The 232,284-nt window shown below is 40.8% G+C and overlaps 8 protein-coding genes and 1 pseudogene across 16 annotated transcripts in view; 5 read left to right on the forward strand and 4 right to left on the reverse strand.

The window, feature by feature from the left end:
• The window catches only part of LOC102789955 (zinc finger protein PLAGL2-like), an 11,064-nt gene extending 9,159 nt beyond the window's left edge, over positions 1–1,905 (reverse strand). The window contains exon 1 of the mRNA XM_006807159.3: positions 1,774–1,905. The gene's annotated coding sequence lies outside the window, so the exon portion shown is untranslated. The remainder of the gene's footprint in view (positions 1–1,773) is intronic.
• A 17,188-nt stretch (positions 1,906–19,093) lies between these two features.
• On the forward strand, positions 19,094–41,945 carry asxl1 (ASXL transcriptional regulator 1). 2 transcript variants are annotated; one of them, XM_006807161.3, is made up of 12 exons: positions 19,094–19,432; positions 25,731–25,813; positions 26,271–26,273; positions 26,797–26,914; positions 27,201–27,402; positions 28,815–28,975; positions 32,032–32,116; positions 32,564–32,730; positions 33,106–33,202; positions 35,520–35,625; positions 35,832–36,801; positions 36,955–41,945. In XM_006807161.3, the coding sequence occupies exons 1-12, from the start codon at positions 19,376–19,378 to the stop codon at positions 39,583–39,585; spliced, it is 4,680 nt and encodes a 1,559-aa protein (XP_006807224.2). In that variant the 5' UTR covers positions 19,094–19,375; the 3' UTR covers positions 39,586–41,945. The 2 variants fall into 2 exon arrangements, with proteins under 2 accessions (XP_006807224.2, XP_087689543.1); XM_087833417.1 differs by lacking the exons at positions 19,094–19,432; positions 25,731–25,813; positions 26,271–26,273 and having other exon boundaries at positions 26,333–26,914.
• An 825-nt stretch (positions 41,946–42,770) lies between these two features.
• Positions 42,771–96,943, reverse strand: myt1a (myelin transcription factor 1a). Of its 4 annotated transcripts, none has more exons than XM_087833597.1 (22): positions 96,701–96,943; positions 95,256–95,310; positions 94,121–94,154; positions 93,904–93,972; positions 90,064–90,296; positions 86,652–87,713; positions 86,458–86,577; positions 85,707–85,797; positions 85,251–85,364; positions 84,950–85,167; positions 81,685–81,887; positions 81,336–81,551; positions 77,773–77,921; positions 66,636–66,698; positions 58,298–58,366; positions 57,979–58,041; positions 57,479–57,562; positions 56,503–56,724; positions 50,351–50,442; positions 49,948–50,051; positions 44,280–44,423; positions 42,771–43,861 (listed from the first exon to the last, which is right to left on the reverse strand). In XM_087833597.1, exons 2-22 carry the CDS (start codon positions 95,308–95,310, stop codon positions 43,721–43,723), a joined length of 3,546 nt encoding a protein of 1,181 aa, XP_087689723.1. In that variant the 5' UTR covers positions 96,701–96,943; the 3' UTR covers positions 42,771–43,720. The 4 variants fall into 4 exon arrangements, with proteins under 4 accessions (XP_087689723.1, XP_087689721.1, XP_087689722.1 ...); XM_087833595.1 differs by having other exon boundaries at positions 86,652–87,716; positions 96,701–96,942; XM_087833596.1 differs by having other exon boundaries at positions 86,652–87,716; positions 93,904–93,969; positions 96,701–96,941.
• Positions 79,619–80,268, reverse strand: LOC148096954 (uncharacterized; annotated as a pseudogene).
• A 2,299-nt stretch (positions 96,944–99,242) lies between the features above and the next one.
• Positions 99,243–125,497, forward strand: LOC102790723 (protein-serine O-palmitoleoyltransferase porcupine-like). 2 transcript variants are annotated; one of them, XM_006807163.3, is made up of 13 exons: positions 99,243–99,321; positions 101,022–101,158; positions 102,743–102,935; positions 110,149–110,192; positions 111,587–111,768; positions 111,854–111,984; positions 113,292–113,417; positions 113,723–113,823; positions 120,695–120,771; positions 121,209–121,272; positions 122,419–122,504; positions 124,054–124,164; positions 125,038–125,497. In XM_006807163.3, exons 2-13 carry the CDS (start codon positions 101,023–101,025, stop codon positions 125,137–125,139), a joined length of 1,353 nt encoding a protein of 450 aa, XP_006807226.2. In that variant the 5' UTR covers positions 99,243–99,321; position 101,022; the 3' UTR covers positions 125,140–125,497. The 2 variants fall into 2 exon arrangements, with proteins under 2 accessions (XP_006807226.2, XP_006807225.2); XM_006807162.3 differs by having other exon boundaries at positions 99,256–99,447.
• Positions 125,498–131,361: 5,864 nt separating this feature from the next.
• si:dkey-16n15.6 (organic solute transporter subunit alpha) lies at positions 131,362–137,821 on the forward strand. Of its 2 annotated transcripts, XM_087834193.1 has the most exons (8): positions 131,362–132,879; positions 132,974–133,068; positions 133,745–133,896; positions 134,031–134,104; positions 134,192–134,347; positions 134,669–134,780; positions 135,395–135,647; positions 136,188–137,821. In XM_087834193.1, exons 2-8 carry the CDS (start codon positions 133,002–133,004, stop codon positions 136,625–136,627), a joined length of 1,254 nt encoding a protein of 417 aa, XP_087690319.1. In that variant the 5' UTR covers positions 131,362–132,879; positions 132,974–133,001; the 3' UTR covers positions 136,628–137,821. The 2 variants fall into 2 exon arrangements, with proteins under 2 accessions (XP_087690319.1, XP_087690318.1); XM_087834192.1 differs by having other exon boundaries at positions 131,362–133,068.
• A 406-nt stretch (positions 137,822–138,227) lies between these two features.
• Positions 138,228–157,064, forward strand: LOC102791492 (histone-lysine N-methyltransferase SUV39H1-like). 2 transcript variants are annotated; one of them, XM_006807165.3, is made up of 6 exons: positions 138,228–138,315; positions 139,010–139,155; positions 141,223–141,882; positions 147,262–147,408; positions 147,632–147,761; positions 155,134–157,064. In XM_006807165.3, exons 1-6 carry the CDS (start codon positions 138,297–138,299, stop codon positions 155,265–155,267), a joined length of 1,236 nt encoding a protein of 411 aa, XP_006807228.1. In that variant the 5' UTR covers positions 138,228–138,296; the 3' UTR covers positions 155,268–157,064. The 2 variants fall into 2 exon arrangements, with proteins under 2 accessions (XP_006807228.1, XP_087689710.1); XM_087833584.1 differs by lacking the exon at positions 138,228–138,315 and adding an exon at positions 138,376–138,913.
• A 3,680-nt stretch (positions 157,065–160,744) lies between these two features.
• On the reverse strand, positions 160,745–174,786 carry gpr173 (G protein-coupled receptor 173). 2 transcript variants are annotated; one of them, XM_087833807.1, is made up of 3 exons: positions 174,126–174,786; positions 173,902–173,971; positions 160,745–169,129 (listed from the first exon to the last, which is right to left on the reverse strand). In XM_087833807.1, exon 3 carries the CDS (start codon positions 168,929–168,931, stop codon positions 167,747–167,749), a length of 1,185 nt encoding a protein of 394 aa, XP_087689933.1. In that variant the 5' UTR covers positions 168,932–169,129; positions 173,902–173,971; positions 174,126–174,786; the 3' UTR covers positions 160,745–167,746. The 2 variants fall into 2 exon arrangements, with proteins under 2 accessions (XP_087689933.1, XP_006807229.1); XM_006807166.3 differs by lacking the exon at positions 174,126–174,786 and having other exon boundaries at positions 173,902–174,019.
• Positions 174,787–192,035: 17,249 nt separating this feature from the next.
• Positions 192,036–219,537, forward strand: foxp3b (forkhead box P3b). The gene is made up of 13 exons (XM_087833689.1): positions 192,036–192,080; positions 200,098–200,210; positions 200,775–200,813; positions 201,837–201,927; positions 202,400–202,568; positions 208,203–208,295; positions 208,952–209,039; positions 209,454–209,522; positions 209,643–209,796; positions 213,087–213,163; positions 214,025–214,126; positions 214,340–214,461; positions 219,281–219,537. Exons 2-13 carry the CDS (start codon positions 200,100–200,102, stop codon positions 219,336–219,338), a joined length of 1,173 nt encoding a protein of 390 aa, XP_087689815.1. The 5' UTR covers positions 192,036–192,080; positions 200,098–200,099; the 3' UTR covers positions 219,339–219,537.
• The last annotated feature ends 12,747 nt before the right edge of the window (positions 219,538–232,284 follow it).

Consider the following 232,284-nt stretch of genomic DNA (forward strand, 5'->3'; position numbering starts at 1 on the left):
AATCAAGATTGAAAGCATATCTATTTGACTTGGCTTTCCTGACCAGTTAATACCCTTATAAATCTTTTACATTTTAAACTTTTAAATCTTTTATTAAATTGTATTAAATTTATTATTTTATTATTCATTTTACTGCTGTTTTTGTCTTCTTAGCGGATTTTGTACTTATCTAACTCTTCTGGTCTGTTAGTGCCTCTATCCTGTCTGTGCTAGTGCCCGATTTGTACCCTGTTATTGACTTATGCTGACTCTCCATATTACTGTGAAGTACTTTGGTGTGCCTTCGGGTTTTTAAATGTGCTATATAAATAAAACTGTATTGTATTGTATTGTACTGTAAAATCTTTTCATGTATACTTTTTTTCTTCTATGAGATGCACTCAATTTGTTTAAACGAACAGGAATTGCTTTATTTTGATGCAAAGATTTCTGCAAAAATGAAAAATGTGAATGCAGTGTTTATGACATGAAAATAAAAACATTTTTGTCACCAAATTCAATGAGTAATTGTCAAAAATAACTGCAATCGAAGAACTGATAAAAATAATTGTGATAATCGTTTTGGCCATAATCATGGAGCCCTACTTCTCGCAATGTGTTGCTGTAAAAGTGATTATGGCTGCTACTTATGACTTATTAGGAAGCTCACAGATTATTCTCTTTATGTTATTCTCACATTCACATTTGTGAGCATGTTTGGAAATGTGGCTATGGGGTCAAAGCCTGTGATCAGTCATCTCCGTCAGCCTAAACCAGTGGCCACTGCGTGTGCGTTTACATGTTTGGGCCCGTTAGCGCAGTAATAACCAAACGTTGGCTATATAACTTCTCTAGTTAGTACATGCAGTTTTACTGTCACGTGCATCATTAAGTTCACTTGACACATATTCACAGCAGGCTTTGGTGCTGGGCTAACTGCTTTTACTCTGCAGAGAATAAGTCACGGTTTTTTGTTTCCGTTTAAAGCATTTAAACCGTGATGTTAGACTAAATATTTTATTCCCATGTATAAAAATGTCTGTTCACTTTCAATAATGTTGTTGGTAAATATATTTTTAAAGCGTTAGAATTCACCAATGTTTATTTTCATAGCTCTCGCTCAGTTTCACTTGTTTAGCTGACACTGTGACTGGGAGAAAGTTGGTGCTTTTACACGATGCTCGCTGAACACGAGGTCCCTGTTCTTCAAACTTGGACAGAGGCACTGAATGAAGCTGACACGAAAAGTAGCGCCGGGATATCGCAGTGCCATCTTGTGGGTCCTAAGTATTGAACTGCAATCAAATTAATTTCTGCCTAATAACTTTCAGTTCCTGAACTCAACTATTAAGTACCTTCCTGGTGAAGGAGCCAAACTGATGAGTTGACGAGCGCCGGGAAACTGAGCCCACGCAGCTTTGTGGACTGACAAGAGTCGGGGGAGTGGGCGGGTGGACAGGGTCATTACCACATCGGGCTAAATATGACCGCTAGCCTGCCTGCGTTTACAACATTCGGCAGTGGATGTGAAATCAGGTTTAGTACTTGTGTATTACCATGTTTATTGGGTCTATAATACACGTGCTTTATATCAGGGACATCCACAGACTGGTGTCAGTGCAGCCAAGGATGAAGTCCCGATATTAACCGAGCCAACAAGCTGATTAAACAACAAAAGATGAACGCTTCACTAACTTGCGTCGGAGTTTGTCTCGCAGGAGCTAACTCACATACTTTGCCCAGCAGCGTTAAACTCCAGCTCGGCCGATCAGACGAGGGATCGGTGGTACTTACCGACTGAGCCTAGGTCCACCTCTCCGTCCAGCCTCCGCTCCGACTCCATGTCGACATTTTGCAACAAGTTTAAAGGTGTTTGTTGGACTTCGGGCCTTGACTGCTGGGCGCCGCGCTGGAAGCCAGGCATTCTGGGAGAGTGACGTCACACGGATTTAGAACTGTAGAAAACGGGCTGTGAACACACACACACGGAGATTCAGAATCGCGCTGCTTTTGATGTGACCACTGTTGACAATTTAAACGTAGAACTCACTGAGCAGTGTTCCTGAGTTTGTCACTTTTAAGCTAGGCATCATTGTTAGAGCATAGTTGGCACAATCTTCAGTCCTAAAAATAGGAATCATTTAAATATTGCCCCAGCAAAATGCCCTGTTGGTGCCCATGTGGGGCTACTGTGAGCAGTTGCCCACAGTGGACAGTTTTGTTCTACTACTGTGTTCTACTGTGTGTTTTTCGTTTTGTTTTGTTTTGTTTTTTATCTAGGTATGGTTTTACTGTATTGCCACTGGTTTTGGTATCATAGTCATGTTGAAAAATTAGCTGTTGCCACTCAGATGCTTTCCATGTAGTATTGCATGGTGCATGAAACTTTGACAATACTTATATCCAGTGTTGGTCAAGTTACTTGAAAAAAGTAATCAGTAACTAATTACTGATTACTTCCCCCAAAAAGTTATCCCGTTACTTTACTAATTACTTATTTTCAAAAGTAATTAATTACTTAGTTAGTTATTTTTTAAAAACACAATTTACAACCTGAATAGGTGATAAAGCGATAGATCTTTCAGCCCAATTCTACTTTTTCTGCATAATCATCATACAAAATGTAATCAGATGGAAAAGTCTCTTTTTAAAACTTGTTTTATTAGTTTTAATCTTTTAACTTTATGCATCAAGCAAAATTTTAATTAAATGCAACATTCTCTGACTGGAAGAAATTTGTTTAATATTTAAACCTATTTTCTGCACATTCCAGCACATAAAATCATTTTTTTTGTGTGTTTACACTCACTCTTTCAAATAGATGCAAGTAAAACACAGCAGAAAATAAATAAAGTCAAAGACTAGCGGTCCTGTTGCTCTATTTTCACCTGTAAAGCAGGAGTAGGGTAGGCGTTAGTTTATCCTGGTGCAGGTGTGCCGCAGCGGTCAGTTGAAGAATCCGCGAGTTTCTCTGTGAATTTCCCATTACGTGGTAGCGCACTCGGTGCTTGCTTGGAAGTTTAGGGGGTTTTTTTTGCTGTAAAAATACGTTTTCTTCCCATGCACAATGCTAATGGACGCTAATGTTTTTGTCATTTTTTTTTTTAGCAAGCACCGAGAATCAAACTTAAAGTAAGGTCAGTACTTCCACGCTTTAAACGCTGCACACTCATACTCTCTCCCGCACTCGATATATTATCCATTGTTGCTCTGCACACAGCTGTTGTCACGAACATCACACTTGCTTACGTCACTGTCCTGAGACATTCTCGCAAAAAAATCACGGTTTTAGTAACGTAGTAACGCAGTGTTCCTACGGGAAAGTAACGGTAATCTAATTACTGTTTTTGCAATAGTAATCCCTCACTTTACTCGTTACTTGAAAAAAGTAATCGGATTACAAGTTACAAGTAACGCGTTACTGCCCATCTCTGCTTATATCTATTTATAATTCCATCAATTTTGACAAGATCTCCAACAACTTTTTAAATGGACTGACAATGAGGTGGAGTTGTTGCTGCCAGTAACATAAAAGTACAAAGTTGCAAAAGTGAGTGAGAATTAAAGAATTTGAAGAAAAGCTATGTGGAGCATGTACAAACTGATATTAATCTTTAATAGGGTTGTCAAAGTTGAGATCAAACAAAACAACTGCCTCCGCCATCTTAGTTTAATTTGTCACATGACTGCATCGTATGACTAAAATGCGTCATCGTTTTCGAAAGCCTCCGCGTTTTCGCAGTCCACACTGCGACGTGAAAACGCTGTTTTCAAATGTATGCACTTTGGAGAGCATTTTCAAAAAACCCTGTTTGCCTTGACCAAAAACGCAGTCTCAGTGTGGAGGGAAGGCCAAAACGGAGAAAAAAAAATGCGTTTTCAAACAAAAATGTATTAATGTGGACATTACTAGAAACCAAATGTGCTAGCTACTTCAGTCACTTTAATGTACAATTTAGGTTCTTGTTCTCACTATAGCAAAATAGTGCTGACAGATCTAAACTTGAAGTAGCTCTTATACTTGTATGGAGGAGCAAATACTACTGTATGGAGAAGAGCCCTAACTATCACTTCATCACAGTTTAATATTGAACTGATCAATTGGGCTAAAAGAGGTATGTCAGCAAAGGTTTTGGTTGAAATTTAACATACAATGAAAATAGATTTATCATGAACCTTGTGGCAGGGTGTGGTTGGTGGCTCAGCTGCAGGGGAGGAGTGGAGCAGTGGGCTCAGGGTGTGGTGTCAGGGGAGGCTATCAAGGCAAGCTGAGGCCAGTATGTAAATGTGAACCCAAATGCAGACTCAGACAGGACAGAAGGGATTAGGTTAATGAGACTTTATTTATAAACACAAATGAAAACTGTACACAAGGGAATTATGCGTGGTGCATGAAACTTAAAAAGGGGTCTCTGAAACAGAGGGAAAGAAAGCTTAGAAGTGATACTGTGGTAAGGAGACAGGAGGAGATGTAACCGGAATGCCTAAGGGGGAGGCATTGTTGGCCGGGTGAGTGTCCAAAGGGATGAGAGTGAGCTGAGAGTACATCCTGATGATTCAGTGATCCGGGGACTGCAGTGGCAGGAGGGCAGGGAGGTGAGGAGTGGTGAGTCAATGAGCAGCAGTTAGAGTTTCTAAGGTTGACCAGCATCCAGGTGGACACAGAGGACTAGAGAACACTGGTTTTAACTGGTCCAGAAACTCGAAAGGTGGGATAAAACCGAGGCGATGAAGGAAGCTTCAGCTTGACCGCTGAAGTGCTGATGGCTTTGTCCACTTCAAAAGGTCAGATGTAGCATGGCAATAGCTTGCAAGAAGTTGGATGTCCTTAGCTGCAAGCCATACCTTTTGTCCAGGAGTGTATGTGGGAGTCAGAGCACTTCGCTGATTTGCATAGTGATGTTGTGGGACGATGGACTGAAGCAGCGTCTCCCCTGTCCGTGTCCAGACTCAGCGACAACAGTGCAGGTGGTGCTGGTCAGATGGTACCGCAAGCTCGACCTTATGTTCCTGAAACAGTGGGGGTTGATACTCTAAGGAGGCTTCAAAGGGAGACAGAGCTGTAGCAGAGAAGGTAATGAGTTATGTGCATATTCCACCCAAGGAAGATAAGGTGACCAAGCGGCAGAGGGTGGTTTTCAGTTCTTTATTAAGGCATTCTGATTGACTGTTAGTTTGTGGGTGATAACCTGAGCTGAGGTAGGGTTTATCTCCAAGAGTGGAGCAGAAAGTTTTCCACACCTGTGATGTGAATTGAGGGCCTGAACACCTGTTCCATTATGATTCAGGCAGTCTCTGTGGTTGTGGCAAGCTTGTCTAATGCTATGAAGTGTGCAGCCTTGAAAAATCTGTAAATGACGGTGAGGATGATAGTCTTTCCTCATGAGACAAGTAGCCCTGTGACAAAGTCTAATGCTATTTGTGACCAAGGCCAGTGAGGTGTAACCAAGGGCTGCAACAGACCCGTGCGGTGCTGAGTGGAGTTTTTATAGTATGCGCAGGTAGTGCAGACTGCCACATAATCCCTGGCATCCTCATCAACAGTGTCCCACCAGAAGTATCTCCTAATTAAGGAAGGGGTCCTACCTCTTCCTGGATGACATGAGAACATGGCTGTGTGGACCCAGTTCATTGCCACGGGGTGGGCAGCTGCTGCAACATTGTGTCAATTTGCTGGGGACCAGAACGTTGGCAAAGGACTGCCCCTAACCCAGTGTCTAAAGCAGGGGTAGGCAGCCTTTCTAATGGCGAGTGCCATTTAAAATTTCCTCAGAGGTCAGTGTGCCATATGATTGCATTAGCAATAAATTTAATAACGCTCTATATTAACAGTTACACACTATATAGGACCACTTTCTAGAATTATATTTGTTTGCAGATGTTGGCAGCTATCAGCGAATAGTTATCAGCTATTTTGAAACAAAAAAAGACACTTTTTATCCATAACAAGAACTCCATAACAGCAAATGGACTGTACAACAGAAAATACAAATGCCATTTATGGTCTCCTCACAAGAATGATAAGAAAAAATAAACTAAGCCAATATGGCATGTTTGTTAATACAGAGACACACATGTTAATATGATCTCTGGTCTCCCACTCAGAGACACAGGTCTCCGAGTGTCCACCATTCAGACAGCTACCTGAGGACACTCATGTAAGAAAAAATCTGCTCACACAGATATGTAGAGCCAAATACTGTCAATAAGGCCTCTACAATGTTCTGAAGACAGTTAAACTTGTCAGGTAGTGATGTCCAGCAGGTGAAAATGCAAGCTCCATGAACACGCACAGCTATGGATTCCAGCTGCTTCAATGTTGCTGCTTCGATGCATTAAATTCTAACAACAGCTGATCAAGCTTAAACGTGCTGCTGTTGTTTAGAGCGACATCCGGCGGTTTCCTCTTTCTGGCGCAAAGTGGGCGATAAACAAAGAAGAGAGAAAAGCTGTTCATTGATCAGTTTCATGATTAAAGTAGCAACAGGAGAGAGAGGGGTGAGCATGAGAGAAGAAGAGGAAGCTGTGCAGCAAAGACAAAGAATAACTCCACCTTTGTGTCTTTTTCATTCTATTTTTTTTTTTTTTTTTTTTTGCCTGTCCCATTTGGTTCTTTAGCCGTCAGAATTGTTGTCTGAAGACCAACAAGGATACCCAATGGATTTATTTTGCCAAATGGATCATCATGGCATTGCCGTATTGGTCCATTTGATCGACCTTTGTTTTTATTATTTATTTTATTTTATTTTCAGTTACAGACGGGACAGACATGAGTGAGGGATAGGAAAGGGAGAAAGAAAGAGGAAGGAAAAGAAAAACAGAAGGGGAGAGGGACAGTGAGAAAGGGGGGAAAAAAAAAAAAATATCTCCGGGATCACCTGTTGAGAGAAAAAGAATAGAAAACAAGCAAAAAAACCAAAACAAAACAAAGCAACATACTATACACAACACCATCGCATTAATCTACCTAAGTGTAAACAGCAGTGAATACTAAATATTGAATGTTGTTGTGCAGCACGCAGGACAGACAGCGCACAATGTGCTTTGAAGTAGCAGCCAAGAAAGGTGTGATTTAAGTCTACAAACAGTGAACACCTGTGTGCACACCTGTGTGGATCGGCGCGCTTGTATTCAAATGGTTTCCCCATGTAATGGTCTGCAAGAGGATGTAGAGAGCCATAGCCCTGTCCCTCAGGGCATGAAGCAGGCATGGAGGAGATCCAGGCCCCAGACATCCAGAGGTCCCAGAGTGCAAGAGCCCAAGGAGGACCACCGGAGGGGCATCCGTGCCACCTTCATGGGAAGGGCTGAGGATACCCAGGCGAGGGGTCACCCAGTAGCCACCGGGCAGAAACCAGAAGGGGCTGCACCGGCGTGCTCGTCGGCTCCGCCGGCAGCCAGCTGTGCCAGAGTGAACCGAGCCGCAGGCACAGAGGCCGGAGGCCCGAGGGCCCTCCGCGCCCCGGAAGAGGCCTGACTGAGCAGCAGGCGCCAGGCCCCGCCAAGTAGCCACCAGGAGTGAGCTGGCACATGACCTGAGCGCCCAGCCCCGGACACCGAGAACCAACAATGCACCGACCCCTGAGGGCATCAGTCACCGGCAGGGAGTGTGGTGAGGGGAGATAGGCCTCCACACTTGGAGGGCCTGGGAGTTCCCAGAGAGGTGGAGTCTAAGACCCGACCTGACATATAGACACAGACAAAAAGGCACACACAGACACAGACATGCATTCCCACCCTCATGCACACATATACAAACACTCAGCACTCACCCAACGTAGGAATAAACGTAAATGGACATGTACACACAATCACACTCCCCAAACATACTCTATACCCCGGGTCCAGGTATCCTCGCCCCCAGAGGGGGAAACGGCACCCAGACCCAAGAGATGTTACCCTTCCCTCCGGGGTGGAGGCCAGCAGACCGCCCCAGGCTCCGCAGCAGCAGGGAGGCCAATCGGACAGCCAGCATCTCTTCCCAGCCCCCCCGCCCCGATGGCTAGCAGAGAACGGGGGTGTGTTAAGACCCCATACCCTCCTCCTCCCGCTCAAGTGTAGTGTTGCTGCGTGTTGCTCTAAAGTGTGTTTAAAACAAGGGAGAGCATGGTGCTGCTGCCAGAGAGCAGCAGGTGTTAGCACGGCCCCTCCCGAGAACCCTCAATGTCTACATGGATTTAAAATTGAGAGGTGGGCACCGGCGCCAGAGGTAGGTTTGAATACACAGACCGTCTACTGGACGCCGTTAACGTGCCCACCCTCAAGGCCCTATATATATATATATGTGTGTGTGTGTGTGTGTTATGAGAGTGTAAGTAATGTGGATGTCTAAGTTGTGAGATAAAATTGAGGCACAGGTGGCCAGAAGAGGACAGAGGGGGGGGGGAATGTCTCCCCTGCACCCTGGTGACACACCCGCACCCCAAAGCCCTACCTGTGTGGGTGGGTGTGGTGGAGCGGGAAGAGGGAGGCAGCCGGGGATGGGGAGGAAAAGAAGGGAGGGGAGGGTGTCCCTCCCTAGGGCCAGCTCCCCCGCTGACCCCAATAGGCACCCCCGTCCTCTGGTATCCACCAAGGCAAGGGAGCCCAGGCCCATCCAGACCGGGGCCTACGGCAGCAGCACCGCCAAGCCCCACAGGACCCGGGGCAGCCCACCCTACCCCACCGCAGAGGAAACTGTACCCACCCCAACATTCAATCATCTCCCAGACTACACAAGACACAGACACCCAGGTTAAGTTTATTCTCCACCTCTCCTATGTCTCTCCCCCACCTGCAGAGTGGACTCCTGCAAAGATGGAACAACCTCCCTGCCAGTTGAAGAGCCCCCCGGTTAGGCCGATGCACAAGAGGCCCCCTGCGCCAGGGCTGAGCCCCCGTGCACCCACCCGCCCACAACCTCGGCGACACACCGACGAGGACCGAAGCCCCCAAGGCCCAGCCAGAGCCCCAGCACGGAGGCGAAGCACCCCCGAACCCCAAACCCCCACGCCCGCCCCGGATCCACTCAGGGGCAGCCAGGCCACCAGGCCAGTAACCTCCGTCCGCCAGCACAGACCATCCTCTAGCCCCGCTGCACGCGGCCACGAGGAGAACAACCTCTGAGAGCGACCAGAGCCACTAACCAGGTTATGAACACAACCCCCGGGTTAAGCCCTCCAGGGATAACGTCTCTAGGGGTCCTCCAGGTGCCCTAAGCCCATCCCAACCTCCACATCAACCACAATAGCCAAGGCGGGACCAAACCACGACCCCCCAACCCCGCTAGGTGATGGAGCCGATCAAAGGAGCCCAGAGGGATTGATCTAATGTGGTGGCAGAGGCTATATCGAGACTAATGTGATCTATTAGATAGTTTCTATATTGGCTAGAATTAAGATTATTTTTATTTTTCCAGTTCATGAGGACCGTTTTCTTGGCGATGCATAGAGCAGTAAAAACCATGTGGACTGTATTAGTTTCTGTAGTGACATCATCCAAATTTCCCAACAAGCATACTAAAGGGGAGGTTGGAATTTTACATTTCAGACACTTTGATAAGTCTTCACATATCTCGTGCCAAAACTTCTGCACTGGTGGACAGAACCAAAGAGCGTGGATGTAATTGTCTGGTGTATTGCCTTGACAGTGTGAGCAGTTGTTGGCGGATGTAAAGCCCATCTTGAACATTCGATGACCTGTATAGTGCACTCTATGCAGTATTTTGTATTGTATTAATTGCAGATTGGGATTTTTAATCAATTTAAAGGTTTTTAAGCACATCTGAGACCAGACGTTTTGGTCTAAGCTGACTGATAAATCTGCTTCCCACTTTGCAATAGGAAGGGATATTGATTCATCTATTTTAGAAAGTGTTCTGTATATTTTAGATAATAGTTTGGGGGATTTAAGAGTAAGAAATTGAACCACACTTGGTGGTGTTTGTAATTCAATTTGACTGAGGTTAAATTTCTTTTTTACTATGGATTTAATTTGTTGATATTCTAAAAATCTTTTCTTGTTGATCCCATATTGTGTAACTAGTCTGTCAAATGGAATAAATTCTGTTCCCTCTAATATATGTTCTAAGTATTTAATTCCTTTACAACTCCATTCTGGGAAATTAATCTTATTATTGTTTTGTAATATGTCAGGGTTATTCCAGATAGGTGTACGTTTGCATGGGATTAATGAAGACTCCGTTATTTTTAGAAACTCCCACCATGCTGTCAGAGAAAAGCTGATGTTGATGCTTTTAAAGCATTCATGTCTTTTGATGTTTGAGCTAATAAATGGTAGGTCTGAAATCTCTAGATCATTGCATAGTGCCTGTTCAACATCTAGCCAGGGCTCATCTAAGAGGGTACATTTTAACCATTCTGAGATGAACTGAAGCCTGTTGGCTAAGAAGTATTGGTGAAAATTAGGCAGATCTAATCCTCCTCTATCCTTGGTTCTTTGTAGTGTTTTTAAGCTGATACGCGGGGGTTTATCTTTCCAAAGGAATTTAGAAATATGTGAATCCAGAGATCTGAACCAATCTTGTGATGGTTTGTTGGGGATCATTAAAAATAAGTAATTTATTTTTGGCAAGATCATCATTTTTATAGTGGCGACCCTTCCCATGAGTGATATGGGTAGAGATTTCCATCTAGTCAGATCGCCTTCTACTTTCTTTAGAAGTGGGATGTGGTTTAATTTAATTAAGTCTGAAAGCTTAGGAGAAACATTAATACCTAAATATTTAATATTTCCAGATTGTAGTGGGGCAGAAGATGAATTATGGAAGGAGCAGTTAATGGGAAGAACTGTAGATTTTGGCCAATTAATTGAATAATCTGAAACTCTTGAAAACCAGTTTATTAGAGTAATTACCTCAGAGAGGTTGATTTGTGAGTTTTGCAGAAAAAGCAACACATCATCCGCATAGAGACTGATTTTATGTTCTACGTTCTTACATTTTATGCCCTTAATTGTTGTAGCCTGTCTAAATGCTGCTGCTAGAGGTTCGATAAAAATTGCAAAAAGTGAAGGGGAGAGTGGGCATCCCTGTCTGGTGCCCCTCATGAGACAAAAGCTGGAGGATGTCTGGTCATTTGTTCTGATACGAGCTGTTGGGGAATTGTATAATATTCTTATCCAATTTATGAAAGAGTTTCCAAAACCAAATTTGTGTAAAGTTGCAAATAAAAATTTCCAGTTAACTCTGTCAAATGCTTTTTCTGCATCTAGAGATAATATTATGGTTTCAATGTTTTTATTGTATGAGTAGTCTATTAAATTAAGTAATCTACGAGTGTTTGTTGAGGAGTGCCGACCTTTTATGAAACCAGTTTGGTCAGGATGAATTAAGAGGGGGGTTATTTTCTCTAATCTCTTTGAGAGAGCTTTGCAGATTATTTTAAGGTCTACATTTATAAGGGATATTGGACGATAACTTGAGGGAAATAAAGGGTCTTTTCCTGGTTTTAGCAGGAGATTAATGTTGGCAGAATTCATATTTGGTGGTAGTCTGCCATTTTTCTTGATTTCCTGCAACAATCTATGGAATACTGGTGCCAAAATTGTCCAGAATTCTTTGTAGAATTCTGCAGGAAAGCCGTCTGGACCTGGAGCCTTGTTATTGGGCATACTTATCAGGGCTTCCTGGAGTTCACCTGGCGTCAGTGGCGAATCCAGTGCCATTGCTTGACTGTCTAGTAATTTTGGAAGAGTTACGTTGTCAAGAAACAAATCAATTTCATTTTTAGACGGGTTTATTTGTGGTGAATATAAAGTTTCATAGAAATCTTTTTCATTCTAGCTGAAGTACGGGACAAACTGCGTCCCCTCTCAGCTCAACACAAAACGCGTAATAATTTCTCTGAATGCGGGAGGATTCCGTCTTTTTACGGGACGGTTGGCAACTCTACTGACTAACCTTATGAATTAAATAAAGTTCAACATCAGTAACATCAAAGCACCCGCCCAGCTGTATAGAAACTCCGTCATGCTAGCTAGTATGCAGTACGAGTTATTGTAACTGACTGTAAAAAGTCAGCACAACGAATATAAACTACACCTAAACTTGGTTTATATCTGACCCAGATAGACTGCAGGTCATAACTTCTTACCTGAAGTTCAGTTCACCTGACGCTCGGACCTGCGGCCGCCTTGGGTCTCTCCTCGTCCTGCCTCCGATCTCCCTCATCCACGTGCTGGCCTCCACCACTTGTTAATTTTACTGAATCTGTGGAAGCTCCGCGATGCCACCACCAAACAACGGAGTTATTTTTACACACCGGCCAGCATCTGGCCAATCCAACACCTTTCATTGTTTATACCGTTACAAAAAAAATTAAATAAATCATCGGGCCACCGAGCAAAGGCCCGGTATGCCCGATGGCCAGTCGAGCTATGGCCGTGCCATCAGTTAACCCTTCGCATGCCAACTGTGGCACGCGTGCCTAGGGTTGCCGACCCCTGGTCTAAAGCGTCTAACTCCACAGCAAATGGTTTGTCAGTATCAGGATGAATCAGAACTGGTGCCGTAGTGAACAGATTTTTTTAACTTGGTGAAAGCAGTGTCTGCTTCTGGTGTCCAGGTAAATGGAACCTTGATGGAAGTGAGGCGCGTTAAGGGTAAGGTACCTGACTGTAGTTACCTATGAACCATCTGTAGAAGTTGGTAAAACCCAGGAACTGTTGAAGATGCTTCTGTGAGGCAGGTGTTGGCTACTCCTTAACCGTTTGGACCTTGGCTGGATATTCCTTTACCTGCCCTCCTGCCAGGATGTAGCCAAGGAAAGAAAGAGAGGGGGAGTGAAATTCAAATTTTTTGGCCTTGCCATACAATTTATTCTCCAGAAGGCGCTGAAGGATGCTGGTGTTCTTCAAGTGACTTGGAAAAGATCACTATATCATCCAAATATACAAGGACAAACCTGTTCAAAAAGTACCTAAGGACATCATTCACTAGTGCATGGAAAACGGTCAGGACATTAGTTAGGCCAAACAGCATTACTAGGTACAGAAAATGTCCAAGTAGTGTGTTGAATGTGGTCTTCTATTTGTCTCCTTTTCTAATGCAAACCAGGTGGTATGTGTTGCAGAGGTCTAGTTTTGTAAACACTGTGGCACCTTGAAGAGGTTCAAAAGCAGAATTTATTAGAGTAAAAGGATACTTGTTTTTGATCGTAATGTCATTCAACTTGCGATAATCTATGCATGGCCAAAGAGTTCCATCTTTTTTTCCCACAAAAAAGAAACTGGCCCCTACCGGAAAAGAGGACAGGGAGATGATTCCAGCTGCGAAGATTCCCGGATATACTTCTCCATGGCCACTCATTCAGGCGCAGACAGGTTATACAGGCGGCTGGTAGGTAGCAGATCCCTGGAGAAAATATATCACGCTGTCATATGGTCTGTTGGGTGGTAGTGAGAGAGCCTTTTGTTTGCTGAATACCTCCTGTAAGTCATGGTATTCTGATGGGACGGGGGTAAGATCCGGTGCGGTGACAAGGGAAAACTGTGGAGTTATTGATGGTGAGTGAGAAATGGTTTGCCTTCAAAAGGTTGGATTTGGTGCCAATGAGGAGGATCTCAGTTTTATCCTCATTGAGCTTTAGAAAATTAGAGGTAAACCAGGATTTTAACTCGGATAGACATTCTGTAAGGGAAGAAGGTGGGAGGGAGGAATCAGGTTTGCAAGAGAGATATAACTGGGTGTCATCAGCAAAACAGTGAAACTGAAGATCAAATTTGCGGAAGATGGTACCTAGAGGGAGGATGTATATTATGAAGAGAAGAGGGCCTAAAACTGAGCCTTGGGGTACACCAGAGGTGACGGAGAATAGACGAGAGCGGAATGATCTTAGTTGAATAAACTGGGAACGGTCGAGGAGATATGATTGAAACCAGGCGAGGGGTGTGTCAGAGATGCCGAGAGAGGAAAGTCTGCTTAGAAGTACAGAGTGAGAAATGGTGTCGAAGGCTGAGCTCAGATATAAAAGGATGAGAATGGTGAGAAGACCAGAGTCAGCTCCAATTAGAAGATCGTTAGTGACTTTAAGTAGAGCAGTTTCGGTACTGTGACATGAGCGAAAACCAGATTGAAATCTCTCGTAGATGTTATTATTAACCAGGTGTAAATGAAGTTGAGCTGCAACCACTTTTTCGAGTATCTTAGAAATGAAGGGTAGATTGGAAATCGGACGGAGGTTGTTAAAGTTGTTAGGATCTAAAGAAGGTTTTTTCAGTATAGGAGTGACTAGAGCAGTCTTCAATAAGGAGGGAACGATACCGGTGGTGAGAGAAGAGTGAATGATAGCAGAGATGAGTGGGAGTAAAGAAGAGAAGCAGGATTTCACAAGCCCCGTGGGCATGGGGTCAAGATGACATGTGGCACGCTTTGATTTACATATGAACTCGGAAATATCAAATAAATCAGGAAGATAAAAAGTGGAAAACGGCTCAAAAAGGAGAAAAGGTTCTGGAGAGGGCGTAGACACAACATTTGATCTGAGTTGCTGGTGGATGTTATTGATTTTCATAGTCCAGAACAGCATCAAGGAGTTGCAGGTTTCAGAGGAATAGAAGTGCGGTGGTAAAGCGTTGGGGGGTTGAATTAGTTTGTTGAGAACTGAAAACAGAGTCCTTGCATTACCCTCATAAGAACTGATATTACCAGAGTAGAAGCTTTGTTTGGCCTTGTTGATGGAGTCTTTATACTGAAGTACGTGGTATTTATAGATTTCTGAATCAACAGTTAAACCAGATTTCTTATATTTACGCTCTAGCTGCCGAGCTTTGGCCTTCAGAGCTCGGAGGTCAGAGGTAAACCAGGGAGCAGAGCGAGCAAAGGAAACACAGTGGGTTTTTACAGGAACCAGAGAATCAAGGACAGTGCGTAGATAATTATTATAATATAACAACAAATCATCAGGAGTAGAATAGAAGTCCGGAATCTGAACATTGTCCAAACTGGTAGTGAGAATGTCCATATCAATGTTCTTGATGTTGTGGAACGAGATGAGACGGGTTGGCTTGGTAGAAGAGCAGCAGAGAGTGAGATTAAATGAAAGGAGGAAGTGGTCAGTTATGGGGATTTCAGTAGCAGAAAGATTCGAGGGAGTAAGACCAGAACAGCAGACCAAGTCCAGGGTGTGTCCTTTAGAGTGAGTGGGAAAGTCGATAAATTGTTTAAATTCAGAGCCTTCGAGACAGGATGAAAAGTCTCTGGTGAGCAGAAGGTCATTATTGTCCATGTGAATGTTAAAATCTCCCACCAAGATCACATTTGGGGAGAGAGATGAAAGATGGGTTAGTAGATTAGCAAAGTCACTGAGGAAGACAGGGTTAAGTTTGGGGGGGCGGTATACCGTAGCTATGATGGTGGGAATGGTTCCAGTCAGCTCACATGCAAGGACCTCTAGAGAACTAAAGGTATCAACGTTAACTGGCAGGACTTTCAAGTGCTGGCGAAAAAGGATCGCAAGACCACCCCCATGACCTGAGCAGCGGGGTTTAGAAAAGTAAACAAGCCCGAGAGGAGCAGATTCGTTTAGCTGAGAAAAGTCATCAGGTTGTTGCCAGGTTTCAGTTAAGCAGAAAAAGTCAAACTTATGGTCAGATAGGAGGTCTTGGATGAGAGGTCCCTTATTTGTCAATGAACGAATGTTTAGAAGACCGAAGTTGAGTGGAGTATCTTCTTTTTTGCTAATCGCGGTGGGCGCCCTGGGCAGGTGGGCTACAGATCGATGGTTGACAGCCCGATCAGGGTTCCTGCGAGGGTGGCGAGTAGCAGACCAGAACGATTTAGTTCCATTGGAGTTATGGAAAATCCTGCGGGACCCGCGATGGATGTATCTCTGGCGAGGCTGGAAAGTGATGCCCGGGTGGTAGTGGAGCTCCGCCGGCGACGGGAGCGATAGCTGCCCGCGAAGGCGCAGGAGCTCAGCGGCTGTATAGCTGAGCAGTCCAGCCGTAGGATGGTAGACGAGCGTCTGGAGAATCCAAAATAGTGCCGACCAGCTCAGGAGCATCTTGGTCCACATCTTCGATTATGTGGAGGAAAAGGAGCCGAGCCGGCCGGAGCAGCGAACAGGTAGGCTAAAATAGCTCAAACAGTTAAGCTAGTGCAGCTCACTGAGAAGAAGACGTGAGAACACATTCAGCTGAAATAACAGAAGTTGAGGACAAGCGTTGCAAATCAATCTCTGGCAGAGATCAATCTGGTCCTGAGTGTGAATGTCCCTGTTCATTCAAATCTGAATCCAAATAATCCAATTAATCCAAATAAATCCAAATAATCAAAAAATGTACCGGTGAGTAGCGGCAGCCAGATGCACCAGCGTTCACTCAAGCCAGAAGTCTAAAGCACTTTTAGCCACCTTTTGACCCTCTGTTTGGATCATGCCCCTCCAGTGGTGGGTGTAGTGGGAGGAGCAGTGGTGTCAGGGAGGCTGATCCACTCACCTGACCTCATCGTGTCTAACCCATTTGAGGTGGATGCAAGGACCTGAGGGAACAGGTGTGTGTGATGTGCAGCAGAGGAGGAAGCAGCTGAAAAACTTCTGGAAAGAGAAATTTAGCAAATACAGTAAAGTCATTCACCATACAACGCTATATGCGTGGGTCATTGTTTTATCACAGTGTATTTAAACCCTTTGTTTGTCTGTATTCTTTGTTGTGTCATTCCTCATGATTCCCAATGTGTGCCCTTCTGTTCTGTGATTTGGAGGTTCTGTGCTGGCCTCCAAAGTCCACCAGGTTCAAATCAAACTTCTAGAGGTGTCACGCCTCTGCCCCCACCAGGCTGGCTGTGGCAGCCTGCATGCCAAATGAAGAAATATGGTAGTGATCAGCATGAGTTTTTTAAAAAAAATTTATTATATGCAATTTTTTTTTCCAGCTTAACCAGTCATGTTTTCCTGCACTTTCAATAAATGTATCATCTATATAAGGAAGTTGTCACAGGGTACATATGCATTAAACAATAATGTTTTCATGTGGTACTTGTGAAGTTTTTTATTGTCAATACAATTATCAAAGTATCAGTGGTCATTTTTATTATTTGATAGATCAACTTTTTTTTGTCTAAAAGCACGTTTAAAAAAATATTCCCTACAATGTCACATCCTCAAATAACAAATTCTTCCCTAATCGATCATTGGTTATTTAATCACAGATCCAATGAATTTAAGTGTTCACTTGTTTGTGCTGGCATTTGCCCATTTTTTTTGATTGATATGATTGAATTAGCATTCAAAAACAACAACAAAAAACCCCTAAGTCTCTTTACTTGGAAACATTCCTCAGATATTCTCGTCCATGCTGACATGAGGCTGCATCCATGATGTAGATCTCCGATTCAACCACATCTCAAAGGTGCTCTAATGGGATCTAGATCTACAGACTGTGGAGACCAATGGAGTACAGTGAACTAATTTTCATGTTCAACCCAGAGGAGAGTGAATGTACGGAGGGCAGCACCCCCTCTTCACTAACCCCACAGTCGTGTGCAAATGCTGTTTGTTGACTTCAGCTCAGCATTCAATATGATTATGCTGCATAAGCTATTGAGCATCACCACCCCCATATGTAACTAGCTGATGGACTCCCTCATTAACAGACCTATGTTTGTGACAGTGGGAAACAGAAGCTTTAGCAGCACCATCTCTCTCTCCATCAGCTCCCCTCAGGCTGTGTCCTGAGTCCACAGTTGTATGTGTTGCGTTGCATATGCTTCTAATCTTATCATCAAGTGTGTAGATGTCACAGTGGTGACAACAGTGGTGGGTCTCATTAAGGACAAGACATCACCACGAACTGTTCTCCTTGCTACCCTCTGGAAGGAGGTTTTGCAGCATCAGGATGAGGACAGACAAATTCAGCAAGTTTAATTCCCCAAGACATTAGACTCTTAATGACACACAAATAGCCCCCAAACTGCACCCCTCTCCCCTCTCTCCAAATATGCACAAGGCACATTCCTTGAATTACTCCATGACTGTATATTTAAGGCAGTTGTTCTCTGCTGCTATTATTGCTGTGAAATATATTTATTTCATAATATTGTGTACGGTTTTACATAGTAATAACAATGTATAATAATAATGTACATTATACCTTGAAAATTACATGTATTTACATTATTTGTTTTGTGCAGTCCAATGACAAGTAAACGCCATGAACTTCTGTATTGTGTGTATGTTCTAAATAACAATAAGGTGGCTATTCTATTCTATCTACTTCAAGGTTTGACATGTTGTGCATTCGGAGGTACTCATCTGCAGACTTTGGTTGTAAGAATTGGTTCTTTGAGTTAATGCTATCTTCCCATCAGCTTCAAGCAGTCTGGCTGTCTCTATTGACCTCTGGCATCAACAAGGCATTTTCATCCAGAGAGCTGCTGGTCTGGGTAAAACCCTTGGCCGCGCAAGAAAATTACAACGGATCAGCAGTTTCTGAAAGAATCAGACCAGCCTGTCTAGTACCAAGAAGCATGCCACGTTCAAAGTCACTTAAATCATATTTCTTACTCATTCTGATGCTCATTTTGAGCTTCGGTAGGTCCTCTTGACCCTGTCGACATGCCTAAATGCATTGAGTTACTGATTAGCAATGCGTGTATATGAGTCTTTGGTAAGCCTAATGAACTGGCTACTGAGTGTATATGCACAGTGCAGCAGTGAAGAGGCCAGTTAGGAGCATCTTTCACAAAAAGCTGTGTACATATATTTCTGAGGTATATGTACAGTATTCTGAAGTACTCTAATACAGCACCCTTGTACCAACTGAGTATCTGTTACATCTTTAATGACTTACCATGGTCCAAAATTAAATCTTAGTGTCCTAATTGTCTTGATTCCGATGTGTATTCATTTGGCCGGAGTTATCTGTTATTTGCAGACACATTTTAACTGAAATAAATAACTGAAACCATATTGAATTAATGATGAAAGGTTATCAATTCACCCTGAATTAAAGATTATTCTGTTCATATGAGCTCCCTTACTACGTGCGAGCTTAACTCTGAAAATATCAGATCGTTTGCATGCAAAATGTGGTTAATTGCAGGATATGAAAGCGGAGGGCAGGGCTTGTTTTGTTGCATTCCTGCGGACGGTTTGACCTTTGACCTGGTTGTTGCATTCCAGAGAGGCTTGTCCTGCAGCAGCACAGTCATCCGTTTGGTCCACACGGCTTCTACGCTAGAAAGGCGATGTATGTTGAGCTAATTAAGACCGAGTAGCGATTCTGAGAGACTCGCAGACACCGCAGCGTTGAGCCGAGCTAAAAGGAAGCTCTTGACTGGCATCTGCACAGTTATCCCATAGCGTAGTTAGCATTTTTGCTAAACAACTAAACCGCCATCGTATTTTGAGGTTGCTTTGTAGACACACAGCGACTAGCCGCAAACACCAGCGCAGAGGAAATGAAGGACAAACAAAAGAGAAAGAAGGAGCGGACCTGGGCTGAGGCTGCTCGCATGGTAATCTCATTTTTTAATGTATTCGGCTACATGCAAAATATGTGTGGTTTAATGTGAATTGATGGGTCTAGATGTGTGGGTTTCGTTATTCTGCTCACGACTACAGCCTGGTTTCTGCTGTAGTATCAGCTAGCTATTGGCACTGTGGCGTTACCCTAACAACCTAAATACAGCCAGAAGGGTTGTGTTTAATATATATGGAAGAACGTAGCTACATTTTCCATCTTTTCCCGTTTCTTTCTGCTATTGACACAAAAGCTACGTGACGCAGTATGCTAACGCTGGCTAGCATGCTATCGTGCACGTCTCCTGTTTTGAGCTCTTTGTTTGCTAGGGAGCTAGCTTGCTAGCTTTACGCTTAGTACCATTCCAGCAACTTGAGTAAAAAACTAAAATAAAATGAAATAAAGAAGAAGAAGAAAAGCTATGTAAACTCTAATGCAGGTTTACTACCCGATGTACCTCCATATCACTGAATCTGTTAAACCCAAATGTGCACGTTAATGTAGTGCACATTTGGTTCAATGCCGTGAATGTTGTTGACGATAATGCACGCTAACGTTAGCAAAGCTAACAGCTAAGGTTAACCACTAACTCAGCTTTAATGGGAATCCGCGTTAGTGCTGAATGGTGTCTTGTGTAAAGACAAGCCGTCCGGTACAGCAGGCTAAACGCTACAACGAGCAGCAACAACGTCGGACAGAAACCAAATATTAGTCCCATTATATAGCTACAAATTACACGTTAGGCACCATCAGGGGTTGGGTTGGGTTGGTTATGGTACATGTAATAAGTGCACATGAAACAATGGAAATACACAGCTGTGAAACTGGTCGCATGGCAGATAAGGCAGATTCATGATCGTAGATTTGGGGTGAAGCTCAGATCGGCTAAGGTAAATGGCTTCGCTAGCTGTGTTTTGGCAAACTAGGCCCTCTTCTTTACTCCTCAAAGCCGGAACATAACATGTGGTGGGCAAAACATTAGAAACAGCGCCCTCAATACTCATGTCCATTTCACCAGTACTGGAAACTGAAATGTCAGGAACAGATCAGTGTTAACGGTGTGTTGATAGTGCCTGTCTAAAGGAGTTTTTTTCAGAAGTTTAGATTGTGGGACTCGGTGGACAGGTTTGATTTACTAGCTGGATTAAAGTAGTCAGAAGTGTATGCAAAAACGTCACACTGTTGACTACATATTTAAACATATTTTGTCAGGTAAAAATATGAGAAATGTTCACACTCTTCATCAGGAAATAATCCTTTTAAGATATGAAAACTGTGAAAATGGGCAATTTGGTCTTCCTCTAGGATATTTGCCTCTGTGCAGCAGCAAGCAAGTTGTTTAGCCCAGTATGCTAATCCTGAAGCCTTTGTTACTTAGTGTTTATAGCGTTTGGCATTTTAGTGCATCTTTGTAGATATGCTGTCATACTGTACACTTTTACAGACATTTGAGTTGATGTTGGATCATTCAAAACCATTGCAGTGTTTTCTTGGCCATCATGCATTAGTTATACTGCAGTTTGTGGAGAAACAATGCTGCAGTACTCTGATTTGTTCTTGGTTCACATAACTGCTGCTGAGGTGTTTCTAAACAACAAATCACAAGGCGCTCAGCAATGTGCTTTTTGTTTTGATGGTCTCTTATCTTTTTCATCTGTCCTTCTGGGTTTCTTGTCCAGACTAGTTGAGGAAACTTGAAGCTGTGCGGCATGGCAGTGATTGATATGTGCAGGCACATTTTATGGATAGCTGGATTTCATTGGCTTCAGGGTTGTTGTTTTTTTTGGGGGGGGTGCACATGTTTTCATTGCTTGTCTCGCTTGTGTCTGATGAAGATTTTCACATCACAACCTGTGTTGTGCCACACAATGTTTGTGGCATGTCGGTTGGTTGTGCACCTCTTGATTTTTGTAACATGGTGTGTTGTGCATGGCCGCCACTGCTGGGTTGAAGACACAAGTGTACGATTGTGCCGCCATTTTAATGATAAACCTTCATAGAAGCTCAGCGACATGCTGACACACAGAGGGAATGTTGCAGTTGTATGAAAACTTGAGTTTGTGCAAAGAACTTTGCAAAAAAAAAACCACTTGGCAAAGTCTTGGCTTCTGGTTTTGACCACTTCTCCTCCTTATCAGCACATATCATGCGATATTGTCATTTAGGAGACTATTGCAGCAGCTTCTTGCGCCTTAACAGCAAGTATAAATGACTGCACCTGTGTTTAGACGGCATGGTGTGGAGTGAAGCGACCACTGCAGAGGGCATATTGGCAGCTCTAGAAGGCATTCACAGCTGATGCTTCACATTACTTTTTAAGCTTTTGCCCATTTTTTTTATTTCGGTTCCCCGATCTGAAACAAAGATTGAAGTTTTTTCTATAAAACAGTATAAAGTATTTCTAACTAGGGCTGGGCCATATCATACCGTTCACAGTAATACCGGTATAATGTTGGGCAAAGATAAGAAAATGAAATATCGCAATAGAATATGGGTAAAACACACATGTGTGTATTTGTTTTCATACGCACATGGCGGAAAAAGCATGGCGGCGACGGAGAATGAGGAGGGGGAAAGCAGATCTTTGAATGAAACGGATTAACCAGAATTGGTTTGTAAAAATGCTGCAACTTCAGTGGTGTGGAACTGGTTTAGCTTTTGTCCATCAGATACACAACAAAGCACTATTTTTGGTAGAGCATGCTAGCTGGCCATCGTTATTACCATGTTTTTTGGAAAATACGGCACACTTAAAATCAATCCTTTCATTTTTCTGAAAATCAACAGGGCCCTTATAATCCCGTGCGCCTTATTTATGAATTCTGGTTGTTTTTACTGACCTTGAAACGATTTTATGCGGTACATGGTGCGCGAAAAGCTCGAGAATCTGTCAAATGTTTTAGTACGACTTTGCTAAGCTACGAACCCGCACCGCTTGATGGATTGTCGGAGCATTACGGCTATTGTAGGCAGGAGCCTGGCGGAGTGATACGTACCTAATATTACCGTATTGTGTGTATAACTTCTTTTTAAGTTTTGTGGATATTATGCATGGTTATGCTGAGGATATGTCGGCCAGTTTCCACTGGAAATGCCTTTTGGTTAAACTATCAGCAAGGATTTTGCATTTGTACTGTTAAATTTTTATATAACTTTAATGCACTTAAAAAAAAGCTGCTTGTTCAAGTGAAAATACATTGATGGGGTTTTTTTGCACTAATAAAGTTGTGGAGTTGCAAAGTAATTTGTCTAGTGTCAATTATATCATCAGTTATATCGCTATCGCAAGTTTTCAAATGTATATCGTGATAAATATTTTTGGTTATAGCGCCCTGCTCTATTTCTAACTGGATTTCCAGTAGAGCTGGGAGATATAAGATTTTTTCATATCACGATATGTTTTTTTTCATTTCAGGGGATAACAATATATATCACGATATAAGCCAAATAACTATATTTGTAAGATTTAAATGTGTCGTTGCTCACAAGTAAAATGTGAAATAATCAGCAGCTTGTTTTGATTTAAATATTTATTTCCCATAATAAGTTCAACAGGGTAGATGTACTTAAGAAACACGAGACTTTTTCAGATAAATAAAGGCAAATATTGCAAACTACACAAAAGGCAGCCGCTAAAGCGTTTACGTTTCAAAATAGAACAAACAAAACAGACTACTAAATTGTCAATTCCACTTAGAAACAAAATATTAATTCTAAAAATAAATCTTAGTTTGTTTTACAGAAGAACAGACAAAATTGACTAACTTTTGTCAATATCAAATAAACTGAGAACTAAAAGGAAATTCTCAATCTCTCCTTGTTGTATAGCTTAGCTTTTCAAGCAGTTTTAACAGTTACTTTAGTCTGACAAAAGCCGAATAACGAATTAGCACTTCCAGTCAGAGATTGAGCATGCACCGCTTTATTGTATTTCCAGACTTGCTTTCGGCACAATTTACAGTGCGTGCTACTCTGTTTTTTGTCAGACTTGAAATAGCCGAAATATCTTCACACTACGGAACTTCTATGGCTCTTCCGTTCGACAATCTCTCCGGCATTGGAACCATCATCTGTTTTCTCTTCGGTAACCTTCGGTCACGCTCTCGGTTGATTTTACTCTAGTCGGCACACTCATTTCCTCCATTACCCGGGAGGCATGGCAGCTGGCTGCTTCCCAAACAAATGCACATGTGCGGCTTGGCACTTGTGCTGTACGTAACAAGTCACGTGACGCTGCGGCTGTGATTGGTTCGGTTCTGCACTACTTAATTTGGATTGGCTGTTCTTTCTTTCTTTTTTTTTTTTCTTTTTTTTTTTTTTTAAGAGGACAAGAGCGGTGAGACCTATCGCAATAGTTTAATTTTTCTATCGAGAAAAAGTTATTTCGCAATACCTATCGTTATCGTTCTATCGCCCAGCTCTAATTTCCAGTATCTGATATTTAGGACTTGCAAATTTGTGGCGAGTTTATAAGCCACGTCAAGTTCTGGACGGTAAGAAGACTGAGTTTAGAGACCAGTCGTGGTAGTGCCCCACACCCAGCGTATTCACCTCCCCAAAGCAGTCAGCAGGAGAGGCAGTGTAGAATCATCGCAACAATTCTCTCTATCACTGTTAGCTTTGTAGCTTTGAAAAATAAAGATAAAGATTAAATACTTAAAGAACACTGAAGCCTGGCCTGAACATTGGTGAGGATCTGCCAGACAATCACAGATATTCTGCGCACTCAGAATATTAGAATGGGATTTACAGAAAATCTGCAATTTAAGATGAGAAATACTCTAAACAGATACTAATTGTTTCATTTCAATTCATCAGATTTACAAAGGGGAAAAATAAAGCTCTGAACTGACCATTGTGTTATTCTCTAAGAGTTTGATGGGCAACATCTTTTTGTTAATCGAAATTATACAACTTTTCAGGAAACTTTAGTTTTCCAAACAATATTTTTTTTTTTCCGTTTCATTTCTACTTACTGGAAGCTGGAAACATGTTTTTGGTGCATGTAATAGACAGAAGCAAAAAGTTATGGGTGTATATAAAGCAAACTAAAACAAAGATCAATTGTCAGTATTTTGATTAATTACTCAACACATTAGTCTTGTGATTTCATTTTTGTTTTTTTCCTTTCTAAAAACCCGAAGACAGCCCAGCTGTCTAGTTGTGTCAGTGCATTTAAATTTAAAACCTTTATAAGAATTATATGTTACTGTTCTCTGTGATAAGTCTCTGATGCATGTTTTTCATATAGAAAATGTTCACTACGTGCGTCATCTTGGTCAAATTTCTGAATTGATCACATTTTCAGAGTCAAATGAGGATTCGTCTAAGTTTCTGGAGGGCACAGGTGCTGTGTGTGGAGGAAGTCTAGACTCTTAGGTGATCGTTTGGAGCTCATCATCTATTCCCTTTTTCAAGAATTTGTTTTCTCATAAGCCTCACGGTCAGCTGTGATTTAACTGGTCTACTTAAATCTTTAGTTTTGAATAATTCTGAAAGAGTAACTACAAATTGACCAACATCCTAGCAAAATAAAGGCTACATGACAGAATTGTACGCTCAATACAGGAAATCTTTCATTCTCTAGTACAACATAACCACTTTCGTGTGCTATCCTCCTTTAACGCTAAAACATCTAGGCGTGGCCATTTTGTCAGTGTCCACGCTGCTCCGCCTCAGTCTGCAGCTTCATCTCCACAGCTTTGCTGCTCAGACCTAAAACTATTTGACTCTGGGTTTCCTTCTTTATTTGCTTGGATTAGTTCTCCACACCCTGGACTCTTTCTCCTCAGGTCAGCTACGTTTAACCCATTATGTCAAAGCTAATTACCTTACTTCTTAGGCAGTTGCTCTTGACTTTACACAAGTTTAATTTGAGTGAACAGCTTTTGATTCCTCGGTAGTCTTTGTACATTTGCACCCTGATCATTGAAAAGCTCAGAAATGAGCGTACCTGCTATAAAACTTTAGGATGCTGTTCTTATCATTACATACGTGTGTGTCTGTGTGATAAAGATATTTATATCTAATGTAAATTGCACCCAAAATGTATTTTTGTGTTACTTTACCTGTTTTGTTTTGCAGCATGACAGACTAAATCTGAATTTAATTTTGTGCTGTTATACAACATAAAATGAATCTATAATTTTATTTATATAATGCCAAATCACAGCAACAGTCACCTCAAGACCTTTTATATTGTAAGGCGAAGACCATATAATAATGCTAACCTTGTATTTAGGTATTTTCTTAGTGGAGTGTTTGACAGTTTGTTGTCTTAAAATCTTTTACAGGTTTTAGAAAACTTTTCAGATGCACCCATGACTCCTAAACAAATTCTGCATGTCATCCAGACCAAGGGGCTGAAGGAGATGAGGTCAGAAACACGCACACTCATGCACACACACAAAAATTTGCAAGCTGATAATAATAATAGCAGGCTGCAAATGTATGCACACACTCACCTGAGAATAACAGATGAGGATCTAAGATAAAGTACAGTGACAACTATTTGTCCATTATTTATCCTGATTGAACAAGCCATATTTATAAGTAGTAGTGTAATCTTAGATGAAGTACTGATTGATAGATGACAAACTATATGTGGTGCTGAAGTTGTAGTAGTAGTTTTTTCTAAAACATTGTGGTTTACAAATTCACAGAATTTTAACCTTTTAGTTGAATGATTCATTTATATATTTTTAATGCTCTTATTCTGTTTTTAGCAGGAAATGAACTGATCACGTATTAGCTGAAATGTCACTGTGTTCATAAATTAAGTTTTTTTTCCCCCTCTTTACATGGACGGTTTGGCCTGCTGCTGATCTAAACAGAAGGTATGTTGGTCAATACATATTATTGTATATGTTACAGCAAATGGTCACAAATATTTGAGAATTCTAAAACCCTTTTTATGTTTGGTACCAACGTGTTTTAATATGCATGAACATCTTTTACACTTTGGGCTACAGTTTCCAGACGGGTTTATGTCAGGAACCTCCATATTGTCCAGGAAAGCTTTAAGGACAACTCCTTAACGCTTAACTGGTCACATTGAATACTGAGTTTTTGTCAGAGCAAGTGACCCTGGGAGTATTTCAATGTTTCGCCATGGAACACAAAATTGCTGAAACTCAAGAAAATCTAGTACAGTTTCAAGTACTTCAGAGGCATTGATGAAAGTCATGCTCTGAACATATTGATATGCACATTTTTACAATTGGGTGTTTGTGAAACGGCATGGTCATGGTGGCACACCAAGTTTTCGAGTGTTTGCCATGAAGTACGAAGCTGCTGTAACTGGAAGTGTGTGGGTGTGTTCGTGTGTGTGTGTGTGTGTGTGTGTGTACATGTGTACAGTGGTACAGCTCCTTTGGCCTGCCTGGTCACCATGCTGCATTCCCAAGTGAGAGGGGATCGAGTCAAGAACAGTATCTTCTTCAAGCTACCTGGACGAATGAGTCTTTTTACTCTCAAGGTACTGAATCAACAATTCCCAAAATAATATTCTCCCAAATTCTGATGCAACTCTCAGCTTGTGTTCGTTATATTCACAGTGGTGAGTCTTTGATACAAAAGTACTTGCTCACTAAATATTTGTACCAGTAGCTCCTGAAGTGCTCCACTTTTTTCCTAAACACCTGATGTTTTGATTGTTTAAAATTCTTCTTTGCACTGTTGGATTTGACAGTGTGCATTATGTGATGCGGAGAATACTGTTATTAAAAAGGGCATCGCCTACTCTGCACTCTTTTGCTCTGTAGAAAAACGCTCCCCAGTGGACAAAGGCAACCTCGGAGTCAGAGACACCATCAGAGCCGGCTGGGGGTACGACACCCCCAGCTTCCAGCAGCAGCACCCCGGCAGCAGGCTCAGCCGTGGCCCCAGTTGGTCCCACTGAGGCCACTGAACAGGAGAGCTGTGACTCCACTGAGACTACTGCTGCTGCCAGTGTGGACAATGATGGTAACATCATTAAGTCGTGTGCTGGTCACCTCTTAGTGTGCATACCACATCTCTTTGTCTTTTCCTTAATGATGCTATGCAGTCTAGTTGTTTGCAGCTCCACCTCAGCAGTGGTGCTTTGCTAGTCAGAGAGCTAAAACAAAAGGTAAACAGTAAATGATGGCAGGATAGTGTCCTGTATACTGAACTGCATATCAGTAAGACGTACCAATTTAGCACATTTATATTCTCGGATGTGTTCATTACATTGAATTAATTAGGATGTCCGAGTCTGATGTGGCCTTACAGATAAAAAGTGTCTGTCACTCCAGACCATGTAAATCATGAAGATGACTTGATTCCTTGGCCCCGTTATGCAGCAGCCAGCAGTAAACACAAGCCCCCCCCCAATATACCGATGGCCTTAGAGCAGCAGTTTCAAACATGAGGCCCCGGGGGCCAGAATGGGCCCGGCAAAGACTAATCTGGCCCACTGGATGGCTTTGGAAAATATGAAGGAGGGCAGTTTTAATTGTATTTTCATAGGTTTTACAGCCTTTCCTCTTGATGGAGACCTTCCCCAAAGCCATACATCATACTACATACATACTATACTAAAATAGTTAAGTAATAGATAGACAATAAAAGTTCCTGTTTTTCACTGTTTACTGTAGAAAATTCCTTTATTTGGAAGAAAAAATTTTGTTTCCCATCAATCAGTAAAAACTTTGTTTTATAAATATGGGGGAGTGTGGGCAGTGGGCTACCAGAACTTAAATAATTTTACACATTTATCATATAAAAACACTGACATGCACTGTTATATATTAAGATCTGTCAGGGATTAAATGTGTAGTTACAGTCCTTTTTTTTTTTTTTTTTTTTCTGTCTTATCTCCTGGTCAGTATTACTCTGTGATGCAGTGCCTGTCCTCTGTTTTTTTTCCTGGGGCATTTAAACTATTTGAAACAGACATTTCTGTTACTCGATCTCATTGTTTCTGATATTTTGTAATCAAAGCTGAGAAATGTAAATGAAATGAGAATCCCCTTTGAGGCTCAGTGCAGTAACACTTCCCAGAGAACCGCATGTGGGACAACTTGATTCATTTATAAATGTGCATAAGAGTAAAAACCACAAGATCTATTGACAGAACTGTACAAAGAGGCTTTTATGTACTTTATTTATTTTAAAGTAACCATTTTACTAGACTGAAAACAATAATGGTGTTATTAATAGAGATTAAGGTCAAATGGCTTCTACCCAAACTCAAATAAGCTTGAGTTTGGGTAGAAGCCATTTCATCGTCTTAGTTAAGACGTAAAAAATGTAAGTTCTTTGCTACTTGCGGCTGCACGCCCACCTTGTAAATGTTAAGTGTATCTGCTGTTTGCAAACATGTGGAATAGTGATTATTTTTCTTTGGCTTGAAGCTTCGGTTGATGAGAGTTCATCCAGCGCCTCCTGCTCCGTGGAGCTACAGGCTCCCAGCAGCCAGCCTCAGACTCGCCTCAGCAGGTCAGCAGGACAGCAGGGTCGCACTGACACACAGCAGACCCAGCACGCGCAGACCAGACTGAGCCGCTCAAGACAGGTAGGGCCCTGCATGACACTATTTGTGGCTCCATGTCTAAAAAGAAATGTGATGTGTTTAGTAGTCACACATTTTAAGCAGTCTGCAATGTCATGCTGTACGGTACTTATACTGTGCTGCTGCCTAATTGTGTGTAACATAGATATGCAACACTTCATTCAGTCATTTCAGAATAATTTTTGATATAGCAGAATTAAAAGTAGTGTATATCATTTAGCTAAGAAGGTAGACCAGTTGATCTACTAAACAAAAGCCTGGTGGTGTGATTCCAGTCTGCATACCAAATCCAAAGCCTTGAGCAAGGTACTAACCCCAAGGTACTATCACGAGAGTTGAATCAAGAGTTGAAGAATGTTGGCTAGAAAAAGTTGGTGTGAAGCATGTTGTGTGAAGAGTGCTCAGCTAGAATAGAAAAGCACTATATAGGAAATGCTCCTTTTACCGTTTGGCTTATTTTGTAAAAAATTTAAAACATTTAAAACTGTTGAGTAGGGCTGCCACAAACGATTATTTTGATAGTTGACTAGTCACTGATTATTTTTGTGATTAGTCAACTAATCAGATCATGCATCCATTGGACGTTAAACACACAGCTTATTGCACCAGCATGCGTCTGTTCTTATATGACTATCATTAGCTTACAGCTTGAAGTGTTTAAGGTATGTGCTAACTAAAAATAAAGACAAGATGATAGTTTATTAAAGTGTTAATGAAATTTGCAGATTGTCTTGGTGGAGTTTAATAAACTCGGCCATCTGTTCTTTCTATGTAAAATATAACAGGACACTGGAGTAAACTCTCGACCATCTCACACTTCTGTTTAATCAGTTCTTATATATCATGTTTAACCTGAGTAGCGAAAGACTGCGGGGGGTTTGAAAATGATGTGCCAGGAGTTCGCTGTTCTCGCCAGCTCTAGTGAGCCTTGAACCCTCTAGCTATCGAGCTGGTGGGTAATAGACGTCTCTGAAAACATCGGAGCACTCTTACAAATATGTGATGTCTTGATAAACCGAGCAGATATTTCTGTCTTCGAATTTTGACATGCTTCGCCGCATCTCTGTAACGTAATTGGCCTACAAATGCGGCCTCTGAAGGATGCTGCCGCTGAATTTGGACACAGCTATGAAACCAGACACTGCTTCTTCTTCTTATTCGGGGTTTAACGGCAGCTGGTATCCCTGGACATGCAGTGCTGCCATCTTCTGTTTCAGTCCGTTATTACACTCTTAAATCCTACTACTGATTCCTGCTTCTTTCGGGATCTTGCAAAGCTTCAAACGACGCGTCAATTATGAAATTAGTCGTTGACGATTTTAATACTCGACGTAATCGTGACTAGTCGACTAATTGTGGCAGCCCTGCTGTTGAGCATAGTTCTTACTGTGTTAATTGAGGTTAGTTTTATTTTAATTTTAGTTTTATTTCTATAGTTCACAACACCAGTTTTCTCAGCAGTCTGAGAACGAAATGCTCTTTCGGGGTGATGCGGTACTATGAGGGATATGATCAAACTTGACCATTTCGTTTTTTGAGATGACAGATTATATTTATATCATCAGAGTTTGTATTTAATTCTGCAGGGAGCCGATAGAACTGATGTAATGTGCCAGAGCTATAGTCTGCCTCACTGCTGCGACTGAATCTCTTGAAGGCTTTTCACTCAGCTTTTAGAACAGTCCTACATCAACGATTAACTATAAAATGAAACATTTCAAGAATTCTCCATTTAGACAAGGAAACACACCAGTCAAGTCATGACACACGTTCTCATTTAATGGTTTTTCTTTATTTTTACTTTACTTCTCCTTGCTACATTGAAAACACATACTGGAGACATCAAATACATGAAGCAAGATATATGGAGTTATGTAGCAAAGGTTCCTCAAAGTAGCCGCCCTTTGCTTTGTTGACAGCGCTGCAAACCCTCTGCCTTCTCTCAGTGAGCTTCATGATGTCGTCACCTGAAATGGTTTCACTTCACAGGTGTGCCTGTCAGGGTTCATTGTTTGTTGAATTTCTAAGACCTTGAATCTGCAGTCGAAAAAACCATCAAGTGTTATGATGAAACTGGCTCACATGAGGACTGTCCCATGAAAGGAAGATCCAGAGTCACCTCTGCTGCTGAGGATTAAAATTCATCCGAGTCACCAGCCTGAGAAATCACCTGTTTCACACCTTAAGGTTCACTCTCCCTTGCTACTTCCCAGAGTCCTCGAAGAGACAAAAGACTGGTCCTCTGGAGTTCCTGTTTCCCCCAACATCCTTACTACACCCCCTACCATTTGTCTTAAGTATGAGTGTCAGACATGTTAAAATCCAGTGGCACCGAGGCATTACAATAACGTGATTAATACCTAAGTGAAAGAAATTCCTATACAGTGTTCATTCATAATCTTGATGCCTTCAGTGAGAATATGCAGTGCGATATGTGAAATTTTTCCAACCGACAATCGTCAGTCCATTAACCGAGGATAGGTGACATATTCACGCAGGTGACTTTTTGATGGACAGAGCAATTAATTTTTTATCTGTTGTTTGGTTGAGTGTTTAAGACAGATAAATACTGGAACGGCATGTAAACATGGTTTCCCTCCCCATCATTGTGTGGGGTGTTTTTGTTTGTTTTTTTTTATTGTTTTTTTTATTTAAATAAAATGGGTTTTTTTTCTTACCATAGGCTACTGCCTTTCTTTCTTTCTGTTATGAGTTTGAGAATTATTATTTATTTTTTCCGTTAACTGCTTCTCTTGGCTTCCACCAACATTATTAGCAAACTTACTCATGGGCAAATAAATAAACCGCTCTTGTAAAAACGATCGGTGAAAGGCTCAGCCTATTGTCAATGGTCGATATATTAGTCTAATTGCCCAACCTTAGTAAATAGTCATGAACATAAAGAAAAAACATTAGATGAGAAGGTGTGCTCACAAAGTGGGCTTTAATAAGCCAAACGAAATAAATGTGACTTACTAAGTAGTCAGGTACAAGCGAACAGTTACATTATTCCCCTAGTAACAGCACTTCTGCATATGTCTGCCGTTTGTTTTCTACAGTCAGGAAGGCAGAGGAAGAAAGCTGTTATGATGCCTCGCGTCGTCCTCACCCCTCTTAAGGTGAATGGAGAGCATGTCCCCTCAGGTAAGAGCCTCTCTTGAATTCTCTCACACAGAATCAAGAAAAACACCTATTGCAAAAGTTGGAATACAGACTGGTGGCCATCCTGATCCAAGAGATATCAGTGTTATTGAAATTCATACTCATTGCCAACAGAATCATGGAAAACATACTGAAAAAAATTCAAGGTTTGATTCACCAGCCATCATATGCTGGATTGTACCAGTGGTACAAATTGTTCCTGCTTCACCTAAACTTCTAGATTTTAAAGATACTAATTATGTTTATGCATGAAGAGTCATATTTTTAAACTTGTTGATTTGTTGTTACGCACCAGGGCTGGTACCTGGAAGCTTGTGCTCTGAACAGTGTTTATGAGCAGTGCATGACTTTGTTGCTTTGCAGCTGAACTACAGCATCTGTCTACATCATCTTGAGTTAAAAGTTTTCTGGGGGGTTTGTTATGAATAGGTCCCATGAAGCGGAGTCGGGGAGGGGTGGATGTAGACTTTGAAACGCCAGGCTCCATCCTGGTCAACACCAACATCAGAGCTCTCATCAATACGCGGACATTCTTAGCTTTCCCGGTACACTCACAACAGCAGCTGCTGCAGCTGCTGCCTGAGGTGGACCGACAAGTAAGCGGTCTTTCTATTCTTTATTCCAGTTTATGTTTACTGTAATTTTATATGTGCCAATATCTAGCACCGGGCAAATGAGAAATGAATCAAACTGATATATTTAACACTTTCTGCAGGGAGGAAGAAGAAAAGAGAATTTTGAGCTTGTAAATTTTTGATGTACAGCAGTAATTTCAGTAGTGCGCAGCAGTGTGCCTGCTCTGCTACAGACTTTTTGTATTCTTGGAATAATGAAATTTTAAATTCCTTATACAGTTATTTTATATGTGTACTTAAAAAAACGTTTTTAGTGTTGTACTTAGGGCACCAAACACTCAACTGTGTACTCATCACTTGACTTGTTGTCTCACGTCATTTTGTCTCTGGTTGTAGATTGGACCTGATGGCATGGCCAGACTGAGCAGTTCAGCTCTTAACAATGAATTTTTTACCCACGCCTCCCAGAGCTGGAAAGAGAGGCTGGGTGATGGTAAGTTTCTGGTCATTCATAGACAGATTGCCATGCTTTACTGACTTCATCACTGTTCAATAGGGTTTGACATAACCAATGGCCCAATGCTTCAGAGCCAGTAAAACAAGATTGTTAGGCAAGTTGTTTGGCCATCTGCTGTTTGCTCCAGTGGCCGTGTTTCCACCTATTGCAATTCCACAACTTCCTGTCTAAAAGGAATCCTCACTCACACGTAGTTTCTTCTTCAATTTAGTATGAAAGAAATAGAGACTTCTTAGTGACTGTGAAAACAGGATAAAAGATCTTCAATGAATTTATTTCAATATAGTTTTCAGACTGTAAAAATGTATTTAGGAAATCATGCAAAACGTTTTTAACCCAAGCAGCATCTATTTATCTGAATGAAAAAGGTTGATAGCACTGAAGATGATTTTATCATAGTTGCAATTTATGGTGCAGCATCTCTTCTGACACAGCAAGCACAAAAACGACAGCACCAAGATCATGAACCTAGGTGGAATGAAAGAAGCATTTTTCTTTTTCAATGGTGTTTAGTAGAGCAGGGCGATATGACCAAAAATATTTATCACGATATACATTTGAAAATTTGCGATAACGATATAACTGACTAGACAAAATACTTTACAACTCCACAACTTTATTAGTGCAAAAAACAAAACAAACAAACATCAATGTATTTTCACTTAAATAAGCAGGTGTTTTATGTGAATTAAAGTTATATAAAAATTTAACAGTACAAATGCAAAATCCTTGCTGACAGTTTAACCAAAAGGCATTTCCAGTGGAAACTGGCTGACATATCCTCAGCATAACCATGCATAATATCCACAAAACTTAAAAAGAGGTTATATACACACACAATATGGTAATATTATGTTGAAGCACAGTACGTATCACTCCGCCAGGCTCCTGACTACGATAGCCGTAATGCTCCGACAATCCATCAAGTAGTGCGGGTTCGTAGCTTAGCAAAGTCATACTAAAACATTTGACAGATTTTCGAGCGCCGTGTACCACATAAAATCGTTTCGAGGTCAGTAAACACAACCAGAGTTCATACATAAGGCACACGGGATTATAAGGGGCACTGTCAATTTTCAGAAAAATCAATGGATTGATTTTAAGTGTGCCGTATTTTCCAAAAAACATGGTAATAACGACGGCCCGCTAGCATGCTCTACCAAAAATAGTGCTTTGTTGTGTGTCTGAAGGACGAAAGCTAAACCAGTTCCACACCACTGAAGTTGCAGCATTTTTACAAACCAGTTCAGGTTCATTCGTTTCATTCAAAGATCTGCTTTCATCGCCATGCTTTTTCCGACGTGTGCATATGAAAACAAAGGCACTGCGCACGTGCGTTTTACCCATATTCTATCGCGATATTTCATTTTTCTATCATTGCCCAAAATTATACCGGTATTACTGTGAACAGTATGATATGGCCCAGCCCTAGTGTTTAGTACTGTAATTACAGTCATACTCGTACTCGTCAAAGCCAGCACAAGTCTATTATCAAACCGCCTGTGCACATGTTCACCCTTACAAATTCAGTCAATAAAGCTTTCAAATAAATTTAGAAGTTTGCTCTCCTACAAAGAAATGAAAAGTTATTGATTTATATGGTAGCTGTAATCGAGAGAGACACAATATGAATCAAAAATCCAGAAAGAGAACATTATATATAAGTTAGAAACTGATTTGCATGTCACTGATTGAAAGAAGTATTTGACTACAATTTTACCTACAACCCCAGCCAGAATTCTGGTTCACACAGATTGGGGGTATGCTCAATTATAGATACTCCCGATCACAACTCGTGATGTATATAAATTTCCTCCATTCCAAACTTCTCCACCACCATGGCCAAGACCAAAAAGCTGTCAAAGGATGTCAGGGACAAGACTGTAAACCTGCACATGGCTGGAATGGACTATAAGATCATCAGAAGGCTTGGTGAGAAGGTGGCAACTGTTGATGAGATTATTTGGAAATGGAAAAAGTATAAAATGGCCATCAGTTGCCCTGGGATGAGAACTGTACATGGATTGACTCTTCATATAATGCTTTTTTTTTTTCTCCTTACTGTACCTGAGCACTGAAATTGCTTTATACAACATACCTCATTCACCCGTTCATAAAATACTTTTTCTGTGCCTGAGCATTTTGGATCTAACATTCACACACTTTCTTATTTCACTGGTCTATTGAGGTCCATGGTTAAAAGAAAGTTGAGATTTTCTGAAGCATTCCTATGACTACTAACACCTTTTTGACTAAAAATGCTAAATCCTTGACATGTGTTTGATCTGTTTAGGTGAGTTCACTCATGAGATGCAAGTGCGTTTCCGACAGGAAATGGAGAAAGAGAAGAAGGTAGAGGTGTGGAAGGAGAAGTTTTTTGAAGAGTATCATGGGCAAAAGTAAGAGCCAAATCATTTCATCTAAATTTAATGTATTGTTCACGTTTCACTATTATTGCTAGACATGTAGTATCCTTTTAACTGAAAATGTTTATATTTCTGCCCATACTGTTACATGTAATTGAGACATCAGCCTACAATAGCTTACATGTCATGTTCAGTCTGGTATTCACTGTGTGCTAAATTGTGTTGCTGTGTACTTGTAGGTCTGGCCTAACACAAGAAGAGTCACTAAAGCTTACCATGAGTGAAGCCAGCGAAGTTGCAGCTAGTGTGCTAGACAGTGATGTGACTGTGGTGGCAACCGGTGCCCCCAAAAGACGCAGCGTAGGTCGGCGGAGGCGAGATGGTAGGATGAGGAGACGTACGCGAGCTGACCTGCGCCGGAGGGCTCGCAGAACCATCTGCAAGACCACTCCATCCCTGCAGTCTGCAGAAGCAGCTGAGGCCAATGCAGCTGTGGATATTTCAGCAGTTTCTGTTGGCTCACCCATGTCTGAAAACACAGTGGTTCAGGGAGAGGTAGTGCTGCAGACCGACTGTGGGGGGGAGCTCCCAGATGAGAGTGGTTTTACAGAGCCAAAGCCTTCTCCCATTCCAGAGCCAGTCACATTGCCACCCCCCACACCTGTTCCAACTCCCAGCCCCAGCCCCAGCCCAGCTTCAACCAGCGCTAATGAAGAGCATGAAGTCGCTGCTCGCTTGCTCCCCGAAGAGAGTGCACCTGTGTTGGCTTCCACCACTTCTCCATCCTCGTCCTCCTCCTCCTCCTCTTCATCTGCCTCTTCACCTGTTTCTTCACCATCTTCACCTTCTGATAGACAGGGGACATTTGTTGGAGTCCTGGACTCTTCTTCATCCTCCTCAGCCTCCTCAAGTGCTGCAGTTGCTGCAGATCCCCTGGACGATACCGCTTCTGTGATCACCTCCATCACAGGAGGAACTGCCACCAGCAGCCGTGAGAGCAGCCCATCTGTTAGTCCAGCTGCCACCCCTCTGCCCAGCACCCAGCTGAAAGAACAGAAGAGAAGGCCAGATGAGACTGAAGCCTTTTCTAGCTTCCCCGAAAAGAGGCCACGGCTTGACGACCGTCAGTCCTTTCGTACCACAATTGACAGTGTGTGTTCAGAAAAGCCGCAGCCGACAACAGAAGAACCCAAGGTGCCACCTATCCGGGTAAGTGTTAGTGAAATAATCCAGAAAGGTCCAGGATTACTTTCTGTCACACACAGTTCTTGGTGCACAAAGACAAGTAGTCTATATAGATGAATGGATAGCTGCTTGTTATCAGATAAATTTTGACTTGCTGTCCCTGTGTTTGTTTCTCAGATTCAACTGTCCAGAATCAAACCTCCCTGGGTCAAAGGGCACCCCACCTACCAGATCTGTCCCCGGATCGTGCCGCCCGGCGAAGGCTCGCGCCGGTCGGGGACAGGGGGTGCGCGCACCTTGGCGGACATCAAAGCCCGTGCACAACAAGCCCGTGCCCAGCGCGAGGCCGCTGCTGCTGTTGCAGCCTCTGCCGACGGGACAAGCCCGGCCAGGGTCAGGCTGCGGCCTGGTGCTGGGCTACCGGATAGCAGCAATGGAAGACGATCGCGAGAGCATCCAGGACCTATCGAGCCCGGAGGAGGAGGAGGAGGTGGAGAAGAAGAAAGTGAAAATGGAAATGAAACAAGGGGAAGTAGTGGGATGGAAGAGCAGGGATCGTCTTCAGGCACTAATTCGTCTGGAACACAACTACAGCTTCTTAATGTAGAGCCTACATCTGAGCCTTCCCCTTCATTGTCCACTACCTCAACCTCCATGTCCTTGGAGCCCCCACAGACGCCAAGTCCTCAGCAAGCGGAACCAGTTGGGGGGGCAGATGGAGAGTTAATTGAAGCAACCACAGCTAGTGTCCAGAGCTCCTCCAACGGACTCACAGATGGGGCTGCCTCACTTTCTTCAGAGCCTGATGTGTCTGAGTCACCAGCCATGCAGTCTGCCAGAGAAAGCCAGGTAGTTGAAACTGGTGGCAGTGCCCCTACTGAGAGCGCAACTGTTGGTTGTGAAAAACCTTCATTAGCACAAACCTCTATCCCAGATTCCCTTCCGAGGTTTGGGGCTCAGGGTGTGGATGTTATTCAGACGCTGGCCAGTTCTTGTCATGCCAAGGACCAGGAGCAAGGGAAGGAGGCTGGATTGGGTAGTGTTATCCAGCATGGTTCTCACCATGTTGACCCCCAGGAGGCATTCTCCCATACAGCCACTGAGAGACAGCGATCAGATGGCTCTTCACCCCAACATGTGGATTCCTCTAGTGCTGAGAAAGATGAGGCTGGCACATATAGCGACTCAACAGAAACCGCTTCAGACTGTGAGAATGAAAGCCAGGAGGAAGAGCAGCAGCAGCCTGGCCACGAATGGTGTCCTCAATTGAATACTCAGAGAAATGGCCAGCTGGTGATTTGTAGCCCTCCTCAGAACCAACAACCGGTCATCCAGACCCACATGACTAGCCGCCACGGCCAGACCGTCATTCAGCCTTGCTTCCCCAGCAGCATGACTCAGCCACAACACAGCCGTATCCATTCACAAGACTCTAATGCTCTGTCTGCACCCCTGCCACAAGGGCTAAGGGACACAACTGTTGTTAAAACTGAGTCTGGAGATGACTGTAGAGACTCCAGACTGAGCTCTGAAGAGGAGTGTCATGGAGCTTTAAAGTCTCCTGCCACTCACTCAAATGCTGCATCTGCCTCCAAAAGACTGGCCAGTTCAGTCAGACTTGTGTCCAGTGTGGAGGCCAACAACCCTTTGGTCACTCAGTTACTTCAGGGCAGCCTGCCTCTGGAAAAAGTTCTACCCTTACACTCTGCCAACAGACTGGAGATTAGCAGATTACCAGGAACCCTGCCCAGGCCACCAGCAGCAAGAACCCCAGGGACTCGTAACAGGCCTGAGGTTTCAGCCAAATCTTCAAGCCCAGAGCTGACTACTCCAGTCCAGATCCATAAGTCCCCAACATCCCGCCCAGTTTCCTGTCTGATGGAAGCCCCAGCTGTACCGCAGTATCATTCATTCCAGGCCCCTGGAGCTGTTCCAGTCATCACCCCTCTGCCACCCTCCTCCAGCGGTTTATTGTCCTCCAGAAGTAAGCAAGACCTCATGTCTGGGTCTGCTGTGGAGTCTGCAGTTATCAAAGAGTCTCATGGTCAGCAGCCTTCCCAGGGAGCCACTCCAGACAGGCCTCAGTCAGCCCATCGGACCATGTGCAATGGACCCTCTCCTCCTCACGCAGACCCCTGCCCAACAGAGGTGATACCTTGTATTAAGATTAACTGGCGTCCCCCTCAATCTCAGCTTCCCCACTCTCTGCAACAACCCCCGTCTCCTGCACCCACTGTAAAGAACGAAGTTGGTGCACGGCCCTCTTGTCAAGCTATTGCCAAATCCTCACTCAGTGTACCCTTAAGTGTTACCAAAAAGGAACCTGGGAACTCTGTCGATGGCTATCTAAGCGGCGGGGCAATAGAAGGACTCATCAACATGGAGTTTACTTTGGCCAGGATGGCAAAGAAAGATCACAGCAAAGCTCCCTACTCCTCTGGCTCTCCCTCTTCCTCCTGTTCTCCCTCACCCTCCGCTCCCTCCCTTCCCTTCCATCTTTATGGGAAGCTCCCCAAGCAGGGTGGAGGAGTTGGAGGGGTAAGCTACACGGCCAATGTTTCAGTGATGGACAACAGCAGTTTCTCCCGGAGCATGGCAGACAGTGTGCTGCAGCTGCACCCCCGCTTGGGTCCCAGCCAGACTACCCTCAGCATTCAGGCCTTTACTGACAGTACGGCAGAGGAAGTGGCACTCAAGTGCTCGTGCCGCCTCAAAGCCATGATCATGTGCCAAGGCTGTGGTGCCTTCTGCCATGATGATTGCATCGGGCCCTCCAAACTCTGTGTGTCATGTCTGGTGGTCAGATAGTATGCTGAAGTTTCAGTGCACTGTAGAACTGCTGTTTGTATAGTGTGAGCAGCAGGGCCGCAGCTTTCAGAGTGTTGCCAGAAACCTAAGTATGGTAGAGAACACAGGAGAAGCCAGATGGTCAACATTTGCCTTGTAAAATATGACTGGTCTGTATTGTTGCAGATTTCCTGTTTTTGTTTAAGCTGTACTGATTATTATTGTTGTTATTGTTGTTGTTATTATTATTATTAATTATTATTATTATTATCATTATTATTATTATTATTGTGCATTGGGGCATGATTGATTGTAAATTGTGCCTTTTTTTTTCTCCTCAAAAACATTTACCTCATCTTATCTTGCTCCACCTGTTATCATTTGGTGGCCATCATTTTTTTGGTCCCGTTTGTCAGTCAACGGGGAATTACTGTTGTCTCTGCGCAAAGAAGTATTTTTTTAACCATTAAAATGAGTAAATGACATTGTATCACCAGTTTGTTTTTTTTGACTCATTTTATGATTCCGTTGAGTTCTAGTTTGTAGTTACAGTTAATTACCAAGAACAAATAAAGTGAACGTTATGTACTGTTAAAATTTGAATCCTTGATAACTTTCAGAGTTTTTACCAGCAATGGGGATTGTGTTAAAATACTGCACCTGCCACGTGGCAGGAGCAGCACAGGACTGGCTGGAAGAACACAATGATTTCAGGGTATCCACGGGATGTGCCGGAACAAGCCAGAGACCGGATGCAACCAACTGCACCCTAAGGATCTGCTGCCAGCATGAAATGGGACCCTGTGCCCTGAAGTGTCAGAGCTGATTGGTGATATGAGACAGAATTTGTATTCATTTTTGTATTTTTTTTTCGCGTTAAAATAAATTGTAGGCACAGAAACGGATAAATCAGTCAGACTGTACCAGTATAAACAGCTATACACACATTTCAGTAGCTAAAGGATAACCAAGGAGTCTGCTTCATACTCCAGAGTTGGTGATGGGTTTCTACACCGTTCTGTGCTGGGATCTGTATAATGTACTTTCTGCACTGTACATGGCCCCTAAGGTAGTGTTATTAGAAATGTTATGAGAGAACAGTGCATATGTTTTCTTTGCTATGCACATTATCCACACAATCCTGGACACTTGTTCAAGGCATCTTTCAAAGTCAGAGACCTGGAAGCATTATATCTAATGAAACAGACTATAGCATGTAGTTAAGGCTGCAGTAGGTGACCCTGAATCCTCCCGTAATTGTGCTGTGGCTGCTGGGGTTTCCCATCATGTACTGAGTGTTTCTTCTTCACTCACCATGTCTTTGTACATCACTCTGCATTGAATTATTAGTTATTATTAATCTCTGGCACTCTTTCACTGTGTGTCTTTGTCCTGTCTCCCGTCCTGCACTCCCTACCAGTCACAGCAAATGGTTGCCCCTCCCTGAGCCTGGTTCTCTAAAATATTTTTTTCCTGTTTAAAGGGGAGTTTTTTCATCGCACTGTTGACAAGTGCTTTCTTACAGGGGGCCGTTTGATTGTTTTCTCTAGTATTGTTATTGTAAGGTCTCTATCTTACAATATAAAGCACCGCAAGGCAACTGTTGTTGTGATTTGGTGCTATATAAATAAAATTTATATCAGATGGATCTGTATGTTTGATTTGGATTTTATTCCAGATAGTGTTCCTGATGCAATTTATCTGAGGATTGGGACCAATAGGAGGACACTAGCTTGTGATCGCATGGGGTCAGGTTTTTGTATCTCGAATAAAATTTAAAATCCTTCTTCTTTCATAGGATATGATGAAACCTGATATCTTAAAGACCTTTTAGTACTGTATTACCCCGACAGAGCACTTGCTCCCTCAAATTTCTAGAAGTAGAATGTGAGGCAGAACCTTCAGCTACCAGGCTCCCAGTTTGGTTTTGGCTGAAACCCTTGCTACTTTGAAAGTCACTTGGTTATGCTATATGCACAGGCACTGTGGTGGACTTTCCTTGTTGCGCTGAACATTTCTTCTCCTTTCACCTCTATTTAATCCTGATAGTTATATATGTCATTACCACACGTCATTAATGTTTGTCTCCTCTCTCCCCTTGTGTTTTGGTCTTGCATCTCTTTCCTTTTGTTTTTCTCTTAACCCACCAAAGTAGGGACAGGCTGCCCCTCTTTGAGTCTGGTTCCGCAGAAAGTCTGTTCATGTTCAAATAAAACAACAAGAGAAAACACAGTTATTCCTTCCCATTGTTACAAAGTGCTGCTCATGGAAGTTTTTCCGATTGTTGGGGTATCTCTCTTATATTGTATATAGTATAAAGCACCTTGAGGTGACGGTTGTTGTGAAGTGATAATGTATGAATAAAAATAAACTGAACTGAATACAAGAGAATATTGGAAGTATACTAGAAATAGTCAAGGAGCTTGGAAAGAAAAGCATCTGGACTTTTAAGTTGCTTGAAGACGTTTCACCTCTCGTCCAAGAAGCTTCTTCAGTTCTAGGGTCAAATGGTGGAGAGTCCCAGATTTAAGCCCTATGGGAGTGTCCCCAAGAGGCTCATGGACCCCCCTATTGATCTTCTACCTAATCAGACGAGAGACAGATGGCAAACTGTGTTGTAAGCTGCCCCCTCTTCAAAGGTGGTTGTTCACAGTGGACATAGATGGCTTCTTTCACACCACCTGTTTTCTCTGTCCAAAATATGAACATTGGCATTCTTGAAAGAGTGGCCTTTGTCCTTTAGATGCAGATGGACTGCCAAGTCTTGTCCCATTAAGGTGGCTCTTCTATGTTGTGTCATGCATTTATGAAATGGATGTTTGGCCTCTCCAATGTAGAGGTCTGAGCGTTCTTCGCTATAGAGGATCAATAGGGGATCCATGTCTTTCTTGGGGTACACTTCCATGGAGCTTAAATCTGAGACTCTCCACCATTTGACCTTAGAACTGAAGAAGCTTCTTGGATGAGAGCTGAAACATCTTCAAGCAAGTAAAAAGTCCAGACGCTTTTCTTTCAAAGTTCCTTAGACTACAATGACCAGGATGACTGAGAACCTTCACAGACATATACTAGAATTACACAAAACCTTGACCACAGAGTCAGTTCTAACACTGATTGTGGTTTTCCAGAACCTTTAAGAGGTTTTAGCAGTAAAAGACTGTTTTACTGCTAAAAGACCTGGAAGCATACACTCAGTCCAGTCCATATTCATTTTGGGTTGACCTTTATTTCAAGAGCAAACATAAAGACTAATCCATACACAGCCATCATTAACACATAGACAGTACAAAATAAATATTCACCATCACTTTGTTCATCATTACCAGATAAATACTGAAATATGTGCAGCTCAATTTTCCCAGTGTATTGCAATGTACTCAAAATAGCTTGTGGAAAAAAGAAAACTCATATAAACAGAAGCACAAAAGATTTTTTAGAAAATTATTAAAAAACTTTCTGTTACAAAATATTTGCACTTAAAAAGATCCCAGTGTTTTAAATAAATAATAAGATATATAAAACAATTCATAGTTGATATCTTAAAATATTTCCTCTTTGTTAAGCGGTGCAGAGGAAATGACTCCCTTCTCTTAGTTTCCGGTTAAAATCTTCTCAGGTAGCACTTTGAAATAAAATAAAATCAATAATGAATAATAGTCAACATAAAAATATTACCGCAGACATGAATAAATAAGTTATTAAACCAACATTTGCAGTCGACTTAAATAGATACACAGCAATAGTAACAATGAATCTACAAACTAGTCCTGGAAGTGCAACATCACTATGCTCATATAGAATACTATCAACATTACTGAGTGGAGATGGGAAATGTTCACTAACTAAGAATCTGCTCAGCTCAGGCGGGATACTGCACTCCTTTGTTCTGTACTCTCTGTGCCTGTCTGTGTATACCTTGAAGTGCCGTTGCTTATGGCAACAGTTTGCTTTCAGTGTGCCTTGACACACTTTATATCCACACATCTGTTCACGCTCACACCTTTATAAAGCAACATGCAAACAGGAAACAAATGCAAAGAACAGAGGACAAAACTCCAATGAGAAAAACTCATGACACAGAGTATCTAAAGGGTTTGGAAAAAAAGATTGGTGGCGTCACCGTGATGCCCTGCCACCTGTTGTCCTCCAGTTTCTCTTACACCTCGATGCCCTTTACTGCCTGATTGATGGACTCTAGCAGAGCCCGGTTCTCGGGGTTCTGGTAGCAGTCTTTGTTGGTAAACATGTGGGTCAGGGTGTCCACATAGCTGTCAAAGTTCTGCTCTGATAGTGGCTCCTGCCAAAGACACGCACGTCAAGAGAATAAAAAGGTGTAACACCCAAAACAGTGCTAGTACACAATACTACTCACATGTTTTATCTCTTAAATGTATGCTATCATTAGTTTTCTTTGAGAGAGACACTTGCATGGGGTTTAAGTTATCAGCTGCTTTAGGCTGACTGTTCTATTGTACTGAAGCTATGCTGTAAAAAACATTCATCGCACAGGGTTGCTTACTGACAAACATTTGATTTGGGTAAAAATGCTAATTTGGAAAAAATGAAAGAAAGGCTATTTGATCTTACTCTATAAATCTTTTTAGACTAAAGTCTTCAAGGGGTTGAACCCAAGTTGAATTTCAAGTGAAATGTTTAAAGCTGCTGAAATGAGGAAGATGCTCAGGTCTTTTTTCTTAAAAAGCAGCAATGCTTACCATGGTAGGCAGGCTGATGTTGGCTAGGCTCCGGATCAAAGCCTGACTAAGGCCAGATAGCTCCAGGAACAAGGCCTCATTCCTTTCTTCTATCTGTTTATTCTCCTCCTCCATGCTCTTCAGGTTCTTCTCCATAGAAGAAATCTAAAGCAGAGAAGGACGCAACACATTTCTGAAGTAGCACCACCAACAGCTCGACAACTACAAACCCAATTCCAAAACTACTGGGATGCTTGTAAAATAGAAATGAAAACAGAATGTAATGACTGGCAGATCTCATAAACCCATATGTTATTCACAGCATATTCATAGCTTCTTTGTTGGTTGAACGGATGGAAATGTGTTTACAGACAGTGAAACTGGGTCCGCTGCCATAGACCGGCAAGCCTGGAAGTCATTCTTGCGAATGCCTGTTTTGTGGGTGCCAGGAAAAGTGGTGTTCAAAGACATTTTTCTGGTGCTCAGTGTGAGCTGTGACGGCGTTTAAAGCGCAGTTTTCTTGAAATTATGCAAGGACATCCCCATGGTTCTCTCATCCAATTATTTTCAGCTCCTGTCACCCAATCAAAGAAGAAGTAGTGCAAACAACACAAATTCATCACCTGCTAAGTGACTGCTTATGTTTATCTGTTCTGTACCAGTCCTTGTCACAGTTTTTACTTGTATACTAATCCCACTATGCATTTTGATGTCTTTAAAGCATAATCAAGCAAACAAATGACAGAATGCTTTGGTGACCTTAACTTTTATCAAAGTACAGTTTTGCTCCATTTAAAGTAATGCCACTGTATAATAACCCCCAATTTTAATATTATTAACAGCGCCTCAAGAATATTTTTGCCCTTTCAACATGCATGTGTAAAAACCTGATATGCAGTTTGGAATTAGACCTTTATGTATATATATGTACTCACATGTTAACTAAACAAAAGAGATGGAATTTAGAGAGGCCATGTGTTTGTTTGGACGTTTTCTGAACTATGATGTCAATAAGTAATTTAAAGAACAGAAAATGGGGTGGCTGTAGCTCAGGAGGGAGAGCAGGCCATCTGCTGATCGGAAGTTTGGTGTTTTGATCCCTGGCTGCCCTTACTCTGCACGCCAAATATCCTTGGGCAAGATATCAACCCCAAGTTGCTCTAATTAAAATTGCATTCATCAGAGCGAGAATGTGTGTGAATGGTAGTTAGTAAGCATGCTTGTGTAAATAGGTGTGAATGGGTGAATGTGTCATGTTGTATAAAGCGCTTTGAGTACTCTGGGAGAGTAGAAAAGGCCAGATAGCTTCTCTTCTCTTTGGCTCTCAGCGAAGGCGGTCACACTTTTCTCCTCTCCTCCTTACCCTTATCTTCCCTGCTTAGCCTCTGTGTCCTTGTCTTGTCTCATGTGCATTACTTTCCCTGGAACAGTCTCTCACTGTCGATCTCTAAAACCTAAAAGAGAATTATGGATTTGATCAACTGGTCTCTGAATGCTATTGACACCCTTTTCTCAACGAGAAGTCTGGGCTTGGGAGAGCCCGAGTGCCCTGGAGGGACTTTCCCTGCCGGATACACGATGGACGGGTGGCAGAACTGGAGAGTCATGTGCCTGGCGGGACTGTCGATCGAGGACGCTGAAGATATCTACCTATTCGGAACCATGATAACAGGGTTCTTGCTGATCGGAGCTGGCTTGGCCCTGACTTATCGGAGAATTGAGAGAGCGGAACCGGCTGTTCAAACCCCCCCAAGGCTGCCCGCTGGAATCGAAGCGACGGGACGAGGCGCGACCTCTCACAACGAACGCAGCATGGTTAACACCTTGTAGACGCTTACAACTGCTTTGAAGGCTCAAAACAACACCATTGAGCGTATGGTGGGATACATCAGAGAGGGCCCTGCTCAAGATGAGAACCTTGAGCGAAAGTTGGATCACATCACAGAACGGATCACTGCAGTTGTGAGGTCTCAGAATCAAAAGAATGACAACACCACGGAACAGACGTTTGATACCATCATGGGGAGGCTCGCGGCTCTCCAATGGGAGATCGAGAGACCAGCATCAGAGTGTTAAAGATCAGCTTTGAAAATTCTCCTGAGCTGCTCGCATGAAAGAAAATCAACAAATTCGAGATCATAATGCAGACACCACCACGGCGCCAGCTGCAGGCCCAAGGCTGAAGCCGGACAAACACTCCCTGATAACGACTGTGTGATGACTATTCTTCCCATCCCATGCAAGGCCACCTGGACTGGCTGGAGGACTGTTTACTTAGCCTGATAGGGCGAAGGACACTGTCTCAGCTGAACTATGGACACGCACACACATACACTTACACTGATAAGCACTTTATGTTCAATATATGTATTTTTGTTGTGCCTGAAATGAACAAATAAATGAAAAAAAAAATGAAAAAAAAATAAGCACTCACTCATCCCCCCTCCCTTTCCAAACGCCTTCGATGCTTGTTTCCTGCGAGGGAACACGGCGGGTCTGTGTGCCGCGCTGGAATGGTAGCGCTGTGCAGGGTGGCTGCTGTGTTCGCTTCGTATTACTCCTCACCCCCCACCCAATCCTGTGGCTTGTCATGTCTTTCACAAAGTTGTGCTGTGGACATTTGTGTGTTTTTTTGTTTCCTGTTCTCGTGCTGTCCTACCATGGAAGCACAGCATGAGTAGAGGTCTCTTTTTTTCCTCTTGTACTTTCCCGATGTTGTGTACATTCAGTGTTTTTTTTCTGTAACGCTGGGTCTCCGACTTGTATCCCCATGTAATGTCTGCGTTATGTGTGTAAGGTCGGGGGGGGGGGGGGGGGGGGGGGGATTTGATTGATACAAATCGGCTACAGTGTGTATTATCGTGACAAAAGTATAACACACTCTATGCTCCAATGTGATGTGGTGGAGGAGTACAAATACCTGGACACCCATATACACAACAGAGTGAACTAGTGTAGTATTCAGCTCATTCACCAACATTACTCATAAACCAAAACAGGACAGAAGTAACAACGCAGGCTTTGGTAAATGTACCTCTCGGAAAAAAGAAGTCTTGATAAGGCAAGACATTCCATTGTTTTCCCAATGGTCATATAAGTGAATTCTGCATGGATTCATTAAAAAAAAAAACAAAGCCTTGTCAAGATTTCAAGGTTGGCAGTGTAGTGGACATTAGCAAAACTGTATTTTGATAAAAGTTAAGGTCTCCAAAGCATTCTCTCGCTTGTTTGCTTGATTATGCTTTAAAGACATCAAAATGCATAGTGGGATTAGTATACAAGTAAAAACTGTGACAAGGATTGGCACAGAACAGATAAACATAAGAAATCACTTGGCAGCAAGGTGATGAATTAGGGTGGTCTGCACTTCTTCTTTGACTTTGTGACAGGAGTTGAAAATAATTGGATGAGAGAGCCATGGGAGGGCCCTGCAACCTTCTGCATTTTAAATGGCATCATAGCTGGCACTGAGTACTGGGGAAAAAACATTTTTTCTGTCCCCGAGGGCCCTGAAGTGACTGGCACTGTTTCTGAGCCATGGCACGGGCGCCAGGGCAGGAGTGCTGGGAGTGAGTGCAGCCAGGACACCTGAAGTGGGAGTGTCTGCTGATTGAGGTGGGACAGGTGTTCCGCATCGCTGGGGCTCCGGCACCCTCCCCGGTCCCTGAGGGACATACAGCATCCTCGTAAGGAGTCAAGTCTTTATTGAGTGAGTTGTGACACTTGCACAGAGAAGTGTCTTTGCGTCCACTGCCATAAATGGAGGTCCCGTTTGAGGCTGTTGGCATGGATCACTGGATGCAGTTATCACTTTGTCTTAGTTCTAGTGGTTTATGCAACGTGATACCCAGAAGTAGTGCCACTGCGCACTGCAAAGAGAGTGGTGCAGGTGCTGCTGTTTCAGGTCATTTCAGTCTGTAAAATCCATGATTTGTAAGTTCATTCATGAGATGTGAACATAGTTGGGATCGCTGGTTAGACCCTCTGTTGATTGTAGGCCTCCATGGAATTTTCTCCCTTTGAGTTACTGTTCTGCAGGAAGCTACAGGGCTGCTCAACCTAATCAAATAAAACTGGAAGGAAGGTCTGAGTCCCGCTAAAAATGAGATTCAGTATGTCCTGGACTTGTGAGCAAAGCTGCATACTTTGGGGTGATCATTTTGAGAGAATTTGCACCAGGCCCAGGAGCGGCAGCAGTGCCAGTACAACAGACAGGCTAGACTTTGGCAAATTTTCACCTGGAGATAAAGTGCTTTTTTTGCTACCTTCTTCTCGCTTGAAATTACTCGCCAAGTGGCAAGGACCCTTCATGGTCACACGGCGAGTGGGGGACGTTGACTATAAAGTGATATGGTCGAACAGGGGAGGTGCCACTCAAACTTGTCACCTCAACCTCCTTAAAGCGTGAAGAGAGGCTGAAACTGATTCTCTGGTGAGCCTGGTAAAAGAGAGAGATGAGTTGGAGCCGGAGGTACCAAATTCCACCATTCCCGCCTCCCTCCATTGTGATAACCATCTCACATAGTCCCAGAAAATGGATGTTGCAGCATTGCAACAGTGTTTTGCAGATTGTTCTCCCTGCTGCCTAGCTGTATGACTCTCATAGAGCACCATTTTGAAACGCAGCCTGGCGTGATGGTGCATTTACAGCCCTACAGGTTGCCTGAACATAAGCGACAAATTGTTCAGAAAGAATTGGCTGAAATGCTGAAAATGGGAGTGACAGAACAGTTGCACAGTGCTTGTTGTAGGCCCATAGTTCTGGTTGTGAAGAAAGATGGGTCTATACGGTTCTGTGTCTATTACTGCAAGGGGAACAAAGTGTCATGGCTTGATGCCTACCCCATGTCCTGGGTCGACGAGCTCCTGGACTGCTTAGGCAGGCCAGTGTTATTTTTCATGACACTGGATTTAACCAAGAGGTACTGGCAGATTCCCTTGTCTGCAGAATCCAAGGAAAAGACAGTATTCTCCACTCCATACAGTTTGTACCAATTCATCACACTGCTGTTCGGCTTGTTCAGAGCTCCGGACACAGTACTGTGGTAACACCTGGGCGAACGGAAAGCATTGTGTGTGCCAGAAACATTAAATAAAAACTAACCAAACAGTTACAGAATGCTGTGTGGGTCAGAGTCTTTCACATATAGATGATGACATATTGAAAGATTTGCAATTTTACACAGAGGAACATTATTCTGGAATTGTTTCATAATTGAAAACAGATTTTTGCACAAGGTGACACTCTGTCTCTAAAATGCTCTGATTACACACAGTCATGTTACCAACCTGTGGCCAACTATTCAAATTAAGTGCAAAATGTTCCTCCAGCTGTTTCTTTTCTTTTTTTCCCTTTTTTTTTTTTTTTTTTTAGTAATAATTGCTTTTCCAGCCTTTACATAGTAAAATGTCTCAGCTTAAACATCTGATATGTTTTCTGTGTTTGGGTCTGTAAAATTTGCAGATATTCACATTTTTTTAAATGTTTTACCAGCTCAACTTTTTTAAGAACTTGGACTGTATAAATTATGTTTCCTTGGTTGTTATGGAGTTGAATGTTTTACCAGTGTTGGTAGCTGCATAGGAAGACTGACCAATACACCATATCTGGGTGTAATGTCACATGGCAATATCTGGAATAGAACATGGGGTCCTGCTGGCTGTGCAGTGACTGAAAAGCTGCACTCACCTGAGTATGCAGGTTTATCATGTCGGCCTCCATCTCTGAGTTGGACTCATTCAGCTCGTTGATTTCCTTATTGAGCTGCTTGATATCTTCATCATTGTCCAGCACTGAGCAAGATCAGAAATTCACTATTAGCAAAATGAATATGAAGACAACTAATAGTCCTGCTTTGGTAGCCTGTTATTTGGATTACACTCAGCATTTAAACTATCTGATTGTAATCTGATTGTTGGGGTTTTCTCTCTGTTATAGTAGTGGTTTTACAATATAAAGTACCTTGGGGCAACTGTTGTTTTGCTTTAGTGCTATATAAATAAAATGTAACTCTCATTGTGAAGTATAGGAGCAAAAACAAATGTAACACAGGCATAATTTTGAGCAGAGAGGAAACATCACGGTTTCTTACCATCACTGGCTCTGAACTTTGCAGTGATATACTCATCTCCAGGGAACTTGGCTCTTTTCTTGTTGGCTGATGCTCTGGGACAACCTGACAGACTGAGAGAAGCAGCTGATGAGGATCAAGAGCTCTTACATTCTCACACAAGGCTGAAATAGTGGACACATGGATGAGAAGGGACACACACACACACACACACACACACACACACACACACAGACACACACACACGCACGTCTTGAGCAACCCCTCATTTTTTCAGATTTTGCCAGGAAAATGGAAAATAGGTTTTTATTTAAGTGTACAAACATACATGAAAATACAGCAAAAATAGAATTTGTACATTTCAAATTAGCTTTATTGTAAATATTTTGCATGGCCACCTTTATTATTTGTCAAAGAGCAATTCAAAAAACCCTCATGGAACTGAGTTCTTGGGGCTGGTTAACCTTAAATTGTGGCCCACCATTGGATCCAGCCCTGGGTCCATGGGGCCTGTTCGGGCATAGCACACAAAAATAACATAGTTTTGCCGCCCTGTGGATCCACCACCCATGGGTGCAAGCACTGTGATTGGGTGCAATGTTTCTCTATAGAGACTTCAGTGCCCACGATGAAGTCTCGTTGGAGTTACCTGGTGAGGGATGATTGAGAGGGACTCTCAATCATCCCTCTCAAGATTGAGAGAAACAGCTTGCTTGATCTAATCCAGTGGTGTTTTGTTATTGGAAATCTGTGCTAGGCATGGGTTGGTGAAAACAAAAGCCATGTTCAAGCATAATATTGAACTCGTTACCAGAGCACCTTAGGTTAATGATGGACATTGTTATTAGATTATCTGATATGAAGCCATATATCAAATCAAAAAATTGTATGTATACATACACACACACACACACACACACACACACACACACATATATATATATATATATATATATATATACATTGTTCACTCAGCTGAAAAGGTGAACTGAGTTTTGTAATATGTTCACCACATCAAAGTAAACTGAGTCAGATGGTGGCCAAGACCGCTGGACAGACCTGGAAAACCCAAACAAGTAGTGATGATAAACTGAGTGGCTGATAGAGGCCCATGTCTGTCGAATCTTTAACTCCCACATCTGAAAGGATTTCTTTTGCATCCCAGGGGAGGGTGAGGTAAATAAAGTCATAATGGGCCATGTTCAGGACCAATTCGGAGGCATCCAGCTCATCTGTACCTGTCACGGCAGTGGGACCAGGGGTGTTCTGAAGCAGTAGAGCAGTATCAGAGCACCAAAAGGGCTGTGGCTTTGGCAATTGTAGAATCATGGGTGTGAGCACTATGTTTGGATGAGATTCACCCTCGCATCTCAACATTGACACTGACATTGTGGGGCTGTCAAATTTAACAAACAAATGTAACAAATCTAAGCATGTTTTCAGCAGGTGTTGGATTCAACCCCTTGTCCCTAACGTTCTTGATTTATATCGACAGGATTGCAAGGCATTTCCAGGTTGAGAAGGGTGTGGAAGAGAAGAGTGCAATCTTCAGCATGCACTGGCGCAGTTTACAACAGAGTAGGAAATGTCTGGGATGAGAGTCAGCACACCCAAGAGTCTGAGGCCATGGTTCTTTGCCAGAAAAAGAGTGGAATGGTCTCTCTGGGTCGGAGGCGAGAGGCTTCCTTAATCAAGGGAGTTCAAGTGTCTTTTTATTCATGAGTAATGAGTAACGGAGTACAGGTTGGACTGACAGATTGGTGTGGCATCAGCTGTAATGTGAGCATTGTATTGGATTGCCATAGTGAAGAGGGAGCTGAGCTGAAAGGCAAAGCATTCAATTTACCAGTCCCTCTACATCACAACCCTTACCGTTGGTTATGAAATCTGGGTAATGGCTGTTTGCAAGAGTTTCCTCTGTAGGATGGCTGGGTTCGGCTTTAGACAAAGGTTAGGGAGCTCAGACATCCAGAAAGATTTCAGAAGAAAGCTGTTTCTGTGTGTGAAAAAGAGCCTGGGCACCTCCTTTTGGAAATGTTCCAGGCACACCTAACTTGGAAGAGACCAGATCTCCAACCCTACTGGCTGAAATGTACCACCAAACCATGACAGAGCTCCAGTTTTGTTTTTTGTTTTTTTAAATACAACTCCCTGTAAACAACTACTATTATATATTTCACCTGACCTTTTCTGAACATTTTTTTTATAATTCCAAATTTGAACTCATTACTTCATAAGACCTACTGCCTCTGATTGCCTCACCTTGAAGCAACAACTGTTGCCTCAAGGTGCTTTATATTGTAAGGTAGCCCCTACAATAATACAACAGAGAAAACCCCAACAATCATCTATGAGCAAGAGCTTTGGCCTAATCTTCAAAGTAGAGATAGTGTCTCTCCTGAATTGAAATTGAAAGCTGGTTCCACAGAAGAGAGGCCTGAAAACTGACAGGAGGTTCTGCCTCTGATTTTACTTTTAAATACTCTAGGAACAACAAGTAAGCCTGCAGTGCAACAGCAAAGTGCTCTAAATGGGGTGATATGGTACTACAAGGTCATTAAGATAAGATGGGGCCTGATTATTTAAGACCTTGTATGTGAGGAGCCAATGAAGAGGAGCCAATATAGGATAAATCTGCTCTCTCTTTCTAGTCACTGTCAGTACTCTTGCTGCAGCATTTTGGATTAGCTGAAGGCTTTTCAGGGAGTTTTTAGGACATCTTGATAATAATGAATTACAGTAGTCCAGCCTGGAAGTAAAACATGCATGAATTAGTTTTTCAGCATCACTCTGAGACAGGATATTTCCAATTTTAGAGATATAGTACAAATAAAGCAGTCCTACATATTTGTTTAATATGGGTATGGAAGGACATATCCTGGTCAAAAATGACTCCAAGGTTGCTCACAGTGTTACTGGAGGCCAAGGTAATGCCATCCACAGCAAGAATCTGGTTAGATACAGTATTTCTAAGATTTTAGGGCTGAATAAAATAACCTCAGTTTCATCTGAATTTAGAAGCAGAAAATTAGAGGCCATCCAGGTCTTTATGTCTTTAAGACATTCCTGCAGTTTAAATAATTGGTGTGTGTTATGGATCGATAGATAAAGTTGGGTGTTATCTGCATAGCGTATGTATGTATTAATAGCTCTAACCTTAATCCTACTATTGATCTTGTTTTTAATGTGTCTCTCTTACTTTTTGGATCTTACTGTGACTCTATCCTGGGCATAGATATATTTGGCTGTGACTGACCTTGCTTCTTCATGATGGTCCCCATTGGCCTGTTGGGTACCTATGTACTTGGAGCTGTGCTACACGTATGCTATCGCACCTTCTGTGAACTTCATCCCTTTGGTTTGGATCACCTACAGTTAACTGATGTCTTGCTCACTCCTGGTGTATAGTTTCATGACATCCATGTACAGGAGTGGCTGAGGGTTATTCCACTCATTTCACTCCTGAAACGATATCTGTATCCGCTCTTAATGAACTGGCTTAGAAGGTTGAGGTCTATCCAGGCTACGTCCACACATAGATGGTTCTTCTTTTTTGTTTAAACGCAGCTTTTTCTATGTGTTTGGACCTTTTGTCCACACGTAAACAGCATTTTGGATCACTGAAAACTGAGATTTTTAAAAACTCCTGTCAGGGTGGAGATTTTTTGCATTTACATGTGGACGAGGAAAACTGAGATTTAGTCACGCAATGTCAAAGGTATGCGCCACGTTATTGTTTACATGAGATGAATTTCAACAATGGTGGATATAGACAAAATACTGTTGCTGTTAATCTTACAATCTACAGTTTTTACACGCTTACATATCAAAACACAGTTACTGTTCCTCCATTTACAAAGACAGAGGCGTCAGAGTGAACTTTGGACGTGGCTTCTACATTCAGCACAGACACTCTCACAACCCAAATCCTGATGCCAACGCTGTCATTGGGTTTGAATACATAATTAAATTATGTATTCGGCATGGATTTTGTCCATTTCTAAGTTTTGAGTCTACACCAGCCATATTTCACAGCACTGTGACTTATGATTATGAATCACTCAGACTAATGTAAAATTTTCAGTTTCTTTCTTAATTGAATAAACTCTGGCCAAGAGAGCCAGTGAGACAAAATTCAAAATACTGTCTTTACTTATTAACATTTGAAATGATACAGAAGCTTGAAAAGTAACACAAAATTAGCTGTGTTTCCAGAAAAAACACAAAAATCTTTCAGAAGTACTTAAGGTTTTGTGAGGGCAAAAAACCCTGTTTACCGTGTTTAAGCTTCTAGACTTCTGATTGGCCAACATTTCTATACGGTTAGGATTTGCCATGTTCTTGACAGCGTTTGACTTTGTTTTTTGCATTTACATGTAGATGGAGATTTTTCAAAACTGCATGTGTGGATGGGATTTAAAGTAAAAAAAAGAAAACGGAAAATCTCTGTTTCAAAAATACGCGCGTAGGTGTGGACGTAGCCCCAGAAGAGCAATGGACATCTTGGTATTTTCAATTGAATTAAATTTTAATCATACAGTGCTAAATCATAACAACCGTTACCTCAAGATTCTTTGTATTAATGTAGTCTTTACCTTACAATGTAGAGTAAAGCAGAGAAAACCCAAACAATCAGAAGCCCACGATGAGCAAGCACTTGAAAACAGTGGAAAGGAAAAACTCCTCTCTACAGGAAGAAACCTATAGATCAGTTGTGGGTGGTGGGAGGGAGTCGTAGGCTTTCTTGTAGTCAATGCAGGTGGTGCTCAGGTTAGTCTGCCTGGTCTTAGGGTCCTGGTGTACTGCTCTGTTTAACAGAAGCTGGTCATTTGATCCTCTGGTGTTGTTTTCAATGCCCAGTGCTCATGTAATGATTCATGTGCTTATTCAGCTTGGTTGCTATGATACTTGAGAGGAGCTACCATGTTGTGAAAAAGCAGGCAGTTGGCCAGTAGTTCAACAGTGTTATACCCTTGTGGAGCTCCTTCATGATCGCTATTGCTCTGCCCTGTGTTAGTCAGTCCAGATGAGTACCTGCTTTTAGTTGTGCTGTTTAGTTTAGTTGTGCCACCAGGCAATCATTGAATGAATGTCTTTAGCCTTTCTTCAGCTAGTAGGCATTGTTAGGACCTGGTGCTCTCCAGCTCTTCTTTCTGGAGTTTTTGGATGCTGGCCTTTGTCAAGGTGACTGATTCTTGTTCTGGGAGGTTGCTTTGGTCTGCTCTTAGTCCATGATATTGATATTGTGTGACACCTTTCTTATACATATTCCTCCAGTACTGCTCAGTCACAGCTCTTTGTGGGTCTGATCTTGTACTACTGTTTCTTTGCAGTGGGAGTACACCTTTTCTGTGATGCATCTCCTCAGCCTAGTGGCCAAAGCTGTGAGCCTTTTTTTGATGGTTTCAAGAACTTTATTTATAGATATATTGTTGTATTGCTTATTTGTCCAGGACCTGTCTCTTACGATGCCCTTTGCACCTCTGTTAGCCGACTAACATCCTTCTAGTCTTCCCTGAGTTTGCTTTCTGGCCTTCTTCTTAATGGGGGGCTTTTTCTACATGCATTTTTAATCTTATATCCAAGTGTGGCAGTGGCATATATGAGCTTACTGGTGTCTGTGATGCCGGTATTAGAGATGGTGAGCAGAGTTCTGTTCTCTGTGAGGATCTCCTCGGATGAGACTCAGGGAGCCGGGAGAGTTGTGTCTTGGTTGTGTGGCTACATTAAGTCTGCCCACAGTCTTCATCCCCAGCTCAGTAGATGCATCATCTACAGTTACACTGCTCTCTGCCTGAGTTAGCTCATCATATTTATATGGTCAACTGTTGTTCCCATTGTGCTGTAGCCTCGGGATCTCGCAGCTTTGATGGTTGCCTCCGCTTATTGATGTTCTTGCACTGAGCTACCGTCTGACTATCTTCTGACTTTCATTCCTCTTCTCTCCAGAGCATACCTCCACCTTCTTCCTACGGTCACTACAGATCACATCAAATGTTACTCTGCTAACAACATGTTCCACAGAGACTCCTGCTTCAGCTCATCTGTCAGCCTGTCCAAGTACAGAAATCTGCTGTGTATATATATATATATATATATATATATATATAAACCAAAATAAATCAGAAGTTTGGTTAAAACCACTATCAATGATGCACTGATATTCAGGGTACCTGCGATGTGTCAAGAAGCTGCCGTTAGCATGACCAGAACCGTCACAGCCTGGTGTTGGGCAAGATGGGCCCTCGGTCTTGAAGGCCTTCCAAGAGAAGGGTGTGCCATTTAGAAGACCTTCCTTCTGCCGGCGTGCTGCTAGTGGACATCCATAAGCACTGCGATGAGTGGCGTACTTCCCACTGATGTGGCCCAGGCTATCACAGCCAGGAACAGGACATCTGTAGCCGGGCAGAAAACACTGTCAGGCTAGTTTGGCTTAGGTTAACACAAGACATTTTAAATTTGGTACATGAATTTAGACAATGGCCTCTGAATGGGTTAAAGTAGACAAATGTGTCATTTATCCCATTTGTCCCATCATTGAAATCCTTTCCATTTTTCTACAGGAAAGAATAGAGGCATAGTTTTAAAATAAGTAAGATATTATCCTCTTCACAGGGTCAGTGTGCTGTCCTGTGACAGCCCTGAAGGTGGTGTAAGAACTAAAACTCCATCATTCATCTGAATCTGGAGGAGCTTCTTCCCCCAGGCTATTCGGGCCCTGAACCAGGTGTAGGACTGGACTCTCCCACACATCACATCACATCACCACACGCACCACCACACATTTCCTATAATCCTATAATTCCTATAATTTATAATCTTTATAATCTCTTTCTGCTATTTGCACATTTTTTACTGTAAATTTCTAAGTTAATTTGTAAATTTTGTAGTAACCTGTAAATTGTAAATACTGTAAAACTTTTTTTCTGTCATTTAATGGTCGGGCATTGTACAGCTACAAGCATTTCACCCCATGTCATACTGTGTATGGTTGTGTGTGTGTGACAAATAAAATTTGAATTTGAATTTGAATCATCATAATTCATCTTCTGATACTTAATATCTATAATACATTTCTTTTGAGCCAAAGTAAACCAAATTATAATCTAACAAACACACACACGGTGCTAATGAGCTATTGTTGCAAACCTGAGCAGCTCAGAATCTTCTTTGTCATCCTTGGTAGGGGTTGATTTGACTCCACTTTTCTTGGCTCGGGGGCATCCAGACAAACTGGCACAGAGGAAGAAAGTGGACCACACAGAAAAGACAAAGCTTTGCTTAAACATAGGCTAAATAAAATTCTTTAAAAGAATGATCTCAAAAAGTAAAAATGTCATTTGTATATTTTGAAACATGTAAGCTAATATAGGTGAAACTGATTCTGTTTAATGCGCATTTTAACAGTTTACAAGGACTCAGTACATTTACAGTGAGTTTATGTGAACATTATATTCTGTTAGCTTAATGTTTGTCATTCAATGTCAGCTTCTGTCTTAGTGAGACTGGTGGACTGTGTAAGCAGTAGGGACCAAGAAAATAAGTCTACACACAGAGTTTTTTTTTATTATTGCCAAAGTGTGACATAAATACACTGAGTAACTGATGTAGTCTGTAACGAATATGTGATTAGGGAGGCAAACTCTCACCTGCGATGTGAAGCATAGTTTCCAGTGATGTGGCCTGATCCATCACAACCTGGAGTTGGACACCTGAGACAAACACACACACACACGCACGCACACGCACACACGTGCACTTATTCAATTTGCAAATTTAAATTATTAGCACATTGCTGGCAAAAATGATTTTTTTCCACCAGATTACTTAGAATCAATGTTTTTTTTGTTTCCAATTTTTGATATATTGTATTATATCAAAAATATTAGTATTTTATATTAGTTTAAAAAGGAGAGCAAGGACAGAGCTGTAGCTGTGGAGGTGAGAGACGGGAGAAAGCACACATACTTTAGTTCTGCTGTGTGGGCAGCCATGAGGGTCCGAAGTGATTTATCAGCAAGAGGACAGCCTGACAGACTGAAAGATAGGTTAGAGAGAGAATGTCAGAACACCAGACAGATCAGAATGTCTGAGTATGAGTGAAGGAAAGAGCCAGAACCTGAACTAGACTGCAGAGCCAGGACAGAATTGAGCAGGATACACAGCAAGGACAGAAATGGTATTATTTTAAATTCAAGTAGTGTCATTGTTAGCTTCCCCTAAATATGTTCTTTGGCATAACCAGAGTCATCTACTCTGAATGGTGTGAGTTGTAAATGTAACAGTCTACTGTTTGCTGAAACATCTGAAAGGTCTCGTTTGTTCAAATGAAGAGAGAATGAAGGTAAATCCTCAAAAGTTTCACTGCGTATCCTCTACATATAGTAACCATGTATTAGTTTTCAAAGGAGCTTGCAAAGAAAAGCGTCTGGACTTCTTTAAGTTGCTTGAAGACATTTCACCTCTCATCCGAGAAGCTTCTTCAGTTCTAAGGTCAAATGGTGGGGAGTCCCAGATTTAAACCTAGTGGGAGTATCCCCCCGCAGAGGGACAAAAGGACCCCCTGATGATCTTCTAATCGCCTGAGCCAAGGTGTGAAAATGGGTGTGGGTCCCAATCAGCCAGGGTTTTGGGTGAGCTCATTGTGAAACCTGGCCCCACCTTATCATGCGAATTGCTGAGGTCAGATGGCCCGGGATGTGAGTGGGCATTAAGGCGTCTGGGGAGGGAACTCAAAACTGGATTATAGATGGCAGACAGTTGGTGTCGTAAACCACTGCCTCTGTTCAAAGATGGTCGCTCACAGTGGAACTTAGAACTGAAGAAGCTTCTCGGATGAGAGGTGAAACGTCTTCAAGCAACTTAAAGAAGCCCAGACGCTTTTCTTTGCAAGCTCCTTTGACTACGATGACCTGGATGACTGAGAACCTACACAGACATGTATTAGTTTGTTTCATTACATGAGGTCAGGTGTGAGAGGTCCCAGTTGTCTGTGCTAATGTCCTGAACAAACACTGAAGCAATGAAGATACAAATTTTACATGAGCCATTTCATTACAGCTGAAGAAACTTTTTCAATGCGTGTACCATGCTACCCCTGCCCCCTCGAGACCCCACCCACAAAATGGGAATCTATGTAAAACCTAAATAAATAAAAATAAAATTCCAAAGCTATAAACAATTTGAAAAAATGTCTTTAGCTGAGAGCTGTTAGAAAAACTAGTTTTAGTTATTTGCAAAATAAGGAGATAAGAAATAGAAATCTCTTAAAAGTTACACTTAGTGACACTTTTCATTTCACAATTCAAACACTTTCAGTGTGGTGCTAGATTGCAGCCAAGTATGTGGTTTAGTATTGTCTTGCTGACATAAACAAGGCTTTCCCTGAAGCTAGCAAACATACCTGTGTGGGGTCACAGTGGGTAGATGTGGGTAAACTGTGAGACTGTGTTGGCTGGGCAAATCCACACTTGCCCTGCCCACACAATTTTGACCTTTGGGTTCCCTTTATGGGTTTTAAAAAACTATGAAGGTTGGGTAGGCTAGCCCAAGTGTGCCCCATAGTGAAATTTTGCCCATTTGTGTCCCCCAGAAGGAATTCTGTGGGCACTTAACTGTGTGTCGACCATGTGTGGGCACACCCGTTTAGTGAGTGATAAGCATTGGTTTTGTCCTGCTCACACAGCCCCTCAGTTCATGGGCACATTTGCTGGTATTATATATATTATATTTATTATTATTATTATTATTTATAATACAAAAGTAAATGTGTTTCATATCTTCTCTAAAATAGATGAAAACATGAAACGATAGAACATGTTTTATTACAATGTCAGAAATATAAGACTGAGAGAAGATGACTGATTTAAAACCTCAGTAAAATTAAAGTTATACTTGCTCTAATTGATATACTGCAAAAGAGCTCAACAAGTAAAATATATTAGGCCAGTATCTGAGCATACTGTAGATCTGTTGCAGGTCTACAGTGGGACACACTGTGGGCCATTCTCTTGTTAGTGTGGGCAGCTCACAGTCAGCCCACATTATGGGCTGTCCCACTGAGGCCCCGCACTGTTGGACCAAGATATGGTTTGCATTTCATGCTTGAACTGGACCCCTGATCAGCCTACTATGGGCCTTAGTAGGGTAGTGAAATGTAAGCCCCGTGGGTCTATTCCTAGTGGCTTTACACAGCCTCAAGGGGGCATGCTGTCATCATCTGGATTGCAGCATATGATCCTAAAAACTTGTATATATCATCTGGCATATTGCTCTCTTTCTCGCACTTTCTCTCATAAAATTATATAAAAGCAGATCAGAGTCTGGTCAGAGGTTGAATAGACAGGTCATTATTTAGCACTTTTCTTCTTTATCTGAGCACTCAAAGTGCTTTACACAACCTGCCTCAGTCACCCATGCACACAAGCACTTTTTTCTATGCAAGTGCTTTCTATCTACCACCTACAGGGTGCAACGGCATTACTTCAGGACTGTTTTGGATGAAGTGATTAGAGCATGTTGTATAATATGTAATACATGTGCCCTACACACTATCTTATGGCACTTGGAGAAAAAGATGAGTTAAGCCAGGATTCTGCTTATCATTTTCTCTTTAGTTTTTAGTGCAATCATCCCACAGCTCTCTCTCTGACTGGACTGAACACCTTACTCTCAAATTAGATTTTGGACTTATTGTCATGATCCTGGGTTTTTTGGCCCAGCATTTTGAGTTTTCTTGTGTTTTGATATTATTTTGTATTCTAATTTATATCTAAGTCCACTTTGTTATTCTAAGGATTTATTCTACAGTACCTAGGTTATTCTGTTTAGCCTTTTGATTATTAGATTCCCCCTTGTGTCTTTGCCCTCTGTGTGGCTGTGTTTATCTATGTTGTGAGTTTTTGTGTCTTGCTTCACTCATGTTTCATTCTGCTCCCCCCTGCCTGTCATGTTATCCATGTTTCCCCAGTCATGTCTCTGTTTGTCTGCACCTCTCTGAGTGTGTTCCCATTATTTCCTGTTTTACTTTGGTAGTCTCCTACGCCATGTTTTGCTTGCCTCTCTTACTACCTTGTCTACCTTGTCTCATGTATAATGTTTAACTGTACATGCTCAGTCTCATTGTGTGTAATTTGCCCCAGCTGTGTTCCCCACAAGTTTCCTGTTCCCTCGTAATTCCCTGTATATTTAAGCCTTTTGTTTTCTTCCGTCCAGCGTGGCAATCTCTCTCATTCCTGGCTGTGTGAGTCTCTATGTGTTAGTTTATAGATGTACCAGTATAGTTTTGTGTTATTTCCCCTTTCAGCAAATAAATCTGTCCTATCTTGTTCAAGCTGCACCACTGTGGTGCAGCTTGTCGCTCGTTGGTATGTTGACTGGTTAACTGACAGCAAGGCTCTGCGACTTTTGAACTGAGGATGGATGGTAAGGATGGATGTTAATGCCTTTCTGGAGACCATTTTCAAGGACACAGTAAGACGTATGCCCTCTGCACTGGGAGACACGCCTCATATCCCCATCATTAAAAAATCAGCACCACCCAGAATTTACAATAGCTTATTTCCACAGACAATAAGACTGCTAAACTCACTGTGATATGCAGAACAAAGCCACTTTTGGAAATAGGTATAGTGAAAATGCCAACATTTTATCACTATTTAATCAAAACACCCACAATGAATAGCAAAATAATTGTTTTTCCAAATTTTTAAATACCTCATAAACAATGCTATTTCTGTTTTGTTTGAAGTAATTATTTTATCAGCAGTTTCTCAGTTCTTTTTTTTTCTTGTTCAGTGAGAGAAATCTCACTCATTATGTTTTAGGTTTGAATAAGTGCATTAAAGTCAGGTTCAGTGTTTGAGGTGGAAATAAGAAGGACACTCACATCAACAGCAAGGTCCGCCTTCCCTTCTGCACCTGAGAGCTCAAGGATGTCCTTGCCTTCCTTTTCACAAAACTAGCACTGACTTACAATAACACCTCCTGTCACGAACCTGGGTCTCTGACCCAGCGTTTTCAGTTTACGTTTTGAGTTCTTAAGTTATTCCTTTATTATGTTGAGTAATTGGATTATCTTTTGGTTGCCTTTAGTTTATTTATGTTTCACTTAGGTCTTCGGTGTTAGTCTGTCATGTTTCTTGTCTTCTTGTACATGTTGTGAAGTTGTATTGTCATGTCTGCTTTCCACTTTGTTTCCTGTTTTATTTTGATAGTCTCTGTTCTATGTCAGTGTAGTCCACTTTGCTTCCTTTGTCTCGTGTCAGATTAGTGTCAGCTGTTTCCCCATGTGTTTCCACTTCCACTAATCACCCTCGTGTGTATTTAGTCTGTGTATTTCTGTCAGGTTGTCTGTTGTTCACGTCATGTTCTCCACACCATGTTTCTAAATTTCATGTCCAGGTTTTTAATGTTGTTTGTTTTGTTCACCCAGTTTAGGTTAATGTTAGTTTTGCTTCAGTTTGCCTTGCCCTTTGTTTGTACCTTTTAACAGCCTCATTAAACGTCTCGCTTTTTGTTAATATTCAAGTTTTCTTCCACATTCTTTGTGTCTGCATTTTGGGTCCTCTTTGCAAATTCATACAGTGTGCTGCCGCATACTGCGACACCTCCTGGTATATAGCACAATGCAAAAACACCAATTTCAGTTCTGGTTTGGACAGCCAATCATAAAACCTGCTGGTTTGTTCCATTTCAGGCCAGGCCTATCTAAGCAGGCAGTCACTTCTATAAAAAAAAAATCACTATATTTGTGGTCACTTTCACTCTTTAATTGTGTCAGTGTACAAAGATGGAATATCGGGCCTATGTCATAGACATTGCAGCTTTAGTCCAGAGACAAGGAGAAAAGGTCTAGCAAAGATTGAAATGTCTGTTCCCACTCTGCATCAGACCAATTGTTGTACTTTTTTTGTGTGTTTAGCTTCATAATGTTCATTCAAACTGGAATCCTTAAACACAGCTATCTGCTCTCCATAAACTAAGCAGATGGCTTTACCTGACGTCAGTAAATAAGTACTAAGAAGCTCATGTTTACATTCTTCATAAATGTTTTATTTAATGTGAGCTGATAACTTTGAAGGCCAGCTTCTTTCATAAAACTCTGTTCCAACACATTTAAAGTGAAGCTGCATTCGCTTGCACAGGAAAAACAAACAAACAAACAGTCGCCTTCAAAATAACAATAAAGTTGTATTGTGTGGTGGCTGGAATATGACAAACTATTTGATCTCATGTGGACTGGCCACATGTTGGATGTGCCACAGATGCTGTACAATGTCCAGGTATGTTTCAAATCATTTCATTCTTACACCTTCACTGCTTACTCAAAAAGTAGGTCCATATTATCCAAACATCAGTGACACAGGGTTCAAAACTGGTCTAACGCATTCTAGGACAAGTGGCAGAAACATTATCTGTTCCCACTACAACCTCACAGAAGTGGACATCGGAGCAGCCAACCTTAAACAAAGAAATGTGATGCTTGTCAAGTATTGATGAAAAAGAACCAGCTGGCCTGTTGTCGTTATCACTTACTGTATCCTCCAATAAAGACAGATTGGTGTGGAATGTGCGAGTCACCAGGAAAGAGGGACCAAAGCTATATGTCAGCTGTGGGAATGAGATGGCCTTGCACACTATTCTCCCAATGACTGAAATGTATTTTGACTTAAAACTTGTTATATAACTATGGGAAACCTTTTCTGTTTGTTTATTTTTGTTTATTTATAAGGAACCCCATTAGCTTCCACAACAGTGGTTGCTAATCTTCCTGGGGCAAAAACCATCAATTACAATCAAATATAATATTACACAATAAATTGGATACCAAATATCTGCATAATTTGGCTCTTATATCCACAGTAAGGGTTTACGATTAAGAAAACATAAGCATATAAATATTAATAACACTGAAACAAAATACACACATTTCCATTACAAATGACATTGCCCTCTTACAGTATTTACAATGAATTAAAAGCTGCCTAAATAGGCTTATAAGTGATTTTTAAAATTATGAATAGAAGCCAATTCTCTAAGTGCGTAAGGCAACTTATTCCACTGAAAAGGTGCGCTAAATATAACAGAGTTTTTCAAAAAGTTGTGTTTAACTCGAGGAGTTACTAAATTGCGGTTTGTTGAAAATTGTGTACTATGATTATGTATTTCATCTGGATATTGCAACTGAGCAGAAAAAAAATATGGTGTGTTTAACAGTATTGCTTTCTTTAAAAATACAAGTAAGCCATAGTATAATTCAGCTTGTACAGAAAGCCAAGAAAGTTTATCATGCATTTTATCGATATTTGTATAGTATGAACACTTTAACACTAATCTGGCCGCCTTGTTCTGGACTAACTGAAGTCTGTTCAGAGCTGACTCACTGTTACCACTTCATTGTATCCTAGATGAACATGTTCATTTGTTACTTAGACAAAGTTTACTTCTTTGATTCCACCTTCTTGCATGATTTGGGATATGCATGTTTGCAAATTTGTTGCTGTTCAATAATGTCATCAGTAAGTCCACAGTAAGAGTGTTGCTGTTGAGGGAAAGCAAACAATGTTCTTCATGACTGATGCACCTTCTTCAGCTTGAAATTGTCTTTTAAAGCACTGTTGGTATGTAATCTGAAATATGAATTTTGCTTCTGTCAATGAAGAGTAAAAAAAATTGGCACAGAGTTTAGTAAAGAAAAAAACGAGCAAGTATTTTCTGTGTCTTGTGATTATTTAATTTAAAGACATGAGAATGGAGGCTAGAGTCTTTTCCAGCTGTCATAGGATGAGAAGGCAGGGTACACCCTTGTTATGACTTTATTCCAAGGCTCTCGTGGCAATATAGACAACAATTCATGCTGATATTTATAGATCTGGCCAATAGGAAGAACATGCCCACACAAGAAACCAGCAGGTGGATATTTCCTCAGTTTTGCCCAAGTTCACGTGGTGTAAGTATAGAGAGGGAACCTGAACCCTCCTGTCATTGTGCTCATTCTGAGGAGAGGAAGAATTTGGTCTGACTGCTGACTTCAGCCAGGTATTGGAAGTAGAGGGCAGTATAAGTAAATACAGTATTTTGGTAATAATGTGTGAGAAGCTTGAATGCTTTGCTTTTCCTGCAGTGAACACAGCTATATACACACACTAGGAAAGTCACAGGATTGGATGCCATAAAAGTAATGTGTCAGCAGAGATGGGCAGTAACGTGTAATCCGATTACTTTTTTCAAGTAACGCGTAAAGTAAGGGATTACTATTGCAAATTAGATTACTGTTACTTTCCCGTAAGCACGCTGTGTTACTGCATTAATAAACCGTGATTTTGTTTGTCTCATGACAATGAAGTACGAGCGTGTGACGTCTGTGGCAGCAACAGACGTGTGTAGATCAACAATGGATAATATGGAGGACGGGAGAGAGTACGACCATGCAGCTTTTAAAGCTTGGAAGTACTCACATTACTTTGAGTTTGATTCCGTAAAAAGGGTAAAATTAAACTTCAAATCTGAGCAAGCACCGAGCACGCTGCCGCGGGAATGTGAAATTCACAGAGAAACCCCCGGATCCCCCCACTGACATGACCACTGCGGTGGCAAACCTCCACCAGTCCCACTCCTGCTAAACAGGTGAAAGTAGATTTAAGAGTGGCATGACTTAGTGCTGCTGAATCTTAGATTTGAGGGGTTTTTTTGCTGTGCATTACTTGCATCTATTTGAAAGAGTGAGTGTAAACGCAACACATTATTTTATATGCTGAATATGCAGAAAACAGGTTTAACTGTTAAACAATTTTCTTCAAGTGAAAGACAGTTACATATAATAAAATGTTTGCTCGATGCAATGTGCATAAAGTTAAAAGATTAAAACTAATAAAACAATTTTTAAAAAGAGGCTTTTCCATTTGATTCAATTTTATATGATGGATTATGCAGAAAAATGGGCTGAAAGGTCTATTGCCTTATTACCTATTCAGATTGTGTATCATGTTTTTAAACTAAGTAATAAAATAATAAAGTATATAATTACTGTTGAAAATAAGTAATCAGTAAAGTAATGGGATTACTTTCTTGGAGAAGTAATTAGTAACTAATTACTATTTTCAAGTAACTTGACCAAACTGTGTGTCAGTAATGGTGAACAGTGTTCTGCCTGCTGTCTGACAGACTTAGTAAAGACAGGCTAATAAGATTTTTCTTTCTTTTTTTTACAGGCCAAAATGAATGATTTTGTTTTGCTATAATCACACTTTGAAAACAGCAGAAGCAAACACTGGACATTACTTCTAAGCTAGATTTGAGGTCTTACCTCCGATGTGATGCGTAATTGCCAGTAATGTGTCCACTGCCATCACAGCCTGGAGTAGGACACCTAGGGTCAAGAACACATTCACAGATCAGTGTAGTGCTTCTACAGACTTTTCAGAAAACAAAAGCTTTCTTGTGTACATATCCTGTGTCTTGCATTGTCTTTTGCTCCCATGTTTTCATTTCATTTCATTTAAATACTCTCCCTTTCTAAAAGAGAAACTCATAATTACATATGCAATAAAGCAAGCAACAAAAACACCTGTATAAATTGACTGGTACTTAACTATAACACTTTTCTTTATATATATATATATATATATATATATATATATATATGTATATTTTTTTTATTCGTTTTTTTTTTCATTTTCACAAATAGTACATAATTACATAATATAATAACGTGTACAGTTCAGAGCCACAAAAAAACCAAAAAAACCAACCCAAACAACCCCCCCCCCCCACAAAGCAATAAACAACCCCAAAACAAAGCAAAAACAAAAACAAACAAACAGCCTGAGAACTAAACACAAAACAAAACACCAGCTCAGATACATCTAAAAAATAAATAAAGAATACAATACAGTACAATACCTGTGGTCCCAGTAGTACGTTGCAGTTGCAGTTTGAACACTCATGAGAATCCTTGTAACATAATACTAGAGACATCAGGTTCCACATAATTGGTTCCTACACCTCAAAGAATTGGTCTGTTTTTGAGTGCAGTACACATGTAAGATATTCCAATGGCAATAGATCCAACACTACTCTTTTCCAACCTTTAATAGTTGGTGCTTTTTCATTAATCCATTGGAGTAGTATATTCTTCCTCGCCGCATAGGTGAGAATACAATACAACCTCCTATTATTCTTGGATATTAACCACCGGCTGGGGAGACTCAGTATGAGAGACAAAGGGTCCATCTCCAATTTACAACCCAAAATCTTCTCCATTTCAGATAACACATTAGACCAATATTCTTGCAATTTCAAACATGAACAGAGGCTGTGAGTTAGGGTACCAATTTCTGTCTTGCATTTGATGCACATGGGTAAAAGGGTAGGATTATATTGATGTCTGCGAAATATGGATATATGCATTCTGTGTATGATTTTTAACTGTATTGCTTTCGTACGATTACAAACTGAGATTGATTTGGCATAACTCCAGACATGTTTCCACTATTCATCATCAATTATTATACGTAACTCCTTTTCCCATGTGCCTTTAAGCCTCTGTGACATCACTGAAGGTACAGAATATAAAGCCGTAGAAAATATCTTCACAGGTACCTCTTTATCTGTTAAAAATAATAATTTCTTAACATGAGAGACTTCATGACTCTCACTGAAGTTAGTACTGTGCAAGATATAATGCCTTATCTGTAAATAACGGAAAAAGTCATGTTTGGGGAGAGAATATTTCTCAACCATTTGGTCAAATGGCATAACCACATTGTCGGAGAATAAGTCCCTCAGTCTGTGAACTCCTTTGTTCTTCCATTCCTTAAAACCTATATCAAACATCCCCGGTTGAAAGTGAAGATTATTCACAATAGGGGTGAACATAGATGTTAACTTCAACCTTCCCTCAATTCGACATACTGACCGTCAGGCCTTAAGTGTATTAAGTGTGACTAGATTATCACAGCCCGATCTAATATCTTTAAAGTTCTTAAAGAACAGTTAGTCCCTTAATGGATACTTTGAAAGAGAGGTTTCAATCCCCAACCAGATAGAGTGTGAATTATTTGTGACCCAGTCATGAATATAGCACATGTGAGTATTCAATTGATATGTTCTAATACAGGTGTGGGCAACTCCAGGCCTCGAGGGCCGGTGTCCCTGCAGGTTTTAGATGTGTCCTTGAACCAACACAGCTGATTTCAATGGCTAAATTAGGTCCTCAACATGTCCTGAAGTTCTCCAGAGGCCTGGTAACGAACTAATCACGTGATTCAGGTGTGTTGACCCAAGGTGAGATCTAAAACCTGCAGGACACCGGCCCTCGGGGCCTGGAATTGCCCATGCCTGTTCTAATATTTGGTAAATCTAAACCCCCTACTGAACCTGGGAGCTGTAGTGTAGCCATCTTAAGTTTTGGTCTGCGTTTGCTCCATATAAAAGAGCTTAGCCAGCCATTCAGATCCTTCATCACCCTATTTGAAATTATAACTGGAATAATTTGAACAGGATATAACAGTCGAGGCAAAATATTCATCTTAACCATTGGTATACGTCCTAGCCAGGAAACGGGTAGGGAATTCCATCTCTCCAAATCCTGCTTTACCTTCTCGAACAGAGGGGCAAAATTTGCTTTATACATTTGTTTAAATTTTGGAGTTATAAATATCCCTAAGTATACAAAACCTGTGGGGGACCTCTTGAAAGGGGAAAGAAAACAGTCCAGTTGGCACTAAATTAGGGCTCCCAGTTGGCACAGCCTCCGACTTAGTCAAATTTACTTTATAACCAGAAAATTGACTAAATGTATCAATAATGTTAAGTAAAGCCGGTACTGATGTCTTGCATCCAGAGAAAGCACCAAACCGCCCATGTTCCTTTGCTGAGCAGCCTGAATTAGACTGAGAAGGCGCCTGACATTGTTACGGGAATTACGGCCTTTTATAAAGCCTGTTTGATCTTCTTTAATAATTAGAGGCAGGAGAGTTTCGAGTCGAGTAGCTAATATTTTAGAAAGTATCTTCTGGTCCACATTTAGAAGAGCTATCGGTCTAAAAGAGGAACAAGACTCTGCACACTTCCCCTTCTTCAAAATAAGAGAGATATTAGGTTCCCTTACAGTCTGAGGTAGTCTGTAAATACTGTGGTCATAAAATCAGACGAATGAGCAGGAGGGTAGTAAACATTCAATATAGAAACAACCATACCCAATAATATTTCCTTGACTATAACATACCTTCCATGCCTGTCCTTGACACACTCTGTATTTGAAAAAGGGAGGCTTTTCCTCACAAGGATTGCACCCCTCTACTTCTTGAGGTAAATGAGGAGAAAAATACCTGTCCAATTCCACCTTGCTGTAATTTAAGGTGTTCTACATCATATAAATGTGTTTCTTGCAAAAGTGCAATATCAATGTGTTCTTTTTTCAGAAAGGTGAGTATTTTTCTCCTTTTAATAGGATTATGGACCACTCTTACATTCCATGTACACAAATGCAACTGATTACTTGCCATATTATTTAAGTCACCTACTGATAGACAAGTTACTGAGGAGTAGTGTCTTCCTGCCTCTGTTCCAGTGAATGAAGCAGCGAAACGGCCTCCTTCGGGGTGTTAAATCTCCTATGAGTCCCGTTCACCATTACTCTCAAGGTAACTGGGTATAGTAATGCATAGTCCACATTCATCTTCCTCAGCCGCACCTTTACATCATCGAAAGCTTTCCATCTTCGAACGACCTCAGCCGAATAATCATTAAAGAAGGAAATCTTAGATTCCTTACATGCGGGGCTGTCCTTGTTAGATTGGTGGGATCTGAGCCGCCGAGCCGCCTCCATCACGTGTTGTTTATCTGCATAGTTGTGAAACTTCATTATAAGTGGCCTGGGACGTTGATCAACGCCGGGCTTCGGTGCTGAGGATCGGTGTGCTCGGTCAAGTTTCAGCATCCCTGCCTTCGTGTCCATCTGGAGGTACTCCGGGATCCACTTTTCAAGGAACTTAACTGGATCTGGGCCCTCCGTGCCTTCAGGTAAGCTGACTATACGTACGTTGCACCTGCGACCTCGGTTGTCAAGTTCATCTTTATGTTCTAGCATCTCATGTATTTGTTTCTCGAGTTGTGCCAGCTTAGCCTCTGATAATGTCGCCGTGTCCTCCACATCAGCAATCCATTTCTCCGCCTCATTCATTCTGGTGGCGATCGCCTGCAGCTGTGAGGTCTGTTCTTTAATAGCTTCGAGAACAGTAGAAATCTTGGAGTCAATTACTTTAGTAAGATTATCAGTTATTCTATCCAAAGCGTGAACAATACTTGGCTCCATAGAGCCGGGACTAGCAGACATGCTCAGTATCTCCGGTATGGTGCCTAGCTCCTCTTCATTTTCAGCATAACTGGGAGTTTTCCTCAATGATTTTTTTGTACTTCTGTCTGAGATTTTTAGGAAGTAACTGTCCAGGTTCATGTCAAAACACTCCCCTTTAGAAATTCTGTACTTGACGCCGTTCAAATATAAAGATATGAGATAAATATTAACAAATACCATTGGAGCTCACTCAGCCACAATGTCTACTCTACGGCGCCATCTTGAATTCCCCCATAACACTTGTCTACTCTGAGTACTCTTTTGTTCTTTTTACTACAAGCTTCATTCACCCAACCACACACATGTTCAAACCTTGGTGCCCGCTCTAACATTCACACACACACTCCAGTTGTGAGTCATGAGCATTGGGAGGAACTTGAGTTCAGTACTTGAGGATACTGACCCACCCACATTCTGCTTGGTAGATGACCTGCTCTATGTCCTCAGCCACAACCGTTCATGTGTCACCTTCTGTCACCTTGCTCATTTTTCAGAAAGAAAAATGAGTAAGGTGACAGAAAGTGACAAACAAGAGACAGAAACCTTCTGTCTCTTGTTTCTTGCTCACCCTGGCTAAATAATAGAACTTGTGCTCTTCAACATGCCTGTTGAAAAGCAGAGCAGCTATGAAAGACCACGGGTTTGTTTGTTTATCAAACAATGAGACAGTGAAAGAGGCTATTTTAACAGAGCGTTATCTATTTATCAGTGACTTTGTAGATAAGATGAAATTATCTTTATGTTCCTCCCATTATGAAGATGATCACCAGTGTCCTGAGTCATGTATCTCCTTCTCTCCAATAAAAGTGAATGACTTAGTTACAGTAATGGGAAAGATGAAACCCTCATCATCCTCGTTAGAGATCTTGCCTCCTTCTGTCCTGTTTGGAACTTTCACAATCACTCCATTGCTGTCTATTATTAGCAACTCACTGAGAAAAGTTTGTGGGTTCTCTCAACACATCGCATTCGATCGGGGACCCCAGTTTACATCCTGCATTTGGAGAGAGTTCCATGCCATTGTCGGTGCCAAGGTTAGTCTTTCCTCTGGAGTCTATCTGCACATTAACAGGAAAACCAAACGAGCTGTTCGTAGACTTGAATCACACCTTTCTTGGCTGCTACTTCAAAGCACATTGTGCGCTGTCTGTCCTGCGTGCTGCACAACAACGTTCAATATTTGGTATTTGCTGCTGTTTACACTTAACTAGATTAATGCGATGGTGTTGTCTATAGTATGTTGCTTTGTTTTGTTTTGTTTTTTTGCTTGTTTTCTACTCTTTTTCTCTCAACAGGTGATCCCGGAGATATTTTTTTCCCCCCCTTTCTCACTGTCCCTCTCCCCTTCTGTTTTTCTTTTCCTTCCTCTTTCTTTCTCCCTTTCCTATCCTTCACTCATGTCTGTCGCGTCTGTAACAACTGAAAATAAAATAAAATAAATAATAAAAACAAAGGTTGATCAAATGGACCAATACGGCAATGCCATGATGATCCATTTGGCAAAATAAATCCATTGGGTATCCTTGTTGGTCTTCAGACAACAATTCTGACGGCTAAAGAACCAAATGGGACAGGCAAAAAAAAAAAAAAAAAAAAAAAAAAAAAAAAAAAAAAAAAAAAGAAAACCAAACGAGCCAACCAGGAGTTAGAAGCACTGTCCACCTGGAGCAAGCAGCTATCCTGGATCAACAACACAGTACCATGACGTCTTTGGCTATGGTGTCTCTACATTTAACATCAACCTCCTCTGTTTCCACCAACTGAAGCTGAGAGTTCTGTCTCTTCTGTGCAGCAGCATCTGCTTAGCTGTTGGCACCTGGAAGGCCACTTAGGCTGCTCTCCACAGGACAATGAACCAAAATACGTACATTGCTGACTTGCTGATGCCAGGTTTCTGACCAGGCTACTGACCTGGTCAGAAAGTTTGTTTTTCCACAAAAGATGTTCCACCCAGAACAGAACCCAAAAAAATATTCCATCCATCCATCCATCTTCATCCGCTTTATCCGGGGCCGGGTCGCGGGGGCAGCAGCCTAAGCAAGGAGGCCCAGACCTCCCTCTCCCCAGCCACCTCCTCCAGCTCATCCGGAGGAACACCAAGGCGTTCCCAGGCCAGCCGAGAGATGTAATCTCTCCAGCGTGTCCTGGGTCTGCCCCGGGGCCTCCTCCCGGTGGGACATGCCTGGAACACCTCACCCAGGAGGCGCCCAGGGGGCATCCTTACCAGATGCCCAAACCACCTCAGCTGGCTCCTTTCGATGTGGAGCAGCAGCGGCTCTACTCTGAGCCCCTCCCGGATGGCCGAACTTCTCACCCTATCTCTAAGGGAGATGCCAGCCACCCTTCGGAGGAAGCTCATTTCCGCCGCTTGTATCCGCGATCTCGTCCTTTCGGTCACTACCCACAGCTCGTGGCCATAGGTGAGGGTAGGGACGTAGATCGACCGGTAAATTGAGAGCTTCGCTATAACATTCAGCTCCCTCTTCACCACGACGGACCGGTGCAGCGTCTGCATTACTGCAGCTGCAGCCCCAATCCGTCTGTCGATCTCCGGCTCCCTTCTCCCATCACTCGCGAACAAGACCCCGAGATACTTGAACTCCTCCACTTGGGGCAGGACCTCATCCCCGACCCGGAGTGGGCACTCCACCCTTTTCCGGCTGAGAACCATGGCCTCAGATTTGGAGGTGCTGATCCTCATTCCCGCTGCTTCACACTCGGCTGCGAACCGCTCCAGTGTGAGCTGGAGGCCCTCACCCGATGAAGCCAACAGAACCACATCATCCGTAAAGATCAGAGATGAGATCCTGAGGCCACCAAAGCGAAAGCCCTCCGCCACTTGGCTGCGCCTAGAAATCCTGTCCATAAAAATTATGAACAGAACCGGTGACAAAGGGCAGCCCTGGCGGAGTCCATCACCCACCGGGAACGAGTCCGACTTATTGCCGACAATGCGAACCAAGCTCTTGCAGCGGTTGTATAGGGATCGAATGGCCCGTAGCAATGGGCCAGACACCCCATACTCCCGCAACACCTCCCACAGGACACCCCGAGGGACACGGTCGAATGCCTTCTCCAAGTCCACAAAACACATGTAGACTGGTTGGGCAAACTCCCATGCACCCTCAAGTATCCTCGAGAGGATGAAGAGCTGGTCCAGTGTTCCGCGACCAGGACGAAAACCGCATTGTTCCTCCTGCATCAGAGGTTCGACTAGCGGACGAACTCTCCTTTCCAGCACCCTGGCATAGACTTTCCCGGGGAGGCTGAGGAGTGTGATCCCCCTGTAGTTGGAACACACCCTCCGGTCCCCCTTCTTAAAGATGGGGACCACCACCCCGGTCTGCCAATCCACGGGTACTGCCCCTGATCTCCACGCAACATTGCAGAGGCGTGTCAGCCAGGACAGCCCTACAACGTCCAGAGCCTTCAGGAACTCGGGGCGGACCTCATCAACACCAGGGGCTCTGCCACCAAGGAGTTGTTTAACTGCCTCAGTGACCTCGCCCCCAGAAATTGGCGGGTCATTCCCCTCATCCCCAGACTCTGCTTCCTCCTTGGAAGACGCGTCAGTGGGATTGAGGAGGTCCTCGAAGTATTCCTTCCACCGCCTGACAATTTTCTCAGTCGACGTCAGCAGCGCTCCGCCAGCACTATACACAGTGCAGGTAGAGCACCGCTTTCCCCTCCTGAGACGCCTGACGGTTTGCCAGAACCTCTTCGAGGCAGTCCGAAAGTCTTTTTCCATGGCCTCTCCGAACTCCTCCCACACCCGAGTTTTTGCTTCAGCCACTGCCCGAGCCGCATTCCGCTTGGCCTGTCGATACCTGTCGGCTGCCTCCGGAGTCCCACAGGCTAACCAAGCCCGATAGGACTCCTTCTTCAGCCTGGTGGCTCCCTTCACCTCTGGTGTCCACCATTTGGTTCGGGGATTACCACCACGGCAGGCACCAACCACCTTGCGGCCGCAGCTCAATGCAGCAGCTTCGGCAATGGAGGCGCTGAACATGGTCCAAAAAAATATTACAGTTGCTTATTAACCCTTTGAAACTGAGGCCTTGATTAATCCTTTGTCAGTAGTTTAACACTTCTTATTTAATATGAGGATACACAAAGTTTTCCATCTGTCCCAAATGAACCCCCACAACCCAAATTTCATTGCGAGCACTGATTTGCATGACATATTTCATTGATATAATTTCTCACATGCACATGTCTTCCTGCCCTACTGACATAATCCCTCTTTTTTTTTTTTTTTTTTTTTTTTGCCTGTCCCATTTGGTTCTTTAGCCGTCAGAATTGTTGTCTGAAGACCAACAAGGATACCCAATGGATTTATTTTGCCAAATGGATCATCATAGCATTGCCGTATTGGTCCATTTGATCAACCTTTGTTTTTATTATTTATTTTATTTTATTTTCAGTTGTTACAGACGGGACAGACATGAGTGAAGGATAGGAAAGGGAGAAAGAAAGAGGAAGGAAAAGAAAAACAGAAGGGGAGAGGGACAGTGAGAAAGGGGGGGAAAAAAAATATCTCCGGGATCACCTGTTGAGAGAAAAAGAGTAGAAAACAAGCAAAAAAACAAAACAAAACAAAGCAACATACTATAGACAACACCATCGCATTAATCTAGCTAAGTGTAAACAGCAGCAAATACCAAATATTGAACGTTGTTGTGCAGCACGCAGGACAGACAGCGCACAATGTGCTTTGAAGTAGCAGCCAAGAAAGGTGTGATTCAAGTCTACGAACAGCGAACACCTGTGTGCACACCTGTGTGGATCGGCGCGCTTGTATTCAAATGGTTTCCCCATGTAATGGTCTGCAAGAGGATGTAGAGAGCCATAGCCCTGTCCCCCAGGGCATGAAGCAGGCATGGGGGAGATCCAGGCCCCAGACATCCAGAGGCCCCAGAGTGCAAGAGCCCAAGGAGGACCACCGGAGGGGCATCCGTGCCACCTTCATGGGAAGGGCTGAGGATCCCCAGACGAGGGGTCACCCAGTAGCCACCAGGCAGAAACTAGAGGGGGCTGCACCGGCGTGCCCGCCGGCTCCGCCGGCAGCCAGCTGTGCCAGAGTGAACCGAGCCGCAGGCACAGAGGCCGGAGGCCCGAGGGCCCTCCGCGCCCCGGAAGAGGCCTGACCGAGCAGCAGGCGCCAGGCCCCGCCAAGTAGCCACCGGGAGTGAGCTGGCACATGACCTGAGCGCCCAGCCCCAGACACCAAGAACCAACAATGCACCGACCCCTGAGGGCATCAGTCACCGGCAGGGAGTGTGGTGAGGGGAGATAGGCCTCCACACTTGGAGGGCCTGGGAGTTCCCAGAGAGGTGGAGTCTAAGACCCGACCTGACATATAGACACAGACAAACAGGCACACACAGACACAAACATGCATTCCCACCCTCATGCACACATATACAAACACTCAGCACTCACCCAACGTAGGAATAAACGTAAATGGACATGTACACACAATCACACTCCCCAAACATACTCTATACCCCGGGTCCAGGTATCCTCGCCCCCAGAGGGGGAAACGGCACCCAGACCCAAGAGATGTTACCCTTCCCTCCGGGGTGGAGGCAAGCAGACCGCCCCAGGCTCCGCAGCAGCAGGGAGGCCAATCGGACAGCCAGCATCTCTTCCCAGCCCCCCCGCCCCGATGGCCAGCAGAGAACGGGGGTGTGTTAAGACCCCATACCCTCCTCCTCCCGCTCAAGTGTAGTGTTGCTGCGTGTTGCTCTAAAGTGTATTTAAAACAAGGGAGAGCATGGTGCTGCTGCCAGAGAGCAGCAGGTGTTAGCACAGCCCCTCCCGAGAACCCTCAATGTCTACATGGATTTAAAATTGAGAGGTGGGCACCGGCGCCAGAGGTAGGTTTGAATACACAGACCGTCTACTGGATGCCATTAGCGTGCCCACCCTCAAGGCCCTATATATACATATATATATATATACATACATACACACACATATATATATATACATACATATATGTGTGTGTGTGTTATGAGAGTGTAAGTAATGTGGATGTCTAAGTTGTGAGATAAAATTGAGGCACAGGTGGCCAGAAGAGGACAGAGGGGGGGGGAATGTCTCCCCTGCACCCTGGTGACACACCCGCACCCCAAAGCCCTACCTGTGTGGGTGGGTGTGGTGGAGCGGGAAGAGGGAGGCAGCCGGGGATGGGGAGGAAAAGAAGGGAGGGGAGGGTGTCCCTCCCTAGGGCCAGCTCCCCCGCTGACCCCAATAGGCACCCCCGTCCTCTGGTATCCACTAAGGCAAGGGAGCCCAGGCCCATCCAGACCAGGGCCTACGGCAGCAGCACCGCCAAGCCCCACAGGACCCGGGGCAGCCCACCCTACCCCACCACAGAGGAAACTGTACTCACCCCAACATTCAATCATCTCCCAGACTACACAAGACACAGACACCCAGGTTAAGTTTATTCTCCACCTCTCCTATGTCTCTCCCCCACCTGCAGAGTGGACTCCTGCAAAGATGGAACAACCTCCCTGCCAGTTGAAGAGCCCCCCGGTTAGGCCGATGCACAAGAGGCCCCCTGCGCCAGGGCTGAGCCCCCGTGCACCCACCCGCCCACAACCTCGGCGACACACCGACGAGGACCGAAGCCCCCAAGGCCCAGCCAGAGCCCCAGCACGGAGGCGAAGCACCCCCGAACCCCAAACCCCCACGCCCGCCCCGAATCCACTCAGGGGCAGCCAGGCCACCAGGCCAGTAGCCCACGTCCGCCAGCACAGACCATCCTCCAGCCCCGCTGCACGCGGCCACGAGGGGAACAACCTCTGAGAGCGACCAGAGCCACTAACCAGGTTATGAACACAACCCCCGGGTTAAGCCCTCCAGGGATAACATAATCCCTCTTAAATGTATTAAACATTTAGCTATAATTTCCTATAAAACCCTCTTGAGATTCCACTGATCATTACAGATCAATTTACAAACTGCCATTCATTTAAAAAAATTCTTTGCAACTGGGTTTGTTTCTCTGCCACAGCTCTTAATTGTACAGCTGGTTTTCATCACACAAGGTTTGTAAAAAATATTAAAGACTTACACAAGAAGCTCTTTTTTGCTGTCTTTGGGCTGAAACTTGACCTTGAAGCTGGTGGTGGTGACCTCACCGGGGTATTTCCTGTCCTCCAAGTTCTCTTGGTCCTCTTCCTCACCTTCAGATGAGGTATATGAGGGAGCTGTGTACTCCACCTAAAGCAAGGTAAGACATAAGGTGCTTGTAGCAAGGACCCAGGCTGCCAGACAGTTTTTCCCAAATGTGAATGTTTTTTTATTTGTGCAAACAATTTAGGAGACAGTCTGCTCCATGCTTTCGCGGCTTCCTGCCAAACAACAACCGAAAGGGAGGAATCCCGTTGAGGCCTGGGGTACCTCCTGCACTGTAAACAACAGAGGGGTTGGTGGGGTGGCTGAAGAAGAATTTAAAATTCATGTTTCGTGCAGTTCTTTTAGTGTACAAGACATGAACAGAGGCCCCTGGCCAGTCAGTATCTCTTTTGGGATGCTGACTGGGGAGATGACCTGAAACAGTGCCCGCCCCACACTCTCTGCAGAAATAGTGGGTGGTGACACTGCTTTGGGATATGGCAGTGCATAATCCAACAGAACTAATACAAATCTGTGTGTACTTCGGTGAAATGGGCTAATGAGGTCCATACCAATACGCTCAACCGGGACCTCCATTAACAGTAACGGATACAAAGGAGCTTTTGGGAGGCCCGGCTGGTTAACCAACTCCAGACACTCCGGGCAGGACATGCGCCGTCGATGCACATAATCCGCCTGGAAAATCATTTTCCACGGCTTCTTCTTTCGTGCGAGTGTTATGAATCACTTAATAAATCCATCAATCACTTGGTCAAAGGCTGAGCATAGGATGTCATCGCAAGACTGTTTTAATAGGAAATCGTGTGTGGAGTGAATTACTAGAGGCAGCGGGGCCTCAAGTGAAGTACCTGCCATCTCCTCCTCCCCAGAGTCAGCATCAGATGATCCGCATCACCAGTGAGTGCAGCACAGACACTACACACCGCTAAAGGTCGTAAATGCATCCCCTCATACTGCCCCAAAAGGTTAATAAACCCTGGCCAATCTGTCCCCAGAATTAAGGAATGTGTCTGGTGCGAGCTAACTGCAGCCTTTACACCATGCATTTTTTCACCTGTATTTAATTTGATTGATTGATTGATTGATTGATTGATCATACTTTATTCATCCCGAGGGAAATTGGGTTAAGGCTGCCAGCCATGCCAGCGCCATCTTACCCTTCCGACCATTACACAAACATCACATGGGAAAGACAGGTCAGATAGGTATAACAATGGTAAATACACAACATGTGGAAATACGAGGAGAAAAAAGAACTCCCCCCAGACCGGGCTCCAACAGGGAGATCTGTTTGAGAACAGAAAAAAAAACCACCTCAGTGCATACAAAAAGCACATGACTATAGAAACCATACCATAGAAACACGAGACAAGCAACAGGGGTGGGTAAAGGGTAATAGAGAGCCGGTGTAGACAGCGCATCCGGTCCTGCAGCATGTCTGTGCTGGTCCAGTCGACCGCCATCTTCCCCGAGAGGGGACAAGCATCGAAGGCGTTTGGAAAGGGAAGGAGGATGAGTGTGTATCAGTGTATGTGTATGTGTGTGTGTGTCCAGAGTTCAGCTGAGACAGTGTCCTTCGCCCTGCCAGGCTAAGTAAACAGTCTTCCAGCCAACCCAGGTGGCCTTGCATAGGGGAGGAACAGTCTAAGCATCGACTGTTATCAGGGTGTTTTTGTTCAGCTCCAGCCTTGAGATCACAGCTGGCGCCGAAGTGGTAGCCGCATGAAGTGATGGTGGCTTTTACTTTAGTGCGAACAACTTATATGAATTTCAAAGCTGTTCTAACAATCCGACACTGGTCTCTCAATCTCCCGTTGGAGAGCCGTGAGCTTCTCCATGATGTTATCAAACTTACGCTCCGTGATGTTGTCATTCTTGTGCTCAAAGAGCCGATTCTGAGAACTCACGACCGCAGTGAGCTTCTCCAAGATGTGATCCAATTTGCGCTCACAGGTCTTATTCTGAGTGCTTCTCCAAGGTGTAATCCAATTTGCGCTCAGAGGTCTTATTCTGAGTGTTCACGGCAGCTGCAAGCTTCTCCAAGATCTTATCCGTGCTGCGCTCAATGAGCCCATTTTGAGAACTCACGCCACGTCCCATCGTTTCAATCCCAGTGGGCAGCCTTGTGGGGGTTTGAACAGCCGGTTCCGCTTTCTTAATTCTTCGATAAGCCAGGGCCAAGCCAGGGCCAAGCCAGGGCCAAGCCAGCTCCGATCAGCAAGAACCCTGTTATCATGGTTCCAAATAGATAGATATCTTCAGCGTCTTCGATCGACAGTCCCGCCAGGCACACAACCCTCGTGTTATGCCACCTGTCCATCGTGTATCCAGCAGGAAAAGTACCTCCAGGACACTCAGGCTCACCCGGGCCCAGACTTCTCGTTGAGAAAAGGGTGTCAATTGCATTCAGGGACCAGTTGATCAAATCCATAATTCCTCTCTGTGAGAGAGTGTTCCAGGGAAAAGTAATACAAAAAAACACGAGACTAGACAAGGACACAAGGGGCCAAGCAGGGAAGCTAAGGGAGAGGAGGAGGAGGAGGAGAGGAGAACAGTGCGACTGCCTTCGTCAAGAGCAAGAGAGCAGCGGCACTATGGCCTATTCGTGATGTTCAGGTGAAAGTCAGCCCAAGCAACTAGACATTCGACTACACTTGTCCCATGCTTGGAATGATCCCGCAGCTTATCTAGGAGATGGCGATGCACCACTGCCTGCTCCTGGTGCACAGCTACCAGGTAAGCCAGCATCTGGGTTAGCACCTGCACTGGCTGAAAAGAAGTGACTGTAGCAAGGACCCAGCCCGGCAGGAAGTTCTTCCTGCGTGTGAAGGTTTTTTTTAATTTGTGCAAACAGCTTATAAGACAGTCCGCTGCATAATTTCTACAGCCCACTCTCTCTGCAGCTCAGTGATTCTCTCCCCTTAGGTCCTGGGATCCTACTGAAGTAGGGAGCCATGACCAGGTGATGGAGAACAGATATGTGGGGCAGCTTCACCGCTCCCCTGCAGCTGAGCCACAAACCATGCCACAGTGCTTAACCTTATTAGACCACCACCCAATGTAAGGGTAATTGAACAGTACTACTTATTCCCTAAATCATTTTTTATGGTTCTATAATGGTTAATCCACCATGTGCATCACTTTAATCAAACCAACAATTTAAAGCTAAAATTTAATTATTTCTGTTATCAATTAACTTTCTAATGTATTATTTTTCAAGAAGGAGAAAAAGCAGTAAAGCACATTATTGTTTTTTGATTAAGATGTCAAATTGAAAATATTTACTGGCGTTCCAAATTAAATTTTTAATGGTTTAATATGACACTAATAATAATTTACGACTTCAATCTTGACAGATTTCTAAAGTATTTGTGTTTTTCTTGTTTTTATTGCAGGTGCTCTAATACATTTATTAAGCACTGTAGGTTCCCAACAAATCAGCTCTGATTCGCTTTCATTTTCTCTAGCTGTCCTCATTTACAGTAGATCTGTACTTACCTCTTCGTGGTCTTCTTCTTTGACACCACCCATTTTGGTGAAGTCGAGTGGGCCATCCCACTCTTGCTGATTTGGGCCCTGAGATGCAGTGGCTCCCACATGTTGAGAGGAAGAAGACAAAGAAGATGAAGGCTCTGGAGACTGTACTCCCTCCCGCTTGGTCTTCTTCATGCTAAGGTCCAAGGTGCCATTCTCATCCACCTCAATATCCGCCTCCTAAGTGAGGACACAGTGTGCAAATGAAGTGACTGCAAACTCAAAGAACACGAGTTTCATACACTGTTAGGCTATTTTAAACCGTAGTTTTAAAAAAGAAGCATGCGTCTAAATGAAATTCACTGTGCATCACCTTGGTGCAGGGCTCCCTGGTCTTGGTGCTGAGTGTCTCTGGTCTCTCCCAGCAGCGGGTGGACAGGTTGAGGATAGCTGTTGCTGCCATGTGGGCTGCCTCTGCATCTTGGCTATAGTCATAACCGCTGGAGGACAAGGTGCTCATAGAAAAGCTTCCTGACATGCTGTGACTGGGGGAGGATGCCTTGGGGAATAATTTAGCTGCGTACAAGTGGAACAAAATGATTTCCTTGAGACATGAAATTGGGAGGAGATTACTGCATATTCTACGACTATATGAGTGCAACATAAGTACTAGTTCAGGTTTCCTTTTAGTTATAGCAGAACCTCATACAATTTTATACAGAGTTGGCAAGTGAAAAAACAAACAAACTTTTATGTATAAATTATTTAAAAAAGTAAAACATTTTGTACAAAAACATACAGTTATTAATACAAATTTATAGACGTTACTGACAAAAATTGTTTTTTGGTATAATGTCATTTATTGATCAGAATAATTGTAGAATGACATATTCCATTTGGATATAACTCAGGTGGTTCTCTGCCCCTATAATCTCAGGACTGCGCCTTAAGTTGTTTCTGATACAGGTGTCACGCATGGCAGCTCTGCCTCTTTAGCATGTAAGTGTGAATGGGAAACATTATAAAAGCCCTTTGCAGAACCTAGCTATGTTTGAAAGGTGGTATAAAAAATGTGAATAAGACCATTTCACATAGAATGGTTAGTACTGTCACCTCGCAGCAAAAAGACTCCTGGTCTAAACCAGGAACCAAATGAGGCCTTCTTATGTGGAGTTTGCACGTTTTCCCTGTGCCTGGCATCTTCCAGGTAGTTTGGCTTCCTCCCACAGTTCAACTGATAGGTTACCTTGTGCTTGATGGATGTGAGGAGGGTAAATGTATAACAGAATTAGAATTTTTCCCCATCTGTCTCTCTTCTCATGTTTGGTGTGTGTCTTCTTGTTTCTGTGTTTGGTTTCTTTTAATTGTTTTAATGTTTTACTTTGTAGCTTCGTTTTCTTTTGTATCCTGTGTTACTTTTACTTATTCACTGTAACCTGTATCTCATTTCCCCTGCTGTTTGTCATTTCTCAGGCTCAGTGTATAACTAGTCCTGTGTTCCTCTTTGTCAGAATATCGCTGATCCTTGTGTGTTACACTGCTTTTTGTTTTCCTGCTTTGGATTTAGTCTCTGTGCTTTCTTGGCTTTCAACTGTTTTTGTTCCTTCTGTATCTTTTGAATTTCTTGCATTATAATGGCTGCAGTTACAGCCACACAGTGGTAATGTCCACCAAACATCAGTGTTACAACAGAGGCTTACACATAACACTACATTTACATTTTTCTTCCTTTAGATATAGGATTTCATTTACAGGGTAATAAAGAATTGGTTTTGGTTTAGAATTAATTCATTTATATACTCACATAATACTGTATTTTAAAATAAGTGAGGATATTTTAGTTTACACTATTATGTATGTATGATTTAATCTTCCTTCTGTTTTCTTTACCTCAGTGACAGCTGCTCAGGTCCCTTGGTTGATGAGCTAAGAGGTGGAAAAGGGGCGGAGAAAGCTTATATGGAGAACTGCAAATTGGGTCATACCACAATTCTGGATCATGGGGGGGAAATGGAATTTGTTATGTTAGTTTCAGTTGGGTTTTTGTGTGTTTTGTCCCTTTTTTTGTTTTTGTGGGCTGATCAGCCACTATTTAAGGTTCCACTGTTTAGGTAGGTCAGTTTGTTTCAGTTGTTGTTAGTGTTTGTGTAGTTTTGTTACTTTGACCTCTTTTATGGGCCCAACATTTAGATTTTTCTGTATAGTTTAACCGAGTTTGTTTTGGCGTTGAATAAAAAAACTTTTTTGGACTTTAACCTGTACCTGACTTTCCTTCACTGCTCGGTCCATCACATGCATCCTTAGTTTGGGTCATCATTTCCAGCCTTAACTACATAATCTTTTTCTTTTTGTATTATTCTGTGTTTAAATTGTTTGGAGATTGCAGGAGTGCTTGGTTCTAAAATATATTCAAGAGTAAGACAGTGAAAGAAAGTGCTTAATGCTTATCAGATTCACCAAGTTTTTTTCTTTGGTATCTCTAAAGGAGATAAATATTGCCTTTGTCATTTGAAATATCTCATTTAAGCGTTCATCTACTTGTAATATGGATGTATTAGAACACTGCAATTGATCAGAAGATACCGAACAAATAACAATTTGCAAGCACAGAGGGAATGCGGTTCACAAACAGTGCCATAGAGAGTTTATGTTAAAACCATAACGATACCTTGGAGTAAAAATTGACACAGTTCTTAAAATGGACAAACAGGTAAATACAGTGGTGAGAAAAAGCTTTTTTCAGCTGAGGCAGCTCTCTAAAGTAAAACCTTTTGTTTCTTTTTGTGACTTGGAGAGAGTTTTACATGCATTTGTGACCACTCGGCTTGATTATTGTAATGGACTTTATATTGGTATTGATCAGGCTTCATGATCACGCTTGCAAATGGTCCAGAATGCTGCAGCTCGCCTGTTGACAGGGACATGCAAACGTGAGCACATTACCCCTGTTCTTGTCTCTTTACACTTGGTTGCCTGTCCATTTTAGAATTCATTTAAAAATTTTATTGTTTGCTTTTAAAGTTTTAAATGGCCTGGCTCCTTCTTACCTGTCAGACCTTCTACACCAATACAGTCCACAAAAGTCTCCCAGATCAACTGACCAGTCACTCCTTGCTGTCCCCATGTCGAGACTGAAACACTGGGGGGACCGAGCTTTCGCTGTTGTGGCCCCCAAATTATGGAATAAACTGCCCCTCCATATTAGGCTGGCCCCAACACTTGAAATGTTTAAATCACTTTTAAAAATACACTTTTTTTCAAAGGATTTTTAGGAGTCGTACCAGAGTCAGCTTGTAGTCAGTTTTAGTCAGCTGTTGGTCACTCTTAATCTTTTTATTTTGTTAATCTTATTCATTGTATATCTTATTGTCTATTTTACTCATGTTTTAATATTTAATATATATACTGCTTTATTTTTATCTTCTTTTTCATTTATGTATTTATTTTATTGTTATTTATATTTATTACTTTGTCTGCTTAATGTATGTTTTTTAACTGCTGTCTCTGTTTTATTATTGGAAAGCACTTTGGTCAACTTTGTTGTTTTTAAAGTGCTATATAAATAAAGTTGGATTGGATTGGTTATAAAAAGCCTGTAAGTTGTTAAAAAATAAAAGCAAAGTGAAATTGTGTCTTACTTTTGAAAGCTTTGGGTGATGTTTCAGCAGTGCTAGGTGTCTTTGGAATGAGCGTACGTTTTCCAAAAACCTGACCATCAAAGCTTGCATAGTCAAAAGACACCTTGGAGTATTTCTCCAGCTCCTTGGCCAGGTTTGCTCGAGGTGTAGTGGTCACCGTGTTGGGCCGGTAGCTGCCATACTGAGGGATCTCCAGCTGTTTGACAAAACACATGGGCCTAAAAAAAGAGCCCTGATTTAGGTACTGATACTTTAACATTGTATGAATCAATTAGTTGAAAATTTTGCTTGCATGTCTCACCTGAGCACTCTGTCAGAATTGGAAGAGGGTTCACTGGCTGAAGCCTGTAAATGAACCTGTTTGTCCTGGTTCTTGTTCAGCTTAGCAGCAGCGGCAATGGGGCAGCCGGACAGACTGATGGGGAGGCATGCCAATGATATTGCATTTAAAGAAATAAAATGCTCATCAATAGAAACTCACTGAATTGCTGGGAAAGCAGTGTAAGCAGGTGTGAGCACAATGAAATGTTATGCAGTATTATTTTGCAAATGTGTGTGTGTGTGTGTGTGTGTGTGTGTGTGTGTGTGTGTGTGTGTGTGTGCACTCAGATCTAGGATCTTTAAACTAAACTATTAAAAAAACCATCAGAATACAAGCCTCTTTTTACAAGTTGTTTTCTATAAAGTAGTGACAGTCAATTTCTGTTTCATATACTGTTGTAAAAAGTGTTCAGAGTGTATCGAGTGCTTTATTAACCTGCGATGTGTGTTGCGGTTGCTGTTAACATGGCCTTGGCCTGTGCAGCCAGGAGTAGGACACTTCAAGACGTTCTCATGCATGGCCAGGACTACAGACACACAGCAAGTGCAAACTCAGGTCAGTGCATTTATCTTTCATTAGGTGGTTTCACAGCAGTAACAGTAGTAATGTACGTATACACCTGTATGAGCTAGAAAAAGACAAGTGGCAAAGAGGCAAAGATACAGAATTTACAGCAGTAGTGGAAGTAAGAGTAATGGTAAAGCTGGTAGAGTTAATAATAATAATTACAACCTGATTTCCAAAAAAGTTAAAAGCCTATGTAAAATAGTTGACTTAATATGCTGAGGATGTGACGTCTAATGCTGTGGAACACCTCACAACTAATAAACCAACATACAGGTCAGGAAAAAAAAGCACCCCAAAAGTAAAGATAGGGATTCACCCATCTGTGAAAACCTATGATGATATTGTATTCTGAAATAACATTACTAAATATAAATTTGCGGGATGCTACCTAGAATTTGGTGATTTTATTATCTAGTCAATTCAGTGTTGGCCAGTCATATAGCACCAATCACCTTAAAGCACTTTAAATTGCAAGGTAAACACCCTACAATATTAGGAACACTTTTTTAGAAACAGGTTTGTGTGTTAGCATTATTGGTCAGTATTTATTAATCATGGTGATAATTCAGTGCACACATTTGAATGTTGGTCGATGAAGTTAATGGTAAGCTATACTTACTCTCTGGAGGGATTCTGTCTTTGTGAGGACATCCAGACAGACTGCGATGATGGGGATACAGCCCAGTCACATGACCCGTCCCATCACACCCTGGCGTTGGACACTTGACTTCCTTTTTTTCTGGAATTTTATTTAGATAGTGAACACCTACTTTCTATGCAAACACGTTCACGTTTGACTTTGCTGTTTCTTACCTTTGCTGTAGTGAGTGGTGCGGCGGGCTACAGCAGCAGCCTCTGAGCTCTTGCTGGATGATGTGTATGGTTGGTAGTCCAGGGAGCTCCGGCTCTCCTGGCCTTCCTTCACTTCCTCCGCCTTCAGAGCAATAGCCTGCTCCAGCAGCCCCAGGTTCCCCCGAGTCATATCCCAGTTCTCTGAGTCGTCTGTTATTCCCGAGCCCTCTGAGACACGATCCTGCTCCTCTCCTTCCTCTTCTTCCTCCTCCTCTTCCTCTTCCTCCTCTTCATCATCATCATCATCATCATCATCATCATCCTCCTCAGAGCGGACCTCTATAACCACTGTTGTTGGAGAGGCTTTACTGGAGTCTTGGTCCTCCTCTTCCTCCCCCAGGATCTCACTGTCTTCCTTCTCTTGTCTGTGATCCTCCCCCCCTCTCTCCCCTTCCTGTTCTTCATCCTCTTCTTCCTCAGTCATGGGAGTACAGATCTTTTCTTCCCTGAGCGACACCTCAGTTTCAGATCCCTGAGTGCGTGGACTCAAAGTGTAAGGAGTGTCAACCTCTTGGAGGACCTCCCTGCCTGTTCCATCCTCCTCTTCTTCTTCCTCTTCTTCCTCTTCTTCGACCTCTTCTTCATCAGCTTCCCTCTTATGCTGTTTTGACTCTTTGGCCAGATGGCCGTAATCACCACTTGAATACTGATGATCTGAGTTTTTCTGGCTTATCACTTGTCTTTCTATTACCCTCTCTTCTACAATATTCTCAGGACTTTTTTGCTGTCTATTTTCTTCCTCTTCTTCTGCTTCTTCCACCTCCTTTGTTTCTTTTAGATCAGGAATACCTGTTAGCTCTGTGGGTTCCGCAGATGGCTGATTCTTTGTCATCAGACAAGCATCCTTCACATCCTTTGTCTCTGTTTCCTCCTGCTGAAGGTCATCAGTGAGTGCCACAGGTTTTACTTCCTCACCAGCTTTCTCACTCACAGTTTTGTTGTCAGCCTTTGCACTGATGTGTTTGTTCATGTCAAGGTCAGCTGAAGGACACACTGCTGTTACTTTTGTCACCTGTGAGGCATCTGCTGTAGAGTTCAAAGTACAGATAAATGTCATTGCCACAGATGGTTTTGTCTGTGTCATCTCACAAAAACAAGCATTGTGACTGATCTTGCAGTTGACTTGATGTGATTTGTTTAGCAAGAGTGAAGTGAAGCATGCAAACCAAACTGTAGACCAAAGTCAACTGTTCAGGAAGTTGGCTTTGGTCTACACTCATGCCAAACTCTCCGCTATCTTGAAACTGTTCTGTTCGTCACAGTCACTGAAATACTGATTATGTTTTTTAATGTCCTTGTTTTTATACAAAGCTCATTTCTGTGACACTGGATTACATATGCTTTAATGTGTCTATATTTCAACTACAAAATGGAAACTCGGATCAGTTTCAGGTTGAAGTAAGGAATTACAACTACATGTACCTTTATCAATATTTTTCAAAGTCTACAATGTTACTTTTATGTAAGTAGGCATTACATTTTAAGATCTACTTCACCCACATCAGAGTAACATCAGAGTTGACAATGACAGAAATTGTAATTTTGTCTCTGTACACCACAAATGAGATTGATGTTAACAAAGGTCTTGCGCTATGTGTTTAGGAACTTTTATGCACAGCCCCTCCATTTTCAGAGGCTTTACAGTTTATTATTCCATAACAAATTACAACAATAAAAGATCTGAAAAAACATTCAATGAGAAGGTGTGTCCAAACTTTTGACTAGGAAATAAGTATTTGATCCCCCATCAATCTGCAATATTTCTGGGTCCCATTTATATTTTATACAGGTAACAAGCTGACATTTGGAGCCTTTTCAACTCATTACCTGTATAAAAGACAGCTGTCCATAGAAGCAATCAATTGATCCAGATTCCAAACTCTGCACCATGGCCAAGACCAAAGAGTTTTCCATGGATATCAGGGACAAGATTGTGGACCTACACAAGGCTGGAATGGGCTACAAGACCATTGCCAAGCAGCTGGGTGTGAATGTGACAACAGTTGGTGCGATTATTCGCATATGGAAGAATCATAAAATAACTGCCAGTCTCCCTTGGTCTGGAGCTCCACACAAGATCTCACCTCGTGGAGTTTATGAGAATAAGAACGGTGAGGAATCAGGCCAGAACTACTCAAACTTTGAAGTTTGTCACCAAAAATCTCAATGTTTCAAAAGAAGACTTGGTGAAGGTGTTGTGGTCAAATGAGACCAAAACCGAGCTATTTGGCATCAACTCAACTTGCCATGTTTGGAGGAGGAAGAATGCTGTCAATGACTCCAAGAACATCATCCCCACCGTCAAAGATGGAGGTTGAAACATGCTTTGAGGGTGTTTTTCTGCCAAGGGGACAGAACAACTGCATCACATCAAAGGGAGGATGGATGGGGCCATGTACCATCAAATATTGGGTGAGAACCACCTTCCTTTAGCCAGGGTATTGAAAATGGGTCGTGGGTGGGTATTCCAGCATGACAATGATCCAAAACACATGACCAAGGCAACAAAGGATGGGCTCAAGAAGAAGCATATTAAGGTCTTGTGTGGCCTAGTCAGTCTCCAATCCACAGAAAATCTGTGGAGGGAGCTGAAGGTTAGAGTTGCCAAACATCAGCCATGAAACATTAATAACTTGGAGAGGATCTGCAAAGAGGAGTGGGACAAAATCCCCCCTGAGATGTGTGCAAAACTTGTGGCCAGCTACAAGACACGTCTGACTTCTCCAGTTACCAAAAAAGGTTTTGCTATGAAGTACTAAACCACGTTTTGCAAAGGGATCAAATATTTATTTCCTTCATGAAGATGCAAATTAACTTGTAACTTTTTTCAAATCCATTTTTCTGGATTTTTTGGTTATTGTTCTGTCTCTTACTTTACTTTACTTTACTTTACTTTACTTTATTGATTTCAAAAGCTGTTGGTAGTCCCCCGAACACGTTTTAAAACCAGAGCGGTGGCCCCAAGGTTGTGGAATTCTCTCCCTCCATCTTTACGTTGCCTGGATTGTATTTATTCTTTTAAACATCATCTTAAGACTTATTTATTTAGACTAGTTTTTATTTAGATTTGTGCTGTATATTTGATTGTACTGTTTTATGTTTATCTGTTTTATATTATTGTGAAGCACTTTGTGGTTTTTATCCTGTGAAGAGTACTATATAAATCAATAAAGTAAAGTCTCTCATTGTTCAAATAAACCTGCCATTGAAATTATAGACTGACCATTTCTTTGGTAGTGGGAAAACTTACAAAATCAGCAGGGGTTCAAATAATTGTTTTCCCTGACTGTACATACTTAAAATAAGTATGTATACAGGAGCCAGTTTAGCTTGGCGGGTAAGGAGGCAACTGCTCTAGTTTGAATTTACTCACTTTTTATTGACTCTGGCCTGCTTGTTGTTTTGGCCTTCTTGTCCTTGTTTTCTTCATCCCCTTCATTCTCTTTCTGCTCCTCCTCTTCCTCTTCTGCTGTGTCACTGTCTGCAGTCAACCCTCCATCTGCTGCCTGTTTAGCAGACTGATTCTTTCTCTTGGGAGCGGACTGGTTCTCCCCGGCCTCAGCCTCCTCCAGCTTCCTTTTCTTCACAATTGGGCAACCAAGTATGCTGAAAAGAGAAACATGGTTACTGATGTGTATAATGTCTAACAGGTTAACAGAAGAAAAAGAAACCTAACAAGTAGTTAGTGTTCTGTCACATACTATATTGAGGTGTGTGAGCAACACTGGAGAGTCTAGATACTACTAGCAACAAAGTTTTTAGTGGCTTTCCTTCAGGTACTCTGGCTTTCTCTCGCAGTCCAAAGTCATGCTTGCTAGATTAATTCATAATTCTAACTCGGTTTTAATTCTGAATACAAGTTAGAGAAGGTGCTTAATCCCTAGCGCTTTATGTTTGATGGTGTGATAGTTTTGAGCTAATGTTTGTTTATGCCATAGTTCCCAGGTCATTGACCCAGCGTTTTGTGTTTAGTGAACTTATTTGGGGATTTGTTCTGTGAAGACTTTCTAATTTTGTTTATCATAATATTTCTAGTAATTCTGTCATAGTCCTGTTTTGTTTTTTTTTTGTCTAAACTCTTAATTAAAAATGTTAGTTTTAGTTTTAGGTCAAGTATATTCAGTTTATGTTTTGAGTCCCTTGTATTTTTGCCTCCCTTTTCTCCTGTGCCCTTGTCTTGTCTGTGTTTAGTCCTCAGTCAGTCAGTCTTGTTTCAGTGTTTACCTTTCTGTTTCTATGTCAAATCTGTGTTTCTGTTGCCATGTCTAGTTTATATATGAATCTGTTGCCTGCTCAGTTATTTCCTGTTTTATTTTGATAGTTCCTTGTCTCTTGTTGTGTTGGTATAGTGGTAAGGCTACACACACCTTTGGAGCGATGTCTGCAGCCTGTCCGCAGCTCAGACACAAGCATTTCGCTGCATGTTATACTGTGTATGTGACAAAAAAAAATGAATTGAAAGTACACTATGTTCAGTTTTGCTTCTCCTGTCTATTTAGTCAGATTCAGTTCAGCTGTGCTCTTCAGGTGTCTCCACTTTGCCCATTTGCTTTTGTGTATTTAAACCCTCTGTATTGCTTGTTGCATCATCCCTCATGCTTCTCCTGTGTAGTCCTCTGCTTTACGTGTCCTGGTTCAGTTCTGACCTGGCTCTCTGTTTATCTCTCTTCCTTGTAGGTTACAAATAATAAAAGTTAAAGGCTTTCACGTCCTGTCTCCTGTATCTTGCACGTTGATGCCAAAACCTGGCTTCAGCACAGCAACACATGACAGAATATTTGGCTAGACAGAGCTCTGGCTTTTTGTCACCCTGGCTACATTGCAAAAAATACAAATAATGGTCACAGGTAGGGATGGGTATTGATAAGAGTTTCACGATTCGGATTCCATTTTCGACTCTGTTTAACGATTCGATTCTTTATCGATTCTCTTATCGATTCTTTTTAAAAAAGGAGAACACTAAGGTCGATTAGCTTAGAACTTTGTTTTATATCTTCGCTTCTTTGTTTTATATCTTCTCTATATCTTCAGGAGTAACATGGCCTTACAAACCCAACAGTGAGATCTTAAGAGATCCACAGCCTACGGCTCTTCAATGGGGTGTCACAGGGTCCCCAGGAAAAAAAAACTGTAAATGTAAAATAATAAAATAAATATTCTTCTGTAGCAATAACAAAGTATAACATAAATTATTCAGTAGCAATTACACAAGAATATCCAGTAATGTCCCTGCCTACAATTAAACACATTCACTTACTAAAAAATCAGGGGCATCTGCTATGGCAAATGGGTGCAAGCCTTTGACCACAAACTTAGTCACTGCTCGGTGACATTCGTCTATCCTGGCCTGAAAGGAGACGCTACCGGTAGACTGCAGTGAGAACTGCCAGCATCTGAGCCAGACTCGGTCTGTCTCTCTCATCATGGTCACCTAAATGCAGCGTACAGTAATGGCAGGTTTTGTAATAAGGCAGATCGCGTATTCGTAGTGTTTCCTCCCTTAAATTAAATATCTACTTTTCAAGTATTGCAAGTTGCCCTGTTATCATCTGTTCTCATAAAGTATAATCAAACTTTTGAGCGTTAGGCGCCGTGTTTCCTGCCAGGTAAATGACGCTCTGCAACGTGGTGACGTCATTCGGGGAGACTGAAATCAATAAGGGAATCATTTGCAAAACTGGCAAACAGTTCCAAGGAATTAAAACAGTGGGAACCGGTTCTCAACAAGAACTGGTTTTCGATACCCATCCCTAGTCACGGGGCCTCAGACCCAGGGTTTGAGTTTCTCTGTGGGTGTGTGATTCTCTGTCTAAGTAAAACAAGTAAAACATGGGGCTTTTTAAAATCGTTCCTCATCTTGTGAAGGCTAGTCTTCACAGATCTGATGAGCCTCCACTTTGCCCACTTTGGCGTTATTCTAAGATTTTTCCACAATTTGCATTTTTTTTCCTGAATGATGAACTTTGCTTATTTTTACTTCTGAGAAACACTGCCTCGCTAAGATGCTGTTTTCACAGTAAGTAATGTTACTGACCTGTTGCCAAGTAACCTAATTGGTTGCAAAATGTTCCTCTAGATGTTTCTTTTTTAGTACCACTTACTTTTCCAGCCTTTTGTTGTCCTCTTCCAATGTTTTTAAGATGCGTTGCTGACATCGAAATTCAAAATGAGGTTATATTTTTCATGAAATAGTAACGTTTAAACATTTGTTTTCTGTATTGTATTATGAATAAAATATGAATATATGAGCTCTACAAATCATTGCCTTCTTTTATTTTCCTCTTACACAGTGTGCCAATTTTTTTTTAAAATTGGGATTTTACTTGCACTTTTTCACCTTGCTCTCTGTCATTTTGTGGAAAATGCACATGAACCTGCTGATATCAGCTCTGCAACAGTTTGTAATACAGTTAGTGAAAAACAATAGTTTGTCAGGGCAGCAATATCATCAAATATGCTTGGCAAGTTGAATCAAAACAGTGGAGCTCAAAATGAGAAGGACAGAATACTACAGCACGAGTTCCAAGACTTGGTGACATGTAGTTTGTGTTTTTGTAAAGAACTGAATCATTGTTACCATTTATGTATTGAATGTATGCATTCATACTGTAATATGTGTGTGTAACATACCTAGAAGGGCTTTCTAAAATGCATGTGCTTGTTTGGTATGATAACCTTGTCTAGCCAGTCTATGAGGACCTGTGGTCAGTGTGTTTTCCTCATTTCTTCCATTGTTATACATATTAGGGTACAGTTACGTCAGCATGGCTAAACCTGGTTTAGGTTTATGGTTGTCTAGTTGAAGAAGATGGCATGAGTTTATAGCATAAGCTTAAATAAATATGCCTGTTCCCCCCAACCTCTGACTAGGGTTGCTGTCCATGGTGCTGATGAGAAGCCGGAATGACGCTACTGATGCTTTGTATTATAACTATATGATTCTATTTAATCACTGTATTCATTGTGTGTGTGCGTGTGTGTGTGTGTGTGTGTGTGTGAGAGAGAGAGAGAGAGAGAGAGAGGGAGAGCGTGCAAGACTGAGAGAGAGGGGTTTTTTTGCTCGGTATGTCCTAGGGGTAAGGACCCAAAAAATGGCACCAGAGCCTGTCACTGATTTGTTACACCTAAGCTTTCATATACACACTATGTACTAGGCAGCATGCAGTCTTTCATGATGACTGACTGATTTCTTATATATATTTAACAATCTTACCTCCTGTGTCGTGAGTACCTTCCACTGACATGGCCTTTACCATCACATCCAGGAGTGGGACAACTGCTACTGACACACATCAAGTCAAAAGAAATACAATTTTTTTACACACTATATATATATATATATATATATATATATATATATATATATATGTATATATGTATATATATATATATAAGTATAACTTTTTATGCTGAGTTATAAACTCATTTACCTTAAGTCTTGCTTCATTTCTTGTGCCACCAGTTCTGATGAAACAGGACGACATGTTAGATACGGATATAACAATAATTTGGCTTTAACTGAAGTGAAAACTCTGGGCCTATTATCTTGTGAGCTCTGCTTATAGTCGACATGGTTTGCTTACTGTAAGAGATAGATGACATCTTCTCCATTACAATGTAAGTTGGAGAATTAGAGGACATCTTGTCCCACAGAGTGACAAGATGTACTATTATTTTTTTACACATAGCATGCCATTTTTTTGTTTCGGTGTCAATATTTAAGATTATATGCAGGTTAATGACACATGATAATTTAAAATACTAATGCATAACAAGCATTTGTCACAAATGATAATGGTTTGGAGAGAGTTCTATCCTTCAGCATGCATGGCACAGGAAAAATTGTTAAAATGTGTGTTTGGTAAGTTCTGAGAACTGCTCTGAGGAGTGTGCCAAGGCAAATGAGAAAAACAAGATAATGATAAAAGAAGAAGAGATAAAAGTGACCATCTGCTTATTATCAGCACACAGTTCAATGCCAGCATCCATAGGAAGCCTGCACCCTGTGAGTAGACCACAGTCTATGCGGTGGCTGTAGCTCGGGTGGTAGAGCAGGTCACCGCTGATTGGAAGGTTTTTGGTTTGATCCCTGGCTCCCCCAGTCTGCATGCACGATACTAACCCCAAGTTGCTCTCTGATGCATTCACTTGAGAATGTATGTGCTAGTTAGCTTCTTCTTTTTTTCTAAAAAGCATAGAAGAAGGTGCTTCTGTGAATGGGCATGAATGGGTGAATGTGACATGTTGTATAAAGCGCTTTGAGTGCTCCGGGAGAGTAGAAAAGTGTAAGAATAATAATAAGTAAGAATCAGTCCATTTACAACAGTAAAGATACATCCAAGCAACACTCCAAAAACGAATTTCATCTACAACAGCTACAACTGTCTTGACTACTGCTGTAAGTAGCAAGGTCTGGTAAGCAAGTGTGTTAGTGTTTTCTCAGTACTCCACCCTCTTTGTCATGGTGAAAATGATAAGAGCTTTATGCAAACTATAGCTTTCATTTCAACATTTTTTTAATGTATTAGAAATTTTATTTGTGTGTGTGGGTGTGTATATACTGACCCCGGATGCCTTTGGAGCGGGTTCGTGTTCGTGTCTCTGTAGTGTCTTGACTCATCTAAGTAACAGAGGGACATGAGTAACATTCACAAGTAAGGAAGTCTAGCACATACAGTCAGACAGACAGACAGGCAGGCAGACAGATAGGTACATTGTCACTGAGGCTTGTCCTCTCTGGCTGACTGGTTCTGTACTAGTCCACCGTGGGCTCAGAGTCTGAACTTTGAACTCATTTTTGCTGGATAAAACACACAAAACACACAACACCACCTTGCAGTCAGCTAGTGTTGTAGGACAATTATGTTATACACTATATTAAGCTGCTGCTTATATTCTAACTAAAGATCTTTAATCTTTCTCTTGTGAATCCCACAATTTTATGGAGGTAGAAATGTGAAAACTCTACTTTTCTAAAAGAAAATCTTTCCAAAGGTACCAGAAAATGTGTATTTCGGAGAAATATGTGGTTGCACATGGGTCTAGTATACTGTACATGCTCAGACAGCAATGTAGCATGTCACTGGGAACACCAAACATTAGCTGTTGCTGTTGTGTGTTGTATGTTTATATAGTGAGCGAATTCCACATCCAAACAGATTTGACCAAAATCTGTAATTTGATTCTCATATCAAAAAACATCAAAATCAAATGTAGACAAATATATTTCTGACGTAATGATTTACTGCTATCTATTTAGCTTTGGAAAGATGAGCTTGAATTATTTCAACGGTCTTGTTGCAGATTGAGCCACTTTTCTTGGCTAAAGTTAAAAATCATTGGACGGCAAGAACAATACAAATATCCATTAGTTCAAAAGTATGACTAAATTATTTCGTGAGGGGGAGCCCCGTTTTGACACTGACAGTATCCAACGCAGACATGCTGTGTGAGCGTACAGTCTAACTATTCAAATATTCCATTAGTAAACAGATGGACTTTCTGATCAATGCCCGTGATTTTGGAGCTCAAAGTAAAGCAGGCTACGTCCTAGAAGGCAGTCGACAGCAGTCAGCTGTAGACGTGACAGATCGGGATTTCAGGATGACTAAAGTTTCAGGTGACCTCATCCTGCTGAAAGCTTTGTTTCACGTTGACAGCATTTGACAAAAAGAGAAATGAGAACACAAAGTGAGCTACAGGCCGATCGGCTGAGCACCACCAGGCCTGCGGCCGGCGGAGGACGAGCTGTTCCCGTTTCGGGCTCTCACTTCTGGGCCCGCCAAAGAACCGCCGGAAACGCCGAGCGGCCCATAATAATAATCGGATGAAAAGGCAGATCTCCAATGATTCTCCGTGGAAGGAAACGAGTTAAAAACATGGAAACCTAAATACGGCCTCGCTTCATCCGCACCCTTCGGCACCAAATCCAGCGTCACAGTCTGCAGCCGAGGCCTCACAACATCCACGCATACGCTGCTCTTTGTCACGCAGACACAGCTCGGCCTTACCTTACGCTCAGACTACTGCCCTCCCCTCCCCCCTCGCAGACACATATCCGGGCAGACGGACGTTCCGGTAACGCTCCAACGACTACGAGCCCGAAATAGGTGCGGAGCCAAGCCGTACACAGGGGGCCGAGTCTGCGAGGCGGCAGCAGCAAACCGAGCCGTTCAGCACCCCGGACAGAGACGGCCGACTCTCCAGCACCACGGACAGAAACCCCGCTGCACTGCCTCCTGCAGGAGCCCAGGAGAGCTGCAACCGGCCCACCGGGGCTGGGCTCCCCCCTCGGCCGGCCGCGAAGTGCCGGAGGCAGCCAGTATTTAAAGAGCCAGAGCCAGCAGAGAGGCCGGGGGGGAGACGACACGCTCCTCTCAGTCCCCGCGCAGCTGAGGCTGCAGCACTCCTCTGACAGAACTGCATTCTGCTGGACATTGTCAGCTGCAGAGCTCAGCTCACAGACATCAGAGACAAAGATTTTGTTCTCCCTTAGTCTTGAAACAGACCTCATTGCTTCATTCATTGCTGATGGTGCAAAGATCTATCAAGACCTGGGAAAATAAAATAAGACAAACAAGCAAAACCCAGTTTCCTCAGTCCCAACGAGCTTGAAATTCAGTGTTTGACCACCTTTAATCTTTACACAGGCTGAACTCTCTTTTAGGAACACTTTCCTGTAACTTCTGTAAGTGTCTTCACAAATAGTTCTCAAGGGTTCTTGAACAACATTCAAAGCTCATCTCTGGGCCATATCTTTACATAATGGCAACATGTTAAATAAAAATATCAAACTTTGATTCATCTCTACATAAGTCCTGTTGCCTCTGGTTTTTAGTTCATCTGCCATTTCTCTCAGTTTCCTTCTTATTAATGGCTTCTTGATACGGTACACTATACTTTATTGTCCTCTAAGGCAAATTTTACAGAAATGTGTAAAGTGCTGTCACAGAAACTGCTTTTTAAAAGAGCCAATAAACATTAAAAGAAAGACTAAAGAAATACCAAACAGAAGTGGATCTATAATGACAAACCAACCAGCTTAAAAGCAACCAATACTCCACAGAAAACCCCTGTATTACACAAAGCTCTGATGTAAAAGCTTGATTGGTGTAGGGACAAATGAAACGTTAATGCTATTCAGCCACATTTTAGGACTCTACTTTCTGCCAGAAGCCAAGAGCTCATACTTAGGATGTGGAATAGAGCCCTGTGTGCCTGAATGAGTACAGACTGCTCATAAATGACTGAAGGGAGAGGTCTTCGGCCCTCGGCACTCTGAAATTCAATTTTGCCTGCACAGAGAAACTTCCATGATACTCGATGGTATCCCATGCCTTGAAAGCCACTTTTCCTCTGAGACAACTTCTAATGAGTCTTCAGTGAACAGCAGATTGGATGCATCTCTCAGGTCCTGTGTCAGGTCTTTGCTGGATCTTTTCCAGTTTTTGACTTTCAGATACTGTTTATCTGCTGTAGAGTTTTTAAAAACTCTAGCTTTCTCAGATGTTTTAGAGACTCCCTGCACACCGTTCTGAGATATGCCAAGTGTTCAACAAAAAGAAAATGGTCAAGCTAAGCCTGTTGATACAATTATTAATTAGTGCCTGTCAAATTGTGTTATCTTTGGCATTTTTCATAGATTTAACTCAAGAAATGGCGACAAATTCCTTGTTTTCATTACAGGCTGCCCAAAACAAAGTGTCTAAAGATATCACTGAAGATTGGTTCTTTGCTATGTTTTCTGTTATGTGTAGACAACACTTATTTATTCCTTTCCTGAATTTCCCATAATTTTCTGCCATAGTTTACGTCAATGTGTGTATACGAGTGTGTATGTTGGGTAGGAGTGGGTGTAAGTGTGTCTTTTGATGCTGGAATGATTGATAGGTCAGAAATAATGATTGAACAAACAAATAAAAAAAGCATATGTGAAAATGTTGATTTTTTGATTTTTGAATATCTGGCTCCTGGAAAGCAAAATGGAAAGAAATGAGAGGTGACTCAAAACCTTTGCACAGTATTGTAATTGTGCATATTACAGACAGATGAGCTAGTAACAGCTGCTGTTCACAGTGAAGCAGACTGAAAGTACGGCGGTTTTATACTTGAATGTGGAATGGCAGGGTTACTTTATAGTATGATCTCATACATCATATGAGATTAAAAACCCAAAAAGAAATATTTGGAACTATTTCAGCTGAAATGAAATAGGTTTAAATAATGTTGCAAACAGGGCAGCAGTTCAAAAAAAATGAAGAAAGAACAAATGTGTTGGCTTTGTGCTCCATTTTCACACATTTGTATTTCACTTGAACATTTACACAGACGTATGACTGTAGCTCTTATTTCTCTAGTTGTTTGCGTGGTCTGGAGAGACTGCTTCCTAGCTTGGTTAAATGCCTGCTGCCTCCTCTGGTCACGTGTCTTCGACTGGAAGAGCCGCTGAGAGAAACGGAGGATACGCATTGAAGAAGCTGCCGTAAAACCAGCAGGGGGCAGTGAAGGAACGGTTTGGAAGACGGGAATGAGTAGAAAAGTGTGGAAGACGAAGAAGAGTAGCGGAGCTGTTTCCGTGCACCAGCTGGTTGGACCTGGATCTGTGGTCTTTGGCTGTGCTTCAACAGTTCAGGTGAGCCCGCTCTCTGACCTTCCGAACCGGATTGCTGGAATTGATTTAGCAGAGCTAGCGCCACCTGCAGGCCACCTCAAATTGTTATTACGTGTGGGAAAGGTTGGTGCAGCAGAGCTAACGGAGGTAAGTGAACATGAAAGCTAGTTGTTGCTGGATGACGTGTGCGGCTAGCTCCTGTAGGCCAGTTTCTTAGTGCAGTCTCCGTGGACCTTCGGATGATCCAGTAATGAAACGGTCGCTTTGGAGTAACTTTCGGCGAGGGTGCAGTGCGTGCGGCCGATTGTCATCACTGTCACATAAAGCACAGTAGTCAGTAACCTTCGTGGATGATAAAGTCAGAACCATCGTGTCATTCTTAACCATCAAGCTCACTCACTTCTTTTTTCTCACTCCAAGATGGTCTTAAATACTTTTCCATGTGCAGATGGGCTCACGGCTCATTTTGATCGATTTCTTTGGAAAGATCTAAGAAGCTTAATGTGTGGAGACATTTCTTTTTGCAGAGAGAAAGAAGCTCCCAACGAAACCAGGACTGATTACTTTAATTCATAAACCTGGAGAAGTTCCTAAACCTGGCCTTTTAAATAATTAAAGGCCAATTACACTGTTAAACGCAGATTATCAAATTCTTGCCGTATCGATTGCTGCCAGAATAAAAAGAGCTTAAAAAGAGACATACACAATACATAATAGCATACGACTCGTTTAGGATCTGATTGTCTGGAGTGATTTATTAAATGAAAGAAGAGTTATTTTATTTTTTAGATGTTATGTTTTTTCATTGCAAACAGCGAAGTAGACGGGATTAATGTAACGGGAAGTCAGTTGGCTGATGATACTATTTAAAAAAAGAAAACAAATCAAATTTCAGCATCATTAAGAACTATAAACACTGTTTTAAAGCTTTAGGGTTACAGTTAAATATAGATAAATGCAGGAGTGAATGTGAGTGCGAATGGTTGTCTGTCTCTGTGTTTTAGCCCTGCGACAGACTGGCGACCTGTCCAGGGTGTACCCCGCCTATCGCTCTATGACAGCTGGGATAGGTTCCAGCGCCCCCCGCGACCCTGAAAAGGATAAGCGGAAGCGAATGGATGGATGGATGAAATCTTAACTCTGCAGCCATTGTATAACGTAAAGGTTAAAAATGTAAGTGAAATATTTGGGGATATTTCTAAAGATAAAGCAGTGTCCAAGGAGAAGAATATTATGAATAATATAGAAAAATGCCAACAGTTGCAAAGAGATATCACTGTTTTTGGTCGAATCCTACAAACTAAAATAGAAAGTCTGTCTAGGCTTATCAAGCCAATATTTTCTTTGCCCATGTCACCTGATGTTGTTAAAGCTTGGTTAGGGAAGATTTGCTGCAGTCAAACATTCTCCTGGTCTGAGGTGGCTCCACATTAAAAATATCGAATTTAGTGACAGAAAAATCTCCAACAAATTTATTAGACTAATCTTACAGAAAGAATGTTTTCCTAATCAGATTAAAAGTCATCATGTTAAAAAAAAAAAAACAACCAAACAAAAAACCTACTTTTTCCTCCATCCATCCATTTTGTTAATGCGCATGTGCAGTTTTTGTGTAAAGCCTATAGAAACATTACAGCCAAGCACTGAAAACAGCACTCGGACTCTTTGACCTTTGTGAACATATTGTGATATTGCAGTGTTGTGTCTGTCTGTGTGTGCAGGATGGACATTCCCAGCAGGTTGGAGGTGTGGCAGGAGCTGGTTGAGAGTTGCGGTCTCATTACAGTCCAGCAAGGCCTCCAGCAGGTGTGGAGGCTGTTGCTACTCTGCCTGCTCTGCAGACTCTGTTTCACACTGGGTGAGCTTCACTCGCTGCACAGGAGCACACGTTCCAGCTGCTGATTACAGTTATCGCTGGACGCAAATGGGTAGTCAGAGCTGCAGAACATCTTCTGCTCAGCCACCTGTGATTTGGCTGAAAATGTTATGGTTTAAAGTTTGGACATGTATGTTTCACATGTTCTCTGTAAAATGTCATCATCATATGACAAGTAGTTTTCTAAATATTCCAGACTTTTTGACACACTGAGAGGAACAAAAACACAAGTGCCAATGTAAACATCTTCATCCATACAAGTAAATACAGTAAACCAGTTAAGGGTAATGACAGGGGAATAGTCACTTATTTCACACGAGTGTGTGTCTGTGTGTCTGTGTGTGTGCATATAAAAGTTTGACACACCTTCCTTTTTAATGGTTTTTTCTTTATTTTCATGACTATTTACATTTTAGATTCTCACTGATGGAATCAAAACTATGAATGAACACATGTGTAAATAACTTAAAACATGTTTTATATTTTAGATTCCTCAATATTTTCCACCCTTTGCTTTGATTACTGCTTTAAACACTCTTGGCGTTCTCTCCATGAGCTTCATGAGGTCACCTCCTGAAATGGTTTAACAACAGTCTTAAAGGATTTCCCAGAGATGCTGAGCACTTGTTGGTCCTTTTGCCTTCACTCTGCGGCCCATCTTATCCCAAATCATCTCCACTGGGTTTAGGTCGGGCCATCTGGTGCACTCCATCACTCTCCTTATTTTATCTGGGCTCTAATCTGAGCTGCTGTTAACTTGTGGTTTCTGAGACTGGTGACTCAGATGAATTTATCCTCAGCAGCAAAGGGGACTCTGGGTCTTCCTTTCATGGGACAGTCCTCATTTAAGCCAGTTTTGGTGGTTTTTGCAACTGCACTTGGGGACACAATCAACACTTTTGCAATTTTCCAGACTGACTGACCTTCAGTTCTTAAAGTAATGATGGACTGTTGTTTCTCTTTACTTAGCTGATTGGTTCTTGCCATAATATGAATTCTAACAGTTGTCAACCTGACTGCTGCACAACACAACTGATGGTCCCAACCCCATTAAGAAGGCAACAAATGAACCCTGACAGGCACACCTGTGAAGTGAAACCATGTCAGGTGACGACATCATGAAGCTCACTGAGAGAAGGCTGAGGGTTTGCAGCACTGTCAACACAGCAAAGGGCGGCTACTTTAAGGAATCTGTGATATAAAAAATATCTAGAATTATTTATCAGGGTTTTTTTTTGCTACATAATTCCATATATCTTGCTTCATATATATGATGTCTTCAGTTTGTATCTACAATGTCAAAAGTAATAAAAATAAAGAAAAAACATTGAGTGAGATGATACATATATATATATATTCAGCATTAGTCAGAAATAAGCTTATTGCTGTTTTGATTTGTTTAGAGCCTCAGACTAGCTATTAAAAATTATTTTAAAATATTAAAAATTAAAACCTTGTGGATGAGGACCATGTTTAACTTTATTATGCTCTGCAGTCTAAGTGTCTGCAACAACAACAGGCTACTTGTGATTACGTTTCTAAGTGTGTCCTGCTTTGCTTCCTCAGGTGTGGTGTCTACTGTGAAACATGTAGTGTCAGCGCTGGCTGGGATGTTTGGCCTCTTCCTGTTCTTTGAGCAGCACATGCAGTGGATTCTGCTGCTCACTGCGCTCTGTTACTTCATTCTGCTGCTCTGCCGACACTCGAGTAGCCACGGCCTCTTCGTCTCAGGTGTCGTCCTTATCTATATCCTAACAGGGTGAGAAATGCAGACAAAAACACTTTTGTACCAGGAAAATTGCTCCTCAGTGTTTTCTAAACATTTGCACAGAGAAAAGGCTGGCAGTAGACAGTAGGGCACTCCTCTGGAGGCTAACGCTCGGTAACCTGTTGGCTGCTCCTTATTTTGAAAGCTTTTTTATAACAAAGAGTTTTGCTTACCTTCCAAACCAGTGTCAGATACAATACCAGTCAAGTTTTAGAACACACTAATTTTTTCCAGTTTTTTTAAATTAAATATTACGCTGTTTAATGTCTCATTGCACTCTGTAATGAAAGCAAAGTACAAAAAAGCAATTACAGCTGGAAACTCTTCTGTCCAGTTCATCCCAAACCAGCTCGGTAGGGTTTAATTCTGGAGACTGTGCTGGACACTCCATGTTTTCAAGCTCACCATCTTGTTCTTTGTTCCTGAGGTAGTTCTGGCACAGCTTGGACTTGTGTTTTGGGTCACTATCTTGCTGTAGGATGAACCCCTGACCAACTAGGTGCATACAAGAGGGTCATGAATGGTGCTGCACAGTGCTGTGGTTTTGGTTCAGGGAGCCTCTCACTCTTTACAAGTCACTGGCCCTGGATCCAGTAAAACAGCCCCAGACCATCACACTTCCTCCTCCATGTTTGACCGTTGATGCCACACACAAAGATCCTGTGTGATGAACCGAAGATTTCAAATGTTGTTCCATCAGTCCATAATACCTTCTTCCAGTCTTCAGTAGTCCAATGGTGGTGTTTCATGTCCCAGCCAAGCCTCTTTGTCTTATTCTGACGTCTGGCTTTCTTGCTGCAACTCGTCCTGTCAAACCTGCAGCTCAAAGTCTTTTCTTCACAGTTGAAACTGAGACTTGCTTACTATGATTACAATTAGCTGTGCTTGAAGCTGTTGTCCTGTCAGCCGCCTATCACACAGCTGGTAACTTGGCCTCTGATTCAGTCGTGTCTTTGGGTCTGCAGACCTCTTCCTGTCACAGTTTCTGAGCCTTTCGATGCTGAAGGAAACTGTACTCACTGACACCTTGACTTTCTTTGCAGTTTCTCTGTAGGACAGACCGACATTTATAAGTGTTATGATGGTCTGTCTCTCTTCCATTGTTAATCACCTTTTTCCTCTCCATTCTTGCACCATCACACTACCTTCTGCAGTACAACACTGTTCAACTGAGGCTCATGAGGGTATGGTACCACAGTGTGTTCCAGCACTGCTTTTATGCAGACAGAAGGGGTTGGAAGTAATCAACAGAGTTCTCATAATTAGTATGAAAGCAGTAAGGGTTAGAACTTCCATACAAATTGATAAATAAGATAGTAATTAAATTAAGTTGTCGTCAGTTGATGCCAATCAAGTGCTCTTAACAAGTGTCACAGTCTTTCCAGGAGTGGACGGTCCTAGCAAAATTCAGTTAGGCTCAGGCCTGAAGTGCTCAGGAAGTGCAGACGACTCTGCTGCTCTACAGGCTGCATGTTCAGGACTGCAGGATTTCACAGGGTTTTTTTTTCATCACACTTGGTGTGCAAACACCTTAACTGTTAAAGTTCTCGACAGTACAATTAGAGAAATACTGAACAAGTGTGGCTTGTTGGGAAGGTTTGCCAGGAAAAAATCCTCTTCTCTCTAAAAAGAACATTGCAGCATGGATTAGGATTGTACAATTGCATCTGAACAAATCACAAGACTTCGACGACATCTTTTGGGCCGATGAGACCAAAGTGCAGACGTCTGGCCACAACGCACAGTGTCACATTTGGAGAAAACCAAACATAATACATGAGCACACAATACTCAAGTATTCTAGAGTCATATGTTAGGCTGTCTGTCTGACAGCTCAAGTTGGACAATGATCTCAAAGTGATGCAGACCTTTCCCTGACTGAACCTTCAACTTTGTAATGGGGCCCAAAGTTCTGTAACAAAATAAATAGCATCAGTAAGATGTCACTAATGAAGAAGATTATGTAATAATAGAAGAAATATGTGGTACATCATGAAATTAAACATTTTTTAGAAGGCAAGAAGATTGTAGCTGTTATCTCACAGTGCTGGCTGAGCCTGCAATTACATTTACATGGAGCCTAATACAGCCATTTCAATCCAAATAAACAGGCCCAAGCTGTACAGAATTTCAGTCAGTTGAAGATGTTTTTTTTTTCTCAACTTTTCCATGTAATAGTCTGAAAATAATCCAGGTGATTGTTTTCTTGCTGTGTTCTTCTTGCGTGTCCTCTGACTTCACATACCAATAAGGGGACATATGTTATCAAGATGAACTGCTTTTAATCCATACTCTTAAACACTGATAGAATATGTACAAAATAATGGCTACCCCCTGTTATAAGATGGCTTTATCAGAGACCCAGACAGAGTTAGATTTAGTTAGATTTTTTTTTTAAAAGCCTGACTCTAATGCAAAAAGTCAAAAAACAATTTTGCTGTCATCTATGGTCCTCCTGGCCTGTACTCAGATTTCTTATAATTATTGTGGGCAATTTTTAGCATCCATGTAGATGCTGAAAATGAAAGTCAATGCAACATGTTACTTTTTTCATTAGAGTTGATTGGCCTCTCTCAAAGTGTACATGATCCCACTGATTGTTTTAATCACACTCTGAATCTCATCCTGACCAGGGATGTACAGTATCCCAATACTGATACTAGGTTGTGTTATCATGCTAACACAACCTAGCCAAGAAGCCCAATACTGAGCCTGTCCTGGGCTAAGAAATAAAAATGTCTGATGCATTAAAAATTGCAAAAATGCTTCACAAAACTTAACGGAGCTGCGCTATGTGCTGCCAAAGCAGCATTTCATCAGCAAAATGCCTGTCCCAGATACGTACAAGCAAGTACAGTGGCTTGCAAAAGTATTCGGCCCCCTTGAACTTTTCCACATTTTGTCACATTACAGCCACAAACATGAATCAATTTGATTGGAATTCTACGTGAAAGGCCAATACAAAGTGGTGTACACGTGAGAAGTGGAACGAAAATCATACATGATTCCAAACATTTTTTACAAATAAATAACTGCAAAGTGGGGTGTGCGTAATTATTCAGCCCCCTGAGTCAATACTTTGTAGAACCACCTTTTGCTGCAATTACAGCTGTCAGTCTTTTAGGGTATGTCTCTACCAGCTTTGCACATCTACAGACTGAAATCCTTGCCCATTCTTCTTTGCAAAACAGCTCCAGCTCAGTCAGATTAGATGGACAGCGTTTGTGAACAGCAGTTTTCAGATCTTGCCACAGATTCTCGATTGGATTTAGATCTGGACTTTGACTGGGCCATTCTAACACATGGATATGTTTTGTTTTAAACCATTCCATTGTTGCCCTGGCTTTATGTTTAGGGTCGTTGTCCTGCTGGAAGGTGAACCTCCGCCCCAGTCTCAAGTCTTTTGCAGATTCCAAGAGGTTTTCTTCCAAGATTGCCCTGTATTTGGCTCCATCCATCTTCCCATCAACTCTGACCAGCTTCCCTGTCCCTGCTGAAGAGAAGCACCCCCATAGCATGATGCTGCCACCACCATATTTGACAGTGGGGATGGTGTGTTCAGAGTGATGTGCAGTGTTAGTTTTCCGCCACACATAGTGTTTTGCATTTTGGCCAAAAAGTTCCATTTTGGTCTTATCTGACCAGAGCACCTTCTTCACATGTTTGGAAAAGTTCAAGGGGGCCGAATACTTTTGCAAGCCACTGTATGCAAGTTCAGGTCCTTGAGGCAACTGTTGTTGTGATTTGACGCTGTATGAATAGAATAGCCCTTTATTGACATTTTAAATAGAATTGAATTACATTGAATTGAACTGAATTACTCTGAATGGTTGGAGAGCGTTCCCACTTTAAATGTAAGAACTGATATGTGTAGCTCAGTGTGTTCTTAAAAGTAATACAGTATGTTACTTAATTACTTGTCGGAGAAAGTAATTTGCTACACTACTTGTTACATTGATTTCTCAATTCTCTTTAGAATGACCTGAAACGCATGTCACACCCATATGGAAAAGAAATAGAAAAAACTTATAAAAGACTTGCATAAGATGTGGCTTACTTCATATAGTGAATCATATGAGGCTTATATGATTTACTCATGAAAGTGGCCGCTTTCTCATTACTTTCATATATTGTTTTAGTAAGTATCCAAAACATACAAGTTTCATTTATATAATTTTTCAAGGGATCTTATATCTGTTTTCACTCTTTTATGCTTTTCATACAAATTTCACACAAGACAGATACAAACTTTATAAGATTTATATATATCCTTTCCATATGGGCATAATTACCATGTAACTGTATACACCTTGGGCTACAGACCCACACAAACACAAATCCCTATCCTAATGAGGATACAGTATTTGGGTATGAACAGGAAGCCAACAGCACCGAAAGATTTTAAAGTGATCAGCACGGTGATGCTACTTTAGAAAAATGAGCCAGTAGAAACAGAGATTGCAACCTGACTGATCATCAGTTTGTTACCTGGTGAAGTTCATGGCTGGCTGGGCTGGGGTTGGCATTCACTCAGCTTGATAAATGGACTGCTTTTCTACTCTACCTCTACACTTTATACAAGATTTTTCTACGCGTAAGTGCATTGGAGAGGGTTAGTGTCTTTTCTTTTGGCATGCAGACTGGAGCAGGGATGGAACCACCAACCTTCCAATTAGTAGATCACCTGCTCTATTCCTCAGCTACCCATGCTGTTTGTGCAGATGCTTGCAAAGAGCTGAAGGTGTTTTAGCAGCATAATGTGTTGCTTCTGTCCTGGGTGCACTTTGATTACAAAAAATTGTAAACAAACAAATTCTTTCCTTTGTGTAATGCACGGCTCTGTAGCGCCGATGTCTTTAACAATGTAAACACGAGTGTTTCACCCACATTAGCAACTAAAAATAGACCTGCAATGGAAATGTATTTAGGAGCAGCGTGTGAACAAAAAGTCTGACAACATTGAGCCCACGCAGCCCGCAGTTTTCGGCAAACAGACTGATAACACAACAGTAGCAGTGATGACGTTCCTGGCACAGTTAAACATGGAGCCGGAGTCTGTTTACACACCACAAAGAGCAAAGAGACGGAGCCGTTACTGAGCTCAGGTTGAGTGAAACAAAACGTGATCTAATCCAAAACAGCAGTGCTGTTCCTGTGATCACCATTAAAACCTTTACTGGGAAACACTATCGGGAGTCCTTCATCCAAGCACCTGATTAACAAACTCTGACGTGAAGAAAAACAAACTTTGTAGCTGCTCCATCCACCGCCGATTGTTCTGCAGTAAAGCTTTTAATAAAAGTGTTCTATTTAATATGTAAAATAATTACTTTTTTGAATAACTTTTTTTTTTTTGACCTACAGCTGTGCAATTAGTTTGCACAAATGTCTTTTTTATTGATGCTTCGTAATGGTAGTTACTCTCAAAACAGAGTCAGTGAGAATCGATAAGTGATTATGGAACTGGAATTGCTAATTTTTTTAAAATCTATTTCCATCCCTATGCATTACTGATTGGCATTACGTCCAACACTATTTACAAGACACCGCCAGCAATTATAACAAGTCAGTAGGAAACGCTGTGAGACTTGTGAAAATACAGTTAACAGTCAAAAATATCTGCTTGTTTGTGGTGAGCAGCAGATCAACCAAGTTAAGAATTTTAATGGCATCATGCACACATTTATTTAGACACTTAGACACTGAGCCATGGCTCTGTGCTACATATTTCTGCAGACACTTTTATATAGTTTATTTTATGTAATATTCAATACTGAACTGTGAATTTAGTCTTTTTCAAGGTAGCAAGTTTTTTATTCTGTTTTCATAAAACCTTACTTTTATACACTATATTTACGCATTTTATACATTTACTACTGCTACTGGGTTTACACGAGGTTTAAGTCCTTTACAAGTTTGAAACTTTTTGTCCTTCATAATGGAAAATTGCTGAAAATAAAAGTGGGTATCACTTCAGCTAGGACCTAATTTTATAAATTCTACACTCAGGTTTGAGGTTATCACTGAAATGCATCCAGATGCTACAGATTTCACGTTTTCACTTGTTTCTTCATTTTTTCTCAACATGCTTGCATTTAAATCTCTCTGTGTACCTGGCCTGTACCAACACACTTATTGTCTTTTGAACATCTGCCCCCTTCCTTCTTTCACATAATGTCTTTGAATGTGATTGGCTGCATGGTCTGTCCATCAAAGTAAAGTCCCACCCCTGCCTGTATATAATAAGTGTGCACTCAGACAGTGCACTCCTGTACAGGCAAGTCAACCAACCTAGATCTGGTTTCTGCAGCAGCCATATTTCTGTGTGCACCTACAACAAGTGTACAAACCGGGAGACTCGCTATCGATAAAAGGAGAACCAAGCAGACAGCTCAGAAGGCTCAAGTGCTGCTTTTTGTTAAGAAGAACCTGCAGCTAATGTTAACGTGAACGTCACTCTTACAGTAGAGTTGTGAAAAGAAAGAGTCTTGCAGTCTTAGGCCGTGTCTTATCTTAGGGTCCAGCTAAATCCAAACATTTGAGGTCAGTGTGTTTGGAAATGTTTTCATGTTAACCTTCCCTTTAGCTAAAAACATTGTTGAAAGGTTAGTTGTCAAACAGCTAAGAGAGCATCTGCAGAGGAATGATTTATATGAAGACTTTAATTCAGCATTTTGATGCACCACAGCACAGAAACAGCTTTAGTGAAGGTTGCAAATGATCTTCTCATGGCCCGTGACAGTGGACTCCTCTCTGTGCTTGTCCTTTTAGACCTCAGTGCAGTGTTCAGTACTGTTCACCATAATATTCGATTACAGAGATCACAACACTACACAGGTAATAATTGATCTATCTGTTGAAACATTGTAGAGCAGATAAAGTTTGCCTTGTGGTGAGATTTTATTTCATTTTAATAAGTATATCCTTGTAAACTGGATGTGTTCCAGCTAAATCTAGTCTTAATATAGTCTTGGTTTTTAATACACCATCATTATTTAAAGCAGTTGTCAATGATGAAAAAGTACAGTTGCAGTCTGAGTTCTCATGCCTAAACTTAGAGACAAATAGAGCAGTTGTACATGTCTATCTAGGAGCTGCAATTCCTATAATAATTTAGTAATTCATTTCCTTTAGTGCTGCACTGTCCAGCTTCTAGAGCAGCATTGATGGCTTATCATGTTACCTTTCTGCCCCTTCTTTTTAGAGAGTTGCATTTAATTGACACGGTGACCTGGCACAAAATAAGAGGTAAATATTACATCAAATTTTTTTTTGTTCCTAGTTAATCTTCTGTAATTTTTTTTTGCAATTTTCATTTTGTGTCTTGGAGAAACATTTAAAGGTTTATTTTAGCCTTTGTACTGTTTATCTTTTGTTCCCTGTACGGCAACCTTGTATGGCAACAAATTAAATATATTCTTCTTCTTATTATTATTATTATATTTACACCCAGTCATCATGGGCATGAGTATCATTGTAATTTATGTCTTTAAATTATTTCTTTAAACTCCCTTTTCCAGGTTGGAAGCTGTATAGCATAGATCTTTAATAACATAAAAAAACAAGAATTTGGGGAATAAGTATGACTTCCTCTAGTCCACACAGGGTTTAAAATGGATATAGGCTAAATGCTGTGAAAACATTTTTCCCTAGGTTTCATATCATCAAACACATTTTTAATATTAGACAAAGCCTGAGTAAATGCAGAATGTCTGATTACAGCCACATCTGCTAAGTCAAGACGTCACTTAATAAATAGGACTTGTCTGAAAATGTGAAGGAGGATAAAAGATCTCAAAAAGCAATATTTCCTGCTACGATGTAATGAAACAGCTGAGAAACAAAGTCAGTATGGAAAGGGTTACATGTCTAAAGCTTTAGGACTCCAGTGAGCCACAGAGAAATTGGTGCGGTGCCTACCAAAATTACTCCAAGACTGTATCGATGACTCTTCCAGGAGGCTTTTGCAGGACCTCACTTAAGGTTGGTGTTTCTGATTTAGCAATATGAACAAAAATGGGAAAAAAACATAGCATCCATGGTAAAAACCACTGCTGACCAAATTGGGTGCTTAAAATCAGGGTCCATTCCAGGAAATCAACCAGTTAACCAGAAGCTTATTAATGAGAAAAAGCATCTGGTTGAGGTCCAAGTATTAGTGCAGATGTATGTATACTTTCAACCTGGTGTAGATTAGAGAAAATCCTGATTAATTTATAATAAAACTTGTGCACCCAGTTGTTGTTTTTAAAGTAATTAAAGTTGTATGCTTTAGACTCTACCTTGGAAAAAGAACAGTTTGATAAATTACCATGGCATTCATGCCCCTAATACCTATACAGCAAATGAAAGCTCAGATCCAACATGTTAGAAAGACTTGACAGCACATATATGATGCAGCTCATAGACTGAAAAAACGACCATTGTGAACTATAGTATATTGGTCATATATATACATATATAATGTATAAAAGTTGGGTCAAGCCTCACAGCAGAAACCTTTGAGATTTACTCTTAATAAGATTATATTCAGACTATGTTAGCTTATAATAGTGACTTCTATGAGGAAGTGATTCCTCATAAAATGTGAATGTAGTATCCTGTAATGGTAACAAATTACTTTGTTTTTGTGTCTCTTTGAGGCTCTCAGATGGTGGTGGCCATGAAGGCCATTTCTGTGGCCTTTGACTTGGACAGAGGTGCTCTGAGCAGCCTGCCCTCGCCAACTGAGTTCCTGGGCTATATTTTCTTTGTGGGTACTGCCGTCTTTGGCCCTTGGATCAGCTTCTCCAGTTATAAGAATGCTATTGAAGGCACAAAACTTGTGAGTAACTGCCAGTTCTACCTTAATCTGCATGCTTTCTAGTCTTGTATGGCACTGTGATGGTAATGATGGATTTGGGTTTCAGAGCTGGTTGTGGCTGCGTACCTCCAGCGGCAGTCTAGTGAAGAGTCAGATCTGTTTGCTAATCTCCACCTGTATTGCCCCATACCTTTTCCCGTGGTTCATCCCGATCCATGGAAACTCTGTCACAAAGAAGTAAGAGATTTTAATTCAATCGTTGCTCTTTTTACACCCAGAGCACTGTTCCTGCTACTACACTGCTTTGACACTATACTGTCTGTCTTTCTTTCTCTGCTTCCAAGATACATTTGAGAAAGGTAAGAATTTGCCCCAAGTATTAACATTTGTTCAAATTCCCAAGTATAGAAACTATTTAGTCATGTTCTGATGATGGTATCATAGTGTAGTGTCATACTTTTCTCACTTCTTGTAATTGGCACTGTAGTCTTTGTCTTCTCACACACATAACAGTATATCTTCAGTTTGTTATACAGAAGATTAGAAGCTAATATGCATCTGCACTGGTTTTAATTAGTATGACTTGAGAGTCTTCCTTCTGGTGATTTTAGACACTGAAATGAAGGCATGACACACAAGTGTTTAACAGAGACAGATGAAATTTGGCAGCTGTGAAAATAAAAAGTGAAAAAATGACGCACTGTTTCTTATATTAAACTCAATAGGGCCGATTTAATCAACAGAATGGTGCAAAGTAGGGATACTTTCCCAGGAAAATATCGGACAGAATGTGATGAGGAGCTCTGATGAGAAGACAGCCAGTTTAGTGTTTACTGAGGAGTCTAATCTTAGAAGGTTTAGATTATAAACGGGAACAAATGTCACACAGTAAGTCAAAAATATCATAACATCTTGGTCATGAGAACAATCTCGACAGACACTCGATAGATATGTGTGTCTGTATTTGTAATTGTTATTTGATCTGTGATGTATGACTTTTAACCCCATTTATGATCAAAACCTTAAATGATTAGACTATGGATTAAGTAATTATGTTTTATTCTATTTTAATACTGTTTTTATTGTATTTGTGCTCCATTGCTAGTCTTTCTTTTTTACAGTTATGAACTGAATACACTGTTATCCAAAACATTTTTGCATATCTGTTTGTGCAGCTGGCTAATTCCGGTTTGTCTTATTCCCATTGCTTTGATAAAGAGCTCTCACATACAGTGACTCAGGTGTACGAGTTGTTTAGATTATCTGCATGCTTGAAGAAAAAAAATGACGCCGGTGTATCAATCATAGTGTCGTAAGAGGAAGCAATATGAGATCAGCAGATAAGTAGTCCAGTCAGAAATCAGTCCACCTCTGACGTTTTATGGAAATGAATAACTTGCTGGGTGAGAACTAGCACTTAAAGAAGTCTGATTGCTCGAGTTATTTGGCTTTAACGTGATCTGCTGTAATTATTTGTCATGTGCGAGCCAGAGATTATTTAATGATGATGTGTGTATGTGACTTGATTGTGGTGTGTTGCATAGGTGGCTGCATGCTTACGAGAATGCAGTGTCCTTCCACTTCAGTAACTACTTTGTGGGTCACTTGAGCGAAGGTACCAGCATGCTGGCCGGAGGAGGATTCACTGAAGATAAAGACAACACAAGATGGTAAGATTAGCTGATCTGCGATTAGCTGATCTGCTATCAGCTGCTCTGCTCTCTTCATCCTGGAAATTGTTTAATTGTTTAATCAACAGTCAAGATTCCTGAAGAAGGGAAGAAAAGTCTTGCACAAAGCAACTGGGAATAACAAGGCAGGCTAGTAGCAACACAAAGAATGACATGCTGCCGGAGACTGACTTGGTGCCAGTCCAAGAAGATTCACATTAGAAATCTGACTGTGATTCAAAATTTTTTTAAAAAGTGGAAAAAAACAAAAACAAGCTCTGTTTGTGTGCGTGCGTGCTGTGCAGGGATATGAAAGTGGTGAAGCCTCTCGGTGTGGAAATCCCTCGCTCCATGGTGATGGTGGTTACGTGCTGGAACATCCCCATGTCTCGCTGGCTTAAAACCTGTAAGTCTCAATCTTCTCTGTCTGTTAAACTTTCCAGAGTGTTGAATTTAAGGATGCCAAAATTTGTTGAACCGACAGAAGCAGAAGCAGACGGCTCTTCTAGTGTGTACACAATGAAAGGGAATTGCAGCAATGAAAAAACTGTAGAATGTGAACCATCTTTGGTGACTAGAGGCACCATAAACAAGTACAGAGAGTATTGTCAATTGTTACATTTGTTTCTATATATATAAAATCAATGTTTGTCTTTTAATTTCTTTGAAAAATACCATATCTAATTAACAGAAATAACAGCAAACAAGATCTTAGTTAGCTTAACTCTGGCTTTTATTAAAAGGTGTAACTTGAACCTCCTTGTTGCTTACTGGAGTTGTTCACAGGCTCAGTGAACACAGACCTGCCTCTTACTGCAGGGACAACAACTAACACTGAGTTGCTAACTAACACTGTTACTGAGTGATGAGCGTTTAGAGGTTTTAGTAACAACATATTATTCTTAATATATCTCTCTGGGTTTCTGTTAACTCCTTGGCTAGGTTTAAGAGGATTAAGACAGGCTCTGAGTGTTAGTGAAGAGTTACAGATGACTAAGAAAGTACAGCTGGAGTCCTGAGGGAAACTGCAGAGGAGGTATTTGATGGAATCTCTGGGAAGTAGACAAGGAGACTTTGTGCTGGAATGAGAAAGAAGAGTATTTCAAGGTTCAAGGTTCTTTATTTGTCACATGCATAGTTATACTAGTTATACAAGTATAACACACAGTGAAATGTAGCCTGACACGCTCCTCAACATGTGCTAAAATGGGGGGGGGGGGGGGGGGGGGGGGGTAGAGGAAGAACATTATATATATAGAGTATATATATATATAATATATATACTCTATATATACTCTCTCTCTCTCTCTCTCTCTCTCTTACTATATATATATATATAATATATATATATATATATATATATAAATAAATATATATATAAATAAATATATATATATATATAAATATATATAATATATATATATATATATATGAGTATATACATTGGGTGAATGTGCAGTAGTAGCAGCAAGCAGGTGAATTCTGTACATTAATATGAATAGACATCTGACTATTTTACAGAATAGACAATATAAACATATTTAAAATTAAAGGAATTTGGAATGTACATTGTGCTGATGGGTTTAGAGTGTCTGGAACAGAGTCCTGTCTCAGTCAATTATAGATGATGTGAGAGGGCGGGTGTGTGTGTTTAGGGCCCGGATGGCTTGGGGATAGAAGCTCCTCTTGAGTCTCTCTGTCCTAGCCCGGATGATGCGGAACCTTCTACCAGATTGCAGAAGTTGGAACAGTTTGTTGCCAGGATGGGACGGGTCCTTCAGTATCTGCGCTGCTCTAGTCCGGCATCTCCTGGTGTAGGTGTCCTGAAGCGGGGGGAGATCAATCCTGCAGCAGCGTTCTGCTGTACAGATCACTCTCTGGAGAGCTTTTTGGTCCTTCACACAGCTGTTCCCAAACCACGATATTATGTTCTGTGTGAGGATGTTCTCCACAGCGCCTGTATAGAAAATCCTGAGGATCTTTGGAGAGACCCTGAACTTCCTCAGTTGTCGTAGGTGATACAGGCGCTGCCTAGCCTTTTTGGTCTGGACCTGAATGTGGGCAGACCATGTCAGGTCTGAGGAGATGTGGACACCAAGATACTTGAAGGACTGCACCCTCTCCACTGGAGCGCCATTGATGATAATGGGCTTGTAGTCTCTGTGCTGACTCCTTCTGAAGTCCACCACCAGCTCCTTGGTCTTGCCGACGTTCAGCTGGAGGAGGTTGTCCTGGCACCATGATGCCAGATTCTTCACTTCGTCCATGTAGGCCGCCTCATCGTTGTTGGAGATGGCACCCAACACCACTGTGTCGTCAGCAAACTTCACAATGGTGTTGGAGCCGTGGGTGGCCACACAGTCTGAAGTGTAGAGGGAGTAGAGCAGTGGCGAGAGGACACATCCCTGAGGTGCTCCTGTGTTGATGGTGATGCTGTTAGAGACGCATCTACCCACCCTCACCACCTGAGTTCTGCCAGTGAGGAAGTCCAACACCCATGCACACAGACGGCTGTTAAGTCCCAGATCCCTCAGCTTTGTGAACAGTCTGCAGGGCACTATTGTGTTAAACGCTGAACTGTAAAGAAGCTGGCAAAGAAAAAATGACATGAATACAATAGACAGGAGTAGCGTACAGTAAAAAGAGGTGCAGGACTCTAGACTAACTTTTTGCCACGGTTGCACTGGTGCACCTTGATGCCCACCAGCACAAAAGTTAGGCGCACCCACATTTTTCAACCGCATCGCTTAACACAGCAGTTTTACATGTGCACTTTTGGGGGGAAATTGCTGTCCATACAGACAATATTGATTTGTAAATGATTAATTAACAATCTTGTCAACACAAAGTTCTTTATTTGGAGCACATTTGTACAAGAAAGATAAGTTACTGAAAAAGTGCTTGTGCTTAAAATGCGTTGGCACTCTTTGGTGATATTGTAGGCAGTGTTAAATTTAATTATCACATTGGCCTCCTCTGACGACCTGTTTTGCTGCTGCCTGCAGCAGTGGGTAGAGGCAGTGGGTAGAGGGGACACTTGGGCCGTGCATTTATCGCAGTATATAATGTGTTTTTGGATACACTGTGCTTGTTCAGCGTTCATGGCTCCGTGTCAGAGCACTGGCTATGAATTTCAAACAGATCAGGCCTTAACAAAAAAGTTATCAATAGTTCTTATCATCTTTTCTCATTACCCACAGCTACATCCACTTCTGTCAGGCCTAGGCTGCTCACTAGGGCTGGGTATCGTCACTGATTTCTATAATCCATTCGATTACGATTCACGAGGTCCCGATTTGATACAATTCAGTTTTGCCTCAGACACTCAGGAATATTATAATTCTCATCATCTATCAATACTGATACATGTGAGACTTTATCAGAGGTGTGAGCATCACAGCTCATCAGCTGTGATGCTCACAGCTGATGCTTTTTGTCAAAGTAACTGAGGATAAAACACAGAAAAACATGAAGGAGATTTTCCTGGCCTAACTTTTTATAGCAGATAAACTTAAAAATATTCTGCAATTTTGCATAATTTTAAAAAGTATAAATTTCTTCAGTATTGAACAGCAGAAATTAGGCTTTCTTGTCTGAGGTCATTTAAGTTAAAAAAAAAAAAAGGAAGAAGACAGCGGCTGACGGCGCTGTAAACAACAGTGGACTGATGGGTAATAAGCGAATGAATAATGCAGAAAACAGAGATTTGAGATGGGGAAACTGTTCTTGAAGTACACTGAGAGAGAGAGCTGTGAATGAAGTTTGATTTTTATCGTGGTGGAAGCAAAACAGCAAAAGTAAGAGAAGATTAATGACGACATTTATGAAATGTGAAGCGTAGTTTGGATCTTCTTTTGCTGCTGGTTCAGTGAATTTTGGTTGGAGAGAGATAAAACCTGCAGCTCAGAATCTAGCACAAAAAAGACGTAAACACAAAGCAGGACATATCAGAATCTGTGAGCTGTCGGCTTTCAGCCCCGAGGGCGTGTCCGTGTACAGGCTGTCGGGTGAGAAAGCCCAGAAAGAGAAAGCTGATTCTGATGCGTCGGGTCCGCTCTGTGTTTATGTCATTGTGTGGAATCCGTTTGTCTGCTCTCATTTGCTGTTTGGCGGTTGTTGAAATAGTTTTGAGAGCTTTAACCTGAGATTCTGGCGTTTCTGGCAAAATACATTTATATTTAAAAGTCGATTCAGATTTAATGAATTGTTATCGCTTTATTCAAGCTACTCACCTCTCTCTATCCACCTGGCACCTGCACTTTCGAACTTACACACAAAGTACTACAGGAACATCTGGACCAAGGCCAATCAGAGAGGTCCCGCCCCTGACTATCTCTGATTGGTTTATACCACAATAGGGGCATAATGTGTGTCTGTTCTTGACCACAGGGAGACTTTCAGGGTTGTGGAGACTTTTTCCCCCACTCGAACAGCTAGACCAGTGTAACCTAAGATTTTTTTAGTGGCACCATCAAAAAATTTGGTCCGACTCTAGAGCCCTGAGGTGGAAAAGGTTTCTAGAGGGTTGAATATGAGGCTCAACACTAAGGAAAGAGAAAAGAACCTGTGGATTGGCAGAGAGATTGAGCTCGTGAGCATGAAAACTGCAAAGGTGGTTGGTCCAGATTCAGTTCAGTTCAATTCAGTTTACATAGCACCAGCTCACAACAACAGTCACCTCAGCGCACTGTATACTGTAAGGTAAAGACCCTACAGTAATACAGACAACATACCTGTGGAGGTATGGCGATGTCTAAGAGATAGTGGAGTAGGGCTGCCACGATTAGTCGACTAGTCACGATTACATTGACTATCAAAATCGTCTACGACTAATTTAATAGTCGACGCCTCGTTTGAAGCTTTGTAAGATCCCAAAAGACGCAGGAATACGTAGTAGGATTTAAGAGTGTAATAACGGACTGAAACAGAAGATGGCAGCACTGCATGTACAAGGATGCCAGCTGCTGTTAAACCCCGAAGAAAAAGAAACTGTGTCCTAGAATTCGTAGCGCGGCCCAGCTCAGTTTCCAACAATGGCAGCAGCTAGTTAGTTTTAATATTACTCTTATTACTCTTTCTGGGTCACAAAATAAACGTTTTACATATTTTCAGGCGAGAATTTATCTGTGTAAACTTCAAATATCTGCTCAGTTTATCAAGACACCACATATTTTCAAAAGCGCTCCGACGTTTTCGGAGACGTCTGTTACCTACCAGCTCAATAGCTAGCCGGGGGCTAGGCTAACTAGAGCCGGTGAAAACACCGGACTCCCGGCAAATCGTTTTCAAACCCACCGCCGTTTTTCGCTACTCAGGTTAAACATGATATATAAGTCACTTAGATAACTTCAAAATGTTATTGTTTGGCTTTTTTCAGTATTTTATTTGTTCCTGAGTAAATCGGTTTGGCTGAGATTAAAGTTATAGTTTTTACACAGCTGAATAAACGTCAAGCAGACAGCTGATTATCAGAAGTGTGAGATGCTCGAGAATTTACTCCGGTGTCCTGTTATATTTTAGATAGCAAGGAGCAGACCGCTGAGTTAATTAAACTCTACCGAAACAATCTGCAAATTTCATTAAAATTTAATAAACTATCATCTTGTCTTTATTTTTAGTTAGCACACACCTTAAACACTTAAAGCTGTAAGCTAATGATAGTTATATAAGAGCCGATGCATGCTGGTACAATAAGCGGATACATGATATGATTAGTTGACTAATCGCAAAAATAATCGGTGACTAGTCGACTATCAAAATAATCGTTTGTGGCAGCCCTATAGTGGAGACTGTTAAACACAATCTTAGAGAGTGAGAGGATACCTGAGAAATTATGTTCAAGAACATGAGTGATGTGCAGAGTATCTACAGAGGCATAAAGCATTAGAGTGTCACTGGAGAAGTACAGAGAACACAGGTCATGTTGTACCAAAGGAGGCACTGTGGTATTGTATGAGGAAGTCAGGAGTGATAGAAAAGTATGTGAGGGTGGTGCTGGACATGTGTGGGTGTGCAGTAGTGACAGATGGAGTCAAGGTGGTGCTGCAATTATGTCAGGGATCTGCTCTGAGCCCTTTCTTATTTGCAGTTGTTGGGTCTAAAGTCAGACCCCGCTGATCCCAGAACTTATTCCTGTGAAAGAAAAACAAGGCAACAGCGATCGATCTTTTCACTTGCAAGGGAGGCCTTGTCGGTATCTCAGCTCATCACAAAATGACCTCTCCGACGGCCCCCTCTCGCTCTCTTTTATTGGCAACGTTCACACAATAAACAATAGTTTACAACACGTACCTTCCCCACGTAAAGCCCCCTTGGTTACAAAAGACAAGGCACTGTGTGTGTGTTATGTGAGAGTGTGTGTGTGTGTGTGTGTGTGTGTGTGTGGCATGCTGCTGATCAAAGGGTTATATAACATAAAAGCAAGAGGAACATCCTTAGTCATAAAGAGGGTAGTCTCCCCCACACCCTAGATAACACAGTGAGGCCATACAAAGGGGAGGAAGTTTACCAACATCAAACAGACCTTCACAAGGATGTTCGTGTGATTAAAACACTACTGCCCCCCATCCAGATTCTTGAGAATCTGGGGAGGGGAGGACCGAAAGAATTCCTTAAAACAATGTACAAATGGTAAACATAAAAATGACAAATATTTAACAATTCACCTTAACAGCAGTGGTGATGGACAGGCTGACAGATGAGCCCAGGCAGGAGTCTGTGTGGATATGACGTTTGCAGATAACACTGATCTGTAGTCAGAGTAGCGTGCAAGGGGAGGTATGTGCTGGAGAGAAGAGGGGAGTCAACAGAAGCAAGAAAACACATGTGTGAATTAGAGGGAGAGAAATGGAAATTGGAACGTGCAAGGAGCAAAGGTAGTGAAGGTAGAGGAGTTTAATATTCTGGGATCAACCGTTCAAAGCGGAGGAGGAGTGGATGAAGATGAGTGTCAGGCGTGTTTTGTGAATTGAAGATGGAAGTGCCTGTTCAGAGGGCGAGTGGCTACGTTAAAGAAATGATGATGATGATGATGATGATGGTGGTGGAGCTGCCGGGCAGAAGGAAAAGAGGAAGACCTTAGAGAAGATTCATGGATCGTGTAGGAGGACATGCAGAGGGCTGGTATGACAGAGGAGGATGATGATAGAGATTGTTTGAAGCAGACGATCCGTTCTGATGAGCCGTAAAGGGAGCAGCAGGTGATCTTGTATGAGCACCATGTTGTCATAATGTTGTTTTCAGTGAGTTCATTGTGGTTTGTTCTCCATCTTTTTCAGATGTCTTTAAAAACGCCATGAAATTGGGAACTTTTCCAGCTATCCTGGTGACATACACAGCCAGCGCCTTACTGCATGTTAGTAAGATGATGCACATTTCAACACCTGTATCCAGAGTCTATACAGTATACTAAATCCATGCTTAAACTTCACTGTTAATTCAATTCAGTCTTATTTATATAGCACCAAATCACAACAACAGTTGCCTCAAGGTGCTTTATATTGTAAGGCAGATCCTACAATAATACATACACTATTACCCACTGTGTGTGACATTTCACTGAACAACCAGGTCACTAGGCTTGGGCAGTGTCCACCTTATGACATTTCACTGAGGTGTTTGGTATATGATATGGTATTTGTTTAAAATGATATTCTGAAAGTTTAATTACTGGTGATAGAAGTCTTTGTAGCTATTTTGGATCAAAAATGACCACAGGTACCCCAAGTGGACCCCAAACATCACTAGTTGTACTTAGTTTACTGCTTGACCTAATTGTATTGTCTTCTCCAGGGTCTCAGTTTCCACCTGGGAGCTGTTCTGCTTTCACTTGGATTCATCACATATGTTGAACACGGTATGGATAACTCTGTGCTCACATAGAAGAGTGATTCGCTGCTGAAAGTGGAACAAGTGACACATGATGTGATCTGTTGTGACCCAGGTCACACAGAAACACTGAAGAACTGCTTAATAGATTTCTATTAAGGATCGTCAACAGGGCTGAAAAGTTCTGCCTCAATTATCTGTCACAGTCATTCTTAGATTTTAGTGACAAAAATGTTTTTATTGCACTGTCGTGCAAACTGGACACTGACTTTGATCTCTGTAAATTCAGTTGATCTCTTCAAAGAAAGATGAAAAAAACAAACAAATATTATTGATTTCATATTGAAACGTAACACAGAATTAAATAAACAGGGCACAGACTGTGCTATGTTCTGTTAATTACAGAAAAGTTCTTGGCATCAGTGCATTTCTTACACGTAATCTAAAGTCTTGTGTTTCATATGCATAATGACCATGACTAAAACTTGTGGCAAAGTCGTCGACAGCTGTGAGTTCCCCCTCTATCTGTACCGCACAGGTGTTTCCACTTCGGAAAACTAACCACATGAGGGGATAACATGTCTTTTATCCTGTATGTGAACTATTATCCTGCACCTTCCGTACTCATTGTCATTAGTCTTTGGCCAAACAGAATGCATTTGTGTTTTTAGTGTACCTTTGTTTGGATGGATACACTGACATGCTGTATGGACTTCTGAGTGAAGTGGAACCTTCTACTTGGCCTTCATGCATTAGTTATACTGCAGTTTATGCTGTGTTTTTAGGAGGTTGAATAAATTACAGAATGCTTTGCATATGATTTGGTCTTGATTAACATTGCTTTCTCAGTATATCCAAACGACAGATAATGATCCACATTGAGGAACAAGCTTGTGTAAATTTAGTTGTTTATCTGTCTTTACTCATCCAGAGTAGTCCGGGAATCTTCATGCTGCATGTTGCAGGGGACAGCTGTGATCCAAAGTCTGTTTGAGGGAATGTTTGATTTTTCTTTTGCTTTTTTTTCTGTAATTGGAGCACTCGTCGTGTCGCTCTATTGTGTTCATTTAATGGTAGAAAGTCAGATTTGTGGACCCCTCCTATTTTCCTTTTTTACATTTTCATGTTTAAAGTTTTTTAATTTAATGTAACTGATTATTTTTGTCATCCTCAGTTCTGAGAAAGAGGCTTGCTTCTATCTTCAGTGCCTGTATCCTGTCTAGGCCTTGTGCCTCTGACTGCACCCATCAGCACAAAAAGGTACAGCTTCATCCCTACTCAGCTAACAGATGGAGACAGTGAAAAACAAAACACACACACAGACACACACAGAGACACGAACAGACAGACATAGATGCAGAGACAAAGTTTGGTTAACCTGTGTTGTGTTTAAATGTGCAGTGTAAAAAGGTGACTTCAAAGTGCTGCACAGCTAAACAACACAGAACAACAAAGATAAACAGGGCAATAAAGTAACCGAATAACTCCAAATAATCCTTTTTCTTTTTTTTGGTCATTAGGCCATTTGAAACTGACTAATGAATCACTCAAGCACAAACAGACAACAAAATCAAAAGATGAACCACATAACAGAAGACTCATTTTAAGTTGTGTCTTGTATGTAAATTCTATGTCACTAGCAGCCTGTGTTGCACGTTCTTTTTCTCGAGGATAAAGAGAGATAACGATAAAGAGAGCACCAGTCCAATTCAAATTCAATAGATTTATTGCCTCAAGCAGTTCAAAACCATACATGTACATGGATCTCTTCAGTTCACAGTCTGCAAGCAGTTAGCTGTAGCCGACTTCTGGAAGAGTGCCCTAACTTAGCCGTACACAAACTTAAATATTAAAAAATCAGCTATCTGAGTGGTCAGAAAACCATTGGGGAGGGCCCTGGTCTAGACTTAGCTCTCCCTGGTTGGCACACAAGTTGGTCCCAACCTCTTGTCGCTTTCCTCCTCCTGCATTTTGGGTGCTTCACCTGCCTGTCTCAATATTTTCTTCTCACACACTAGCTGTTTCATTTTCCCGTCATCTAGTTTCATATCCAGGCAGCAACTGTCTGTGAGAACTTACTGTTATTTGACCTTGCCCTGGTTCACGCCCACATTCTTGCACACAGCCCTCCACTAAGTCTGCACAAGCTACTCTCAATCATGTGACTCTAGAACTTTTGTACTTATATTATTTTGAGTCTTCAACCTTTCTAGTCCAAACGCCTGTTTCAAAAAACTGTTAGCTGTTGTTAGCTGAAACTTTGGGAAGTCTTTTTTGCACCAGCATGGCGATTCCCAAAAACTTGCCACGTCTCAGCATTATGTGCAGTGTGTCCATTCAGGACATGGTCCCAGTGAAACTGAGGCAGCCAGGAAAATGGGATGAAAAGCCCATGGATTACAGTTACATAAGAACTAAACTGAAAATTAGTGGTAACAGGACTGATGAATGGATGAATCCAAATGTGACATTTTTGGTTCAAATAGTGATCATAATGTAGGAAGGAGGTCAGCTGTGAAACACGGTGGAGGCTCCGCCCCAAACCATGAAAACAGAAAGGCACCATCACATTTTGATCCATTAAAAAACACCTGAAAAACATCTGATTGGCACCAGCTTTTTATCATGAGAACGATTCTATCCTGTCAATGTAGTCAAAGCAAAGATGCATAGAAAACCATAGAATAGAACACTAACAGTCATTGTTAGCAAGTTGTTATTTCTTAATATTGAGTAGATTGAGGGAGAAAATGCAACTTTTGTCTCTATTTTTTCTTTTGTCTATTATTCTCTCCTCTGGGGTCTATAGGATTATTGGGTGATATTGCTGAACCTGGTTTTCAGCTTGCTGGCCATCTTCCATCTCACTTACCTAGGCTCCATGTTTGACCCAGGAGTTGATGAACAGGAGGTAGAAGAGGTAAGAGCACCATGAGGGCCGACCCCACCTGTATATGTTGAAGATATTATGACAGAGTGCAAATTTATACCCAGTCTCGGTTTGGAAATAAAGCAAGTGACAGCTTTCATACAATAATAACACTGAATATTCTCACTGAATATTTCTCATAATTGTAATTGTTTGCAGAACGTTCATTATTTTTAATGGTCTGATTGCTTTAAACTGAATTCTGTGGTGAAAATTGTGTCTCAAATCACCACATTTTTTTAGAATATTTTTCATTCAACCAACTCTGATTTTCCTAAAAACCTGGTGAATGGTTGAACATGATTGCAGTCAAGTTTTCATACATTATATAACCATGGTCAATCAAACAATTTTCAGGCTATTTTTTCACAGGGACAATTTTTGAACATTAAAATCTGAAAAACGTAAAGATAAAAGCATGAAATTCTTACTAGTCTCAGAATCTGCAATTTAGGACACACCCATTAAAAATGTCTGCGTATTGGCTAGTTAAAATATGGGAAAAAATTAAAGCCAACTAATGCTCATAATAAACTTCACATTGCAAAAGACAACTATAGTGACAATTTCTGAATGGGTGAATGTAAAGTGCTATGATTGCTCAGAATAGAAAAGCGCTATATAAGAGCCATAAGTCCATTTACCATTTATTTGTTCAAACCAAGGATATTTTTTTATGCACATTGGAGAAAGTTGAGCAGCAGGGCCATTTTAATTTGAGAAGGAATGACCCTTTGACCTTTTCTGGTTGCATGTGGACATTTAGCTGACAGCATGCAAATTCCTAATGCACATGTGTACCTTGTGTATGATTTCCTGGGCTGTGCAGGGACTAACAGCGTCCATGTTTGTTATTGTTTTCAGGATTTCACAGCCATCCACACCATCCAGAGGTGGTCTGAACTGAACTGGGCCAGCCACTGGGTTGTGTTTGCTTCCTGGGTATTCTACTGTTTAATTAAATAATGTTGTCTGGGCCGATGAAAAGGCTGACAGACACCTTTGTTTCAGTGTATACCAGACTGTTTTCTGATTATGAAAGACAGAGATATGCTTAAGTGAGAAGGACGTTGGCACAGGGGGATGATGGTGTGTGCGCTGTGGTGATTCTCAAAGATGTGAATGAGTTTCCAAACAAGTTTTCCGGCCTGTTTGAAAGAATGACTGGTCTCTAAAGGATTAGTAAAATGTAAAGTAGAAACTCGCCCATTCATATGAATGACCTTTGACATGTGCAGGTCCAAATAAATTTCAGCTTCTAATCATGTGAAGAAAATGAAATGTAGCTTTGTTAAAATCTTTTGTCATGTTTTCCTTTTTTTTTTTTTTTTTTTTTTTTTTACTGCTGTTGTCTTTGTGTTTGTGTTTTTTTTTATACATTTTTAAATAAATGCTAAATACAATAATTTTCAAAAAGTGTATATTTATTCAACATATTTATAATTTGAATCTTGTCTCACTCATTTAACTGAAAACAAGGTTCTCTGCTACTAGAAATTCAGATAATTAACTGAAAATGAGCTGCTGTACGTGCACCTTTACCTGACATTTTACCCTACCAATCAAAAGCAGGTCACCTGATGGACATAACAAACAATTCAGGATCATTTCCAGTATCTTTAAGAGATAACAGGACATTGAGTCCATTATCTTTTCACCATCTCCATAATTTACCAGTAGGACAAATTGTAAAATTTGTGAAAGTCCAAAATTTGTAAATCCTGAAGGTTACCTCCAGTTACTTCAGCTTTCTCCCACATCCAGTAATTCTTGTTAGACTAGTTGGTTATTCTCAATTGGTTGTTGGTGTGGGGTGGATATAAAAAGCTTAAAATGGTGTAGAATAAAGTGCTTCATGAATCGTTTGTGCTTTTTGTGGTCAGTACGACCAAAGGTGTTACTATGAATCAACAGTAAGGCAGCAGGCAGCTGCTCCAAGGGTGTGGAAAGTCCTATGCATCCTGTTGGACTCTGCTGACCACTCCTCGCATCTGCAGAAACTTACATTTTCTCTTTCATTTGACACCTGCAAAAGCTGATGGCAATAATTTTCAAAGTTTGTGGTCTCTTTTCAGGTGTAAAAAAAAACTGGTTGATTTATTTTTTTGCATTATTATTCTAAAATGAGGAGTATAAATACTCTATATAACCTGTAATTATAGCTTTCATTTATTTCCTAGAGATTGATTGTGTCCATGACAGATTGTAAGCAAATGGGTGAAAATAACATCCCCTTAGCATAAAAAGTATATTTCACCCTTTAAAACTATCTAATGGTTAAGAATTGTTTCATTTAGTAGAGGGCTTTTATTGTGAAAGAAAGTGTTTTGATTGATGTTCCTGAGGTTGACCAGCCTGGATACTTATGAAAAGTGAGCTGGGAAGGCTTTGGGGTGAACAAAGGTAGCTGTTGCATGTATCTCCTTTGCCTTGGTGAACTGATTATTATTAATTATGCTCTGTTCAGTTGGTCTATCAGCTAATGACATTACTGTAATGTGAAGGCTGAACTAAAACCCCGTCCTGTTGTCGCAAAGTAACATTAAACTAAAACTTTCACTTTTTGCGTGTTTTTTGCTGGTAGCTTTGCCGCTATTTTTTCAAGATGCTTTTTTAGAAACAAAATGTTGTTTTTAACAACTTGCCTACACTGTAAAAAAAAATCCGTAAAAATACAGTACAATCTACTGTATAAACGTGAAGGAATTTTCCGTATTAGTCATTTACAGGTATTTTTCTGTATTTCTCAACTACTGCAACGCATTGTGGTAAAAAGAACCCGAAAAGGAGGGGAAAGTAAGCGCAAGAGCAGCCATTAGGCTTATTTCAGGCTTCATCTGGATTTTGGACTCTGAAGTTGGAGAAACTGCCTTCAAATTTCTGTGGTAAGTATTAAAACTCATGTTTCCTTTTATTAAAATAATGTTTTTCAAAAGACTCCGCGTTTTTATTTAGAAAGAATTGTTAATTTAATTGTTAACTGGTTTTGGCTGTCTCCAGACAAGTCAGGAATATTTTGCTGACTCATTTTTTAAAATAATTGTTATTTAGGTTTAACATGACTTACGCTTTCCATTTTAGTTAATGTTAAAATAATTTTACTGTGATACCACCAGTTTTGCCCTTCAGTGGCCGAACCAGTTTTCATAAATATTATAGTTAGCTGTCTGTGTCTCTCTGGGTATTACACAGCTGTGACTGCTAACTAGCTAATTAGCAAAAGTCAGCGATGTGGATAACTGGGAAAAGAGAGAACTTCATGGTTCTAGAAATTATTCTAGGACTCTAATAAGTACTGTATCAATACCTGTGTTTTACAGTTGGCTCTACTGTACACTTTAAAGGGTTTCAGGCAAAGTTACACTAACCCTAGTTTAAGCCTCAGACCTTTCTGGCTGACGCTAGCAAATGCTAATGTTAGCCTTTGATTTGGGCTGCTAAAGTAAAGACTTTTAGCTAGCTGACCAGCATAGATTATTTCGGTGGTTAAATGACTGTAGTGGTAATATTATTGAAAGTATAGTTTCACCTCAGGACATTTACAATTATGTCTTGAGGCGAAATTTGTTGTGATTTGGCGCTATATAAATAAAATTGAATTGAATTGAATTGTCTATTTTGTAGCACATAGAAATGTTTAGTTAATATTAATATTTACAGACAGACACATTTTCCCTGTAACTGTGTTTTTACTCCAACATTTGTTGAAAATGTAATTTATGAAATACTGAGCAGCATTTCTAGTATGTGGAATATTTTTGTCACCCCACTGTGCTAATGTGATTAAATACTAATAATTATTACTAAAGAAATTCAATAATAAATCAATAATAACTATTTCTTGATTGAACTATAATGTAAGCGCAGTGCTGATGTGCAGGGGCTTTATATGCCTTGTGGGGGATGCTGACATATTATAAACTGTTGTGTCTATATCAAGCTTTTAGCCAAATATAAGCAGAGATATTTGTATCTTTCTTAAAAATCCAGATCCTTACAGATTATTTGAGAAATGGATCAACAGCTATCACTACTTGAAGCACTCTAAGTCCTGCAGTGGGAAAATATCCCTTATTTCACCTTTGATCACACACTTTGGTTTGCCAGTGCAGAGCAATGGCCAAGAAAAGGAAAGACTTCCCTGAGTGGAAAAAAAAGATGAAGATACAAGCTGGTGATGATCCAGAGCAGCTGAAATGAAGAAAAACCCTGATCACCATCTCTACAGAAACAAGGTGAGTTTAATGTTGTGGTTGATTTAGTTTTTCAAGGTATGTATGTCACTTTGATTATAAACTGCTTTTGTTGCAATAGAATGGTGTTATGTGTATGCAACTCTACGTGAATTATAATCCTTTGTAGGGCTGTGTGATATGACCAAAATCTCACATCCCATTGTAAGACATCTCTCCTGATAATGATATATATCACAAAATAGTGCATTTTCTGTAAATTATGTGATTCTCGGGCAACTCAACTTATGTGAAGTGTTTTCAGTTGGGCGTCGTGTACCTGGAGTCGAGTGTTTTGACCGATGCGTGAAACTATACATTTTTAGACATGAGTTTAAACGGCCACCATTTTCTTTCTGAGTATTTATTACACGGCGTGCTGCAAGGAAAGCCTGTTCTAACGTTTGAGTCTAACGATTACTTTGAGCACCTGACAGCTCTTTTTTGCTTTTCATTCGTAAACTCTCTCGAAACTCTTTCATGTGATTCTTGTGTAGGTGGTTAAACAGGTTTGTCGTGTTTGAGTGGTGGTGGGGACCAGTTTGTGGCATAATTTGCATAGTACAGTTTTCTGGGGCGTGTCAGACTTTTCATAACCAAACCATGTCCATGCTACAGAGGTAGCTCCTCGTTTAACAATAAGGTCCTTGATTTCTTTTGACTGGTCCTTCTGTTTGGAGCTAGTTGGTTCTGCCTCATTCTTGCTGGCCATGCTGGTATTCTCTGTGCCTTCATCTTTGTGATGACTGTAAGCGCCATTTATAGTCACTTCATGTTTTTATTTGAGGTCATTTGTTTGATGCATATTCTGAAATTTTATGTTTGAGAATAATGTATATCATTTCAGTTTATTTTGAAAAGTCTCAACAGAAACTTGAGCTTTATTGTGAAAGGTTTATGTGGAAAATAAACAAGCGGAGGGCGGAGCCACATAATGGTTTTACCGTTGGTAACGAAAGTACGCGTAAAAACAGTCAATTGTCCGTCCATAGTGTGGTTATTGTAAGTATAAGAGAAAGAGAGAACTTTAAGAAATAATATAGCAACTACAGTGACCATCAAAATCATGAAAAAAATATTGCCGTAAACAGTTTATTTTGCAACACCACAAAACAAACAATAGTGTATAATATGAAACGATAGACATTTTTATATCGTCATCTGATATATATCATTATATGGCACAGCCCTAATAATTTTTTTGTTTGTTGTTTATGTTCTAGGTAAAAAAAATTATAAAAATACAAACTTTTTAAAAATGTCTTGTTGTTTCTCTTTTTTTCCTCAGAATAAATTGCGACTAGTCTCAATGGCTGACATGGAGGAGCAACACAGCGACACGTTAACCCCGACTGAGCAACTCTGAAAATCCAAGGAAAAGTTGAGTGTATTTTATTTAAAGCTCAGTTGGACCTTGATGTACTAACATGCAGGCTGCATTCAGGACTTTGTCACACTGGTATATGAAGAGTGGTAACAAGACTTTGTAGTAATTTGTCTTACTATTGTCTTATTTGTTGTGATTTAGGGTCTGTGCGCACAAGCAGAGGTTTTTGTTTGTAACCGTAACCTTGTTTTCAGAGCCTGGTCTAACATTTAATGGTCATGAAATATGTCAGACTTTTCCTCTACTTAAACAGCTAGAAGAATTTGAACACCGTGGAGAAAAAGGTGTGCATTAAGGATTTTGAACTATGATGTTTAAGTGTTGTCACTGCTGAGGATTCGTGGACACAGATCCTTATTCTCTACGTTGCTGTTTACAGTTTAACTTTTCATCAGAACAAGCACTTCTAATTGTACTTTGCTCCTCACTGACAAAACAAGTCCAGTAACTTGTAACAAGTACACTTTTATCTTTACGTTTGGGACAGTAATCTGTCCTAATTTATTTTGTGTTTCAGTTATCATATGGGGAAAAGTCCTGTGGTTATCCATCCGTCCTGTTCGAATAAACCCAAAGTTCAGGAACATCTTCTTTAGATCTGTTCAGTTTTATTCATGTGGCACCACTTAAACAGTCAACAAATTTTGACTCAAGTATGTTATATTGTAAGGTAAAGACCCCAAAGAGTTAATCTCAGACAAATGTTCACACAAATGTGAATTGCATTCACTTCATTAATGAAGTGAATGCAATTCAGTAATCAAATGTGTTTGGCTATAACTGACTACATGTATATACTGTATCATAAGTGGACAGACTTGGATGTAAACCACACCTTAACCATTTGGCTGAGGCAAAACTACCACAAGGCAGTGATTCTAACTAAAAGGTACTCTGGATATTATTAAATGTGAACATATCGTTAAATATGACATTTTTTGTTTGTCAGGTGTCCTGTTTGAAGAAAACACTTGGTAGCCACTTGAATGAATGTAAATAAACACATTTACACGAGGGCAACCTGATTTCAAGTAAATAAAAATGCTCAAATTTGAAAGCTTGTGAAAGCTTATTTTGTTCATGTATCAGCTGTTTAGTCATTTTATGACAAGATGGATGCTGTCGTTATATTTTAGTATAGTGTTTGAGATAAAGAGAATAAAAGAATATTTAACATTAATTGTACCAATGTTGTTGTGTACGAAGCACAAATTAATTTAAGTTTTAATTTATGAATTTTCGAGCACACTCGGTTGTAATTGCATAGAAATGTACGTTTAAGGATATAAAGAACTATATTTAATGAGCTACAGTGAAAAGAAGTGCTTGGAAATAGTAATATAAACAGAAATTTCAATTTTTCTATTAACGGAAAATATCAGTTAATGATACAGAAAATATACTGTGAATAAACGAAATTTTCCGTTTTATAGCTGAAGGAAATGTCCATAAATAGTACAGAGAGTATACTGTAAATCTACAGAATTTTCCGTTTTATTATTTACAGAAATGTCCGTCAAACTTCCGTAAAAAAAACAGAAAATGTACTGGCAGAAAATTACCGGGACATTTTCCGTTTTTCTACGGAATATTTTAGTGTACAGTGTAGGGTTAGTGAAGTTGATATTAGATGAAAAACAGCCCCAGTGGAGCTTCAGTTAAAATCTTTTCTATACCATATACACTCCCGATCAAAAGTTTAAGACCACTTGAAAAATGGCAAAAAATCATATTTTGGATTGGATCTTAACTAGGTTCTAAGTAGAAATTCAGCATGCACCATGAAGAAATGGGAGTGACACAAAACATTTTTTTATCATGCAATTTATTGAAAACAACGCTTAAGCTGAAAGAGGCTGTTTTACAGCTGGTCAAAAGTTTAGGACTACACCTCCAAAAAACCCTTAAACCACCCAAAACAGAAATCAAAGGTCCAAACATGAACTTGGTTATGAGCAGCTCCACCGTTATTGTCGATCACTTCAAAAATTCATTGCGGCATGCTTGATGCAAGTGTTTCCATGTGGTGAGTGGGAGCATTTCTCCAAGTGGTGACAGGCTTGACTGTGAAGAGCAGTCATGGCAGGCCTCCTGGCAGCCCAGTGAGACCGGAGATTGTCTGTGAGGAGAGCCGTCGGCCATATCGTCTTGCAAATCAGTAGGAAACTGCTTATGGTTTTTGATGCTGACAGGGTGAGGAAACTGTTTTCTTGGCATGTCTTCCTCACTTTGGAGCCCATCCCTAACATCCCCCACTATATGACACATTGCTTTTAATTTGGTGATGGTACTAGGGCTCACTACGCAACTTGGGTTTTGCGGAACACAAGAGTTCTGACAAGAGTCAATCGCAGGATTAAGCTGTTTGGCATTGGCACAGAAGATATAGCAAGTTTTTAATGGGCACATCCCACATACTCAACTCTGCTTCTCAACCCACAAATGCATTTTCTTAAAAATGTGGTACCAAAAAGCATTGTTACAACGGTGACATAATTGACCAAATACAAATTTCCTTACTTTTTAAACACACTTTATATATAACTACTAGGTAAAACACTTTTCACTGTGAATTATTTACAGTAAGTCCATATTCTGGGACGTCATTTAAACAAGTTTTGATAAGAGTCTGCCAGATATACTCGGGCCAGTTATTTCTCCTGGTCTGACAGATTTGGGACACTGTGGGCCCAAGCTGTTTTGACTGTGTGATTATTGTATGCTGTTTCTGTTAAAGGGGTCGAGGTACTAGCTTTATCGCTGCATGAGAGATCGTTCAAATTGGGCCAGAATATTTAGCCTAAAGTGACAAAAGTAGTCATATTTCACATTTAGCCACATGATCCTCAGTTTATGAAAAATGTTGATTAGTGGCACCTGCACTAAATATTGTGGGTGTATTTTTAAATATTTGTTCTTCTCACATAAACTGTTGGCTGTTCAAGATGAACTTGGATCCCATACCTGTCCCCTACCTGTATCTATCAATGATTAACATCTTTAGTCAGACAGGAAGTGTTTGGGTCAACACGGAAAGGACAGGAGAGGCCTGGAAGTCGTTTTACATAAAACTACAGCCTCTGCAAGGTAAAAGTTTGGTGCTGGGATATTTGGTTGGCTACGAATTAAAAGAGTTAGCTGACTGGTGTAAATTATGCTATTTCCTATGTATTTGCTCCAGATGCGTGGTGAATAGGATTATATAGAGGATGAGAAGTAGGGCCAACTGCAGCTGGATTGGGCCTGAGATCCCTCTGTCATCACAAATTTTTACTGGTAAGTACAATTTTCTACTTCCACTGTAGCAGAATATTAAGGATTGCATTTATTATCTCCCCTTGTTAATGCCCATTAAGTGAGATGGAGTGATAAACTATCTCAGATTCAACTCTTTTTGGCATGAGCTGTAGCATTTTAGTTTAATATTTTAGTTATAATGCTCAAAAAAAGTTTGATGTGTATTCTTTTCTGATGTGTATACAGAGAAAAAATAGACTTTAATAAATATTATAAGAACTTTGTTGTTGCTTGTTAGATTCAGCATTCAGCATTTTTAGCCATTGATAGATAGTTATAGAAATCTGTTAAAGAAATCTGCACCTGAGACGATGTACATTTTCATATTTTATGCACGTCTTACTCAATAGACAAAATGTTACATTACAAACAGTCATTTTCTAAAAATGCTGAAAATTCTGAAAGACTGACGGAATGCATCCTGAATAATTTGCACAGTTGCAAGAGGAAAAAATATCATTAATTAATTAATTATCATAAACTACGTATGATTGACTGGAGAGAATCCAAAGAACTTGATGTATAAGAAACTGGAATCAAAATTGAAGCTTGTGTGTATGTGTGTTGATTTCTCACCAGTTTCTGGCAGTATTGTGTACTTTTTTGTAAAAATTCTCTTGTGCTTTTGTGTGGTACTGTTTTTTTTTTTTCTCAGCCATTAAAAATGAGCTGTGGCTCTTCCTCATCCCAGCCGGCCTGGCTGTCATTTTACTTGGGGTGTTTCTGGAAGAGGTGTGCTTCTTCTTGCGCAATATTTCCTCATTCAGACGTCAATTTCTCTACCTTTGGATATTAGGAATGTATCCGGTAACTGCAGTCTCATCTCACACACACACAAACACAGAGCTCCTTTTATGAACTGAGCTGAAATTGCATGCTGATGTGCTCCAGTCCAGCGTGCACTACAGCTGAGTCTTACTGCTGTTTTCTGTTTCCTTTAGGTGTTTGCCTTCACATCTCTGATAGCACTGTATGTGCCCCGTTCCTCTTCTCTGTGTAGTTTCATTGCTTCTCTGTAAGTTACCAAGAATGGACTATAAAAATTTGCTGTAATCACAGGTTGGTTGTATATATCCTGTCCGAATGTGTGTATTTGGCACAGGTATCACTCTATCACCTTGTTGAAATTCATGGGACTGATCACAGACTTTTTTGGAGGGAAAGTGCGTATGCTGGCTATGTTGTCTGGACAGCAGGTAACTCCAGATCCTTTTCCCTGCTGCTGCTGCTGCTGCCTCCCAATGGTGACCATCAACAGGTACACAGCGGCAGCCACAAATCTGAGTAAAACACTGCCACCGCACGTAGAGTGAAATGATTAAGGTCTTATTAGGCACCAGGTATCATCTCATGGACATTGTAGAGGTGGCATCTCAACAGATCATGTGCCACTAATGTCTATAATGGCTTTTAGTACTTGTGTATGTTACCTGGATGGGAATTTGCACATATATTGTAAAGAACTGCACACACTTCCTGCATGTATATCCTTTGTGTTGGTCTAGCTGTGTTGTGTAAAATGTGGTCGATACAGTAGCAGACTGTCATGTGAAAGTCTTGTCCCTTCTCATGTGTGCAGCAGCAGCCGGGCCTGGATGATGGCTGCTGTCCTGCAGCTCTCTGTGGTCCGCAGCATCTTGTTCTTCGTGACTTTGGTGCTGTGGACAGATGAACAGTATGACTATGGTGATGTGAGTTGTTTATAAAAATTTTGATCTATGCTTATTTTGCCAGTGAGGATAATTTCATGAAGCTCAAGCCAGTGCTGGTGTTCATTTAATAGAAGATATACATTATTTGTTCCAAAGCTGGGAAATTTGTTACAGCAACTGGGTTTAACACAACAAAGACAAAACACTGTCAGAGTAGTGTTAGTTCCCAATCTTGTGCAAATATTTTCTTTCTGAAAGTAACTTGTTTCAAGCTAGGTTCATATATAATAGTCATAATGGTTGTAGATGGTTACTGACAAAGGCTCCAAAACGGCTTCTAAAATGTACAGGGGGATGGTCGTGGAGAACCTCATATGATCCACATTTCTGCAGAACCACTGCACATTGTATGCACTGATTGTTCATTTTTATAAAGGTGGTTTGAACACTATGAAGTTCTCTCACACTCCAAATAGCTTTAAGTAGAGACTGCCTCTGTAGTTATACTATGTTTAACATTTGAAGTACAATGAGGCTTTGAGCCCAGTCTTACATGTTCAGTCTATTTCAGATAACAAATCATCTCATCTGAACTCAAAAGCACTGGATAGACTGAAGAATAAAAAGTGTAACTATCGTCTTATTTTTTCTAGGTGGGTTCAGTTGACCCCAACCTGTATGTGAACAGCATCATAGGTGTGTCAACTTTCGTGTCCTTTTATGGCCACCTATTGTTTTACAAAGCAACAAAGAGTGCGTTGCATGGCTATGGACTGAGAGCCAAGTTCATCTGCATCATCCTGGTGCTGGTCCTGTGTGGCCTGCAGAGTGGCATCTTAGAGACTATGGGGGCTCTGGAGGTTATCCCCTGCACACCACCTTTCTCTGTCTTGGCCCGGTCTCAGTGTAAGTGACAGCACATCTGGACTCCTCCAGTCTTTTGCCTCCCAATCTGGTTTTACTCAAATAATTCTGCGGTTATTCTTGACATTATCAGTCACAACACTCAGACAACATTTTTCAAACAAATCTATCTTGAAAAGTATTAGATTTTATTTTCGCAGGGTACACCCTGGACAGGTCACGAGCATGCAGAACAGGTCTTACACTAACATGATGTGTCCTTGAATGAGACAGAATTCTAGTGCAACTGAGATTTGAGTTCTCATTAATACTAGATAAGTGCTCAACAATCTAATGTGAGCAAATAATAAGATTTAAGACTATAAACCGGAAATATAAAAAAATTCTTTCATCACTATGCTAAAACTAAAGTTTGATTTCTTTGAGTATGGTTATTGTATGGTTATATTGTTACATTGGCTATAGTTTTGAATGAAAACTCACACTATCTCGCAAAGATGGAAGCACTGTTGTTTCACCCAAAGCACTCTACACTGCCTGTTAAAATCAGTCCTGTATTGTGTGTTTCTTGTCCAATCTTAGTGATCTACCACTACAGCGTGATTGTGGAGATGTTTTGCATTGGCCTGTATGCCCGCCACACATTCCGTAAGGTGGAGCCGAGTGAAATGGAGATGGAGGAGCCGCTTGATGTATGGAGAATGGAAAAGGCCATCCAAACGGAAGAAATTCAGGCGATGCATCAGAAGGCCAGCGTGCTATCAGAGGAGGTTCGGCCTGGTGGATGTCTCATCAACGCCTCATATAGTCCCAGTTATAACAGTGACAGCGAAGACAGCCTGTGCAGGATAGAGCATGCACCTCTGGATGGTTTCCACTTTCCTAAGGCCAAAGGTCAGCACTCAAGGAGTTCAGAGACAGTGGAGCCCAGGTGTGCTGATGAGCCCGGCGTAGCTCTGACACACATTACTGTAAGGGCTAATGTAAATGACCTGGAGTCAAAAGATGTCACTGTGGTTTGACCAGTGGGATAGAAAAGCCCATAAGATTAAGCTTGACTGTTGAAGATGCTAAAACTAGCCAGGAAAGGGCACTTTGAGCAAAATATACTGCTAAACACTTCAATTATACATCAGATCCTGATGATCCTGAAAATATTCAACTTAAAATTTGCTGAAGAATGTAACAACTGACATAACATCAGTCAGTGCAAACTGAAATCATCGAGCCTTTGAGGGCTGGATTCAAGATCAGGTGAAAAATAAAAAAAATATTCCCTTAATTTGATGATATTTTGCAACATATTATTGGATATTCTTTAAACATTGCACCTCACCCTAAACTGCTCTCAAATGGTTGTGAAGTGCTAGTTTTACCTTATGCACACTTTGCACTGCCCTTCCTTTTGTTCTACACATAACATTTTGATCATTTTAGTCATTTTTGGCGTTGCATGCTTGTTCTGTTTCTGCAGTACTGTCTAAGCATGATACCAAGTAGTTGGCAGCTTTTTCCACTGTTTGCCAGTAACCATTATTGGTTACTGGCAAACAGTTCGTAGGTACATTACCACCACACTGCATTACTGATGCATAACATCATACCAGGCCTATGTTTAAGACAAAAATAAAGGCACATCAACTATTCACTTGAATTTCAAGACTACTGAAAAGTGATGACCATCCCTTGTACTGGCTTTGGTGTTTGTGGGGTGGACCAATAAGACAAAAACTTACACACATAATTATCTCATTTAGGATAATTAGGAGACTGTACAGAGATATTCATCTCATTTTAAATGTGGTCCAGAAATGTCTTATTCATGTGTTTTAGGGTTTGGACTAACCAGGCTGGCTTATAAAGGTCGCCAAAGATTATGTGCTTCTAAAATCTTTAATATATATTTTGTTCTCTCTATTGTTCTTATTGTTATTACATATTATTACATTGTTGTACTTATTAATCCCACACGTACTAATTGTTGTGACCTGAGGAAAATGAATGAAATAAATATAATGTTACAACATAATTGAAGCATTTTAAAGCACTTCAAACCTGTGCTCTTTAGAACTGTGTATATATGTAGAGATTTGTTGCTTCTGTTTTTTATCTTTAATTAACAGAGTCTCTGAGTCTACAATTAAACGTGACATGTAGGATGATATATGTATATATGTGTGATATACAACCACAATAAAGCCCTGCCCAAATTCAATTCAAACTATCAACAAATTTAATATTTTTCTGTGGAAATAACTACTAATATGATTATTACATTAATATAGCACAGGGTTCAGCTTTGCATAAACATTGTTGGTAGAAACGTTTTCCAAGGACCTACTTTTACTTTCTTACCCTAAGTACATTTCAGAGCATGTACTTTTTCGCTTTTACTTAAGTAAATAAGTTGAATCGGTACTTTTACTGGAGTATTTTTCAACACTTAAGTACAGAATGTCTGGACCGGAGAAAAGAAAAAGGAAATCAGCTGGCAGACTCACTCAAATGTGAATCCATTGTACTGGCCGTACTGTATCTGTTGTCTTCCGGCGTGCCCGCCGGACTACTTCTCTAAGCCAATCAGAACGTTCACAGAGGGCGCTCATCCAATTAGCTGCCGCTACGATCTCTGTGACGTAAGGCCTTTCTGACCAATGTAGCTTATCCTATTTTGGCGGCTGTGCGGAAAACATGGCGGAAAATTTGAAAGGTAATACATAAGGACTGTTATTTCATTTAATTTTACACTATCTAGTTAATATTTGCGGTTACCTGGTTGTGTCTATGTCCTTTAAATAGCTCGAATATGCACATTTTTCTACCTTCGGATTCACGCAGTTTTAACTTAAGCGCTGGGCTTTTACATCGCGGTTATTCTATGAAAGCCAATAGTTCGAAGTACGGGTGCAGTTTAATAAAAGCGGTCTTTTGTCCAAATAGTCGACTCATGAACTCAGTAACTTGGATTAAGCTCTTGGTGGAGCTTTCTGTGTATTCCAGGTAGCAGACCGTAGCCGCTGTGTTGAAGTGAGCGGAGGAGTTAGCGGGGCTATTGCACGGTGCTCGGTAGCGCTGAGCTTGAGGCGCCATGTAACGCTTCGGGAATGTTTAAATGGCACATTGTAGGTCTTTGGACGAACGTGGATGCAACTCTTTAAAAGGATTCTAGTTTCGGGCCCCCTGTACCGGCATGGCGTTTGATTTAAAACATACGCTGTTTCACACAGCTATACTTTGGCTGTCCATTTGCACAAATGCACAAAGCCCAGCAGTAAACCGTGTGTGCTGTCACCGTGCGCTGTTTGGCGGTAGGAAGCTGAGTCAGATTAAAAATGAATGTTTCCTTACGTTCCACTGTCAGAAAAAGACTGGGCACTGTCAGTTAAAGGTGTGTGGTGTGTTAGATTGCAGCGTGCCCTGCAAGATGTCCTGGGATGAGCTGGAAGCCATGTGTCGAATGGAGAAACTCCAGTGTCAAGAGCTTGGAGTTAGCAGAGCCAACGTCAATGAATACGAGGTTGAATTCCTATGTGACTACAAGAAGACTAAGGTATGATATTGACTAAGGTATGATATGGATTGTTGGCAACTTAGACTCTTGTTAGTGTGAAGTTAGGGAAGGTTTCTGAAGAAAAATTAATTCCTAGTAAATATTTTGGCAGTATTTTTAACACAACTAACCAGTTTAATTGTTGGGCAGGGCATGCATTCACTGTTAGACATCACACAGACATGTTTGAAAGGAGTTTTATTGCAAGTACTAAAAGTACAAAATATTTTACATTCATCTACTTTATAGTGAAACATTCTGCTAGCGTGTATTCATTGTATTGTGGCATGGATAAGAGTCCTTTTTCCTCTTTGCTCCACTTTGAAGGCAAATGGTCTAACTTGACATTAGAAGAAAGAAGATGTTATAATACAGCAAGTGCTGCATAACAAACATTGTTCCTAATAGTACAAGGTAGATACCACGAGACAGTGTAACTTTGGACTGCAACAAACCATGCAGTATGTAAATTCCTTAAATATCTTATCTATAATCTTTTGGATTTTTGTATCATTTTGCATCATTGTATCATTTTACTATTTAGTTTGTATTTAATGTGCTCATATACATTATCTTGCATATATACAATATTACTTATGTTTCTCACTTCTTATCCCTGTTAGTTAAGTATACACGCATATGCGTCTGTACGAGCTGGCTCTTACAGTCCCGTCTCAGAACAGATTAAGGTGTTGCTAGAAGAAAACCTTTCATGTATGTGTGGTGGAAGTTTTGAGCAGGCACAATTGGATTTGAGGTGGCACTCATTTAGTCTTCTCCAAATAGTTAGAATCAATGTAATCTCAGCTAAAACATTCAACTCGATATGCTCATGGTTTCATTGTGCCTTACCTGCCTTTTTAATGTTGTTTCGTATAGGATTTTTTTTTCTGTAAAGCATTTTATGATTCCTGAGTGTGAAAAGCACTATATACATGGAGTACTGTGCAAAAACTCTGGAGCCACCCCTCATTTTTGTATATTTTGGGAGGAAAATAGGAAATATGTGTAGTTATTTATTCAAATGTGTGCTAACATATGAGGTTGACTGATGAGACTGAAAGTACTCTCACTGCTGGAGCTCTCCTGACCTCCTCTGAACCAAAAATGTCACATTTCCTGTCATCACACTGTCAGTCTGTAAGGGGCCTTTTCTTCCTTATTCTTTTTATTTATTTATTTTAAAGCACATGCCTTTCACATAATAAACTATCTACTATAGATAGTTTTTTTTTAGGGCTGATACTTCCTGTTTAATCTCCTTGTGTCCAGTTTCCTCAAACAAGGAGGCTGCACATCAATTCAATTCAATTCAATTTTATTTATATAGCGCCAAATCACAACAAAAGTCGCCTCAAGGCGCTTCATAGATACAGAGAAAAACCCAACAATCATATGACCCCCTATGAGCAAGCACTTTGGCAACAGTGGGAAGGAAAAACTCCCTTTTAACATGAAGAAACCTCCGGCAGAACCAGGCTCAGGGAGGGGCAGGGCCATCTGCTGCGACCGGTTGGGGTGAGAGAAGGAAGACAGGATAAAAGACATGCTGTGGAAGAGAGACAGAGGTTAATAATCATCATGCTGAGAGTTGCCAAGTTTTCAGCTTATAGCTCTTTGACCTTGTTGCTAATAGCTATTAAATTGTCTAATGCCTGTCAAACTGTGTTACCTTTGGTATTTTTCCATAGATTCAACTCAAGAAATGGAAAATGTCTTTCTGTAACAGGGTGCCTCTGAATGAAATATTTGGGTATAAGGACTATAAACGAATAAAAAGTCAACCATGTCTACAGAAAGACACACCTTCAGAAAACTGGAGAGCTACTGCTCAAGAGCACTTTAAAAAAATTACAATAAACTCTGGCTGGTTGGGAGAAAAAAAAAATGAGGGGTACTTCCAGACTTTTGGACATGCTGTAAATATTGTGCGTTTTCTGTGTGGAGATTTAGAACATCTGTGAGGTGGGACAGATGTTGCCCTTGGTATACATGGTAACAGAATAAATTAAGTTTAGGCTGAACCAGTAATTGCCCCCAAAATTGACGTTATTGTGTGTGTTTCAGGAAGAGGAGTTGTACCTTGTAAAATGGAAGGGCTTTCCAGAATCAGATAACACTTGGGAACCCAAGAGGAACCTAAAATGTCCCAAACTGATGAAGCAGTTCCATCTTGACTTGGACCAGGAGCTGAGGCGCCACAAGCGACGTTGCATCCCAAAAAAGCTAGATAAAGAAGTTTCCTCATTTCTGGTCCAAAAAGCCAAACTTCGCCAGAGTCTGCAGCGCTGGGAAGACCATCTGAATCATACTCGCAATCATCCAGGGCGCATTTTTGTCATGAACGAAGTGGACCTAGAGGGTCCTCCGAAAAACTTTACCTATATCAACAACTATAAAGTAGGTCAGGGCATTGTGTTAGATGAGATGGCAGTGGGTTGTGAATGCAAAAACTGTTTAGAGGAGCCAGTGAATGGCTGTTGCCCTGGGGCTTCCCTCCAACGCATGGCCTACAACGACAGAGGACAGGTCCGGATTCGGCCTGGACAGCCAATATATGAGTGCAACTCCCGCTGCAGCTGTGGGCATGACTGTCCCAACAGAGTTGTGCAGAATGGCATCCAGTTCGATCTGTGTATCTTTAAAACGGGGAACGGCCGGGGATGGGGAGTCCGCACACTGCAGCACATCAAGAGGAACACATTTGTCATGGAGTACATTGGGGAGGTGAGACCTGTTTAGTCATTTTTTTTTAAAGTGGCGTATCATGCTTCAGTGTGAAGTGTAGAGCATGACAAAAGCAGCCAGCAGCTGCTTGATGATTTGACAGCACTTGTTTCTGGTAACTTGCAGCTAGAAAGCAAATGAAAAGAAAGGTGTGGTGCACTAAAATAGAATCTGAATACTACTGGTATCTTTTCATACTAAGAAAATGCCCAAAGGGGTATACTTACAAATGTGAAATTGTGTATGTGCACACACACGTACATACACAGTTGTTTTCATGTCCTTGTGGGGACATCTAATTGACATAAGGCTTTCTCTAGCCGCTTAACCCTGACCATGACCTAATTGTAACCCTGACACTAAAACCACATTTTGAGTCTCAAAAATGGCTTCAAACTCCTGGGGACGGTGATTTTGTCCCAATAAGGGCTGTTGGTCCCCACAAGTATAGTAAGCTTCCAATTTTTGGTAATCACAAAAATATGTAAACAGGGTACACACACAATTTCGCATTTGTAAGCATACCCCTTTTGGCATTTTCTATCCATATCTATCTACCTGTAGATATATAGATCTATATGCCTATATATATTTACTTAGCTGATTGGTTCTTGCCATATATGAATTCTAACAGTTGTCAAATAGGGCTGTCAGCTGTGTACCAACCTGACTTCTGCACAACACACCTGATGTTCTCAACCCCATTAAGGGTGTAAGAAATTCCACAAATGAACCCTGACAAGCACACCTGTAAGGTGAAACCATTTTAGGTGACTACATCATGAAGCTCATTGAGAGAAGGCTTTGCAGTGCTGTCAACAAGGCAAAGGGCGGCTACTTTCAGGAATCTATAAGATATAAATGGTTTGTGTTGACAGGTCTGATTTCTCAGCATGTCTTTTTGCCATCATATGAAAGAGTAGATACGTATGCATTATTCCAGGTGTTTTTGCTATTTCTTAATAGATGTAACAGAAAAGGCAGACTGAGAAAACCTTACTGAAGCCACTGATATCAAAACTGTGCTTGTGCAGTCTGAGCAGAGCTGAACAAAGCTTTTAAGAGATGGTCCTTCAGCATTGGGAACAAATGAGCTGCACATCTGAATAGAGGTTAAAGCAGCGGTCCCTAACCCCCGGGCCTCGGACCGGTACCGGAGTCGTTTGGTACCGAGCCGCTAGAGTTGAGGCTCAGGTGTGAAATGTATAGTTTTCAGGGTTTTTATCGTTTTTTAGCGTTATTTTGTTATCGTTTACTCGGTTTTCCTTGGTCTTTTCACGTGTGTTATGAATAAATTTTCTTTTTTTCGGTACCGGTACTAGTTTTTTTTTGTTGTTGTAATATCCACGACACCTTAAAGGCCGGTCCATGAAAATATTGTCGGGCATAAACCAGCCCGTGGCGCAAAAAAGGTTGGGGACCGCTGGGTTAAAGTACTACATTTACTAAGAATATTACAGTGATGAGACTACCATGGCTTCATTGTAGGGCTTTTTTTTTAAAGGGATTTCATTGTTTTTGATATTGTAGTGGACTGAAACTCTTGGACTCCATGCTTTAAAAAGGGTGCACGCACTTTTTAAACCATGCACTTTTTTTCTGTGCTTAATTACATAATCAGATAGGAAATACTTTTTTTTTTCTCTTAAGAACGAGGAATAGTAAATAGGGATGGGAGTCAAGAACTGGTTCATGTAGAGAACCAGTTCAGTAGTTCAAGTCCTTGGAATTGTTAGTCAATCATCAATTCTGCTTATTGGTTAGATTGCACTCACGCGCAGACAGCATTCTAACAAAAACCTAGCCAAGAACCCAGATTGATGTTAAAGCTGAGTGAATGCTAACCCCAGTCCAGCAGCCAGCGGTTGAACTTCAACAGGTAACAAACTGACGATCAGTGAGGCTGCAGTCTCTGTTTCTACCCGTTAATGTTTCACAGTGGAATTGCCGTGGCGATCACTTTAAAGTCTCTTTACTTTAAAGTGCTCCTTTCATCTTTTGATCTCTGTGGTCAACACTAGACCTTTAACAAAGAAAAGATCATAGCAACAAAACAGGATATCAACCTGCATTTCTGCAATTCATGAGACAAAAACAAATGAAATTAAACAGGCGCTCTTTTGTGCTTATAAAAATTTTAAAATAAAAAAATGGTATGAACTCAAAAGTCTAAATAGTGACTATAAAAATGACTGACCAAGAACAGTCTCATTCCCTGGCTCGTTTGAAAATCCCACTGTTGCCATATTTTTCCCTGTATATAAACATGCATACGCAGTGTGCCAGGTAAAAAAAAATTCCATTTGGGAGGGGGATTTAATGATGCATTTGCAGCATGTGATTTAAAAAAACAAAAACAAAAACCTCAGTGAATTACGTGCATACAGCTTAATATTTCTATGGCAACTTGTACTCCAATGGTTACGATAAACCCATTTTAACCATTGTACATGGAAAAACCCGCGGTACATCCAGGATGTTTGACATGTTGCCCAGACCCAGGATCAATCAACCAAAGAGATAAAAAGGGGTGCAGGAAGGGTGGAGTGGTAGATTAGGGTTGCAAATTGAAGATGGAAGTACCTGGTTAGACAGTGTTTTTTTGTTTGTTTGTTTGTTTGTTTGTTTGTTTTAATGAGAGAGGACATGCAGAAGGTTGGTGTGACAACAGGATGCTGTGGTAGGGTGAGATAAAGCCAGGTGATCGACTTTGGTCAACAGCAGCATTGAAAGCAGTAGCAATATCAGTCCCAATGATCCTAAACAGACAGTATAAAACATCCACTTAGCTTTCTGGTCAGAAAAACAGTGCCTTAGACCTGCATAGGGCCACCAGACAGTCATAGTTGTGGTCCTATAGAAGTGTATGGGAAAGTGGCTTCTGTTTAGACCTCTGTAAACACTTTACAGTTCATAGGCTAAGTCACTCAGTCTGGTACTATAAGGTCAATAAGATAAGATGGGGCCTGATTATTTAAGACCTTGTATGTGAGGAGCAGGATTTTGAATTCTGGATTTAACAGGGAGCCAATGAAGGGAAGCCAGTACAGGAGACATCTGCTCTCTCTTTCTAGTCCCTGTCAGGACTCTTGCTGCAGCATTTTGGATTAACTGAAGGCTTTTCAGGGAGCTTTTAGGACATCCTGATAATAATGAATTACAGTAGTCCAGCCTGGAAGTAATAAATGCATGAACTAGTTTTTCAGCGTCACTCTGAGACAGGATATTTCTAATTTTAGAGATGTTGCACAGATGGAAGAAAGCAGTCCTACATATTAGTTTAATATGCATTGAAGGACATACCCTGGTCAACTGATTCCAAGTTGATTGATTCCAAATCAAGGCCAAATTATAGTATATAATCAGTAGACATGGGAACACAAATACTAGCTGTCATTCACGTTCACATAATTTTATTCTAAAAGTTGTAATTTTGAGATTACCAAAGTATCTTGGTAAATGGACTTGTTCTTATATAGTGCTTTTCTACTCTATCTGAGCACTCAAAGTGCTTTATACAATCAATTCATTCACTTGTACTTGGGTTCAGGAGGTGTTGGGAAAGCTGAGCTTATTTTCTCTAGCCACACCCAGGCCTGATTACTGTCACACCTGTTCTCAATCAAGAAATCACTTTAATAAGTCCTGCCTGACAAAGTGGAGTAGGCCGGCAGATCCTCAAAAGCCAGATGTCATGCTGTGATCCAATGAAATTTAGGAACAAATGAAAACCAAATTGAGATCTCTCAGTCTATAAAAGTTTATAAAATTATTTCTGAAGCTATGGGAGTCCAGCAAACCACACTCAGAGCCATTATCCACAAATGGCGACAACAGTGGTGAACCTTCTCAGGAGTGGCTAGCTGACCAAATTTACCCCAAGAGTGTAGTGGCGACTCATCCAAGAGGTCACAAAAGGCCTCAGAACAACATCCAAAGAAATGCAGTTTCTCACTTGACTCAGTTAAGATCAGTTTGCGTCACTCCATCACAAGAAAGAGACTGGGCAAAAATAGCCTGCATGGCAGAGTCACAAGACAAAAACCACTACTGAGCATAAAGGCTCATCTCATGTCAGAAAACATCTTGATGATCAAGACTTTTGGGAAAATACTCATCTGGTGTAAAGGTAACCCAGCATTTCAGAAAAAGAACATCATACCAACAGTAAATCATGGTGGTGGTAATGTGATGGTCTGGGGCTATTTTGCTGCTTCAGGAACTGGAAGACTGGTGTGGTAAATGGAACCATGAATTCAGCAAGTCCACCTCTGAATGCGCTAAACACCTTCATTTAGAAACTGCATTTTGTGTTTACTTGTGTTATCTTTGTTTAATATTTACATTTTTTAATGATTTGAAACATTTAAGTGTGACAAACATACATAAAAAGTTGGAAATTAGGAAGAGGGCAAACACTTTTTCACACCACTGTGGGTGCTGTATATGATCAGCAAGTCATAACCATCATCATTTGTTAAAGATGTTTGAACCCCACCTTGCTATAAAGCAGTATTGCCAACTACTGCCACCCTAGTTTCATCACAAATCCAGCATGTCTTGTTCTTAGTACAGGAGTGCACGTCCGCACGTCCCGCTGATACAAAATGTTGTAAATTGTTTGAATGTACAAAATTATTCAAAACCATGCAAAAAATATTAGTAACCTCTTTTAATTTTCCAAAACACTCTGTGAGCCTGTTTTGGGTTAAGTTTTGAATGTTGGTAAAATTCTAGATTACAGAAAGATTCTGCTAAATCTGTGTGTTAACATTACAGCCCACACCTCAAAACTACAGCCTGAATCACAGACAACTTGAGTTGACTGTTGTCTTCAATTAGCACTAGATACATAAAAATTGAACTGAAAAATAGAATTGTATTGGTTTATATGTGATTTTAATCCAACTATGCTCATTTGCACAGGAAATAAAACTGCGCTGTATACGGAGCAGCAGTAGGAGACAGATATTGATTAAATATCTATTCACTCATGCAAATGACAGCCTTCTATTAAGAAAAACAACTCCTCTTATTTCTTAGCTGGTACTCATTTTACAGTCATCTGGTGGTTACACTGACATGGTGTTTTCAGAATCAGAATACTTTATTAATCCCTAAGGAAATTATCTGGGTTACAGTTGCTCCAAGACAGTAACAGTAAAAGACAAAACTATTTAAACAATGCAATATGTTACAGATTTACAAATGTAAGAAATGGCACTAATATTTACAAATCACTCAATTAGAGGTGATTATTGATATGAAGAATCTTATCAGAATTATTTTTAGCACGGATGCATCAACCAGGCATTCAGCCTGTTACAGTTGCTCCTGCTTTTTCTTTTGTTTCTTATGTCTTTGTTTTGTTTCCACAAGATTATCACCACAGACGAAGCAGAGAGAAGAGGTCATATATATGACCGCCAGGGCTCTACGTACCTCTTTGACCTGGACTATGTCGAGGACGTGTACACAGTGGATGCAGCTCACCTAGGAAACATTTCTCATTTTGTCAACCACAGCGTGAGTGCCTATGAACATGTGTCTGTCTTTGTCCATTCTCAACCATTTGTAAATTACCACAGTTTCTCCACCATGTTTCATTAAAAACAAAAGCTTTTAATATTGATGTATATTGACCAGCATGCATAGCAACACATGTACTACCAGACTGCAATTTTTCAAATATGAAAGCAGAGTCAGTGCGAACAAAAAGCTCCTGAAAAACCTTCTGTTCCTTTTGCAGTGTAACCCTAACCTGCAGGTATACAACGTGTTCATTGACAACATTGACGAAAGGCTTCCGAGAATTGCGTTATTTTCAACACGTGCTATCCGAGCAGGAGAGGAGCTCACCTTTGATTACAAAATGCAAAGTAAGTAAATTTACTGAGCAAATTTGAGTCATATGTATTTTGGCACAAATACTGACCTTAACCAGACTTTAAGGTGCACTCAGAAGACTACAGTACTAAATAAATCAAGTTCTGTCACCCACTGGTGAAATATGTTTATATTTAAGCTCACTAGCCTCTCCTGGAATTTACATAAGAACTCATAGAGTGTGAGTTGTGGTGCCTGGAGCCCGAACATTTTAATCCTGTAGGTTTCAGGGTGGGGGCTTGTTAGGAGAAAAACCTCAGGAAAGCAAAGAATCACGGGCCCAGAGTTAATTCATGTACATGGACGATTTCTGTGCACGATCTGTCAACTACAGAGTCAGTGCAGAAATGCGCACCAAGCATCTGCTCAAACTTTATTATATACTGCTTTACTCATGGGTGGAGTACAAGTTAGGAAAAAACAACTTCTTATCTGGTGATTGCATACGAGGCTGCACAGGATGCAGCCTTGCAAGACAAAGATGGACAAGTTGATTAACGACCTTGTAGTGGGTTAAAACAATACATGTGGGTGTTGTCTAAACTTGAGCAACTTCCTCATGTGATCACTTTGTTCCAGCTAAAGAATTTGCTGACACGCTATGTACAGGCATTACTGTGCAATTCAAATAAGCTAAACATAAACATTTATCACTGTTGAATATTAATAAAATTCAAAATCTTTTGACATTCCCTCCTGTTTTAGCAGATTTGAATTATACAGCAAAACACATATCATTTATCAGGACATAACTTCTTACAACATGTATTTTCAGTTAGTTCATCATAGAATGCATTTGCTGGTTTTTATGGGCAACTTAGACACTTGTATCAGAGTCTACATCATAGTCATCAGTAAGTAACTACTTGTCTTTCACATTTTCAGTTACTACATAATTAGTTGCACTTCATCTTCATTTAACAAATAGGAAAAGAAGTCTTCATGATCTTCATCGGTTTGTGGTACATCTGCGTATGTTGTGAGTGATAAACTTATCATCTGTGAAATTACAGCCTTTAAACAAGATATAACACAAGTAAAGAAAAGCAAAATAAAATAAAATATAATAAAGTAAAATAAAACCAGGAAAACTCCAACGCCGATCAACAGTCTCTTTAGAATCTGAAGCCATGTTTAAAGAATGTACATTATCTGGCATGTAGGTGCAGCACATGGTGTTGAATAAGACACACAATCCTCCTTTCTCAGCCAGGATCATGTCCAGTGCTACACGATATTGCATTACAGCAATTCGGAGAGCGTCCATTTCTTGGTTATGTCCCTCGTTGACCTTGCAGGATGCATTGAGGAACAAGCCGAATCTATAGTCCAGTGTCTCACTTCCGAGAGCATGTTTTCCAGTCCCTATCCATGGGAAAAGGCATGGAGAACTTTCTGTCCTGTGATAGGAATACTTATGACTCTTCTACTGCAGAAAAAACCCCTCTGTGGAAAGGGTGCTGGGTCCAGTTATCTTACTGCTGTTATGATCCCAGCAGTCTTCAGAGTGTCATCGTATGCACAGTACAGTGACACAGCATTAGGTGATGTTCATAGGAAACTGCTGTCATCACCACCATAGCTTCTGGTTCCTGTGCTTTTCACATAATCATGATGTCATCCTCGGACTCCCCCTGCGCTGTCGATGGAGCTTGGCACGCTCCCCTCATCCTTCAGGTGCCCGTCTGTTGTCCAAAATCTCCTCTGTTGGCCTCTGGAAATCCCCCTTGGCACAGCTCTCATTCCAACGCAGCTTCGTGGTCCTTGCTGCGGCTCCAAAGTCTAATCTCACGATGGGCCCCAACCAGCTCGACCTTTGACCTCAACCACTGCCTGGGCTGTGAGCTATGCCTGGAATGGTTCTTGCTTCTCACCGGGCCTCTGAAGATTTCTCAGGAGATGACTGCTGCGCCTGTATTTCCTTGCTAGGAGGAAAAACTTCTATTTGGAGAGCATGTCAACAATCATCAAACCACATTCTTTAGTTCAGTGAACTTCACTTATAGGCCATCAAAGCCTCATCTGAACATGGATGCACCACTTGCATAGGTTTAATACCCGTTGAATGAACTGTTAATCACACAAATCGCTGCAAAAATCATATAAAACATAGTTTAATGTTAATTCATTGTTTCATGTTTATCCTGGACCCCTCCTCTTGACGCATGGACACTCCCATGAGTCAACTCATCAAAACCAAATTCCTGTCTTAAAGAAAAAGGTTAGCTAGATCATGTCCCAGGCAACATCAGGGCATCTCCTCCTCTGGAGCAGCACCACCCCGGACCTATAATCCTGCAATAAAAGATGTTAGTGTGATTTGCATATTAAGTTTGCTTAAAAACTGGCTCCACCAGGAGCCTGCATACACACCATCATGGCCTGAAAAACAAGATCTGGAAGTGAAATCAAAATAACCTTCACATTTTCCCCAAAACACAGTGTAACAGCATCACCACTCATAACCTGTAAACACAGTTTCTTCACACATAAACCCAGAAATCCTGTAGTAGAAAAACATTAACTAGTTGTTCTGGTATAAATCACATGATCAAATCACAAGGAGAACTGTAATGCTGTAGAAAAGAAATGTAAATGTTAGCGCTGCGCGGGTGTATACACTCTTTCTCACAGTAATCTCTGTGAGCAACACAAACCCATGAATAACACACCCCTGGTAGATTCACAAACACAGAAAGTGGCATTTAAAAGTTAAATCGGTATGCAACCTCGGATGTTGCTGTCATCTTTCTGCTCCTGTAAAAAGAAACACATAAATTCATCCACCCTTTTGGCCTGTCTAGGTGGAGGTTAACTTTGAGTCGTGGTCAAGTCTTGTCAGCTTTTACCAGTCAGTCAGTTTGTTTTTATTTCCATTTATTCATTCATTCATTCATCCATTCTTTCTTTGCTGATAGTGGAAACTATTGACGCATTTGATTTCCACCCTCAGCAAAATGACGTCATTTCAAAAGAAAAAAGAAGAAGAATTTTAGATCGGATTACCTCGCTGAATCCTTTTTAGGCAGGGACTCTCATTTTCTAATCGTCCCAAATAAGTGGCTTTCTCCTGAGCCCATTTTAATGTGGAGAAACTCACTTGTAACAATTTTCTTGACGACGTATCGTATAGCGCTTCTAATCGTGCAGATCTGCTCAAACAGAGATTAGCGAACAAAACTTTCAGTGCACTGTGAAAGTATCAAAATAAAAAGGCCTTGTTACGTCATGACACAAGCTCCTCATCTCAGGAGGGTAAATCATACCATTAGCATGGTTTATCATACTATCATACTATTTTCAAAATATTATCACAAAAATAGAATTTCCCTCACACAGTAAATTACTTGTGCTGCATCAATCAAGCAGAAAACATCTCCCAATTTACTGTATTAACAACTAAATTTATTGTCTGATCACTGGTTGGTCAAACCAGAATCTTTTTTCCCACGAAAGTTAAACTGTTGTCCTGCAACCTAGAGAGTCAATTTTTTGCATTGGATAAATTCAGCATTTGATAACAAGTGTCTGCTAAATTTACCCTATTTTAACACTAATGAGAGATAACAAGCTAATTTTCATTACATGGGTGTTTGTGTTATTAGGCAGGTTCAATGCATGTCTGTGGAGCTGCATATCCAGCAGAGCATGTTCTTAAAGCTGCCTTTCCTACACATTTCTCTGCTATTATTTAATCATTTTGTAACTAATGTGCTATGAGTCCATTGATCTTTGCATCACACTAAGTGACGTGGACAAGATGGTAAACAGACTCACATGCTTAAGATGTTGCCTAATCTTCATGAGCTCTCTTGTGTTTGTGTTAGTAGGGTTAATGCATGTTCTGCTTGTGTGTGTAATTTTGTATGTTTCTTTTTGCAGTGTTTCAGACTCCTTCACAATTTTCCCACTTAAGCAGTCAGTTTTGTTTTTCCCAGGTTTGCTAACCCAAATTTTGATTTCCCACTTTAAACACCAGGATTCTCACTTACCCTCACTGTTGTCCTCTCCCACTTCAACAGTACAATAGCAGGCAGTTTTCTTTCAGCTTTGTCCTGTGTTTCACTGTCTCTTCTTGCCATTTTCTCCAAAAGTGGCAAATGTCAAACTCCAACAGTCTCCTCAGTTCTCCTCAAACGTTCTTTTCACATGCACAGTGAATTTGCAGCTTGTTGGGAACACAGTGCCATTCATCCAATCAGGCAGGATGATGGGTTTGCTCTTCTTCTCTGATGCTGTTTGTCCACACTGCTGCTGCTTGCTGGGACTCTTTGCCCAGGACTTTGCTGCTGTCTCTTTATCTGCCATGTTATTGCTCTTTGGAGCTGCATTCCTTGTCTTCAGGGAGGAGTGAGAGCTCACTTGTGAGTCTGAGAGACACATGGTGCTGTAAATAAGTTAGCCAGAAACTTGGCCTGAATGTTTCTAATGATGTTAAACTATAACTTTCTTCCGACCGCTGCATGTGGAAAATTGATTCAGGTCTGCTTGTCACCTGAAAGTGACAAACTAAGACATGTTCATTATTATTATCACTGCTTAACCAACACACACAACTCTCTCTCTCTGTTTTTGTGAACTGTCCTTTCTTAAAAGCAGAAAATGAGATTGTAGTTGTTCTTGGCTGATAAACACAAAACCTTTTTCCTATGATTATTTTTCATCTACAATGTAAATTTTGTCTCTTTTTTACTCTTTTTTTTTTTTTTCCCAATAGCTGGTGACCTGCAGAATCACCGCTCTCACAATCAGAAGCAATTACTTTTACACAGCGCACAAAAACACTGTGACGTCAGACACATTAACACTCACTTTTTTCATCTGCGTAAATAAATCATTTGGCCAATGGCATGTGCTATTGTGATCCATAAATATGATCACAAGATTATTTAACTATTTTTCAACCCTCCAAAACAAATAAACAAAAACATGATGCTATGAACACTCTACACACATGAGTCAAGATGCAGGAAAACTGCTCACGGAAACTCTGCACATTCCAGTTATCACAGTTATCATAGTTCTATTTCCCTCTCTTTGAAGAGTTCTCAGCCAGCTCCTGATCTGATAATGTGTAGCTTGCTCATCAGCTCAGAAAAGACCACAACACAACCTCACACAGTGGTTGCGTGCTTTGCCCCACAGTGGCAAAGACTTGCACTTTCATATTCAATTCAGCTTCTTCGTCATGTAGTTTTCAGCTGTTTCATAAAGGGTTCAGCATATTAGTTGTTTTCATAGGTTTGCTCTATATCTCAGCAAAGTCTCATCCAGGATGACAGGTTTTCAAGCAGGTCAAGTGCCTCTATGCACTTAATTAGTTAAAATATTTACCTATTTTACTTCATATGTCATTGTACTGAATTTGAGCAACCCTAAGCTTAATGCAGATTACTTTCAACAATTATCTACCTCGCATCATAACTGACTGAGGTGCCTCTTCATATTAATATTATTTCATCATTAACACCAGTTTACAGGTTGTTATCCTTGCTATTATTAGTATGAATACATTAAAGATAAGTTGTAATTTAATTTTGCCGTTCGTTTATTTTTCATTATTCAGTCGGGTCTGTTTCCAACCCTTTTTAAACTACTTTAAACTACTTTGATCTCCATGTGTAAACACTAATTTGTCCGGCGCCTGGACATTTTTCTCTAGCCACTGCTCGTCAGCAGTGAGTTTGGTGGGCTGATTACCCATTATCACACAACTGCAGAGCCGTCTCTGGCACGAGACGCGGGGGTGGTTGCTGACACGCCCTTCTAACTTCATACTACTCATGAAGCGGTGCCAGTTTTATGGGATGAAACCCAACCTTTCCCCTTTGTCACCAGTACTTGAGCTCCTTACAGTAAATAAAAAGACAGTAACAATGGAAGTAGTTCAGCAACTTTTTGTGCTGTCAAAATCACTTACTTCCAACACACAGAAAACACAGACATTTACACACAGTCGCGCAGATCCTTACGGCGGATCACTCCTAAACCCTTACGGTGGGTGAGACCTTTAACGTGTTTTACTTTACAATCCTTTCGGCGGATTAGTCCTATGAACCCTTACAGTGGGTTAACCTTATTACATGTATTTTTAGAAATCCGTACAGTGGATTAGACTGTCAAACCCTTTCGGCGGGTGAAACCTATTTCCGTTTTACGCGAGTGTGATTGAGTGGATTCTTTACCTTTCCAAGATCTCTCCGTCTATGTTTGAGGTCTTTCACTGGATCCCAGCGCCGTGGACCGCTTAATCGGCCTGAACCCGAATTTTTTTTACGTCCCAGGACTTTCACTCCTTCCTTGAGGAGGCTGTCGACAGTCTGCGGTACGGGCTTCCCACGGCGACAGGATACAGGTAGATCTCTGGTTTGGAGTCACAACAATCGAGTTGCTTTTTCCAAATCCGGCTCGAAGGACCAAGAAATGTTAGGAGAAAAACCTCAGGAAAGCAAAGAATCACGGGCCCAGAGTTAATTCATGTACATGGACGATTTCTGTGCATGATCTGTCAACTACAGAGTCAGTGCAGAAATGCGCACCAAGCATCTGCTCAAACTTATTATATACTGCTTTACTCATGGGTGGAGTACAAGTTAGGAAAAAACAACTTCTTATCTGGTGATTGCATACGAGGCTGCACAGGATGCAGCCTTGCAAGACAAAGATGGACAAGTTGATTAATGATCTTGTAGTGGGTTGAAACAATACATGTGGGTGTTGTCTAAACTTGAGCAACTTCCTCATGTGATCACTTTGTTCCAGCTAAAGAATTTGCTGACACGTTATGTACAGGCATTTCTGTGCAATTCAAATAAGCTAAACATAAACATTTATCACTGTTGAATATTAATAAAATTCAAAATCTTTTGACAGGGCTTTATTGATCAGATTGAGGATTCATGATCTAGAAGTCTCTGAAGCCTGGTCAGCCTCTCATACTAGTTTGTTTTTCTTGCACCGTTCATTTTTTGTGGCGTGGAGTGGCTGCCACCAGGGGAAACTAATGTGTGCTTAATCTGCAGTAGTTTTTGGGTTCATGTCATTCAGTAATAGGATCCAAGCCTCCCCAGATGTTAATCACACTGATCTCATTGTTCTGAGATCAGTGTGATTAACGTATATGCTGCTGCTGGCTCACAGCAGAGCATCAGTGTTTCTGAGCAATGTTTTTTTACTTGTTGTTTTTCATGTATATGAGTTTGGTGTGTTAAATGTGGATAAATCTGTCATTTCTTTTTGTGTGTTTGTTTCACTTTTTCCTTTGTGCAGCACTTTGATCAACCTGTGTTGTTTTTAACTGTGCTTATATGTAAACTGATTAATTTCACATGGGAGTTAACCAGCCTGAATTCTGTGTCTTTCTAGTTGATCCAGTTGATACAGAAAGCACCAAAATGGATTCCAGTTTCAGTCTAGCTGGGCTTCCTGGCTCTCCAAAGAAGAGGGTTCGAGTGGAGTGTCGGTGTGGATCAGACTCATGTCGAAAATATCTGTTCTGACAAGGACCTGTGGGGAAAAAATGTACAGTTAGAGGGGGGGTTATTATGAAAGATGAAATCCCAACTTCACTTTTACATTTATGAACAAGGCAGACTCTTAAGATGGAAACCACAGTCCAGCTTCAAATCTGTGAAGTGTGTGTGTATTACAAGTGCTTAATTACAGCGACATTTTTTTTTTTGTCCTCTTTTAGCTCCAAAATAGATTTGAAACAAAAAAATGATTAGCTTGTATTCTAGTTCATGAATGTACAAGTTCCTCTGTGACTGTCTGCAACAGGTTTATTACTGTTTGGCACTGGCCAAGTCTGGTGGGCAGAAAGAGCAGCAGTCAGTCTATTATTTTTTTATTTATTTTTTTAAATCTGGATCATTCTTTTGTCTTTTTTTCTTTGGGTCAAAATTATTTATAGGAACAAATGTTAGGAATCTGCACACTGTTGAGCTGTGAAATGGCTGCAGTGTAATGCTGTTAGGCTGACAGGCTCCGGCTGGTATTCTTTATGATGGTCTCTACAATTCCACGCTTTTGCGTGTGCTGGTAATCAAAACATTGGCTCCAGTGCTTTAGGGTATACCATTTATTTATTCTGCGTTTTTAGTTCTGTTTGACTAAAGAGGTATGCAATCACGACAGGTTTCAGACAACAGTCACCACAGTGAATATATAATAATTGAGATGGAACACAACCGTAGCCAAAACTGGGTTTGGTTTGGTTTGGCTGTACTGCAGTTTGTTCTGAGCCATGTCTGTGTTCCCTCATGCTGTTTCTTAATATGCATGTTGTTTATTTCAGTCATGGTGTTTGACGCTCCAGATGTTGGCCGAGTCAACAGTGTACAGTGTATAAGGCTCGATCCTACTGTGTTTGCACTGCTGCTAGGCCAAGACCAATAATGGCCTGCCAACATGGAGTAGCATACAGCTGGTAGATGGGTTTTCAGTAAGCTAGAACAACAGATGCATGCAATGTGTTGTCAAAGTGTCTGTGACTGTTCTAAATGTGTGCACTAGAAGCTGTGGAGGTATATGTGCAGTTCTGCTTGCAACTGCTTTATCTTGAGTCTCCCTTCATGAACTCTCCTCCTCTAGTCTAAATAATATGAACTGTATAAGAAAGAACAGTAGAAGAAACTTTACTTTCTGCTTTCAGACATTTATGGTTTAATCTGATAAAAGGACACATGCTTGTAAAGAGAGCATGATGCTGTTTTCTCTATCAGTCTCACCACTATGCACAGGCTGACATGGTGGCTTTCAGCACAGCATGCTGTGCACATCTTCCCATTAACAAGGTAAGTTAAATCTGCTCCTGTGCACAGAACGAGAAGCTCCGTGCTTCTTTCACTAACAGCTACACAGGTGGATGAAGGTTGGGACAATACACTGGTCTGTTTTCTGGATATGGTTTATTATTTTATGCCTGATTATTTTTATTGTAAAGAATCTTTGTATGGTTTTACACATGTCAGCGCAAAAACAAATTCTCTACTTTCTTTCTGCCAAAGAAACGGATTCCCTGGAAACTGGTTTATAGACATTATTTTGAATAAAGTACTCATGTACTGGGGATACATGAGAGCATTTTAGTGAACTGCTCTTCTGGCAGCCCAGGGGTATTGTAACTCTCAGTGTACTTTTTTTTTTGTTTTAAATAAATGGACAGTAGCTGATTATTTTACAGTTTTGATATTTAAGCGTTTTAGTTATCAATACTTGTTTTTATCATTGTGACATTCTGATAGATGGAGAACAAAAGCCGTGCTAATAAATGGTGCATTTGTACCCAATGGGAGTGGTTTGTTCCAGGATATTAATATTTTGATGAGAATATAAATTATGTCCTGAAGAAATCATGTGGTTACAGTTCCTCCAAGGCAATAAGAATAGCAACACACTGAACTAAATTAAATAATATATTGCAAAGTTACAAAATAGAAGGAATATCTCTAGTTTATACAAATAGCTCAATTATAAATATTCAGAAAATTGCAGATATATAATATAAAGAAGAAGCCAGCCAAAACATGAGATAGCAATGGAATGCCCAGGATGTCCTCTATTTAGTACATCAGGATTTAGTACGGTAGCTCACGTAAGTCAAAACATATAGACCAAAACAAATGTCCATTACAAAGGACATAAATAACAGCGCTTTCATTAACATCCTGTAACAAAACAAATTTTTTAAAAAAATTAAAGAATTATTTTTCACTAATGCATACCATTTAAAGCAGTCAATTTAATAAGGTATAATTTGAAACTAAGTGTTGCATGCATTTTCTGAGTGACTAAGTTGTAAAAGCCTCATTTTTTTTTTTTTGAAATGCACGAGAAAATCCCATTAACTTAAACTGCATGATTCAGTTCTGTGTGCACCTTCACCAGTTTCTGTAGATCTTAATTGATCCAGTGAAGTTGCACACAGAATTGGATCACGCCATACTTTACAGCATACAACTCAATTTTTGTTTTAAAGTTAGGGCACAGGGTGAAATTTTAATAAAATAAGAATACATTGATTTACAAATTTCATAAACCCATATTTTGTTTAGAAATAAACAAACTACATCAAACATTGTGAGTGAGAAAATTTACCATTATAAGAAACATATTAGCTCATTTTGAACTTGATGAACTGTCCTGCCTATGGTCTATACCTTTCACTAATTGATACCACTTGATTCAATACAATATGAAAAATACAATGAAGACAAAGCAGGACTTTAGGGCAACTAGAATTCTCCATCAGACAAAACATTATCAGCTGCTCTCCTTAGTCCATGGACATTTCCAGATGGGATGCTACACAATAGGAAACTTTGTACCTTTGTTGTTGTTTTTCTTAAAATAAAAATGTAAAGAAGAAGATATATTTTGTGGGTTCTATAGTGAATAAAACATGGGTTTATCTTACGGTGAATGCCCTGTGTTTAAACCCAGCCTCTGGCTGGGACCTTTCTGTTTGGAGTTTTCATGTTCTCACCGTGAATGCGCGGGTTCCTTCTGGGTACTCTGACATGCCTATTATTTCTGTTCAAACATGTACAACAATCAGCAAGTTCCCAAAACAATCCAAAATCCTTTGGAACAGTGGCAAGGACAGCTAATCTTTACTGCTAAACATGCACCAGCAAATCCATCCAACACAGTTTTATATGTGAACAAGATAATTGTGCAACACAGTTATTTTGAAAGTTAACTTTTTAAAGGTCAGATAATGTTGCCTGTGTGTCAGACTGAAACACATTTATTACCAATTTGATAACTTACTTTATTATTCTTCAAAACAGAAATTGACCATCCAATAGTAAAGTGTCTTTAATTATTAATCAAAAATATAATAAAAGTATAAATCTAATTAATATGATTGATGAGAAATTTAGTTTGAGTAATGAAAATTATTCTAGTGTCTGGATTTTTTGTGTGTAGACATGATCACACACGATCACATGATCACCCTTGGCTGTGTTAGTGTTCCCTTGAGGCCACTGAATTAAACCTAGTCATATTCAAAAAGCACTGGTCTATAGGGGAGTTACTGGAACACGCGTGGCTGGTAGATGACAAGGCCTGCAAGGGTACTCGCTATGTTCTTTTTTTTTTTTTTTTTTTTTTTTTTATCCGAATAGGTGGGGTAGACATCCGGAGGACAGAGGCAGAATAAACTGGGCGAGTTCCCTTGCCCATCAGCTCCATCCAAGCTTAGTGCTGCCTACTCGATAATACTCCTAGGATCAGAGAACAAACTATTTAAACAGAGAGCTGATTCAGACTTCCTGTGTTGGGGTGCTGGTTCCACAGATCAACAAAAGTTAATTTAACCTTTGTTAAAGTTGAGTTATATAAGTCAGCAAAGCTACTAGAATTCACAGTGCAAGATGGAAACCACTGGCTACACTAAAGAACAGAAAAATATGTAAAAGCACAGCTCTCAAAAAAAAAAACAAAAAAACCCAACAAAGACAAACTTTGAGCAGATGAAACCAATTTCGGGAACAGGATATGATTACATCACTTACAGGCGAGTTTTACCACTCCATATTAGGACTCACATTTTTGGAGGTTTTAAACAATTAGCTGAACAAAGTGTAGAAGTTAGCTTAAAACACAAATTCTCAGCAAATGAAACTAAATATTTGCTGTTTTTTATAGTTTTTGATGAACTGTCAGAACAGTTGTGCTGCCCACGATGATCACCACCATCACTGTTCGTCAGCTATAGCAAAGCTGAGCACAGTATGAAATCATCACATCAGAGCAAACTGTGTTGATACCAACTACTCATAATCATAACCATGTTCTCATTGTTTCAAGTATATAATTTATTCTCATTACAAAACCAACAACAGAAATCATAACTTGCCAGAGACATGCATATGGCTCAATCACCTATTTTTCCTCTTTTAAATACAGAACATGGGAAACCATGTCTATATTTTAGAATTCTAGTTGAAAATGACTTTACTTTATAATTAAACATTCAGGATAAGGCCAGATTTGTGCACTGGGAATGACTGGATGCTTGATCTTGAGCTCAAGCTTCATAGATTTTTCCTAGATACATACACAAACAAAAAACAAACAAAAACTAAAAACATTCAATTAATTGAATGTTTTGAAAAAGGACTTAAAAGTCATTGGTTTGAAAACACATTCATATCTTTGTGACAGGAAAAAGGTCAACAGAGAAGTTCTGAGAAAGAATTCGCAGAAGTGATATTTCTGAAATGCACTATGCATACGGTATGTGTTTCCTTTGTGACTTTCCTATTACATCCATGCAACCAATACATTACACATACACCCATTCACACCTGCTGATAGAAATAAACACACACACACACACACACACACACAACAAAACTAAGATAATCAAGAGCTTTTTCGCTGCATTTCAAAGTTACCTGTCAGTATAATACACACCAAATAGTTCAGAAGTCATAGTAAATTTGCAAAAGATAATCTGCCCAAGGCAATTAAAAACAGACATGATGCACACTTTCCTGTGGCTTTGTCAAAAATGGAAATGGAAAGAGCAATCATTCCCCTTCATTCCACGGGTTGATATTCCAAAGGAGAACAACATAGAAAAACTGCAACAAACCAGATTGGACCTCATTCGTATCAACAAGTTGCAATAGAAAAGTCACTTTTCATTTTTGATGCTCTCACTTTCTGCTGGTAACTCCTCCAGCTTTTGATGGAAAGTGCAAGTGCCCAGAGTATTCCCTTTCCTTGCTCAATAACTTCAGAAGAAGAAACATTTTTATACTCTTGGCTACTCAGTTGCATTGGTTTGGTGTTTGTATGGAAGTAAGGCCATATGCCATGACAGAAACAAAGGGCTAACCACAAACACGCTTTTTACCCTCACAGGCTTAACGGCATGCCGTGATTTTAGACATGCACTGACAACACCTCTGCCCTATGATCTCTTTCCACCTTCATAAGTTGTAAAAAGTTGCAGAAGACGCATAGTTTAATTGATTTATCTAGATTTAGGCAAAAATAAAACAATAGCTATGTCTTCCAGTGTACGCTCTCTTGTAATGATGAAAAAAGTAATGAATGACTATTAGATCCAATCAGTTTTGCAATATAAATATAAAGTGGATGCTGACACTGTTTGTATCTTTATCTTTTTTTTGTCAAAACGAAAATAGGGATATGAAGTGACTAGTGATACTAACATTTATACAGCACTTTTCATTCATAGCATACATTCATATGACACATTTTTAAATATACATCAAGCACTTTATCGTTCCCACATGCTGTATGTGGGCAATTTAGAATCCTCAATTAACCTAACATTCGTGTGTTTAAATGTGGGAAGATGCCAGAGTGCTCCAAGGGAACCCAGACAGGCAGAGAAGGAACATGCAAACCCCACGAAGAGAGGAATGTTCTTGTTTAGCATGCCAACTTGCTATGACTTTGTGTCCTGTGTTTAAATGGGTGTCCTTGATAACTCAGCATTGCAACTAAAATATTGACTTTGTTCTATATTTTTAAACATAAGAAATAATGAATAAAATTTCACTTTTGAGTTACTACCTCCTGATTGCGATTTTAACCTTCAAGTGACCAAGTAGATTAACTGACGAACCTAGTGCCTCAGGGTTTGTCACACTGTGGTTTTTTTCATTCTAAAAATGTTTACATTTTCCATAAAGATCGATTAAGGCTAATGTCTACCACAACAGGAAAGACCCCAGGTGCAGGCTGTGCAAAGATACCTCCGAGACAATCCTGCACATAACAGCAGGGTGCAAGATGCTAGCAGCCAGGGCATACATGGAACGCCAAAAGCAAGTGGCTGGAATAGTATACAGGAACATCTGTGCCAAGCATGGCCTGGAAGGTCCCAGGGTTAAAATGGGGTACACACCCTAGGGTGGTGGAGAATGACCGAGCTAACATCATATGGGACTTCCAGGTATAGATGGAAAAACTGGTGATGGCTAACCAAGAGGAAGATGGCTGTAATGAAATATAGTTATACCAAGTAATAGCTACATCAGGAAGAAGGAACATGGGAAGCTGGAGAAATACCAATGTCTGAGAGAGAAGCTCAAAAAGATGTGGAGGGTGAAGGGAACAGTCCCTGTGGTAATTGGAACACTTGGGAAAGTGATCCCTAAATTGGGGGAGTGGCTTCAGCAGATCCCTGGAAACAGATGTGAGGTCTCTGTTCAGAAGGGCGCAGTCCTAGGATCAGCACATGTACTGTGCAGGACCCTAAAGATCCCAGGGTTCTGGTACAAGACCCTAGCTTGAAGGATAAAGACGGTCCGCAGAGTGAGTGGGATTTTATATACACACTACTGATCAAAAGTTTTAGGACAACCTAATTTATCCAGTTATTTATTGCAATTCAAGTCGTTCAAGTACAATGAATAGCTTGAAATGGTACAAAGGTAAGTGGTGAACTGCCAGAGGTTAAAAAAAAAAAAAGGTAAGGTTCCCCGAAATAATGTACATTTCAGAATTATGCAAAAAGGCCTTTTTCAGGAGCACAAAATGGATTAACAATTTAAAGCTGTTCTGCAACAATGGAGCTTGATCAAGCCTTGAAGCTGGAGCTACTAATTCCTACAGCTGTTCCAACTTTTCTGGATTACTTCCCCCTCTGTCTGCATATAAGCAGTGTTGGAACACACTGTGGTACCATACCCTCGTCAGCATCAGTTGAACAGTATTGTACTGCAGAAAGTAGTGTGATGGTACACAAATGGTGAGAAAAAGGCGATTAACAATGGAAGAGAGACAGACCATCATAACACTTATAAATGTCGGTCTGTCCTACAGAGAAATAATAATAATAATAATAATAATAATAATAATAATAATAATAATAATAATAATGGATTGCATTTATATAGCGCTTTTCGAGACCCTCAACGCCCTTTACAATTCCACTATTCATTCACTCTCACAATCACACACTGGTGGAGGCAAGCTACAGTTGTAGCCACATCTGCTCTGGGGCAGACTGACAGAAGCGAGGCTGCCATATTGCGCCATCAGCCCCTCTGGCCATCATCAGTAGGCGGTAGGTGAAGTGTCTTGCCCAAGGACACAACAACCGAGACTGTCAGTCCAGTTGGCTCGAACCGGCAACCTTCCAATTACAAGACAAACTGCCAACTCTTGAGCCACGATCGCCCCAATGCAGAAACCGCAAAGAGAGTCAAGGTGTCAGTGAGTACAGTTTCCTTCACCTTCCAAAGGCTCAGAAACAAACTGTGACAGGAAGAGGTCTGAGGACCCAAAGACACGACTGAATCAGAGGACAAGTTTCTGAGAGTTAACAGCTGTGTGATAGGCGGCTGACAGGACAACAGCTTCATGCACAGCTTAACAGTGGTATTAGTAAGAAAGTCTCAGTTTCAACTGTGAAGAGAAGACTTTGAGCTGCAGGTTTGACAGGACGAGTTGCAGCAAGAAAGCCAGACGTCAGAATAAGACAAAGAGACTTGGCTGGGACATGAAACACCACCATTGGACTACTGAAGACTGGAAGAAGGTATTATGGACTGATGGATCAACATTTGAAACCTTTGGTTCATCACACAGGATCTTTGTACACCGTCATGTAGGTAAAGGATGGTTCCACAGTGTGTGGTATCAACCGTTAAACATGGAGGAGGAAGTGTGATGGTCTGGGGCTGTTTTGCTGGATCCAGGGTCGGTGACTTGTAAAGAGTGAGAGGCTCCCTGAACCAAAACCACAGCATTCTGAAGCACCATGCAGGACCCTCTGGTATGCACCTAGTTGGTCAGGGATTCATCCTACAGCAAGATAATGACCCAAAACATAAGTCCAAACTACGCCAGAACTACCTCAGGAACAAAGAACAAGATGGTGAGCTTGAAAACATGGAGTGTCCAGCACAGTCTCCAGACTTAAACTCCATCGAGCTGGTTTTGGGTGAACTGGACAGAAGAGTGAAAGCAAAGCAACCTACAAGGTCCACATTTATGGGAACTTCTGCTACAGATATGGGAGAATATTCGATTTCTATTGTAGAAAGAAGCCACGACTGTGTTCAGCTGTTATATCAGGTGCTACTTTGATGAGTCAAAAGTTTAGAATACATTTTGGTCTATAAATTGATTTTGTTATTACATTCATTTCATTTCAGTGTGCAATAAGACATTAAACCGCAAAATTTTCAATAAAAACCTGGAAAAACTAGGGTGTTCTACAACTTTAAACCGGTAGCGTGTTTGTGTGTGTAACCAAAACTTTTACAGGACTGTATGCAGTTCTGTGAAAATTAAAAGTAACTGTCAAAATGAATATAATGATATGAAGTAACAAGTAGTGCCAGTGGAAACTGTTAGCTGAAGGCAAAGGAAGAGGAGAGGGGAAAGGTAGGTTAGGAAGCAGCAGGAAAGAAGAATAGGCAGGAATGTGGAGAGAGTAGGGACTCTACTGTGACTTTGGTATTTAATGGTTTATAAGGTCTCAATGAATGTCTTGACAAGAGCCTATGAATAAAATGTATTATTGTTACTCTAAATGTAGGGAATAGAACTGGTAATGGGAGAGAGTTGGCTGATATGATGAAGAGAAGGAAGGTAGATATATTGTGTGTGCAGAAGATCAGGTGGAATGGTGATAACTACAAAAGTACAACTGAAGTGGTGAGGGAAACTGCAGAGGTGTTTGATGGAACCTCTGGACAGAGGAAAGAGGGCAGGGAGTCTTGGTGATGCAAAGAGCAAGTACAGTAAATTATTCAAAGGAAGAAGTTGGCAAATAAAAAGTGTGATAGTCAGGGAGATTTAAAAACTAGACAGGAGTATTGGAGCCTAGGCATACGATAAAGAGAGAGCAAAAGCAAAGAAAAAGGTTTATAGTGAGTTGTATGTGAGGAACACAACACAGGAATGACGAAATGAGTGAAAAGAGTCAGCTGAAAAGATGGAAGGAGTACTTTGAGGAGCTGATGAATAAAGAATCTCAGAGAGGAGGAAAGAAGTGAGAGAAGAGTGAAGAAGAGTACTGGTAGTGATTTTCAAGAACAAGAGTGAAGTGCAGAGCCATAGTAATTACAGAGAGACCGAGCTTTTGGGCCATACCATGATGATTTAGGACAGAGCTGCTGGAGGTGACAATCAGCAAACAGCAGTATGGCTTCATGCTGAGAAAGAGCACTACAGATGCAATGTGAGTGTTGATGGAGAAGTTAAACATGAGAAGGTCAGAAGGAGCTTCGGAGTGTCTTTGTTGTTCAGAGAAAGCAGATGATGGGGTACCAAAAGCAGAACTGTGGTACTGCGTGAGGAAATCAGGAGTAGTAGACAAGTATGTGAGGGTAGTGCAGGAAATGGGGACAGTGAGATAGTGGTGAGGTGTGCAGTAGGAGTGACAGATAAAGGTGGGGCTGGGATTACATCAGGGATCTGCACTGAGCCCCTTCCTGTTTGCAGTGGTGATGGACAGGCTGACAGCTGAGCTCAGGCAGGAGTCTGTGTGAAGTATGATATTTGCAGATAACGCTGATCTGTAGTGAAAGTGGGGAGCAGGTATGAGGAACGAAAGTGAGACGGGTGGGAAGGTGAACAAGAGCAGAGGTAGTTAAGGTAGATGAGTTTATTTTCTAGCATCAACCATCCAAAGCAACAGAGAGTGCAAAAGAGAGGTGAAGAAGAGAATGCAGGCAGGATGTTCCAAGATGAGTGTCAGGGGTTATTTGTGACATAAGATAGGAGCAAGAGTGAAAGGAAAGTTTACAAGATGCTGTTGAGGCCTGCTGTGGTGGTTTGGAGACAGAGGCACTGAGCTGGAGGTGGCAGAGTTGAATATATTCAGATCTTCACTGAGAGTGAGCAGGGTGGACAGGATTAGAAATGAGCGCATCAATAAGTTGGTCAACAGAGGTGCAGAAGGGTGTCATGAGAGAGACGTCCTGAATGGATAAGAAGTAAAAAAAAATCTGTCCATAATTGAGCCTCTGGAAACTACCAAACAACGGCTCGAAACGCTGGCCACTAGGCTAAAGTGGTTAGATCCATCCAGCGTGTACTCTCAGGACAGACCCACCTAGGAGCAATAAATTGGCTACTAACAGCAGACACTTATCCAGATGAGCTAATAATTCAGATCATAAAGAATCCCCCACATTTTGTCTCAAACTAAAATGAAACAATAAATAGATATCCTTATGCCAACTTCTGCACTGTAATTTGTCACTGATCACAAGAATTATGGCGTTGAAATTATTTTACTATATTGTAAAACATCATTCACATAGTTCATATAGCTTAAACATCCTTCACTTCCATATTATTATTATTTTTCTAACATCACTGAAACCAAATTTTTTTTTCATGTATGTATTTTAAGAAATAACAGACAAGGACTGTTTAAATGTCATTTTGTTTGTACAACATGTATTTTAAATCTTTTTTGCATAAAAATGGTTGAAAACAATACTTGATAACAATAGAGCATTTCAGAATATCTAACATGGATAAAGGAAACAGTATTAGTGTGAAATACACAAACAAAATCATAAAAAAGTATTCCTGATAGCACACTCGGTCATTAGAATACCAACTGAAATAGCTTGGTCGCTTGAGGGTTAAAAATCCTGGGTTACTATGCCTGGTAAAGCTAATCGTCTTTCTGCTTTAAAATGAAGGTGAAGCTGCTCAAGTAACAGATGCAGATGTAACTTCAGATTTGTCCTTAGGAAAAAACAAAACATGAAAAAACAAATAATTGTTCTATCTGCAAATGTTTAAAGCTTGAAAAGCATCCCCTACTGCACATTTTCTGTTGAGCTAATGAGCAACAACGAGAATATGTTTTAGGCAACACAGATTGAAGGTTTGCTTTAGTGACTAGCAAACAAACAGTGTGTTTGAGGAAAGAAAATCCTTCTGACTGCTTTGAGATTCTGCATCAATTCTTTACGGTACATTTACTCTGCAGCGCCTGTTTTACTTTGGTTTTTAGTCTGTTAGCATGTTTCTGCAGCTCCCTTTATTCTGACTTTTACAAATCCTGCTAAAATCTGTGTTCAACAGCACACCCTCGTCATCTTTATGCGTTCTCACTGATGGTTAAATCACAAAACTGAAACTAGAAAACACATCGACACCCTATAATGTGACGGCATTTTGTTGTGAGGATTGGATAACAATTCTTGGTTTCTCCAGTCTCAGTTTGTTATTTATTCATGTTTTTAAGTCAATCTAAAATGTTTCAGTTGTGAACTGTGCCATGTACCGTACCACTACAGGAGCACTAAAAGGTGTTTATGGGGTCCACTGTACCTCCATTTGATCATAAATGACCTGTTGATACTTGATTAATATGACTCAGCGATAATGTAAACACCAGCTAAATGCATTAAACAACCTTCCACATCTTTTCTGGAACTAACGTTTGTATTTCTGGAAACTTTATGTTGTTGTGAACTAAAACTGACATTCTAATAAAACTGGTGAGTCAACACGAATGCTGGTTTGAATCTAGCTGAGCACTTTTTTACTCTCATCAGCCACTGCTGCTGGACAATCATCAGTTATTCCAGTATGATGATGACATTAAGATTCCGACTAAAAGCGGGTTTATTACGTCCTTTGGGATTCTGTTTGTCACAAGCCCAACATCCTTTGTATTCAAGACTTTTCTAAATGGCATTTTTTAAAAATCTTAAGCTTAGTTTATTTGTCTGTCTTGGTTTTCCCAGTGACTGCATATTATTTACATGTATGTTTCTCCTGTTATCGAAAGTCAAGATCTGACCTCATGTATGCTGTTGAATTTAGAGTGAAAATTGGTTGACAGATGGAAATACATGCTTACCATTCCAGTGTTTTAACACTACACTCACAAGTTGCCACTCACTGCTTAATAATACCTTCCATTGCATCAAATGCCACAATAACTCAAGCACAATATACAATACATCTGTAGGCTGCCCATTGTTTTTTTTTCCTTCATCATCTCTAGTTACATGACACAGTAAGGCTCTCGTGGCAGATGAGGTTTAGTCCTGCAGCAGGCTGGAAGGTGGGAAAGGAGCCCTTTCTTCAAGTCTTTATTAAGGAAGAAGCAGACGATAGGATTGACTCCCGCTTGGGCAAAACTCATCCACACAGTGGTGGAGAGGTACCGGTGTGGTATTGTGCAAGCCTTGACAAACACCCTCCAGTAGCAAGCTACTATGTAGGGAGACCAGAGCACCAGGAACAGTAATGTGATCACATAGAACATCCTGCCAAGCTGCTTCTCCGCTTTAAACTCCTCCATGCCTAAGAGTCGCCGGTTCTGGTTGTGCAAGTTTTGCCGTATTCCCAGCAGAGTGGGTGGCATCGGGCCCCTACCGAAACCCGCAATCCAGTTAGCAGCTGCTTGGCCTGTAGCTCCTGGCCCATGAAAGGTCCAATTCTGACTGATAGCTGGCACCATCTGGACTGGCTTCATCTTGCGGTGCTTGTACTCAAAGAGAAGTAACTTCATGTAGACGACATGTGTGGCTAGAATGAGTACAGCAAGCATTAGCATGAAGCCCAGCGTGTCATTAGCCTTGAAGTAGCGATGCTCAAAAATGCACTGGTCCTCCTCCCGAATGAATTTATAGGTGCCCACATCAAAAACAGGCGGGAATGCCATTGCCACAGATAGCGTCCATACCATGCACACTACCGCCACACATGTCCAGAACGTCATGCGCTTCGAGTAAAACCGGTGGTGTGCAATGGCCATGTAGCGTGTTACACTGATGCAGAAGAGCATGAAGGCAGCATGGAAGCAGAAGAGCACTGCCATGAAGGCTACCACCTTGCAGCTCAGCACGCTGTAGGTCCACGCTGAGCCATTTTTTATAGACACCAGCACAAAGGGGAAGCAGATAGCTGAGCGAATGCTATCTGCCAGGCACAGATCCAGGAGGAAATAGTAAGGTGCCTTATGCAGAGCCTGGTCCCGGAGTACAAGCAGAGAAACCACCAAGTTCCCCACCAGACTAATGCATATGATCAGCCCAAGTAGCACCAGTTTAATATATGTAGAGATAACGGAGGATGAACTGTCTGCTACCATGCCTTCTGCAGTAGCCACCACTGCTGCCATTGGCCCCACAGGCCCTTCACTGCTCTCATTTCCATTTGCCATCCCAAATGCCCCCCCACCCATAACACCTTTTTTTTAGACAACAAAGTCACCACTCCACCACCACCTCCCTCGTCTGCCGATTGTTCCTCCGTACTCGTGGTTGCTTCCTTTTTGTAGTTTACACTGAACAGAAACACCTCAAGACACATTGCTCCATTTCGAGCAAAGTCCCTTCGTTGTTGTGACCTCTCCTCTTGCCTCTTAATCCTCACAGGGGTCCTGAAAACAACCAGAAGAGATCAAGAATTAGGCGTTTGACTGCTCTTCATCAGAAATGAAAAATCATTTCAGTCACTCATGTATTACTAGCACAGATTAAAAGGACAAAATAACACATGGCTTCTTTTTCTCTAACGCAGAAAACACATTTTTGGTGGCAACGTCAAAAACATACTTAAAACATAATTCAGAAATGTTCAACATGACTTTGCTGGGAGTTTTCACGTGTTAGTCTACAAATGAGTACTGAAAATCATGACAATTGGGCCATTTCATATATAATCAACCAAATTTGAGAAATAAAATCTCACCTGACCCCTTAAGAGTCAAATTTTTAAAAAATATTTTTTTAATTTAAGAATTGAAGTGAAATCCCACAAAAAGAAACATGTTTTCCTTGCAATTATTGCTAATGCTTGCAAGTATAAGCTTAGAGGATCTGAGGAACAAAGGACGCAGTGACAGCTTTCTTTTGTCCCTTTCCTTTTACTGAACTTTAGCGGCAAATATCCATTTGCTGTGACACTTGTGTTCAGTGTGTCATGTACCTAAAATTTAACCAAAAAATTAAACAAGGTGTGAAAAATCATTTTAAAAACGATAATAACAGTTATGAAACAAACCAGTGCTAGCTGGATTGGGACATATAAAACTAACTGAATTAAAATAAAAATATACAGGAAATATCTTTATCAGTTTGGTCAAATTTCACAAGCTTTATTTTTGACTAGGGACAACTAAACACTGTGAATAAGCTGTATTTATATTTTAACATCTACACTGAAATTCTGAAAAATACCTACTACTAAACACTAAAGAGAAACATGATCAAATAATAAAAAGCAATAAAAAAACTACTCAGAGTGTACAGGCTTATACTAACTCTGATCGTCACAGTGTCTTCATACTTCTGATACCCTGTGTGATGTTCAGCCCTTTAAAGTTTATGTTATTATCTTCTGCAATTAGGAAACTAACTATAATAATGAAAATGAAAAAGTGAAAAAGCGGAACAAAATATTGTCTAAGGATTAAGAGAATCTGGACAAATGTCTGTAATCATCAGACCCTCGGGCAGCACTGTATTAAAAACAGACATCACTCTATCATGGACATCACTGTGCTCAGGAACACTGCCAGAAATCACAGTCTATGAGCACAGGTTGCTGTGGTATCCACAAATGCAGGTTAAAGCTTCGCCATGCAAAGAAGTCACATGTGAATAGGCTACAGAAATGCTGTTGCCTTCTTTATGCAAAAGGAAAGAGGCAAAGTGGAAAACTGTTCCTGGGTTCTTGCTGGAAAACATGGACCCTGGATTAAAAAGGAGAGAGACCATCCACCTTATCAGTGTTCATGTTTAAAACCCTGCATCTCTCATGGTTTGGTCGTGATCTAGTGACTATAGAAGAGGGGACCATCTTTGCAGCCATTCCCAAACTCTCTGTGAATGGTACTCATGGCCATTGATCAGTGGTCTTTCATCAATGGTCATGACAATTTGCACATTATTGATCAAGAAACTGACCTCATAGCCCATTGTTCGCCAGTGGTGCTACTTTCAGTCATTATATACTCTTTGTAAGGTTGCGGAAACCTGCAGTTAGCTGAGGCTGGATGAGTGATGAAAGGTTTCTCACACTGAAAACGCGATGTCCAGATGAACAGAATCAACTTTTGGGGGTTTTAAGCATAATCTTAAGGTTGCAGTATAGAGGCATACATGCCAACCCTCCCGATTTTCTGGGAGAATCCCAAATTTCAGTGCCCCTACCGAAAATCTCCTGGAGCCACCATTCTCCCGAATTTCTCATGATTTTCCACCCGGACAACAAAACTGAAAAACCATATCCCAGACTGGCCCAGCCAATTCCAGTTTCCAACAATGGCTACTACTACTGTAGCTACTTAGTTTTAATATTACTCTTATTACTCTTTCTGGGTTGCAAAATAAACTTTTAACATATTTTCAGGCGAGAATGTAGCTGTGTAAACTTCAAATATCTGAGCCGGGGAAATCAGCAAATTCCCAGCACATCGTTTTCAAACCCCCAAGGGTTATGACAATGCTGCTCAGGTTAAACATGATATACAAGTCACTTAAACAACTTAAACATGTTATTGTTTGGCCTTTTTCAGTGTTTTATTTGTTCGTGAGTAAATGGATTTGGCTGAGATTAAAGTAATTAGATTAGATTAGATTAAATAAAACGTTATTAATTCCTCGGGAGCAGTAGCGGTTTTAGATACGGGTGACACGGGCGGTTGCCCGGGGCAGCATCGTGGTGGGGGGCGGCATCACGGGCATTGGCAAAAAAAAATAAAAATGCTCGTACTCATGCTGCCCCGACGTCAGCCAGCGCATATTGGGAATGGCATAGGCACCGATCGGTTTTCTATCGCCCATTTGCTGGGAGTAAGGGCGCCCTTCGTTTGCGAGGTGCACCTGCTGCTTGCGGCGCAGAGAGGAGAGGGCGGGGTCGCGGGGGATACTCTGACTGGCTGGAGCAGCATCTAATAACCAACTCGCAAAATAAAACAAAATAAAAACAAACCAACAAACACAAAAACACCAGACATTATAATACAGACTTATAATTTGCACCGATGTTTTTTCGAAATTCTATATGTGAAAAGTGAGCACGAGAGCCCTCGGTGCGCCTGCTTACTGCAGAAGTCAAAGTAAACTTTATTGTCATCTCCGCTACAGTCCAGTATATAGAGAGACGAGACGACGAGGCTCCAGTCACAACAGTGCAAGTAAACAAACAATATATATAAGAAGAGTAAGAAAATAAATATACACTTTAGGACTGTAAAGGGATCAATAACAATTTAAAATTTACAGTTTGTTGATTTAAAGTCTCACACACAACCCGTCGAAAGGGGAGGGGCCGGCTGCTTCCAAATAGAGCACATTTCATTTATAATGTTGTACATCCAAGTCCATTATGTATTCATGATTTGAATCCTGGGTTGTGTGAAATCTCAGAAATGCACCTTAGACAAAGTGAATCTGTGAACTAAGGTGTAGGTGTGTTAGATTATGTTGTGGTGATCCTCGGGTTGAGGGATGGGTGTTCATACTGGAGTGCAAAATTAAAACCAATGGAAGATGGACAAGAAAAGTTCAAAGCCATCAGGTCCTCAGTTTAGAAAAAAGAGAAAAGAAGAGGAAGAGAAACGAGAAAAAGATACAGGTAAGCAGATGTGTTATTGGATAATGGCAGGTCATGTATCCTGAAACAATCAGAATCAGAATACTTTATTAATCCCTAAGGAAATTATGTGCGTTACAGTTGCTCCAAGAAGAAATGGTAAAAATAGCAACAGTAACAGACTAAACTCCAAACAATACATTATGTTACAGATTTTAATATTAATTAGTCATTGTCAATTGTTGATTTGTCCTGTTCTCATTGTATGACAAATTATGATGGCTGTTTGGTAGCCGTTTGCATACTATGCATACTCTCTCTCTTCATATGCGTGTGTGTGTACAACAGTTTTATGTTAATGTACAATCCTTAATATGTTTTGTCTGTGTGTGTGTGTGTGTGTGTGTGTGTGTGTGTGTGTGTGTGTGTGTGTGTGTGTGTGTGTGTGTGTGTGTGGGGGGGGGGGGGTTCCATATTTACACTACATTCAGTCATTCACACTACATTCACACACTGGCGATGGCAAGCTACATTATAGCCACAAACTTTAGCTTTGTTCAAGACTATATCAAAAAGTGAAAAAGCAATGCTGCTCTTCCCTGTTTATTTGGTAGAAGAGGATTAGAGCAGAGTTTCAAATCGCTGGCTTCACTAGGTGGTAGGAATAACTGTTCCTTATGAGTTTAACTGTAGTTACACTGGATGTTTCTAATTTAGCACTGAGATGACAGCTAAAAACAGCAATTTGACAACCATTGGAAAACACACATTACCGAAGGAATTCTCTTGCTGACGTTTCAGGATTTATGTTGAAGTTAATTTGATAGGATTTACAAAAATACAGAGCTAAGAGCACACTGTCAACACGAATTGAAACCCTGCTAAGCCACAGGCTGGGAGCTGTGGTGAATTCTGTGAGAGAGGCTGTGCATCTTAAAGGAGGGGCTTTGTCAAGCTGAAAGTTGGTTGGCGGCGGAGGGCAGAGTCACTGTCAGGAACTGGGTAGCAACAGCAACCCAGTACCTCTAGCTTTACATCGGTGGGAGGAGGCAACAAAGCTCACTGGATGAGATGTACATTGTTGGTTTCTGACAGCTGCACCCAGCATCAGGCTTCCCTACATGGAGTCTATAGGTCTGTTGAGGACATGGGGGCCACCGGGTGCTACAGTCCAGCCTTAAGGAGGGTGGATGTCTCAAAACCTGAAACAGCGTTGTCTATATGCCCCCAGGAGTTTGTTCTGTGTTCTGTGAATGGCCCAAACATCAAATGATACTAAATAAGTTGGCAGTCCCAGTGCTGATCAAGGTTGTATAACTGCTGGAAATCCTGTATTATTTATCATCAACATCATTTATGCTGCTCTGAGGCATGCTTCAACATTCTGATTTGTTCTACATTCAGAGGCCCTCATTTGGTGCTCACCCTGTAGAGGCTGGGGCAGACAAAGGGCAACAGTCTTAGCAAGCTGCAATTGTCTGGGCCTAGAGGAGGATGCTAGAAAGATGCCAGCAAGAGCTTACTGCACTCAGATAAATATACAGGCACACAGAAGCAGAAAGTGTGACATTTTGTGTAGGCAATATTAAATGGCAGTCATACTGAGCTCCTTACCTGCCGTGGGTTGCTTGTCCAACGTCTGTTGCAGTCTACATGAAATACGGTGATGCACCTGGCTTCTAGCCTAAAAACAGAAGCATAGGTAACGTTGCCGGTGGACCAAATCTGTATTAAAAAAGTGTTGCACACTACCTTTAAAAATCAAAAGGTTTAAAGAAGCAAAAGCAGCTTTCCTCTTTTTTCTTGTGCATGTCATATCTCGGTGCTTTTCACACAACCTGTGCCGGTGGCCAGTAAGCGCCTAGTCCCATTCACAGCACACAGTGTGTACGCCGCCATTCAAACACTTTATGATGCATATGCTGTCAACTCGTATCTCCTGTTTATATGTTAGAAATCTGAGGCAGTAATATCCTGTAAAAGCAGCCGTAAAGCCATGTTTGGTCGGGGCTGTCAGACAGCAACAGACGCCCTGTGGATCCTCGGCTTCTTGCGGTCGTCGGAAACCTTGACGATTCCTCGCTGCACTTCCGTGCGCAGTATTCCAGTCAAGTCGGAGGAAACCTCCCGTGTGTTGTTCATGGAATCCTTTAGCATGTCGAAGCAATGCAGGGCTTCTGCTTAGAAAAAATTGGTTAGCTTGCTAACGTGCTGAGGCCAGACAGCTCCAGGCTGCGCGATGACACGGAGACCAGTCCTCATTGTGTCCCGCAGCCTGTCAGTACCCAGGCATGATAAACAGGAGCATACGTGGGATTACAGCGTAGATGGAAATATCTCCGGCCGTGAACTGGCAGATGGAAATGCAGTATGCAAAGGACAGCTTCTGTGGGCCCAGCTTCGGTAATGAGCACCAAAACAGGCAACTCCTCCTGGTATCGCAGTGATTTTAATCCCGTTAGTTCCACGGACAGGGCCGATCTGAAGCACGGGGATGAGGGCACCCTTCCCCCCACTGACACACATTGTATTTAAACTAACATCATATGAGTGCTACTTATTTCATCTGTAAAGAGTAAAAGTGAATAAATGCATTTTTTCACAATTAATCTAAAGAAAACGACACAGTAAATCAAATCCCTTTGATGAAGCTTAAAATTGACATGAAATCTCATGTATTTTTACAATATACCGTAATTGCAGATCTTATCTTATTATGATTCCACATAGCAGAGTAGCACTTAATAAAGTAATGGCGTCACTTCTATTAATAATGTCATAATAGTGTCATAATGATGCTCCAATATAACATTACTACATTTAAATTTGCAATGTTTGTCCTTAAAATATTTAAAAATGAAAAATCTACTGTAAGAACAAGATTGCTCTTCCTGCAGGAAATACATTCTGACGGTTTGAGTAAGTAATTACTGAAGTTAACTTAATAAGGGAGAAAAGATTCTAGATAAATATCAATGGTATTGAAAGAAGCTGTACATAATACTACATTTGTGAGATGGTTATGAGCATTTTATTCTAATAGTTAAAAATTATTTGTGAAGAACTTCATGAAGTCATTGCTAGTTAAGGTTAAAGGAATGGTTGACTCAACAGAGCTCTGACTTTTTGTTGGCCTGACTGCAGTGGTAAAGACAAACCTAGGGTTGTTCTTATTTTGTTTAATTAGTGATGAATGGTAAGATGTTCCAGGTTCATGCAGGTCTTTTAATTTTTTTTACAAACCAACAAACAATTTTTCCAGGTTAAATGATGATCTTCTAAGTTAATGAGATGCTATTTTCTCTCCAGCTTACGAGTTATCTGTGTCATGATTCGGCTGTGTGGCAGGCAGGAAGTGGACCCAAACGCAAGCTCACAGAGGCAGGAATTACTTCCTCCAAACCATCAACGTGTCTTTTAGACCCCATTCCTACAAAACTGCTCAAAGAAGTTCTGCCATTGATTAATTCTTCGATCTTATATATGATCAACCTATCTCTAATAATCGGCTATGTACCACAGGCCTTCAAGGTGGCTGCAGTTAAACCTTTACTCAAAAAGCCATCTCTAGACCCAGCAGTCTTAGCTAATTATAGGCCAATCTCCAACCTTCCTTTCATATCAAAAATCCTTGAAAGAGTAGTTGTCAAACAGCTAACAGATCATCTGCAGAGGAATGGTTTATTTGAAGAGTTTCAGTCAGGTTTCAGAGCTCATCACAGCACAGAAACAGCTTTAGTGAAGGTTACAAATGATCTTCTTATGGCCTCTGACAGTGGACTCATCTCTGTGCTTGTCCTTCTTGACCTTAGTGCAGCATTCGATACTGTTGACCATAATATTCTATTAGAGCGATTAGAACATGCTGTAGGTATTACAGGTATTGCACTGCAGTGGTTTGTATCATATCTATCTAATAGACTCCAATTTGTGCATGTAAATGGAGAGTCCTCTTCACACACTGAGGTTAATTATGGAGTTCCACAGGGTTCAGTGCTAGGACCAATTCTGTTTACATTATACATGCTTCCCCTAGGCAGCATCATTAGAAGACATAGCATACATTTTCACTGCTATGCAGATGACACCCAGCTCTATCTGTCCATGAAGCCAGATAACACACACCAATTAGTTAAACTGCAGGAATGTCTTAAAGACATAAAAACTTGGATGGCCACTAACTTTCTGCTTCTCAACTCAGATAAAACTGAGGTCATTGTACTCGGCGCTGAAAAGCTTAGAAATATGGTATCTAACCAGATTCTTACTCTGGATGGCATTACCTTGGCCTCCAGTAACACTGTGAGGAACCTTGGAGTCATTTTTGACCAGGATATGTCCTTCAACGCACATATTAAACAAATATGTAAGACTGCGTTCTTCCATTTGCGCAACATCTCTAAAATTAGAAATATCCTGTCTCAGAGTGACGCTGAAAAACTAGTTCATGCATTTATTACTTCCAGGCTGGACTACTGCAATTCATTATTATCAGGATGTCCAAAAAACTCACTGAAAAGCCTTCAGTTAATCCAAAATGCTGCAGCAAGAGTACTGACAGGGACTAGAAAGAGAGAGCATATTTCTCCTGTTTTGGCTTCCCTTCATTGGCTTCCTGTTAAATCCAGAATTGAATTCAAAATCCTGCTCCTCACATACAAGGTCTTAAATAATCAGGCCCCATCTTATCTTAATGACCTTGTAGTACCATATCACCCTATTAGAGCACTTCGCTCCCGCTCTGCAGGCCTACTTGTTGTTCCTAGAGTATTTAAAAGTAGAATGGGAGGGAGAGCCTTCAGTTTTCAGGCCCCTCTTCTGTGGAACCAGCTTCCAGTTTGGATTCGGGAGACAGACACTATCTCTACTTTTAAGATTAGGCTTAAAACTTTCCTTTTTGCTAAAGCATATAGTTAGGGCTGGACCAGGTGACCCTGAATCCTCCCTTAGTTATGCTGCAATAGATGTAGGCTGCCGGGGGATTCCCATGATGCATTGAGTTTTTCCTTTCCAGTCACCTTTCTCACTCACTATGTATTAACAGACCTCTCTGTATTGAATCGTATCTGTTATTAATCTCTGTCTCTCTTCCACAGCATGTCTTTATCCTGTCTTCCTTCTCTCACCCCAACCGGTCGCAGCAGATGGCCGCCCCTCCCTGAGCCTGGTTCTGCCGGAGGTTTCTTCCTGTTAAAAGGGAGTTTTTCCTTCCCACTGTCGCCAAAGTGCTTGCTCATAGGGGGTCATATGATTGTTGGGCTTTTCTCTGTATCTATGAAGCGCCTTGAGGCGACATTTGTTGTGATTTGGCGCTATATAAATAAAATTGAATTGAATTGAATTGAATTGGAATGAACTCAAAACACAGCTTTATTGCTGGAGGGAAACGGCGAAACAAACTGATAAGAAACTACACTGGGAAGCAATACACTAGCACACAGAGAAACACACGGCCATGAATGAGGGAGAATGCAACACTGAACAGAGGGAGACGCAGACATAAATACACAGAGGTTTAACGAGGGAGGTGGGAGCACACAGGGAACACAGCTGACACAGATAATCGTAACGAGACAGGGCAGGAGCAACACAACATGACGCATACTGACGGGAGACTGTCAAAGTAAAACAGGAGGTACACAGAGGCACAGACAGGAGGAGAGAGGGAGCACGGGGAGAGCACAGACATAACGGGCTGGGGAAAACATGGAATAAAACACGAGGGGAAACGAGGGCTCACAGATACACAGAGGGGCACACAGGGGGTAAAAGTCACAAGGGGAAGTCAAATAAGGAACAAAATACAAAAATACGTGAAACTAAGAATGCTGGGCCAACATGGCCCAGGATCATGACAATCTGCTTTAAGATGTGCATTTGAAAGTTATACCAGGTAGTCAAGTACTTCTAATTTTAAGGCTTTCTTTTTCAGAGGAGCTACAGTATCCAGAGTTTCAGGCAGTGACGAAATAAAATTATTAACAGTGTAACCGACCTGTGGAGTAGTGTTCAGGTCACTGCTATGCACTGTGTTTGCACAGGCCGTTGAAGAAGATAACAGTGGATAAATTATATCTTTAAACTTAGTTGTATCCAGGGCTGGACTGGGACAAAAAATTGGCCTAGGCATTTTGATGAGAGACAGGCCCACCAGGTATTATAGGAAAAGTCATAAAGCCTTTGAATGAAAACAAACGCTGTTGTGACAGTGATGTACACTGTCTTGTTGGTATATGTATGATTTCTATACATTTTACATCAGATAAAAACGTTGGTTGTAAGATTCAGATAATTATTTATTCAAAGCTAGACATTTTAAATGAGAATAAGAAAAAAACGTATTTCTTTGTGTCCCCCTTTCCCTGTTAATGCCCCACCTGGCCCCCTGGCAAAACTTTGCTAGACCCACCCCTGCACAGTTACCAGCTGTTAGATACATAAAAAAAGGATCCTGGTGTTATTTGTCTCTCAGAAACAGTTCATAACTTCCCTTCAATTCATTTATGTCACCTAAAAGGTAAACCTGTTTCTCCATCACCTGTTCAGCTCTGATGATTCAGTAAGGACCTCTCCTGGTTTCATCTTCATGTTTCCCTCTCACCAGATAACCAAACTGATATCATGACCAGCAGCTTTTACAGCTGTGGCTCCAGCAAACATCAGCTGATACTAGAAATTAATATTAAATTAACAGCTGATCAAGCTTAAACGTGCTGCTGTTGTTTATCGCGACATCCGCTGGTTTCCTCTTTCTGGCGTAAAGTGGGCGATAAACAAACAAGAGAGAAAAGCCGATCAGCTGATCATTGATCAGTTTCATGATTGAAGTAGCAACAGGTGAGGGAGGGGGAGAGAATGAGAGGAGAAGAGGCAGCTGTGCAGCGCAAAGAAGCCGAATAACTCCAGCTTTGTGTCTTTTTCCATTCTAGCTGAAGTACGGGACAAACTGTGTTCCTTTTTAGCTCAATACGAAACACGTAATGTTTTCTCCGAATGCGGGACGATTCCATTTTTTATGGGATGGTTGGCAACTCTAATAACTAACCTTATGAATAAAATATAGTTCACTATCAGTAACATCATAGCACCCACCCAGACATGCTAGCTAGTATGCAGTACGAGTTATTGTAACTGATTGTAAAAAGTTAGCACAACGAAAATAGCTACAACTAAACTTGGTTTATATCTGACCCAGATAGACTGCAGGTCATAACTTCTTACCTGAAGTTCAGTTCACCTGACACTCAGACCGGCGGCCGCCTCGGGTCTCTCCTCGTCCTGCCTTCCCTTTTCCTCATCCACTTGCTGGCCTCTGTGAAAGCTCCACCATAGCCACCACCAAACAACTGAGTTATTTTTACACACCGGCCAGCATCAGGCCAATCCACCACCTTTCATCGTTTATACCGTTACAAAACAAACAAACAAACAAAACCTATCGGCCCATAAAAACGAAGAATCATCATCTCCCCACTGGGCAAATACCCGGTATGCTCGATGGCCAGTCCAGCTATGGTTATATCCCTTATGGAAAGAAATCTACTGTGATGATATCTATTCCCCACTGTTGTGTAATTCATTATTGTAAAGTGAAATGTTTCTAAGACATGATCAGATAAAAAAGGTTTTCAGGAAATACTGTTAAATATTCTGTTTGTATTCAGTATGTCAGAACAAGAGTGATATTAAAGTGGTGGGTGGGTTCTTTTACATTTTGAAGGAACTGTGTCTTAATTCCACTAATTTCACATACAAGTTATTAGACAGAAACATGGGTGTGCCATGGGTTCCCCAATATCAACCATTGTGGCCGACTTGTAAGTGGAAGAAGCGGAAAAGAGGGCTTTGTTATCCTACCCTGGAATACCACCAAGTCATTGGTTCAGGTTCAAATTGGGGGTTCCCCGACACAGTTCACTGTTCATTCATTGGGCTGGTTTCAGTTGTTGTGCAATGTACTGTTTATTGTCCAGAACCAGAAAATTAGAGGTCATCCACGTCTTTATTTCTGTAAAACATTCCTGCAGTTTAACTAATTGGTGTGTGTTATCTGGCTTCATGGATAGATAGAGTTGGGTGTCATCTGCATAGCAGTGAAAATGTATGCTATGTCTTCTGATGATACTGCCAAAGGGAAGCATATATAATTGGTCTAATAGTTAAAATTTATTTGTGAAGAACTTCATGAAGCCATTACTCATTAATGTAAAAGGAATGGTTGGCTCAGCAGAGCTCTGACTGTTTGTCAGCCTGGCTACAGTGCTGAAGAGAAACCTAGGGTTGTTCTTATTTTCTTTAATCAGTGAAGCAACAAACTATTTCTCCAGGCTAAATGATGATCTTTTAATTTTGTGATAAGCCATTTCCTCTCCAGCTTACGAGTTATCTGCTTTAAGGTCCACGTTTGAGAGTTATACCATGGAGTCAAGAACTTCTGATTTGAGGCTTTATTTTTCAGAGGAGCTAGGTAGTGAGGAGATAAAATGATTAACAAAATAATCAACCTCTGTTGGAGTAGGATTCAGGTAGCTGCTCTGCTCTGTGTTGGTACAGGGCATTGAAGATGGTAACAGTGGGAGAATTTTATTCTTAAACTTAGTTACAGCACTTTCAGAAAGGTATCTACTGTGATGAAGTCTACTCCCCACAGCTGTTTAATTCATTATTGTAAATGTCAATTTATGAGGAAGCCACTGAATGCATTGGAGAAGTAATGGAGAGAGATAAAACAGGAGAGATCACCTGGATCTCTGCTGTCACATGAAATTCTGTCAGAAGGGGGCAGTATTTCAAGCCAATACAGCCTCTAGCGGCGGAAGATCTCTGATCTGCACAAACACAGACTTTGCTATAAACAGAGTTTTGACTCGGAATAGAACACATAACCATTTGAAGCAGAAATATAAGATGACAGAGAAAGAGGCAGTCAGACAGTTTCTTGGAGAGTGTCTCTGTTTGCAGATTCATGGAGACTGAATTCTAAAGTTAGTGTGTTGTGTTGTGTAGTTAGTGTGTAGTGTCAGAACAATGAGGCGACTGCTGAATGTCACAGTTGCTGCCAAAAAGCCACCAAAGGCAGGTTACAAAGTAAACTCTGTCTCCAGGTGGAAAACAGGAGGAGTGATACATCTTCTGTTGTCAGGCCTGCAGGTATCAGGCTTGTGATGTGCTCCTTTATCTTATAGCAGTGGTCCCCAACCTTTTTTGCGCCACGGACCGATTTATGTCCGATAGTATTTTCACGGATTGGCCTTTAAGGTGTCGCGGATGAATACAACAAAATAAAACCAGTACTGGTACCAAATAAAAAAAGAAAACAAACGGGAAAAAAATGAGAGACACCAAGTTAATGATTAAAATAATAAGAAACAAAAAAATAACGCTAAAAACAATAAAACCCCTGAATTTCACACCCGAGCCTCAACTCTCGTGGCCCGGTAACAAAGAACTCCGTACCGTTCTGTGGGGTCCGCTGTCATATAGTGGACAAAAATAATTTTTTGGAGTGGCACAAATAATTTGTGTGGCATCTTATTTGAAGCAGAACACCTGATTGTAAATATTTTTAAATGTTTATTTAAAAAAAAGAAGAAGCCTTGGCTGCATTTTTAGATAAATAGCTGCATATACCTTTGTTGTTTACAAAACTCAGTTACTTTTTTGAAGAAATAACTAATAGCTATAATTTATTATTTTAACTTGCCCAGCATTGGTCACCTACAGAGCCCCGCAGGGGACATGGGATAAAAAATAATTAAGACGGACTTTTGCGAGGCTTTTCAGGGAGAATTTTGGACATCCTGATAATAATGAATTACAGTAGTCCAGCCTAGAAGTAATAAATGCATGAACTAGTTTCTAAGCATCACTCTGAGACAGGATATTTCTAATTTTAGAGATGTTGCACAAATGGAAGAAAGCAGTCTTACATATTTGTTTAATATGTGCATTGCAGGACATATCCTGGTCAAAAATGACTCCAAGGTTCCTCACAGCATTACTGGAGGCCAAAGTAATGCCATCCAGAGTAAGAATCTAGTTAGATATCATATTTCTAAGATTTTCAGGGCTGAGTACAATAACCTCAGTTTGATCTGAATTAAGAAGCAGAAAGTTAGCGGCCATCCAGGTCTTTATGTCTTTAAGACATTCCTGCAGTTTAACTAATTGGTGTGTGTTATCTGGCTTCATAGATAGATAGAGCTGGGTGTCATCTGCATAGCAGTTAAAATGTATGCTATGTCTTCTAATGATACTGCCTAAGGGAAGCATGTATAATGTAAATAAAATTGGTCCTAGCACTGAGTCTTGTGGAACTCCATAATTAACCTCAGCGTGTGAAGAGGACTCTCCATTTACATGCAAAAATTGGAGTCTATTAGATAGATATGATACAAACCACTGCAGTGCAGTACCTGTAATACCTACAGCGTGCTCTAATCGCTCTAATAGGATATTATGGTCAACAGTATCGAACGCTGCACTAAGGTCTAGCAGGACAAGCACAGAGATGAGTCCACTGTCAGAGGCCATAAGAAGATCATTTGTAACCTTCACTAAAGCTGTTTCTGTGCTGTGATGAGCTCTGAAACCTGACTGAAACTCTTCAAATAAGCCATTCCTCTGCAGATGATCTGTTAGCTGCTTGACAACTACTCTTTCAAGGATGTTTGATATGAAAGGAAGGTTGGAAATTTGCCTATAATTAGCTAAGACTGCTGGGTCTAGAGATGGCTTTTTAAGTAAAGGTTTAACTACAGCCAGCTTGAAGGCCTGTGGTACATAGCCGATTATTAGAGATAGGTTGATCATATTTAAGATTGAAGCATCAATTAATGGCAGGACTTCTTTGAACAGTTTTGTAAGAATGGGGTCTAAAAGACACGTTGATGGTTTGGAGGAAGTAATTATTGAAGTTAACTCAGAAAGATCAATTGGAGAAAAAGAGTCTAAATGAATATCAATGGTTCTGAAAGTAGCTGTAGATAATATTACATCTGTGGGATGATTATTAGTAATTTTTTCTCTAATGGTTAAAATTTTATTTGTAAATAAGTTCATGAAGTCATTACTAGTTAATGTTAAAGGGATGATTGGCTCAATAGAGCTCTGACTTTTTGTCAGCCTGGCTACAGTGCTGAAGAGAAACCTGGGGTTGTTCTTATTTTCTTCAATCAGTGACGAATAGTAAGATGTTCTGGCTTTACGGAGGGCTTTCTTATAAAGCAACAAACTATTTCTCCAGGCTAAATGATGATCTAAATTTGTGACACGTCATTTTCTCTCCAGCTTACGAGTTATCTGCTTTAGGCTACGTGTTTGAGAATTATACCACGGAGTCAGGTACTTCTGATTTGAGGCCTTAGTTTTCACCGGAGCTACAGTATCCAGAGTCGTACGTAGTGAGGAGGCAAAATTATTAACAAGATAATCGACCTCTGTTGGGGTAGCGTTCAGATAGCTGCTCTGCTCTATGTTGGTACAGGGCATTGAAGATGATAACAGTGGGTGGATTATATTCTTAAACTTAGTTACAGCGCTTTCAGAAAGACATCTACTTTGATAAAGTCTACTCTCCACTGCTGTGTAATCAATTATTGTAAATGTAAATGTTATCAGGAAATGATCAGACAGGAGAGGGTTTTCAGGAAATACTGTTAAATGTTCAGTTTCTATTTCATATGTAAAAACAAGTCTAGCATCTAGAGTGTGGTTAAAGTGGTGGGTGGGTTCTTTTACATTTTGAGAGAAGCCAATTGAGTCTAATAAGACATTAAATCCTGTGTTGAGGCTGTCATTTTTAGCATCTACATGAATGGTAAAATGACCCACAATAATGATTTCATCTGAACTGAGCACTAAATCAGATAAAAAGTCTGAAAAATCAGACAGAAACTCTGTAAGGGCCAGGTGGACGATAGATGATAACAAGCAACACTGGTTTCTGAGTTTTACAGCTGGGGTGGACAAGGATAAGCATCAGGCTTTCAAATGCATTAAAAGTCTGTCTGGGTCTTTGGTTGATTGATAGGCCAGTGCGTAAAATTGCTGCCACACCGCCCCCTCGGCCTGTGCTTCGAGGTTTCTGATGATTAGAATAACTCGGTAGTGTTGATTCATTTAATCTGATATAATCATCCTGCTGTAACCAGGTTTCTGTAAGTAAATCGATTTGTTGATCAATTATTAAGTCATGTACTAGCAGAAGAGAGAGACCTAATGTTTAATAATCCTCATTTCACTGTTTTACTCTTTGGTTCAGATGTGGATACTGTATTGTTCTTTCTTTGTGATTTTTTTTTATATTTAAGTCATTTTTTGCTGGTTTTTAGGGTTTTGTTTTTGTCTGTTTGGGAGCTGACACAGTCTCTACAGAGATGAGGTTTTTTGGGGGATAGCAGGAGGAGAGAAGCTGCAGAGTGACGTGTACGACTGCAACTCTGCTTCCTGGTCCCAACTCTGGATAGTCATATTTTGGGGTGTTTAATAAATTTGGCCAGATTTCTAGAAATGAGAGCAAGATAACTGCTAAGATACAGATGGACAAACTGGTGGCTAACGGCTAATGGCTAACCACCTGGACATAGTGGTAGACAAGCAGAGGAGGACGGTCATAGTGGTAGATGCAAGTATACCAAATGAAAGCAGCATCAGGAAGAAAGAAAACTCAAGATTATCTGGAGGGTGAAGGTAACAGTGGTCCCAGCGGTAATCTGTGTACTTGGTGCAGTGACCCCCAAGCTAGGCAAGTGGCACCAGCAGATCTCAGAAACAACATTGGACCCTCAAGCTCCCAGGCATCGTCAACGCGTTAACAAGCTAACTGCTCGTTAAGTGTATATATATATGTATATATATATATATATATATATATATATATATATATATAATTTATTTATATATATAGCTGTGAAAGTAAATCTGACAGCTTGTTACTATCATACATATCTGAAAAAACTTGAAACAATTTGATTGAAAACACTAATGCAATGCTTGACAGCAATTAGGGAAGTGAGAGAGCAAGACTTCTGACTGAGAAAAGTTCAGAGTGTTGTTGTGATATTATAGTTCAATTCAATTCAATTCAATTTTATTTATATAGCGCCAAATCACAACAAAAGTTGCCTCAAGGCGCTTCATAGATACAGAGAAAAACGCAACAATCATATGACCCCCTATGAGCAAGCACTTTGGCGACAGACTGCTGCATCACATGACTAAAATGCGTCATCGTTTTAGAAAGTCTGCGTTTTTGAGTGTCCACACTGCGACGGGACAGCTCCATTTTGAAATGTATGCGTTTTCGAGAGCGTTTCCAAAACGCTGCATTTTTCCTTGGGAAAAACGGCGTCTCAGTGTGGACGGGAGGCCAAAACGGAGAGAAAACAATCCATTTTCAATTGAAAACGCATTAGTGTGGACGTAGCCTGAATCTGTAGCACCCTAACCCTAACATAATCCTAACACCTTTTGTTGGTATTTTAACTGCTAGCGCTAACAGCTCCCACAGTTTGCATTTAGATGGTACCATAAGGTGCTTCTCTAACTCTGCACAAAACCACGCCTTTATCCAGGCTTCCGTCGGGTAGTCTTTTGAACTGAGATTCCGATTAGACCTAGCAACATGCTTTCTTCTGATTCTTCCATTTTTGTAGCAGTGTAATTGGTATACCAGGAAATCGTGCATTGACAAAAGTTCCTCTTTGCTTGGAATGCAAAGTGCGGTTAAATGCATAAATTCTTTTTAACGCGTTATTTTTTTCACCCCTAATAATTTCATAGCTGAGTTTTTGTTGCTGAAGTGTTCAGGACTGGTCAACAATAGAAAGAGTATGAAAAGCCCCTAAAGCCTAATAATGTGCCCATAAAATGTGCCTGGCACTATTCTGACTACAGTTTCCACACTGGTACCATTAACTAATAACAGAGTACAGATTTAATTTACTTCAGTTTGATATGACATTGTGTTTGAGTAGTGAATATTTCCTAATTTTCTCCTCACTCCTCATATCCAGATACATAAAAGTCATAGTTGAAAATGGCAAAAATGCTCAAAGCAGGCTAACCAGTTATTTTATAGATACCTCTGTAAAATAACTGGTAGCTTTATGGCTATAAAATCCACCTGTGGAACCTGGTGACCATGGTCACTCAGACTTCTTCCGTTTCACAGCTCTTGAGTAAATAGGCGATTTGGCTGGAAAATGTAAAATGCAGTGTAATGTTCAACCACATTTATTTTCCACATCCATCTAACATTCTTCTTAGATTGGTGGTTCTTCTTCACATACTTTTGCACTTTCCTTTTACACTACCATCACACAGAGAATATGATTTATGAAGCATTTCACAGCAGCAAAGTCTAAGTCTAGTCTAAGTTATGTGACACTGATCAGCAGTTTTGGAAAGGTCACTTATGAAACGTAATAGCTCACAGTTTTCTAGTTTCCCTGATCAAAATATAATTTTTAAGACAACTAATTATTTCATAGAAGTCAAAGTGAAATATTATGGACTCTTTAGCACTGAAGGTCTCTTTCTCTGTAGTTATGACATCCCAGGTTGGTTGTGTTAACTGCTTACAGGCATGACAAACTAAAAGTAATATACATTTGACTGGCTGAACTCAGCAGCAGCAATGACGGTGTTACCCTCTAATTTGTCTAATCATTTGGTTTGCTGACCTATTTTTTCTGAAAGTAGCCAAAAAGAAGACATTTCTGTATGTACACAATGAATGGTATATTTTATATATCCTAAAAATTATAGACAGACTCTATTTTAGTAAGGGAGGATATAATAATGGAGGAATAAACAAATGACCTACAGCAATCTGCTCTTCTTTCTCTTTTCTGTATTGCCACTAATAAGCTGTATGTTGGTGAAGCAAATACAGCAATGCAAAAAGTAGTAGCATATATATGTTTACACAGCATGGTAATGTTTATGTAATACGCGTATTGAAACGTTAGACTTTGTACCTTGAAGCAACAGATTATGTTTAAAGTAACAAATGAGTTAAATAATTAAATGAACTGAACAGAAATTTTAAAATAAAGATGGATTAAAAAAAAATAACTGCATCAGATGTGATCAATTTAATTTAGAAAAAAAACAAGTGAGAAAATCTGCCTCAGTCCTGAGGCACAGGTTACCTAATAAGGTTAATAATAATGACAAAACCTTCTAAAGAAAATAAAGCTTTGAAGGTTCTTGAGCTTCCGTTGTGCCTCAGTGGCATTCTGTTAGGTTAGATGACCTTTGGCAACACAAAAAAATAACCTCAGAATGAGCTGTTTACACCTGTTAGAATGTCATACAGCATGTTACTGGGCTTTCCCCCCGCTTACTGCTTTAATACTTCCTCTTCAAAAAAATCTATTCGTGTACCATTTGAGGTTGTTGATACTGAAATGATTACAGATTTACACAGAACAAGCATTCTGACACAAGGAAATAATATTTCCGAGCAGTTTAAAAACAATAAGTAATTATTCATTACTAAATGAATTTTCATATAAACAGACTGGCACTGCCACCCAACCAGCTCCTTTACATTATAGTGAAAAACAAGTTCTTTTTAACTCTGTCATCCAAAGAGGCACTTAGACACAGAGCAAGAACACTGAGCGGTCGATTATGACCGATTCAGCTGCTGACAACCAAAAAGCACGGAACAGAAAGTCACACAGCCAGAAGTAGAAAAGACTTAAATATATCACACCATGAGTGCTGTATTTGTAGGATTACCATAAGTCCACTGAAAAGATTTATGGAAATACAATGTTTAATTAAGACTTTGTTCTTTATAACGTTGATTTAATCACTTGGTTGTGTCATTAAAGTTTAAATCTCTTTTGCAAAAAAAAATGTGTGTATTTCTTTTGCAATTGATTTCTGTGATGATGTCCTTTTGTCTTTTTTCATACAATATATATTGATCAGCAGGGTTTTTGTTTTGTAGGCCAACTTCAGTCTACATCAAGCTCCTTTAAGGTCCTAATATACAAGACAAATGCATGCTCACGGACACAGTTTGCTATCTAACTAAACAAATTCTATTACAGCAGCATTATGTGTATGGATGACAAGAAGATGGTCTGTTAGAATCGGTGTTCACTCCAAAGGAAACCAAAAGATACTAAATATTGATAAATGATGCCTACTAGACATGTTAGTAATAATCACTCTATACTAGCTAAAGTTCTAAGATGACAGCTGAGAAAATCTAGTCTGTCCTATCCTGCTAACATTATTTATCCTGTTCAACCTTTTTTATCAAGTTACCTAGTTACGATTAAGTTGAGCTCATCTGCCACAGAAATTAGTAAGAAAACTGAAAACAGTTTGGCTTCATTTAAAGATGGCCTCCTAGTTCTCTTATCTTATTTGGCTTTAATCCCAGCGGCCACCAAGTTAATGCACACAGTAACACAATAACAGTCCAACATTGCTGCCAATAGAATTAAATAAGATAATATGAAAGTATGTGGGTAAATGTAACATGAGTAACTGTGACCTCATATGACTGTATTTGAACTCTGACTTACATAATATATTACTTTGTATGAGTATATGATTCCTGCTTGAGTCAGATCAAATCCAGATGCGTCCATGACTGCACTTCGACTTCCTGACATCATAAATGGAAGATTATATTATTGTGTTTACGATATTACTTCCATTAATTAAGACGCCAAGTGAAAAAAAAGGTATATATTTTAGCTCAACCAAGCAGATCATAGATCAGCTGTCAGGGTGGATGCTCAATTAAGGACTCTGCATGACCCTTACATGCCCAAAAAGTATAAGCAGTCCTACTGCTCTATAAGCCACAAGTATTATCACACACACCCGCGCGCGCAGGGTTAGGGTTACCTGGGTTACACTAAGAAAATAAGGTGCTGACTGGTTCTACATATTAAAGGTGCCATGGCCAAATTTAATAATGCTGGTTAGAGTGGATATTCTAGATGTGAAGGTTTAAACACTGTCATTACCAAGACACTGGTACTGTACCTGAAAAAAGTCAAAGTAATGCAGCAGTGTTTTATATTCTATTTGGCAGTGTCTCAAAAGGTTTTCTATTTGGAAATCAAACTGAAATTAAGGGATCACAAAATATGACATATGGTGTGTAATTTGTTGAGAACAAAATGATGTGAAAATAGATAACTCAAAATCATCAGTGTTTGAGGGCTGGATTTAAAATCAGACCTAAAAATTAAAAGGTCAAAATGCTTTTCTTTTTCTAGCTGTAGAGAACCAGAGAGAGCAAATACTTCATATATTCATGCATTTTGTTCTTCCAAAACTTTAAACTACAGGAGATAATATGCCAAATCTAATTTCTTTGAAATTCTGAATTCAGGACTTTCACTATAAAATGTCAGCTTCACACTGGTTGGATATGACCTCGATTGAAACACATAGTCAGCCCCATTCTGGACTGAATCAGCTGAATCAGCCTTAAAATCCAACACATTTGTGAAGGAAGAACTGAATCACTAACACATACTAACAATATTTTTATGTTTTCGCTCTGAATCATACAGACACATCATCAGTAACAGTACTCAGAACAAAAGCTTGTCAGCAAAAAAAAAAAGAATTAAAAAAAAAAGAATTTTCACCTCATCACAATGACATGTGTGGAATCAGAAAGTACAGTCATCAAAGCTTTTCTCACTCTGCCAATATTCACACGAGAACATTACTCACACAGTAAGAGATGGTACTAACTCATATTTGAGCTCAGGTATAACTGCAGCATCAGGTGTACGTGCAAAGCCATACTTTTCAGCAGATATCTGTATCACTGAGGAAGGACAAATAAGCCAGTTCCTTCAAGTGTTCAGACCTGAAGGAACTGCTGAGTCCTTTCATTGCTGTCATCTGGCTACACTTTCTTTTTTGAAATGAAAGACCTCAAGTTGAGTGTGAAACTCGATGGAAACAAGAAAAACCCGTCAAGCAGAAATGGTCTGCTTTTTGGAACCTTAACTGCTTTACTTTCACGATAGACAGAGGAATGTACATAGTAGGTACCAGGAAAAAAGCCTGTGGTCTTCCAGCACTGAGACAATAAACAGACATAGCAGCTCAGAGAAACCAGGAATTCCAGGTAGTGATCAACAAAGTGCTGTATAGATTAGAGTAAGCTGTCAAATAAAGCATGGACGGCAGTCCCATGCTGCACATATATGTACTATTACTGGAAGGAAACATATTTTCTAGTCACACATCATTAACTTACAGTCTGATGTAAATCGAAATGTCAATTTTCAATTTCATGAGCTCTACTTTTAGTTTTTTAACTTAAATTTGAAGAAATATTTTTAAAAATCTGCATTCTTCTTGTGTTACTTTTAAGACATAAACAAGGAATGTGGTCTTGATTCCATGTAGAAACTAAACTAATAAATGCAAATCTCTGACATTTTGCAGGACGTGTTTGCTTTTTTAACTTCACCCAAAACCCTGTCCCAGTGTTATAGACACACTGTCCAGAGTCCTGTAGGCTTCAAGAATATCACACCAACCTGAACCAGTGAAGAACTGATTCACACTCACAAAATAGGAATTATTACTTATATAGATGTATTTTCAGATTGTGTTACATGCTTCTGTGTGATGAAACAATTTTAGATTTTTTTCTTTCTGTTTTTTAAATAAAATTTTTTACTTGAATTCTGCTCTTTGGCATTTTGCTGCAAAGACCCAATGTGGTTTAGATATCTGCCTCACGGATGGGCCGTTGGTCTGCCTTCCAGACTCAGTGGATGCCCAGAAGGCAGATACAAAGCTGGGGTTTGATTCATTGAAATTGTCCATTAAGAAGAAGAGAGGTGCTTCCTTAGAAAAGCAGTTTTTCACTTTTTTCCTGTTTCATTCGTGCCTCATAGATTTAGATTGAAAAACACTTTTAAATGTCACTTTTTAAAATTTGCACACTTGTATTGCAGTTCTGGTGCAGGCCTAAATTGAAAGACCTGTCATGCTGATGTGCTGTTGACTGGTGAATAAAGACATAACCTGTGTGAAAGAATGGACAGAAGAAGGTGAGCTATGTGGGAAGACGGAAAAAGTTGTTATTTTGTCAAAACTGTCGGAACCTTTCATAAATCCGTTTGCACTTCTTGCTCAGGTATAAAACGGTTTACTTTCCAACAGACAGATTTTTTTAGGTTGTCAGAGCAGAGTTTGGAAATGTTTTTGTTGCAGTTTCTTGGTGTGTTTTGATTTGCTGACTACATGAGCTTTATATTCCCCCATCTCCTGCTCTGGGTATAAATATAAGTTGATGTCGTGCTGCTTTGATGTGTCCTCGTGCTCTCAGATAGTCAGGTGAGTGCTGAACACGTATCTTTTTATTCTGGTGTTTGTACATAAAGCAGTACCAGAAACATTTATTTCAGGTCAAGATGTCCAAGATTGATTCTGATATTTAACATTTAATTATATTTTCCTTTAAAACAACAAAGCACAGCGCTGCTGAATAAAATTAAAAATTAAGCTGAAAATTGTATGTGCTCTTTTTGTTGTTGGGTTGTTTGGGTTTTTTGTGAAATATAACTTTTTTTTTTTCTTTTTTTTTTTACCTTTTTCTTGTGTTGCCAACCACACTTTGCAGTCTTCCTCAAAATAAGGTCTATCTGTCATACATCTTGAAGTCGTAGTTGCTGAAAACCATATTTCCTGTGGAATTACTCCCCCCTTGAATCATTTCTCCCTCGAAGTACCTGAGAAAAAGAAGACTGTGGCAAGGAGGAGGTTCTGCATACACTTCTCCGGTAAGCACAAATCATACTGTTTTACAATAAATTTTCAAAAGTTATTTAATTGGACTCAATGCAGAGTGAGATGTTCAGAGCATATTTTAAAAACTTTGCGATGATGGCAACACTCAGTCAACAAGGATGTACAGTCAGTCCAAATATTTCAAATCAAAATTTTATCAAAAGCAGCAGATACACAGATACACAGACACCAAAAACAGAGAGGGCATCTCGTTAGGATGAAGGGCCCAGAAATCTTTGGGAAGCTATTTAAGATGATAATTTTGAGATTTATCAAAGGTGACGATTTCATACTACAGTGCATTTAACTTTGATATGTTAATATATGCATGCAGTTTAAAAACGCACACACTAAAACATTTGGCACTATTAAAGCTTACGATCATGATGAGGTAAATCAAATGGTGACAGAGAGGTCCTGTTGCACAGCGGGACGTGTGTGGCCGAGCTCTCTCTTTTTATAGACCTGAGCCCATTTCAGTTTCAGAGATTTTATCTTCTCATTTGTAGGGTCAATACATAAAATATAAAATATTAATGTTTTTTAAAAAAATGTATTTAAATGTATTTAACATTTATTTATTTAAAAGTATACAAAACAGATTGAAAAAATCTTGTTCTTTACTTTTTGTGAAGTGAGGACTCTTCAGGCCATTATAATGACTCTGTTTTTTTTAAACAATTGTGCCCTCAGGGACTGAAGCATTCAGTTGGACTTTTTTGTCCTAGTGTTAATGTAATAAATGATTAAAGTTCATTTCTACCTCACTCTCAGTCTTTTAGCGTCAGAATGACATTCTCCGTCATTTACTGCACGTTAGTGGCACCAAGTACATCGAGACGTTCATAATGTTTAATAAACACGTTTTATTTATGTGTTGGCTAAATGTATGTGTGTGTGTGTGTGTGTTTGGTTTGGAAATGATTTTGGCGTGTTGTATTACATTAGATGTTTGTTTTTTTTTAATGACTAACATAACCCAGAGCATGTTCTTTGTTCTATCAATATGAGGTGTGTTGTTGTGGAACTTGTAAACTTGTATACAGCGTTGGACGTATGGATGAGGAGAGTTACAAGAGTTATTAATAAAAAAAGGCACAAAAGTGAAAACTCCTCTCCAGACTTTTGTAAAAGCTGCAGCCATCTTGTTAGCTGAAACCAGGAAATAACAGTGCAGTGGTAAAGAGTGTATTACCGCTTTGAAAGGCTTAGAGCATCTTTCTAATAACACATTTCATTCTGCTCTTCTATCTTAGTCTGATTTATTGCTAACTGACCAATAGAACTGCTGAAATCACAAGTTATATGCTAGCTAGCGAAACGGGAGGATCGACTTAAAAGCCCTGTGTTAACTGAACATGAAATCACATGAAATTTACAGTCGATGTTTAAAATGTAGTGCAGTTTCTATAAATCAGGGTATGCCTCATACAAATATTCTCTTCAAGGCATTAATATTTTAAAAAATAGTCATATTTACATCTTACATCTTACATATGCAATACTGGTTTCTGCATACTAAATCATGTATTAATCTTGTAATCATTATATAATATTCTAATAATTGCTGAGCTATGGAATAGTGTCAGAAAAGTGAAGCGTACAAATATTCCATTTGGTGAAACTATAACACTGGGGAAGGTTGTTTTGGGGCTTGAGCCATTCTTTGCTGCTGCTGGGAAAGAGGGTGATTCTATACTGGACAGGTGGACTGCTCACAATTTCAAAGTCAGCCGGCAGGAATCAGGAATACAAACACTTCAGCATTTGCAATTTTCCACATCTGTTATATACATATGTGTGTGTGCGTGTGTGTGTGTGTGTGTGTTGAGGCTATCAGTGCTATTGTGCAAAAACTAGAGCTTTAGTCATGACAATAATATTCTGTGTAGGCCTACTTCCTTTTCCTCCGTTCATTTTAGATCTGTTTATCTGCATCACACCTCTTGGTCTGAAGGTTGAGAGGAACAAGAAAACCCACTCTGATAGAAAACTGAAATAAAGATGATTGATGTCTTGAGATAACGAGTCTGTTATAATAGAATCTGACTTTCTGATGATATGTGAAAGGGTTGACTAAAATTTTGACCAGTTAGTCATTTATGTGAAAAAGACCTGACTTAAGATTTTATTAGTGTTTTTTTTTTTTTTTTTAAATTCAGCCTGCTCTATGAGGCAGGCAGAGAATAAAAGCGCACTGGATTTATTTCCAGTCTCCCATTCACATATTAAAACATCATCTGACATTCAGTTATTAAGTCTGTTTTTACTGTCAAGTGTGTTTCAGACAAATTCATGTGAACGCAAAGATGGGAACTTTGCAAACAAAAGGAGATGCTAAATCACTGTACTTACTGATACTAATACAAATGATTAACCCTTCACCAGTCTCGCTGATTTCAATGTATCAATGTAATTGAGAAGTTTTATTTCAGATATGGGAGTATGAGAGTAGTAAACCCACACATTCATAGTAGTACCAGTATGAGGCATCTGCAACTTTCCATGCTATAATGTGGCCGAATGAAATATCCAGACAGGAAATAGCAAATATGAAGCATCAAATCTCTTATATTTAGTGTGCGGTTATGACAAAAATTCTCCTCACTTTGACAAAACAGATGCAGACTATCATGGTCCTCACCAGGTAAGATGAAGCTGAAAAAGAAAACAAGAATGAAAGGTGACACTGAGAAGCCACAAACCTGCTGCTCTTACTTTCTACTGAATTCCTGTTGTTGTGGGTGTGCATTTGCATCAGACATTCAGTATGTGCGCTGTTTTGGCTCATTGTACAGACACTTCCCTTCAGTCTGATACAATAATTGAAAGAAAGGATCAGACCCCCCAAAAATGTGCGTACTTTATTTCCGTGTTGATTGTAAACATTACTTGCTTCACTGAAAAATATGTCATTTCGATAAGAGTCCTGTGCCAACGTAATTTATTAAGATTTATTCCAGTGGTATTTCTGGAAATATGGAAGAAATTAAAACCAAAGATATGTCTTAGAAATTTAAATACCGAGGCACTGACTGTATTAAACATTCTCAGGAGAAAGCTTGTGAAAAATCAAGCATGCCTATAAAAACTGACTCGTTTTCCCAGTAACTTATCATGATGCTGTCTTTTGACCCAAACTGAACATGCAGAACTTGCAGAAGGGGAAAGAATATATTTAACAAGATGTTCATCTTTGAGACTGGGTTTTAACACTGTAGGGGCTTTTGGCACAAGTTCACCCACTTGAAAGGAGTACAGAGAAGAACAGAAAGACAGAAGATGTCAAAACTCAAGCATGCTCTTAGGTTGTAGAGTAACTTAACCTCTTAAGCCCCAAGCCTACCTGATCTCCTGCTTTTTGCCCCCGTATCAGGGGGCGTTGGGGCTTAAGAGGTTAATTAATCGCAACTTAAATAGACAACATATCTGTGACTTGGTATGTAAATCCTGGTGGTTCAATTCCCAGCTCCTCTTGTCCAAGTATCCTTGGTTAAGTACTGAACCCTGAATTGTCCCCAGTGCAGCTGCATGAGTGTGCGTGACTGTTACCTTAAAAGTGCTTAGGCCTAAAAAAGAGTGTGTGAAAGAGGCTTGACTAAAGGATACCAGTCTATTCACTGGTATCACGACTGTCCTACATGGTCCACAAACTGGACAAGTGTCTGAATTTTGCCACTTAGTGTGTCCACTCTATGCAAAAATATAACCAAAGTGATTTATTTTTACACATGTCATAAGAAACAACAACACACATCCATACATTATACTTAGTAAAAGTGAACACTGGCGGGCCAGTACTACATAGCAAGTCATTTTATTCTTAGTCAGCAAATTCCATTAAAATGCTCCAAAAAGCACCAACAACACAAAAGAATAGGTTCAGTGACTCAAATTTAGCTCTTACTTTAATTTTTAACAAAACCAGATGAAGTACAGTTCCATAACAACTTCTGTAACCATCTATTTAATGCTGTTTACAGAGGTTATGGTGATTGACTCACTTTCACACAGAAACACTGACACAGAACTGTCAGTGGTTCTGTGTATTTCTCCACTTACCAGATTTGTTTACACATTCAGCTATAGGGCATAGTGATATAACACACAAAAGCCATATATGTTGGCTGTTCATACAAGAGGCAAAAAAATCAATTCTAGAGTTGACAGAAAATAACAAGAGAGAGGGGGTGAAAACCATCAACACTGAACTTTAAAGGGTAGACCAATATTCAATATTCCCAGGTGTGTGTTATTGTAACCATGACCATGTAACCAAGCTACGGACTTTAAAAAGGTTTAAATTAAATAAACAAAGGGTGAAATGAATGACGGTATTTTTCAACATTGATTTGAAACAGTTTTAAAAAAAACATTCAGACATTTGCTGAGTATCACGTAGTGAAGTGCTGCTCCAGGAAAAATATTGTCTGATTTGAAAAACGCAGGTCCCATTGCTTGCAGGTGATATGTCACCATGCAGCATGAACAGTAGAGAAAGTAGAACAGCTTCCCACTCGTTCTGTAGACTTCTTTGTTGATGCTATCTGTGTGTGTGTGTGTGTGTGTGTGTGTGTGTGTGTGTGTGTGTGTGTGTGTGTGTGTGTGTGAGAGAGCGAGAGAGCGAGAGAGAGAGCACCTGCGAACAACCACAGCCTGCTGCAGGAAAGACTTTACATACTTGAGCCTTTAATGTGTTCATGACTGTATTAAATGCTTGATTCTCATTGCCTGGAGACTTTTCACACAAGCACACGCTTCTGAGATTACATTCAAACTTTTTTGCTTTTCTATGTGTTCCTACTTAATGCAGAAGCAAAAGGTAGAAATACAATAAAAATGTATCATTTTGTGGCACAAAAGGTGTCAAAATCCCTGAAGTATTGTCCAAGTAGGAAGATTGTCAGCAATCTTTTACTCTGACTTGTTTATTCCAGGGTTTTTAGCAAACAGTTGAATAACCTTGAGACAGGATTTGTTGTAATATTATTAATTGAATTTAACTTAATTATTTTTAACAGTCTCTGTTAAATATAACTGAGCACATGTACACACAGTGTGTTTATGTGTAGGTCCTCCTAAAGTTGTCTCATGTCCTCTACCAGAGGTCTGACATTTTTCTCTTTAAAATCAAGTCTAATAAAAATGGAACTTACTCATGAAGTAGCTTAGCTTTTTTGAGGATTGCTATAATTACATTTCATTTCACTTTTGACTGTGGTTACTCAATATATGTAAATGGTACTTGTAACACTTAATGTATCAAACTATCTCAGAAATTCAAAGCATTTCGGCATGTAGTCATGTTCAAGACAGTCTAGTGAAGTTCAGTCAGAATGAAATGTGATTGAAAACAGCCTGGTTGTTGATGCCTGATGGCTGGTCTGAGTATTTTATCTGATCCAGTTCTTTACATGCAGCAGTTTTGGTTAAAATGATTCTTCACCTCACAGTGGAGCTTTAGAACAAAAGAGATATCTGTAGTCTAAGACAGTGGAGTCTGTCAATGGGGGAAGAGACTGTGGCATGTGTCTCTGAAAATACAAGACTGGCAGAGCCTGTAAATCTGTAAATCTGATGTGTAAATCTGTAAATCTAATTTTGTTGAACATCTGATGTCGTTAAACATCAGATGTTCAACAAAATTAGAAGCCAGAAATAAGCACAAGACTCACAAATGGTAGGAGCGCTATGGAGTTCCCTCCTGTGCATGAATGTCACAGACTAGAGACAAGGGACAACCATGGGAGAGTCCAGTACCCACTGAAAATTTGGTTGATTTTGTGCCAAGCATGAGGGCCCAGCTCTCACTTTGATTATAGAGGTATGTAAGTGGATGATTAAGTGGCCGTGATACCTCTAATTTGGTATTCTTCTTGACTATCAGAACCAACCAGGACTCCAGTCTGCACCTCCACAAAACACTGAAGAGGCATGACCACTAAATAAGCTCCAGAGTATCCAGAGCCTTTGGTAACTTGGGATGACTCTCATCCAAATGTGGCTCCTTTTCACAAGGGGATTTCTTACCTATCCCAGTGACCTTTTTCAGTTTAACTGACATGGCTTCCCACAATTCTTTAGGTTGTACTTCCTCCAGCAAGGAAGTTGCAGACTTCCAACACTTGCCTGAGATACAGGTGAAATTCTTCTGAATGTCAGAGACCGTATGGACAGGGGACTCTGTCAGACCTCACTACTTTACAGGTCTGACTGGCAGCTGTGCCTGCCAGTTGGATGCAACTCAGTTGAAAGTTCTGCTCCTCTCTTTAGCTGAGTGTCCAAGATATAAGACCTCATATAACAAAGTCAGTGACTGACAGGAACTCTTTACCAACTCATCCCACTGCACCTACAATAATTTGATATTTAAGCTTCTTAGTGTATCATATCATATTTTGATTTATCGAGGTGTCATTTTTGTATTTTATATTTAATGGGCTGCTGCAACACAATACCTTCCTAACTTCTGAGGTAAATTCCCTATCCTAAACCCATTCCAGGATCTGACACAAAGACTCCAAAGGTATTCTGAACTGCTTTGATGTGCATAAGCACAGGCAGACATCAGAGGCTTTCCCTCTGGAAGTTGAAGTCACATTGAGGTAATCCTCTTGCTGGCTGTGCTCAGCTGGCTGCTTGTAAAATGCCCACACACAGGAGCAACCCTTTCTTTGGGAGTTTGATTTGTTAAATTTAGATGTGAGAGCAGCATAATCTTCATTCATTCATTTTCATTACTGCCTGTTTTGTTACTTTGACCTACGTATTCTCTTCTATTTCACATTTTTGCTTGTGCTACTCATCTTTACTATTGCTTTGACAAATATGTGCACATATTAAACTGGACAATCGGCTGTAGGCCTCCTGGACCAAAAATATCAGAGCAAATTTTTCTGTCCCAGTCCAGACCTGTCCCACTGCTGTGTGCTAAAAAGTCTCCAGGGCACCTTTGCACAGTCTGACACTTGGGTCCTGTTAGCTTGGGGTGACTCCTGCCTCTGTGGAAATGGTGCTCATGTTTTGACATCATGGGCATCTGTCTCCTGATGCTGCTGATCCAGCTGAGTGTATAGATGTGTAATTGACTGATTTCCTGTCCTCTAGGAACTTTCTCATTGAGATGAGCAAGGCTTATCATTGGTTGTGTAGTGATCTTGTTTCAACCAAACAGCCATACTGCTCAGTATTGTTCCCACTTTGCTGTAGTCTTTGTATTTCTAGTGTTGATATTATATTTCCTTTGTTGATGTTATAGCACTCACCTTCCACGTGCTTCTTGATCAGTGTGGACGTTGGTATTCTGCTCATCCAAAGTTCCTATATGCTTTGCATGTAACCTCTCCTGTTGTAAACAGTCCTTATAGTAGCACTCCATCAATTCCATGTTCTCTGTCCTTGTCAGTGTTTCTTATTCCAGTAGTCTATTTTCATTAATATGACCTGGTTCCCCAACATTTGTTGCAGAACTTGTTAAGCTGGGCATTGCCCAAGCCAGAATGGTGTAAGCCATATGACTGCCGTTAGAATCATGACACATTCTAAAAATGATTAAATAATAAATAGTGTTTTACATAGCTATTAAAAAACTTTGGTGGTTTGAGTTCTTTGAGTTCTGAAGAAGTTCCAAGCATTTTGAATCTTTGATCACTCAAACAATTTAAACAAAACCCAGCTTCTTAGCATCTTATTAGGATGCTTGCAACTAAAGAAAAGAATCCACACCTAATATTTAACAATGGGAGTGCAGTGATTTAAAACTTGTTCAGAGCTGCAGTTTTCTTTCACTGTTATTATGTGTTAATTCTACAGATAATAGCCATAGTTTGTTTATATGTCAGTATGTCTCCCAGATATATTAAATTAAAGGAACATTTTGTAACACACTTTACTTATTTGTAGCATTTGAATCTACCCTCATGGAGTAGAGAAAATGACAAAACTTCAATGATAAAATGTGGTTTTTAAAGTATTTCTATTGAGGCATTAATGTGTCTTCTGTGTCTTAAGAAATGCCAGAGACTTCTGATGAGTACATGAAATTTGGACAGCAAAAAGTCGAACGCCAACTTGACAGCATCAAACAGATGGCAGAGCCACCCATGTCTGTGTCAGGAAGTCAGGTATGTAACAAATAACATCACTTAATTGGAATAAACTTGTTTCCTTAACACAGATTCTACTAAAATGTGTTCGTAGTACAGTCCATTTTCATCAAAATTCAGATGCAGTGTGGAAGTAAATGAAACCATATTCAGTAACTTCAGTTACTAACCATTTAAAGCCTACGCAACATAAACAATACAAAGATGACATTTCAAACTTTGAAACTAGGAAATGTGATTTGTCTTGTGTGAGTGTTTAAATTCTGCACAGCGTCAAAGCTTTTTGGAAAGAAGGATTTATGAAATTGATTATTATAGTGTCTGTGAAAATAAGCTTAAAATAAACAAGAGAAAGTTTAATGATGTTTTATTATTATCAAAAATCTGCATTTTTTATGTTCCAGTTGGGAGCTGTAGTAGTTGGTTAAACTGTATACACTGGATATAATGTTAGATAATGTTTATTTTAAAAAGTTATATGTTTCTTTATTATAATTATTTTTAAATTATTGTTGCATGAACTTTCAGAAAAAAGCAGAAAAAATGTTAATGCACATGTATGATTAATTTCTGACATCTCAGGCAAGTCCAGAGTGCCGGCTCAAATTTGGATCTAAAACTGTGAGTTGAGTTTGTTATTTGCCTAATAAATAAGAATAATTTTTAGTTTAAACTCATTTCTGACAAATTACTATTTGTGTTTTCTTGTTTTTATGACAGGTGGTCTAATGAATTTATTAAGCACTGTAGTGCTAACTAACATTTATAATAATACACACAAATTTCAGTCAGTAAAGTTGAAAGACTGACTTCTTAGACAGTTTGTAAAATTACCAAAAAAGGAAGCTCTATGATTTCTCAGATAATTCCAAAAGCCACCAACAGCAGCACAATACAACAAATCAGGTTCAGGGAGTCTAGTTAGCTGAGATGAAGCAAAGTGATGGCACTCAGTCATCAAGGAAAGTAGGGAAACCTCAAAAAACTGATGATTTAAAATCAGCTGATGAGGCTACAGGGGTGCTTGGGCCTAATCTAGTTGCAAACTTCACGCCCTGCTGCATACTGCCCTTCCATGCTGGTCAGGGAAATTACAGAAAATAACAATGAAAATAAACACATTTTACTAGTCTGTACCTGTGATTATCTCTACTGTAAAATCCCAGATTTGTCCAGTTGGACAATTCCAATTCCAGAGCTTGGATTCATTGGAATAACCCTAAAACCCCTATATGAAAAGAATGGTGCAAACCTAATGAGAATTTCATTTTTCATTAAAAATATAACATTTACATATATATTTGCAATTTTAAGAGTGTTGATTGTACAAATGATGATATCTCAGAATGTACTCATCCTGATACATGACACACAAAAAAAGAGGATTTAACTACATTTTTTTATGTGATGTGAGTAAATAGTGTATGCAGGACATTAGTCATTCGCTATAATTCACAGAAACAAATGGCCAACAGTTTGTTACAAATATTTGTTAGTAAACTATTAAATGTTAAACATCACTTCTTCCTAAAAAATAATAATTAAAAAAAACAAATAAAAAATGTTTTTGAATGAGGCCTAGCGATTAAAAGGAAACTGTATTATGTTACAGCCAAAACAATATCAATACTTTTTTCTTTCCAGTGCTGGAGCAGTATGGAAGGCATTAGACAGAAGCAGCAGAGACCATCAGTTCTGCGTCACGTTTCCCCAGTCGCTTACAGGCAACGACGTGGTATACAGATATTTAAATGTCTTTTGCTTTACTTTAGGAGAAGACGATTTCCATTTAATGCATGCAAATCGTCTTACAATCGTTCTCTAAAGTAAAAGATAAACTTATAGAGACAAATACAGAATGTATTAAAAATGCAGAACTTGTAAGCTCCATATTTAACAAAAAAACAACATATGAAATACTGAAACTAAGGATTTTTTTGTTTGTTTGTTTGTTTACAAGTGTTATATGCTAATTTTTTTTAATTAAGTGTAGGATTTTTTTCTCTGCTTCTTATGACATTGTGACAAATGTGTTAATTCTATGATTTGCTGAGTGTAAGATGCTGGTGCTCTATTTTAGGTCTTGAGAATTTTTTTAGTATAGTAATATACCAGTTAGGTAGTGTAGCACCAGTAGCATATAGTATTAGGTTTCACTTTGTATGGCAAGAATCTACATCAATCTTTTCTTCCCCTGGTGCATCCAGAAAGCAGTGCAGCAGTCTCCATTTGCAAGGAAGAGGTGGATGCATGCCATATTCTTCAGGAACCTTCACCTCACATGGACTCTTCTCCCACATCGAGCCATCATTTTCTCTCCTTGAGGAGGGGAGACATTCAAAAGCAGACCTCTCTTGAGGCCCGGCTTCATGACGGGTAACAATGAATTCAGTTCAGTTCAATTTTATTTACATTGTGCCAAATCTCAAAGGTGCTTTAGACTGTAAAAATAAAGACCCTACAATTTAAGAGAGAAAACTCCAACTATCCGACAGTTACCCATGAGTAGTATTTTACAATAAAGGGAAAGAAAAAGGCAGCACGGTGGCACGGTGGTTAGCACTGTTGCCGCACAGCAAGAAGGTCCTGAGTTCAATTCCACCATCAGGCCGGGGTCTTTCTGTGTGGAGTTTGCATGTTCTCCCCGTGTTTGCGTGGGTTCCCTCCGGGTACTCCGGCTTCCTCCCACCAGACATGCAGCTTGTGGGGATAGGTTAATTGGAAAATCCAAATTGCCATTAGGTGTGAATGTGCGAGTGAATGTGAGCGCGAATGGTTGTCTGTCCCTGTGTGTTGGCCCTGTGACAGACTGGCGACCTGTCCAGGGTGTACCCTGCCTCTCGCCCTATGACAGCTGGGATAGGCTCCAGCGCCCCCCGCGACCCTGAAAAGGACAAGCGGAAGCGAATGGATGGATGGATGGGAAAGAAAAATTCGCCTTTAAGGAAGAAATTTCTAGCAGGAGCAGGCTCAGGAAGAGGCAGCCATCTGCTGCAACCAGTTGGGGTAAGGAGAAAGAAAAGAGACCAGGGAAGCATAGAGAGACAGGTCAGGAAATCAACGATGGGAAAAAGAAGACAAAATTTCATGACATGCAGTAGTGGTGTATAGTGGAAAGAGGTGAGTGTCCCCCCAGCTGCAGGCGACTAAATTTACCTAATCCAGCCTTAACTGTAAGCTTCAAAAAAGCTACTTTTAAGCCTAATCTTAAAAGCAGAGAGGCTGTCTGTCTCTTAAATCCAAATTGGGAGCTGGTTCCACAGAAGAGGGGCCTGGAAGCTGAAGGCTCCCATTCTACTGTTAAATACACACAGGTAAGTATTGAACACAATTCATCAATCAGTAAGTATATTTCTTAAGGTGCTATTGGCATACAATTCTCACCAGATGTTGGTAACAATCCATCCAATCCACACATGCAAATTGAACAATAGATGCAATTAAATTAACTTATGTGTAATAATGAGAAATGACAAAAAGGAAAAAAGTATTGAACACATGAAGAAAACAGTATGGAATGACATCAGCTGAAATCTATGAGTAATTAGTAACGAGCCACTACAAATTAATATCAGCGCTGGTTCGGCCCCAAATGATGGCCTATAAAAAGGTGTCTCATTACCAAGGTGTCATACAAGAAACATCTCATGATGGGTAAAACGAATGAGCTTCACAACCACATTGTTGCAGCATATGTACCACTGACTACTGAAGAATTTCTAAACTACTTAAGGTTCAAGTGAGCACTGTGGGGCGTGAAAAGAACATCATTCATCATAAACTGGCCACAAACAAGTGCTTCCTGCAAGATTTCAGACAGAGGAGTGAAAAGAGTTATCAGCAGAGTTGTGCAAGAGAATCAGCAGGTACTATTGTTTCAAAGAAAACAATAAGTAATGCACTCAACTGCCATGGCCGTATGCCATGTATGCATGCTCACCGCTGCTGACTGTCACTGCTACTGTTTAATAATAATAATAATAATAATAATAATAATAATAATAATAATAATAATAATACATGCAATGTCTGCAGGTCAAAACGCACTGAAAAGCTCCCCAAAAACACCATACTAACAATGAAGCTTGGCTGTGGGAACATCATGGGGAGGGGCTATTTTTCTGCATTTAGCACTGGCACGCTTCATATAATTCAAAGAAAAATATATAGAGGTAAACTTGACAACAATCTGCTGCGATCCACCAGGATGATGAAGATGAAGCAAGGGTGGACATTTCAGCAAGACGGTGATCCCAAACACACAGCCAAGGAAGCTGTCAATTGGTTTCAGCCAAAGAAAATAAAGCTGCTATAATGGCCCAGTCAGTCACCTGACCTGAATCCAAATGGAAACAGCTAAAGCTCATAGACGCAACCATCAGGATTTAAAGACTGTTGGTGTGGAAGAATGGGACTAGTTTCTCCATACAGGCGGCATCTTGAAACAAAAAAAATGCTCTTCTATGAAGTATTAAATACATTTCACTGTGTTTCATACTCATGTTTCATTTCTTATTATTACATATGTCTTCATTTATGGACATCTACTGACATATGGTTTTATTTCATTGCATGTTTTTGGAATGGTTGTTACTGACATCTGGTGAGAATGTTATCTCAACAGCACCTTTAGAAATTATTTTGTGAAGTGTTCAGTACTTACTTTACCTGCTGTATGCTCTCTCTAGTTCCTGTCAGCACTTTTTCTGCAGAAATTTAGATCAAAGGTTTTTCAGTGAGCTTTAATAACAGGGAACTACAGTAGTCCAGCCTAGAAGTAACAAATGTGTGAGCTAGCTTTTTAGTTTTACTTTGTCTGCTTTGTTAAACAAAGATTCTAGATCTTTGTTTAATGTTAATATCGAAAGGCATATCGTGATCAAAAATAACTCTAAGATGAGTCGCTGTCTTCCAGGAAGACTGGAGACTTCTAGGTCCAAGTACAATAACTTCAGTTTGTCTTAATTTAGAAATAAAAAATTAGAGGTCATCTAGGCCTTTATGTCTTTACGACTTAACTATTGTTTAACTAACTGATTCTGGGTTCATAGATAAATAAAACTGGGAATAAGCTCCATTTTCTATAATAATGTGAGAGACTGTTGAAGTCGTACAGAAAACAATTACTCAGTTACTGCAAGTTACTACTGCTAAAGGTGGTTGTAGAAGCTGTGGAATTGTCCCATTATTTGACAAATCAACAGTATCTCATACCCCAGGTCTGAGAGTGAGTGGGGTACCACTTGCACAGCAACCATGCACAGTTGTTGTTATCCATCCATCTTCTTCTGCTTATCCAGTTTATTGGTCACAGGGAGCAGGAGCCTACGGCAGCTGTTGTAGCATGATTTTACATCATAAAATCAAAATCACATACACTACCCCTCAAAGGTTTTAGAACACCCGAATTTTTCCAGTTATTTGTTGTAGTTCAAGTCATTCAAGTACAATGAATAGTTTGGAATGATACAAAGATGGTGAACTGCCAGAGGTTAAAAAAAAAAAAAAAAAAAGTAAGGTTACCCTAAACTGAAAAATTAACATCTGAATTATGCAAAAGGTCTTTTTCAGGGAACACAAAATGTATTAACGATTTAAAGCTTTTCTGGAAAATGGAGCTTGATCAAGCCTTGAAAGCTGGTGCTACTAATTCCTACAGGTGTTCCAACTTTTCTGGATTACTTCCAACCCCCTCTGTCTCCATAAAAAAAGTGTTGGTCAGCATCAGTTGAACAGTGTTGTACTGCAGAAAGTAGTGTGATGCTACAAAAATGGTGAGAAAAAGGTGATTAACAATGGAAGAGAGACAGACCATCATAACACTTATAAATGTCGGCCTGTCCTACAGAGAAACTGCAAAGTCAAGGTGTCAGTGAGTACAGTTTCCTTCAACATCCAAAGGCTCAGAAACTTTGACAGGAAGAGGTCTGCAGACCGAAAGACACGACTGAATCAGAGGACAAGTTAACAGAGAGAACTGAGAGTTCTCTATTTTTAAGAGAGAACTCTCATTAAGTTAATCACACAAGCTGAAAGTTAACAGCTGTGTGATAGGCGGCTGACAGGACAACAGCTTCAAGCACAGCTTAATAGTGGTCGTAGTAAGAAAGTCTCAGTTTCAACTGTGAAGAGAAGACTTTGAGCTGCAGGTTTGACAGGACGAGTTGCAGCAAGAAAGCCAGACGTCAGAATAAGACAAAGAGACTTGGCTGGGCCATGAAACACCACCATTGGACTACTAAAGACCGGAAGAAGGTATTATGGACTGATGGATCAACATTTGAAATCTTTGGTTCATCACACAGGATCTTTGTACACCGTTGAGTAGGCAAAGGGATGGGTCCACAGTGAGATGATGGTCTGGGGCTGTTTTACTGGATCCAGGGTCAGTGACTCGTACAGAGTGAGAGGCTCCCTGATCCAAAACCACAGCATTGTGCAGCACCATGCAGGACAACTGGTATGTACCTAGTTGGTCAGGGATTCATCCTACAGCAAGATAATGACCAAAACATAAGTCCAAACTATGCCAGAACTACCTCAGGAAAAAAGAACAAGATGGTGAGCTTGAAAACATGGAGTGTCCAGCACAGTCTCCAGACTTAAACCCCATCGAGCTGGTTTTGGATGAACTGGACAGAAGAGTGAAAGGAAAGCAACCTACAAGGTCCACATTTATGGGAACTTCTGCTACAGATATAGGAGAATATTCGATTTCTATTGTAGAAAGAATGCCAAGGCTGTGTTCAGCTGTTATAGCAGGTGCTAACTTGATGAGTCAAAAGTTTAGAATACATTTTGGTCTATAAATTGATTTCGGCTGTAATTGCTTTTTTGTACTATGTTTTCATTTCAGAGTGCAATGAGACATTAAACTGCATTATTTTCAATAAAAACTGAAAAATTGGGGTGTTCTAAAACTTCTGACTGGTAGTGTATGTTGATGAAAAGCCAGCACACTAAAAAAAAATAGACTTTTGGTTCACTAAAATGAGCACTTGGCTGTGGTGAAAATGAGCCCAAAGACTGGGGGTAAGTTGAGCTGGTGGTTCATGTTACGCCAAGACAAACATGTGATCTCTTGTGACTGACATTATATTTCATGTTTTAGATGTAGCATAAGAGTTGTTGTAAATTTGTATCTAATTTTAGTGGGTGGAGCCTGGTCTTTAAATCTCATTATGTAACAGCTATTTTTTCAATAATCATGATTCTAATTTATATTATTTTGTTTTCAGTTCCAATAGATATGGCCGATCTTTATGTCCCTGGCTACAAAGTTTGTGATTTTTAAAATATTCACAGCATTTTAGGACAGTTGAAAGAGTAGATTGAAAAAGTAAAAAGCAAATCATCCCTGGATGTTCATGAATAAAGAATAAAGTGTTCATTTTTGTAGGTTTTCAGTGTCCATTTCTTAAATGACTTGTGATTCTGACACAGAATCTTTCAAACTGGTAAACAACTTAATTATATATTTTTTTTGTTGATCACCAAAGTCAGGGCTTTAATAACGATAAAAAAAATTTTCATTTAAAATTTGGTTCATAGACTTGTTAGTAAAATAGTTGTCTCTAATTGCTCATCACACCCTGTCAGCTGGCTATGCTGATACCTAACCCTTGCTAGTACTTGGAACAAGTTGGTCCACAAGAATTATTTTTTGAACCTCATATTAAGACATCGGTTTATAGCTATCATTTTTGAGTTCTGTCTATCTCACTTTTATTTCTGTCTCATATTTCTTTACCTATAGGACAGCTTAAGAAAAAAATGGCTCATACCCTGCTCCGAAAACAACAGTCCTTTGTATCTGCATATTGCAGTTAGCATATTTTATGCAACACATAGCATTGCAATGCATAAATCCTGAATATACGGGTTAGAAAACTTTTCATATCAAAACTCAGATTGGCAGAAAATGGTTTGTAAGTCTTGGTTTTGGTGCGTTATGTTTTTACACTCTTGACTGTCACACTCACATCACTGAAGCATTTCTGTTTCCTCCAGCATCCCACAGGGGACCAGTGTTCTGCTCATGAGTGGGCTCTGCCGATGGCCTGGCTGTGAAGCAGTATTTGAAGACTTCCCTAGTTTCTTGAAGTAAGAACTGTGCATTAATTCAATGAATACATTTTTTGTGTGTGTGTGGCGTGGCAGGGTTGGAAAAGGCTATTTCCTCATTTCTGGACACAACAAAACCAGTAGCATTTATTAATTCAATCCATTTCAGTTCAGTTCAACTTATATAGCATCCATTCACAACAACAGTCAATGATTTATTCATTGATTGGCATTGGCATACTGTGGGCTCACTGCAGGTCTGCATGGGCCCCACAACAGGCCCCTATGTGCTTAGTGTTGGCAGCCCACACCAGGGGCTGCCCATGGTGGGGTCATTGGGCCTGAAATGTCATGCCAGTACTGGGGCCCTACAGTGAGTTGCCCACTGTGGACCGTGTGGGTTTTATTTTCCAGGATATTCTACTGGATATTTGCATTGTTTTAAAAAGGAGTCGGACTAAAGGTCTGGAGACGATTTCAATCTTCTAAATTTATATTTATAGAAATTTATAGAAATTTATTTACAATAAATTTGGTTTCACGTAGTTTGTGTTTTCAAAAGTCTAGTTTTATTTCTTTGTCTTTACACAACCAATTATTAGATTTTGAGGCCTTTTTACAAAGGGCAGGAAGCTCTGGATATTTTTAAACCCTGTATTAACCCTGAGTATACCCTGTGACAATTTGTCTTTTAGGCATCTTCATTCTGAACACGGACATGGTGACAGAAGTATTGCTCAATGGAGGGTCCAGCAGGATATTGTTCAGTATATGGAAAGTCAGGTAGAACCCAGAGAAACAAAGCTACAGCAGCACTATGCTGTATGAATGCTCATGTGTAAATATGTCCAAAAATAGATACAAGTTTCTTTTTCTTTCGAACCTACTCAATCTCGCAGTAGCTATAAGCTTAAAAGGAACGTTTTAGTTAAAGTTGAAGTTTCAGCTAGATAACTGAGGGCTCTGCATCCCATTCTGCTTTTAGAAACTTCTAGAACCATAAGTGAGCCAGCATTCTGATAGTGAAGTCTTCTGTTATGTTCTATATTTTACTATGTTACTACGAGATCAGTCTAAATAAATCTGAGAAGAAGCATTTTAACACAGAAGCAATGAAGAGTAGACACATGAACCTGGTTATCCAGACTCCTAAAAATAGGAGTAATCCAGTGATTTATGGGAATTCTCTTTTTTCAGCTCATTCTGGAAAAACAGAAACTCATTGCAATGCAACTTCATCTCTCAGAGGACAAATACTCTGACTCGGTATGTCTACATGCTAAGACAGTAAAAATAAGAATTTTCTTGAAATATTGCTTTATTTTTCTTCTGGAGAGAATTTAAATGGCTGTGTCTGTTCACATCCACCTTCATCATTATATGCAGAAGGCAGCTTCTGAGTGGCAATACAGCCTTCCTCTGTTCCTGCCGCAGCCTCAGGTTACCAGTGGAGACAGAGTGCAACAGTGGGCCACCAAACATCTGGAAGAGCTGGTCCAGCATGGCAACAGACCTACTGCTTCTGATCATCTCCTCCCAGGTAACAGTGAAATTCACTAGGATTCACACACAAATGGACTTTTTTACTATTTTATGCACATTACGTTTTCACCATAACATATGTTCTTTCAGATAAAATGCTATTAGAGCTTATTAGCTAATACAAATGATTACATTTGACATTTGAAATGTCCTCCTCCGTGAATCGCAACCTTATCGTGGTGGAGGGGTTTGTGTGTCCCAGGGATCCCAGGGGCTATGTTGTCTGGGGGCTTTTGCCCCCTGGTAGGGTCTCCCATGGCAAATTGGTCCTGGGTGAGGGACCAGACAAAGAGCGATTCAGAAGACCCTTATGAAAAGAACACCGAGGGAACAGTTTACCCTGCCCGGGATAGGGTTACCGGGGCCCCGCCCTGGAGCCAGGCCCGGGGAGGGTGCCCGAGGGCGAGTGTCTGGTGGCCGGGCCCTAGTCCATGGGGCCCGGCCGGGCACAGCCCGAAGAGGAGACATGGGCCCATCCTCCCGCAGGCCCACCACCCGCAGGAGGCGCCATAGGGGTCGGGTGCATTGTGTGCCAGGTGGCGGCCAGGAGCGGAGGCCCTGGCGGACTGACCCCCGGCTGCCAAGACTGGCAATAGGGACATGGAATGTCACCTCTCTGGTGGGGAAGGAGCCTGAGTTAGTGCGTGAGGTTGAGAGGTACCGGCTAGATATAGTCGGGCTCACCTCTACGCATGGCTTGGGCTCTGGAACCAGTCTCCTGGAGAGGGGCTGGACTCTGTCTCAGTCTGGAGTTGCCCCTGGTGAGAGGCGGCGAGTTGGGGTGGGTATTCTAATATCCCCTCGGCTTGCTGCCGGAACGTTGGGGTTTTTCCCGGTGGACGAGAGGGTTTGTTCCCTGCGCCTTAGGGTCGGGGAACGGGTCCTGACTGTCATCTGCGCTTATGCGCCGAGTGTAAGTTCGGAGTACCCAGCCTCCTTAGAGTCCCTGGTGGGGGGTGCTGGAAGGTGCTCCACCTGGAGACCTTGTGCACCTAAACGTGTAGTGAGGGTGTGCTGGGAACGACTAGCAGAGGCCCCAGTCCGCGAGATCTTCAACGCACACCTCCGGCAGAGCTTCAACAGCATTCTGAGGGAGGCGGGGGACATTGAGTCCGAATGGACCATGTTCAGCGTCGCCATTGCCGAAGCTGCTGCATTGAGCTGTGGCCGCAAGGTGGTTGGTGCCTGCCGTGGTGGTAATCCCCGAACCAAATGGTGGACACCAGAGGTGAAGGGAGCCACCAGGCTGAAGAAGGAGTCCTATCGGGCTTGGTTAGCCTGTGGGACTCCGGAGGCAGCCGACAGGTATCGACAGGCCAAGCGGAATGCGGCTCGGGCAGTGGCTGAAGCAAAAACTCGGGTGTGGGAGGAGTTCGGAGAGGCCATGGAAAAAGACTTTCGCACTGCCTCGAAGAGATTCTGGCAAACCGTCAGGCATCTCAGGAGGGGAAAGCGGTGCTCTACCTGCACTGTGTATAGTGCTGGCGGAGCGCTGCTGACGTCGACTGAGAAAATTGTCAGGCGGTGAAAGGAATACTTCGAGGACCTCTTTAATCCCACTGACGCGTCTTCCAAGGAGGAACCAGAGTCTGGGGATGAGGGGAATGACCCGCCATTTTCTGGGGGCGAGGTCACTGAGGCAGTTAAACAACTCCTTGGTGGCAGAGCCCCTGGTGTTGATGAGGTCCGCCCCGAGTTCCTGAAGGCTCTGGACGTTGTAGGGCTGTCTTGGTTGACACGCCTCTGCAATGTTGCGTGGAGATCAGGGGCAGTACCCCTGGACTGGCAGACCGGGGTGGTGGTCCCCATCTTTAAGAAGGGGGACCGGAGGGTGTGTTCCAACTACAGGGGGATCACACTCCTCAGCCTCCCCGGGAAAGTCTATGCCACGGTGCTGGAAAGGAGAGTTCGTCCGCTAGTCGAACCTCGGATACAGGAGGAACAATGCGGTTTTCGTCCTGGTCGCGGAACACTGGACCAGCTCTTCATCCTCTCGAGGATACTTGAGGGTGCATGGGAGTTTGCCCAACCAGTCTACATGTGTTTTGTGGACTTGGAGAAGGCATTCGACCGTGTCCCTCGGGGTGTCCTGTGGGAGGTGTTGCGGGAGTATGGGGTGCCTGGCCCATTGCTACGGGCCATTCGATCCCTATACAACCGTTGCAAGAGCTTGGTTCGCATTGCCGGCAATAAGTCGGACTCGTTCCCGGTGGGTGATGGGCTCCGCCAGGGCTGCCCTTTGTCACCGGTTCTGTTCATAATTTTTATGGACAGGATTTCTAGGCGCAGCCAAGTGGCGGAGGGCTTTCGCTTTGGTGGCCTCAGAATCTCATCTCTGATTTTTGCGGATGATGTGGTTCTGTTGGCTTCATCGGGTGAGGGCCTCCAGCTCGCACTGGAGCGGTTCGCAGCCGAGTGTGAAGCAGCAGGAATGAGGATCAGCACCTCCAAATCTGAGGCCATGGTTCTCAGCCGGAAAAGGGTGGAGTGCCCACTCCGGGTTGGGGATGAGTTCCTGCCCCAAGTGGAGGAGTTCAAGTATCTCGGGGTCTTGTTCGCGAGTGATGGGAGAAGGGAGCCGGAGATCGACAGACGATTGGGGCTGCAGCTGCAGTAATGCAGACGCTGCACCGGTCCGTTGTGGTGAAGAGGGAGCTGAGTGTAAAAGCGAAGTTCTCAATTTACCGGTCGATCTACGTCCCTACCCTCACCTATGGCCACGAGCTGTGGGTAGTGACCGAAAGAACGGGATCGCAGATACAAGCGGCGGAAATGAGCTTCCTCCGAAGGGTGGCTGGCCTCTCCCTTAGAGATAGGGTGAGAAGTTCGGCCATCCGGGAGGGGTTAAGAGTAGAGCCGCTGCTGCTCCACATCGAAAGGAGCCAGCTGAGGTGGTTCGGGCATCTGACAAGGATGCCCCTGGGCGCCTCCTGGGTGAGGTGTTCCAGGCATGTCCCACCGGGAGGAGGCCCCGGGGCAGACCCAGGACACGCTGGAGAGATTATATCTCTCGGCTGGCCTGGGAACGCCTTGGTATTCCCCCGGATAAGCTGGAGGAGGTGGCTGGGGAGAGGGAGGTCTGGGCCTCTTTGCTTAGGCTGCTGCCCCCGCGACCCGGCCTCGGATAAAGCGGATGAAGATGGATGGATGGATGGATTTGAAATGTGCAGTACCTGTATATTTGTTGCATGTTGTGTTTTATCTCTAAATATGTTTCAAAAGCACATTATCCAAAGAAGTGTGTTTGATGGGACAAACTGATGAGAAACGCCCACTGTTCTTTTATAGATTTGGTTCCCAGTATTGAGTGTTACAAATACAACAACATCAGGCCTCCTTACACCTATGCATACTTGATAAGATGGGTGAGTTTGTCTAATGTTTTATTTTCATTTGTGAAGTTGGTCTGATCTGAACTGGTCCCTGATTTCTCAAGGCTCTAAAGCAGGGGTCCCCAATCTCAGTCCACGAGGGCCGGTGTCCCTGCAGGTTTTAGATGTGTCCTTGATCGATCACAGCTTATTTAAATGGATAAATTACCTTCTCAACATGTCTTGAAGTTCTCCAGAGGCCTGGTAATGAGCTAATCATGTGATTCAGGTGTGTTGACCCAGGGTGAGATCTAAAACCTGCAGGGACACCGGCCCTCGTAGACTGAGATTGGGGAGCCCTGCTCTAAAGTATACACTTCTATACACACTATCTGGATGTGTGGGGGTTTTTTTTTCAAGTCACTGCAACATTTGATTTGATTTGATATACCTTTATTAGTCCCACAAGGGGAAATTCATAAGGCTGCCGACCTATTGCACGCAATGGCGGCGCCATCTTACCCTCATATTCAGATACTTTACAAAAGACCTTGGAAAAAAAGGTTTCATGCTTTTAAATTGTATCTTTAGGCACTTTCTTTGTAGCCTGTCACAAAATCATTGTTTGTTTCCATTTATTTAGTTGCATCAATAGTTGCAACACACTTTGACAGGTTTAAATGATATTTTGCACAAACGAAAGGCAGCCAACATCCAAAGAAGAGCTTTGAATGTCTTACCTATTTCCCATTTTCCTACCAAATATATATAAAATGAAGGGTGGCTCAAGGCTTTGTAAGTCTTCCTCAAAGGTTTACAGTGGGAATCGGGTTTTATCTGCAAACTGTAGCTATTTATGACTAATTTGCCAAATATTGCCACTGCTTACCCTTCCATGTGTGTGACTGGTTGCAGTCTATCCTGGAGTCTCCAGACAAACAGCGTACTCTGAATGAGATTTACAACTGGTTCACTACCATGTTCTTCTACTTCAGACATAATACTGCCACCTGGAAGGTTTGTACTATTTGGATGAAATATTAATTGTGATGCCTACTTGTGTACAGAATACAAGTGCTTTTTATTGTAATAAAAATGAACATTTGGACACAGTTTAACATAGAAGAAAAAACTGTGCCAACCAGAACATCTCACTATACTGTACTGTTTTTAATAGCATGGCTTCCATGTTGATAGAACTGTTTCCTTGTATCTGTATCCTCTCTCCAGAATGCAGTGCGTCACAACCTCAGCCTTCACAAGTGTTTTGTGCGAGTGGAGGGAGGAAAGGGAGCTGTGTGGACAGTAGATGAAATGGAGTACCAAAGGAGGAAGGGTCAGAAGTATCAGCGGTATAAAAATCTTCAACACGAACACACAGGAGAGCAGAAGTGTACAATAGGAAGCAAATTAACAAACTCTTGACAACTTTCTGTTATCTTGTTTCATTTATCCCAACATTAGCAATCAGGCTATGTGGTCAGCTTTGTAACTCAACCCATTGTTTAACAGTGCAGAGTCATGGTAAAGAGAAAGGACAGCCTGAACACATCAGGACATAATAACGATCAGGGGGTCATTAGCAGTTCTTCAAATGATAATTACAACTGCAGATGAACAACACATGTTACACCATGTAATTACAGATGATTACCAAATCATCTGTAATTATATATATATATATATATATATATGTATATATATATATATATATTAGAGATGGACCGATCCGATATTACGTATCGGTATCGGTCCGATACTGACCTAAATTACTGGATCGGATATCGGTGAGAAATAAAAAATGTAATCCGATCCATTAAATATCAAAAAAGCACCTTAAAAAACTTGCGACACGGCGTAACTCGGCTCATAACCGTAGCACGTCAGAGCAGTGTGGTCACGTGATAGAGCAGCTGTGTGTATTTGTAGCCTGCTAGCAAACATTTCATCTCCGAGGAAGTTTTCCCAGAGAGAAGTAAAGCAAGTGTGTAAGTTCATCTCTGAATGTTTGTAAAGCATTCCCGCGTTAAGCTTAACAACCGATATATAGAGCAACTGCCTCTTCTCTCTCTCTCTCCTGCTGCTACTTCAATCGTGAAACTGCTTAATGATCAGCTGATCGGCTTTTCTGTCGCGAGTCCGTCTCTCTTCTTAGTTTTTGGCCCACTTCTCACCAGACAGAGGAAACCAGCGGCTGAACAACAGCAGCACTATTAAGCTTGATAAGCTGTTGTTAGAATTTATTTAATATAACTTTCTACACCAGGATCCTTTTCTACACAGCTGACGGCTGGTAACTGTGCAGGGGCGGATCTAGCAAAGTTTAGCCAGGGGGGGCGATAGGGCATGAACAGGGAAAAGGGGGCACAAATACATACTTTTCTTTTTTATTCTTATTTAAAATATCTAGCTTTTAATTATTTAATAATTATCTGAATCTTACACCCAAAGTTTTAGTCTGATGTAAAATGTATAGAAGTCCATTACTGTATATAGTAACTGTTAAGTCTAATATACCCTAGTAAGCTATACTACTTTTTCCTTTGGGAAAGTACCATCTGTGAATTCTGCAATTCTGTTGAAGAAAGATGTTGAATCTATTTAATTATTCTTGAAAAATAATTTATTTCTGTGAATTTTTTTCACCCTGCATCAAATTAAAGTTGATTACATTGATTAAGCATCATGAGGAAGAGGGTGGTTCCCTATTTTCTTTTGCTGGGAGTTTGCAACCCTATTAGTTAGGTTGCTTAATATTTCTGCTAAGTACTCTTTAAAATACCAGAATAGGGAGGATGGTGCAGGTTTAACTTTATTAGATTGATCAGTGTTGCTGAACTATGACATATTTTGGGTGCAGTATGTTTTTTTTTTTACATACAGGTATAACAGAATAGCTTTAGTGTTGTTGTTGTTTTTTAACTTGAGTATGAACTTAACCAAAAAGCAGCAAGATATTAAAAAAACAGTTTTATTGATTAAAAAACACACTATATCGGATTCATATCGGTATCGGCAGATATCCAAATTTATGATATCGGTATCGGTATCGGACACAAAAAAGTGGTATCGTGCCATCTCTAATATATATATATATATATATATATACAGTGGGGCAAAAAAGTATTTAGTCAGCCACCGATTGTGCAAGTTCCCCCACTTAAAATGATGACAGAGGTCAGTAATTTGCACCAGAGGTACACTTCAACTGTGAGAGACAGAATGTGAAAAAAAAATCCATGAATTCACATGGTAGGATTTGTAAAGAATTTATTCGTAAATCAGGGTGGAAAATAAGTATTTGGTCAATAACAAAAATACAACTCAATACTTTGTAACATAACCTTTGTTGGCAATAACAGAGGTCAAACGTTTACTATAGGTCTTTACCAGGTTTGCACACACAGTAGCTGGTATTTTGGCCCATTCCTCCATGCAGATCTTCTCAAGAGCAGTGATGTTTTGGGGCTGTCGCCGAGCAACACGGACTTTCAACTCCCGCCACAGATTTTCTATGGGGTTGAGGTCTGGAGACTGGCTAGGCCACTCCAGGACTTTCAAATGCTTCTTACGGAGCCACTCCTTTGTTGCCCGGGCGGTGTGTTTTGGATCATTGTCATGTTGGAAGACCCAGCCTCGTTTCATCTTCAAAGTTCTCACTGATGGAAGGAGGTTTTGGCTCAAAATCTCACGATACTTGGCCCCATTCATTCTGTCCTTAACACGGATCAGTCGTCCTGTCCCCTTGGCAGAAAAACAGCCCCATAGCATGATGTTTCCACCCCCATGCTTCACAGTAGGTATGGTGTTCTTGGGATGCAACTCAGTATTCTTCTTCCTCCAAACACGACGAGTTGAGTTTATACCAAAAAGTTCTACTTTGGTTTCATCTGACCACATGACATTCTCCCAATCCTCTGCTGTATCATCCATGTGCTCTCTGGCAAACTTCAGACGGGCCTGGACATGCACTGGCTTCAGCAGCGGAACACGTCTGGCACTGCGGGATTTGATTCCCTGCCGTTGTAGTGTGTTACTGATGGTGACCTTTGTTACTTTGGTCCCAGCTCTCTGCAGGTCATTCACCAGGTCCCCCCGTGTGGTTCTGGGATCTTTGCTCACCGTTCTCATGATCATTTTGACCCCACGGGATGAGATCTTGCGTGGAGCCCCAGATCGAGGGAGATTATCAGTGGTCTTGTATGTCTTCCATTTTCTGATGATTGCTCCCACAGTTGATTTTTTCACACCAAGCTGCTTGCCTATTGTAGATTCACTCTTCCCAGTCTGGTGCAGGTCTACAATTCTTTTCCTGGTGTCCTTCGAAAGCTCTTTGGTCTTGGCCATGGCGGAGTTTGGAGTCTGACTGGTTGAGGCTGTGGACAGGTGTCTTTTATACAGATGATGAGGTCAAACAGGTGCCATTCATACAGGTAACGAGTGGGGGACAGAAAAGCTTCTTACAGAAGACGTTACAGGTCTGTGAGAGCCAGGGATTTTCCTTGTTTGAGGTGACCAAATACTTATTTTCCACCCTGATTTACGAATAAATTCTTTACAAATCCTACCATGTGAATTCATGGATTTTTTTTTCACATTCTGTCTCTCACAGTTGAAGTGTACCTCTGGTGCAAATTACTGACCTCTGTCATCATTTTAAGTGGGGGAACTTGCACAATCGGTGGCTGACTAAATACTTTTTTGCCCCACTGTATATATATATATTTATATATATATATTTAAAAAACTAAGCCAAAATCCAGAAGCAGCGTATAAAAAACTAAATAGCAGCTAATCAAATCCATTTCATTAATGAATCATCTGTAAGTGTGAACACATATATAAGAGAAGAGAATAGGAAGGTTTGCAGTGCAGGTCTGGAGATTTCATCTGTGTCCTAGAACATTACGAGTGATCCTAAAAAAGCAATTTTTGTTGCCCTTTTATCTGGCAAGGGTTAAAAGGCCAATTTCAAATATTTTGCACTGAGAAATATTATTCACAAGTGGAAAACATTCAGTACTGCTGCAAACTTTCCCTAGGAGTGGATATTCCATCACGCAAGTTTGGTCTACTACACAAGTTACCGTACCGATGTGTGGATATAAGAAGTGAAACCACCTTGGATTTACTGAATAATTCCAAATCTTGCTTTATACTACACACCTCTGTTCTGTGCTTTGCTGAGGAATAAAAAAAAAAGAGGTATTCTTTAGTAAACGTCCTAACTGTTGAGATCTGTAAGGATAAGACCAAAATCCAAGACTCCAGCAGACATGATCAAAATCAAGCATTTAATTGAGTTAAAAGCAAAGACCAATGAAAAAATCCCAAAAGTGAGAAATTCAAAATAATCACACAGACCCAAGATATGCCTGCCTACACAAAGTCAGGATTTATAGATAAGTGCAGACAGGTGGAGAAAACGACACAGCTAAACATAACACACACAAGTGCGAATAATCAGGAAATGAAGGTCAAACATGAAAGTAAAACACACTGACACAGAGTCAAGAACATTCACATCGGACATGAAGACAGAAAAATAGGGACACCAGATGATAAACACAGGAAGACCACTTTGACTTTGAAAGTGGTCTTTCTGGACCACTTCCTAGACTTTGAAGCAAAATGTGGAATTGTCCAGGAAACTTCCTGGGCTTTCAATATTACAGAACTAATATTGATACTGGCAGCTTTTGCTGCAGATCTAACCTGTTCAACAGCAGCTGATGTTTGAGATTAAAGATCATTATGTACTACACCACTTCCAACTTAATGATAGAGTTGTGATGTTGATAAGTCTGTTAACTTGCATGGTTGGCATTTCTACAGCTTTCTTTCCTAGACAGGCCAGACTTTGTAACTTGCTTCACAGTACAGAGCACAAGCAGAGAAAACTGAGAAAACAAATTACTATGAAGTACTTAGAGATAGACACTAGACGGTAAACCATCTTGAAAGGCTTAAACAATCCCAAATCCTACAGATAGAGCAGGTATTAAGGGAAAGACGTATAAAATATATATTTAAGTCATAAGAAAAAAAAAGAAAGTGGGGCGATAGAAAAGAAAAGGGAGTTTGAGAAATCCCTACTGGCAAACATAAAGTGAGTGGGTGGTGTTAGTGTTACTCCACTGTGCTTGCGAATCACATTGTGTTTGATTTTAGGGATTGCCCCGTGAAGTGGCTCACAGCCTACTCCCATTACTCTCCTGGAAACCCCTGAGCACCAGCGCTGAGCTGCTCACATCCAGATATCATCAGATAACGAGCAGCAGGAAGAACATCTGGAGGATGAAGAATCTTTGAAGTGTATCTAGTTTGTGTTCAGATTGAAGACTTGATTATGATTTATAGGTTATTACATTATGATATTTGTGCCCATGTCTGACAAATGTTTTTGTGCTCACTCATTCTAAAAATAAATGAAGCTAACCTTTGTGGGTGTCAAACCATTGTTCTCATTTTATCCATTCATGAATTAGTTTCATGAGTTTCCTCCAATTAGTAGGTAAGGGTTCAGACATCTCTTGCAGATACTCTTTACATTGTTTCACACACATGTTTCTGTCTTCATGTTAAACAGAGATGTAATTAAGATGAGGTAATCTAGTAAAGGCAGTGTGAGGGACAGAGCCAAAAATAAACTGTGGTGTGTTAAAGAAGTAACTCAACATTTTCAAAATGTTATCATTACAATTGGTTGCACTGTATTTTATTTAGGGTTATCAGAGTTAAATGGGATGAATAAATACATCACACTTTTCAAGTTTTTATTTGCAAAAAGTTTCTAAACACCATTTTTAATTCACTTCACAATTACTTGCTACTTTGTATTGGTATACCACATATAATGCAAATAAAATCCATCCAACTTTGTGGTTGTAATATGATAAAATGTGCAAAAGTTCAAGGGGTATGAATAATTTTTTGAAGTAATGTGCAATTTGCAGCCCAATCTATACGTCAGTTACATATCATTAGATTTTACATATCAGTACTTTCTTTAAAACTGAATAGTAAAGAAAAGGGTGGAGTGCCCACTCCAGGTCGGGGACGAGTTCCTGCCTCAAGTGGAGGAGTTCAAGTACCTCGGGTCTTGTTCGCGAGTGATGGGAGAAGGGAGCCAGAGATCGACAGACGGATTGGTGTGGCGGCTGCAGTGATGCGGACGCTGCACCGGTCCGTCGTGGTGAAGAGGGAGCTGAGTGTAAAAGCGAAGCTCTCAATTTACCGGTCAATCTACGTCCCTACCCTCACCTATGGCCACGAGCTGTGGGTAGTGACCGAAAGAATGAGATCGCAGATACAAGCGGCGGAAATTAGCTTCCTCTGAATGGTGGCTGGCCTCTCCCTTAGAGATAGGGTAAGAAGTTCGGCCATCCGGGAGGGGCTCAGAGTAGAGCCGCTGCTCCTCCACATCGAAGGGAGCCAGCTGAGGTGGTTCGGACATCTGACAAGGATGCCTCCTGGGCGCCTCCTGGGGTTGGTGTTCCGGGAGGAGGCCCCGGGGCAGACCCAGGACACGCTGGAGAGATTATATCTCTCGGCTGGCCTGGGAACGCCTTGGTGTTCCCCCAGATAAGCTGAAGGAGGTGGCTGGGGAGAGGGAGGTCTGGGCTTCTCTGCTTAGGCTGCTGCCCCTGCGACCCAGCCCCGGATAAAGTGGAGGAAGATGGATGGATAGTAAAGAAAACAGTTGAAAAGCATCGGCTGCTCTGCCTCTGTCACCTCAGCAGGGAGCAGAGAGAGAAAAACCAAAATTCAGCTAATGACTGCAGACCTCATCCTGTGAAAAGTTACTGCTATGGAAGCAACAAATCACTCATGTGCAGAGATAGGATTTAAATCACTGCAGCTCTGTAGCTTTAACAACTAATCTCTGTAATAAAATATTATGGTCAACTCTATCGAAATCTGTACTGAGTTAGCAGCACAGAAATGACACCACTGTTAAAGGCTGTAAGAAGATAATTTGTAACCTTCACTACTTCACTACTATTATGAACTTACCTGGATGTTTGAGCATACGTCAAGACATCAAAGGAGGAAGGATGGGATGATCAGATCATTTACTGTGGTAAAAGTGCTGTAATTCCATGCCACACCACAAGGTGACACTATTTATTTAGGTGGGGACTAAAGGTGTGCGCTAGATGGTAGGAAGAGGTAGAAGAATATGAGAAGAAACATGTTCAAGAACCAGAATTTGATGTATGGCAATGTTCTATGTGCTTGCCAAGAATTAGTAAAAAAGAAATGCAGTCTGAAACGGCTTTCATCAGCCAAGTCCTCAATCACTGCAAGACTTCAAGGAAAATCTTTAAAAAGGTGTGTGCCTTCTACAAACAGGATGTTCAGGATGGCGAATTGTCAATTACTGATGATGTAATGATGATGAGAGATCTACCAAATATCACTAAAACTCGAGAGTAAATTAATGTATCTAACAAGTGTATTGATGAGATTAGAGTAACACTTTATCTCCCAAACAACATCAGGTCCCATCATAAAAGACATTTTACAGTCCTGACTGAGGAAGCATAGTTGTGAGATAGGCGAATCAGTTGTGTCAGATATGGTGACACAGTTTTGTGAGGGCAAACCTCACATCTTTACCTCTATCCTGAGTGGGGGTGGTCCACTTTGTTCTACCTACAAGAGAAGGGCAAATTTAAAGACCAGTTTCCTGTACTGGAACCAGTGGAGCATGCATTTAGTAGGGAGGAACACAGAAGCTTCCAGTTCCTAGTCTGAAGTCATTGTTTCAGGCTATGACAAGGAATGCGATCCAGGATTCGATCTTGCATGATGGATTCTGTTACAACCCTCTGGTCTAGGAGGCACAGGATGCAACAAAAAATGTACTAATTCTAGCATTCCATTAATTCAAACCACTGAACAAAACCTGGCTCAGCATTAAAGTGATTTATTTTCACAATTTCAGTGTTTCACACGTAACTTAAAAAGAAGAAAACCAAAGCTATAGATAGACTTCAGATCTAACCACAGAATTCCTACTAACACAGGATTAAGGTTCCTCTACTGATGAAGAGGAAGTGACTCCAGCTGTGCATCCAGGTGTGACAACAAACCTGCAAACAAACAAGAGCAGAGAAGAAAAAAGATCAGTGGACGTAACAGATTCATTTGGGAAAAAGTCTAACCTATAAATAGGGATGGGTATCGAAAACCGGTTCTTGTTGAGAACCGGTTCCCACTGTTTCAATTCCTTGGAATCGTTTGCCATTTTTGCAAACGATTCCCTTATCGATTCCAGTCGCCCCGAATGACGTCACCACGTTGCGGAGCGTCATTTACCTGGCAGGAAACATGGCGGCTCAAACGCTAAAAAGTTTGGTTATACTTTACGAGAACGGATGACAACAGGGCAACTTGCAATACTTGCAAAGTAGATATTTCATTTAAGGGAGGAAACACTACGAATATGCAAAAGCATTTGCTCACAAAACGCGCGATAACCTTAAATAAATGCCGTGTTTTTAATTCCGCTCCGGACTCGTGAATCTCAGCCCAGCAGCAGCAGTAACGTTTGCACGTCCTCTCCCGTTAATACGGCAGGTAAATAATCAACTAACAGTGCATATTATGTTAGCGCAATCTGCCTCATTACAAAACCTGCCATTACTGTGCATTTAGGTGACCATGATGAGACAGACAGAGTCTGGCTCAGATGCTGGCAGTTCTCGCTGCAGTCTACCGGTAGCGTCTCCTTTCAGGCCAGGATAGACGAATGTCACCGAGCAGAGACTCAGTTTGTGGTCAAAGGCTTGCACCCATTTGCCACAGCAGATGCCCCCGATTTTCGGTAAGTGAATGTGTTTAATTGTAGGCAGGGACATTATTGGATATTCTTGTGTCATTGCTACAGAAGAATATTTATTTTATTATTTTACATTCACAATTTTTTTTCCTGGGGACCCTGGGACACCCCATTGAAGAGCCGTAGGTTGGATCTGTTAAGATCTCACTGTTGGGTTTGTAAGGCCATGTTACTCCTAAATTTCTATCTTGTTCAAAGAGAAGATATAAAACAAAGATCTAAGCTAATTGACCTTAGTGTTCTCCTTTTTAAAAAAAAAAAAAATCGATAAGAGAATCGATAAAGAATCGAATCGTTAAACAGAATCGAAAATGGAATCGGAATCGTGAAAATCTTATCAATACCCATCCCTACCTAAAAACCGCCAACCTATTTTTTAAAATGTTTTTTATAAGGACACAGAGCAATTTGAGGCCAAACTTGAAAAGCAGGTGATGAAAATTGCCATTGTTGGTGAACTATACAAACCTTGATCTAACAGGATATCCCAAGGTGCTGTGCTGTCAGTCTGAGCTATTGCAAAGACCTGAAGTATATTTTTTTCAGAAGCTGTTCCTTGACCTTGATGGACTGAGAGCCAGAGCAAAAGTAAGAAGTCTTAAGATATGATGATGATGATAATGAAAATTATCCAGAGATGGGCAGTGACGCGTTACAAGTAACGCATTACGTTACAAGTAACACGTTACTGTAATCCGATTACTTTTTTCAAGTAACGAGTAAAGTAAGGGATTACTATTGCAAAAAAGGTAATTAGATTACTGTTACTTTCCCGTAAGCACGTTGCATTACTAAACCATGTTTTTTTTTGCGAGAGTGTCTCATGATAATGACGTAAGTGAGTGCGACGTTCATGGCAACAGCTGTGTGCAGATCAACAGATAATATAACGGGTGCGGGAGAGAGTATGACCGTGCACAGGGCTGGACTGGGACAAAAAATTGGCCGGGGCATTTTGACTATTGACCGGCCCACCAGATATTATAGGAAAAACCATAAAGCCTTTGAATGAAAACAGACGCTGTTGTGACAGTGATGTACACTGTCTTGTTGGTATATATGTATCTAATAAACTTAAACCTACACCATCCTCCCTATTCTGGTATTCTAAACAGTACAGACAGAGAAGACTAGAGGTGAGACATGATCATTACCGAATATTAAAAATTATAAATGACAAATTTAGAGATATTTTCATAAACTCTTCATTTACCACATCAATAAACAGCATGGTAGGGCAAAATATTTTTTCTAACACCTTTAACACCTTTAAAAAGTGAAAGGAGACAGAAAGACAGGTGAGAAAGAATAAAACTTAATTGACTTTTTGATGGCATTTTACACACAGTACTGATACAGAATCTAGCAAATGTGGGTAAATACTGGCATCATATATAGTACTTACGTCTGACAAAATTATGATGGGACCCTGAAAAAAAAATTACTATGTACAATAATGATAATGAATAATTTCTATACATTTTACATCACATGAAAATGTTTGTTGTAAGATTCAGATAATTATTTGTTAAAAGCGAGACATTTTAAATGAGAATAAGGAAGAAAAGTATGTCTTTGTGCCCCCCTTTCCCTGTCAATGCCCTACCCGGCCCCCTGGCAAAACTTTGCTAGACCTGCCCCTGCACAGTTACCAGCTGTCAGTTACATAGAAAAGGGTCCTGGTGTTATTTGTCTCTCAGAAACAGTTCATAACTTCCCTTTAACTCATCCATGTCACCTAAAAGGTAAACCTGTTTCTCCATCACCTGTTCAGCTCTGCACTGTTCCAAAAAATAGTAATGTCAAAGTATCTTACTGTATATTTTACAGTTTTGTACTGTCTTTCTAGAATATCATTAAATTTACATAAGTAGACTGTGATTTTACATGTCAAATGTAAAATAACATAACATCACTGTAAATATAGTAAAACACAATTTACTTGTTTTTTAAATATATTTTTTTGTACATATACATATTTAGGTTGTAAAAATACATTCAGAAATGTATCATAATTTCACAAATATGTATCTGTTATGTGAGAGAATGATCTGTTAAATTCAAATGTAATACTATGGAAAAATATATAAAATGATCGAAAATTAATGAGAATAATCAATAATTAAAGGAGTATTTGAATTATAATTTTGCTGAAAATTTCATGTCATCTAGGTCTGATTCAATAATTCAGAGGTAACAAGTGAAAATATAATTAATAGGAATAAAAACTACAAAAAAACATATAAAACATTGCATGGCCACACTGTGCCAATTTTATATTTAAAAAAAATGTAGAGGTAGGAATTGCAATTAATATAAATCTCAAAGTATTCACAACATTCCTGAACAGAAATAGGCCTCTGCACCTGGGTGAGGGTGTGGCCATGAAAACAATGTGACATGCCATTGGATGTTGGGACACATAATAACATGACGCTAAGCATCGGCCAATGAATGTGAACTAACAACCACAAGGTCGCGGGTATGGCTGTACTGTAGGAAAAAATCCTAATATAAAAGTATTTTACTGTGCATTTTACAGTTTTGTTCTGTTCTTCTAGAATATCATTAAAGTTACGTAAATAGACTGTGATTTCACATTTCAAATGTAAATTAACGTTAAATCACTGTAATGTAATAAAACATATTTGTCATGATTATTAAATGTATCTGTCTTTACATATGCATATTTAGATTGTTAAAATACATTCACATGATTTCACAAATATCTGTCCGTTATTTGAAAGATTGAACTGTTGAATTCAAATGTAATGCTATGGAAAAGTATCTAACATGATTCCTATAAGCTTGTGTTACATCACATAAGTATTATTATCATTGCTATTTAGGGCGATCATGGCTCAAGAGTTGGCAGTTCGCCTTATGATCAGAAGATTGCCGGTTCGAGCCCCGGCTCAGACACTTGTGTCCGTGATCAAGACTCTTCGCCTACTGGTGATGGCCAGAGGGGCCAATGGTGCGATATGGCAGTCTCGCCTCTGTCAGTCTGTCCCAGGGCATGCAATCAATTATTATTTAAACCAACTGTTAACTGTATATTTCTGTACATTTACGTATTATCATTCATTTTGCCACATTCATTGACCTTGTTTATAGGTAATTTCATTGTTTTATCACGTTAAAATGTTCCTAATTTAATGTCTAAACACACTTGGAAAAGGCAGAATCCCATGTAAAATTACCGCAACAAACTCAACTAACTGTATTTTCATGAGAAAGATATTTTCTGTTACTTTACGGTAGTATTTTGGCGCCACAGCTGCCGGAATATTACCGTTTTTTTAAGATGTTTTTTGTAACAGTGTGATGATTCAGTAAGGACATCTCCTGGTTTCATCTTCATGTTTCCCTCTCACCACATATCCAAACTGATATCATGACCAGCAGCTTTTACAGCTGTGGCTCCAGCAAACATCTGCTGATACTAGAAATTAATATTAAATAAATTCTAACAACAGCTTATCAAGCTTAAACGTGCTGCTGTTGTTTAACGCGACATCTGCTGCTTTCTTCTTTCTGGGGCAAAGTGGGCGATAAACAAACAAGAGAGAAAAGCCGATCAGCTGATCATTGATCAGTTTCATGATTGAAGTAGCAACAGGAGAGGGAGGGTGAGAGAATGAGAGGAGAAGAGGAGAAGAGGCAGCTGTGCAGCGTAACGACAGAGAAAAACTCCAGCTTTGTGTCTTTTTTTCATTATAGCTGAAGTACGGGACAAACTGTGTTCCTTTTCAAAATATTTTGTGTAATAGTTTCTCTGAATACGAGATGATTCTGTGTTTTACGGAACAGCTGGAAACTCTAGTAATTAACCTTATGAAAAAATAAAGTTCACTATCAGTAACATCAAAGCACCCGTCATGCTAGCTAGTACGCAGTACGAGTTATTGTAACTGACTGTAAAAAGTCAGCATAACGAAAGTAAACTACACCTAAATTTGGTTTATATCTGACCCAGAAAGACTGCGGGTCATAACTTCTTGCCTCGGGTCTCTCCTCCTCCTGCCTCACCTTTTGGCCTCCACCACTTGCTAATGTTACTGAATCTGCGGAAGCTCCGCAATAGCCACCACCAAACAATTGAGTTATTTTTACACATCTCCCAGCATCCGGCCAATCCACCATCTTTCAGTGTTTATACCGTTACGAAAAAAAAAAAGGAAAAAAATCCCAATCGGCCCACTGGGTAAATGCCCGGTATGCTCAATGCCCCATGGCCAGTCCAGCTATGACCATGCAGCGTTTAAAGCGTGGAAGTACTGACCTTACTTTGAGTTTGATTCCGTAAAAATTGACAAAAACATTTTACAGCGAAAAAACCCCTAAACTTCCGAGCAAGCACCGAGTACGCTGCCACAGGAATGTGAAATTCACAGAGAAACTCGCAGATTCTTCCACTGACGGCTGTGGCACACCTGCACCAGGGCAAACATCCGCCTGTCCTACTCCTGCTATACAGGTGAAAATAGAGCAACAGGACCGCTGAGTCTTCGATTTTATTTATTTTCTGCTGTGTTTTACTTGCATTTATTTGAAAGACTGAGTGTAAACACAAAAAATCTATTTTATTTTATGTCCTGGAATATGCAGAAAATAGGTTAAACAAATTTCTTCCAGTCAGAGAAATTTGCATATCATTTAATGTTTGCTTGATGCATAGTTAGAAGACTAAAACTAATAAAACAATTTTTAAAAAGAGACTTTTCCATTTGATTACATTTTATATGATGGATTATGCAGGAAAAGTAGAATTGGGCTGAAAGATCTATTCAGTTTGTAAATCATGTTTTTAAAAAGTAACTAAATAACTAATTACTTTATAAAACAAGTAAGCAGTAAAGTAACAGTATTACCTTTTGGGTTACTTTTTTCAAGTAACTTGACCAACACTGTAATTATCATACATATACATACATTTTAGACTGATAGAATGACATAATGCCCATCTACATAACCATGCAACATGTTCACATCACAACACGCTCCATCAGGAGATGGACCCCAGAAAAGGAGGATGCTCTGAGAGACTGTTATGACACCACAGACTGGGACGTGCTTCTGAGCCCACATGGTGAGGACATAGAGGGGGCGACACACTGTCTTACAGACTACCTCAACTTTTGTGTGGACACGGTCGCCCCTGCTAAGACGGTACGGTGTTACCCTAATAACAAACCGTGGGTAACACAGGAAGTCAAAGCTGTCCTCAACATGAAGAAGAAGGCTTTCAGGAGCAAAGTGAAGGAGGAGATGAAAGCAGCACAGTGGGAGGTGAAACGCTGCCTGAGGGAAGCAAAGGACACCTACAGGAGGAAGGTGGAGCAGAAGTTGGAGAGGAACAATATGAGGGAGGTCTGGAATGGTGTGAAAACCATCACAGGCCACAACACCAAGAAAAGCACAGTGGGGGGGACTGTGGAGAAGGCAAACGAACTCAACAACTTCTTCAACAGGTTTGACCAGCCCACAACCCCCCACCCTCACCCTCACCTTTACTACAGAGCCCTCTCCCCACTCTCCTACCTCCCTCGCTTCCCCCCCTTCCTGACACTATGATGACACCCCCCTCCTCCAATCCCTCTCTCAGCAGCAGGACATCTTCCCCCCCCTCCTTCCAATCATCTCCCAGTGTCACAGTGGATCAGGTCAGGAGACAACTGAGGAAGCTTCGCCCCAGAAAGGCAGCAGGTCCGGACAAGGTGTGTCCGAGGATGCTAAAGGCATGTGCTGCTGAACTTGGGGAGCCGCTACAACGAGTCTTCAATCTCAGTCTGCGACTGGGGAGAGTGCCCGCCCTATGGAAGACATCCTGCATCGTCCCGGTCCCCAAAAGGAACCGGCCCAATGAGCTGAATTACTTCCGACCGGTGGCACTGACATCACATCTTATGAAGACTCTAGAGCGGCTCTTCCTCAACCTCCTCCGACCACAGGTACAACATGCCCAGGACCCACTACAGTTCGCCTACAAGTCGGGTGTCGGAGTGGACGATGCCATCCTGTACCTCCTGCATAGAGCCCACTCACACCTCGATGGGGGAAAAGGCACGGTCAGGATCCTGTTTCTTGACTTTTCCAGTGCCTTTAATACCATCCGGCCCTATCTGCTCCAGGAGAAACTGAACAGGATGGAGGTGGACCCCTGCCTGGTCGCTTGGATCTCCGACTACCTCACTGACAGACCACAGTACGTCAGGCTGAAGGACATCACGTCTGACACTGTGGTCAGCAGCACAGGAGCACCACAGGGAGCTATGCTGTCCCCTCTTCTCTTCACCCTGTACACCTCTGACTTCTGCTACAACTCTGAATTATGCCACATTCAGAAGTTTGCAGACGACACAGCCATCATGGGGTGTATCTGGGATGATCAGGAAGAGGAGTACAGAAGTCTGGTGAGGAACTTTGTCGCATGGAGTCACACAAACCACCTGCAACTCAACACCTCAAAGACTAAGGAACTGGTTGTGGACTTTGGGAGGTCCAGAGCAGGTCCACTGCCGGTTCAGATAGAGGGGGAGGAGGTGGAGGTGGTCAACAAGTACAAGTACCTCGGGCTGTGGGTGGACAATAAACTGGACTGGTCATGCAACACAGAGCACCTGTACAAAAAAGCCCAAAGCCGACTGTACTTCCTCAGGAGGCTGAGGTCTTTTAACATCTGCAGGAAGCTCCTGAGGATGTTTTATCAGTCGGTGGTTGCTGGAGTACTGTTCTATGCTGTGGTGTGCTGGGGGAGCAGCACAGCAAAGAAGGACTCATCCAGGCTGGAGAAACTGATCAGGAAGGCTGGCTCTGTGGTCGGCATGAAGCTGGACACTCTGGTGACGGTGGCAGAGAAAAGGACACTAAAAAAACTGATGGACATTATGGACAATGCTGGGCATCCTCTGCACACGGCCATAAACAACCAGAAGAGTCTGTTCAGTGACAGGTTGCTTCTCCCAAAGACAAGAACCAACAGACTCAAAAACTCCTTTGTCCCACACGCCATCAAACTGTTTAACTCCTCTCTAGAGGGGAGAGGGAGGACAAAGGAGGGGGGAACAACTAAGCTGTAGTGCCTCTCCACTTCACTGTGTAATACCTTTGTGCAATACTTTTTGTTAATAATCAGCGGTGCAATAGACTCCATACTGGAAATGTGCAATTCACTTGTATTTTTATTTTTATTTTTATTCCTATTTATTCTATTTATCCCCTTTGTATATTTTATCTATATATGTCTTTGTATTTATATATGTGTATATATATATATATATATACACATATATAAATATATATATATATATATATATATAATATTCTTAACTCTGTAACTTCTGTCGGTGCTGTGCTTTTTGGAAAACAAATTTCCCAGAGGAACCCACCCGAGGGATTAATAAAGTTTTATCTTATCTTATCTTATCTTATCTTATCTTATTTGTCCTTTGTGGGGTTTTTGTTGTTATTGTTTTTATTTCATTTTCCAATTGCCATCTTTGTAGATTCTGTGAATCTGTTTCCTGTTTTATGTTCTACAGTAATAATAATTTAAAAAAAACTAATGTAAGTTCAAAGGTCTTTGCTTGTATTGCTTTGCTGATAGTATGTTATTTATGTATATTTTAACCATATAACTTTCTACAGGGCTGAATATAACATCATTATGTAAAGGTCCAGATTCTCTGTGCTTTATCTGCAGATGATGTGCAGCACTTCTAACATCACACAAAGCAAAGGTTACTATCACACTGTTCTTGAAGTGCTAGGTTTGTTCATCTTCCGGGGCAGGACCATGGCAGAAGTCTGAAAAAGACTTCCCTCTGAGGCAGCTCCTTGTGAAGCGTCCTGCTTGATCCCTGCAATGAGCTTCAGTCCGCCTGATGTTTTTGAAATGATGTCTCAGTGGGCCAACAGAACATCTGGCACAGGACAGCTGTCTGATGTTCTCCCTCACACTCCCTCACCCAGGGTGAATGTATCTGTTGATAACAGTGTGGACTAATGTGGATCCTGTGATTAAATGAAAAGAATAACTTATGAAACAACTTCTATGAAACCTTCTGCTGCTGTGTTTTCAAATCTAACATTTTATTTAAAGTTTCCAGAATACCAGAGCTCTTTGTCAGTGTAATGGATCTAAAACGGTTTAAATGTTCAATTTCATATCATCGTCCGTCTTATGTCAAAATCTCAAAGGACATAATTTAATTTCCAGATAATTCTGATATTAACAGGAACTCTGGGCCTCTGTGGAGTGTGCAGCTGATGCCATCGCTGTCTAAAATAGGATAACAAAAACTATGCAGTGCTGAATCATTCAGAGAGTAACACAGGTGATTATCATGGCCAACTAGCTTGTAACAAGACTCTAACACAATGCATTTCATTTAGCCTCTGAACCCTGGATTCAAACTGACAACTTTCAGTTGATCCATCATTTAAGCTTTCCTACTATAAACAAATAGGATGGGATAAATTGGAGGGGTGCTCATTCTGTTTTGTACCAGTTAGCAGACAAGCAGCTGCATTTTGGACCAACTGGAGATTGTAAGCATGGTCCAAACCAAAGTGCAGAGCAATGAATTAGTCCAGTCTGCAAGTAATGAACAGATGAATAGTGGACCAAGATAAAGACATACCTTCCAGCTAAGGCCTTATCTTGGCTAGCTGGCTCAGATGGAAAAAGCTAGATTGGACTACTGGACTCACCTGCCTACAGTTTAAAGAAACCCTCTTTTTTAACATTTGTCTGACAATAAGAAGATAAGGGGCCCAGAGCACAGTCAATGTGTTTACTAAAGGAGTTGGCAAAAATGACAATTTCTGTTTTGTTTCCATTTAATTTAAATGTTTTTAAAAACAACATTCACAGCTTAACGTCTTCAAGGCAACATAATAACAGCTGAAGTGAGTCTGTGCCTGTTTTTAAAAGCAGATACATCTGCAAGTCATCTGCAAAATAGTGAAATAAATAAGTTATACTATGCAAAAATAGACCACAATGGCAACATATACAGTGTAAACAAGGCTGGAACCAAACTTGAGCCTTGAGGTACATCATAATTAAGAGGGGCTATTTTCGAGCTGTAGGGGCCGCTGTTCACATAAAAAGTCCTTCCAGATAAATACAACCAAAACCACTGAAGAGCAGACCTTTTAAGCCAGCATGTGATTCCAGCCGTGACAGGAGGAGGTCAACTGTGTCGGCCTCTGTCAGGTCCAACAACAAGAGGAAGAAATCCAAGAATCCAGAGTTAAGAGAATAACGTTAAAAACCCTCAAACGTCAACAGTAATTCATTGACTTGAGCAGCACTGTGCCA

Source organism: Neolamprologus brichardi, chromosome 20, assembly GCF_056152115.1.
Source record: "Neolamprologus brichardi isolate AB-2024 chromosome 20, ASM5615211v1, whole genome shotgun sequence".
Taxonomy (NCBI): Eukaryota; Metazoa; Chordata; class Actinopteri; order Cichliformes; family Cichlidae; genus Neolamprologus; species Neolamprologus brichardi.

Coding starts and splice junctions, on each gene's coding strand:
- LOC102791492 (XM_087833584.1), top strand. CDS start 138,796: ATGGCGTTTGATTTAAAACATACGCTGTTTCACACAGCTATACTTTGG. Junction 138,914..139,009: donor TCACCGTGCGCTGTTTGGCG/GTAGGAAGCTGA, acceptor GTGGTGTGTTAG/ATTGCAGCGTGCCCTGCAAG. Junction 147,409..147,631: donor CTCATTTTGTCAACCACAGC/GTGAGTGCCTAT, acceptor TTCCTTTTGCAG/TGTAACCCTAACCTGCAGGT.
- gpr173 (XM_087833807.1), bottom strand. CDS start 168,931: ATGGGTGGGGGGGCATTTGGGATGGCAAATGGAAATGAGAGCAGTGAA.
- myt1a (XM_087833595.1), bottom strand. CDS start 95,310: ATGAGTCAAGACACTACAGAGACACGAACACGAACCCGCTCCAAAGGC. Junction 86,578..86,651: donor CACCACTCACTACAGCAAAG/GTAAGAAACAGC, acceptor ATAAAATTCCAG/AAAAAAAGGAAGTCAAGTGT. Junction 50,443..56,502: donor AGCTTCTTGACACATCGCAG/GTACCCTGAATA, acceptor TGCTTCTCTCAG/TCTGTCAGGTTGTCCCAGAG.
- asxl1 (XM_006807161.3), top strand. CDS start 19,376: ATGAAGGACAAACAAAAGAGAAAGAAGGAGCGGACCTGGGCTGAGGCT. Junction 27,403..28,814: donor TGCCAGTGTGGACAATGATG/GTAACATCATTA, acceptor TTTGGCTTGAAG/CTTCGGTTGATGAGAGTTCA. Junction 35,626..35,831: donor GAAGAGTATCATGGGCAAAA/GTAAGAGCCAAA, acceptor GTGTACTTGTAG/GTCTGGCCTAACACAAGAAG.
- foxp3b (XM_087833689.1), top strand. CDS start 200,100: ATGCCAGAGACTTCTGATGAGTACATGAAATTTGGACAGCAAAAAGTC. Junction 201,928..202,399: donor CGCTTACAGGCAACGACGTG/GTATACAGATAT, acceptor TGGTGCATCCAG/AAAGCAGTGCAGCAGTCTCC. Junction 202,569..208,202: donor GAGGCCCGGCTTCATGACGG/GTAACAATGAAT, acceptor TGTTTCCTCCAG/CATCCCACAGGGGACCAGTG.
- LOC102790723 (XM_006807163.3), top strand. CDS start 101,023: ATGGACATTCCCAGCAGGTTGGAGGTGTGGCAGGAGCTGGTTGAGAGT. Junction 111,769..111,853: donor CTATTGAAGGCACAAAACTT/GTGAGTAACTGC, acceptor TTTGGGTTTCAG/AGCTGGTTGTGGCTGCGTAC. Junction 124,165..125,037: donor ATGAACAGGAGGTAGAAGAG/GTAAGAGCACCA, acceptor TATTGTTTTCAG/GATTTCACAGCCATCCACAC.
- si:dkey-16n15.6 (XM_087834192.1), top strand. CDS start 133,002: ATGAGAAGTAGGGCCAACTGCAGCTGGATTGGGCCTGAGATCCCTCTG. Junction 134,105..134,191: donor TGTAGTTTCATTGCTTCTCT/GTAAGTTACCAA, acceptor TATTTGGCACAG/GTATCACTCTATCACCTTGT. Junction 134,348..134,668: donor CCAATGGTGACCATCAACAG/GTACACAGCGGC, acceptor TCATGTGTGCAG/CAGCAGCCGGGCCTGGATGA.